This window comes from Apus apus, chromosome 4 (assembly GCF_020740795.1).
Source record: "Apus apus isolate bApuApu2 chromosome 4, bApuApu2.pri.cur, whole genome shotgun sequence".
NCBI lineage: Eukaryota > Metazoa > Chordata > Aves > Apodiformes > Apodidae > Apus > Apus apus.
The window spans coordinates 46264445-46508237 of NC_067285.1; the positions used below are offsets into that span (position 1 = coordinate 46264445).

General features: G+C 38.6%; 2 protein-coding genes and 1 non-coding gene across 5 annotated transcripts; 2 read left to right on the top strand and 1 right to left on the bottom strand.

Moving 5' to 3' along the window:
- Nucleotides 1-117362: 117362 nt before the first annotated feature.
- On the top strand, nt 117363-185548 carry LOC127384533 (bifunctional heparan sulfate N-deacetylase/N-sulfotransferase 3). Of its 3 annotated transcripts, none has more exons than XM_051619092.1 (14): nt 117363-117439; nt 122963-124087; nt 143947-144034; nt 147486-147640; nt 151635-151820; nt 154466-154594; nt 167508-167690; nt 169718-169814; nt 170671-170794; nt 174602-174776; nt 175807-175977; nt 179383-179492; nt 180086-180188; nt 181391-185548. In XM_051619092.1, exons 2-14 carry the CDS (start codon nt 123107-123109, stop codon nt 181508-181510), a joined length of 2622 nt encoding a protein of 873 aa, XP_051475052.1. In that variant the 5' UTR covers nt 117363-117439; nt 122963-123106; the 3' UTR covers nt 181511-185548. The 3 variants fall into 3 exon arrangements, with proteins under 3 accessions (XP_051475052.1, XP_051475051.1, XP_051475053.1); XM_051619091.1 differs by lacking the exon at nt 117363-117439 and adding an exon at nt 117721-117973; XM_051619093.1 differs by lacking the exons at nt 117363-117439; nt 167508-167690 and adding an exon at nt 117721-117973.
- Nucleotides 185549-187619: 2071 nt separating this feature from the next.
- On the top strand, nt 187620-187750 carry LOC127384992 (small nucleolar RNA SNORA24). The gene has a single exon (XR_007889555.1). It is a non-coding gene; the product is annotated as a small nucleolar RNA SNORA24 (small nucleolar RNA).
- Nucleotides 187751-190838: 3088 nt separating this feature from the next.
- PRSS12 (serine protease 12) lies at nt 190839-236887 on the bottom strand. The gene is made up of 13 exons (XM_051619430.1): nt 236353-236887; nt 226873-227011; nt 224923-225101; nt 222386-222536; nt 217601-217779; nt 216804-216945; nt 215639-215835; nt 212439-212580; nt 206021-206226; nt 205345-205423; nt 203184-203306; nt 195284-195564; nt 190839-193396 (listed from the first exon to the last, which is right to left on the bottom strand). The coding sequence occupies exons 1-13, from the start codon at nt 236690-236692 to the stop codon at nt 193089-193091; spliced, it is 2466 nt and encodes an 821-aa protein (XP_051475390.1). The 5' UTR covers nt 236693-236887; the 3' UTR covers nt 190839-193088.
- Nucleotides 236888-243793: the final 6906 nt, after the last annotated feature.

Consider the following 243793-nt stretch of genomic DNA (forward strand, 5'->3'; position numbering starts at 1 on the left):
TGTTTCAGGTTAAAGCCTTCTACCATAATTAAAGAGCTTTTTTCATCTCAAGATTCCTTTTGATTGAGTTAATACAGCACATGTATTTAACCAATCAAATTTGCTTGGTGGTTGGCAGTACTTTTCTATTTTTTTTCCTGCTTTTGTTGGTACTTATTTAGTACTCATATATTACTTGGAATGTTAATATTAATTCAATAATTTTACTATTCATAATATTAACAGCAATAATGAAAATAAAATCGTAATAATGTTATTACTGCTTAGTGTTGCTAAATCCAATGCAATGAAACTGCACAGAACCTACTCTTCAGTGTAGAATATAGTAGACAAAAGGGTAATGTGACCTAGCAACTCTGTCATCTTTCATTTTTTTTATTCCTTGGGAAAAAAAAAAATATCTTTTGAGCTGAGTATGTTCATTGTAGCAAAATTACTATGAAAAATTCCCATGGACACTTGCATAACTGACCATTAAGGAGAAAACTGGCACAGTGAGAATACAGCAGATCTATTTTCTGTTCTCATTATTATCTTTGTCCTGAGTGTAGGACAGAGTTGTATAACCACACTTAGAATCTGTCTTTTATTATAATGCACTGAGCAGTGACTGAGGATCTTGCCAAGATGGGAAGATGGTATTCAATTTAACTCAGTCTTTGGACAAATTGAAAACTTTGCCTGAACAGAAAACAGCTGAAAGTAGATCTGTCTACAACAACATTAAGCTTTTTACAAATGTTGTAGGCTACAAAAAAATTTCAGCTAACAGCTTCATAATTGTTGTTATAAAAGCATGAGAGAAATGGTGTAATGGCTAGTTTTCCTACGCCATTTCCCCATGTCATTTTTCAAAGGTATTGCAGTGATTCTGTGCTACTCCTTTGGGCATTAGGAAGTTTCATCTCAAAAAGAAAAAAAAAATGTCACTCAAATTGAAGATGACCGGTACTGGTGTGTCTCAAAAGCAGTACTTTAGTATTGGAAGCCAACATGAAGATTGCTTATTTCCATTGCAAATGCAACCCCTTCCAACTCCTGCACTAATTCGTTTTGAGGTTCTGTCTTGGCCGTGTCAGTCTACAGGGTTTTTGAACGTAGTCAGGACCAGACTTAATGTCAGCATGAGTGAAAACATCTGGAATGACGCTAATTGTGTGTGACCCAAAAGCTCACTGACATCAGTGGAAGGACTTCTATTAATTACAATAAGTGCTAGAGCAAAAGGTCCTTGGCCTGGTCTTTTGAAGCTTTGGGTATTCTAATTCCCCTCCCTCCCTCAGGATCCTCACTGGAATTTCCTTCCAGAAAGGCCTAATAGTGACAGTGATTTTGATAGGCCATTTAAGAAATCACTTAAGCTCTGCTTGAATGATGTGAAATAATAAGTTAACATGTGTGCCATGGAGCCATGCAGCTAAAGGAACTGCAACACTGCATGTGGGAGTAGCTCCCCTAACCACTAGGCCATTTTCTATGTAACTTTTTACTAATTTTTCTGTACCTTGTTAACAGTTAATCCATTTTATTACACAGAGAGACTGGTAGTATAAATAAAAGATCTTCTAACTCTCTCCTGTATGTTCCCCCAAAGGAACTCTGAAATAACACTTTAAACGAGTCCAAAGAATTTAAAAAAAGCATTTTTTGAGATACGTGATTATTTCATTTTCTATCATGATGGTCTAGAATGCCATATCTCAAGTTGTTACATTTCAGTTACAGTACTAATCCACCCACAACCAAGCCATTCCCATAACTGACTACAGCTGAAATAATTTCTTTTTGTCTCCGTTTGATGGACAAATGCATACAAATACAGTGTGTGACTATGGGTACAGAGCTTCATATAGCTTTTTAAAATGCACTGTATCAAAATGACCAAAGACTGCTAAACAAGCAGATTTTCTGTTTTTTGGTGTTTTTTTTTTAATAAAATAGGCTAAAGTTAGAAGCACCATTCAACAGTGATAAATATTCATTAACCTGGGTGCTGGTGCAGTCAAACCTTACTGATTTTTGTTGTTAAGGATTGCATTCTTTAATCTATCTGTTTAACTGTGACACTGAGATTGGGCTGTCATTTGCCTAAGGATGCTCTATGCTTTTTCTCTGCTGAGGCACAGAAGGGCAATGACATGAGGCATTTCCAAAACACAGAGAATTCAAGTCAGAAGTAATAAAAAACCAATGCAAAACTGTCATGTGCAGACCACTTTGGTCTGTTTGCTATCCGGTTTAGCATTCGAAGAGCCTGGGTATTACTCTGTGTAACAGCAGTCTCTATTCAACACAAGGCAGCGACATGGTATATGATACTTTCAGCCCAGCTCTGCTTCCCTGAGCTGTTACAACAGGCAACTGCAGACAAGCCTTTGTTTAGCCCTCTCTGGCTGCAGTAAGTTCATCTTCACATTTGGAAGAACACTAAATTGCCGTGTTCCTTTTACACCCCAGCAAGACATGCCACACTTGGCTGCAGCGGCCATGCCACAGTCAGCAATTTTACAAAGAGCACATGGCTAGGGAAGGAACAGCCAAAAGCATTTACTAACAGAATGGTGGAGATGGGAAGTTTTGTCTTTCAGGGAGTTCTTTGTGATCACATTTTGTTATCCAATTACTTGTACTACTACTCACAATTCAGTCACAGCTCTGTACTATAGATTAGATCCTTCGAGACTTCCAACTGAGTTCACGTAAAGTGCATTTGTGCGCTCTTTAAAACTGAACACGAAGCCATTTAGGTATTCTTAACTGTCAATAAGAATTTATTATTCAACTTTAAAACATTACCATTATCAATGTTTTGTTTTCTTCTTTAAAAGGATCATTCTATTTGTAAGCTTGGAATTCTTTAAATACAATCGTAGATTTCTATGCATCAGTATCCTGTTCAAAGTTTTGGGAGTTAAAATGTAAAAGTGGAGTATAAAAATAGAAAGGATAAATACAGGTTTGTTTTTAAATGTCAAAATGTTGTATTTCCAAAACACATGCTGGGGCCTCTAACATTACCGCATGTATTTGGTATTGACTCTGAAACTGATGTATTTATAAACTGCAGTGGTTTGTAATTTACATTCTTGTATATTATTGATAAACTTCTTTACTACTTCAACTACCTTTAGCATCAATACCTTCCATTCATATTTCAGAACATACAGAGTTCATGCAGACACAAGGCTTTATTATAGGATTATTTTTTGAAGCTTTTGTTACTTTTGTGACATACACATCTTTAGGCTATACCACAAATAATGTTCTTTCCCTGTACAGTATTTAGCCAAATGTAACATAAAAGCCAAATCATACTTACATTTCAGCAAGACCAACATAATTTAGTATGAGAATAACTGTGCTAATCAGTACTCATATGGTACAGTGATTGATGTACGCATTATGACCAAACATAAGTACCATGCTCTGTTTTTCAAGTAGTGTTTTTTTCTGTTCTCTTTTGCTATTATATTGCTAGGCTACTAATAAAAATTTGGTAGTTGAGTTATTAAAATCTGATGGTGAAAGAAGGTATATCAAATAATGTAGAATTCAGCTGAGAAATATGATTTAATGGTCAGCAGCAAGTGATTATTATGAAAACTAGCAAAGCCCACAATGGGAGCCACATCCAATAGCAACTTTCTGGCACAGAAATGAACTTGAAAATATTGCTGAGGTTTCCAAGCACAATTTAATTTGACCTTTAATTAAGTACTGATCTCTGTAAAGTAACTAAATTACCTTATCCCTAGGGCGGTCACTTAAGATAGGTGTAAGGTGTTTGCACTCTAGAGGCAAAGAAAAGTATGCAAAGAACAACTCTTTCCTCTTTTCTTCCTTTTCATCAGCTGCCAAGCCATACCTTTCCTGAAGTAATTACACTTACTTTGTGCTGATACCCAGGAGTGGATGTGTATTTTACTTGTCTGGAAAAGTCTCATTGTGCTTTTGTTGCATTGAAGTCAATTAGAGCTAATAGTAAAACGATTATTTGGAACACCTTGGAAGCAGAAGGATAGTATGACCCTGATATGTTCTGTGTGTCTATTTGTAATTCTGTTGTTTGTTCTCTTCTCTTGTACTTCATGCAACAATTTAATCCTTTTTATGGAACTCTTTTCTAAAATCACCCAGAGATTGAACCTTTCTTGCTGCATTTGTCAGTCGGTTCCACTTACTGGTTTTCTGCTCTACACATAGGAGTTTCTCCCACGTTCTCTTTGTGAATGCTCCTTTGTATATCCAGTTCATAATTTCTTGTTTCAGGACAAGCCCTCTTAACTAGAAGACCACCTAGAATGTGTAAGTTTGTGCATATTTACAAAGCAACCCTTCACAGTTGTGATGGGGTATAAAATCCATCATGAAGTTGTGTCTGTGCGATCTCACCTGACACGATAGGGGATGGGGTGCGGTCAGGTTGGAGAAGCAATGGGGAAAAAAAAGTAGGAAGGAGATTTTGCATGGAAGATGTCACCGTTTGACTCGGGTCCGACAACAATGCTCTCGATCCCCTCCCCCTCCCATCCAAGTAGGGAAGGAGAGAGAGAAAAGGAGAGAGACTTGGCTGGATTGAAAACTAAACTACACAGCTTTAATTAAACACTAATGATATAAGAAAATATATACAATTATATACAGATATGTTCAGGTATGTGCAAGAGCCTCTCGCCTCCCCCCCACCTCCAGCAACTCCCACCACACTCCCCTGAGCTGGAACAGTTCCGAGAAATCCCAGAGCTGCTACTGGAGGAAGCGGAGAGTGATGAGGGTCAGGAGAGCTCGAGCCTAAGGGTCGACGGTGATGGATGGATGGAGTCCTCTCTGGACGCCGGCCATGGACGGAAAAAAAGGGAAGAAGAAGCTGGAAGGAAGTTGTCTTCTGTGATCTCTGACCTTCCTCTGAGCTTACGTAGATACATGGAATGGAATATCTCTGGCCAATTTTGCTGTCTGTCTAACTCAGCCTCCTACGGGGGGGTCATAGATCTCCCCATAGTGTCTGAGCCGGCAGAGTGAAGGTGCGACCTTAAAGCCCCAGCAGTTAACAAAACATTCCAATGTCTTATCAGCCTAGCTAGAACAGAATGTTGCTAGTTAAAAGAAAGCTTACTGAAGGAGGAAAAAAAAAAAAGAATCAGTAAAAAGGAAAATTGACTTCATCCTGGCTCAAACTAGGACAGAAGAGGAGGAGAAGAGACTTCAGTTTTTCCTCTGAGAGATGAAGCAGGAGCAAGCTATTAAAAATACGTAAGAAATGTTTAGGCTTAGGTGGAGAGGACCTACAAACTGAAGCCAGACTCATGCAGCAGAGCTTTTTGAGTCAGGGTGCTAGTGAAGAATGAAGACTGAGAAGAGATTAAATAACATTTGGGAGGAGGAGGATTGTCTGGCCTAAAGTTTAGTTTCAGTCATTTGAAGTTTATCTTTGGATGCTGGGTGAGTGGAATTGGGGCCCATATTTGGGTCTCTGTGTCTCATGGCCTGCTGTGAAGAAGAGAAATATAAGTGAAATGGTGTGTTACTGTTGATTCCCTGAATTAATTTGCTTTGCTGGATGATCCAGTTATGCTAATGGTTTAAACAGTGACAGGAGATGTTCCTGAAGACAGCGTCTTACACACCTCTGCTGTTAAATTGACAAAAAACCTCTCAGCCTGGTTTAGACCTGGGCTGCCTACTAACACCCTCCCAAACCTTTTCCAGCATGGTTTGGACATACAGCAGTAACTTTTGCCTCCTTGGATGCAGCCTCCCACTTACTGGTACAATGGTGTGTTTGACCAAATGAACACAAACTCTTCCATGCTGATGGGCCTCAGTGGCTGAAATGTCTCCTAGAAAGTGTAATATTCTGCTACAGACCATAGCTTCTGTTTCTCAGCAAGGCAAGCGACAGAAAGTATAGGTCGTAAGAAGAGGTAAGGTTGGAGGAAACAGTCAGTTCTCTAAACTGCAGTGGAAAGAGATGCATCTCTTCTATTTGTTGTTGAGCACAAGCATAATGATATCTCTTAAACTGGCAGAAAGTGGCATAGATGTCAACAGTTGCATGGACTTGTGATAATGCATATGACAAAGAGAGAAACCATGTCACTTTTCAGTGGGAGAAGAGGTATGGCTGACCTAAGAGATGGAGACAGAGAAAAAAACTAGGGCAAATAATGAGAGCAAATCTAATGCAGCAGGGAGAGAGTACTGTCTACATCCCCATCCATAGGAACAAAAGACAGAAGGGATTTTTGCCTGCACTATCAAAAGATGTTAATGAGAAAAGCCTGTGGTTTGAAGCCTTAACACTGGCTTTTCAATGCTAATACAAGCTTGTAATTGAAGGTTTATTATTTAGACTGGATTATTCGTATGCTGTCTCATGTTTTTATTTTGGGCTGAGAGTTTCTTCTCATATCAGAGAGCAAATGGAGCAACTACGCTGTATAAGTGAACAAAATGTGTAGAAATGCCAAAAGGGAGAACTGGAAAAGCCTCTATGTAGTGTTAAGATGGTGGGAGTCACCAATCTTGAGTAAGGATAATAAAGAAAAAAACCGACTCCCAGGTCATAAGCTGTCTAACTGAGCTTGTGTCAGAGTTACCTCTACATCAGTGAAAGCTTTGCCAACCACTGTCCTGACGACATGGGACTTGGTGAAGGGCTCAGATAGTGGAAAAATGGTGTGGTGTATTTTGTTGATTGCTGGTTGATTGTGGGGTTTTCTGTTAACTTGGAAGTGCTGAACAGGACCAGACCAGAAAGGGAGACCACGACAGCAGCCTGCTGCCCCGATTTCCTGCAGGAAAGATGTTCACAATGTCAGGGGAAGAACATGCTGTGTAGGAAGTAACTTTTTGAATTAGGAAATCTGGATTTTTTAATTTTCCTACATCTCTTGTAGGAAACTGTCTCAGTTCCCATCAACAAACACAAATTCTTTCCATAACAAAAACAAAAAGAGCTCTTCTTCTTGAAACAGTGCTATGAAGCATCTGCTTTCAGGTAGACACAAAATTTTGTTTGGAAACATCCTGCTGGAGGTGAACACCAAACTCACTCATGTAATAAATTGATGCCAAAAAGAGTCTCAAGAGATCTCAGCTGATAATAAGCTTGACAAGGTTTCTCCTCCGGAATATCTGAGAACTGTTAGGGACTCTTGATTCACTTCATGGTATCAAATGCTGAGTCCTTTGCAGCTCAGAGTAGCCAGTGGTGTCAGCAGATGCAGAGGTGTCTCTGCAGCGGTGGCTGAGGAGGTGTGCAAGCCTGCCTGACACCTGCTCTCCAATGAGGCTCCTTCTGGCTCTCTGGAGGCAGCAAAGGCAATCAGCATGCAGTGGGCTGCACCATGCTCACAGACTTGTGCAGCCCAGCTTTCATTATTCTACATATGGAATTGGTTTTACTAACAAAGAATTAAAACTAACATAGCACAGAAGGGCTTGCAGCACCGAGGGTGAAAACAAGCCTTTATCAGACTAAAAGCATGCATCTGCCTTTGGGTCATCTTCTGATTGAGAAAGGCAGAGCTTACTAAATGCAAACCAATTAAGTTTTACTTTTGGGATTTACTTTTGAATTTCTTTCTTGTTACAGCTGCTTCCAGGAAGCAATAATGAAATGTCTTGATTGAGTGTATGGTTTTAATTGGAGAAAATGAGCTGAAATGCTTGAAACCAGCAGAAAACCTTAGTGTTCTGTAAAACTTTTTTTTTTTTTTTTTTTTTCCCCCCAAACATGCTTAAACAGATTGTATGATTAGTGTACTGTAATCTGTCAGGGCAGTTAGTTGGGATGGAAATACTTTTCGGGTTCTTTTGTCTTTTAAAAAAAATTTCCCCCTACTCAGTAAAACCCGACACCCAAGGTAGCAGACTAGAAAAGCCTAGAGGAAGGTCTCTTAGCTGGTGTTCATCAACAGCAATAGCAGTATAGGAGCTGCTTGATGCAGTTACACTTTATTACCTCATTGTCATCTGAATCAGTTTATGGTATTAAGACATTTAATTGACAGATTTTGGCAATTTTGAAGTAGGAGAGTCTTTTAAACAATGATGAGAATAAGCAGGAGCCCTGAGTGTGGAATTCTAGGGAAAATACCTTGAAATATCCAGGATCTGGAGTTTTCATAGAATCACAGAATGCTTTGAGTTGGAAGGGACCTTAAAGATCATCTAGATCCAACCCCTCTGCCAAGGGCAGGGGCACCTCTCACTAGATCAGGTTGCTCAGCGCCCCATTCAAGCTGGCCTTCAACACTTCCAGGGATGGGGCTTCTACAACTTTCCTTCTGATAAAGTACATCTGAATACTGAAATAAACCTCTTTCCAGTTTCTTCTAGAGTGTTGTAAAAGGCAGAAAAGTAATGAGAGAAAAAAATCTCTACTGACTCTCCTTCTCCAAATGTGAAAGAAGGAAAGTAAACATTCAATTAAGGGAATTCACTTATGTCATACAATCTTCTTTTCTAAATATCATCCCTTACGTTTTGTGCAAAAGCAACTTGGTTTCCTGAAATAAATGCACTGGTAAGAACAACATGTCCACTAGAGATTGTATTTCCTCGTTAAGGAAGTAGTTTTGGTTTGATTATTTGGTTGGTTTTTTTCGGCAGCAGCAATGTATTATTTGGTATCACTGATAGCATTTAAAATGCAGTGGAGATTTTAGCTGGTAGGTTATGTTCAGTGAAGGAATATTGGAAAAGTATTTAGAAAGTATTAGAATTTAGTATTTCTCTGTAGGAAATGAAGATGTATCCATTAGCTGATGGCACAGGAGATGGCTTTTGCTGGCCAGAAAGTAGTCAGTGTTGTAGCGAGTCCAGTGCTGTTGGAGTCGTGAAGCTGAAAGCATCTCCTACTTTGTATCTCTCATATGCACTGTAATAACCTAATTCATTAAAAGTAGCAGGGATAAAGATGTTTGTTTTGCTTTACATCAACATTGGCTTATCTAGCAAAGCAGCTGCTGATTTGACAAATTCTTTTGAGCTTGATTGTGTAGCACATTCATTTTTCATGGAACAGTCCCTTTATGAAATGGCTTCTGATGACACATTGACAAGCTACAGAAAATGTAAGTTTTGGTGCCATTTTCTCAGCAAGACTTATTCACAGCAGCAGAACACTTGCAGACATAGTTCTTCCAGTCACATTTTCTTCTGCAAAACTGAATGTTGGGTTGTATTTATAGAACTGCTCTTAAGCTAGAAAATTACGATCATCTACTTTTCAAGTGTTTGTGAGTTGCAGGCTGCAGAATCCAAACAGAAGCTTCATTTCTGTAGAGAGAAAATCAATGATGTGCTGAAATTTACAGCAAACCTATCCCCAGGGATTCAAATTCTGACAAAGCACCCTGAGCTTATGAACTTATCAAGTCTCACTTCAAATTATTTTGAAAAACAATTTCAGATTTTACTATTTAGTTCCCAGAGGATAATAGCAATTTCAGACATTCTCAGAGATAAGAGGAAGGGCTTGAAGTACTGACTACGGTGGTCAGATTGATAGGAGAGGTAGAGCAATGAGTAAATTAATAATAATAATGATTATGATGATAGGATGATGCTGTCAGTCATTTGGCTCTGTGTTTCTTGAATCAAACCAGGGAAAAAAGTAAAGTTGATGCTGACAACCTGGGTGAAGAACTTTATCACATAAAAGAAAACAAAAAACAAGTGCAAACTCTTCAATAGACTGTATTTGATGGGTATTGTCATCACTATAACAGCAACTCACATCAAACTATGGTACAAGTACCACAGCAGAAATAAATCAACAAAGATCTACTGATTTCTGTGTCCTAGGTACAGTCTCAAACAACTTCAGCAGAGATTTCTGCTTGTTTGTACCTATTATTAAGAACAGAAGAATGGGAAAAGTTGCCACAGTCATCAATGCAGAAGGGAAAGTAAAGGCTTTTCCCTGCAATTAATAATAGTCTTTTTGGTTGTGTTGCACTTTGAAAGTCTGAAAGCTGAAAGAATTTTAACAGAATTCTAAACCAACAGAAAATATTTGCTCTCAGCTTCCTCTTCTACCATTACTGATCTGTTGCATTCGTGATCCTCACTTGTCAGAAAAAATGCAGTAGTAATGTTAGTAATGACATCTGCAAGAGAGTATTTCTGTGAGAAAGGTGGTCATCTGCAGCCTCTGTGAATAGGTGGTTGCTTTATTTCTAAAAAATCTTCACTTCTAACTGTAACTATTACAGGAAATTAATTTCCAAACTCTCTGGTTCCTTCTGTCAACTCTGCTTAGCTGAATAGTTAATGCATTGAATGTCAGCATGCTTAAAATTACCTGTGAAGTTTTTATCATTATTAACATTTTAACCAGTCACCAGTTTCCTGGATGGGTGGAAGGAAGGGCAGACTGGTTGTACACGGAAGCAGTGGATTTTGCATTTTGCTAGCCAGTGTCTTCAGAAGGTGAGATGATGCAGTATCTAGAATTTTTTGCTTTATAGAAATGTTAACTGTAAGTTTGAATCAGGCCCGAAAAACTTTCAAAACAGACTGAAATCAGATGGAAAACATGGTTTTGTTATTATAGATCATACACTGGTTCCATTTATCTAGTGTATAGCTTATTAAAGTTGACTCTCGTAAAATGGTTTAAGAAATGTCATCTGAACCTAGCTGTTAAATAATATTGAGATGAAGTGTCACAAGTTGCTCTTCTGAATCATAATAATGAGCTTCTTAGAACCCAGGGCAATATGTCAGGTGTAGTCAGGCTGTAGAGAGGAGGCTATTAGCTCTTTGTGGTTTATGTAATGCGTGTGTCTGTGCAACACAAAGTTACATTAACCTTTCAGACTTACACACTGCGTTGTGAATAGAAGACTCATTAGCTTTCCACTATCACTCCCAGCTTTATTTCAAAATTACTGATTTCCGAACTTTTCCTCTCTTGAAAATCCTTCTTTGGGATTTTCATTCTCCAGCTATTAGCTTGTATTTATTCCAGTCTGAATCTTACTTTCCTGGGGGAATCCTTGCGTCTTTTTTTGCTATCCTAATAATTATATTTTTTTAAGACGCACATTAGGATTTCAGTGCCAAGGATTTCAAGCTTAGTATTATGAGCAGATTTACTGAAATTACGTTGATTCTTATTTCCAGCTGCCTAGTGTCAAAATTAATCACAAGTAGATAAGTTAACAGTTTCAGATACCATGTCCTGTCTTTCTACCTATCTGGTATTCAGCCACCATCTTCATTTATGGCCTTCAATCCGTTTTTAATCCAAACCTGTGCTAACAGTTTTTTGGTAATTAAAATTCCTTATTGTTCTTTGAATATATGAAAGCTTTCCCTCAAGAATACAGTTCTGATTTTCTATCCAAATAAACCATGAAATCTCAAAGTGGTATAAACACTAAAGCAAAAAGTCTCGATCATTCAGCTTCTTTCAAAAGCTTTTTACAACATTGAGGATCGGGTTCGGCTGCCCAAATGTAGGTATCTGTTATATCTATATCTGAGCTTGTCATACACATTCCCTTTATAGTAAATGAAGAAAAATAATCATTTTTAGCCTGTAATTAATAGCATTCCAAAGAGAGGTCTCAGTCAGTGAAGCAGAGTTGTGCTTTAGAAATGCCAATCTCTTTCTTTGTCTCTCCACTAATTGAACAGACATCAGGTACAGGCTTTATAGTCAGTTAATGTTAAGCAAGGCAAATTCTGTCTTTAATACCATGGGTGTTTTTATTATAGTAGGTTTCTGCATTCTTTCATTGACTTCAGTAACACTTTACATGTGAATGTAAGGTATCATGGTCACTTACTGTAAAATTTAGAAAGATACTTCATTGTCCTTTTATTTGAAGCACTCTAGTGCAAGAAGGTGATAGTATTAAATGCATTTTTCCCACACTTGGTCACCTTCAGGCTTTTTTGAGGCTCTGCTCTAGGATGTTGGAAAAATATTTGTAATGGAAGGTATTTTGTATAGTATTCCTGATTTGTACTACATCAGTAAGAAGGACCTTTGCCAGCAGGTTTGTTGACTGTGCTTTCACCTGCTGCAGCAACTCCAACTCTTTGCTGATGCATTCAGAGTGTGAAAGGTCTGTCAAGAGACTGGAAAGGTTGCTAAGAGCAATTTCCACCACTGTGGAAATTATAATCCCAAAAGTGCCATAAAAGGTTGTAGTGGTGCTATAGTAGATAAAGTCAACTCTTTAATTTTGATACCAGAACAACTTTCTTGTGCCCTTAACTTACATTTGTAAAAGATCTGTCCATCAGAGAATCTCATATAAGGTCTTCTGACACTGAAATGGACACACAGGTTTTTCTGTGAGCATCAGTGATAGAGGTGTACCAGGAACACTCAGAAGTATTGCAATTCCATTTTCACATTAAAATCTTCACTTTAATCCACCAAAGTTCATATGCAAAACATATTTTTTTTCAATGACAGCAGCTTCTAGACTTCATGTTGATCATTTAGGGTCAAGTTCCACTGCTTTTCATTAAGCCCTGTTAGTAAGTTGTTCCACTGAGGAAAAAAAGGGAGTAAATAACATGGTTTTTACAAGTGCTCTCTTCACCAGGATGCACTTGACTCTGTTTCTTACACCAGATGGAGTAAACAACTGATCAGTGTGGGGTTTTTCCCAACAGCATAGCCTTAATAATTCAGCAAGCCTTTTTGCAGGGACTTACTGCCTTCAACAGTTAGCTCCAGGACAGAATGTGGGGAAATCTATAAAAGTGTGTTCAGGCACTCAGTTCTCACAGAAGATACCCGGCATAATTAGGGCAGGATAAAAACACAGGTGCCAAAACTGGGGATAAGTATCCTGATAGCTCTGCTTATGAATTACATACATGAGATTTCTTTTGAAATACTCCTATTCTAGGTTTTTCCATCCCCCCCTTTGTGATTGTTCTAACAAATTGGTAATTTCAAGGTGTTTTGGTTGCATGTTCTGACTGAGTTATGTGCTGGGTTGATGTCTCATGCACTTGGAAACATCTTGGCTTCAGCCTAATGCAGATGAAATACAGAGCCAAAATGGGAGATGGAGGTCAGGTAGTTTTCCCCACAGAATGCAATGCTTGTTTTTCAGCTATATTTGTTATCTCAAGATAATTAATTTATTTATTTTGATAATAAAAATGAAAATATAGGTGGCTCGTTGCATATGGAGAATACTAGGTTTGATATAGCATAGAAAGCTGGAATAAAGAATCTGTCGTTAATGTTAAAACTATATTTCTTTGGCCCACTCACACTGTTTAAGATACGTGAGTATATAAAGTGGTGGTTTCAGTGGTATGGAACCTCTTTATGTCTCTATTATCCTTGTTGCAGCCTTTGGAGAACAGCAGGGAACAGTCTCAAATGGCTTGTGCTGTGCTGCCTGTACTCCTCCAGATGACAGACCATGGCAATCTGCTTCATTAGTGCAAGGGTTTGGTCAGAACTTGTGGGAGCTGTGACCAGCTCTCTCAAGAGAGGTCCCTGACCTGTTTTGCAACATGGACATTCAGCAAATTAGAATCTTGTCCTAGAGGATTACTGTATCTAAATATCACTTACCCATGTCTAACTGCTTCTAGGTAAGAGAACTGTACCTTTCCATTTATTGGAATCCTTGTATTTTATGTGCAATTGTTAAAAACCCACAAAACAACGAACAACCCAGAAACCAAACTTGGACACACGGAGTTGAATACTTAGTCGTTTTAGCTCCCCTTTCATTGATTTGCAACAGATGGTAAACAGACAAAAAGTACTAAAGAAGCCTGTGACTGATAGAGAGGGCTATAGCAGAAACATAAGAAAGAATCTGGAAAAGAACCTGGCATTTTCACTTTTCAGTTGTCCAAAACGGATGAGGTTCCTCAGCCAATGTCTGATACTTTCTGTCTGTGCCCTGGCTCAGGATGTGTTGGGGAACTCTAGTGATGTCAGTTGCATTTCCCCAAGGAACACTGTCTGAGCCCATGACTTTGAGTTTATAGGACGGTTAAGATCTAGATTGTGATGAGCATAGACTCTAGTAGCTTTAAGGCTACAGAGAGTCTCCTGTGATACCATCTTGTCACGTTACATCCTGTTGTTCGTTCCAAGGCAGGGAGCTATTCAGCTTGTCCGTGGTGGAGGTCCTGGAAGTGGAGGGAGATAAATGTGCAGCAGCCACGCATAGGACAGCAGAATACCAGGGGCAGCAGAGTCAGGGTGCTTTTTTTTTCTGCCTAAGATTACAAAAAGCCTTGTACCCAAGCCTGCCTGCTTGTAAATACTCTGAGAAACATGAAATTCATTGTTCTCTATGCTGTTTCATTTTTAACAGCAATATTTTCTCTGGTGTTCCTTCTATTCCTTGAGGAATAATTTTGGAAGATATTCCACTGAAACCAACAAGAGTTTTAATATTTCTTTTAATCCCCTTCCTAATTTTCACTGGAGTAATTACACTGGCCTTAAGTTTCGTGAATGCCATTTAGCGCCTTTTATTTGAAGAAAATCTTGTGCTGAAAGTGCAGGAAGATTTCATTGTTTCCTTTTCCTCCTTCAAGATGGACATATGTGTCCTTGTCTTTTGATTACATGGTAGAGGGTTAGTGTGCCGCATTCAATTGCTAGGCAGATACAAAACATAGCAGCCAAGGCCAAATGATTCATGGCTGGCTCTGCTGTAGACTGATCCAAACAAGACTGCAAATCTCTGCTTGCCTTGGAGTATGGATTGACTATATCTCTGAGCCTTTGCCAAAGGGAGTGTTCCCAGCACTACATTACTTATATCTCCACACACACAAGCACACACACATGCTCCCCCCTCAATTACTATCCACTTGCTCTGAGTACTTCCCATTAACATGACTTTTGCCCGTTTGTGAGCTCCTTCAACTCACTAAGCTGGCAGGAAGCTATGGTAACAGGGCAAGGTGGGGTGAGTAGTTTTCCTGGGACTTTTTTCCTCCAAGCTTAGCAAATTGAACCAACTCAGAGAGAGATCTGACTAACGCCAAGGTGCAAGGGGAAGGAGGTGGGCTGTAAGGAGCAGGATGAGATCATGCAGCATAGGCTCAAGGAGCCAAAAAAAGGAAGGTGGGATAGCAGAGGAGAGAGGGGAGTGGACGAACTTTCATGCTAGAAGCTCAAGTGTAGTGTCAGACTGTAGTTGTACCCCCTGCTACTCTGTTGGTCGCTGGGCTGTACGTAACTTACAGGATTAGTGTCTCAATGAATGAGTTCCTCCAAGTCAATGCAGGGTTCAATGAAATAAAGTTATGCAAGAACAGGCATATATATAATTAAAATAAATTGCCCTTTTAGAATTACTGACTGAACGACTTGAAGCCAGGTTTTCAGCTAGCACATAAACCTCTGTTTTGCACTTTTAAGATCAGAAGAGACCATGTGTTTCCCTGTATTTAATTACTAGTTATGTTTACTACAGCATCTACAGTGTTCTCTTGTGTCTCATAAAGGCAAAGTAGCAAGCTTCAGGTAAAAGGCAAATACCATAGCTCTGTAAAAGTCAGATCTTTACCAGCATCCTGTGCAGGAGAGTTCTTTTCCAACAACCTTTTCAGAATTGTTTGATTATTGAGCAGTGTGTGTAGTTGTTGGCAAAAGCTATTCTTGAGCAAAGGGCCATGACTTTTTTTGAGGAATATGAAAGGCACCACTTCCTGTCATAGTATATGTCCTTGAGTTTTTTATTCTCTTTGAAGTATGAATTTATGAAGATAAATCCTCAGCCAGTGTAAATATAAATGGCACCAGTGAGTTCAGACAAAACTGACTTGTGATATTTTATCCTTGGGTAAAATTGTGTGTTGAGCATTGCTTGCTATCCCTGAAAGGAGTGTTTCTGCTCCCAGTCCCCAGGCCTGCTCCCTTCCCTGTCCTGGCTCCGGAGGCTTTTGCACTCTGCTGAGCCATTTCAGCTGGCTAGAACTGAAAAATAAAATTCAGCTGTAGTGTGTAACTGTACCCTGGGGTGGAAGTGTTTTTCCTCTGTGAAATAGCTTGGTGTTAGTGTGAAATAGCTTGCTCAACTGAGGAAAAAACCCCAGTTGTATTAATCTGGACAAAACCCAACCGAAAACTGAGTGTTGCTCACAGTCTAAAGCCAACTCAATGCACAGGCAGATGTGGAACCAGTATAGAAGTGAATATGTCAAATAATAGCAGTCTGGTTTAGCTCTAGAATATGAGGTCAGAATGACTTGAAAGACTCAGTTGTTTTTATATTTTATTAGACATCCGGAAATTTGGTTTCCTGAAAGATTTCTGGTGATGTTGAATTCTAGGGAAGAAGTAATCTAATTTAATATATAACTATTCTTGATCAGACAGTTTCTTTAATTTCAAAGCTCTGTATGCCTTTAACATGAAGACTTCTGATAAGAAAATCCAAACTTAAAATAGCTCACTCAGTGTCATTGTCTTTTCTTGTAAAGATTAAAGATTTTTCCATTTATGTATGATAGAACTGGCTAATGAAAGCTAATGATATAGTCAACAAAAAGTAATTTCGTTCCTGCTACATTTTGCTGTACAATAAAATATAAAATTAATGGAGCTTCTGTTAGCTTATTTTGTTCTCCAAATAAAACTGCTTACATATTGGAGGTGGAAATTGAGAACTGGGATCTATTGAGAATTTTCTAGTGATTGTTTAAAATAATTCTCTGAATTAGTTATTGTTATTATATTAATCAGGCTAGAATTTATTAAAAAAACAAACCAACCAAAAAAATCCAAACTCCCCCCCACAAAAACAAGCCACAAAACCCAAAACAAAAACAACAACAAAAAAACCCGACTAGAAATTAAGAGAATTTGACCCCATGTGAGACTTAAAATTCCCTAAAATTACATGACATCTATATGTCTTACTGTAGCTGTGGTACAATGAATCTTTCACTACATCTAGGCAAACCCTGCAGAATGTGTTTAGCTTTGCCATTCATTTTGAACAAAAAATCCCAAATTAAGATATTTCCTTTAACAAAATAAATTACTAGAGTAGCTCCTGCTGGTGCAAAGTGTAGCACTTTATACTTGACTGCTAAGACACGTATTAAGTTTTTTAGAAGCACTTTACAGTTTTAACTATGGGACTTACTAGGTAAAATAACTATTGAGCAGAACTACAAAAGTATTTCTGGATTAATAGCTGGGCAACGGGCAAGGTTTACTGTCTGCTCCCTTTGTAGGGACTGAGAAAGCTAATTGAAAGGTCATCTGCTGTGGGTAGCAGAGTTAGAATGCATGATGCTTCAAGGGTGGACGTTCAGGTTAGCAGTACAAATAATTGCTTAATCCATTTTTTAAAACATTACTGTAATTCTCTGATACTGATCACAAATATAGGAGCTACAGGTGATGATACAGAATAATCAGTGTAAATCTTTTGGATAACTGACACATCCTTGGGAGGGTAAATCATCCACTGTGTGGGGCTTTTTAATCTACTGATAATCAGGCTTCCAAAAAATCAATATGTAGTTGGTGGAGAAAAAATTTAGGTTTTGCAGCAAAGTACAGCAGGCTATATTTCTTCCTGTAAAGAAAATAACAGAAGGGGCACTGTAGTCTCTTTCGATTCACTAATATTCTTTCTAGCTGTTGTAAACATTGTGTTAGTGATGGTCACTCAGTGGAAAAAGGATTTTATAGTGCTTTTCTTTACCTCTCAGTCTTAAAAAGTAGTATCTGTGTCTACAAGAGGATCCTGTCCTATGTGCTGTGTGTACCTGCACATGTGTGCACATCCTCGTGTGATTTCAGGCTGCACATGGTCGGAATTTAAGTACATTCATTTACATTTGACTTGTGAAAATGTGAAGCAGGTATCATCATTTTCTGACAAAACCTCAGTTCATCCTAGTTTGTTACTTCTTGCATAATAAAAACACTACTACTGTTGAGACCATCACAAAATACATTTTCTTAGAAAGTACAGCAGATGATCAGAGAAATGAAGCTCGCACAGTCCAGTAGTCTCTGCCCTATGTGTAAAAAGGTTAATTCACAAAGGTTTTAGCTTTAAAGTGTTAACTGCTAGAATGAGCCCCCAGGCCTTGAAGTAAGAGTTTGATCTCATGCTTGAGTGGTCCCAGTTTCACAATGGTTTTCTCCATCATGTTGCAGAATTCCTCGCTTTCTGCTGAAGCCCTTTATTATTAGAGATGGGCCTGAATATTATAGTTCAGGCTGCCTGCCTGCTCTGAGGACTAAGAGGCAGAAGTGGTTGGGCTGGAAGCTTGGCCTGCTTCCTGCTCCTAGTAGTTAGGTCAGATGCCAACCCTTGTTTGCTGGTGGACAATCTTTTGCTGCCTGTTGGTATGAAATAATTCAATCAGAACTCACTGAAACTAATAATGAATCAGATTTATCAGCAAGAGTTCCCTGATCAGCACATAGCCAGAGCCCTTTTCCAGCATCATCGTTTTTCAGCTCCCAGCAACCATGCACGCACCAGTTGGTTCAACATTCTTTCCAATCCTGAGCACAAGGTTTTAGCTTTTTTTGAGTCCTTTAGCAAAAGCCTATTCAGAAACCTTCACAGAAAAATCTAACACTCTTCTCCAACAAGGCTTGTAATTTCCTGCCAACTCACTGGACTATCAAGGCTCAGAGGGGGGAAAGGCTGATTTTTTTACACTGTTAGTTATGCAAATTAGGATCCACAAAACTTTCTTTGGACTCTACTAATTCATAAAAGAATCATTGAATGCCAAGTTGGAATAGACCTGAAGGATCATGTGGTCCAGCATTTTTAGGTAATACTATAGTTCATATAAGGTGGCTCAGTCTGAACTGTGCTCCTGGGTTATGTGTTCCCAGATGCAAAACCTTGCATTTCTCCCTTTTGAACTCCATAAGGTTCCTGCTAGCCAACTCCTCCAGCCTGTCTAGGTCTTCCTGGAGGGTGGCTTTACCTTTCAGGGTGTCAATCTCTCCATTCATCTTGGTGTCATCAGCAAGGGTGCTCTTGATCCCAACATCCAGGTCGCTTATTAAGATGTTAAACAGCATCAGGCCCAATATCAATCCCTGGAGGATGCCACTTGTGACCGGTTGCCATTTTGAGGAGGAACAATTACTGTTACCCTCTGGGTATGGTTTGTCAGCCAGTTCCCCACCCACCACACAGACCACTCACTTGTCAAGGCTGTAACGAGTCACTTTCTCCAGGAGGAGGTTGTGGGGAACCGTATCAGAAGCCTTGAAGAAGTCTAGGTAGATGATGTCCACTGCTCGCCCTGCATCAGCCGAGGAGGCTACTTTGTTGTAGAATGCGATCAGGTTTGTCAAACACGATTTGCCCCTGGTAAATCCATGTTGACTTTTCCCAATCATGTGCTTCAATTGACTTGTGACAGTCCCCAGGAGGATTTGCTCCATGACCTGTCCAGGGACTGAAGTGAGGCTAAGGGGTCTGTAATTACCTGGGTCCTCCTTGGAACCCTTCATATAAATGGGAGTGACATTAGCCTTTCTCCAGTCTTTAGGGATGTCTCCTGATCTCCACAACTCCTCAAAGATTATGGAGAGTGGCTTTGCAATGACATCAGCAGCTCTCTCAACACCCTAGAGTGGATGGCATCTGGGCCCATCAATTTGTGCAGGTCAAGCTCCTGTAATAGTTAACACACCAACTCTTCCTTCACTGACAGAGGGCTAGTGTCTGCATCAACCTGGACTTTTGTTCCTGTGGATTGGGACCCAACAGCACTGGTAATGACAGAGGAGAAGAAGGTGTTGAGGACCTCTGCCTTTCTGCATTGTTGGTGACTAGTTTACCTCTCCCATTTAATAGTGGGCCAATATTATTCCTCTGTTTCTGCTTGCAATTAACGTATCTGAAGAACCCTTTCATGAAGTTTTTGACATCTCTGGCCAATTTCAACTCAAGCCGAGCTTTGGCTTTCCTGTCTGCATCTCTGCATATCCTGGTAATGCCCTTGTAATTTCCAACCAGTAATGTTCCACTTTTCCACCTCTGGTACATTTCCCTGTTGTTTCTGAGCAGATCCAGAAGCTTGTAGTTATGCCGAGGGGGTCTCTTTCTCAGTCTTCTTCCTTCGCCTTTAGAGACGATTAACCGGTTTTGCATATCGAGGAGAGTGTTCTTGAAAAACTACCGGCACACACTAGCCCCTTTATCCTCCATAGGAGCTTCCTATGGGATCCCTTCCAACTCAACCCAGAGCAAGCTGAAGTTTGCTCTTCTAAAATCTGTGTTTTTTTTCTTTTTTATCTAATCTAAGACTTGATTTATCACATTCATTGTAACTGCTAAAAAGACGTTACAAGCTGTTGGGGCTTTCAGCATCACCTTGAGGGTCTATGGGCTGGCCTCAGCAAAATGACTAGAATGACAATGGGAAAGCATTTAATCTCTTGCATTTGGAATCATGCTTCCACTAACCAGTCTCATTCCAAGAGAGCAGATATTACAGTATTTCTAGAAATGCAGATAAAACCATGTGCGCGTATGACTAAATGGAATTATTAAGGTATTGTGAGTCACAGTGGTGTCCTTTATTGGATAGTGTTAGGGGTTTTACCAGATGTCTGAAAATGAAAGAGCAATAAATGCATGTAGCTTGAAACCCGAAGTGTTGTTGAAACTAAGTTCTACTTTGATCCAATGTTCTAATTGCTTTCTTCCACAAGAATTCCTAAAGAACTTTTTTGTAGGTGCAAGCAGAAGGTGACATCCAGGCTGCACCAAAGAATATCTGACCCTCTCTGCTAAGAACGGGTGTTGTCAGAGGAGCTGGTTGCCTTTCAGAAAAATCCATCTTTCGTGGTTTGTAGTACTACTGTAATACCTTCATCTCTGGAATTTACATTTATGTCTTTGCTGAACCAAAATAGTGTTTTGTTCCCTTCTGTTGTAATCAAGGGCAACTTGTATGTTCTTACTCTTTTATCTTCCCTTTAGGCACAGGCTTGCTGGCCATGGCTCACACAGATGCAGGTCTTCAGATCAACAGAGCGGCTCCATAGCAGCATTTAAATGTTTCTTACATAGGGAATGTTTTTCTGAAAAGAAAATGTAGGTAAATGTAGGTAAAAAACACTAGCATGAAATCTTGTGTATATAATGAGAAATAAAGAAAAATATATCCATCTCCCCTTGAATTATATGAAACATTATTAATTATTTTAATTATCTAGTTAGTTAACCACTTACAGTTGGAAGGTGCTGTAGAGATATAAGCTGATACTGCTTACACCAATGAGTAATTTGTACATTTCAAGTAATTCCTACATTCAACTTCAAAGATATATTCAATTAAAAGAAACAACCCTGCAATTTGTCAGTATAGGTTCTTTTCATTGCCAACAGTTAATGAAGAGCTCCCACTTCAGCAAAGTACTGCAGTGCTGAAAGATTCATTCACATGTGTAACTTAGCAAAACAGTTGCAATTCTCCTGAAAAAGAGTAGCAGAAATTTGAAATAGTGCTTCTCCAAAGTTCTGATAATGAAAGGATGAACAGACTTTGCACAGAGTTGGCAAGTTTCTTGCAAGTGAGGTAAGAGGCGTTACTCTGCCAGCTATTTTTCAGTTATGTATGTTATGTTCAGTTATGTATGTATGTTAAACAATAAATAGATGAATATTTACTCTGTATTTACTGAAAGGATGTATTTATTTTCTCTGGCTCCCTAATGCCATAACTTGCAAGGTTTAGCTAACTAAATTGAGATGTATGAAAGCGTTGTCTGGAAATGATGCTCACTGCAGTGAGCTTTTGCCCTTAGCAAACACAATGGAGAATGTGCAGGTTTAGGCCAAAAATAGTATTCTACACTTTATAGTTTGTGATATTTTCATTTCACTTGCATATTTTTCTTCACCAGTTGGGCAGTGTCACAGTTCATCTAAATAACATGTAGCATTCCCTCTTCTTCTTCCATATAAGTAATATAAGCTAAAATAAATAAATAAATAAATAAATAAATAAATAAATAAATAAATAATATTAAGCATGCAGCTGTTGTTGGTTATGGGAAGTGGATGAAGTATACAAAAGGGAAGTTGTATACCAAGACACACTGTTTAACCTTCAAGCACCTGTACTTATCTGCATCCCCATTCAGCTACTAATTTCCTCCCATAGAATGAAATAAAAAAAGAAAATTAGTGAAGGATATCCATCCTGTTCTTCAATACAAAATCAAAGCGAATAGAAGGGTTCTTTTTAGGATGTTTGTAGGAATATTCCCTCAGGAGAAAGCTCAAATGGGAAGAAGGGAACTATTAAAACCTAAATTCATTACTCAATTACCATGATTATACTAAAGCAAATGAAATTGTCATATTTAAGTACCTTTAAATTTTGAATATAAGAATGATTTTGTATGAAAAGAACAGCCTAGTGTATTTTCTTTATGTGTAATTAACACAATTAGAAGAACTAGGGAGGCAGAGGTGCATGGAGTTTAGGAGGTTAAGATAGAGAAAAATACACAATGACATACAGGAGAGACTCAGAACAAGCATACTCATATCAGGGCAAGTGTTTTGGATATTGTGAAGATTAGGGAATTTCTCATTTGGGAGTTGAGAAGGAAAGGAACATATCTGTGACACCATTTCAGAAAAGCATTTCTAAAGGTTTACTGTCTTTTGAAATACTGCTAAAATGTGTTTGAGGGTAAGTTTTCAAATGGGGATACTGACCTTAGAATAAGCTTCAAGGCTCTTACCCTTTCGTAAAACTGAGAAGAAGCTTGCCCATAGACAGCAGTGATTATGGTAAGGGTCAGAAATTACTGTCTCTTCTCACAGAGGATCATCATTAAAGAGTTGTCAAAATCTCAGTTATTCCTGAGTTCTGTGTAATAATGGCAGCCAAAGCTCTGAGCAAAGGAATAAAGAATAAATATGTAATTGAAGGTAAATTTCTTGTCTCAAGCTAGATTTTTCTGAAAAACTACACTTCAGTATGAACTTTAGCTTTTCCCCTTAGAAAGCTCATTTACTGTTAAAAGCTGCCTAATTGGGCTTGCATGAGAACAGTTCCTTACCCTGACCAGCTGCTTTTTCATATTTAAATCCTTTTTTTCTTTTTGCTCTTATCATTGCTTTTTATGTGTGATTTTATATAGATTACAGTAATTATAGAGAAATACCGAACCAGGTTTCCCTCAGAATGGAGTTATGAAGTCTTGAAAACATCCTCTTCTGATGTGTTTCTCAGCAGGATCCATTTCCTTATTATAAAATTATTGCAAGAAACCAGAGCTTTTTGCCTGTGACTCCAGACAATAATATGTGATGAACACTCTGATAAAAGAACAGTAGAGAGCTAAGTCTGGTAAAGTGAAATCTGCAGCTGTGAAAAACAAAAGTTATGGCAGAGTAAATAGGATAATATCACTGAGCTTTCAATATCTTCAGTTAGTAGAATAACTTGTTTTGTGGCAAATACAGGACAAAGTGAAGAATGACATTAAACCCAAGAACATCAGAGAGTTTGGGGTGACAAAAGGTGCACAGGCAGATAATACATTTTCGGATTGCTCGATTTGCAAGATGCTTCATCTTTATATCAGAAACTTTGCTTTATGTAAGGAAAAATCACAGCATTTTCAGAGCAGACAAAATAGGAAGGAGATGCAGGTGCCATTTACGCTGTTTAACTCGTCTTCATTTGCTGTTTTTCATGTCATTTTCAGCCTGCAGTCTTCCTCTGCTAAAACTGTGGCCTTTTCAGAGAATAAGAGTGGAGTTGTTCTAGCTAGTGGGTTTTGTCTTTGGAGCATCCCTGAAATATTATTTAACAAATTTTTTGCCTCATGCAAGTCTGGTTTAGAAGAGTGCAGACTCTTTGAGCCTCTTTCTAGTGGTGCTTCTGGCTGGATAACTGGTAAAACCTTATGGAAGCTCGGGTGCCATTCCCTGCATCTCCCGCTAGTGGCAGATGGTGATTAGAGGGCATTTCATTATGTGTGAAGCTATTACTAAATTAATAATCAAGTATATATTTAGTTAAGTAGAAAGTATAAGTGTATTGTCAGTGGCACAGAGTGTTATGTATGTGTGTGTGTGTATAAATACACAGACTTATAATGCTACTGATAAATGCCAAGCTAGATTTCATTTCTTGTGATAGTACCAAACTGTTAGTCCTCACTCGTTCTTCAAATAAATTTTATTTATTTATATGTGCTAAGTATCAAGTACAAGAATTCCAGTCTGTGTACTGTCCCTGCAGAAATACTTCCTTCCAGTGAATTCTCCCAGAGCTTTCCTAATTTATTTTTGTGATCTGACTCAGGTTTTGTTAATGCCGTGCAGGAACTTAAAATTTGGCTTGGCATTTCAGTCTGAATGTATTTCTGTAGTGCTCACTCAAGCCCATGTGGTTGTTCCCAAGCTTAGCTGTACCTCAAGTAGCTCAGCCACTGGTAGAAGGGCTGCCAGCACAGCATGGGACTCAGTTCGGGCTGGGAAAACTTTTCCAGGACCTTAGGGAAATATGGACAGATAGTCCATGGATCGTGATTATATGTTACTGTAATTCAAATCTCATTCAGGATGACCTCAGCATATGATCCCTAATATTTACATATAAGGGAAAAAGAAAGGCAAGAAAAAGCAAGGCTGCAAATAAAACATTTTTTTTGTGTCTCATCTGATTGTAAATAACTGTGATCCTAGGCACTATGTAGCAGGCAAGCATTATGATGGAAACAAAGCAGAAAAGGAAAGACAGTAAATCCTGTATTGTGTACCACACTTTCCCCCAGGTATTTTGGGAAAAGAGAGCAGTGCCAGAAAAACCCCAACAAAACACTGAGTTCAAGGCATAAATTCTTAAGTTCTTAATGTTCTCAAATACTTTTTAAAATGCATCCAAACACCTGATTGGATTTTTATGTAGGCAACTTCTATTCATTTGCAGTAATCTGTATGGAAAATGTATTAGACATATTTTGTTTAAGGAATACATTGCCCCATAAATGACTGAGCAAGAATCTCATCCACTGTTTCCTGGTGGACAGGTTTTCAGCTGCATTAAGTCCAATTTCATGTCATTTTTTCCCCTCTCAAAACACAAATAAAAGGCACATTCCTGCCTAGTTCTTTTGTAAACTGGATTGTACTTCTGACAACTCTGCAGTCCAGTGGCTAATGCTGTGACCTGCAAGCTAAATGTGGTGGTCAGTTCTTATGATTTGGAAGCTGACAGTCCCATGTTCTTTTTAGAGTGAATCTCAGCATTGGAATTCATGTTCACAATTGAACCTTCTCGTTGTTAAGTCCAATGCTTTGCTTCATTTGATTATGCAAATTGAATGTTGGGAGTTACAAAGAAATAGGAAAAATCAAAACAGGAGATTATTACATGATGGTATAAATCCACACTGTGTCTGCTCCTTAAGCTTTATATGCAGTGTTTGTTGCTTTATTTCATAGAAGTAATGTAATTTTGAAATTATCCAAGGTGGACTGCAGAGATGATCAAACATCTTGAACAGCTTTTAACCCATATGAGTATGTACACCATCAGTTTCCAGCCTGGAAAAAAGAGGCTGAGGGAAGACCATGAGTAGCATAGAGAGGAGGTTGAAAAGGCAAGGAGCATTGGGTTCTTCCTCTACAAGAAATTAAAAGAGCCACAAATGACACTGGCAGGCAAAGTGGTTCCTTACAGGCCAAATAATGACTGTTTATTTTCAAAAACTGATTAATTTATGGAAGATAACTGTAGGCTATCAAGCACAAATGCAAATGACTCCTGTGATGTAAATTTATTCAAGTCTAGAAAAAAATTAGGGAAATTAAAGAAATATCTCTGTGTGACAGCCTTCATCTTTGTATTATTCACCAAACATTCATTATTGGTACTGCTGGAGACCTTGGATCTAGTTGGTAGGACTATTGTTTCACTTTTTCGATGAAAAGCACTGAGAACATTTTTAAGAACAGTACCAGAAAGAAGTAGGCTTATCTAGATACAGAATTTATAAACCTGGTTATCACACTTTTATCTAAGTGTGTTTAAATGGAAAAAGACCTGGAGTCCCTAACTGGTTGTTGTTTTGCTTTACATCTTAAAGATTTTAAGTCAAATTTCTTAGAATTTTCAGTGGTTGGAGAGGTGGGGTTCCTTCTCCTGTCTAATAAGATGTATGAACTTTTTCTTAAGTTGCCATGTTAGACTTTATCTGGTAAACCAAAATGGTTTCTCCCAATTTCTGTTTGTGGGCACTTTGCAGTTTGTGTCTCGAGTATCTCCATCAGTCTTTTATCCATCCCTGCTATTCTGTTTTGACATATATCTGTTAGGGTTTTGATGTATGTTTTGGTCTAACGATGTATTTGTTAAAAGGTAACCTTTTGATTTGATTGTTTGGCTGACTTCCGTGCTAATAAGCTGAAGGATGAGACATCTAATGAATCCTGCATATAGAAATAATGATAGATGACTTACTTGAAATTCTACAGACACAGCATGGCCAAGCATGCTGAGGAGTCCCTGGAACTGAACCAGTCTTACAGTAGGAAGCTTTATTGATTACACAGAGACAGGGCACATTTTAATCATTTTTACAATACAGTGCTGCCTAAGGTACTACAATCCATTAAATGAGGATTATAAACTTTGTTTTAAACTGGATCCTAAATTGTTTCTTGATGTAGAGTCAACAGCAACTCTGTGAGATCAATCACAGTTACTAAGGCATATTAAAATCAACTTGTCTAATTTTAATTGCTCTTATGCCTGACCCTCTGCAAAGCAGCTGTTTGTAAAGCTAAATTGCTTTCCTTCCAGACAGGAGTTTCATTTCACTTCATGATAGATTTTTACCTTGTGTGCTAAACCGGCATTTTGCTTTCCTTTCTCCTTCCTTCCTTCTGGCCCATGATTCTCATTTCTCTTCAGATAATTTTTCTCTTTTTTGCCTTCTGTCATCATTAGCAGAAGCTGCTGCCTTGACAAGGAGCCAACTTTAATGAAGTAGGTGGATCGTTTGAATTAGTAGTTGAAGTAAAGTTAGGGACCTGGAGCTCTTTTCAGGATTCTCTGTTAACCTGTGCTACATGAGTGATTATGCTTGTGGACTCCTAATCAGATCATAAAAACTGCTGGCTGCAGTGCTGGGTGTGTTGTGAGCAGGTACATTTATTTAAAACTTGTATTATATTTTCTGTTTAGCTACATATGTTTTAGTGTCTTGGGCTCTGTTTTTTCTTATGGGAATTCTATAAAGCTATTTAGTAATTTCACTCCCACTTGTGCATCTTCTGTCATTCTGTTTTGATGGTGAAAGATCCCTGTTCAGCTTGTATCAATTTATTTCCTTCCTCCAGTATCTGAAGTTAATCATAGGCTGTAGTATAAGAAAAGGAGTAAAACACCTGAGTCTTAATCTCACACATAATGCGTTAAATATTACTGTTGCCCTAATCTTCTTTCCATGGAATGGGCTTACAAATACCTACTTGCTGCCCAGCATGGACACAATGAGATGATGTTGCTCTGTTCTGAGGAACACTATGTGCTTTCAAATTTCCAATTGATTTGAGGAATTTTCATGCCCTTTAAGAGGTAGTTGAAGCTTCTATTTCTGGTTAATACTTTCAGGCTGATAGTAAATGCAGGTAAATAAGAATAATTCATTGAAAGGCAGCACTTTTTGGAAAGAGAACAGGTGGATGCAAGAGATGGGTGAGCAAAACCAGAACACTTTTATGGAAAAACTGCAGTGGTTCCAGCATGCCAGTTTTACATCTACTGCATTAGCATAAGGCATTACAGTAATGGTATGTTAAGGCAGTAAGTGGAAGAGATTAAGGTCATTTGGACATGTTATCTGTGATTCCCGATGCAAAGGGAGTCAGTGGTAGAGGACAAAAAATGCACATCTTTGAAAATTTAACAGAATAGGAAGTTGAAGAAGTAGTATAAGTATTGTACAGTAAAAGAATAAATTAAAACCTAAGTGGTACATATAATAATGTAAAATTATCAAGCACAGTGACAGTACACAGAGTGTGTACAAGTATAGTAACTTGCCTATTTCTACTTTATTTTTAATGTACATCTTTCACATATGTTTCTTTGCTGAATTTCTAGAGATACATGTCAGTGATGCAGTGTGACTTAGTTTATCCTCTCCTCACTTGGTGTGCCTGCTGAACACTTTCTTCTACTACATGTGTCTTGAAACACAAAGAGGGTTTGCAAAATTCAGCAAGAGTTTAAAGGTGAATGTACTGTTCACAGACATCATTCTGTGAGGGGTTATTGGCTTTGGGATACACTCCCACGTTGATTTTAAATAGCTTGAATTTGTTCCTATGTTTTTGGAATAAATTAACAGGTATCTCAATGTAGCTTTGTTCCTATTTATCTGGAAGGGCAAAATTTTAAAATAGAGGTCTGTTGAGGTTAAGTCACCCTCTAAACAAAGGACAAATTCCCTTTTAAAAAGGCCTGACAAGTTACCAGTTTTATTTGGGTAGATCTCTCCACGGAACTGCCAGGTTTTACTGATTTAACATGATTTAACTGTTTTCCTCTGATGGGGCCAAATTCAGGAAAAGATGTTTTGCTGTAACAAGGGGATGAGATTTGCTTCTGTGTACATATAATGTGGGATAGTCATTATTATGAACAATGGGCCATCTGAATTGAAGAGCCCAATGGCTCACATATATCAAGAAACTACCATGGTAATGGATGTCATACAAAAATCTTACTAAAATAGAACTCTAGGATATTCTTCCTGTTTTTATTAGAAATCCCAGGCAAACACTCCCAGAAATTAACATCCTCTAGGCAAGGTTAAATGTAACTCAACCTTGAGTTGCAGGAATTCGTCTTTGGAATGGAAAAATTTTTTGTCTCTATGTCCAATTAATTCTTGGCTTTCATTTGAAACTGCCAGCAAGTTTGCCAGCCCAGCTTTGATGGGTTTTATTTAGGTGATATAAATCCTTGTTGCCTGAGAATTACTCTCATATGTATTGGGAGGTGATTTTTTTAATTCACCAGCAACCTGGATCAAAATGTACACAAGAGACCTGAAAATGAAAGAATCTGTCTCAACTTATGAGCCGCAGAGCCAATCACTCTCTTTGAATGGCTTTCAACCCAGCATGCCCTGTATAGGTAGCAAATAAACCAATGAAGTATTGATTATTAACAGAAAACAAAAGAGATATATTACCATCTTCCTGCCTAAACCCCCTGTTAGAAAATAAGTTTCCTGAATTCCTCAGACTTACTTTATATGAGGAAAAAATTTCATTTTCTATACTTGCCAAGATCTCTCAATTTATTCTCAAAATGAGAAACAGTAATGACTGTAATGTTTTTGATCAAACACTTAAGACATATTGCAGTGTTTGAGACTTATTGCAAGTTTCCTTTGCAAATTCTGCTTGGATTCATTCCAACATTTGGAGTAGGCCTGAGGATTTTTGCTGTTATCAATTTCAATGTTACACTCCAATACGAATTTCCTACTCATCATTTTTCTGTTACCACAGAGGAAGACAGTAATGCTGTCATTCCCACTCTCAGGATGGGGACATCAATCCTAGATCAATTGTTTTGCCCTTGTCTGAAAGTCTTGCTGAGTTCCCAACTGCCCAGTGACTTAGTCAAGTGTATAATAACCAGAGTTCTCATGAGCTGGAACCTCTAGGTTCAGTTGGTGCTTTGGCAAGTTGTTGATCTTCTAAAGCAGCCTCAGGGATTTGCTTTGACAAAGTGCCTGAGAAAGGTTATAGATGTCTAGCAAGAATAAACAGTGACTCAAGCAGTTACCTTTTCTTAGAAATATTATTATTAAATATATATATATATATATCTTGTGATCTCCATGCTTCAAAATCACTGTTACATTCTTGCATGCTTCAACATCACTGTTACATTCTTGCAGTATGGTTATTCTCTTCAAGCTAAAACAGACTTGTGTGCATTCTGACCCAGTGTATATACCCTGATGTGGTGTGCTGGTGCCCACCAGGAGAAACCTGAATGTTAACGCTGTGGGATAAATCACAAGCAAATCCATGAAAGTCTGTAGAAATCAGTATTGTTAAGAATGCATGTTGTTCACGTTTGAGGATATATTTGAGCGAAAAACTCATTTAATGTTTTATTAACTGATACACCAGCCTCCATTTACAGCTTGTCTACCTATTTAATTGCTTCCAAAAAAGCTGTAAAGTTGAAAGTGTACATCAGAAAAATGTGGACTGTAGAAAAAAATTATGTTGACCTCATACTCCTTGAACTTACATCAAATTACTGCATTCTCTTGTTATTTAATATGCTTAAGAGAAAGCAGATGTGAAAGAGAATTATCATTTAGTATTTAGCAAATTTGAGTTTTGTGTGCATAATTCTGGATGTTCATAGACTTCTGAAGAATGAGGATGGACAAGCACAGCCAGCTGACTTTTTCTGCAAATACACAAGTATTTCAATTGCATATAATCACATCATTTATTATGTTCCCACAATGCATAAAATACCTAAGAATGATAAAATAATTTGTAGTGTGAGTCTGAAATAAAACCAGCAATTGTAGCATAAAGAAAATTTTAAATTAAAGCTTTAAAATCTTCAATGGATAGAAACAAATGAAAAATAAAAGGTAAGCAGTGGAAATTAAAAAATGCAGATTTGTTTCTAATTCTAAAGCAGTAACTCAAGATTTCACCACTAGCAGATATGAAGTCTGTCCTGAAGGCAGCAGAGTGGAATGTTCAATGATCAGTTCTTCCGAAGAGGATCTGGGAGTTAGAGCATTCACAAAGACCAAAGGCAGACTGTTATCATGAAAGCAATTGTACTAGGATTGATACAGTCGGCAGTACCCCTCACAAAAGGTTTGCAGGAACCCCTTTGCTCTACTCATCATGGGTAGGATCTCGTCTGGAGTTCCTGTGAAAAGTCAGGACACTGCACTGCAAGAAAAAGATCTGTGAGAGAATCCACAGCAGAGCAAAAAGAACATGTAGAGCTCCAAAATAAGCCCTCTAGGGAAAGACTTTTGGAGCTAATTCGCACAGAGAAGGTGAAAGAGTGATGCATAAAAGGTAGTTTCAGCATGGCAAAGAAGAAATTATTGTCCATGTCCATGGATAGGAAAAGAATCAATAAACTTAAAATGCTTTGAGATTCATCTTAAACATCTGGAAAAACTTCTTAGTGATAAGGTTATTTAAACATTGGAACAAGACTGGGTTTAGACAAAAACAAAATAAGCAATTGTATAAGAATCATAGAATCATACAATAATACAATCATAGAATCATAGGGGTTGGAAGGGACCTCGAAAGATCATCTAGTCCAACCCCCCTGCCAGAGCAGGGTCACCTAGAGTACATCACACAGGAAGGCGTCCAGGCGGTCTTGAATGTCTCCAGTGAAGAAGACTCCACAACCTCTCTGGGCAGCCTGTTCCAGTGCTCTGTCACTCTCACAGTAAAAAATTTTTTTCTGATATTCACCTTAAACCTCCTATGCTCCAATTTCTATCCATTACTCCTTGTCCTATCACTGGTCATCACTGAAAAAAGCTTAACTCCATCTTCTTGACACTCACCCTTTACGTATTTGTAAACATTGATGAGGTCACCCCTCAGCCTCCTTTTCTCCAAACTAAAGAGACCCAGCTCTCTCAGCCTTTCCTCATAAGGGAGATGTTCCACTCCCTTAATCATCTTTGTGGCTCTGCGTTGGACTCTTTCCAGCAGTTCCCTGTCCTTCCTGAACTGAGGGGCCCAGAACTGGACACAATACTCCAGATGCGGCCTCACCAATGCAGAATAGAGGGGGAGGAGAACCTCTCTTGACCTACTAACCACACCCTTTCTAATACACCCCAGGATGCCGTTGGCCTTCTTAGCCACAAGGGCACACTGCTGGCTCATGGTCATCCTCCTGTCTACCAGGACCCCCAGATCCCTTTCACCTACACTGCTCTCCAGCAGGTCAGCCCCCAACCTGTACCGGTACATGGCATTTTTCTTCCCCAAATGCAAGACTCTACACTTGCCCTTGTTGAACTTCATCAGGTTTTTCCCAGCCCAAGTCTCCAGCCTGTCTAGGTCTCTCTGAATGGCAGCACAGCCTTCTGGTGTGTCAGCCACTCCTCCCAGCTTTGTGTCATCAGCAAACTTGCTGAGGGTACATTCTGTACCCTCATCCAGGTCGTTGATGAAGATGTTGAACAACACCGGTCCCAGTACCGACCCCTGAGGGACTCCACTAGTCACAGGCCTCCAACTAGATTTTGCCCCATTGACTACAACTCTCTGACTTCTACCTTTCAACCAGTTCTTGATCCACCTCACTGCCTGATCATCAAACCCATACTTGATCAATTTATCTACAAGGATGCTGTGGGAGACGGTGTCAAATGCTTTACTGAAATCAAGATAGACCACATCCACCGCTCTACCATCATCTATCCACCTAGTAATTTCCTCATAGAAGGCTATAAGGTTAGTCAAACATGACTTACCCTTGGTAAAACCATGTTGACTGCTCTTGATGACCCCCATGTCCTTGGTATGCCTAGAGATAGTGCCAAGGACAAGTTGTTCCATCACCTTTCCAGGGATGGAGGTGAGGCTGACCGGTGTATAGTTACCTGGGTCCTCCTTCTTGCCCTTCTTGTAGACCGGAGTGACATTTGCTATCCTCCAGTCCTCAGGCACCTCTCCTGTTACCCATGAGTTACCAAAGATGATGGAGAGTGGACTAGCAATGACCTCCGCCAGCTCCCTCAGCACCCTTGGATGCATTTCATCCGGACCCATCGATTTATGGATGTCCAGATTATGCAACTGATCCCTAACCCAATCCTCATCTACCTGGGCAAACTCCTCCTTTATCTTGACTTCTGGGGCTGTATGAAACTGGGGCTCATGGGGAAAGCCTGCAGGAGTAAAGACAGAGGCAAAGAAGGCATTCAGCACCTCTGCCTTCTTTATATCCTCTGTCACCAAGGCACCCACCTCATTCAGCAGTGGACCTATATTGCCTCTGGTGTTAGTTTTGTTGGCTATGTATTTGAAAAAGCCCTTTCTATTATCCTTAACCCGGCTTGCAAGGTTAAGTTCCAAGGAGACCTTAGCTTTCCTAGTTGCCTCCCTACATTCTCTGACAACAGTCCTATATTCCTCCCAAGTAACCAGCCCCTCCTTCCATGATCTATAGATTTTCCTTTTCCACTTGAGTTTGCCCAGCAGTTCCTTTTTTAACCACGCTGGTCTCCTAGCTCCCTTACTAGATTTTCTACCCATTGGGACACACTGATCCTGTGCTTGCAAGAAGTGGTCCTTGAATGTTGACCAGCTATCTTGAGCCCCTTTACCCTCCAGCACCCTGTCCCATGGGACTTCCCTTAACAATTGATTGAGGAGGCCGAAGTTTGCTCTGTGGAAGTCCAGGGTTCTGGTCCTGCTGGGTATTCTGTTCCTCCCACACAGGATCCTGAACTCCACCATCTCGTGGTCACTGCAGCCAAGGCTGCCATTGACCACCACTGCTTCAACAAGGCCCTCCTTGTTGGTGAGCACAAGATCCAGCAGCGCTCCTCTTCTAGTCGGCTTGTCCACCATTTGCATTAAGAAGTTGTCATCAGTGCACTGGAGGAACCTCCTAGACTGTAAAAGGCTGGCTGTGTAAGTCTTCCAGCAGATATCGGGATAATTAAAATTTCCCATGAGGACCAAGGACTGTAGTTGTAAGGCTGCTTTCAGCTGCCTGTAGAAAGCCTCATCAACTTCCTCATCTTGATCAGGAGGTCTGTAGTAGACTCCCACAACTGTATCACCCATACCACCCTGCCCTTTAATTCTTACCCACAGACTTTCAACTTGCCCCTCATCAGCCCCTGCACAAAACTCGATACATTCTAGTTGCTCTCTCACATAAAGAGCAACTCCACCACCTCGCTTCACCGACCGCTCTTTCCTAAAAAGCACATAGCCATCCATGGCCACATTCCAGTCATGTGAGCTGTCCCACCATGTCTCTGTTATTGCTACCAGATCATAACCCTTAGACCGCACACAGACCTCTAACTCTCCTTGTTTATTCCCCATGCTGCGTGCATTGGTGTACAGGCATTTCAGGAAACAAGCAGAGCACACTGGTGGGACCGAATCCTCCTAAGACCACCTTCCTTCAGGCCCTGGTATGTTCCTCTTGGGCTTGTCCCTAACAGACCCAGTTTTCTCCCCTTCCCCTGTCACATCTAGTTTAAAGCTCTCTCAATAAGCCCTGCTAAGTCCTGCCCCAAAAGCCTTTTCCCCCTCTGGGACAGGTGCATCTCACCTGCCACCATCAGGCCAGGTGTCTCATATAGCAGCCCATGATCAAAAAAACCAAAACCCTGCCTTTGGCACCAGTCTTGTAGCCATTCATTCATCAGTAAACTCTCCCTGTTTACCTCTCCACCCATTCTTACAGGAGGTATGGAGGCAAACACTACTTGCGCTCCAGACCCCCTAACTAGCCATCCCAGGGCCCTGAAGTCGCTCTTCCTTGCCCTTACATTTCTTGTAATAATTTCATCACTGCCAACCTGAAAAACCAGCAGTGGGTAGTAATCAGATGGATTTACAATACTAGAGAGTTTCCTTTTAACATCTCTAATGCGAGCCCCAGGGAGGCAGCAGACCTCCCTGTGGGATGGGTCTGCTCGACAGATGGGCCCTTCTGTTCCCCTCAGAAGGGAGTCACCCAGCACAATTACCCTCCTTTCCTTCTTAGTTGAAGAAGTCCTAAGGCGTGGAGCTGAGCAACAAGTCCTAGGTGGTTCACTAGACAAATCTATTGCTCCAACTTCATTTTCCTGTCCTTGAAGTACCAATGCTTCATACCTATTCTTCAAGGGCAATTCGGAGGGCGGAGGGGGTTGGGAGGGTTTTTGCTTGCCTCTCCGAGGATGGACCTCCATCCATTCCTCCATGTCCCTGAAGTTCTCTCCTTCTGTCTGATGACAGGCGGGGAGGGGATCCATCACTTGTTCAATAACCTCTTCTTTCTGCCCTTGCCTCAGGGTTTGGCTCCACCAATCTATTTCGCTCTCACATTCTCTGATAGTTCTTAGTCTTTCAACCTCCTCTATCAGTCTAACCACCTGCCTAAGGAGATCATTGATTAGCTCACACCGCACACACGCGGTGCCACTGGCTCCCTCTGGTACCAGTGCCAGGCTCAGGCATTCGCTGCAGTCAGAGACCTGCACAGCTGCGTGCCTGCTCAGAACCTCCGTCTGAGTTCCCATATCCTTTTTCAATACAGTTTTAGGGCGTGTTGTCACCATGCTAGAGAAAGCTACTGGTGTCTTCTTTTCCCTGACTCCACTCGTGCCGCTCTCTGCGTGCCCTCGCACTCTCTGCCCTCGCGCCACTTCCTGCGAAGGCCGCTGCCGCTCTCCGCTCTGCGCTGCCGCGTGCTCTGAGGGAGCTGCCGAGATGGCCGCTTTTAAACCTTGCCCCATTCTCAGCCATGCCCCCTGGCACATCAGCCTTCCTGTTCCTCTCAGGATTCCCGCTCAGACTCGGGTCTCCTCGCTCTGCTCCGGCTTCGCCTTCTCTGGGAAGCCCGGCCCCTTCTCTAATCCTCAGTAATTAAAGGAGCAGCTCTCACCGCTGCCGGTGGCACTGCCGCTCTCCGCTCTGCGCTGCCGCGTGCCGGTAAGAACCAGTAAAATCACTGAAACAACAGACTTATTCCCCCAATCAACATAGTCCTGGTGTCCAGACCAGGTGAACTCTTTGGCCAGAATAATAGGAGCCTGTAACTAAGGGATGCACACCTGGCCACACTTCGTGAGTTTCCCTCCTCCACCCCTTGCTTTTAGAGGAATGGCTTTGTGAGCACGAGACTGTCCAGGAAGTGGAAAGGATGGTGGGGAGGACCTGGAGGTTTACCCTCTAGGTCCTCTTTCTTGGCTTGCAACAGCTTGTGTAGGCATGCAGTAGTGGCTTCTAAAACTGCTATCACAGACCTGAACATCATGGCCCCAAGGAGAAGAGCAGACAAAGTCTGAGTGAATTTTTTGTCAAATCCTGAAAAGTCAGCAAAATTGAAGTTTGCTGAAAATCATTGAATGGTTTGGGTAGGAAGGGACCTTGAAAATCATCTAGTTAGAGGGAGATGCATGAGCAAGTCCTAGTAATCACTGGTAAAGGCAGGAGTGTAGGGAGCTTCCACCACTGGAGTTCTTTAGAATGGGTTGGACAGTCGTTTTAGAGCTGTAACTGATCATGTCCTGGAACAGAGAGATGCCCTCTTCGAGGTCCTTCCATCCTTAGTTGTCTCCTTCTGCAGTGAGAACTCTTTTAGAACGGGTCTGATTCCAAATACAGCTTCTGTTGGGGTCTTCTTTTGGGTGAAATGGCAGTATAAAAAAATCCAGAGAAGGAAGGTGATTAGCTAATTTAAATATATATATATCTATTTTACACTGTTCAATACCCCTCTCAGTATGTTCCTGTAGAGTTTTACAAATACGAGACTTTTTAATATGTTTATATATTTATTCTCTGTTAGAAAATTTATAAGTTAATTACATATTGTGGAGTATTTGAAGAGTGCAATTAAAGTTCCAGAGACTGTTCCTATGTCCTCAGGTTACCTTGAAAATGAATTTTCCTATCTTTGCATTGATCTCCCATAGGTTTCCTAAAGGACAGGACAGTCTTCACCCCAGGTAGTTTTTCATGGCCACGTTTTGTGCTGGCTTAACCCCAGTGAAGCCAAGAGAATCACACAACTCGAGAATTTGTGGTTAAACAGATAGTATCAAGTAAGAAAGATACTGACTTGGTTACTGAGATGCTCCTGAGTAGTTAATACTGGGCTGATAAGATCTGTTTTACACTGATGGCTGTATGGGTAGTTAGTGAAGAGCTGAAGCAGACCGTTACTGAAAATAATTGATTTGCAAACTCCAGTTCTTCCACAATTAAAATTATTCCGAGACACTAAAGAACTATAATTTTAAGTCATAGTAGGAATCCAAGCAAGTCCTCACTTGCATTGATTTTTTTAGATACAATCACCATTTTGAGTCATGTGAGCAGTAAAAGACTTTTTTATTGTACATTATTTAAATTTACACTTTAAAAAATAGGATTAAAATTTATTTTGGTTTGGTTTGCAACTGTACTCCAACCAGGAAATTGAAGGCCATTTTCATACTGGGGAAATAATGGATAAAAATCCCTACTCAGGTGTAATCAGCTGAAACTTTACCATTGGCTTTGATGACACCAAATCTTACCCACTGCCCTAAACCAGATTTCACTAAAGAACTGTATCAGCCCTAGTAGTATGAAATACCTTACTTTTGTGGGTATACTGTGGACTGCTAGTCTGCTGACTTTAGCTCCAAAGTGTTTTGTACACACCTACTTTGTGTGTAGAGATGAGAGAAGCTGGTATTTCCAATGAAGAATTTTAATCCATACAGATTGGGGATAATCTCTTAAAACAAAGCTGTTACACAGCAGTTATATTCATAATACACATGTGCTGGGAAAATAAGGGAGAAATTTAACCCAGAAGCTCTTTCACCCTCTGTAGCTCTTCTGCTTTTGATCCACATGGGATCATTCCAATCCAGTTTTAAGACTCCCACTTCTATTCATTCAGTACACTCAGCACTCTCTTCTTCTTCCAATCTTGCCTCTGATTTGCTGCAAAAATTTACATAGGCTTGTTTTTGTTAATTTGTTAAAGCATTGTGGTTATTTGACATGAGAACTTGCCAGAGAAAATATAATACACTTAAGATAATGTTTACATGAAGTAACATCCAGTAATTGTTGTTGTCAGTTCAAGGAAAGGTAGATATCTTTGCTGGCATTTATTTTATTTCTAATTCAGGTTTGTCTGACTCACTTCAACAGTAAAAATAATATTTGTCTGCAACAGAAATAAATTCTTGTTCAGGAAGTTTCCCACCCAAACCCTGGCTTGTGGGCTCTATTAGTTGTGTACCTTCAGTATCATTATGTCTACTCAGTGCTTTGACTTTGCCAGATAATATTGATCTGCAGCATGATCTGTCGAAGGGCAACAGCAGCATTAATTGCTAAGTGATCTGCAGAACAATTAGAGACCTCCTGGCTCTTGTACAAATAGATGAATGGAGCTGTCTAGCTGATCAGATACAGTTCTGTCTATCTATGGACCCAACTGCCTTGTTCAGAAATGTCTTCCACATCTGTCACTTTCCCTCTTTTTGCAATAACATATGCCTTGCTCTGCTCTGAGGGGCTCCTCCTGTGCAAAAGCCTTTGAGGAGAATTTCCCTGGGGAGGGGGATGTGCAGAGTTTTTAAGGACATTTTTATCCCATCTCTGCATTCTCAGATTTGCTTTTTGAGAGACAAGCAGGATTAAACTATAGATTATAAACATACAAGAAGCTGTAATGCACATTTGCATTAACTGCATGAATGCAGGAAAAACATAGATGAAAAATTAACTCAGAGCTTGGATTCAGTGAGTTTGGCACATACAGAAATTAATAGGATTCATGATTTTGTAGGCTGTGTTGGTCAGCACCTGGTGCGGTGGGAGTCTGGCCTTAAGCTGGGCCTCTGAGGACTAAATGGTAGGAGGAAGACTGTGCAGTATGACTGTGTCATATTTCTGTATAATGGAAACAATTAGGAAGGAAATAAAGAATCAGTTCCCTTAGATAGTGAAACTGTTGCATTAAGTATCCTCTGCTTAAAATGCTTGTGTTGAACTCCAGGTGAGCATTGGAAAAACCAGAGCAGCCAGGGTCAAACGTGTTCTGTCAGACAAGTAACAGGAAACTAAATCTGGGATGCAGTGGAGTGACTTCTAAGACGTGTTCCTATGAATGCAGTCGTGTTTTCCTAGTTATTCCTGTGTCATCATAGTTTAGTGCCTCTGGACAAATTGCTTTTGAAGATTAGATGCTAACGTTTGACTTCTTCACATTATTTGTTTACAAATGTAATAGTTTTAAAGCTCTTCTTTTTTATATCTGGTGATGAGATTTATCAGCAAAATTCTTGCAGCTGTCACTCTGTCAGCTAGAATTTGAAATTGCTTTTCGTTTAAATGGTTAACATATTTTGAGACATTTTCTTTTCTACAGTATTGGTTTAGTACAAAACTAATAAGAAGGACACCCCAGTATATTTCCAGTATACAGGCAATTTCCAGTATTGTTATTGCTGTATCTGGCCTAATTTTAAGCAGTAGAGTTCTACAGAAGAGCCCTTATACCTTTTAATACAAGTCATGCTACATACAGTACAAGGGCCAGAAGATGAGCACAAGCAGGAAAGCTCCTACTTGAGACCAGAAGTGTGTATGCTACTTCTTTATATGTGATTTAGCGCCTGCTTCTTTTAAGGAGTGGATAATCTTTCTAAATTAGCAGCAGATCCACTGACCATCCATTGAGTCCCTCAGAAGGAAAAGAGATGAGGGAGTCCCTGCAGTGAGCAATTGAGTGCAATCCCCATTATCCTGTGTCTCTGGGCAGGACACTGTGAAAGAGCCAAAGGGATATATCTGGTAGATAGAGGAGTTGGGGGGAGAAAGTGATCCTTTTAAAACAACCAGAGAAGCAACCTGATTATTGTTCTTTTAAGAAGCAGTTCCTAAAAAAATGGAACTTTCCAATAAAAGCAGCTGTGAGGTTTCTGTTCTTATTTTCTCTTTTAAGCATCAGTATTCTACACGTGGGTACAAGCAATACTATTTTTACAAAAATTATCCCTATTTCAGTTGAATGGTTTTGTGGTGCTTTCATTGACATCACATCAGGGGTTAGGTGTTGCAACAGAATAAAACACTGGCTTTCCACCTGCTGCAGGCAGGTGTTCAGATATACTGTAGATCACTCTTAAGAGGAGTCTGGTGATCCTGTCTCTACTGGTTTGTTTTATAGCCTGAAAAGGCGAGGAAGAACATGAAAAGTACTTAATTCTTGGCAAGCTCCCAATTTAATTTTTATCCATCTATTCTGCTGCCGTCCATTCAAATTAAAACAAACACAAATTATAATGCAGGTCACAAGAAAACAAAGTCTGAAGCAGTAAACTAAACAGTGACTACTGAATTTGCTCACAGCACTGCAAAGGGTAGGTGTTTATAGCAGAGGAGATTTGGTCTTTATTCATATGTTATTTTAGTTTCCACAGTTACTAGGATGCTTAGGGTTGTAGAAGACTCCCACAACTCAGCTATGCTTTTCCTACCACTGCTCTTGTGTTCCTGGCAGTTGGATTTGGGAGCTGGAACAGTGCTATTGCACTTGCATAAGCAAAAAGCTTTCTTGGGAAAGTGGCATTGTACTAACTTAGTTCCACATACCACATGATTTTTTTCTGGAATATAAGGTGTAAGAATGGAGGATTTGGGCCTATAAATATCTTATACAATGAAAATAATTTACTCTCTTCCTGATTAAAATGCTTTGTTTTATTTTCTGAAAAATCCACATGTATTTATAGTCAGAATATTTATAGCCAGAATATTGTTGTTGAGGTGAGGTATTACAGTGCTGTGCAGGGATTCTTTGTAGGTCAGGCTCTGTATCCAGCCAGTACCTCATGCAGTGCACCATAAATAATCTCTCTCACTTCTGTCTAGCAAAAATGTAATGGGTGTCTGTCCCGCCAGTCCGGAGCAATGTTTGTTCCTGAGATCCCAACCCAGAAATGCAAGAGGGTTTCTGTAGCACCCTACATAGCCGCGTCTCAGTTTAAAAAATCAGCTGTTCATGAAAAACAGAAAACTACATGTTTCAGTAAAAGCTAACCCTTTTCCCACATGGGAGCCCATGTACTCTTCCCAGGGCAATGTCTTCTCAGCAAACAACGTTAAAGTTGCAACCTGTGAGCTTTCCCTCTGGACTTTGCAGCAACTTGCCTGACACTGGCATGGTCACAAAGGACTGTGTTCTACCCCCCTGAGTGATACTCAGGAGTCTTTTTCTATTTCAGTGACCTGTGGTAGTCACCTTGGCTGTTTGTAGATTATGGTGATGCTTACTTAGAAGCTGGGAAGTTAAAACTGGGTAGTGTATCACCCCATCTTATGCTGAAACTGAACATTCAGAGGAGGCTCTAAAGCTGTCTGTGGCTGTTTAGACTTGTATGTAGTGACATTTAGTAAACAAAATTACTTGTACTGCCTTCATGTGTTACTAGAAGACAAAGCTGAAGGAAAACTTGATTAAAAGCAGAATTACTGAATTAGTTCAAGGATTTTGCATTTGTGAATCAATGTGGCTGGGGGAAGGGCACGAGAAGAAAAGAGTTCTGACTTTGAACAAGGGTTTTTACTGTAAATGTCAATGCAGGACTCAGATACAGAAATTTAAAAAATGCAGGTATTTGTATATGTTCCCAGGGTGGCTCCTTTTAACTCAGCTTGTCCGGGTTGAACCTGACTTGTTTGCCACAGAAAGAAGTCTATCCCTTTACTCTGTTTACTAGCTCCCTGCTCTGCTGCACATGTATTCTTTGATCACACCATGTCATCCTCCTCTTCATTTCTATTTGCTAAACTGAATTAGCAGCAGCTAAAAGTGTATCTTTTTCTCCAAGAAAACATGGTTATCTCTTTCACTGCTGTCACCTGAAGCATTTACCCAAGCAGCCAAACAAATTGCAAGCAGTTCCCTGTTTTGTCAGTACCTAATTCCCAGCTGTTCCATGCCTACCAGCATTCGATCATATGTTATCCGTAAAATATCAGTACATTAGCTTTGAAAAGTGCTGGTTATTTAGAGAGAGCACTAAAATTAAATAACTCTTGAGGTAAAGTAAATAATGTTGGCTATTGCAACTATTGTTCATTCCTATGTTAAATGTTGCAGCACCTTCATTTGGACTGCTGCAGATTTTCTGTTTTGCCTTACCAGAGAAGAGGACATGGCCAAGATAATGTCATTTATCTCATTCAGGTTCTGAAGATTACTGTAGGATCCATACCATGGCAAGGGCCACCATTGCCTTCCAGAGCACTTTGTTCAGGACAGTCCTTGAGACATACAGGACCTTGCAAGAGCACTTGTTTGCCTTTGTTAGGAGGAACAATCACAGAATACTAAGAAGTGCTTTCCCCAGGGTTGTTATTATTGCCTAGTGGACAGTAAATGTGTGTTATCAGCCTGTGAATTTTTTTTTTTTAATGGAAAACTTGTGGGTTATAAAAAGCAAAACAAACAAAAAACAAATAAAAAAGAAAAACAAAACCCACAAAAATCTCAACCCTCTGCTTGTGTTTTTTCTCCATATATTGCTGGTTCTCGTTTCTTTCGTGTTTTTTATTTTAGAGTTGTGTGGCAATATATTATTTAATGAATTATTATTTTCCTGTAGAAGAGTTACAATGCTGGCATGGATAAAAGAATTAAAGGAAAATAGAGTCTTTTGAATTTTAAGAAAGAAAATAAAATCTAGTTTTAGAAATTATTTGAAAAAATCTCAAAACTTTGGCATCTCTACACAGATTTTTTAAAAACTATTACAAAAGTATGTACTGTAAAAAAAGTATTTTTTCAAAACTTTGACATTTCTGAGTTCCAACCGCAATCTCTTAAAGTTTAGGCTTCTATGTAAGGTTTAATAATGCAGCACTTTCATATCATATCATAAATGAAATTTAACAGTTTAGATTTAATGTAAAATGTAATCTTCTCAGTTAAAGCTTAATTGAAGTTCCCATTTCTCTAATACGACCTACAATTGAAAGAAAAGACATTCTAGCATCTGTTCTGGTTGCAGTGTCTCAAGCTTTAGGCAAAAATTGTGCTGTTCCCAAGGCCCAGTGTAGTAGAATTGAGGACTGAATTGTGAGAACTGCAGGTCATGTATGAGAATGTAAGTTTTGCCACTTGCTTACGGGAAATCCAGATTGGTTCCAGTGGGATTGTTGTACATTTATTCTTTGTGTGACAAAGTTTCTGGAGCGCGAGGCACTGTGGAAAGGCAGATTTACATTTAGAAGTATGAGGGTGTTGAAATTCTATATCTAGATTTAGTTTCAAACCAGTCTCACCTTAGCTAATTTGCTAAAAGGAAAACGATTTCTGGAAGTTCTCTATCACAAAATAGCACTATCATATTTATAGTCGGCATTTCCAGAAGTAAGACATTCATCAGCATCTTCCCAGGCAGGTAAGAAAAGCCTGTTCCTGTTTACAAGATTCTGGTAATGAACCATGAAGGATAGTGCTCTGAAGCCATCTGTCAAGTAGCTTAATTTTTTTATTATTATTATTTTTATTTTTTTTTTTATTGAAAGGGATTTAATACATCTTAAAAACAAAGGTTGAATCATGTGCTTTAATTCTTACTCTGGTGACTCCCTGTACAGAATTGGGAAGCTTCAGTTTCTTGAGGACAAGGAAAGGTAGATGCATTCTGTGTATATCCAAAAAGTGCAAATGAAGCCCCTGCCCTCTGTTACTAATTGAATGTATGAACAAATACAAAACTTTGCTAGCAAAGAACTTAAAGGTTAATTTCTCTACAGCATTTGCTGTCTCCTGTGAACAGATGTTCATTCTGTAGTACATTCAAGGATTTAATAGGCATTTTTTGTGAAAGTGAATTTCATTCAGATTAAGTTTACTTTGTGAAAAAGTTTTCTTTTTCCCTTTTCCATCAATAATCTCTGCTGAATATCCAGACGTGAATCCATCTTGTGTGACGTTGGTATAATTTTCCACTACCATGGAATGCATTTTTATTTTCTCAGTGTAGAAAAGAGCTTCTCCTTCTGTGAAGACCTCTGGAGATTATCATTGTGACAGGGGGAAATACGTCCCTGTGTGGGAGAGGCAATTATTTCAGGCATCCCATGAAAGAAAGGATGATTTAACTGCCAATAAAGGTGTCAGATGAGTCCAATGAAATGCAGGATTGTTAGCAAGGGAGCTGGGTGTCATACCTACCCATCAAGGGACTGCTAACTCTGAGCCACCTCCGTGTGTGAGGTTACACAACAGAGGGAAAATAAGTATCTCCAAATTGTTCTATCTTGATCTAAATAATCATCCTAGGAAAACAAAATAATCCACGTTTTTAGATTTCCATCTTCTCTAGCCAGAGGAACAGGGAATAAGAAGACTGGTAAAAAGAACCCAGTATGGGATAAGATTCCATGAAGCTTTCGTAATTTATTTTTTTCTCCCCAGACTGACAGCGTAGCATTTTGTCCACAGAATAGCCTGTCCTGTACCTGGCTCTCTGGTGCTAATTGAGGTGACTCTGCCAGTATACAACACTAAACATTGGGATCTCAGGGAGGGAAACCTAAGCATGCTCATTGCCATGCTTACAAACACTGTGAACAGTCTGTATAAGAAACAGAAAGGAAACTAATTCCTATTTCTGTTTTAGTCCTGGAAGTCTTTACAGTGTAGAGCTTTCTTTGGTTTCCCCAGTGAAAGAAGTTTTATAAGGAAGAATTCCAATGCTCTCTCATTTTTGGGAGAGCAGAAACTGGCTGATGTAGGTTAGTGCTATTACTCTTCCCATATTTACTAAAGTTCAGGACTTTCTTGAAGACAGGCTGGAGCATATGTTCCCATAAACCTGCTGGAATCTGTTTAGCCCCCATCCTTTAAAAAGTAGATGGTATTTTTGTACCTAAGAAGATTAGGATGAAAAATAAATATCCATGAAAGGTTGTAGATTTTCTGGCCAGTACAAAAATTAGTGCCATCAAAGTAGCTGATTTCCAAAGTCAATTTATTAATTCTGTTATTAAATTAAACCTGAATGGTTTGTCAAGTATTTCCTTTAGAACTATATGTATAAAATGACTGTCCCATTAGACTCCGTCTTCTAGAGGCACATTACTTGACCTCAGGCTGGTGATTTTATCAATGTTACCCTTTCTTGGGAAGGTGAGAAGCCAGAGGGACTTTCTCTTTCACCATTCCTGCATGGAATTTCCTCCCTATCATTTAATCCTTGACATTAGATGATACCACAGTTAACTAGGCTACATATAATTAGCAGGTATGTAAGTGTAAATATGCATGTGTAACTCATTGTTCACAAGAATGGAGTGTATGTGGCTTCTGGTTTTTCTTTTCCTTGTTATAAATTGTACTTCAAAAGAAAAAACTTGGTGCTCTTTTATGTAGGACAAAAAAAGGAACAATTTGAACCAGTGAAAACATCTTTGTTTCTTACATCTTTATGCAGAAAACAGATGAGCATTTTAAAACTAACTTCAAAAATTATTTAAGACCACTTACATGCCAAGCTTCAGTCAAAAATACTTTTTCAGACAAATTGTCAAACCCTCTGAAAGAGCCTTTATCATGGAATTGCTGATGCAACCTTTATTATAGAGATATGAATAGCTATAATGAAGGCTTCGGCTGATACTCTGGCAAGCCTGCTGCTAAAAATTATTTTGAATTTGTTTGGCATTCAGAAAATGCTTGAAGTGGCCAAAATGTTTATACCATCATTATCATTTTGACAATCTCTCTTTTATCCCAGAGGAAGTCAGTGATGAACAAATTCAAGCCACGTGTGAGACATGCTTATTTAGCATCTGTTACACATTCTCTTGGCAGCTTTGTTTGATACGAGCAAACCCAGGGCCAAGGCCTCAACCTCCAACTTACAAGCAGTTCTGTTGAATCAAACATTATTGACTATTGTATCTTTTAAAAGTATATTAGTGAACTTCATTATGTTTTTCCTGATGATTTGATTTTGGTTTATAATCAGGAAATTCCTGGGTCTGAGCAAGAGTGTTGAATCCACAGTGGTACTATTTCAGAGGTCCGTGTCTTTGGTGCTTTCATACCACCCCTTTGCACACTTTTGAAGTGCCATTCACTCTTATTTTTAGAAAAGTCATACAAAGGTTTGTTAATCAGGGACCAATTCCAGATGCAGCATTTTCCTGTGAGTGCAAAACTATAGACTCCTGGAGCAGATCCAGGTAGATTTCTGGTGGCAGAATTCATGGTTGGCTTTTGGTGTGTTGCAGCGTAGGATCCATATGTGCAATTGCATCCTGTAGGAGCCTCATCTCTGTTACCAGCTTTCTTTTTTCTGCTAGTGTATTTTCAGACAATAAAACAGTGCCACTTCTTCTACTTCTGATTGTTTGGCTATTTGTGAGATTGCACTGATTAATCAACTCTGGGTGCTAAATTGATTTTATTACACTCTTGTTCAGGGAGCCATCTAGTGAATTAAACCTGTCCTGTATTGACTTCCCTTGAGTCAAGAAGAACTTGATTTATACTAAATCAATATAAATAAAATTTAAAATTATTTAAATAGTTGCACAGAAGTGTTTGCACCAGTATAATGAAATCAATTTTAAAACACAGTTTAGACAAGTTCAATATGATGTAATTCAGGCTTTTGGCTGCATTTTCTAAGGTTTTCAGTGCCGATGGCAGTAGAACCAGAATGTCTTTAGAAAAATCTTCCACATGAAATTTCTTAAAGATGCTTTTTTTTCTTAAGAAGCAGAAGTTTTCCCTCATAGATTTTTTCATACAGCAAATGCTAGAATTTGTATTGGAAAATTTCCACAGCATTTTAGAAATGTCAGAAGAAAAAATTGGTATAGCATCATTTTGAAAGAATTTTGAAATGAAAGAAATGTTTTTGTTAAGTATCAACTGCAAATGCTGCTTTGTGTCACCAGTGAAAAATATGACTCTGTAAAATCTGTGAATTCTTCATGTGTCCCTTTTTACTTTCAAAAATAAAAATCTGGAAAAGGAAATTGGGAATTAACAAAAAAAAATTATCACTTTAGTTGGAAGGCTTTAAACTGTATATGATTTTAGGAGCTTTGGTACCAACCAAATACGCTGATACACTGGTTTTAACAAACACCGTCTCAGTGCAGCTGGGGCACCAGCTTGTCATCAGATTAAAAGCAGAAGATATTTTTTAGTACCAAATCATGCAGAATGGGATGGGAAAATATTTGAAGCTTTTCTTGTACAATCCCTGTGCTGAAGGAGAAATCCTGATATATTTTCACACCTTCATGAATTAAAAAGCCTAATGTTTCAATGAGGAAAAAACCTGTTTTCATGAAAGTGTTTGAGAAGTTTGACTCTACTAATGAGGAATGAAAGAGTATTCTGAAATGAGGGAAATTGCTGTGAAATGGAGTTCCTCTTTGTTGCTGTATTCAGGTTCAAAAATCCTGTTTAGCTCTGGAGTTTTCTTCAATTGTTCAGATTGTACTTACTCAACACCAATTGCTTGATTTACTGGGTTACTGCTGCAGTTTTCATTCTTATCACCATTTCACCTCCTTCACTCCCCAAGCAGGTGGATGTCTTTGCTCTGAGTTTTATGACTATCCATGAGAAAGCTGGAAATTACTGGCTACATTGTGTAATCAGAATCTTTTCTTCAGGGGCACACATTGCTTAGAGAAGGAAACTTGGATTGAACAACAATAAAAAACAAAAATTGGCTCTTAATGGTGGTACTTGGCACAATTACAGCTCATTGCAAGCTTAACTGATAGTGGGGCCTTTCTCAGTGTGAGATTTAATTTTCTTGTAGGTAGCTAGCTGTGCTTGGTGTCAGTATATGTAAACCATCTTGTCAGCAGTTGGTTGCATGCTGAGATGGGAAAGCGTCCCATGGGAAGGAAGAAGACAACCACATCTTAGCATCCTATCAACTATAGAATTCTATGCATCAGATCAAGGTTGAACTCATATATTATGAATATTGAGCTACAGGATGTCTTATAATTTGAAGCAAAGAAGCTGAGGTACAGTGGGAGAGTGTGAGAGGCAATTCTAAGCACTGTCATATTAATAAAACACTGAAATGACATGGGATTAGTCAAAACACCTGTGACAACCCAGCCCATAAAGTAGCTGAAAGCAAACCAGCATGTCTACTTTCCGTATATATGTATGCAATTTTTTTGAGTGATTTTCATTAAATTTGAAAACAGGAAAATTTTAAGATAATTGTAGTTCAAAGCAGAAGCCCCATGAAGAAGCCTTCTTCTTGTAAAAAAACCCATAATTATATATTTAGTGTGTGACAGTGTTAGCCTGGTACAAGCTTGAAATAAAACAATCAAACAAACAAAAATAAGAAGTAATGAGAAGAAAACAAAAGGGTTGCATTGAGGATATTAGCTAGAGCAAAATTTCAGTTTGTAATCCTTGAGTACTCAGCAGGATTGTAAGGTGGTAGATCAAGAATTACAAATAATAGATAAAATTTTCAACTTTTTTCATACAGTAAAGAATCTACAATTTTTAATTTTTTTTTTTAATTTTTTTGAGCTATCTAGAAGAGCATTTTCACCTTTTTTGAGAGAGGCATCCTCCACATAAACATCTAAAATTAGTCACCAAGTACCTCATCGACTTCTAGTATTCAGTCCTTTCCAGGTCAGATTTTAACCTTGTCCAGGAAGCCAAAGAAAAAAAGTTCCACTCTCTCTGCTACTGCTGACATATGTGGGAACTGTAGGAGTGCTCCTTCCACTGATGAAGTTGTGATACATAAACACACCCAAGTAATCTGCGCACAATTCCATGAAACTACCAGCTGGCAACTAAGTAGAAATGAGAATTTAGCAGGTACTGCATGGAAGGTCAGCACATACAATCTTTAATCAAAGATTAGTGTGGGTGTTACAGAGCAGCCAGAAGTATAATAGTGTAAGTAGGGGATCAGAAGCAAAGCTTTCCAATTGAGACAATTGATTCAGGCTTCCGATACTGCAGGGCATGATAAATAATAAAGCTGTTCTATTTGTTGGCTCAGGCCATACATGAAGGGTGCTGCTAGTCAGTGGGAAGGAGGCTGATTATCTTGCTCTGGTGCACCAGGGGAGGAGGCAAGCTCAGAGGAGTGAGAGATTGTGCCCAGCTGAGCATATTCAGATGGGAAAATCTCCAGAAATATGGGAAGGGCCAGGCAAGGAAGCAGCTTTTGGCAGAGTTGCATACTGGGAGATTTCTAAAGCCAGTAGTCGGTCTGTACAAGTGAGGAGAAAACACAAGATCAGGCTGCAGAAATGACGGTAAGAACAAGCCTTTCCTGGAATCTCAGGAGGAACTGTCTTGAAGGTGTTCAAGTTGGGAAGCCATTAAAAGGCATTGGCTAGAAGAGAGCCCACAAGATCTGGCATTTTATTAGAAGAGTTATCTTCTAAACTGGGATTTCTGCCTCCTATTAAAATGTGTCCTTATCAACTGGAAGCTTTTGATGTCTGGCATGTTTGCAAAGGAAAGAGTCCTATTTCAAAACCAGGATTTATGTTACAAGATTTTCAAAGAGAGTATTGTGTGCTCATGATACCCTGTGTATATAGCAAGTTTAGCATTTTAACAGAAGTGATAATTACTTCATAAAGTCATCAAGATCTAGTTTCACATTCAGTGCAGATTAACTCAGAACTGTGTCTGAACGTTCCATGTCAATAGTTGGTCATTGACCAGCCTCCCAGTTGATGGCTATGAAGACTAATGCTTGCATGGCATGTGTTACTCTGTGTTGTAAATTCTAAATTAAGTAATCCCAAGTAGAATATCCTTGAAAAGGCCAGGCAATTTTTCTCGTTTGAAAAGTTTTCACCAAAAAAAAAAAAAAAAAGTTTAGTCATGTGAAAAAACCCCAAAATAAAAACTGAATTTGAATCAGATTGGTAAATATCCCATTTGGGGGGGGCAGGGGGGAAGTTAAAATAAATTTCAAAACTTGTTTTAGGGATGCTTCACTTTTCTTACTTTGGAAAAAAAACAAACCACAGACTAACTAAAGCTTTGATTGACCAGAGAGAGCTTTGGGTTTTTTTCCATGAAAGAATGATAAAAGCGTTCCTTCAACTTACCTGAAATGATCTTTCTAATGGTGGAGGGTGCAGATTTTTCAGTCAGTTGATTTTACAAAGTTCACAAGTTCTGACAACTTCTGGGTCACCCCTGTTCTTCTATCAATGTTGTAGTTAATACATATTGACAATAAGCACACAGATACAGTGGTTATTTGGAGTCTTGTGAATCCTTACGAACATTATTTAGTCAGAAATATGTATTCTATATTGATATTCTAATTGTATTCTAATTGATACTCTATTTCATGGCAAAGAGAAGGGAAGAAGAAGCCTGCTTAAGCTCTAAACCTTGCACTGGCAAGAAGAAATTGGAGTGTTACATACTGTCTTAAAACTCCAGAATAATTATTTGGTAGGGTCAGCGCAGGAATGTCTGTTGAACGTTGGGTCCCCATACCTCATACATTTCAAGATGCGGAACTTTCTGCAGCACTTCATAACTAAATTAGGACTTCATTAATATGAGATGCCATGACTGCAGAAGTATTTCCTCTCTGGGGGAAAAAAGAGAGTTTTAATGCTTTTTTTTTCCTGGTAGATCCACTTTGAACTCGATCTTTTGCATTGGAGGAAATTATTTTACAAGAATCCACTTCACATTACTTTATGAAACTGTCATATTAAACCAGCTGTACTTTTTTCTACAACAGTTTTTCTGCAAATTCAATCTCTTTAAGTTTAAATTTTCAAAATTATTGAAATGGAATTGGTTTTTCAAAAAGCTTGGCAAAAATGCTTTGCAAGGATGAATATTCCCCTAATATACCTCTTATGATATGATTCACAGCAGTGGAATTACCCAGGTGTAACTTAGGGCAAAACTGGGCTCTCAGAGAGCAAATTAACTTAAGCCTAACTCAAAAATGATAGATGCATTCAGCCAGCAATAGCTGTGTTTCATTATATCACCTGAAGTGATAATTAGTCGCATAAAGTATTTAATTAAAATTATTCTAGGACTTGCAATAGACAGAAGACAGGGAGGATGGCCTCAAATATTAACACTTCCATTATTCTTTAAGCTGCCAGTCATTAGCTAACCATACATTATGGAGGGGGAGGTTAAATGGCACTGCTGAAACAGTATCTTCTCCCTTGTTAATAATAATGCTTGCATGATTCTGTTCTGAATAATGAATTGAAGATTTTCACCACCAGCAGGCAGGCCAGCGGGCAATTGTAATTGAAAAAGCAAGTTAGTAAAACTATATTTAGGGAGCAATAAAAACAGTTTCAATGGAGCTTGAGCAGGCTTGAGATGCTTTATTAAGCAAAGGATGTTGACAGACAGTACCCGAACTTGATCTCTGTTATATGCCTGAAGCTTTGAGATTGTAGATTTATGAAAATAATATTTAATGTTTCATTTATCTGAAGAGTTGTGCAAAGACAAAGAAATCAGATTGAAATACTACATTTATTTTCCCCTCTTTTTAACAGTGCCCTTTGACTGGAAGGGATATTGCCAACATGCCAACTGAGAGAAGGTATCAGGAGCCTTGCAGGAAGAGCTTCCCAAGAGAGGCAAATCCAGTGATACAGACTATGATTGTTATGTGAGTGAAATTTGAATTTATTTACACACACTTGTGCATGGTATAGTTGCAGAGGTAATCTCCTCTTTCAAGAATTCTACCCCAGAGTTATTGCCTGCCTTCCTGCCAGGAGAAAACTGTCTAAAAAATTGTTGGTGATTGGAAAGCCAAGCATAGAGCCAGTTCTACTGACTCCATTACAAGTACTCTTTTTACCCTCAACCGGATAAATAAAACCTCATGTTCATCCTCAAAAGGTGGAATCCTGCTAGGATAATATGTGCTTCAGACTGTTTATTGGAAGAGCAAGGTTTCTGGGAAATGTACTACTTTCTGGTGTAGTGAGGCAGACTGAAAAATAGGAAAAGATGAAAGCTTTAACGTATCTAAGTGGAGGAAGACCTGGTGGTGCTGTTTAACATTTTTTGTTAGATGTAGCTGAGATGTCAGCTTGCTTTTGTTTCTTTGCATAATTACTCGTACACATACTGATGTGTCGGCCTCTCTTTGAGGGACTGTAGGTGTGTTCTGCTGAACTTTGTGCCTTGATGAATTAAAATGTGTAAGTTGAGGCATGAAAGTTGTTAGTTTGGTGTGGCTTTTATTTGTCATTGTGAATTCTGCATAAATTCAATCCTACAGGATCTGTTAGAGGAGGTGGTAATTCTTCTAAAACATGAATACTTTCTCATAAGAACAAATTCTATTGGAAGCTGCTACTGTAGAGTCCAGAAAAAAATGGGGTTTGGGCTTTTTTCTGAAAAAATATTACAGTAGTAACGATCCTCATCAGTTCTCTGTGAGCCCAATAAAATGGAAAAACCTGTGTAGGCTTAGGAGAACTTAAATTACTAAGGCTAGTTGGCATTTACCAAAATAAGTGAAGACTGATTTTTTGGATGCAAGCTGTGAGCTGTGTAAAATTGCCTCTGCTAAATATATGCTAATTGGCATATGAATGAGATTTTGTTAATCTTCTGCTTAAATAAGTAGGTAGAGAAAAGCTGGGAACAAGTCCTCATTTCTCCTTTATAAGAAAAAAGGCATGCTATCATAATAATTTATATTAGCAAATAAAATGCAATTATGTATTTGTAGATATAGCAAACAATTAGCAAGCATTATTTGGGAACAATATACCAAAATACATGTTCCTGCTTTACTCAAGCATTCCTGAGGATTAAAACTGACAGAAAATCATGCAAATGGTGCAAGTAAAGATGATGAATGCAGATGATGATGTTCCCTTGGTTTCTTCTACCTTAAGGGAAAATTTTCCAAGAAATCTTGTGTTCAGTAAAGTGCCGTGCTCTGAGGTACTAATGAACCACAAAATTCCAGTAATGGAATCTGAGGTCCAGTAAGGGCTCTAATCTACGTTTTGTCTCAATTCAGTAACAATTATATACTGCTATAGTTTGAAGAATAAATCATTGCCTCTTTAAGGGCTTTATGTTCTTCCTTCTCGGCTCTCACACACCTTGTCAGCTTTTTACCAGCCTACAGTGGCTGCTGCTCCACATACACTGAGAAGGACATGTGCCACAGCCCTGGGAGGAGGAAGCAGCACTGAACCTGGACATAATGGGAAGAAAGGGGGCAGGCAGTGAGGCGCAGCTGCACAACAGCTGGGAACCAGGCAGAGTGTGGATGCAAAAATATTGAAGATTTGTGATCTTTTTTTCTTACCCTGGCAGCAATTATGTTAACAGTCCAGTTTGTATTTTGTTAAATTGTAGCCATTCCAAAATAAGAAAAATGTTTTGAGACACTGACCAGAACATTTAGTAGTGAAGGAAACTTGCATTTCATTTAACATCTATTGGCAGTATCTCATAGTACTATGTAGATCTTTCAGCTTCTGCCTCATAAAATACAAAAATTACATTGTTTTAAACATTGAGTAGAAACTTAGACAGAATTATAACCACGTGTAAGGTTGTCCGTCAGTGGTACTTTAGACTGAAGACAAATTTCTGCATCTTTAGGGTGCTTAGCTTCATAAGCAGGTCGTATTCATTATCTTTAAAATGAAAGTGATTTACTCTCTCATAATAATAAAGCACTATGAAATAAGCAGAGCTTCAAAGCATATGTGTACACGTGCATTTTTATGCATGTGGGCATCAGCTGTAATGAGCTCAGCCTTTGATTTGCCCCAGGAACAGCAGGCTGACTGCCTGAGGGTTGAAGCCCAGTTGGTTCTTTCCCTTTGGGATACTATTTTGCATTGCGTGGTGGTGACCGGGAAGCTTGTTATCCTCAAGACCAATTCTGGTCTCTTCCTGCAAAAGGGGAAGGAATTTTGTAACATTTTGTTTGTAAGAGTAGGAGAAAAAGCCTTATGGAAAGAACTTCAGCTATTTGTTGATCATAAAACTTTATCTTTTTGAAAGCTGGCATGTCTTCTGCCGTGAGGTTCAGTATCCTTTGTAAAAAATAACTTCTTTTTCATAGTGGAAAGAAATTGCAACACCCTGTTGCAAAAAAAATTGTTAGCAATAGGCTTTTAGAGAAAAATATACACATATTGTTGTATATATTATAAATGCATATGTGTGCTTGCTATATGTTAATTGTGCTTGTGGACTAAATAGTAATAGGTGTTATTAAAGGGATAAGTCAGGTAAAGTAAATTCTATAATATTTTATTAAGAATTGATCATTCAAGAATCGTAATCCAGTATTACAGGGATATTCTATTTTTCTTCTGAGTAAGCTACTGCAATGAAGAAATCGGTAGCACCTTACACTACTTCAACGTTTTTTAGCACACCTAGGGCAACGTTCATGAATTATGTCACATTACTTTAGTGTAACTTCAAAGACAGCGTATGTTATAAAAAATAATAATGTATGAACATAATGCTCTGTCTCTTACTAATACTGTGCTCAGTAAAAGAAGAAAAACATGTTTTAGACTGCATAATCATATATGTATTTATATCAAATATTATGATTTTATACTAAGCATCAAACCCACTCATTCCCACATGACACGTGCACTTCTCAAAGAACCTTCTTTTTCCTCTATTAAATAGGCAGAGTTGAGGAATGGCTCATTACCTGCAAAGCACACATCATTAAGTAATCTAGGTAGCCCTTCCTGCCAACTTCATGCCAACATCAGTAATATTCCTTCACTGCTGCCAAGAGTAAAAACATTGCCAAGTGTGACTGTGAGTATACGAGAGTAAAATCTATTTGCTTGTAGTCTATATTAAAAGAACAATACATGACTTTCATCTTCATTCACACTGAGAATTACGTTCTCTGGCTATATCATCCTGTGCCATTATCTATCTAGTAGAGAAATTTGGGCCCTAGAGAATAAAATTCATTTAATAATATATATTTCTTGTCAAAGTTTCCCACCCTGCAGGACAGGTGAAGTGCTAAGGCTCTAATCACTAAGGATTGTTGGAGAGATGATGAGCTCTTCTCTACAATCCCAGTGTGTTAAAAACAGACTAAAAACTCTCATGTATGACAGGGCATGCATTTGGCCATTGTAGCACACCGTTGTTTAATATTGTGAAATATAAATCTTGTTATCTCATCTGATCTGATCTCAATCTTACGAAAACTTAGGTGTATTTTATAAATTACCATCATTCCATCCTTTTCTCCCTTGTAGGGAATACAAGTACTTCCTATGCTTTTTAGCAGTTTGCATTCTAAATAGAGTAAGTTCTTTTGTTGCTGTTCATTGATCCATCTGTTGAGAAGTAGCCATTAACAGGGGAAAAATAATTTTATTTTACCTTACTCTAACTTGCAATTATTTTATATTATAAATTTTATCTTATTGTAAGTTGGAATTATATTTATTATCATTGGAAATGGTGTCAGTATAGAGACAGCAGAGTACAGCACAGTATTTGGAAATAAAACTTTGGTAGTTGCATTGCCGTGAGCTTCATTAGGAACTAATTTATGCTCAATTCTTCCACAAGTTTTGTCTTCTGTTCACCTAGGACAAAACATTAATGCTACATCTAGATCTCCTAGAGGTGATAATACTCTGATTTAGCTCCCCTAAGGAAAAAAAATAAAAGGTTTTGAAGTGTGCCTTTTAGATTTGAGCCTTTTCTAAGTAGTTTTGAGATGTTTCATTTGAATACAAAAAGATGACTGAAGAGAAAAAAATTCTTTTTTAGTGATGTAAGGATGTAAATAGTGTATGAAAAAGACATTTTCTTGATTCCTATTAAAATGTTATTGCAGCAAGCTTATAATCAAGGAAATAATGGAAGGAACAAACTGTTCTGCAGTTTAGTCCATGGACAGAGAGAGGACTTTCAACAGTTCTGCCACAGACTGTTCTTCAAAGCAATTTTTTAGTTAGCAAGAGAATACTGACAAGTTGTTTTCATTTTTTTCAGCAGGAAGTAGAGTCTGAGGGGTTTAGACTCAGTTCCCTCCCAAGAAGTACACCCTATCCTAAATGGAAGTGTGGAGTTAGACCTAAGGTGCTTATGTCTGGATTTTAATGACTTTCTGCTTATGCCTCGCTCTTGCACTGGGAGAGCAGCTCATATCTGAAGGCACGTTCTCCAAGCAATTAGTTATCCACTGTAGCTTTGTGGTTGTACTGTCCCACCTGTTGTAATTGAACTAGGTCTATTTGGCAGTATGCTGTTCTATATGCCTTGCACTCCCACCTCTGGGTTGTGTAACAAATTGGTCCAGCTCATTTGAAACCCAGGGAAAGAAATGTACATGGCTAATAAGCTCCATGATGTATGAGAGCAGCTCGGTGCTGGTTTGGCTTACTGAGTATCTGGGCTGCACAGACCTTTTGCTGATAAATGAGCAGTGTTTCCAAGAATGAGGGCAGACAGGAGATGCTAAATAAGTACTAATAGGCTACAGAAAGTATTGTACTCAACCATGAGGTTTTTTTTCTATAATTCCAGACAGCAAACTGTATTAGTCATGCTAATGTAATACAGTATTTGTGACTGCCTTGACATTGTCCATTTTAATATTCAGGAAGCTATTTCTTCCATGTACTCATATCTAGGCACATCATGCTGGATTAGCTCTAGTCAATTAAACAGTGTGTTGTCAACTGTAGTTAAAACAAATGGCATGGGCTATTTCATCACCAAGTGACCTGCACTTATTATACAAAAATTGGCATTTATAAACAGCTCTTACATGCAGTTGTCTTCGGCTTGTTAGTGACCAAGGTAGGAGGTTACAACCCAGCAGCTGTTGTAACCTGTATCTGCTGCTGAGGCACCTTTGGCATCTTGTGCTCACTCAATTTAAACAAACAAACCAACTATCCTGCATCTGGGTATTAAAAACTGCCATTTTACTTTCTGGCAGTGAGTCTGCAGGGCTGATGTCGCTTGTTTATCTGGCAAAAATGAGATCAATAAACTCACAGGGAACCAAGAGCTGACATAACGCTGCACTTCCTAGGGAGGATTAGCTGAAATGAAATGTCTGACAGCTCTGTGTCGGCTTTTCACCTCAAAAACTGAACAAACAGTATTTCTTTTCCTTCACAGTCTCTGAAGGAAATGAGAGAGATGTTATACTGCCAGTCATTTACATCTTGGCCATTCATTAAGCAAGAAACGTTGTAACAAGTCAGTAATTTTGCATGCCTGGAATAACTTAAACCATTAGCAATTACTTGTGAACAGGTCAGCCATTACTGCCATAAGTTGTTTCACTTGAAGATCAGGTCTAATCATCAGACCTATCATCTTTACCCCAAATCTTCCTATGTCTAGCATTTCTCAAGCTAGTACCTGCTCAGGGTTCATTATGTACATTAATATGAAGAGGCCAGAAGCTCCCAGAAATGTTTTGGTTTTTATTCTTTGCAGTTCAAATCTTCCTGATTAAGATTTTCCTTGCCAACTAGAATACGTAGCTAGACATTTATTGCACAGTTGTTTTACTGCTCCAGTGCTCACATGTTCAGAACAGATGTTAGAGGGAGTGCAAGGGGAACTGAGGCTTTGCTAGAACTCATGAGACAATATAAACAATAAACTTGCTAATCTTAGCATGAGGTCTCCCCACTCTCTCGTTAAAATTCAAAACATGGATGAAAAACTGAAGATTAATAAACATTGCAGATGCAAGTAACAGTTTTAATTATATTTTGTTATTTCACATGGATTACTGTATGATAATAAGATCTATTTCTAGGCCATAACTGACTGTCTTCCACTTGTGAAAGTATATTCCCATGTTGCACGGTTAGTGGCCTTGCTTTACCAGCACATTGTGTTTATCTACCAGTTGTTGGCTTGGAATACTGCATGCTTTGGCAGGAATAACAGGTCTCCAATATTTTAAATGGAACAGTGAGCATGAAACTGTATGTAACATCCTCCCACAATGGGAATGACCCTTCCTTCCTCCAGATGTGCTTTTACAAATACCAAGTTGAAGTAAATTACTCTCTTGCACACTCACGGATTCCAGTTTAAGCTCAGCTGAAGTAACTAGAAGAAGGCATCATAGTAATATGATATGCTTCTCTCTTTTTTAATGAAAATAAATTAATATCTCTTACAGTGTTGTGACACAAACAAAATGTGCTAGACATTTATTTTAGGCAGGGGAATTTATTTTACTCATTTTGAGGTGGAAGCTGGTAGGTGATAGAGAACTCTAGATTTTTCTACAAATGGCTTCTGATACTATTTTTAAAAACAAAATGAGTGAAAGTCCTTAGGAGATGCAGTTTAAGACAACAAACATCTCCCATCTCATTGCCTTTTCTTTTTTTAATAACTGCTGATTTAAAAAGGCATCACATCCTGTTTATTTTGGTGTGCATGATTCCACTGGGTCTTGCCTATTGCAACACACAGAAGTTGTATTATGAGAACAGAAATACATGACGTGCCATTGTTCACCCTGTTAGGTCTGTAAACCTTAAAAGGTGGATCCTTGTTTACCATGTTGTGGTCTCACCTGAAGTCTCCTCCACCATTTGTGCTACATCTCTGCAGTAGCTTTTCAGTGTCTTGGTCCCCAGGATACTTAAACTCCAAAGGGAACTGGATGTTTGTTCACTGTGTTGTGCTTTGTTTTATTCATAAGTCTGTGGTATTTTGGCATCAAATTTTACCATGGAATCATAGAAAGGTTTTGGGTTGGAAGGGGCCTTTAAAGGTCATCTAGTCCAACCCATCCCTGCAGTGAGCAGGAACATCTTCTGCTAGATCAGGTTGCTCAGAGCCCCATCCAACCTGACCTTGAATGTTTCCAGGAATGGGACATTTACCAGCTCTCTTTATGATCTCTAGGGATATGCATTCCACACAAATAAAAGTAGTTTCAGGATGGGAACAGTAAATGCCAGTTGCTTTCACAGGATCTAAACAAAAGGGGGAACAAATGAAAACAACAGCCTCCTGTGCCCAGGTAAAGGGTGAGATAACTACATCCCCTTGCTGGAGGCTTGCCTGAATTTTTCTTCTTAAGGTCAAAGTGCTTCTGCTTTGTGTTTGGGTCACAACAAATCACTACATCTCTATCTGTCTGAAACAAAATGGGCCACTGTAATTCAAAGCTAAAAAGGATAATGGGGAAGTACTGTCCCAGTATTTTCAAATGTCAGAAGGACATAAGAACTACACCAAAAACTTGTGATTTGCGTTGGTTTGTGTGAAATTGCAGCTTGTCAGATTTTGGAATTATTTGAGACTGTCGGTTTAAAAGGAATTATAATACTGGTACAAAGATAAACTTACTTCTGAAGAACTCCCATGCTTTATCTTTTTTTAAAGGACTTTCTGTATATTTTAGCAGTGAAAAAATCGTAAATTAATTCTGTAATAGATGATGGAAAAGCGCTTTAGAACATAAAAGAACATTACACACTTGTTAGAAATTACTTCTTAGAAAATAAATTGCACTGTATACTATCAAAAAAAATTATATTATTTGCATTTTATCCAGTTTTTTTGAAGTTTTCCAACTGATGGTGTTACTGTGTTTATCCTGGAGATATCATTAATCTGACAAAAATATTTTTTCTTGGAAATTAGCCTATCACCACTTTTTCTTTTTTTCCCTCTTATGTTTATTTTGCATCATGCTTTCTTAATATCCCCAGACTTTCAGTACGACCTACTGCTGCCAACTTGTGTATCTTTGGGCAAATCATCTGGCCTCTTTTTAGTAATCTCCATCTGCTGAGTGGGGGTAGTGCTTTCCCATCTTCCCTGTCTCCCTGGGGTTGCATTTAAATGGACTGATGCCTTTCAATGCCTCTTATCCAAAATTCAAAGAGGAAAAGCATTACAAAAAGAGCTGTGAATACTGACAACTCTCTGACAAAACTGCAAGCAACCTCTTTTTTATCTCCCCTGTTTACTTTGTTTTTCTTAAATGTTGATACATAGAAAATCCAAGCCAGGGAAAATAGGAAAAATAAGCTTGTACCCCTATTTGTCAGATTTTTGCTGTTGAATTAAAACTTCAAAGACAAAATGAAAATAAAAACATACATTGTTTAGCTATCTGACCTTTTATCTTTGATTTCTTGAAGTTATTTCTGAAGTAGAGACATTTCATACATTCTTGTGACGTTAGCCAAGTGTCACATGAAAGGACAGGCTATTCCCATAACATTGGGATATCCATGTTAATGGAAGCCTTTACCAAAGTTAAAAGAAACACCTGAACACCCTATGGCCATGTTATTCTATAATTATCCATTTTAGACAATTTGACCTTGCTTTGATTAAAAAAAAAAAGTGCATAAGGCATACATGCTTGCCTGTAGGGGATTAAATAGAGAAAAGATTTATAAATTACAAATGCTAGTTACACAATGTAAATCCAATATTAAAAGATCTTCTGATACCATAAGAATGTCAATCTCATAATATCACAAAGTTTATGTTAATTAATGGTGACCACTTGAAAGATGGATTGTGTACTGCTGTACTGATTCAAAGTGACAGCTTCCTGTTTATAAAGGGGCATAGGAAAGGCAAAGGTTGAATAGTTCTTAAAGGATGACATCTAAGAAGACACTGAAAGAGCAAGGAGTACTTACTTGGCTTTAGAGACTGGGTATACAGAAGAGAAGGAGGTGGGAGGAGAGGTATGCAGTCACAATTTGTAAAAGGTACATAAGAGGCTGCTGTAAGCAAAACGTGTATGTTATATCCTTAGTGATCAAAGACAGGTGACCTGAAGCTGCAGGAAGAAAGATTAAGGGTAAGCAGTTGAAAACCATTCTATTCATTCAGATAATGAGGCGCTGGAGTAAATTGCTTGGGAAGGTTGTGTAGGCTCCTGCAGATATTTGCAAGTACATTAAGGAATGACGTTGCTATTATTCATTTGTTAGGTCAAGAGGATGGCTTAGATGACTTGTTGAGGTCTCTTCTAATACTGATTTTCTTTGGGTCTATCAATGATCTTCATAGCATCTTTATTTAGGCCTCAAACATAAAATAATGATGTACCTATATTATCAAGAAGCTTGGGATCCCACAATAGTAGATATGACGCTGGTGGTTTCTTAATGGACATGTTTATATGATTTTATGAACATCCTAAATTAATACCTCAGTGTGATTCCTTTGATAAAGAAGTAGAAAGGTGGTGTTTATACTGAGTTCAAATGCCTCCTTGTAGCTGTGAACGTACATCTGAAGCAAACAACACACAAAGTTGTAATCACGTGCAGCTTTTGTGTCGGAAATTGTTAGATGTTTAGATAGCTGTAACTTTGAAGTACTGCACAGTAAATATTGCTAGCAAAGATCACAATACATCTCCAAGATTCCTCCCTGCAAACCTGCCAATGAGAAATAATACACACTAAATCTATTCTATATTTGGACAAAAATCTGTACAAAAAGAATGGACAAGAGCAATGTGATTAAGTATCTTTTAATTGTTCATGTGTGCATGATCTTAAAGTTCTTTTCCAACCTAAGTGATTCTATGATTCTTTAGTTTCTTTCTTTCAATGAAAATTATATTTGCATGTCTCATCACATGTATGCAAGGTAAAGTCTATTTGTACATACAGAAGCATTTAAGCAGAGTGTATTGTTCAGCATTCATATTAACTGAACTGGAAATAGCCAGACCTGCACCAGTAAGTACAGTGATGTTTAGGAATGTGGTGCTGCAGCAAGTGCCGCTCTCTGCGTAGTGGGAGGGCTTGGAAGCAGTTGGAAATGAGTTCGCCAGTCCAGCACTTTTGGACACTTGGCTATTGTGACTCGCTTCTTTTGGCTTCTTCGCTGCTCCGACTGCTTGTCACATCTGCTGGAACTGACACAGAAAAAAGCCATCTGTCTCTCCTTCAAAGTCAAGTCATTCCTGGATTCTAAACCTTTCACTTTTATTCTTTCCCTCCAAACTGAATTCGAACTCCTCACCTCAGTGCCAATTTCCATCTTTATTTTCTGTTATTTGCCTTCTACATTTTCAGTAAGTGCTGTGTCTGTCACCTAGCTTTCTATTATGTCCTCAGGTGTGAAATACATTCTGTTCTGTATACCAAGTGGTTACCCGTTAATGTCTGTTGTCTATTAAAACACACTTTTGCGTGAAACTCTCAAACAGTGATGCACTTTAGGAATGAGTCAGTAATACGCACAAAAATGTGTATTTGTCACTGAATATTTTTCTGCCCACTGCAATTCCAGTATTTAAGTTCCATCTTTTGCAGTTCTTTTTTTGCAAAAATCTGCTTTACACAAGATCAGGTTTTACTACCCTTATTTGCACAAAATGTTCTGAATATTAATTATAATAACTTGAATATTTTTTTTTAATCTGCTTTTCAGCACCGTGCCATTCTCTGCTCTCTCTAAGAAGCCTATAGCCGTGAATTAGAGTTTTCCAAAACTACTCTCCATGTATAGATTAGCTACTCTGGATATATGTATGACATCAAAGGAACAAGTCAAAGATATTCCTATTCATCAGACATTAACTCTTAGTTATGTTCTCATTCTTTTTCATTTCTAAATATTTTAAAGCTCAGAGATAAATGGTTTTAATCCTTTGAAGCTCTCTTCAAGATTTAAATAAATGTGTGTTGTCTGACTGTGGCAAATCAAACACTTCAAGAAAAAGTCTGATTAAAGGATAGGTAGAAGAAGTTGAAAAAAGCCATGAAAACTGAGCTGTCCCTGAAGTTGGACACAATTTTGGCACTTAATTACTCAGGATCCTCTGAGCAGGTCTTAGAAGCTGCTTCCAGGCCTTTTGGGCTCCCAAACATACTGTGGATTGTAGCTACCATGGCTGATCATTTGGAACACATGGTACTTTCCTGGGAAAAAAAAAAAAAAAAATTTCAAAAGCTTTTTAGTGCTCTGAAATGTTGTAAATTTGGCATAAGTTTGGTGAGCCATATTATATGTGGGCTTTCTACTCATGCAGTAAAGTCAACAGATTAAATTTATCTTACTGTTTTATGAATAACAGTAATTACACATTTTTCCTTTCATTAACTTTGTGATTTTGATAGATAAGCTGCTTTTAGAAAGGCATGGACTAAATCTCAGAAGTCACTCTTAAAAAATCATCCTCTGTGGGAAAAACTCTTCCAGAACTCTTCAGCTTGCAGGTTTTTTGAGTTGCCTTCCTTGTGTTCTTTTGAAACTGGCCTTTAATGAGCAGCTCTGATTTCAAGCTTCTTCAAGCTTGAATGGGTAAGAGTGCAATTTATAGGGTCTGAGTGAAAATTTTAGGGAATTTCCTTTTGTCTGTGCAGAGTTTACTGTGTGATAATTCCCTCTTGCTCTTTAGAAAGTATGCCTGTTACAAGCTAATATAGTGTTCCTAAACTAAGGGCTGAATAGCCCCCCAGTAATAGGCTGAATAAGAATTGAGAAGATGGATTTCTTTTTTCCAGTCTTGCAGCTGGAAATATTTTTTTTGTTATGCTTTTCCTATGAAGTAGAGATTTTTGAGGTGATGACAGTCTGGGTTTTTTTATGTGAGATTCTCTGTGTGGCTAATGTTTTCCAGCAGTCTGCTCTTGAGGTCTAATAAAATAATTTAAAACCCAAGTGAGATCTTATTAGCATGTATTTTACTATGCCAAGCTTTTTAAAACAATATAGTGTTCCTTCAGCAGCTCCCAGCTGCTCTGTCCTTCCTCTGTGTTCTTCTGGTACATCTCAAGTCAGAGCATGGCCCTAAATTGCCATGCACTTGACTGTAAATGGTGCTGGACAAAACCAACCTTTTCTTTGCATCATTTCATTGAAGTGAGCAACACAAAGCTTTTCTTCACAACTGATACTGTCTTTCCACTTTTTAATTGTATTTCTTTGAATGGATTTTGGTAAGTGCCACTATCTAGATTATGCACAACCCCAGTAACAAAGACTCAATTGGCGAAAAATAGTTTCTTTTACTTCACTGACAAAGGATATCTTTGAAAACAAAAATGGAATCCAGGCTGTTACGTTTCTTTTTTGTTTGCTTGTTTCTTTCTTTCATTTTCTGTATCTTTTTTCCCCCATCTTCTTTACCACAGAAGAAACATACTAGGCTTTTAAAAAGTTTATCTGGGAGCAGAATAAATGGTGCAGGTTTGGTTTATGTTCGCTAAGGAAAAAGTTTATCAGACTGTTTTGTTGCTCTCTAGCTTCATTTTGTGGCGGTAGGCTGCCAGATTGTCTGTCAAATCTTAAGGCAAAGCCTACAGCAATCCTGATGCATCAAAATAAATAAATACAATTCTGATAATGCTTTCAAGCTCAGATTCACTGCCCATTGAATTACTAGAGACTTTTAAAATTATTATTAAGGGGATATTATTGTGCTGGATCTGGCTAGGATGGAGTTGACTTTCTTTGTAGCAGTGTGTTCAGTGCTGTGTTTTATATTTGTGTCTAAAACTGTGTGGATAACACACCAGTGCTGTGGTTATGGCTGCAAAGTGCTTGGGCAGCACCTAGGCTTTCTCTTTGCCTGCACCACCACCAGCCCTGAGTAGCCTGAGAGGGTGGGCAGGAGGCTAGGAAAGGACACAGCCAGGACAGTGGACCCAAACTGACTGAAGAGATAGTCCATAATATCAAGTCATTCTTAGCAGTATAACTTGCCTGCTGGAAGGTGAGAAAATTTTGATCTTCCAAAGTAGCTGTAGCTCAGAGACTGCCTGAATTTAAGTAATCCGGTGGGTGTTGGTGAGAGATTGTCTTTGCATCACTTGGTTTTCTCCCTCTTCACTTATTAAACTGTGTTTACCTTGGCCCTCCAGCTTTGGTTTTTCCCATTCTCTCCGCTGTCCTGCTGCAGGAAAAGTGAGCAAGCAGCTCTGTGGGTACTTAGCTGCTGGCCAGGATCAACCCACCGCAGTTGAACAGAGACCTAAGTATCTCACCCATGTTGTCTGTGTCAAGGAGTATTGATAAGTTGTGTCTGTATTAGGGTTCATTTTTTAATGTTTACCACTGCTCTTAGTGCTGACATCGCTCCACATGAGGGGATGTGAAGTAGCCAGAGTTTGTGTGGTCACAGGCATTTCTAACGTGAGGGATCAAAGAGAGCTGGAGGTAGAACCTCTGTCAGCTGTGGACCTTCAGTTTCCAACAGGCAGGCTTGTCAAGTGTCTCTCCTCTTTTTGGGCTGATGTTTGAGAAGTCTGTGGTACAGTTCAATGTCTCTGAGAAAATATACCTTTGGAGTAGAAAATGAGCGTGCTCTGAACTCCAGTTTATTCTCTGTATTGTGAGAAAAAAAAAAGGGCAACAATGATGCATTCAGATTCATAGAGATTTTTCAAATGTCTGTAGCAGACCATACATTAAGATGCCACATTAGCATTTTCCCAGTAATCTGGAAATAATTACTCTTTATTGGTGGGAAAACTGCATCCACTTTCCCTTTGGAATTATAATTATGATGTGCAGTTCAAAAGAGTATCTCAGGCCTTATATTACACCCAGGGGACTTTTCCTGCCCTAAAATTTATGCTGAGCTGTAGGGAAAGAAAACATGTGTGATGGATGTGCTCATTCACTCACTACTCTTGCAGCTTCTCCTATTTTTTATGACAGTTGGCTCATCAAGGCCTCATTATTGTGTTGTTGAGACACACGGTCAGTCCCTCGCGTAAGATAACTTAGGGTGCCGCAGACAGCTCAGAGGTAGAAGGGAATGGCATAGTAACAAGTTCATGTCCAATTCACTTTGTCACACTGTCCACCAGAAGAAACACACTGGCTTTAGTGTGATGTGTCTGTCATCTGTAGATTATTATCTTCTCCTCAAGTCAGAACCAGAATCCCTTAATGTTCATGTTTAGTTGAAGTGGTGTGAAAAATTGATGGCACCAGCAAAATCAAGTCTCTAGGAAAAAAATGTTGGGTTCTCAGCAAACATTTGCTAATGATTTCTTTTTTACAAATCAAAAACTTTCCCAGATAATGAGATAAGAGTTGAATGTTTTGGGGTTTTTTAATGGCACATGCTAATTATTTTCTAGCCAACTTCGCTAATAATTAGTATGCCAGTAGCCTCTTACAAATAGTTTAGTCAACCAATAGTGGACTGTCATGATCCTTTCTCCCTAGACTGATAGACAAAGGCAAAAAGAGTATTTTTCTTCCTATTTATACCAGATTTGAAGCGCCAGAGGTTTACTTCTGATTTGGAATTGATTTCAATCCTTTCAGCTTCAAGGGAGACCAGATTACACCTCTGTAATCAGAGGTGCAGAGATTTATCTGATAAAACATAAATAAGGATCTGCACAGCTAGGTGCCTAATTACCCAAATGATTGCCCTGTCAATTACCAGTTCCCATACTTAGATGGACATTTTGTCTCTGGGAGATCTGGGCTCATAGTGTTTCTTGCTTGTATGCTCTTTCTTGCTGCAGTCCAGGCAGACCCAGAAATGTTTGCTTGTGCCCCTGCACTCAGAACCCTCACTGCACAGAAGGATGCACTTGCTGGTCTCTGTTAGCTGCCTACTTGCTGATTTATTGACTTTATATTAAAATTACATTTCAATTACTGACCCAGACAAATTTTTTTTCCTCCAATTTATTGGGAACTCCAATCGATTAACAAAGGAATATACATCTGATTTCTAAACAGTTAGTTAAAAAGAAAAAAAAAAAAGTGGAGGTCGGGGGTGTTTAATTGCATTGCATTACTTGAGATGGAAAAGCTTACTTTAATAAATTAGTCTGTGGATAATGATAAGGAGGATTGACCTGTTGTGCTTGTGTTTTGGCTTTCTGATGGCATCAGCAATAAAAGCACAGAGGACTTATTTTAATCATTAAAATTCCAAAGGCATGTCAGAATACTTGAGTAAAACAGGTCTTCTGAGTAGATGGCATATTTCTTTGTTTTCAGAGTAAAAATGTTTTTAATGGTGGTATCATTAAAAGTACAAAACACAAGGAGTGCAGCAACAAAGTTTTCAATCATATCTCAGCTAAATTACAGGTACAATGTAAATTGCATTTCTGGTTTTCTGCCTGTAAAATTAAATTACCTTTGTTGATATAAAAGTATAGCACCCATCTGTTATGTAGATGAGTTAAAAGCTTGCAAAAAAGTCAGATTTCCCTGATTTTTTTGTATTTGTAACTATGTATATCTGAACAGTAAACTACCATAGAGTTTTTTAATTTAATTTCTCAGTCATTTAACTTGATTCTCCCAGAAGTGAATTAACCCAAAGTTGCTGTTTGAGTTATGGGCTGATTAATTATTAACAAAGTAGAACTGAAATGTACATATTTGTATAACAGGATAAGAAATTTTGCAATCTAATGCCAGTAATTGTACCCTAAGAGCACCTGCACAGGTTCTCTCCCTTCTAGAACAGGTCTCCAGTGCAGCAGAGAGAGAAGGGGAATATGTATGTGATGTGAACAAAGCGAAGTTACTGCAAGATTTATTTGTTTGTTTTTAAAGGCCTGTGGGGGAATTAAAATTCAATCCCATTAGACATTTACTTCAGGCCTGAAAAATGTCCCCGGGCTCCTTGGATTGAGTAATGAACACTTGGTTGCAGTAGGAATCAGAAATGAAAATCCCAACTCAGAAGCCAGACTGAAGGCAGGGAGGAGGGAGAAGATAAAATTGCACTATTCGTTATCAGTCTCTTTCCAACTCTGTCACACATGACAAGGACTGTGGCTTTAGTAGCACACATTCTGGTTTTGACCATGTCTGAATTTATATGGCTGTGCTAATAAATATCAAGTGAATTCAGACTGATGCCTACAAGTAGCATCAATGTATAGGAAAGTTTATTCTTCAGCATCAAGTACAGAGAGATGGTGAACATCTGGAGTAACAGAAATCTCCATGTGTTGCAGAGCTAAACCACTCTAATATTACCCAGTCTAGAATGACCACTGAGAAAGATTTCAGTATCCTGGTCTTGAACAGTATTTCAGAGCAAATTATCAGTGAGCCAAATTTAAACTCTGGGGTATTATTTATTATTGCCATGTCTGCTCTAGACAGTATACTGTGCTCAAGCAGCAAGATAGTAATGTGTTGGCTTTCATCTCTGTAATTAGTTGGGTGAATGGACAGTTGATTGGAATTAGCAAAAAACTGTATTTAGGGAAGAAGTCCTTTGTGAACTCCAGTGATCCCATGTTTGATTACAGAACAATGTAATTAATCTCCCATGGAAAAATGGGCTCTTTCATTTCGGCAGTGCTTTTAGAGCGCGCTTGGCAGCATCTGTGTGCTGACAAAAGTAGCACATGGGCACTTGCTTACTGATTTTAGAAAAGCAAATGTGGATTAAATGTGGTAGAATCAAGGCAGCAAAGGGCAGGCTTCCTGAAGAGGTAACCTGTGTGTCACAGGTAACCTGTGAGAAAAAGTGTGACTGTGTCTACAGGTAGGATCTGAAGCAACATCAGGGCACATCTTTCCTGACTGCGGACCTGGGCAGAGCACACAGCAGTTCTTTTCTAGCTCGCTTGCCTAATCTTCCAGAGTAAGCCTTGGCACAGGGGTCAGACATGCTCATGTATTCTGAAGTGAAGTCAAGTTATGACTGGAGACATAAGGTTTTCAGAGACCACGAGGCCTTGGAAGACCAGTATTTAAACATATGAGAAAATAACAGCCTTGTGAAAATATTTCTCAAGCAAAAAGGCTAGTGAGCCCTCTTTCTGCAAGAATGTGAGGGACCTGGCAGACTATCCCCGTAACTTCTAGTTGTTTTAACTAGATAATAGCCCAAGGAAGTTTCATTACATTGGTGTGTTATTTTATTTAGGTTTGTTTTCAAAGATGAGAGAAATTGTTATAATAGCTCTGAGTAGCAGTGAATGCAAAACCAACTGTTTTGTTAACCAGCTTCTGGTTGCCTTGTAGCCAAGAAGGCTAATGGCATCCTGGGGTGTATTAGAAAGGGTGTGGTTAGTAGGTCAAGGGAGGTTCTCCCCCTGCTCTATTCTGCCTTGGTGAGGCCACATCTGGAATATTGTGTCCAGTTCTGGGCTCCTCAGTTCAAGAAGGACAGGGAACTGCTTGAAAGAGTCCAGCGCAGAGGCACAAAAATGATGGAGTAGAACATCTCCCTTATGAGGAAAGGCTGAGGGAGCTGGGTCCCTTTAGCTTGGAGAAGAGGAGACTGAGGGGCGACCTCATCAATGTTTGTAAATACACTAAGGGTGAGTGTCAGGAGGACAGAGCCAGGCTTTTATCAGTGATGTCCAGTGATAGGACAAGGGGCAATGGGTGCAAACTGGAATATAGGAGGTTCCACGTAAACATCAGAAAAAACTTCTTTACTGTGAGAGTGACAGAGCACTGGAACAGGCTGCCCAGAGAGGTTGTGGAGACTCCTTCTCTGGAGACATTCAAAACCTGCCTGGACACGTTCCTGTGTGATGTGCTCTAGGTGACCCTGCTCTGACAGGTTGGACTAGATGATCTTTCGATGTCCCTTCCAACCCCTAACATTCTGTTACTCTGTGATTCACTGGCCTCTCCTGTATCTCCAAACAGACAGGCAGACTATGTAGGGACTGTTACTGTTACACTTCAACAAGCATAAAGAGAGTAATTTGTACTGGTTCTGTGGGGTTCCTAGAACCTAGAAACATGTGCCTATCCATACACTAAAGGAATGCTTGCATACTGCCTGTGTGTAGCATTTGTAAAACTTTTAGGTGCAACAATGTGTTCTTCTGGACTTTGAAAACTTGCATCTTCCAAATCTAGTCTGGAGTATCACCCAAACAAAACCGGTTGTTTCTGGGTACAGCTGAGTTCTCTCATCCGTTACTCAGAAAAGCTCGGTAAGCTGTCCAGAATTTAGGAGAAACATTTTTCCTTTACCCTATCACATAGACAAGTCAAGAGACAAGAGTCCCATTTGGTGTGTAATTTACCCAAGCCTCTAGCCTGCCCTCTGCACAGTGGGATGAACACAGGAGCCACCAGGAAATTCAGTGAGAAGTTTCCATGTCCCCCTCCGCAGATGCAGTCAGCACCCCTTCAAAAATCAAGGGAAACGAGGGGCTCCTCTGCTCTGTCTTGCGAAAGCACCATCAAATTGGCTGCCAGTCAAAAGCTGTACAAAGGTGTTTGTGCCGTAAATGCTGTGTCTCAGGATAAATTATGCACTTGTTCAGCTGATTGTCCTTTATCCCACCCTCTGCTTGCATGCGTGGAATTTTCATACCATTCTATTTCAGCATTTTGTATTGCCCTTCAGGTTAGTGGGGAGAAAAAGATTTGTTTTATAGTATTATTTGGTTTTTATCTTTTTACAATGGATTTTCTTAATCAGTCTCTAAATCAAAGTTTTAATCCATCTTCTGCAGGCATTTTGAGTAGCTGTGGGGACACAAAGTGGTTAATTACCTCTTCCAAGGCAGGTTTTGACAATTCAAATACCTGGTTCTTTTCTCATCTAGTTCCTTCAAGTGCTTTTGTGATGGTGTTTGAAGTTTATTCCTTGACTCCATTCGTGGGTGTCTTTATATTAAATATTGCCAGGGAGCTTTTTTGAGATTTTTTTTTTCCATAACTTTGTTTTCAGAAGTCAGTCCCTGGAATAACTGTGCTTTTGTGATTAAATTCTCTATCTAGATTCATGACATAAAGCCTTCTCTCTTGTTTCTTCATATCCTGATTACTTGGGTAGCACCAAAGAGAATTTCACGTTACCTAAATGCGTTATTTTCTAAAGTTTAGTGAACTTTAATTATTTTCAGGGAAAGCTTTTATTTTCTCTGTAATGAAAAAAGAGGTAAAAACCTTTCTTGTAGCTGGCAGTTATTAGAAATAATGCATGTTTGCTATATTATTTCACCAGTCTCTCCCATTTGTTGGTAAATTTTGTTACTGTTTTCACTATGTGGGTATCAAAACTGGGATTCTCTGGAGACACTAAGCCAGGAGAGTGAAGCAGTGGGGAGGTGAAAAATGGTTAAGTAGGTAACTTCAGAAGTAGTTTTTTCCCATTCTCATCCATTGTGCATCCAGTATTAAACAAAAAGAGCAACACATTCCCTCAGCAGTGCACTCACTGCCTAGTGTTTCAGGCATTTTCTCTACTAGCAGGGATTCATGTAGTCCAGAGAGCTTTCACCAGGTTTCTGCAGGGCCTTGGTTGTGTCTCCAGTCATAATGTGTTTCTTTCCTGTGTCAGACTGCTCTGATGAGACCTCCAATAAAGCATCTCCTCAAGCACCTTTTCCCAGTCTCACCACTTGCTGCCCCAGTGCCTACAAGAGGTTGATAACATCTGTTATCTTTCCTCTGGCAGTGGTCAATACCAGGAGATATGAGTGTGGAGGTGGGGAACAGCGTGATTAGCTTGGCTGTTTTGCTGCACTGAGGATGTCAAGGGCACATTCCTTCCTAATACCTTCAGTTTGCAGTAATAATTAGAAATGCTGTAGTCCTAAAAAGCTCTAGAAATATAATTAAAATCAAACATAATACTTACTGGGGCAGAAATTGGCAGTGTTATTTTCTGTTCCCTAGGATATATCCACAGCAATCAAAATGAGCCTTTGTTTGTAGACAGATGGGAAACTTCCTGTGTAGGACAGAGGAGTATGTGTGGCTGTTTATACCTTCATCATACCAAGAACCACCCAAAGAGAAATACTGTGCAAGTGAAGATGTTCAGTCAGCTTTTATCTTCTTTGTGGAAGATGCAGTTTATCTGTCTGAAGGATAAGTGGACACCAGATGACAAAGTGAGCTAATGTTATTAAAAGGGTGAGTAATAAAGTTTTTAGTCTGCAGCTATGCCTAATTCTGTTCAGTTGACAGTAAACAGTAATGCGTTTCCTTTTGACATGGCCATTTTAGCATTTATGTTGCAAATGACTGGCATAGCAACTTGATAGAAAAAGACATAAGAATTCTTCCTGTATTGGAACCATTTTGACAAGGAGATAAAAATTACCAATTTGGTAAAGTGCTAGTATCAGGGCCAGGGAATCAATTTTGCACCAGTTTATGACTGTGCAGGGAAATGAAAATGGAAAATAGACAAATAGTCTTTAAGTCCTCTTAATAGATTATATCCATCACTCACATTCAGCTTTTCACTTTTAGGGGTATGAATACTATAAGCACTGAACATGATTTTCAGCTCATAAATCAGTTTTGAAACAAAAATCTTTTGAGGTCTACAAGGAATACTTACTTGTATAAACTAGCAATACCGATGTGCAAAAAGCAGATGAAGATTAAATGTTGTATCTATAGCCTTAGACTTTGGAGAGTTTTAGAAAGGATGTTCTCATTTTCATGGGCTGACAAAGGCAGAAATACCATTGTTTGTTCCTAAGATTTCTAAAATTGTTAAGTGCTACTAAATTTCATCCAGGAGCTGAAGTGCTAGTCTTCCAAATTTGTGGAACATGCTCATGAGAAGCAGTGATGGGTGTTGTATTAGAAAATCTGTATACATGGTAGATAGAAGTTTCTATATGCTTCTGAGTTGCAGAGAAATTCAAGCTGATAGAAGCTCGATAGATTCTGTTTAGTGCTTGTTCAGCTGTTCAGGGAAAGAACATGTCAAATCATCCACTGATAGGATAATGTGTTGCCAAGACCAAGATATTTTGAGTTAACATTTACTTATATCCAGTACAGAAATGTCAGACGTAAAGCGTGTTACTGTGTTCTCTTAGTAATTTGGTTTTTTGGTTGTTTATTGAGATACTGCTTCCACAGGCCCTGTGAATGGTGCTCCTGCTAGAAATGTAAAACAAAAACTTGTTGCTGCATGCCTTTCTACAGGCTTCAGTTTGTTAATCTGCTGGTTACCCTGCCTGCTACTCTACTTGAACAATATCATCTTGTGCTGGGACTGTAGCTTGAGATGTACAGGGTGTTTCATTAACTGGTGCTGGCAATTTTAGTAGCTTTGCTCTGTAAACTGTCACTGAACCAGGTTCTGAGCTCTGTGCCACTGGAGGTTTTGTCTTTTCCAAGTGTCCTCAAAACATTCAAGCATCAAGAGTTTTTCTGAACTGTGGAGTTAATTTCTACCTATTTATAAGATTTCCTGGGAAACATGTATATTTTTCTAATTTCTGACCTCACTTGTTGAGGTAATGCCTTTAGCTCAAGCTGTCAGCCTCCCTATAAATAACTGTGTTCTGGCTGTGGCAGAGGTGATTGCTGATTATGAACAAGGGCAGACGCGTGTGAAGAACACTTGAAGGAGCTGGGAATGTTTAGTTTGAGAAGAGGAGGCTGAGGGGAGACCTCATCAGTCTCTACAACTACCTGAAAGGTCATTGTAGAGAGGTTGGTGCTGCTCTCTTTTCACAGGTCATTAGTGACAGAACAAGAGGGAATGGCTTCAAACTGCAGCAGGGCAGGTTTGAACTGGAAATTAGGAAAATCTTTTCACAGGGTGGTTAGACACTGGAATAGGCTGCCCAGGGAGGTGGTGGAGTCACCATCCCTGGATGTGTTTAAGGGTCATTTGGATGTGGTGTTGGTGGATATGGTTTAGAGAAGAACTTTGTAGAGTAAGGATGATGGTTGGACTTGGTGATCCTGGGGGTCTTTTCCAACCTGAATAGTTCTATGATTCTATGAACACTGACCCACACACAGATGTTCCATTGGCTGTCTTGAGTAGAACTTTAGAAAAATAGGAAGTTTGTTTTCTCAGTTGTTTCTATATCAACAAACAAAATTGTTTTCAAGATTAGGCATGTACAAAATAGCAGTATCTGCTTGTTATGCAAGAGCAGTTCATGACTCAGGGCTTGTTCCATATACTGAAGGGAGCCCAGCTGGAGGGCAGTGAGAGTGCAGGGAGTTGTGTTTGCATCATGTTTTACTTCCGTAGCATAAACAGAGTCCAGCTACTTGCTTCCAATCTGTTACTAACTTGCACGTAGAGACTTACTGGAGTTTTGTCCACAGGCCGAGGGTCTGACCAGCTGAATTAAGCACTTCTTACTGGCAGAGTGGCAGTGTAAGGCTACTCCTAGCACAAAATCGGTGCGTGGGGGGTGGTAGATTCAGTGAAATCTAGTCCTGTTTTCAGTGGGATGTTCTGAGGTTTGCTAACGATACCTGTCTTTACACCTTCACTGCTTCTTGATTGCTTGGAGAGGAAAAAGGTGGGGTTTGTTTCTATTGCTGACAGACATTTTTTAAATTTGGAAGACATTTTAAAAACCCCAGCAGAGAAGTTCCTTCCTTCTCTGTCACACACAGGCATGATTTTGTTCTGGTACAGCATTTGGAAGGGAGCTGATGTGTAACCCGAAAGGACAGCTGGAGGCTGGGAGCTGTGCTGGGGCAATGTGGAGTAGATGAGAGCTCTCCAGAAAGAGTCAAATGAGGAGGGAGAAAAACTGCCTTGGGCTGGAGGTAGTAAGGCAGGGATCAGTAGGGGAATGTTTATACAGTTCTGACAAAGGTTTCTGACAGTGTAACAGAGCCATTTGCTGTTTCAAAGGCCAAAGGACAACTGCAGGGAGGAAGGAGGAAAAAAATGGAGGAGCCCTGCAGTCACTTCCCAAGCTGTTCTGTCTGGAAATGACGTAACATCACCTGTCTCATGCGAGTGCCACACGCTGCGAAAGAAGCTGCAGAGCACACTCCTTCTTGCTGGTTTCATGCTATTTAGGGGTCAGTGAGCCTGCAGTTGTAGGAAGTTAATCAGCTGTAGTACCTGTAGGGCCTCTGGCTCAGTAATGGTAATTTCATTCCTGGGACCTCCCACATGGCCAGCAGGGTTTCTATACTGTAGACTCTGCTTCACAAAAGCAAGAGCAGCCACGTTCATGCAGTCTTCATGGCTGGACGTTTGGGTCTCTCTTTACTGCAAAGAGCGAGACTTTTTGTAGCATGAGGCTGAAAACCTGAATACTTTGTTGCATCTCCTGGTACTCTGGGATTTTCCATGTATGGAAATCCTGCAAGCGTGAAGCGCTGTTCATGTTTTGTAAAGGTAGTCTCTAGCCTGAATGCAGAAAGGAAGCAGCTTGTGGTGTAATGTGCCAGCTGTTTTGGCTTCTTGCCGTGTCTGAATTCTCGTAAGTTTGTGATCATAAGTCTCAGATTTTATGTAAACTACAAACATTTGAATAACTGGTCAAAAGGGAGTGTAAATTATACATATTTATGGATATAACAAGTGAAATAAGAGTCCCCTTATCCCCTTTTTTCCTTCAAACTCTGATCCCCCACTCCCTGCAGAGTCTGCTGATACTGTGTGGGTTACCAACAAACAATTCTAAAGGAAGTGGTTTTGGACAGCAGGTTATCTGTGTCTTAAAACACTGATCAGTTCACTGTCTATGAGACTGTAATTCCTATATCCTAAAGCAGATTTGTTATTCTGGTTAAAGTCCAGCAGAAACAATGTGTTATTTGACAGTCCAAATGCAGTGCTTGAAGAATAATGCTCTCTCAGATAGCTCTTAGGGGCCTCTAAACACAGATCTGAATTACTGATGTATTTTGATACTTAAATCATCACTTAGCACATCTCAAGGGCAGGCAGACGGATTTTTTTATTGTTCTCTGAGGGATATGATGGAAATAGTGTCTCCATGAAGCAGCACCTAAAGGAGCAATATTAGCATGTCGTGGAAATCACTTTGTGATACATTAAAGAACCATGTGATAAGGTTATAGACATGAGAGCTATTAGCACTTTCTCCTCTCCCCTTAGCAAGCTATTTATCTTTTGAAAGGCTGGAAACTCTTCATTTTATTTTCCACAGATTTCCTTATGGAACAAACAGTATAAATAAGATCTGTAACATGAAGCTTTGGGGATAAAAAGAGGTAATATTTGTGCCTAATTTCTTTCCTCCTTCCCATCCCTGTCCTGTTCCACATTTGCATATGAAATTCATCTCCCACCCTTTCCCATGAGCCTTGTTAGTGTCCTGCTGTGCCCTCCCACACAACTTGGCCGATACTGAAAGACCTTTAAATCTGTCTTTGAAAATATATTTTTGGAACTACATTTTAGACAGTATTTCTGTTTAAATGAGTTTTTTCTGATTCCAAAATGTTGGAGAAATAGAAGATAGAGAAGCTAGGATAAGGGCAGACCCTGCTGTTGCTTTTCTGTCAGTAAACTGCTAGAAATACTATTCCTTGGTCTGAGTTGATAACCCTGAAGCTTTAAGCCATGATGTATGCATTTATGTATGTATGTATGTCAGTTTGCATTCAGTTCCAAGGAGCAGAGAAGGGGTAGGGAAAGGGGACATTAGGACCAACGTGTTGCTTCTGCGTGCTCGTAAGAAGCAACTGTTGCTGAGATTTCTGAACCCTTGCTGTCTTTGCTGTAGCTGGGACCTTGGCTAAGATTACCTCTGATTTGTTATCCTTGCATGGAATTAAAAGTAGGGCATTGAAGTATCCTGCTTGCTATTATTCATAGTGAAGTTATGCATACAGCCCCTATTGAAATTGGGGACCAATTTTACTAAGCATTGTACATATTCATTAACTCAAGGCTGTTTCTCTAAATAAAAGTGGGAAGCATCTACAGGTGGCTTTTATAATTGCCATGAAAGACATTGCCAAAAGCCATAAATAGATCTTGTCTCATCATTCTCAGACAAATGCTCTCGCCACTGGAACAGGCTGTAATACAAGCATATTTTAGCACTCTAGTACAGTGATACCAATCCTTGTGATTAGAGCTCTTTTTTTTTTTTTTTTTTCGTTTGTGATTGCTGCAGTATTTGACATTTTTCTTCAAGTGTCAGTTTCTGTGCTCAACAGCTGAATAAAGAGTTTCAACTTCCTTAGGAACAAAAGTTTGAAGCCCTCCTGGTTGCAGAAAATTGCTTGAAAATGGGGCTTATTGATTATTTCATCAGTTGGTTTTGAAGAGCAGAATGTTTGCATTATTTCTTTTAATTCCTTTTTTATTATTGTTTTTTTGAACAGCTGTCACTAAAAATCACTATATTAAATATTACTCAAATTTCTCAACTAACTTATGAGTATGTGGTCATTCATAATGAATACGCTGCAGGGAAAAAAAATAGCCTGTAAGGAAAAACAAGCGTGTTTTTTTGCATAGTTGTTGGATGCACCTCTATTGAAAGGCAGGAATGCTGAAACACCCTTAGTTTGCAATCCAGCTGCAGTATGACATCTCTGATAGTCCATGAGAACCATCTGCTTTTTCCAGGCTATTTATTCCATCCTTTATGCTTTAAAAGCAAGCACGTTTTCTCAAAATTGTTACCATTCATGAAACTCTTTTTTAAACTCATTCAGCAAAAAATTAATCTGGGCTCTATCTTATCAAATGTTCTGTCCCTGGAGCAGCTATGGCTTCTGAAGGCAGGAAATCTTGCTATCAATTAGAGTTACACTGTGGCGACAGTGTGAGCAATGGACTATCCACACTGGAAGGGCCTCTTGCCCTTTCAGCAATTAGTCATCAGCTTGTACAGGCTACTTAAGTTTTTGCCTGATTTTGAGTGTGTGAATTATTATCATGATCTACATGGAAATATCTGCAAATAAAAATAAGGCTAATCCTTGACTATCTTCTTAAAACAGCACTTGAAGAATGTTTGGTAGTATGTATGATATAATTATATTTAGGAATTTTCTTATTATTTACTTTAGAAAGAGCTATGGATTTCAATAGTTGTAAAAACGCATCTTTTCAAACCTCCCTGAGCTCTTGCCTTCAGTGATAGTGGTGAGGGGTTCATTATGCAGCTGATTTTATCAGTTTTGCATTTTTTGCTTTTAAACTTCCTCTTTGATCTTATGTTATAGGAAAGCCTATAAAAGTGCACAGCTTATCTGCACAGTACTTTGTAGCCTGGTATCACAGCTTCCCTAAGATATGTCATCTTTAATCAGAACAGTACTGATCTCCTCTTCCCACTGCTCATCATTATTGTCGTTTGTCTTACATTATAGCGACTGTTGCACAAACAGAACATGGAGACCAGCCCCATAACTTGTTAATCATCCTTCATATGGAAATGCTTGCATTCCTTTAATAATTTAAATTTATCCTTTTAGAGTCTCCTGTCTGTCCTCCAACAAACTTCATGTGTGTGTCTGTTCCTGATAACAAGAAATGAACAAATGTTTCTGCAAAGAAGTGCACTGTTGATTTGCATATCCAAACAGCAGAACTATTTTTCTAGCCTGTTTCTTAACAATGCTCGGAGGGTCTTGAAAGGAAAGGCTTTAGAGCCGTAAGACAGCTACATGCACCTACCAACCTCCCTGTGTGAAATTTACTTCTAGAACTGCTGTGGCACAGATGCAGGAGGTTTTGGTGGAGCTGTCCCTAAAGGCATTCTCTTAGCTTTCTGGGGTGGTTACCTCATTGAAATGCACAGAAAGTGCAAATAGTTTTAAGTGACAATTCCTGGTTATATATTACTTTCCTTTTAGTCACAATTAATTCCATCTGCTGTCATCTTCTCTTTTGCCTAGTTTTCTTCAGGTCCTCTGTGTCCTCATTAACAAGTTTGTCTTCTACATTATATAGTATCACCACATTTGTGTCATGCTTGTTTTCCAGATAGCTGTTAAATATAATAAAAATTAGTAGTTTAAAGCCAATATAAAACCTTACAACTCTCTTTAAACATACATGGTTTATTACTTATTTCCACTATATATTTACTCTTCTGGGCTACAGCTATATATACATCTTGTCTGTACTGCTTGGGATTTCTGAGTGCATTTTATCATGCTAACTTTGACTTACTAGCACAAGGCTGTATAGTTTTTGGCACTTCTTCTCTTTCTACTTAATGTGGTGAAAGTTACTGGAAATGCTAAATTTGTTGCTCCTATTTCAGTGAAAGAGCACCAGGTCCCTGTGAGAGATCTTTCGTTCCTGCAGCTGATTCCATTCTTGTTTCAAAAAAAGCCTGATTCCTCTTATAGCTAAGGATACAGTCTGTCTTGTTTAGGAATGGGCTTAAGAGGGGCTAGGCTTTCCCTCACAAACTGAAATGAAGATACTATTTGAAGGAATTTTATGCACTGTCTTGATAATTTCATTTAATTGTTTGGGTCTTTTTCCCCCCAAAGAATGCAATGTGATTGGAAAATTCAGTGAATGTTGCAAGTGCTGCTGAGTTAATGAAGAAATTCAGTAGCTGAGACAGTTTTGAATTAAACACTGTCTTCATTTGGAAGAACTGAAGGCCACGTTTCCCTTGGTTTCTGATTCAGGAGGATCCTTAATAGATATTTGTGTTCTGTTAATACAGTTCCTCTGGCTCTTAGTTGCATGATTTTTGCTGAAGAAGTGCTGTTCAGCCTGGAGAAGAGAAGGCTCTGAGGAGACTTTATAGCAGTCTTCCAGTGCCTGAAGGGGCTACAGGAAAGCTGGGGAGGGGCTTTTTACAAGGGCATATAGCAATAGGACAAGAGGTAATGGATTAAAACTGGAAGAGGGAAGATTTAGGTTAGACATTAGGAAGAAATTCTTCATTATGAGGGTGGTGAGACACCGGCCCAGGTTGCCCAGGGAAGTGGTGGAAGTTCTGTCCCTGAAAGTGTTCAAGGTCAGATTGGATGGGGCCTGAAGCAACCTGGTCTAGTGGGAGGTGTCCCTGCCCAAGAAGGGGGATCAGAACTAGATGGTCTTTAAGGTCCCTTCTAACTGAAACCATGATCTTTTCTTGCTTAGGAGAGGAAGAGACCCTTCCCACTCTCTGTGCAGCTGACAGGGCACCCAAAAGCCCCCAGCGAGCAGTAGGATGTGCTGGGCAGGCCTCAGGGAACCTTTGTGGCATTGTGGTGTTCCCAGGTCCAGACCCAGCTACTGGATCAAAGCAGAGATGTGTGGCTATGTGTCTCAAATACAGAACCAGCATGCTGTGGGACCCGTGTCTCCTTCAGAAGTATTTCACATATAAAACATAACCTTGCATAAATGTGTTTGTGTTTCCTTTCCCCCCCTCTCTTGTTTTGCTCTCTAGTACTTTTCCCTGAGATTCTTGAGGAACAGAGCAGATGGAAACCTTATTTAAATTTAGAAACCATGAATACCACATGCTGTGCTCAATGGAGCAATTCTAGTCGATTTCCCTTAAATTAATATTTTTTTAAATGCTGGATTCTATTTAGAATTTTTTAAATAGAATAAACATGGGGTAAAAAGCATTTGAAGATACTTGTATTTCTCACCACATAGTGCCTCACTTGTATGTAAGTGTGAAAATGTGTCCTAAACAGATCAAATTTCACAGCTAGTCGTCCTAAAGGACATTAACACTCCATTATTTATTAGAGCCATTATAAAAGAAACTCCTGCACTGTCCCTAAAGAGAGAAAATCTGTCCTGGTTCCCAGGAAAGAGAAGCAAGGATTATCCTTGAAAGCAATCAAAGGAGAGAATAGTTTTTTACCAACTTGTCAGTGGAGTTGCCATGGGCACCAGCCAAGAGCCCAGGTTTAAATGTCAAATTTCTCTTCCACTACTGTCTTTTTGTTTTCATTTGCCTTATTTTTGCATTAATTCCATTATTTTTTGCTCCTTTTTATAAGAATTTCTCTACCCACATCCCTTTTTCCCTAACACCCAGTTTCACTTCTTTTTATGCGTATCCTGAGACATCATGCCAATCACAGGTAAACAAATGTGTTTGGGTTTTTTTAAAGTAATACAATATGTTCTTGGATACTCGTTTGAAACTCATTAGCATATTAATATTTGTCCAGCAAAGAATGAAAAAGCAAAGCAAATTGCATTAGGAGACTGACACAGTTAAGGAAGAAAGAGCAGCTTAGAGTCAGCAGCAGCTCCCCTTCAGCATTATTACGCCTGGTTGTGTGGGGACATGTGGTACATTTCATTATTTGCTAAAATATTACCCAGAGGAGGATGGAGAGATGGAAAAGAGCAGTAGGAAAAAGCTCACATCTGTGGTAAATCTCTGCAGGGGGAAAAAAAAGGCAAATCCCACCATTTGTGGAAGGTTTTCATGTGTTGCCGGCTGGCTAAACTGCACATCAATTGAATTAATGTATCCGTTAAATTGAGATAAAAGCTCAGAAGAAGCAGTTTAGAATACACTTTTTTCTTTTCTGCTTTTTTGGGGGGTTTTTTTGGTTTGTTTTTTTCTTTCCCCCCCAACTTTCATTAATTCCTCTAAGCTGGCGTGGGACATCTGGGTTGTTTTTGTTTTGTATGCTCGGTTTTGCTTTGCCTGTGTGTTTTTACTGTCAGAACCCCAAAACAAGCCCAGCTGCCTTAAAAAAATCCATTTGTGTTTTGCTTCCCTGCTAATAGTGTTAGCACTAAATGAACATATCCAGGCTTTAAAGTGAGCAACTCATGAGTGGGTGGGATGTTCACACCTCCTTTGGTGCCATTGTTTCAGACTGTCCTCTATAGGGCCAGAAGAGTACAGCCTTTGGCATAAATAAATATTTTTGAGAACTAAATAATGCTGTCATTGAGTGCGTGCCTGTCACCTCTGTTTGGTCACTAAGTTTGTTCTGGAGAAAGAAGATAAAACTGTAGCGCTAGCAAATTTTCAGATTTGGTTTTTAGTCTCAGAGTTTATTTTCACATTGTGGCTGTGGAGAGTGTGATAAGGTAGTGCTTGAGGGTTTGAAACCCTTGTCTTATCTGCCATCCTATGATCCTGCCTTGCCTTTAAGAAACTGTGAGGATGTTTTTGTGCAAATTATTGGCATGTAATTAATGATGGGTCAATACAGACTTCAAAACTGGGTTGTTGATAGAACTAACAGGATGTGAAATTTCAGGATTTCTTGTGGATCATTTCCATACTCCTGGTGCACATAGTAATGGTGGTGGATGGTAGAAAGATCCCCAGTCATACTTGGATAACTATTACAAGAAAAGAAATCACTGTTCAGAAGCTGAGACAGCCATGAGTCCTCTATACAGCCTGAGGTGTTTCATATCATGTACAACCCTATTAGCTTAAGACCATTCAGCCTTTGAAGCAAGTACTTCAGGAATCTTCCTGTGCAAGAGGGAGGAGGGTGTGAAAGTTCAGAACAAATCATCTTGAAGATTAGGAAATGTTATCAGTCACATTTATTGAAGAGCAGGAGAATTCCCGTTTGCTAAAGCCTGTGAGGTGGTAGCACTGATGTAACCAGTTACTTCGATTTGAGTTTCATCAAGGTCCAACCTGAAAGGACCCAGTGCAACATCATGGTGTGGCATGCTTTAGTGTTCCTACTTTGCCAGGTAGGTTAGTCCTTGCCATGGGATTTGGTGATTGATACATGCTCTACCCTGAAGAACCTCAGCAGCCTTTGGAGGTGCTAGGGAGCAGAAATGTCCTGTTTCCTCTCAGCTGGACACTAAGGGGGTTGCTGGTGCTGAAAGCTGAAGTCCTCAAAGCAGCTCCTGGAAGCTCGGTTACAAGCAGAAATGTCAGGTCTTTCGTCTAAAGTTTTAGCGTTCAGCCATTATGGAGAGTCGGAAAAACAAGTAGTAATATTCAGGGGTCCTTTGGAGTGGACAAGGGGTAACACTTTTAAGATGAAAGAGGGTAGATTTAGATTAGACATTAGGAAGAAATTCTTCACTGTGAGGGTGGTGAGACACTCGCTCAGGTTGCCCAGGGAAGTTGTGGAAGCACCATCCCTGGAAATAGGTGTTGGATGGGGCTTGGAGCAACCTGGTCTAGTGAAAGATGTCCCTGCCTATGGCAGGGGGTTGGGGCTAGGTGATCTTTTAAGGTCCCTCCAAGTCCATTCTGTGATTCTATGAAAAACTGAACAAACCGAGAACAATCATTTAAAGAGAAAAAGTAATAATCTATTTTCTGTGTTTTCTGTGGATGTAAATAGAATGGGACAAGACATAAAGGACCACAGATTGCAAGAAGGAAAGATTAAGCATGTCACTGACTCAGGTCTGACAACAGTGCTCTCAATCCCCTCCCCCCCCCACCCAGGTAGGGAAGGAGAGAGAGAAAAAGAGACTTGGCTGGATTGAAAACTAAACTATACAGCTTTAATTAAACACTAATGATATAAGGAAATATATGCAATTATATACAGATATGTTCAGGTATGTGCAAAAGCCTCTCACCTCCCCCACCCCCAGCAGCTCCCCCAGCACTCTCCTGAGCTGTGAGCAGTCCCAAAGAATTCTGGAGCTGCTGGTGGAGAAAGCAGAGAGTGATGAGGGTCAGGAGAGCTCCAGTCTGGGGGTCGACAGTGGTGGATGGACAGAGTCCTCACCAGGCACCAGCCATGGAGGGAAGAGAAAGGAAGAAGAAGAAGGAAGTAAGTTGTCTTCTGTGATCTCTGACCTTCCTCTGAGCTTACATAGATATATGGAATGGAATATCTCTGGCCAGTTTTGCTGTCTGTCTAATTCATCCTTCTACCGGGGGGTCATAGATCTCCCTATAGTGTCTGAGCTGGCAGAGTGAAGATGTAACCTTGAAGACCCAGCAGTTACAAAAACATTCAGTTCTTATTAGTCTTAGTTAGAACACGCTAGTGCTAGTTAAAAGAAAGCTCACTGAAGGAAAAAAAGAATCAGTAAAAAGGAAAATTGGCTTCATCCTGGCTCAAACCAGGACAAAGCACTAAGATGTTCTCTTAGATAGTAAAGGTTAGTTAGTCACTGAAATAGATTGCTCAGGGAAGCTGTGAAATATTTATTATTTGAAGTTTAAAGAAAAAAAAAAAAAGGAGACCATGTCAGGAATGTTTTGGGTGTAAGTGCTGAAGAAAAGTGCTAAATATAACTGTCCTGCCATGGGACAGTGGGAAGGACTGAAGCCCTACTAGCCTACATTTCCATGAAGATCCACCATTTCGAATAGCCAATAAGAAGACTGGCTTAACAACAGCAGCGGCCTGTCTGCTTTTATTTAGAACCAGAAATTATTCATGAAACCTCCACTCTTAAGCAAGCCCAGGAGTCAGGTTAAAAACAACTTCACTAATTTAGTGGGAAAACTTTATTTTGAGATTTCATACAAGCGTGCATCGCCATTGTAATTTAAAACCTTGCGTGTGAAACTATAGCAGCCATTTTCCTGGCATCTCTGAAACATCTTTAAGAGTAGAGGTTCTGAGTATGGTAGAGATTTGGTACTATCTCTTTTTGTGTTTTGTTTTTTTTTTAAACATGGCAGGGAGTAGGTTTCTTTAAGAAAAAAAATGTAATTTATCCTGCTCAGGAGGATAACTGAATGATTGATTCTGGTATTTCATTTGCAGTCTAAACCTAAAGTAATCATCTTCCAATGCAATACGAAGAGTCTTGCCCTCACCTAATGGCTGCTCCCAAAACTTGCTAAAATGGATCTGGTTTCCATGTGGTTAGTAACTCTTAAAGGCTTCCATGAATTTCTCAAGTTTTCCCTGAAGTTGCATTTAAACTTTTAGCGTTTGCAATGTCCTTACTGCTCATATGGGGAAAATTCTGTTTAGATACAGAGCTATTAATGCAAAAGGCTTTATGCTATTAACTAACTGTGAAAATACAAAGTAAAATACTGGTCTCTGTCCGAAAAGGGAGGCCACCTGAAAATGTAGACAAAAACTCTCTGATAGGCGTCTGCATATTAACACCTCTCATCCTTAGTGTTTTAAATGAGCTGCATAATATTGAATTCACAGTTTATTGTCTCTGCCCATTAGAGAATAGTGTCATCATGCTATAGTTAAAACATTCATGTATGTGCTATAGAAATTACCAGAAAATGTAATAGACTTTATGAGGCAACGACTGCCCTTCTTATGATGCTAGTGCCAGATATTAAAAGTACAGAAATGAGAATGAATAAAAGAAATATAAACTAATGAGGGAAGGGGAGAGAGTGGAACCACTGCAAGATTTTTTCTTTCTGAAAACTATCTGATTGCTTTTCAGATCTATACTTTTTTTTTTCCTGTTGACAAGCAAAGCTTGGGAATAATAGATGCTGCATGAATTAAATTAATCACTCGTGATTGACTGGATAGCATGTACTGAATCTTCAAACCAATCTGGGTTCTATCAGTGTGCTGCTATTGATTTCTGTACTTTGACAGAAAATGGCTGAGACCAATCATCAGGGGGCAGGAGGGGAAAAACCCTGCAAATATTTTTTGTGTGACTGTAGCTAGTAGCTAATGTAACACCAGACTTCCCCTATCTCAAATACCATGGAGGCTGTTGAGTGTGGGTTTGTATGTATCAGTCAATAAATTGTAAATATTTCTCTGTTGATACTGCACGCTGTTCTTTTGTGTCTCTTTAAGAAAGGATTATTGATGGCAAACCAGGAGGGTAGTTATTCTTGTCCACCTACAGCATGTCTGTTCCAAAGCATCAGCAGCTTCCCTCTCTGCAGTGCAGCTGCTCTGTGTCAGAGATACCAGTCATGAACTCAGATAAGAATGTAAATCCATCCCATTGAAATGGAAATTGGCAAAGATGTTGCACAGGTCTTTTGCCAGTCAATGCTTAGTTGCTCTATGTTTTTAATTCTCAGACAAGAACTAGCTTTGAAAAGTTCCAAAAAGCATTTTGTATTCTTTACTTCTTCCCTTTTTTTCTTTTTTTTTCTTTTTCTGTTAGTTTTTGGTTTTTTTGTCTGTACCATTCTACTTTGTCTACAAAAGATCCTATCCCTAGCTGTACCTAGGAGGAGAACTGGGACCAAAAGTGCCCAAGAGTTGGGTTGCATGAGAAGTAGTGGGGACTCCTGATGGAGTTCGGGGGGGGCTGCTTGTTTTTTCTGACAAAATGTATAATAGAGTAGCAAATTTTGACTATTCAATAGAGTGCACTAGAAATTTCTCCTGAGCACAGCACTGCAGTAAGACTGGGGAATGGGAGGTTTCACCTGAAGTTTTGCTCAGGTAAGATACAGAACCTGTCTTGCCTGGTCATTCATCTCTTCACATTTTTCATCCTCTGGGGAAGGGCTGTTTCTCGTGTGCTTGTCTAGGACTCGGAATGAAATGAGTGATCTGTAGAAGCCACTGTAATTCAAATCATCAGTGCTCAAAAGGCTGTTGTGTATGAATGAATGTACCAGGCTAGTGAAGTTCAGCACCTTCCTCATGCAGGCAGGAGAACAAATAGGTTTCACACCATGCTTCAGTCTCCTCTCAGGTTTCTAGACTTTTGATTTCTTCCTTTTGATTGCTTCATTTTGATTATGATTAAATGTTAAAGGACTTTTTTGTGCATAAGTGAAATCCAGTTGGGTTCTTCACTGTTAAAATCTGTAGCACATTTCAGCTGAGTGGTTATGGTCATTTTGGATAAACTACGTTTCATCAAGGATAAATATATGTTGCTGAATGGGATGTATGCAGCAATCACTGGTTTGTGAAACATGCTGCTCTGTGACGCTTTCTGCAGATGGCTCTGTTAGAGGGAAATGTATCTGTCCTCTTTCTACTGTCCAAAGTACTCCATAGCCTAGAAAACAGTAAATAATTTTTACATTTAATAACATACTGTAATAATAAAGTACAGATCTGATTACTAAAATCTTTCAGTATCTGAAGTGAAAGTTACTTACTGACATAGGGGTTTGCTATAAAAACTCATTTGCATGGTACAAATTTACACTAATTCCTCACAAGTTCCAAATAATGTATTCTAGGAGAAGAGCATCGCAGAACTCCCTAGCAGGTACAGCTTAATTTTAACTTGCACGAGGGGACAGTGCATACCCATGGCTGTTCAGAAATGCACAGTACTAAGGGAGGGAGTTAAAGTCACTTCCTCTCATGTCAGTTTGTGCCTTTACTGGTGTAATAATAGGGTTTTGAACAATTATTTTTTAAATCAGACATGGGAACATTTGGGAGAAACACAGTTGGTCATGTTGTTTGCAGTAGTACTGTTTTAAAAAGATCCCAACAGACTGCATAATGTAAGTGTCACACTCCAGATCCCTAATCCTCTGCATCATGTTAGTGTTTTATATGATACAATGTTGCATTGCCATCTATAAGGCCTGTTTCAAGGCTGTTACTTCAGCTGCTTTACAACATGCCTATGGCACAACAGCTGGTTTTGATTTGCAGGCAGCTGGTTTCCCTTCTACAGGTTCTCGACACTACAAGGCAGAAGTTCCTCTAAGGAACAGCCTGAATTCCTAAATCCCTTCTAGGACAGCAACAGCATCCTTCATGCTTCATTACCGTATTGTAGCCCCTGGAGATGGTGAGCTAATGAGACCATGTCTAACAGGAATTTTTGCTCCTTTATAAGACCTGTCCCGTGCAATCTGGTCCAGAATCAGGTTCTCAGTCTGTCTAGAAGGCTCCCTCAAAGGTGAGATCTGTCTTTCAGCAGAGCACTGTGGGACAGCTTGTGATTAAAAGCTAAAGAATAAAGAAGGCAAAAAAGCTTTGGTAAAAATGAAAGCTCCTGCTCTAAGAGCAGCAGAAACGGTATAAGAGTCATAGCCTTGAGACGTACTGCTCTTCCTCAGTAACTCATTATTTATTATAAGAAATTATTAACATTAAATTAAATGGCTACTCTTTCAAAATACCTTTCCAAATGGCTTCTAATTTAAAGTTGTCTGCATATTCACTTTGAGAATTTTTGGGTGTGCTTCATTGAAGAAAATGTTATTTTCTTTTAAACATTCTCAGAATGAGACAAGTTCACTATTTCAGCCCAGGTAACAGTTGCTTTTGTTTGAAGAGTTATGGACCTCTGTGTATCATAACAGTCCTTAGACAAATTGATGCTCACTAACTTAACATTTTCAATATGAACCTCCCCGCCCTTATTTTAATATTGTAATAAAAATAATTTGGATTTCTTCACCCTCTACAAGATTTTGTGATGGCTGTCTTAGGTTGGAGGAGTTCACCTTCACTGAATTGGGGAGAACTTTGTAGAGTAGGGATGACGGTTGGACTCGGTGATCCTAAGGGTCTTTTCCAACCTGAATAGTTCTATGATTCTATGAATTGAGAAAACTTCTCTACCTTCAAGTGCAAAGTCTGAAAAAGAAGTTCTCGATATCCCTGGTTCCAGTAAAGAAATATGCAAATAGAAACAAAGACATTTCCACTTACAGAGCAACTGTTTCTAAGACATGATTAAAAATATTCAGGTTTCCAATAATGTATGTATAATATATTCCTGTCATCTGGAGTGTATTGATAGGAAACCTTAAACAGCAGATGCTCTGTGGGACTTTTAAACTGAAGTCCAATCTATATAAGAGACAGAACTTATAATGAGACATAATGTAGTTGTGAGACAAGACATCACAGGCAATTTCCTGAAGGAGTGAGGTTTAATCACTTTGGGCTACTTCTGCAGCTACTGCTGAGGAACATTAGGTGCTCTGTCAGAGAGGGAGATGTTTGTCAAGATTGTGAACAAACTGAATTGCTTCCAACCATTTACTCGCAAACAGATGGTTCTCATAAACCATTTGTTTTATTTCTGTGCATTTCATCTTGTGCTTTGCTGTCTTTCTAAAATCTGTGGCCTTTTATGTTACGCAACAGGACATTAGCAATTATTGCTGTTAAACTGCTCCAGACATAAGCAAAGCCCCCTCTCTGCCACATTAGTCATCAGAGCTCAGTTCAGTTATTATCTCTGTCAGTTCAAAAAGTTCTAATTCTAACAGCTTTAATTACCTCAGGGAAGTAATTTTGCAATTTTTGATTGATAAAAGTAATTTTTCAGCTACTTGGAATAGACAGTCTTCTGTTATATTAAGTGGGTTTTGACTTTTCCTGGAAGGCTTCCAAGACATCCGCACAAGACATTTAGTGGTGTAGAGGTGGGTGATTGCTGCTTCGTAGCTGCCAGGCACAGAGAGATGAGGGGGATGAAATCCATGTTGTCTCAAGATTCATATTCTCTGCAGCTCACATAAAATATTATCCCCAGTAGCATTCTTGGTGCCAATCTCAGCTAACATTCTGTTGCAGCAGTGTGAAGGAAGAGCAATACCTAGCAGATAAGCAGCTAGATAATTACTCAGGTGATTACTAGGCAGTAATTCCTATTCCAAAGGCAGGACGTGGACTGTCTAACCAGCAGCTCCAGGACCATTCTGCCAGCCTCCACACTGTGTAGTGGCTGCCACTCCTGAACAACATTTATCTGGTCTTCCTTGTCCTGTCCTCTCCTGTTGGAATTATTTCAGCCTGCAGTCTCCATCTTGATTTCTAGGTTGATTGCACAGATTGTAACTCTGGGCAAATTTGGCAGAAAGACTACAGGAGGTAAGGTAAGGAGAGACAGATGGGTGAAAATGACATTGGCCCAATTGCCTTGCCTGAACTAGATGGAAAATTATATCCTTGCTCCACAAGGCAGTGAATTGGGAATGGCAGCACCAGTTTTAGTGAGGAACATGTGGGAAAAGAAAAATATGGTCCAAAGAATTATAGTCTAGAAAAAGGAGAGAGCTCCAGTGGGCTGGAGACCCCATGTGCCAGAAAATATGAGATAGCAAATTTTCCTTTTAACCAATAATTTTAATGAGAAACTCACTTCAGTGCTCATAATTTTTTTCTTAGAAATGTGAAGGTGCAATAGGAGTGTGGAGGCAGTATGCAAATGCAGAATCCCAAGTTCTCAAAACCAGTGGAAAATTAATGTAGGTGACTGGGGGACTGTCCATTCTTTCAGTTCATCTGGTTGCAATCATCTTTTGAATTTAGGTGTGCTAAGATCCCTCTCTTGATTTCCATGAGATGTAATCAGGCTATTGAATTAGGTGTGCTTGATTCTTTTTCTGTTTTTTTAACAAATAAAAGCAAGTACCATTACAATAATTCACACTCGGAAGAGCATTTTCCCGTTGCTTTTAATACCATTTCATTAAGTTAGGACAATCCAAATCAAAATGTGAACAAGATACTTGTTTAATGTATCAATAGCAAATTAAGTCTGGATTTGAAAAGGTGCTAAAAGCTTTTCCTTTCATAAAATAGAATTAGTTCTAATTTATGTCTCAAGTTTAAATGGAAATTAATTTATTGGTGAAATAGAAACCAATAGTTTATTTCCAAGCATAACACAATTAACAAAGTGAGGAAACTTCAGAAGGTTCAAATTAATATTGTTATGCTTACAAGCTGAGAAACAAATCAGCATAGCTCTATTGAAGTTATTAGAGCTCTGGTGGGTAACCCCTTTGAAGCTTATGACTGTGGGAGAGGCTGGGAACAGAGAAATGCACATGCACAAAAAATGTTCATGATTTTAATAAACTTACAGAGATAAATTTTGTCAAGATACTGATACTATGAACACATTGCCTGGAGTCCAGTATTGGGTGTAAATCCAGACTAGCACTGCTGAGATGTCTTATTTAAGGGTTACAAATTCTCTCTTCCTGGGATAGCATCCTTTTGTTTCTGTTCTTCATACTGTGTAGAGAATGAGTTTACTGAGCCTAATGTGCACACAATTGGCAAACATAATATGTAAGCTTTTTTCTAAATCACTGAAAACCAATTCTGAATTTGGAAAGGTGGCTATTTGTTCAGGAAGGTAATTCAGTTGTAATGGAAAAGCACCATACATACCATCAAAACTGAATGACAAAATCCAGACTGAAAACATCAGGTGATGGCACCTAAACAAGAACCCTGATTTAGAACATACTGAAATTTGGTCATTAGACCACTCTGTCAGGCACCTTATTCTGAATTTAATCCTAAATTTTGGGCATCTGCTTTTTGGAAAGGTTTGCTCTCTCAGCCTCAGTTTTTGTTTCTGTAAAGTTGGAGTAGTGGTACTTCTTTTCCTTAAAGAGATGGTAAGAGGATTACTTCTTTTCACATTGCTTTGAGTATGGAAAAAGCGTTATCAAAGATATATCAAAGCGTTATCTGAAGATGCATACAGCTTGAGTGTTATCCTATTACCCACTCATAGAGGCAAATAATGGATAATTGAGTTCCTACTTACCTTCATTAGATAAGAAATTTCTCATTTAACTCTGTCAATAGAAAGATTAAGACTCCTTGTTACTCCAGGAAAATAAAGTTGTACAGGACAGGAGAAGAGAATAATAGTGAGTATAAAGCCACGGTTGTAAACCAGTAGATCTGTTGCATTAACAAAGTTTTAGGCTGTGAAATACCTTCTCTAACCTTTATGGTCATAATTCTAATTCAATACATGGAGACTTTGTATCATGTGAAGCAGAACAAAGTGGCTCGTTACTTGCATCAGAAATTTACAAGCTGACTTTGTATTTTCACACTTACCATGTGAAGACAGATCATGAGACTCTCCTGTGAGTTAGAGCAGAACCAGTGGAACAGCAGTTGGAGCCCACCTGGACTTCCATGACTTCGTTGGCTTAATAATTACTTGTTGCACCTAGCAAGTTTTTCCTTTTGTTTGTTTGTTGGGGTTTTTTTATAGCACTGGTGTATTTGCTGTGTGTACACAAGACTTTTTCTTTTCTTCATTATAGTTCTATTGCCATAGAATCCTTTTTTCCTTTGTGACTAGCAGAGCCTTTTTTAGAAGTCTGGTCAAAGAAAAAGGGTACAATTAATTGTTCAGCCTGATGCATGCATGTGGTAGGTTCATGGTCATGTACACAGAGTGAGGCACTGTGAACTGCTTTTGGTTGTTGTAGCCTGTGACACAACTGAACAGGCTTTCCCACTGGAAACTTTCTGATGTTGCTAGCAGCAGGTACTACACCTAAGAATGTTTTCTGCAGAGCCAAAGATGGTTTATTCTCTCCCCCATCAGGCAGAATTTTGATATAGAATGGTTAGTACTGAGACTCTTGTTGCTTTCCTTGTCTTCTTTTGTCCAGGAGCCACATTGAAAAACATGGTATTTCTAAATTATTCTCTATATTTATCTGTAGTGACCTTACAAAAGTAATTTGCCTTTATGCCTACAAAGCTTAATTACTGTAATTCTGCTTTATTTTTGCTTCCACTGGGGTTTCATTGCCTCATGCAGCTCTAGAGTAGCTTTTATCTGCATACATATTCCTTGGAATAAATGATGTGGTGGGTTACCATAGGATGTTGTCTGCCTAGCAAGTGTCAGGTAGACTGTAACTTACCCTGTTAAATTATAAAACCTGTAACAGAGAGACAATATTATATTGCAAGGCCACCTTTCTGTGTCACCTCCCTAAAAGGTCTCTTTGTTCTGATACTACTCATATTTCTCATGTTTCCACTGTTCTTTCTGTAGCAACCAGTTTCCTCTTGCTGCCGGCCTGTTGAAAAAGTTCTAGTCTTCTGGATATTTCTGTCTATTTTGAAATCACTGGAGGGAGAAGTTTCCTCCACTATAGTTATAAAGGAGCATTCCATTTGGGTAGTGCTGAGGTTGATACTACATGAATCTAGGTTCATTATAGCATCTGTTTATTTGTTCATCTTTCCTGATAAAGGTACCATAGAGTCAGCACTTCAGGAATGCCTGTAGCGGGCAACCAATATTCAGCTCAAATACATGATATTGATAACATCTGTGTTAGAGGTGTCACAAACAGTGCTCGTGCAAGGTGGTCAAGAGGTCTCATTACCTTCAGCTTTCTGTGAATGACTGAGTGTACCTGCTGTCCTTACAGCTCATGTCAAATAATAGATGTGCCATGCAAGCGTAAATTCTACAACATTTTATTTTCTAGAGCAGGTCAGATACAGACCCACAGCCTCTTCCCCCATCTCCATGTTGTGCCCATTGCCCAGCAGAACTGCAGAGAAAAACACACGGGCAGAGAGCAGCTTCTGGAGCTGAGCTTCCCTCGTCCCCTAGAAGAACATCTCCATATAGCTCCAACTGGACCTCTCTAAACACCATGTATTTTCCTTCCTCCTTTCAGGCTGTTTACTTTGCAGCCACTGCACTGCATCACTTATAAATTTAAAAGTAATCTCTACCAGTCTCTGAAGCGCACACGGACTATGTTTTCTCATGACATACTGGTAAACCCTTAAACAACTAAGACACTGTATTGTTGATGAGGAAAGAAAGCATTTACATAAAGAACAGCTGCCAAACTTTATAAATCTATTCTGCAATCAAGAGAAAAATAAAGCTTTTAGCTTCTCCCAGCACAAATGTTAACGATTATTCTGTGCTATTATTTGATATGAATATTTTCAGTACGACTGTACGAAGAACATTGCTTGTACTAATTTCATAATAGGAAAACATTCATATGGGTCAGGCAATGTCAAGAAGAGTGGAAATATATCAGTAGGCAGCAAAGGTCAGCAAGGAACGCAACACATAATTATGATGTGGCCTGTTTAATATCCGTGGTTAGGGAAAAGTAGTCAGATTGCAACATATTGATCCTTTTTTTAATATATTACTGTAGCTATATTTTTCCTGCAGCCTTTGTGTGTGTCTCTTAAAAATAGGAATGGGTTAGGAAGGATCAGGGTGCTGACAGGGCAAGGACCTAGGTAGCAACCATGGGAAAGTACACAAGACAGTCAAGGGAAAACACTGCAAACCTAGCTTCTGGATTGCAGCATTTAAATGATTTTCAGAGGCAAAAAAAAGCTATTTCAGAAGTGTAGAGATGATCCCCTGAAGGTTTCCTGCCCTATAGCTCCCCAACACAGATTGTAACACAGAAAGTGTAATTCAGAATAGTCAACCATTTCAGTGGCATCAATTGACAAAAGGCAAGGACGAAATGAAAGTGAGCGACATGAATAACATCAGTTCCTGTTTTTATGGAGAGAACAAGAAAATACATCTGCTTTAGGCTTTACATAGCCATAAAGACATGGATGCCTGAGCCTCACTGGGGAGCAATGAGCGTATTTTATGCACCAGGTACAAGTGTGGACCAGTTCATGTTTTCTAGACTTCACAGTATTGAATTATGCTGCTATTTTTCAGCTGTAAACTTTTCAAATTTATGAACCAGACATGATTAAACTATTCTCTAAAGGAGATAAATGAGATATTTTTCCAATTAAAGAAAATTACTTCTTTAAGTCATTGTTTTAAGAGATCTGTCTTTCTGTTGGGGAGGATAGAGGGGAGGATGCTTCATCATAAAGAAATACTGGAAAATGCTGCATTTTGGAGAATGGGAAAAAGAATGTTAATAAAATTTGTAGTTGATACTGTGGTGAGAGGTGCTATAAACACTAGAGGAATAGAGGCGTAATAGAATGAAATAGTGCCTAGTGAGAAAAGTGTATGCACTGGAAATGCAAAATGAGAATCAACCTGAAAAAAAATGCAGACAGATACCTCCTGGGGAATTTAATCCTGAATGCTTGCATTCAATGAGCAAGAGAAAATTAGGAAATGGTAGTGATTAAAGAGACCCTGAGGTGAAGCTAGTCAACAAATTAGACAGTAGAAACAGTATGATAGGGATAAACAACTGTGCAGTTTTATGATACATAATGTTCCAAATATGGTAATTTCCTGGTCAGAGGACTAGTACAAAGTTTAGGCATTAGAAGTGACTAATGTCAGAAGCAAGCTAACTTTTGATTTCTGTACTGCATGGAAACCCTTATTCTGGCTTACCGCACCAAGGAGTTTAACTCCTGCTGATAGATGCAAAAAGAGATTAATTTCTCATGATGTGAAACACAACAGCAACTATCCTTGTTATTATTTGCAATCAAATTATTGTGGTTTTCCAATGAGAAGAGAAATAATTAAGAAAAATAGAGGCCTGAACCACTACATTGCTTTTAAGTGCATTCGGTTTCTACTTGAGCCTAGGAGGAGAGCAATCATTTCTCTTTGTATTCTGATAGAAATCTTCCTCCTTCCTCCCCCTTCACAATTTGTAGTAAAAAAAAAAAAATTAGCATATTGATCTAGAAGTCATACAATAGTAAAGAATTGCAATCACCAGTATTATCATGTAAGACCAAGGCAGACATGCATTGATTCAGTATAAAGGACTGAATGCACAAATGCCAGATCGATCCCTTTATACCAATAAACTCCCTGGTCCTTGTTGGAAAAAAAATGAGATTACAAATTGAGTTAAGGAAACACTCAAATGTCATCCCAGCACTTCATTTTCAACCCTTCTTGTAACTGGGAAATACATCCTGATCCACAGGCTGTTAAAATACATTAGTTCAGGAAAGTATTTGAGCACGTGCTTGGTGTTAAACATGAAGCATCATGTTGGACTCAGGAGATAACCTGCTGCTCTGAGGGCTCATTCATGTAGTGACCACCTGTAGCTTCAGTGGGAAGGAGCTTCACAAGAAGCAGCCAGGTAAAAGTAGACAACCTGCTCAAATAACAATTTGCTATCCCAACAGCCAAAATGTGGGGTTTTTTTCCTTCAAGAAAAAATATGCTTAAACATTGGCGGTCTCTTTCAGATGAAGTAAAAACAATTTAAATTTCATCCATGACTAGCTTGTTCTTAAATTGACAAAGCACAGAAAAAAATAGCATGTAAACATTTAATTTTTGTGTGCTTCTTTACCTGGGGCTGTCACAGCCCAGATTATACTAGAGAGCCTGTTCCTCTAAGCTTTGCAAAAATGTTGACCTTCAAGAAGTTTAAGATCAGTGCTCTGACTTTTGAGAGTTGCATTTGCTTTTCTCTAACTTGTGCTCAGTTCTTATCCAGCAGTTAAAAAGAGCCTGGATGCATCTCCAGTTAATACTTATTTTTCTTCTTTCACACTGGGGAAAAAAAAAAAGACACCAAATTTTGGTCCCAAGTACATTGATCGAAATCTCTGCCAAACTAAATGGAGTCACTCTGGAAAAATATTTTTCCATTTCCTTTGTCCGCTTTTGGATTTTTGCTTCCCTGCCATTCGTATCACTCATCCTCCCACATTTTTTGTGGTGCTTGTCATTCTCAAAAGAAGAGCAACAGCTTCCTGTATAGTCTGACTGAACAAAATTATATTCAGTGGGATTTTTTTATTAGATAATACAGTGCATGGAAGAACTGTGAGCCACAGCTGCTAAGTGAACATAAAATACAGCCCTGGGTCTTTTAATCCCACTTCCTTATTTTACATAAGAACAGAGTCTTTGTAAGTGCCATACTGGAAGCTCATCGTACAAGAGGAGTAACATTCAAGCTTCTTGTTTTTATGTTACTTTTGTTGAAGACATATCCCACATAGCCATCCAACTATAAAGAAGCCTTTGTGTAAAAGAAGGAGACAATAGGATCCAGGACTGGCTTTTTCAGATGTTTAGAACATGAGACCAGCACATTCATGTATGTAACACACATAGGGTGAGTTTCTGGTAAAGAACTAAATGAAGGATCTTATAACAGTATGAGGGAATTTTCAGAGTTTGGTTTTGGTTATGGTAAATAGTTTACAGTAGCTCTTAAGACCAATAGTAAAAGGAGTGTGATGCATCTGCAGTATCTGTGGTGAGGTTTGCTCTAGTCTAACAAATCTGGCAAAAATCTCCTTAGGTGCAGAGGAAATTTTGTTACCTGGGATTCAGGAAGACCTCCAGAAAGATTGACACTTGCTCTACAGAACACAGAACCTAGATTTCTTTCTGCCAAATGCAAAAACTCTCAGGCACATGAGGACCTTTGTCCTCTTATCTCCTTGAGGGCAGTAACATGGTCAAATCCTGCTCTCACACTAGTCTCAATCAGCCTTTTGCAGTGATATTTCTGAGTGCCCCATGTCTTTCACAGGGGCTTTGTCCTGGGTGGGGAGGTGTACATCTGCACCCTTAGTCTCTTGCTAGCAGACAGGAGAGGTGGTGAATGACAGTAGAGTGTTGTCCCTAATGAAGTAATTTCTTTGATACCCACTTGGTCTCCCCAACAGCTTCCACATCTCCCCAACAGCTTCCACTGTACCTCTGTGTCACCACAGAATCTCAATTGAACCACAATGTTTCTTCTTTTTTTCTTGCCATTTTTTTATATCCTGACTACATTTCTGGAGCTTGATTGTACCCTGGCCACCTTGTGTGTGCTGTTTTGCAGCTTCCCTTCAGAAAGATTTGTTTACAGTTGCAGAGCAGCATCAGAATTTGAGCCACCGCAGCTCTAAGAACATTAATTTTACCTTCAAGTGCTTTCTTTTTTCTTGCTTTTTTGTATCATATTTCCTTAGTATAACAATGTCTGAGCAGTGGGGAGTTTGACATTTGCTCACTCACATGCAGAATTTCAGTGGATTTTAAATTAAGCCTTTTATAGGGAGGAATCAGAGATACAACAAAGGTGGTTTAAATTATAAGCAAATCAGTTATTCATTAAAATCATGCACTCGTGAATGGATCGGAACAATTTCTGTAAATTTGCACTGAACTCAGTAGATTGTTTATCCAAAAAATGAAAAGTCAAAACATTCTGAAGCTTTGAAAACAAAACATGAAAAATATTTTTAATTTCAGAATTGTATGGTGTGATTAATTTGATTGTCACTTTGAAAAAAATAAATTGAAAATATAATGGCAGATTCAATTTGGTAAGAAAAAAAACACACAAAAAGAATCAGTTTGGGTCAATTCACAATTTGCTTATTTGCCACTAAAAATATCTCAATCCATTATTTATTTTCAAATACAGTGATGCTAACTGCAGTTTGGATGCAGAAGCATAACATTTTTCAGAATAGAACCATGTGGCATTTGAAGACTGTGGGTTTTGAAGCAGACACAGATTTTCATTCTTTATTCATCAGGATAGTTCAATTAGATTCAGGAGTACTTTTAATAAGGTTACTTGCTGCATAATTGGTTAAGAGAGCACATTTGTGAGTTTGTTTGATTAATGAGGAAAAAAAACCTCATTTCTTAAGCCAAGCTGGGTAATGGATGCTTCCTGAGCAGTACCTGAAGCACTGAGATGAAGCTAGCAATAGTGGAAAAGGCAAAAACTCATTTCTAGGGCCCTTGTCTGAAAACTGTTACAAATTCTGCTACATCATGCTTTTATTGCACATTAGTTTTAATAGGATATTATTGGTTAGTGAATACCCTTTTCCCAGATGCTGCCTACAATGTAGTTTTTATTGCATAGCAGTTTTAATTTGATTTTACTGCTTTATAAATACACTTTTCACCATCCTTTCCTTGGTACTGTGGCTGTAGCAATATGCTTGCACATTACCATTACTTCTGTCTTAAAATCAAGGTTAACGCAATCACAGGAGGGCTTTGCAAAATGAATGATAATTGAAAATGCATCTAGCAGGATGCTCTTGATATCTTGTAAACAAACAATGCAGAATCTTTACTCATTATTTATTGCTTATTCTTTGTGACATTTCTTTACAAGTGGTACCTTTTTCCTTTCACAGAGCTGAGCCAAAACATATGTTGGGCCAGATGCATAAATTTCCCTCTCTCCTTTTCTCCCACCTTGAGTCGGAGTATCTTGCTCTACTCAGGTTGTGTCTGTACCTTGAACCGGATGGTCCAGCACCAGCAGCCACAAAGTCATTTCATGACATGTCATGTCTGTTTGGCCTCCAATTTCCTGCACTGGATCTAGCTCCGCAGCACCTCTGCCACCAGGAGGGCCTGAGGGTGCAAACAATTTTATGCAGATCTGACTCACGTCTGCTTTATATACCAGCTGAATCCTTAGCTAACAACATTGTCTTTGCTTGCTTTTCTCCAGTAGGGAGGAAAGCTAAAATTAAGCTACTAATTTTCTTCTGTTTGGTTTTAAATAAATGTTATTAATGTAATTCTGTATGAATTTTCTTCCCAAACCATTTCTCTCATATTTTGGAAAATTAACCCCTTTGAAGTACATATGCATGTGTACTTTGGTCAGAATGCTTTCCTATTCTCTCAGCCTGGACCTAGAAGGGTCACAATCACTGTTCCTGAAGCAATGGCCAGTGTCTTAAGTCCAATGACTCATCTGACCTTCTGCATCATCACCAAGCCACAGTAAACTTATGCCAGGTGGGGACTTCTAACCTTTTAGGTTAGAAAGACCCTTATTGAAATCAGTGGGAAAATGCAGGCTGACTTGAATGGGGCACAACTTCTTTTTTTTTGCACACCAAACCATTCTATTTTTACCTGTCTTAAAAAAAACAAAAAACAAAACACAACCAAAAAACATGAGAGAGAGAAAAACAACCCTTCAGAACAGAATTGTTTTCATATTCTTTTTTCTCTCTTCTTGATTGGATTTGATTGGGGGTACGGCTTTGCAATTCTGTGAGAAGTAATGTCTCACTGTCCTTTGCCCTTTCTTACATAGTGAAGCACACTGGTATAATGCAGTAAGATTCTACTATGTACATTCTTCTGATCTGTGAAGAAACTAATTTAATTCCAAATTACTGGTCTCTAAGGGACTATTTTTTCCTTCTTCATTTTAACACACTGCAAGGCTACAAGTAACTGTAGTCCAATTTTAATGAGAACAATTGAAGGAAATACCATAGATAAATGTCAGTGCATATCAGTTAGGATTTAATGGATTAAAAAAAGCTTCTTATATGGAATTGTATATTTTCACCCTGTGTATATGTTTGTTTATTCAAATATCTTTATGTTAGGCCTAATAAGTTGTACAGCCTCCTGCAAATTAAATTCTTATTATGGTAAAAGTCTTATTTGCAGGATATCTGGAAGAGATTCAAATTACTACGCAGCACTTCTAATGTAAATTCAAGTATAATACATGGTGTTCATCCTGATACTTTGAAAAGGGCATTTCTTATTTCTGATGGTGAACATACTATTTGTGATGAAAAACAAGCGTCTGCAAGTCCAGATCTTGTGTAGAATGTGTAAATTATTTTTCCCTCTACTATGTACACTGTTTGCCTGTATCATAGCTGATAAAGAATTCCATGCTGTTACAAGCCACTAGAAATATTCATGTAATACACTTCAGTGTTTGTTGTGATTCTGACTTAGGGCCACCTCTGGGTATATATAGCAAGGTAGCAGTTGTCTCAGGGCAGCTGGCTCATGGCAGCAGCAAAGAGCCATTCTGCCCATGCTGGAGGAGACAGGAAACTTACCTGTTCCAGCATCAACCGTTTCTTAAGCAGCCAGACTTTTGCTTTTACTCTGCACGGTTAGTCATTACCATCCTGCTTCCTGCAGCATTTTTGCCCTCACCTTATCCCAGCCACAAAGAAAGCAAGACAGAGGCAAGAATACAGCTGTTGCTGGGAAGAGAGGATGGGGCAGATTGCTGCATGGAGGGAGGAATGGGAATGAGGAGACAATCCCAGGAACAGAGATGCTTTGAAGTCTGACTGGTTTTGTGAGGAAGAAAAGTGATCTTGAGATCCTGTCCGTATTCATAAATTCTTTCCAACTCTCACTGCTCTTCAAAACCCCACTGATCTTCACTTTAGCTTCCTTAGCCCAGAGTCCCCCAACTTCTGTGATCCTTCTACTTCATCCCCATCGGGTATTTTGTCCTTAGTTTTGCCTACACTGCTTGGAAGCATTAAAATTACTTCAGACAGGTTTCTTTGTGTGCGCTTGGCACGTCTGTATTAGTTTCTTCCCTGATATTTGCATTCTGAAGTAGACTTAGTTTTGTTCTTTGTTTGTCCAGCAGTTAACAAAGTGAAGAGGTTCAATGTCAAGGGCCTAGAGGGAATCATTTTGGCAATAAATATTAGGAGAGTGTTCAAATATTTGCACACCAAGATTTTTTTAACTCTGACCTTGTTATGAGTTTAAACACAAGCATTTAATCAACTCGTTACTTAGAGAAGGTTTGCTGTCATGCTCAACAGGGGGAAGGCAAAACGATTAAGGCATCCAAAACCACCTTCATTTAAATGGTCACATGTTCTGTTCTTCTGGTTTTCTGCAAAGTCCTCAGGCTGTGCCTTGTTCTTGCAGCCTGTAGAAGGAACTTCGTAGCTTTGAGTAAAAGAAACACAGCCCTGACTATTTGAATAAATTACTACATTTATCATCTTAATGAAATGTGCAGATTTTATTCCTCTCTCTTTTTCCCTTTTTACACATCCAGAGCAGTTTAGAGACACCATCTCCACTTGCTCTTGGAGGGAACCCATCCCAACATGCTAAGAAGTTGGAAAGGTAGAATTTTATACTCTGCAATATGAGAAATATCACTGTGGACATACTTATCACATGAATGTAAGAACTGATTTAAATTATGTGCATGGCATGAAAGTACATGGATATTGGTCAAAAATAAAGTTACTGTTTTCTAAAGCTTCTATATTGACTTTATCCCTGAATTATATGTCTAAGAATCAAAGTTATACCTGTCATCTGGTTCATATCTTCAGTAGAGTGCACATCCTTGTGTCTATATTAAAAATAAAAACAAGAGAATTAGCTTTTTGACCTGCAATGAACTGAAACTAAGGAGAAGCTTCATTAGCATCAAGACATATACTTGTGCCTAAGTTCCATAATTCTTTCAGGTTTGACAAAAGAAAAAGTCATGCTTTTTGGTCACAAAACTTTTTGGATACAAAACTTAATTGAGTTTTCTTTGAAAATGACTGCAAGCTTCTCTGAAATGAGATATTTTTTTTTCCCAGCTTTTGAATTATTTCCAGTTCCAGCATAGCCTAAAAGTTACAGACCAAGAAGACTGAACTAAGCAGAGCAGAACAGTCTTGTAAGAATATCTACTGTGCCTCAGAGAATTTGTTTGTAAATCTGATGGTAACATATTTTGCACTTACTCGGGCCACAGCACCACAGACTGCTTTTAAAGCAAAGCAACTCGTAGAACTCGGAAGCTGCCAAGGCTGGCTAGAGCTGTCAAGTTGGCACAACAAAAGCCCATCCAGTCGTATCTGAGAGCAGAGAGGCTATATGGCTGCTCACATAGCACCATTCTAAATTCAAGTATGTGTTAGAAACAATAGGTTTTGGGTTTTAATCATATCAACTGTCAGCAGGGTGAATGGCTTTGCAGCACAAGACTTTTAAATTCTTTATTTCTGCACTCTCAAGCATAAATAAACTGCAGAAAGCACCACAGGTAATTTGCCTCTAAAAACACAATTAGAAAAAAGAAAAGTGTGATGATTTTCTGGAGCTCAACCCTGCAGTAATTATTACAGCAATATTGTCATTAAAATCAGTGGAGGTTTTGCCTCACTGAATAAGGTCTACAGGAGCAAGATAATAGTATCAGAAAAGGTAATGTGTATATGGAGAGACACAATTTGTTCTTTAGGAAGTCACGCAAGCCAAACAGTTACCTCACCAGTGACTTTTGAGAATGTACAAAAAATTGAGAGACTTGTGAGAGAATGCCCTCTACATGGCAACAGCAAGAGTAGAGTAGAATCCTTTGGTTTCACAGAATTGCAAAATGGCAGATATTGGAAGGCACCTCTGGAGGTCACCTGGTCCAACCCTTCTGGTCAAGCAGGGTCACGCACAGCAGGCTGCCCAGGACCATCTCCAAGGATGAAGACTCCACAACCTCTGCCAGTGTTTGGTCGACTTCAATTTGTACCCGTTGCCTCTCATCCTGGCACCACAGAAAAGAGCCTGGCTCTCTCCTCCTTGCACCTTACCTGTAGGTATTCATACACATGGAGCAATCCTTCCTGCATCTTCTCTTCTGCGAGCTGAACAATCCCAACTCTCTCAGCCTTTCCTCATACAAGAGATACTCCAGATGCTCTAAAGAGATGCTCTGATTTCCTTTGGGCATTCTGGTTTTCCTTTTTTTTTTTACTGCTTTTATACAAAGTCTGGTTTGTGGTGCAGAGGTGCAATATCTGCTCGATAGTTTCTACCCATCTGGTAATGGCTTAAATGCAAGGATATGCATATTAGATGCTTTACTGTTCTCTTAAATTCCCTTGGGTTCTCTTCATATACAGGTATGTCTCAGGTGAGGTAATTTTTGTGTCAAAGAAGTGGAGAAAAAGGCACCAAAGGTTAAATTACTTTCTTGATGAGCGAAGTGTGATAGACTAAAAGAGAACCGTAGCAACATTCGCATCCAACTCATTTTTCTTCTAGCTCTTACAACTATTAAGGGTCATTATGGATTCCGCCATTCAATATCGTTTAGCTTACCCACTTAAATCACTTAAACCAGCCCATCCCAGTAGTACAGTCCAGTTTCACTGAACAGATCCAGTATCACTTCATCCCTTCTATCCTGAACTTCACTTACTTTTGTCACCTTATGACCCATTACATCTATGTCCAAACTTTGTATTTTTTTAAATCTGATTGCCTTAATTTAAAAGTAGAATAGAAAATGTAATAATATATCCTACTACTTGTAAATCCCACAAAAGAAAACTATTTCCTCTCAGAGGTAAATTAAATTCAGCAGTAACATGGATGCAGGCTTTGCTCATTCTCCAACAAAAAAATCTCATCTTTGATTTCTCCTGCTAGAGGAGATATTGAAAATGAGCCTTTAAGACTGAACTTCAGTCTCATGCACTTAGTGGAGTACATCAAAGGTTTCATTATGCGGGAATATTTGGATAAGGCTTAGTAGATGTTTTTCAGCCACTTGAAACACCAGGTAGTCTTCTAGAGTGCACCGTAACTTACAAAAGTTAAAAAAGAATTTTAAAAGTTTTGAGAATTTTAGGGAAAGGAATTCACTTTTTGTCTGGATGTAATGAGTGACAGCAAAATGAAAACTTTGTGCAAAAGATGATACTGAAGCACCTAATGTTTTTATTAGCTTTCATTAAGCAAGGTGCAAGTAGCTATTATAAATGTTGGTGAAGTGCAGACTGTGAAGCAGGCAGAAGGGGCATTTTTGAACAAAGACACATTATACCAGTAGTGCTGCTCTCATGTCATAGTATCGAAGAAAAAGTAATGTGTTTTTTTATTTTAAAAGTGTGGAGCCCTTCACCTCATTCATGAAAGGCTAATTGATTCATGGAGTGGAAATGGTTGAGGAATAATTTGAGGATGCTTTCTAGGAATCAGGACCAGTCTCCCAGAATGGAAAAACCCAGCTACTCCAGAGTTGAGATCCTGCGAGCATTCCTCTCAGCCTGATAACCCAAAGAGTGGCTGATTTCACTGGGAATCACTTGCTAAATAGAGAATATTATGTGTTGCCTGTTACCAAGGAAAAATGAGACAGTTTCAAAACAATTAATGCATCAGAAGGAAATCCCATGCCCTGCAGGGTGGGTAGCATCTGGGGAGTTGGCAAATGCCAAGCAGGTTTTCAGGCTGGTTATGTCAGAAGGGTTCTACCAGGTGTCTTTAGGAAACCATATGAGTGTTCTTGCACAAACAGAAGCCTGAAGCTTTCTCTGCAGACTTCTATTTCATGTGTGTCTGATACTTTGGATACTCTGGCTATTTCTCTGGAAAATAATGTGCATTTTTTACAGTAGAGAGTTCCACTGTTTTATTAGATTACATTTTTCCTGAGGAAATAAAGGTAGATAAGCATTGTGACAGACTTCAGGCAGCTTTGGGATAAAAAAGGCTTTGAGTTAAAGTCAGTGAAATAAATTCTGAATACCAGATTGCATAACTGAAAGTTAGCAATAAAGTTCAATGTTAATTTTCAAGGCTCTTGCTGACAGTTTTGGTTTGGGAAGGAAGAATAGTATTGGATGCTGTGACTTTAAAAATTCATCACTGCAAACACAGAGGTCTTTCTGGTTTCTGTCCTTTTCCTTGTACTTTACCTTTTCCATCATGTCTACACATTAAGAGAATGTTGCTGTTACTCACAGTTGAAAGAGCTGAGTTCTTGCATTGACACTGAGTGTTGAATGATCACTGGACACCCACTGGAGAGTTCACATGAAGTTTCAGTAAAGCCAAGACTCCAGCTAATAGAGCACTTCTTCCTCTTATACACAATAAAAGTACAAGTGGCAGTTCAGAAAACTGTCATTACAAATGGCAGAAGAGGAGATATCACTTTTGAAATCCTGCTGCTTTTGATCAGCAGTTGAAGAAATTAATTTAACCAAACAGACATTATAATTTAAATATCTATTTTGTCCACAACCATTTGAGCATGAGGTGGCAGGAGGGTTAATGTGTTTTTACTTCTCCCTATTCTCCTGTAAAAATCACAGAATCTTAGGGGTTGGAAGGGACCTCAAAAGATCATCTCATCCAACCCTGGGGAGAGTCTGCAGCAGTAAAGACAGAAGCAAAGAAGGCATTCATTACCTCTGCCTTCTTTATATCCTCTGTCACCAGGACACCCACCTCATTCAGCAGAGGGCCTGTATCGCCTCTCCTAAGTATTTCAATTTTCCTTCCTTGGTTTCACACAATAGTTTTAAAGACAAACCTCTTGGTAAGCACCCAATTTCAAACGTAAAACTGATGTACTCTGTTCGTTAATGTCTAGGGATATAAAATATTTCATATTCTATCTACCATACAAAAATTAACACTGCATTATGCTAACTCTTAGCTTGATTTAAAAATTTGTATTCCCAACTGTTAATGTGAAGTTGGATTTATATTATTCTGTTCTTTCAGCTGTTAGAAGGTGTACTGTAACTGGCACATCTAATTAAAATGGAAAAAATAAGTAAATTAAAAGCTTACATAGACAACATGAACAAGCAAATGCTTCAAAATTCAATTAAGGCTGAAAAAAAATGTTGCACTAGGAAATGTCTACTGCAAAATAGGGGGACATTTTCTGTGCGATAGTTGTATCACTTCGAAGAATGTGAGAGTTGTCATCACACTCATTAGATCATGTTGTGACTGCAGCCTCTGATTATATGCAAAAATATTTTTCTTTTGATTTAAAGGGGTGGGGGAAAAGGATGCAACTCATTATTTTTAAAGCAAAGACCTATATAACTGGGTGTTGCAAGTGCATCATTGCAGTCATAGAACTCTCTGCTTCTAGAGCTGATATTTCAAGCTGGCTGGTGTCCACACCAGTTGGAAATCACTATCATCTGAGACCTGGTCCTGCATTTCTTGGCACATAAAGAATACTCTTAAGTCAGTGGTAACTTTGTGTGCAGAAGGATTTAATGATAAAACTCTCTTAATTTCTATCCAGTGGCTTTTGTGAAGTGAGAGTCCTCAGTTTGGTTCCCAGTGGATGCCTTTGGCAGGGAAGGTAACAGGCATCACCACAGCTAGTTTTGTCTGGTGTCTTAGCTGGGACACAGTGAATTAACAGCTACCTGCCCACTCACTACTAGCTGGGACCCTGAAATCACAGAGCATTGCCTGTTGCAAGTAAGGTTGTGCAGATTTGCCTCTCCGTTATCCTGGCAAGCAAGAAATGAAATACTAACAACATTTAATTTGTTTAGAATCTTGTATTTCACAATCACTGTAAAAGTTTTAGAAAACCGAGTAAAAGAAGAACATATATTGTAATTTTAAAACTTTACTAAAACATTTTTTCTATTTGGTGTAGAGAAATTCTTCTGTAGCCTCAGGTGATCCATTTCCAAGGTGGCAGATGTGTGTTGGTCTCCAAGAAAAACATAAAGCACTGGTCACAACTGGGCTGCTTAGCAGTCCAACACTGTCATTTAAACATCTTTCAGAATTATTAATGCTAACTCAGGACAACAGTAGGACAGTATCCATATATGTCACTGCTTGGAGTTTTGCTGGACACAGCTGTTTTCTGGAATAAACTTTAAAATTCCAGGCAGGGAGCTGGTTTTGCCTGCCTTGGCAAACTGCAGGGTATCCTTTTGTCCTTTCCTGACTGTTGGCAAACGCAGCTTGGTGTCACACCACTGATCCACCCTGTCTGTGGCACTGTTTATGTCATACCCACAGCTGCTGTTCATGTAGATGGTTTTGACTTTTTGGGCTTGACCAAGGTGGTTCCTTGCCTTTGATCTGGGTGTGATGAGCCACTCCATTTTGGGCAGCGCAATCCTTGCAAGGGGCTGCAGCTATAATGCAAGTATTGCTTCTAGCTGTTCATCCTCTGGCTTTCCAACCTCTTTTGCTTTATTCCTGGACCATCACTGAGTCTCTCATTTGCTTTTCTCCTCAGTGCCTGACTCATGAGTCTTATGAGTAGACAGATAATGCCAAAGCGAAGTGTTTCTCGTATGGATATGTATACTCACACAATAATAACAGTGTTACCTGAAATCTCATTAGAAAATATTAATGGAAATTTCTAAACTATTGAAAAATATTTTAATATACCGATCAGAGAGACATTCTTCATTACTCTGCCAGTTCTGTAGGACTTCTAGAAATGCTTACATAAAGGCAGGTTTATTAAAAACTGCAATGCAGCCTGTCTCACATGACTGCTGTCGCTATGTTACGTTTGGAAGAAGGACCTTGAAAATAATTTTATTCAGTGTTTATGTAGGTAGAGAGTAAGATACTGTGGGAAGAGACAAGTTACGTTTGATCACTTCATGTTGAAAGCTGAAGAAAGTTAAAGGAGAAGGGGAAAAATTAGCTTGTCGGTAGTTAAATTACTGCTTTGTTGGTTTGAGCAATATTTAATATACCTGTCCAATGACTGAAATGCAAACTGTATTGGACCTTTTCTGATACCAGGTGAACATGTCTCAACAATTCATACTTTTCCAAATGCACGTGTTCTCCAGAAGAAAGCATCAACTATATACTCTAGCTGTGCATAAGACTTCTCACAAGATGCAAGCCCTATGCTTTCTTTCACATGTCAACAAACTCAAACTCTTGCTCTGTGTATGAATTGGTGGGCTTGTCTCTCAGAAGTTAAGTATGAAGGCAGAGAGTATAGTGTATACGATACGATGATGGAAGGAAAGAAGGAAAGGATTCATTTGTTTAAATAACATCCTCAAAATCTGGAAGACACTGGGAAATTACATCTGTCATAGAACACAAGAGCAGAATCGTTTGTGAGTAAGTAATAGAATGGGAGCTGTACCTTGCAGCTGTGGCAGTCTGCTGGCAAGGGAACCTGCTTCAGTACCCCTTCCGGGCCATGGATACTGTGCAGAGATCACCATGTGGAAAACAGTGGTAGCATGCTAAAATACATTTGCAGAAGACATGAGATTGAGCACCAGGAATCTACAAAGATGGATTTTTTAGAAGAATGTGTCCCTGTCCAGCACAGTAATTCATCTTCATCTAGTAAGATATAAAGCACAGTCAAGCGTGCATAAATCATTCCTTGTTTGTTCTATTTGTACTGTACGTGGATGGGATTTGAGTACTTTGGACACTGTTTATGTCGAAGAGAAGGAATACTGCAGTGTTAAGGTAAAGAAAGAAGAATGCTCCTGTGTTACAGGCAAAACATGCATCCCCACCACTCTGCAGCCAGGAACAAGGTTCAAACAGTAAATGTTGTTTGGAAGGTCAAAAATACTATTTCTAGCCAAATGATTTAAAAACACTGTCCTGTAATCATTGAGAGAGCCTAATGAGGGATAGTGCCTCTCAGTGAAAATACCTGCCACTAAAATGTACTGAGGTGGAAGCTCCTCAGTAGGAATCAGAGCTCTTTAGTTCTGTTGGTTCTGGTGCTCACTCAATGTGAACTTGGGCCTTTTATTCAAACTCAGCATGTCTCAGCTTTCCCATGTGCTTTATGACATTTATTAGATAGATCCCTCTTAAAACCAGTTAGGTATTTTTCCCCTGTACTCCACTTGGGTAGTAGATCAGGGGGAAAAAAATTACAGGCTAAATGTTATCATATTACTCAACTGAGGCATGAGGGAGACTCATAAACTGAATAGTTAGATTTGAGAAACCCTCAAGCTTTTTCAACGTTTCTGTGACCACAGCAAACCACTATGTTTTTTAAGACTGAAGCTCATTTGACCATCTGGGATATTAGGCCCATTGAACAGAACGATAAGCAGGGATGAGCCTCCAGTATCACAGTAAAGTCAAGTCCCTTCACTTCTTCCATGTGCTCACACCGCAGCAGCACAGGCTTGTCAGGCAACCCAGCCCTCCTGAAGTGCCTCTTGAAGAGAAGAGCCTCTGCAAATTAACCAGGGCTTGCACTGTGGTGCAAGAATAATACTTCAGGAAATACAAGATTTGCTGTTTTGTTTTTATTGGAGAGTGATTCTTTTGTTTTCTGGAATGGACAGACTGTCTTCTGTGCAGTTGCAGCCTTTTCCACCCCACCCCATGTGGATTGGTCCTGCAGAGCATCCCAGCCCCACAGCAGCACATTATCAAAGCCCAGCCTGCAGTCAAGCACAGGGATGCAGTGTGCCAGCAGGAGCATGCTTCAGCCCACTACAGCCATGGGAAGACAGATTGACCTCCCGACTCAACCTGTGATCAATTCCCTTTCTACAGTACTAGGATTATTTGTAACCTCCTTGCAGTATTGCACACTGTGTCAATTCCTTGCCCAGGAGCTTAAGGCTGAGACAACACAAGGGAGGAGGGAAGCAGGGGGACCTAGTAACGGAGTCCAGGCCTTGGAACCTGAAGTCACATCAAGATGACTAGACCTCACTGCGACAGAGGCTACTCCTTTGTGTACAGTCAAGTGTGTGCTTGATTCATTTGCAGGATAAAGACTTTAAATACAGTCCAGGTGAATACAAATCATGTTGGAAGACAAATCGTAGTCTTACAGAATCACAGTAGTTTTGTCATGGAACAGAGATACCAGTTGTGCTCCCCATGCTGAGCTGCATGATGATAGAAGCATCGCTTACAGCTAAATACATCGGTAATCTCAAACGTGCGTGACACTTCATGGGCAGATAATGGGCAGAGACCTGCATCTGGATTTTGTGTAAGTCAGCTTAGTTTTCTGGCTCCGTCTGCGCCCTGTACTGTGGAGTTCATGACATAGGAGAAGGCAAATTGTGCAAGGAGTGTGGTACATATTGGGTAAATAAGTGAAATGTTAAGACTGATGCTCAGAGCTATGCTGAAGCATCATTTTAAGGCACAGATCCTAGTAAATTTCACAGGGAATTACATAGAGAAGTCACGGCATTGTAAAGCTTTATAATTCCCTGCTATTATATGACCACCAGCTGCTAGCTTAAACCTACTACAGTTTCTTCACTGGAGCAACACAAGCTGAAAGGTAGAATTAAACTCCTTGTGATGGGAGCCACCTTTTTCATGTATTTGCACAATATCTAGTGCAGCAGGGCACTAATAACAATAGGCAATTTCAGCTTTTAATTTTAATCTCCAGTCTTTCTGGGTTAGCATTTATCTTTAAAGTGACTTAACTGTTTGCATGTAATTACAGTCTCTGGATCTTTGAAAATAACTGTTTCTCTTGAGTTTTCAGAGTGGAATAAAAGACTCTTAGTAGCTTGTAACCTTTTTTAAATCCCTCTCCCATACGTATGCATGTGGCATCACATATTACAGTATAGGATAATACCTTGGATAATATGTGCTATCATGAATATCCTTACTTGATGAACAGGGTGATTAAGATCTCTGCACATGGTGCATGATTATATATGGACAACCTATTTGCATAACTGGTTATGATTACATCAAAGTAATATATGACAAAAAATAAGAGTTCTACCAGCATACCTGATATGTTAATCAATTTCATGTTTTGGGGGAACTGAAATATTAATAAGCAGAAAAATAAAGTATTTAATAAGCAGAATAATAAAAATAATTCTAGCGGGGAGGGGGGGGAAGAACACAAAAAAACAAAACAACAAAACAGTTTTCCCTCTCTTTTTTTTTTTACCCATTGACTTCTGGGACAGATGACAACCTGATAAGTTTCCCTGGAGGCTAACATCTTGTGTTGCAGAGTACAAGCTTTCATTAAGAAATTATGACTTGGAAAGTGATGTTCATATTCATATGAATGAATGCAGGTGCTCCTCATTGCTAGCACCCACAGACAGCCTGAAACAATCAGTGTGACAAACAAAGCCCCACAGCTGTATCAGCTGATAGCAACTTTAAATGAGGTGAGGATTTACTGTAAGTGTTCTCGTTGTTGTTGATCCCAGCATAATAAAAACTACAGTGATCAATAAGATCCTCTTAACTCATCAAGTCCAATCTAGCACTCTGATGAATAGCACCCTGTAGATGCTCAAGCTCCACCTTAAAGTTATCTACACTTTTTGCCCTCACTGTTCACATTATGAGCCTGGTTCACTTTGATGATTTAAAAGCTTCTTCTAGTTTCCATCCTAACTATGTGCACAGATTTTACCCTATCATTTATTTGCCAAAAACCACTTTTGTCTGCAGTACTTCTTAGCTACCATTACATATTTATCTTGCCTCGTCACGTGCAGCAGCTTCACCACCTCTCAACCTTCACCTTGCCTAATGGATGACAGGCTGCATATTTTGCCTGGTCACAGTAACAGCTCTTCTCTCCATCTCTTCCACTTTGAATTACTCTTTTAAGCAGTGTTCCACATGAGGACCCACTGCAGCCTTATGCAATAGCATCAGCACTTCCAATTTTTCCTCCTCTTCTTTCCCTCCACAAGTGCTGCTTGTGGCATTTTCTAGACACATCACTTTGGCAGCTGACAGACTTTCTCTAACTTTGACTGGTACCCACGTCCTTTCTCACCTCAGTGATTTCCAACTGATGAGCTCCCAGTTTATAGCAGACATTCATGTCATTGATCCTGCGGTGCGTTACCTTGCATTCTGAGTAACTTCCCATTCCTGTGCAAACTCCTCTGTTTATTGCTCTTTGTTTGCTGCCTCCAAGGGCACAGGGAAGCAAGGCTGAGCTTTAGGTGTTGCATGTTCAAGGAACAGAGGAGGCAGGAGGAATTTATTTATATTGAAAAAAGGGAAGGGCATGTGAAAGTTGAAGGCAGTGCTGAAGGATGCTTCTTTTATTAAAAAACTAAAATAGCTAAATTAGCCTTACTCTCTGGTTACTTTTGTTGGGGGAAAGATGAAATTATGATGATCTCTATAGCTGACTGTAAATGACATTCTGCTCTGGGGAGAGTTTGGATTATTGTTGAACTGAAGAGCTGGATATAGCAATTGATTTTTTTCCCCTTGCAAATTGCAAGATTTTTTAAAGAACTTTTCCTTTGTTCTTGGTGGGGAAAATGACTTGGTTTTAGGGTAATAATGCAAGTTGTTCTTAGCCCAGAGTATGCCCTGTTTTATTACATATCCTAAAATAAATTTTTAACATAAGTTTTAATTACATATTACTTTGTTTAAAGGGGCAAAGATGCTTTAGAGTGTTGATTGTGCTTCTGGCAACTTGGTTTCTTTTTAATTCTCTTCCACCCCCATTATCACTTTCCTGTAGCCAATTTCAATATTACTAAGGAGCTTTCACACAAATTGACATGCATTCAAAACAGCTAACTTAAATTAATACATTCTGAATCTATGCTGCTGTTTTTTTTAATATTTATTAACTTGAAACCTACGAACCTGTTATAATAGGAAGGAAGAGTCTTTTGTCTCTTTTCATAAGCAAATTTCCTGGTAAATTGTGACAGAAAATACTCAGTCTTCCTCATTAGTGAATCTGTCTTACACTTCACATGGCATATGACTTGAGCAGTAAATGATGGGTTTGCAGCTTAGAACAGAAATACCTAATGATTTTTTGAGCTTCTTGAATTCCAAAGCTGGCCATTTGATCATCATACAAAGATGAAAATTGTCTCGATGCTCTGATTAAAATGGAAGAAAACATGTTTATAACAACAGTTTATTCTAAGCCCAGAGATAAAAATGTCTTTCTGCTGCCAAGTAGTCATCACCCACGGCATGTAATTAGCAACTTGCCTTCCAATGGTTTGAAAGATATTACTACAATGTATGCAGATAGTAGTAGGGTTTTTTTTAGGATAAGCTATTTAAAATGAAATAGAAACTACTGAAAAGAAACAATAAATGTATTCCATCTGAAAGCTCATGACTTTTTAGAGAAAATGCATAAGCCTGGCTGGTTTCTCATATTGTTTGCTGCAGAATAATCTTTAAATGCTTTACAAATGAAAGGTATTGTAATAGTGGAAAAAATGGAGTATGATTATAAACTTCAAGTGTGTTGGGTGTTTCTTTTCTTCTCTGAGATAGCCTCTTAGTTGATTACTTTTTTAATGATGTGTTTCTTAAATCCTAGGCCACATTTTTCTCTTCATTATATAGATAAAACTTGTAAAGAAAGCCTTTTCAAATTTAAGTAAGGGCAGAAATGAGGTTTTAGTATTTTAGTATGGAACAACATTCCCTGAATTCAGACCAGGAGTGTTCTAGTACAGTGTGATATGGTCTTGTAGTCTGAACTCAGCCTTGAGTCAAGAACCTCTGACTTCTAATCATAACCTTCACTGAGTCGCTGTCCTAATCTTTGGCAATTTCAGGGGCTAACAATACCCACAACAAAAATAGTCTCTAAGGACTCATTAACTAATATTCGCGTACTATTTAAAAGATAAATATATTGAGCATTGTAATTATTGTGTATTTATTAGATTTGTTTTAAAATCTAGTTTCTGAGCGTTATGAATCCACACCAACTTTGCCTTCTAGTTAGTGGCACTTGTAATGGTTTTTTAAAAGTAAAAATGAAATTACTAATAACAGGCAATTGCTTGGATGCACCTTGTTTTCTAATACCTAGGTCACTGAAATGGCTCCATGCAAGAGAACGTCCATAAAAATAATACAAGTAATAATTAGGTTTGGATTCAAAGATAAATCTAATCTTTGAAATGGCAGGACTAGATCAAGTATTTATTTAGTAATTGAAAACTGTTGTTATTGCATGTAACTCGCCAGCCCATAACCTTTCCCTGGCTTAGGTAATGATGCCCAAGGTAGTAAATCTTACAGATACAAATTGTGGTGGGAATTGTAGTAATAACCATCATAACAAAAATGCCTAAATTTTACAGTTTTCAGCAGAACTTAGAAGGACCAAGAGTTTGTTTGCAGACTTAGAGCCATACAATGATTATAACTATTTCTTGCAGTACTAGTCTGAAAGAGATAAGGCCACAAGAAAGGATTCAGTTCATTTGAGAAAGACAGAAAGATTGCAGATTATGCAAAAGGAGGAAGCACTGTGTGAAGACTTGAATTTGAAGAAAATGTGAATGAGGAAGAGCATTAATGTGCAGAGGTCAGCAGTAAAAAAGGCAAAAAGCTGAGTCTATCACCAGGGAAGGCAGGCTGATTCTTTTTTAAGCCTGTCTTTCTTGCAAGAAAACATGTTTAAACATGCTTCAGATAGGAGGGGACTAAAAAGCCAAGCTGAACTGAGATTGAACTGTTGCTGGAAGTTCTTAAACATACTTTCCCAGCTCTTTTTTCACTGTAGAATCCATAAAATCATAGATCAGTTTGATTTGGAAGAGACCTTAAATATCCAAACCTTCTGCCAGTATTCCAATAGAAAGGGTGTAATGAGAATTACCAGCGTGTGTGTAAAGTGTGCACACATAGCTATGTGTGTGTATAAGGGCATAAGTAGCCACCAGTGCTGTCAGAACACAATGTAATTTATATAGATAGGAATTAATTAAGTTACAATTTTTGAAGTAATTAGCTTGAAAATAACCAATTTATCAGAAACAGGACAGATATTCCAAGTACGGATTCAGCACCAGATACTGAATGGCATTTCGGTGCCTACATTACGTGTTTTGATAGGAAAGTAAAGCCTTGTGTGTACAAAGCACTTTACCTTCCTTAAGTTTAATTCACTCTGGTGTGGCCTGTGTTCATATAAATCAAAAGCACTTATTAATGGGAAATCAGGGAATTCACATTTAAATGTGTGTGGTATGTCTGTAGAGGGACCTCAACAGCCTGGATAGATGGGCCAACAGAACTTCATGCCATTCAAGAAGAGGAAGTGCAGAGTCCTGCACCTGTGGAGGAGCAACCCCAGGCACCAGGACATGCTGAGGGCCAACCAACTGGAAAGCAACTTTGCAGAAAAGGACCTGGGGGTGCTGGTGAACACCAAGCTGAACAAAAGTCAACAATGTGCCCTTGCAGTGGGGACTGACTGCAACCTGGGCAGCATTAGGTGGAGCAGGTCAAGGAGGATGATCCCTGCCCTCTACTCAGCACTGGTGAGGCCACACCTGGAGTCCTGTGTCCAGCTTTGGGCAGGAGGTTCCCTGTGAACATAAGAAATGCTTTTTACTGTGAGGATGACTGAGCACTGGCAGAGGTTGCCTGGAGATGTTATGGAGTCTCTGTCCTTGTAGATATCAAAAAGCCATCTGGACATGGTCCTGGGCAGCCTGCTGTGGGTGACTCTGCTTGAGCAGGAAGGTTGGACAAATAGACCTCCAGAGGTACCTTTCAACCTCAGCTCTTCTCTATTCTGAAGTGTTAGTCTACATCCTAGAGTCTTGAGTCCTTCACCTGGAATATAGTTGGTTTGGGGCAGCAGTCTGAAGTGAGGTAAGTAGTTTCCTGGGCAAACATTCCCAGGCACAAAATAGAGGACAGTTTGCTTCAATATCTATTCTTTACTGAATATATGGACACAAGTCAGTATGTACATCTGGGAACTAGAGTTCAGTTCCTGCCTTGGATAACAACAGGAGCAGCATAGGTGTTAGTTTATGGTATAAGCTAGGAGCTGTCTGAATATGATTCTCTTTTCTGTGCAGTCCAGTAGCCCACCAGTTTCCCTCCCACCTATTTCCTTGTGTGGATTAAGTACTTATTTACCAATACCAGTTCTAGGTTGGTGCACATTAGATGTGATCTCAGATGTTGTAAATGGCCACAATTGCACGATTAGTGGTAGCACTCTGTGATAATGCAACACCACATGACTACAGTTACATGTGTAGTGAGGTACTGAGTGCCAGGCACAAATCTTGGCCAGAAGCACAGTCGGCGATGTCTTAAGATATATTGCTAAAAGTGTGGCTAAGACATCATGCCCCGTTCATGCTGCAATGACAGCTCAAGAGCAAAAAGCTGAAAAGTAGCACCACGGAAGATGAAAGTTGTTTATATTCCTGCCAGAACTGCTCAATACTACAGCTGCTGACTTGCAGTGCTGAAGCCCTCAACTGTGAGATGTCTCACACATCTCTGAGGGCATCCAAGTGCTTCTGAGGACAAGTGGTATGTAACACTCTTCTGTCCATGTTGGCCAGTGATAACTTACAGACAGTGCCAGCTACTCAGGAAGAATGGTAGGAGGCAAACGGTGCATGTTTGTGAGTTTGAGCTCACATCCAAGAATTTCAGTCACTTTTGGCTGACTTCCACCCCATACCTCATAGCGTGTTGTAGGCAAAATCCTTCATAACAGAGAGGCCTCAAAACAACATTGCAACAGGATATCCATGCAGTCAAGAAGCTTAAAATATTATTAGATCCATTTGTGCAGAATATTGAGTGGGCAGCAGGGTTTCAGATGGACTCCATATTCTGTGGATTAATCACTTCATGCAGAGTAAGCTCTTGTGTCAACAACTCCTCTGTCCTACTGGAGGTCTAGCTTATGGGGCTTGGGACCTTGCACTGCATTTTAGGTCAGAAGATATTAAAATTTGGTGTGTTCCTTCAGTGTGGCATGAGCATAAAAGGGAGAAAAAGAGGAGAAAACAGTAAATAACAGTATTCCTGAGTTGAGAGCTGTAAATTCCACTGATGTTTGGTAAAGAAACGTTCAGATGACTTTGGCCTTTTCCTTTTAAGTTTCTGTCTTGAGTGAGTCATAGAAGGAAAGGTTTGGACAGACAACCAACCACCAGTGATGGAGTTCAGAAATTCAGTCTGGTATATTGACTTATCAGCCATTAGGCAAGCTAACAGTCGCCATGCAATTGTGAAGTAAATTAGTTAGATCAAGAGGGCACTTGTAAAAGTTATTAATTTTATTGCCCATTTGTGAAGGCTGCAAGTCAGCTAATGCAGGTCAGGCAGGTAACTCCCCAACCCACAGCAATGGAATAGCCCTGTCTCCGGAGGGAAGGATGCAGAGTATCAAGGAAGAACATAGAGGGACTAACTCAGTTTAAGATGGGGTTAGAAAATGCAATAAAGAAAAGCAGTAAGGCTGCAAACACATGGCCTGGCGTTCTTTCAAGATTGTAACCCCAGATTGTCTTGAGAACGTGTAACTGACCTTGTGGAATTTAAACCTTAAACTTAAGGCTTAAACCGTTTCGGGAGCCGGTCAGATCCCAAATCCGCAACGAACAGCGACAGGTTTGGCAAGCAGCTTGGAGTTAAACTTCCCCTCGGCTCAGGTCTGTTGTAGGAGGGGATCGATTTTATATATATATTTGGAGAATGGAAAAAAATATAAATACTTTATTTAAAGGGTAAAACCCCAAACGAACAAATAACAGCAACAATAAAAAACACGACAGAGGGAGTTTGCGATTTGCTGGAGGTCGCACCAGTTGCCTGGGGCGGGACTCCGGGCCTCCGTTCCCCGCAAAGGAGCCGCCGCAGGTGCCCCGAGCCCGCGGGCTTCGCTCCCGCCCCGCTCGGCCTCCCCGCCACCCTGGCCGAGCCTCCCGAGGAGGCGGCGATCGGCAGCGCCGATGGAAGGGAGGCGGTGCGGCGGAGCCCCCGCCCGCCCCTGGCCGGTGAGCGCGGCCCCTCCTCCGGGAGGGCGAGGCCAGGCCCGGCGAGCGGCGCCCGCACCCCCGGGCGGGCCGCCCCGCCGCTGGGGCGGTGCCGCGCCGCGCTCCCCGCGCCCGCCGGCTGGAGCCGCCGCTCCCCGGAGCAGCCTCCGCAGCGCCCGGCGCCGGGGGAGGAGAGCGGGAGCGGCGGGCGGGCGCTCGCCCTGGGGCGGCCCCGGGGGATGTCGGCGGAGCACGGCTGGAGGTAACGGGCGGGGCCCCTGGGCCCGGCGGGGCCAAGTCTCTCAATTCCACGGGCGGAGCGCGGGGCTTCCCCCCGCAAAGTTGTGCGCGGGGGCCGAGCCCCTTCGGAGGCTCTTGCGCCGCCGAGGGCACCGGCTCGGGAGCGCGGCGGGCCGGGGCGGCTGCCCGGGGCTGGGGGCGGCAGCGCTGCCCAGACTCCGGCCGCCCGCACATGGGAGCGTCCCGCTGCGTGCGGGAGCGTTTTCGGGTGTGTTTGTTGGTGTTTCTTTGGGTTTTGTTTTGTTTTTCTTCTTTACTAGCGCTCTTAGCATCTGCCTGCCTGGTGCGGTACCCACACCAAGCCTGCCGTTGCTTGGGCTTTTTTCCTTTCTCCTCTCATCCCTGGCTTTTTTCTGTGCGACGCTGTTGCCCTCTAGTGTTTGCGGATATTAGTTGGTTGTGTTGCGGAACAAAATCAGCCCTTGTAGTGCAGTAATTATTAATAACTTCAGGTGTTCATAGCTACCTGGATTTCCAGAATCCCGTGCAGAAATTGGTATGTATTACTTCTCCTTTTCACTGTCTCGTGCAACCTTTGGAAATAGCGGAACGTTTTTTATATTACTTAGTTCGCTACTTGATGTGCTGGGTATTTGCTTCAGGTTTCTGTATGGTGGTTTCTTTCTTTTTAACAAAGCGGAAAGGGGAAGAATTAGGTTTTCTTTCACTGCCAACATCACTACTCGGGTCTCTCGGAATGGTGATGAACTCTGCCTTAGTGACTCTTCACGCTTGGCTCGTGCTTTTGGTAGAAAAGAGAGGGGAAAGTAATGATATGAGTATGAACAAGAGAATGTGTGGTACACTTATCTGGCAGACCCTGGGCAAGTCATTTAGTCTCTAGGTAGTGCTGTTTCTGCAAGTGCAGAAAAATAGCAGGCTTTCAGAAAAATTGTGCGAGAGGTAATGTGTGTTTTAAGATCTTTTGATAGAAAGTATTGCATGAAGGTAAAGTAAATATTTGAAGACCAATTCCAGCTTCTGTGCTGTGTTCAAAGTCTTCCAAACCTTCTTCTAATGTATTTTAAAATATCATATGTTTTAAACTTTATAAATGTATTTTAGTGACAAAATCTGATGCGTAAATTGCTATCCAGGAAGGTTCTCTAGTAATGCATGAAACAACACAGCATGGAGCAAAGGATAACACAGGTACAATAGGAACTGAAAGCTGCTTGCCCCCAAGGACTTGAAAAAGTATATCTGGCTACCAGAATTTTCGTTCTTCCTAAACAGTTCCCTTTTTTTCCCCCCCAAATCTATATGAGAGAATGTAAGCCCTTTGGTATTCACGCATTGCAGGGTTTGTTGTGTGATATTGAAAGGTCTCAATGACTTCTCTTGACAGTTTGTCTCTTGTATCACCATCTTTTCAAGTTGAAAATGTCTTAATAGCAGTTGTAAGATCCATTCTCACCCTGGATTTGCTTGTCTGAGTTATTGCTGCTTGAATACTTCAGTCAGCAAAATAATGTTCCAAGGAAGGGTACTCAGTATTTGGAGACCAGATTCGTACTTTCATAATTGATTTTAAAAGCTGAGCTTTACTGTCCATCCAAGGTTTGGTTGTTTTCAGGCACACTTTGCTTCTTCCTGCCATGCCATTTGTATATCCAAAGATTTCCATGTTAGTAAACCTAGTGTAATTACTTCAGAATGTTTTCTTTGAGGTCATATTTCATAGTGGCTGGCCAAGACAGGCATTTATGCATAAAGCAATTAACCAGCATTCTAATCAACAGAAATTTAGATGCCCATATTAACAGTCTGAACAATATGTCTATTTTATGCCCATTTTTCATTTACATCTAATCCTTCATTTAATATATCAGGAGTATGTCACTAGTTATTTTTGTTTATGTCTATCAGTATGACTCAACTTTATTGTTTCTAATCAAGGGTCACAGTAAACAGTTGCCCTTGCACAGGCCTGAGATAAGATCAAACCACGTTTTGCTTTTTATTGGGTTTTGAAAAATGGGAATTGAGAACAATTTCTTATTTGTCTGTGGATATTTCATCTCAGCCCATTGCTTTAATCTTGATTGTTTTAACACAAGTGAATTCAAGAATAATATTCATAATATTACTTTAATAGATTTTCTTTTTTATTTTATTTTATGTGATTTTATGGGTCTATGTCAGTAGACCCATATGTCAGTAGTTTCCTATTGGAGCACTTATTCATTACTGTATGATGAGGCAAACCTGAATTTGGTATCATTTGAGGGATTTATATATTTAAATTTTTTTTCAGTTCCAGGGAATAGAAGTGCCAGTTATGAAACTGAATGGTCAGAACCCCATTTCTTTTCAACTACTGAGTCCAGAAAATAGTGTGTTTCTGCTGTTTGGAAGATGCAGTCACAAAACCCACAGAAAGGAGCTGTATGCGCCAGGAAAGTCTTAGTGCAAAAAATACACCAAGGAGGGCACAGTGTTTGTGAGGTTGCCATGACACTCGCAGAGCAAAGACTGTCAGTGGCTGCCCATGAGCCTGAGCCCGGGGACTGGGTTCCAGGCTGACTCCAAAGACTTTTGAGGAGGCTGCTTTGGTATTTATTACATAAATTATACTGCCAGAAAACACAAAAATGAAGACATATGATTTAATGTTCTTTATGTTCACTTACTGCATCTCATTAGCAGGCTAAGTCCCCAGCCAGTGTGTTCTCCTACCATTAGGGTTATTGTGTTGAAATGACTTGTAGAAGCCAAGAATTTGGTCATTTATGCTTAGCAATGAAACAACAAACTAAAGAAAGCTGCAAATGGTAGAAACTCGCCAAGCTTTTTACGGTGCAGTTCAGTTCTTTTGAGTTCATCACAATATTTGTTCTCTTCTCAGTACTACCTTGCTAGTAAATTTTAAAAATAAACAAACAAAAACAAATACAAGTGAACTAAACAAACCCACAGTCGAATATCTCTGTTCTATCTGCTTCATGCTAGCTGTCTGAAGAGACCTGAAATTGTGACTACCCACCATACAAGTTAGAATTATAGATCTTCCAGTTAATAAGGTGATACTTATTTCATGTACCTGCAAGATTTTAATGAGAAATAGTCCTGGGCTGCAGAGCTCGCTTCTATAGTAGGTGATGTATTCAGAATAAAATGAAAAATTTATTTCTGTGATTCAGCTTTCTCTTAGTAAGACCTTCTCCTCCATAGTGAGTCCCCAAGTTGGAGGCAAAATTCTGAATGTTCAAATATATTAAAGAGGCATTATGCTACCTCATACTGGGAACAACATAGGTGAAAGGTTCTGCTCTGAATTTTCAGATGGCAGCATGAAAATGCAAAATTCTGTAGATCATATGGAGATTCTTCTAAAATACTAACGTTCTAGATGAAGAACAATGAGGCAGCTTTTATTGCTTCAGATGGTGGAAGGATATAATACAAATTATTATGTAGGTAAAACTTACTTCAACATCATCTTTGTGGAGCCTTGGATTCATATAAAGTCTGACATATGTTCTGAGATACAGGTGGGACCATATTCTCCTTTCATTGAACTCCACATGACTCTTGAAATTAATGAGCTAAGACTACTTATGTCACCTATGGGTCTTTTTCATGTTTTTTCATTGAAACAGTGCTAACAAGCTTGAACTCTTAAGAGGAGTTTCTAGGCCCTTTGATTTTTTTTTTTATTTTTTTTTTTAATTTAAGGCTATTTCTTGTACTTGTATTTATTTTTTTTTCTATTGCAGTTCAGGTTGTCATGACTTCTTTCTTTTGTAAAATGTTGCATTACTTTGTCATGAAAGGAAGATTCCACAGTACTGTCCTGTTCTGAAATGCTGCTTCTTGCAGCTTACCCACGTTTGATACGTTCTGAATTATGTTCTTCGTCTAGTTTTACTGTTGGACATAATAGCAGACAGGGACTACTTTCCCTGAAGCCATGTCTTGTGATAAAGGTCCCTGTAGTGGTCTTGATAGGTCCCACAGTGTGTCATGGGTGATGCACCCCAAAGATCTCTATACCACTGTCAGGTTTGGTACATGATGAGTTATTTTAACGTGGTGCTGTAAGATACCAGTGGAATATGTAGCAAGTAGTGTTGCTCTGAGTAAAATGCTGCTGTTCTTCTAGGAAAGCAACTGTACCCTGTCAAGGCTATATTTATATTAAATGTGTGTTCTCTTTGTGGGTCTTTTTCTCTCTGTGTACTTTTGAACTCTTGCCATGCAAAACAGTCCTGAAATAAGTGAAAATTTTGTAATCATCAAGCTGATTCAAGAGAGCATGCATTTAAAACCTGTGCCTTTTTCTGTTCTGTTCCCCTTCCTTCCTGTCTTCAGTGCTGAGGAAGCCAAGTGTGTCAGAAAAGTTCATATTTTATATTGCTTATATTTCTGGAGCCTCATAGCATCCACTTTTTAAGCCTTACTTTATTTCTATTTTTTTTTTTTTAATTGAGCATGGAATAGTTAAGCACTCAGTTGGGAAATGACCATGTTAGTGTTACACATGTAGCTTGTCCTAGTCCCATTTACAAATGGGAATGGGTTACTACATTGTTAACTTACAATAGCACATTCTAGATCTTCATACCCTTAGTAGTTTTCAGAATCTACTTTTATCCTTCCTTTAAAACTTCTGGTACTTAATTATTTTATGCTTGACGCATCATTTGGTTGTTTTACTAGAAACTTTTGACAGCCATTGTATTGTTAGCTTGAAAAATGATTGCTTTCCTTAGGAACAAGTTAAAGCATAAGTATATCCTTAGGGTGATCTGCCTCTTAAGTTAGCTTTTGATTTATTACTCTCTCTTCTCAAATTTAAGAGCTGGATTATTTAATGCTTTTATAATATAAAGAAATATGAAGTGCTTCCAGCAATTTGCAAAACAGTATACAGTCCAGTAAAATGCTATTTGTTGACTTCTAAGATGCAGGGAAAAGGGTAGGTTTGTTTTAAAATTACTTATATAGAGTATATCAGTACATATGTATACAACAGTTAATATCTGCATGTTTTGTTAAGAATTTCTTGGTTCTTCAAAAATTAATATAGGACAGAATTTATTTAATAATGTAGACTGATGTTCCCTACCTTGGTAGTGGAAGGAGGAAGGTTGTGAATTTTCTTCAGGGTTTAGGTTGTCAGCAGTTGTCTACTTGGAGTTGACTTTTATCTTTGGGTAAAAAAAAATAAATAAATCTGAAAAACAGTAAGTTCTTTGCCAGTGTATCTTGCTTTTTGGTGCCTCCTGTGTCTACTCTCTTATACTTGATCTCTGGGATAAGGAGCCTGTGAGATCTACAGACATTCAAATGCACATAGCATCTAGTGGAGCAGGAAGAAATAACACTACTAATAAATAATTTCAAAAAGAAACTGTCGAAGTTTTGAACTGTTCATTCCCAAACCTCTGGGAGCAATTTCTGTGCTCACCTTTAGTTTAAGCATTACAGTACTTCAGAAGTGTGATGCCTCAGTTAAATCTCTGATTTTCTTTTCTTCTAGATTATACCTTCTGTAAAGCTTTGTGGAAGATAGATGTGTGTGCTGCAATGGTGACATAAATATTTCAGAGGACTGGAACGAGTTGTTGAGAATTTGTTTGTTTTTAACGCTGCTGTCAAGAACAATCTAAGGCAAGTAAACAACATGAGTTTTATCATGAAACTTCACAGACACTTTCAAAGAACAGTTATTTTGCTGGCCACTTTTTGTATGGTGAGCATAGTTATTTCTGCGTACTACTTGTATACTGGCTACAAGCAGGAAAATGAGCTTCCTGAAGTCTCTTCAGAAGTGGAATGTGGTGATCTTCAACTGTTGCCATACAAGCTGATGGAGATGAAGACCATGAAGCCTGTTGATCCCCTGAGGACAGATCTTGTAGTGCTGGTGTTTGTGGAAAGTCAGTACTCAGCATTAGGCCAAGATATAATAACCATATTAGAATCTAGCAGATTTCAGTTTCACACTGAGATTGCACCTGGAAAAGGTGACCTCCCTGTGCTCATAGACAAAAATAAAGGCAAATATGCTCTCATAGTGTATGAAAATATTCTAAAGTATGTGAATATGGACTCTTGGAACAGAGGCCTTCTAGATAAGTACTGTATAGAATATGGTGTAGGTGTTATTGGATTCCACAAAGGCACTGAGAACAGCTTGCAGAGTTTTCAGTTGAAGGGCTTTCCTTTCCATGTCCACAGCAATCTGGGTATTAAGGACTGTTGCATTAACCCTCATTCCCCACTGCTCCATGTGACTAAATCTTCTAAGCTTGAGAAAGGTCCCTTACTTGGAAATGACTGGGCAGTTTTCCAGATTAATCATACAGCTTATCAACCAGTGATATTTGCAAAAGTAAAGACACCAGAAAACCTTTCACCACCTGCTGCTAAAAGTGCTCTCTATGCCACAGTAATTCATGACCTGGGGCTCCACGATGGGATTCAACGAGTCCTTTTTGGCAATAACTTGAATTTTTGGCTGCACAAGCTGATTTTCATAGATGCCATCTCTTTCCTGTCTGGAAAGAAGCTCAGACTCTCCTTGGATAGGTATATTCTGGTTGACATAGATGACATCTTCGTTGGGAAGGAGGGAACAAGAATGAACACCAACGATGTACAGGTAAGTATATGCACAGACTAATGAACATTACAGCAAAGTGCCATTTTTTTATCTGAAAAGGAACAGTTATTAGTAGTTGAAACTCACAGAGGATGCAGATCAGTAATTAGCAATTCAAACTGGGCCTGGAGAGAGAAGCCAGTCTGTCTGTCTCTGAGCAGTCACTGATTCCAGGTGTAGCAGTTCCTTCCACCCTCCTGGCTGGAAGGGTACCTGTGCAGTGTTCTTGTACCTGTACTAGAAGAGAATGTATTTTCACTTGTTTTATCTCAAATGACATGCAAGTCCCTCTGAGCTAAGTTCTATAAGAGGGTTGATGGGCACCTCTGAATTACATTCTTGCATTATATATGGAAAATAGTTTTCCAAAAGGAACTATAACACAACGAGCTTCTAAATAACTGATAAAGTGTTAGAATTTTCACGCACACCACACCCCACCCAACATGCACAATGCTAAACATAACTGCAGCGTGTAACTCTCTAGTCTGATGCTATCTAAGCATGTGCTTCAGTGGCATTTGAAAAAAAAGCGTAAGACTTGAGGGCTGGACCCAAGAGCTGCTGGTATGTAATGTGCATGTTGCTAATCTTACAAGCAGGAGGTAAACGTGGTGAGCAAAAGTAAATGTCAAGATAAATTTTGAAGAACGGACTGGATTATTAGCTGTTTGAAACAGGTTTCAGATGTCAGGAGTTGGTTGCAGCATTTCACCTTTCTAATCTCTGTTTTATGGCGCTTGCTTTGCAAGCAAGGGTTGTGTTAACATTGGTCTTAAAAGCTTGTTCTGTCACTAAATGAACTGACAACTTCCATTTTAACATTTTAAGTTGTACATTCCTGAAGGTCATTTCTCACTCTCTGTTGTGATGTTCAAGTGGTAGTTATGGGTCAACAGAGGTAACATCTTAACATTATTTCTTGTTGTACACCTCACTTCCTTTTTGTGAAGAGCGGTGCTGCAAAGCGGGTAGTTAGAGATCACCTTTCAAAACTGGTACTTGGTCTAGAAGCTGAAAATTGGTAAGATGCTGGTTCTTGCACTGTTTGTGCTAAAAATACGGGAGAATGTCTTGTTGGAAAAGAGGAACAGGGAAAAGGAAAGGCAGCCACAGCACTGTGTGCCATTGACGGTAATTTTTGTTTCATTTTTAACTAAGTTTTTGTTTTTTTCCATATTAATATATTTGTCAAGCTGCAGTAACCCTATATATGTTACTTCCTGAAACAAAAGGGTTGAACTTGTAGTTGCACTTTAATTTGCTTTAAAAGAGCAGCATGTATTCTTTTCCAAAACATTCTCTGCCTATGCAATTATAATTTAGATCTACCTCCTAGATACATAGGTGTTCTCCTTATGCAAGTAAATTGCATGGGAGAGAGCTGGAGTAAAAGTGAAACTCGAGAAATGGAGTTTCCTTGTAGGAAATGATGGCAGCATTGGAGTTTGGTGGGTGAGCATGCCTTGAGAATCTCCTAAGTTCAAAGTCAGATTGCAGGGAAGAAGTCGTGTGCAGTAGCAGTTCAAAACAGTATGTTTGTATTGTTTCTTTTTGTGAATGACACCTTAGGATTGTCATTTTAGGATAAGTTAACATGATTAATTGCCAGAATTACTTAGCAGAAACAGGAGGCTATTGAGACAAATTTGATTAAAGCAGATACAAAAGGATAAGCTGTATTTTGGGAGAATAATTTGCAGTATGTCAGAATGTTATCTTCCCAAAATAGAACTGTCAAAATAGAAAAAATACAGAAGTGGAAATAACTTTTAAGTAGGATAATTTCACTTACACAGAACTGTGTTCTGAAACAGTGGAATCTGAAAAAGTGTTCCCTTATGATAATTCGACTACTTAAAGTTAAAATGTTCTATTAAACATGTTGTTAGGGCTGTCAGATACAATGCATCTTCATTACCATTAATATCAAAGGAGTTATCCTCAGTGGCACAATGACATGCAGAAGAAATGAAATAAAATCAATTTGCAGTAGTTGAGAATCTGTTATTTTAAAGTGTATTTGCAGATAAATTACATTCTATTAAGCAAGAGTGTTTTACTGAGTTCTGCTGCCTTGACTATGACAGACAATTGTGCCCTGCAAGTGTGAAAATAGGTTTGCTAAATGTAGACTTTGTATAATTTCAGTTCTCAAGATTGACTAATTTCTACTAAGCTTACATTTTAGATACTAGCAATACAGGATGGAGAATAATGCTTTTTTGTGTTGAATTTTGTTTGGCGTGTCTGCTATTTAATATTTTCTGGATGTACAGCCATTTGGTAGGACTGTGAGCTTGCTGAGGGTAAGGTGAATGTTTCTACATCTGCTCTGATAACGCAATGTAACCTAAAACACTTCAGAAAGCTCCCAACATCCAGAGGACCTCTAGGATTCCTTCTGCTCATTCCTCTGGATAGGGCAGAAACTGGAGGGTTAATGCAGAACTGATAGCAAAACTAATCACTCATTAATGGTTCATTACCTAGCTCAAGAAGGCAGCATTTGTCTTGGGTCTTCTGAGGAGGCTTCTCCATTGAGTGTATAGGGAACCTAGATTGGCTTTAGAAGGACTGATTCATTAAGCTCCTAAAGTTCAGGCAGGAGCTAGGTGAGCAAGTTGAAAGCTCTGTCTGTCTTTGTAAGCCTTAAAATAGAGGGCTATCACAATGCAAGAAACCCTGTAGAAATGAAGACGTACAGGAGACAGCTGTAACATTGTAGTTCACAGAAGGGCGGAATGGCTGAGGTTGGAAGGCGCCTCTGGAGGACAGCTGGTCCAACTCCCCTGCTCAAGTAGCACCATGTCCAGGTGCCTCTTGACTGTGTCCAAGGAGGGAGTTCCTGAGGGCATGCAAGATGGGGTTTTCAAGGGAATGAGATTTGCTAAGTGGCCAGAATAGCTAATATTTGGACATGAGGTTAAACTGCCCTCCTCTTTAAAGTTTGGAAATTGGAGTTGAGCACTTACAAAAGTTAATATTGTAAAATGAAGTACTGATTTTTATCAGTATTGTTATTGACCTCAAAAGAGGTCAAGCCTGAAGCAAATGCTCTAAAACCAGTGTCTTCTGTACCTCTAAAGACGAGGCAAAGTGGTGGTACTTCAGCCTGCGTATCTGTGGTGTCAGGGACACAAGTGTAAAGCCCCCTTTTGAAAATCTTTTGACATAGTTTATCAAGCTATCTCCTGTAAAACAGAAAATGTTTGTTTTGTTAAGCAACAGATGAAGTTTACTCTAGTTTCACCACAACTTCTTAAATTAAAAAAGACCAAAGCAACTCCAAACTGTACTCCAGATTTTTAGACTACCTGATCTTTACAGATTTGCCTGTCACTGTATAAAATCTGCTCTGGTAGAACATAGTTCTTCAATGTACCATAGTGAGTAGCTGTCACTGTGCATCAACAATAACCATTCATCTTCATATTTATTTACTTCATCTTCCTCTGGTATAACAGAAATAATGGAAGAGAACATTTTTGTAATCCAAGTGCCTCTCACTTTGACTATGAGCTTGGTAATGTCATCTAAATATTCATTTTTCAGTAACTTTTTTTGTCTCCTAATGTTTGTCAGGCAGGAGGGACCATTATGCTGTGACAATGTTATATATTATTTTCCTTGTGTCTTTTAGAAGACTAAGAGCCTATGTAATGCAAATAAGTAATTTAAATGGACATACAGAGAAAATCTGTCTAGATAGTCAACAGAGTAAATTTATCTTAATAGACTGTGATTGTCCTGGCTGATGGTCTAGTATTTTCATATCTTTTTTGTTAGTTATTCTTTGTGAAATGTTATGGCTACAAAGCATTAATATTTTCTATGGGAAAAGCATAATAGGGGGAAATTAAATATGAATATTTTTTTTCCCTGTTGACAGTTTGTGCAGTGCTGGTGGTCTGGGCAGTAAGTTGGTCTACCTTTTTCTTAATTTTCCCAATACATTCATTTGAGTTGATCACATCTTCAAAATGAAGAATCAGAACACTGATGTGTTTGCTTTTGTTTCCAAATTATTGTTTGATCTCCTCTTGACTGTTTTGTTCTTTTTCTGCTTTCAGAAGAGACGTTTTGCCACTTCTTGACTGAATTGTTTCCAATACAGTAGTGTGGAATGTTATGGATTGTGAGGCAGAAGAAATTAGATCTGAGAACTAAAATATAATTTTAAAACAAGTTATAAAAATGGTTTTATATATTTTATGAGAACCTTCCAGAATGTAGAATGCTTTACCAGTCATTCATCTTAACATTTAACTTCTAAAAGCAATTTGGTTTATGTAGCAGCTTCTGTGAATGTTAATCTAGTAAGATTTATAAAATTGCTGCTGGATACAGCCCAGCTTTCATTCTTAGGAGGAGTTTACAGATGTTTGAACCAGAAAACTATATGAGATCTGTAATGAGAGAGTGTATGTCAAATAGCAGCACTGGCATACTCCTCTGCAGCTACACAAGAAGCTGTACTTGAGCTCAAATGCTGACTACTTTTGTCCATGCTGACTACCTTTGTCCATTCTTACTACTTGGCTTAACTGTCCCCATTGTTCATCTATACAGTACTTCTTAGGCACAGCAGCTGTACGAAGATGCTGTGTATCTTTAACCATCTTACTCTACATTGAAAATGTGACAGAAGGTGAAGACTGGTTGACCAGTGGATGTTCTTTCTAGCAGAATTCGATTCCTGGGACCAGTTTTAAGTGTGGGGAGGATTCTAGTGCCAGTGCTGTGTCTGTTATGAGGAAATCAAACTTCATTTCTGTTGGTTGAGTGTTTTTCAGTAGTTCTGCATTTGCAGGAATTCATGGCTTGTCTTGTTTGGTTTGTCAGGCGTTTGTTGGAGGCGGTAGGTTTTTTCTGAAAAATCAAGTTTTGGAAAAATAAAGCAGTTGTATGTGGTAGTCTTTAGCTCCATTAAGCCAGGCAGAGTCATCAGGTCCTAGGCATAGAATTTTACATGTCAACACCAATATGCTGCAGCCTTTGAGGCATTTAGCAAAGCAGTTTTAAGTTTTATTCTGTGTATCCATTTTGCTACTTGTTTGTGCACTGGGGCCTAAAAAATGCCAAGTATTTTCTATTCCAAAGGAATCCTGTGGAAGTTCTGCACATTCAGAAGTGTGCAGTGTACATTTCAGAAGTATCTCACGTGGGAGGGTTGGGTCAGGAGAGTGCTGCTGCCTCAAGCCCTCTCACTTGTATTTATTGACTGCGAAGAAACTGAACTGCTGAGTGCAGAGTCCTCTGGAGCATTAAGACAAAAGATGTCTCAGAAGGACAAGTCAGGTCACTAATAATAAAGTGATTTTTTTTTTCTCTTCTGTGTAGTTTTGCAATGCTGCTGTAACAATATATATATATATTTATTTAATTTTTTTTTATTTGCAAATTGTGTTACTATGCACTTTAATGGGAACCTTAATCTTGAAACAGTGATTTTTCAAGAATTGAGCCATCTCCTCCTCTTATGAATTCAGTGGCAGAGAACTAAGTAAGAGAAGAGGAATCCATCACGGAGCTTTTTTATTGTCAAAAAGGTGGCAGAAACATGGTGAATGCCATGAGATCTTCAAGAACAATGAGAATTACTTGCTTCAAGCTCTTCCACCCCAGCACCAGATTTGACTGTTAGTTAGGCACTCCTTGGTCTGTTTTAATTGTAGAACCAAATTCCAAAAGTCAGGAAGTGATGGCTTCTGTGAATCCACTGTTGATTTCCCAAATAAGCAGGTGTGCAGTATGGATGCAGTAAACTACATCTTTCCAGAAAATTACTTGGGGTTTGGTTTTTTTTCACTTTTTAATTCCTCTTAGTTCTCTATAGTGATGAATACTTTGCTATCCTTAGGCTGAAGGAACTCTTTTAGCACTGGTGTCTGCCTTTTGTATTCTGATTCCTGTTCTCGATGGAGTTGTGTGATACAAGAGCTATTTTATTTCAAGCTTTAGCAGTTACATTCATGGGAGATGGAGTGAGCCAACAGAGTACTTTGTAACACTGTTTCTGTTTTTTTTCCCTTAACTTAGTTTATTATGCAGAGAGATCTTTACAGTTGAGCATATGGCTTCCCTTCAAAGAAATCCCATAAATGCTTATGTCCAGCTTATGTGCCAGCTTCAGTGACCGTTTTTGTAGAGATAGCAAGTTCTGTCTTCCTCTCTCTACTAAGAAACTTACATGTTAAGAATGTGTGTGAATATTTTAATGGATGTGATAAAAGTGCATGTGATTCTGCACACTTTGAGTACTGGCAACGTGACCTAAGCTCGGTTCTATTGGGGTTGATCTATCAGGCCATGAAAGCAAAACACGCTGTTCCAAAATGTATGAAGTAGATTAACTGTGTGTCAAGCTATGTGGCACTGTAAGATGTTCCAGGTACTGGATAATTTGTCTCCACTGAAAAAGCTTTTTCAGAGTTTCAAGGTTAGTATTTTAAAAGCTGCCTGTTGATGTTCACTGAGTAACTGCATTCAGAAAGCAAGAAAAGGAAGTTGAGAGAAGGCACTTGCTGGGCACGGGTGTTACAAACTTAATGCACCAGACCTGGGGCAGGGTTCTAGCTCTGTCTGCACCATAATTGAGAAGTTATGTGCTGAAACCTCTCTCTAGCCTTCTGGCAATGTATCCCTCAGATATCCTGCCAGTCCCTCTCTTTTTTAGATTGCAAGTTCTATTGGTCAGAGGCTCTTTTTGTTCTGTTCTTTTTGTTCAAAAGCACTTTGATAATACAAATAATAATAATGAAACTGTAACTTACTGCAGAGCTGTACAGATTCATCACAGCACTAGTTCCTGCTGCAGGATTTATTGTAGGCTTTTTCAGATGAAATGTTAGCCATCCAATTCCTGCTGCTAATGGAATGGAATAAAATTTTCACAACCAACAAATAAAAGCACACTGTAGACTGAGCTAGAAATCAAAGCCATTAACTGTAGAACATGATACCAAAATTGGGTCTACCTCCTTCCTGATCTTCAGTCATCTGAAGAAGGCACAGTCTGACAAAACAAGAAAAAATATGGTAGAAGTGGGACTCTATTTCTTAAGTTTCTTTTACAACATAGTGATATGAAAGCTGTCCTTTCTTCTTACCTGTTCAGTCTGGAAGAAATCAATGCAACGACATGACCGACTCTTGGTGATTATGCTTCGAGAACAGAGTAAAAGAGAAGCAGTTGGTTGCCAGTATGCATCTAATCCCTCATGGAATAACTATGCCCTATTTATTTCCAATTCCAGTTTCTTTTTCTGTGCAAATTCAATGCTTCTACAAGGTGGAAGTGTTATTCCTTTTTGAAAAAAAATGTTTGACAGAGCATAAAAACCTTATGACCAATTGTTAAAAGTATTTGCTCTTTAGGAGATTCCTTCTGATGCTTTACAGTCCTGGAGAAGAGTTGGTGTTGCTCCTTAAATTTAGGTTTGTATCTGGAACAAATAATAAATTAAACACTGTTTTGTATTGCAGTACATATACTACAATACTTTTGAAAAACAGATATTGGAGAGGACAATTAAAAATTCAGTGACTGTGCAGAGTAGAGCTCCATAGATTCATTCCAAACCAGGTCAGTGAATTCATGTGACAAAGGCCCTGTCATGCTGTCCTGAGGTAATGGGTTAGAGCTGGGAGCACTGGTTGCATTTTTATGGAACTATGAAAGCCACACAGCTCTACATCGAGCTCCTATTCACTTGCCCTTTCAGTGTTAGCACTCCTGGGAATAACCCAAGTGTGTCTGCTCCCATTGTAAAGTGAACTTGGACTAAAGATAACTCAGTTGCCTTTGATAAAACTCTAATGGAACTGGAAAGGAGACTACAAAATAATTTTGCATTTCTAAAAGTGGATTTTTGTGGTACAAAACATTTCTCTTATCCCTGGTCCTTACTTGCTGCCTTTGTTAAAGGTAATAGAAATACTGATAGTGGTAATCCTGAAAATATGCTAAACCCAAAATAAATACTAAAATATACCTGAATTTATAATGTAAGCTGGCTTGAAATTTAAGCTGAAATATAGTTTTACAGCAGAAAGGTGCTTCATCTTACTGGCTTAGGAGGTTTCTAGAGTATTGTGCTCAGTTCTGCAGCACTTAATCAGAAATATTTAGAGAGGGCTTAGAGACACCAGAATAGCTGGGGAATGTCTTAGCAAAAAATAAAGGCTAAAGAATTCAGCAAGTAATGATAATCAAAGCAGAAAGCAATAGCCTGCAGATGACTGCAGGGTATAAACACTGAGGATGGATAAAAATATTTAATGTAAGGCACAAAGATATCTAAGTGTAGCCTGAATAGCAAATAAAAATGGCAGAATTGAGGCTAATATTAATAAGGAAGTGATATAATTATGTAAGCCTTTAAAAATTAGGTTTGGCAAAAAGCTATAAAATATGCTATTGGAAGGAATATAATATTGGCAGGGAATTTATACTAAGATGTATTCTCAATCTCTAAATCAAATGCAGAGCTCAGTTTGGATTCCTGTATGTTGATTTGAGTCTGCAAGTGTATAATTTGGCCAGCTGGGATATTTGTCTGTGTAGATCTTGTTTCTGTCACCTTCTAGAAATGCAAACATTCATGAAAAAGAAGGAAAGGTGTGTATTAACACTGCTAACAAAATCATCCCCTGTGTTTCTCTTACTAATGTCCTGTGTTTCAATAAAGACTTGAGGTTTTTTTCAGCTGAATTATATCCCTTGGAGTAGGTACTATGTAGGAGTCAGTGAAACTGTCCAATTTTTATTAACTTGAAGTAAGTTCTTATTTCTTTCTGTGTTTAAAAATATGGCTTGAGAAAGAGTTACCTGTTGGTGTACGCAAGCTTGTTTTGCTTGCTTGCTGTTTTTCTGTCATTTCATTGATATTGATGCTGATGTAGCAGGGGAATTTCATTCAGCAACTTTAGAACTACTCAGAAGGAAAAAAATAAGTGTTTATGACCCTTATTTGGTAAGCAAGCTGAAGGCTGAATTCTCAGCTGTTTCTGACATGGAGCTTTCAGTCAGGAAGAGAAGATGAAAATCTTTTTGGTCAGAGATACTTTTTTCTGTCAATAAAGGTGGAGCAGAGGGGAAAAAAAAAAGCTTTCAGTCTGCCTCAGCTCACCCCAAACATAGGGACAAAGGTAAATATTTTTCTTCAGATGCAATATAAAGAGAAGCACAGGAAATCTTTTTGGCTCTATTAGGAAAAGAAAAACAAAAAACATTTGTGAATGAATTGTGTCACTGGTGTGTTGCCCAGCCTGTGGACTAGTCAGTGTATTTAACATGCCACTGATGTGGTAACCATTGTGCTTTACTACACAGGGAGAGCAGCCAGCTCTATTGTGGTTTTTACAGAAATTAGAGGAACATGCAGCTTCCCGTGCACTCAAGTGAGGCTGCTGTCATCTCTGTTGCTGAGAGATTAGGCCTAGAAATCTTTCCAGTGTCGAACCTTCTAGATATTTTCAGCATCCAGTGGCTGTACAGAGCCACGTGTTGCCAATGGCAGGGTAAAAAGGGCCCCAGGCAGCAGGGCCAGGCAGTGTGATGTGGACAAGGGAGCACAGGCTGAGCTGCAGCAGAAGCTCATGGCCAGCTGGTGCACTGGAGAACTGTCTTGCTTGGACAGTAGCCCTTGTCTTCCAGCCAAACTCTGCTTGCTGTGCCTGTTGACTGTAGTGACAGCTAAAGCTGGAGCTTGTGTGTGAGGAAGCATTAAATAAGAAGCAAATGTGCTGTTGATAATGAATGTGGTACAAGGCACTCGGATAATAACCTCTGTTCTTTCTGAGCTGGATGGCTATAAAATACACGCATCGTTAAACTGAATAGCCATGCCATTGTTTTAACTCTATGACAAATTATTGTGCATCCTACCAAACAAGATCTGATGCTGTAAAAGTGTGGGTTGCCTAATGAGGGGGTGCATAAGTATAAATGCTTTGCATCTGAGGTTGTTCGAACCTGAGTTTTTGAGGCCTAACATTTACTGGTAGCTAGACAAGCATGTATCTGAATTGGTGAACAACTCTGACAATTTATCTACTGTTGATGGGATGCAATGGAGATAAGCCAGACTAAGCAGGCACGGTGGAGCAGCTAAGAAATGAACTGGAACAGAATCCAAACTAGCCTGTCACCCTGAGAGGTGGCCTGTTGTGCTCAGAGCTGAGGCAGCGCTGTGGGCTCTGTGTGGGACTTTGCATTAAAGCCACTGGAATGTTTGCAGTGTGGCTACCACACCTCAGTTTTCTGCTGCACTGGTTCATCAACAATAATGTAACTGGATAAATATTAAGAGAATTTAAATGCATTTTAGAGTCACTTTGATTTTAATTTGGACCCTGTTGCAGTCTGAGAACTTACATCTTAATACCTGGTGTTTCATAAGCAGATAAAGTATTAGGCAAAAATGCAAAAAACAAGTTTTCTATTGAATCCCATCTGATCAAAATCCAGGGAAAAATATATGCAGCAGTAGGGTGTTTGATAGTTCTATTTCAATTGGTCTGAGGTTTTTTTGACCTTTAATTAAAAGAAATGCAGGTTTTTATTTCTGTTAACTGCAGCATAATGAGATCTTTTAGCCGTTTAGTAATAGTAACCTCTTTCATCAAAGTACAGTTTAATTAAGAGCTAATAATGCAGAATCCTGAAAACACCATGCTAATTGCTTTATTAAATAGCACTGGCACCAAGTATTTAAAACCTTCAACTTACCTTGCCATAATTAGCTTATTCTCATTAACTGCTATCTCAACCTCCAAGAAGCAAGAAGCTGGTAAAGGAAGTTAGAAATAATTCTGAAGTCTCTTGGTTGTACAAATTATTTACATAGATGAAACTGCCTAAATTACTTGAAAATTTATAATTGGACAATCATCAAGATCGTTATTGTAGGTGATATAAAAAAGAAATTTCCAAAGGAAAACCCAGTCATATTAAAACAGTGTGTTCTGATGCAGAAACTTCTGATTAAAATCATTTGGTACAATGCTTTCAAAAGGGGCTACTTAAATTTTTTGTATCCTTTAGTGGACCTTAAATTCACATACCTAGTTACAGCATCTGTGCGCATAAAATAGTTGTGGCTCCTGAATTTTTTGAAAATTGGGTCCAGTGTGTTTTATGTTGGACACTGGAAAAGCAAGATGCGCCTAGTTGAGCTCCAGCCTCATACCTCATCTTACTGAAGCTTTGAAGAGAAACTGGGTAACGCCATTAATGGTGCTTATTGAATTTGTTGAAAAGACTCACACTGACTTATTCAAGTGGTGAGTGTGGGCCTTAATATTATAGGAAGTCAGGTAAGATACTCAGGTGAATGCATCTGGCAAACAATCCACATTAACCCAAGCAAGCAATTGGAGCTTTTCCTGTCCTGCACGTTAAATAGTCAGACTCCAAGGGATCCCTGTTTGATAATTTAAAAGCACAGTTGCCACAGGTAGAACCAAGCTGTCAGTAAACTACAATAATTTTTAAATATCTGAAACCAGGTACACTTTGTTTTGTCTCCAAGGAATTTTTGCACACGTTTTCTGTTTTAAACTCCTCCATGCTGTATGGCCCTTTGAAAATAGGCATTCTGCTGGCATATGGTACTTTTGAGTTGTTACATCTTTTGAAGGATTTGGTAGACTTAACAAAATCCATGGCTTTAACTGAAAGAATAATTTGTTTATTGAAGGTACTGTACCTTAATAAACAGGTGTCCCCCCCATTTTAATTTTATTGTACAAAGTAGCTGGAATAGTTGTTTTCATCTCACGTGGAATCTGATGAACTTGAACATATATATAATCAGCAGTTTAGCTTTTCCATCCCTGTTTCATCAGGTTTTCTGGTTTTCCTGGATTGTGTCTTCTTGGACACCTTTCTTCCACCAAACTGTCAAGCAGTTTGCTTTTCCCACTTAACACAGTTTAGGGTCTATTTATAATTTACAGTCTCTGCCAGCTGAACGCTTTGCAGAAAAAGCTGAAGGTTTTGTTTTCTTCTCTTACCCTCTCTGTAGTGTCAGATTTGTTAAGTGAGTGCACGGTTAAAGAAAATTTAAGCATTCTTCTCCTTGTGTCTGAAGGATATTAAAAATATTTTTTCAAATACACCCAGTATATTCAAAGCAATTACTCTTTCTCCTGCATAGATTAAGTGTTTAAGGTAATGAGTGTCAAAATGCTAATCTTGGAAATTCAGAAAGAATAGACATTGAATTTTAATGATGTTCCGAAATACATAATTTATCATGAGGGAAACATTTTTTCCTCACAAGCAAAAGTCTGAATAATAAAATAATGATTTCCAGCCATTTGGGACAGGCCTTCATTGAGACTATAATCTGTTTCATCTTGCCATGCTGCCTCTTGCTGCCTCCAAACACCCCAGATTCTTGCCCGCTGCCTTCCCATCCCCACTGGCTGCCACAGCTTCCTGAATGCCTGCCATCAGGATCTCAAGGCTTCTCACTTCCAGGGCCCTGTCATACTGCTTGTTAAAATGTCTCTTGTGGATCCCACAGATTCCTTCCCTAGGCAGTGTCCCCCGCCTCTCTTTTCTGCCATCAACCTCAGCAGTGCTGGGACAAGCCTGGGATGGATATGCAGGCACAGCTTGTTAGCCTGGCCTCTTCTCTGCCTCATGTTGGACACTTGGTTCAAACGTCTGGGGACTGGTACATAAGACACGATAAAGCAAATCTCAAAATATATCTGGGAAATTTCAATTACTGATTGTTGAACTCTGAAGAGAAGCACAGTGCTCTAAAATTTATCATTTTTGTATGCATCATAAACGCAAACTTCAGTCATATATGTCAAGTTCCTCAATTGTCTCTTTTTTTTTTCTTTTTTTTTTTTTTCTCCTTATAAGCAAGTGGATTTGCAATGTGGATAGAAATTTAGAAAAGGTCAGGTTCTGCAGAAGGGAAGGTTCAAGGAAGGCAAGTAGTGTGTGTATACCTGCTCGGGCAGATTCAGTTGCAGCACTCTTCTCACAGCATGGACTGTCACAAATGATGTCACAAAATGCTCATCGTATCCATTACAGCTTATTAAACTCCTATATTAAGAACTCCACTCAGAAGTTAAAATTGCTTTAGATCTGTTTCTTCCCGTTCTTGAAGGGATTAAGCTAAAGAGGAAATACGGCACAGAAAATTAAAGCTACTTCTCCATAAGAGCTCCCATAAAGGAACTTTGTGTGCTTAATGTGTGTGCTTTCACATCACACTTTCTATTAATTTCTTTTCAGAAGGTCCTTGCCTTTATTAAGAGCCAGTACAGCATTAGAAGTATTCCTCAAAAGCAAAGTATTTCCTAATTTAATGGCTCCTTTGATAGTATTGTTAGACACAAAATGGTAAAGGAAGTGTTGAGAGATGAGATCTGCTTCCTGAAAAAAGGGGGAGGAGGTAGGCTTTTTGGAAGATTATGAAGCTGACCTTTCTTGCTTTTTTTACTGACATGAACGCATGTACTGATTTGAAGTTCAAGATATTAACACTGTGGCATTGTGGGGCTATGTCTGTCTGCTTGCCAATTTAGTTAAAATCCATGTGATTACAAGTAAAATTAACAGCCTTGTGAACTATTTCACTTTTCAAGTGGCAAAGTTCTTTAACAGCTTTTTCAGTAGGAAAATAGTTGTAAATATGTTGGTATGAACACAGTGACAAGTTATGGTTCCTTCTTGGTGAAGCAGACTTCAACAAAGCATTTATTTGATCAGCCAAGATGTTTGGGTCTGAATGCTTTTGATGGTGCTAAAGAAATTACTACTGTCTGTTTGCCAAAGACAAGTTAACACTTGGGACCTCTCTGTGAGAGACTAAAAAGAGAGATCTGAGGACAGGAGGCAGGATGGTTTCCTGGCTATGGAAATGGGAAGCAACTTGGGCAAGATGAGTTTTATCCTTGGCTTTACTGCTGATGTACTGCAGCAAGAGCTTTCAACAGCCCATGTCATCTGTCTGTGCCCCTGTTTGTCCTGCCTGAGACATGAAAAATATCAAATAAAATTATTGTTTGTGATCAAAGTTGATCTTTCTGAATTAAAAGTGATAAAAATAGCTAAACCTTGTGGTTGTCAGGAAGGAGGTCATCTATACAAAGGCAGTGTCAAGGTTTACCAATGGTCTTACAATTAAGTGAATGGCAGATGCTCTCTATTAGCACCTCCCTACGCAGAAAGGGAAGAGAATGAGGGAGAGAGACTTATAGGTTGTAAACTAAACTACACAGCTTTAATTACACAATAATGGTGAAAAGGAAAATAAGAAATCTGTAAATATATACAAAACTAATACTGCACTCTCTCCAGTAACGCTTGCATCACCATCAAGTCTGAAGGGCATGCCTGGGAAAGCCCCAGACTGGATTCCTGGAGTCAGCAGCAGATGGGAGCTGGATTCAAGAACACATGGATTGGGGATCAAAAGCAGAATAGATCAAGTCCTCCCAGAACACCAGCCATGAACAAAGAGAGCTTGACCCTCGTGATCCCTCAGCTTTCTATTGAGTATGATGCTGGTAGGATGGAATACTTCATTTCGTCAATATTGGGTCACCTGTCGGGTTCCCTCCTCCACATGAAGTTTAGCAGAACCAAGCAGTGACCTAGGTTTATACTGGAGTAAGTACAAGCAAGAGCCTTTCTCCATACTATTCTCCAGCAGTAACTATAAACATTGAGCATTATGGGTCCTAGAAGCAGACACTGAGTAACATTATGTTGATTTCAGAAAGTGCAGGTGCTTTGAAGAGACTTAAGTGAAAACTAAAATTACTAGCAAGAAATTTGCTTCTGTCCTGGCTCAAACCAGGGCATGCAGGAATTTTCATACATTTCCATTGCAGGAATATTTCCATTAAAGAACATTTCTCTTGATTCCTTTTGTTCCATTTGTGTTTCTAGAGTCCGTTTTCTCCAGAATTCTCAGTCAGCTGAGATCCCATTGATAATTACAGCATCTTACATTTGCTGAGATGTTTCATCAGTAATTAAATAGAAGTAACTTAAATGGAATAGTGCTGATTAGTTATCTGATACTCTGGGTTTATTTACAACATAAATTATTTCTTACATTGCTTTCATTGTACTATAAACTTGTCAGATGCAAAGATTGAAAGAACTGTTGTTTTGCGTTCAGGATAACTTTTGTCCATTTCTTGGATTGTAATAGGGCCTTTTGCTGAGATTATTTTGGACTGTTGGTGAAGAAGAGGGTATTTCATCATATATTGAATTCTCACATTTGATTTCTGGCATAAGGAATTTCTTAAACCTAGAGTGTGAGTTTAGGAAAAATTGAAAAGAAGACTGCTCCATTGTACCTATGTATACAAAAGTGATTATGCAGCCAGCAATTTATTTTCCTTACAGTACCAGTGGAAGTTTAATGTATTTACTAAATAATTATAAATACATGAAGGCTTTACTAAACAGTTTAAAAAATATTATCTACTGTACTAGTGTATTTATATAACATCTCATACAGATACCCAGAGGGGCTGTTCATAAACCAATCATAAAATATACAGAAAATATCACCAGATTGCCATCAGCATATAAAATAGCATTTAGAAATGAAATTTCAGGCTTTTCCTCCCCCTTCTTCTCTCTCTTTCTGTCTTTCTGATAGAAACTCACAGTAATAGGCCCTGCCATCTGCTGCTATATATTTTTCATGAGTTTTAACATTTTGTTTTTAGAACCTGAAAGATGAGTAAAATGTCAAGTCACCCAGAAAATAATCATAGGCATGACAACTCAAATGTTATCTCAGCTTGTCTGTACAAGAAGTGGTTCACAGCAGGTCTGTGCCCTCCCTCTTTGCAGACAGAGCAGGCAGAGTAGGTACACTCTTGGTATTAGGTGATACATTTTTTAACAGTACTGCGAGACTTCAGCAGATCTCCTGTTGATTTTCATGAGTAATAACGATCAAAAAAACAAAAGGCTTTGCTTTCAGAGTTTCATCCTGTAGAAGGTGTACTTTGGATTTTCTTTAGAGTTTTGTGCTATTTGGAATGTCTTATCATGACTGTTGGCTTAAATAAAAAGCACTCACTGAGGCAAGAAGGTGGTAACTACACTAGCAAAGTTAATTCCTAGCAAAGAAGTGAACTCTATGTTGCCTTATCATAGAAATGTCATGGGCTTTTTGCTACCCTCCTCCCTCCTCCCACGTGAAGGCCTGAGTTTGCGACTCTTCTGTCAGCCCAGTAGCTGCAGTGTGCCAGGGAGGTCCAGCAAGGATCTCCTTCCAGGTCGTGTTTCTCTGGCGTTTCCAGCTGCTCTTCATTTTTCCCATTCTGTCTTTCCATCGTGCTGAGACTAGACTAGAGCTGACAAGCTGAGAAGGTGTTAGAAAGGTACAGGATAAGACTGTCAGCTAAGAAAATGCTCACAGTTCTTAACTGAATTTGGAGGGAAAGAACTGTGCAGCCCTTTCATGCCTCCTTGCTGTCAAGCTGCACGCAGGATCTCTTTCATTTGACAATATGTACTGTTAACATCAGAAGTGTGTAGACATATCATTTGCCTCCTACATTTTTAACCATGCAAAGATAAAATTATTTTACTGAATGAGTTCCCAGCAGCTCAAGGATGGGTTTCATAATAAATCCTCTGCAGACCTAGGGGTTCTAACTGACAAGAGGCTGAATATGAGCCAGCAGTGTGTCCAGGTAGCCAAGAAAGCCAATGGCATCCTGACTTATATTACAAATAGCATGACCAGCAGAAGTAGAGAAGTGATTGTCCCCCTGTACTCAGCACTGGTGAGGCCACACCTAAAGTATTGCATCCAGCTTTGGGCACCTCAGTTCGGGAGAGATATCAAGGTGCTGCAGTGAGTACAGAGGAGGGCAACAAAGCTGGTGAAGGGCCTAGAGAATCAATCTTATGAAGAACGCTTGAAGGAGCTGGGAATGTTTAGTGTGAGGAAGAGGAGGCTGAGGGGAGACCTCATCAGTTTCTACAGCTACCTGAAAGGTCATTGTAGAGAGGTTGGTGCTGCTCTCTTTTCACAGGTCATTAGTGACAAAACAAGAGGGAATGGCTTCAAGCTGCAACAGGGCAGGTTTAGAAACAGTAGGACAGTAGGAAAATCTTTTCACAGAGTGGTTACACACTGGAATAGGCTGCCCAGGGAGGCGGTGGAGTCACCATCCCTGGATGTGTTTAAGGGTCATTTGTATGTGGTGTTGGTGGATATGGTTTAGGGGAGAACTTGGTAGAGTAGGGATGATGGTTGGACTCGGTGATCCCAAGGGTCTTTTCCAACCTGAATAGTTCTATGATTCTATGATCTGCTACCTTTCATTAGAATAAGAAGTCTGTTTGGTGATCTTTGCACTCTCAGCCTGTGCAAAAGCCTTTGTTGCACTGTTGGAAGATTTTCCTTTTAATATTCTGCTTGAGAAGTCTTGAGCTCATTTTCAATTATTTCCATTCTGTGCTTCATTTTACTTATTCGTTTAGAAAATGCCTTGTTCACAGGATTTTTTTCAGGCTTTCCAGTGAAATAAGAAAAGATCTTTAGCTTACTAGTACTGTTCTTTGAAACCACCTGTGCTGTTGTTGCTGGAGCTACTCTGCTGAAGAAGCCAGTGGGAGAGGCAAGTTACTTCCAGATCTGAGAGGACCTTAAGAAACAGGAGGCAGAAAGTGACATTTCTTTCACACATTTAGTATTTTGATTAATATATATTTAACGAATATGCTTAGGCATAGTGTTCTGGTTTACTGAAATGATGAACAAGGCAAGTACTACTGATGACTCAGAATTGAAGCCATTTGTGTTTCGTCAGCTGCGTCAGCAAAATTCAATTTTGCAAAACCCCAAGACAGGGACAAGTCACTGTCTTTTCTGTTGCTGCAGATCAGCTCCCTCAAGCACCAGCTTCCCTGAGCCAGCCAGAGCTACCAGCTTAGAGAGCTTGCTGAGGCCTGAGATGCGTGATGGCAGAGAATTTCCTGCTTCAAGCAATGCTGCAGTCCCTCAGTGGGGCCAGGTGGAAGTGCTCAGCTGTGGAAAGGGAGTGCTGGAAAAGGCAAGCACAGAGCAGGGACAGCTGCACCAGCTGCCATCTGTGACCACCATGTACTGGGAATGGGGAGCTCTGTGGGCCAGCAGCCTTGGGCCTCCCTTGAGAGTGGTGCACAGGGGAGCCCCTGCTGTTGTCACTCTGCCTGGTTTTGTTGCTGTTACAGGTGTGATAGTGTAAGGAACAGGCCTAACAGGGTTTGCAGATGGTGATGGTACTTTTATTGGAACTGACATAGATAACCCTTGAAAAGATCTGAAGAAGAGCCCAATGTTTTCTCTGATAAAGTGGATATCGCCTCCATCTGTAAAGTGGGTCATATTTTAAGGAACTGTAACTTGACTATGCTATGCCTATATGTAAAGCTGGACTTAACTTCCATGCTAACAATTTGTTGCCACTGTCATTTGTGTTAAAAATAATTGTAGGCAAATTATTTATATAATGAAAATATCCAAAGAAACTGTAATTAAAATTACTGGCTCGTATTTTTCAGGACACCAAACTGCCAGTGAATTTCAAGAATGGGGAGTATACTAGACCTTTAAACCTTTGAAAATCTCCAGTTATTTGAAACTTTTTGTGCTTTTAAATACATTCCTCTTTCATAACATGCTTAAAGTTAAGAATTTATGGCAATAGTATTGCTTTTAATCACTTTATTAAAATAATTGTGCTATGTAAATGTATATTTGCTTAGATAACTCTTTTATGAGCTCTGATGTATAAATATTTTGTCTTCTTTCAAAGGTTCTGCGTGAGTGCCTGTTGCTAAGTGTGTGTGTGCTGCAGCTGTGGCAGTACACTTCTGATGAGTCAGAAATCTCTAAAGGGTCCGTTGTGTTCATAAATTACCAAACATCAAGTGCTCAGGTGAAGGCAGGTGCAGGCTTTGGAGGACTGTGCACTTCGAGTCTCATTTTAGTTGAGGCTTTTTGCTCTTCTGTTGTGTTCTTGCTTTGCAAAGTTTTATTTTGCATTGGAAAGCTGTGTTGCTTTTTTACACCTGGAAAACTGAAAGAGTGAACAACAGCAGGGTGTTAAGAGTTTGGGACATAGCTCCTGCAAGTAATATGTGAATTTTGGGAGTAACAAATTAAGAAGAGCATATTGAAATCAAAGAGTGAGACTGATGAATAATAGTTTTCCTCTTTCGTTCTGCATGCTGTTTTTTGTTTGTACTAATTTAGTGCAAGTACATATATGCTGACAGTCAGTATGCTAAATGTCTGAGAAATGAGTCAGAGTTTGGGAGAATTTAAGACTAAGTTCTTTTATGTGGAATAGGCTTCATTCTTTCTGTCTTTCTGGATATATTTTTTTCATTGCCAGTAGTTTTGGAACATGACCAAAATGTTGCGTATGTACTTGACCTGATGTAGAGAAACAAGATTCTAATAGACACTGCTCACTGAATGGAGCAGTGGTCGGGGGCCAAGAGATCATTAGCTTAATTACTGGCTGTGTCCCAGGCTTGCTGAGTAGTCAGTGGAAGTTCTTTTCTCTGGCATGTGCCTTTCTTTTCCAATATCATGATCCAGGGAGTAAAACAATATTTAATAGGTGGTCATTTTTATGAGGAAAATGATGGAGTTTGCATGCTGTCTTCAGTTTTTAAATGGAAATGAAAATATCTGTTACTTCTTTGTCATATTTACAGAGCTGTTCTGAAGTGGAAAAAAACAACTGAAAGATACGTACTTGTAAAAATATGTATACTGTTATATTAAATTCCTGTGCCCGGTGTCTTTTTCTACAGATATGTTTATATGGTGGTTTGGGTTTTTTTTCAGGCGCTGCTTGACACTCAGAATCTTTTGAGAGCTCAGATTGCAAATTTTACATTCAACCTGGGATTTTCAGGGAAATTTTATCACACAGGTAAGAATGAAAAACTAAAATCACTTTCAATTCAATGGTGTTCTTTGTCATATAAGGAAAATAGAAATTATAGAGACCAAGGGTCTGAGTAGAGAGAGGAGTTTCCTGGAGTTACCTTCATAATAAGATAACTACAAAATCAAATTGTTCTTTCTTCAAAGTTGCTTTTGGACACATGTTTTTGGATATTTATCTCCTAAGTTATTTTACTGGATAAACTTTTTGTTTTGACCTGTCTGAAAACAACCACATAGGTAGAATGTTTAAACACATCTTTAAGGCAACTTTCTTTTTTTGTTGTTTTTCTGTTTTGTTTTAGAAAGGTGCTCATTCTTTGCATAATGGTCCAATAAGTAGAGCAATGACATGGAAAATAGGAGAGCCAGGCTGAAGTTTCTAAGATAAAGACTAAGCCCTTCAGAAAACGGTCCTGTCAGACTACTAGGTTTCCTGAATAGGAGTGATGTTCCTCCTTCTGCGAGTCAGAACATGCAGAAATGGCAGTCACAGGGCAGGGGGAGACCTTGCAAGAAGCAGACCAAGCCTGGGGTGACAACTTTCTGTAGGGGTTATATGTGGTGTTACGTATGTCATTGGATAATAGTAAAGTCAGTCCTTAGGGAGGAATAAAAACGTCTCTTACTGTTTCTGTATAATTTCATTCCATTTGAGCTGTCTCAGATGCTCACTACACAACCTCTCTTAGGAAATGGAGAGTGAGAGAGAGAGAGAGGCACAAAGAATAGGTGAACTGGATTTTTCCCTGCATCTGTTTCCTGAGTACACAAGAGAATTTAGGTGGGCTGGAACATTTCAAGATGAGGCACCTGTAATTCTAGTAAGCTGTGGGTGCCTGTGCTAGGCCAGTGTGGAACAGATTGAATTGTCCTCCCCTTTTATTAAAATTCAGCTCCTTTCATCTTGTTGTTGAGTGATAAATTCCACTGATCAAATGAAATTTTCTATTGACTTAATTGAGAGATCTGTTTAGCTACCAGAGTTTATCCTTTTGGTTAGTTTAATCTCTACTGCAGAGATACAGAAATATTTATTGCCCATTAAAATTATTTTATACTTAAACGACTGAAGAAATAGGGAGAAAGTTTGCTATGATAAAGTATTAAATAGGATGTGATAGAGAAGACTTAACAAGGTGCTTTCTACTGACAAACAGAAAGAAAAAGACAGTCATGCAAAACAGGACATCAGAGCCTGGAAAAGAGGGACAAAAAGCAACCCAAGATAATGTCATAGTTGAGAGATATAAATATAAAAAGAGAGAAGTGAAGTGACATGTTAGCTGGGTCTAGAAACTGAAACCGGATTTGTTCCAAACCAAAGAAGGGTACACAGAACTTGAAGATGCTCGACTGCTGTGCAGTTAAATAGCAAAGGAATGAGCTCAGCTGTGCATCTTGGTCAGTATTACTTGTCATATTAAGAGGAGGCAGGGAAAGAAGTCTGTTATTTAGAGCTGAACAGCTGGAGAGGAAAGCAGCTGGGGCTGCACAGTCCCTCTGCAGGTCTCTTGAGCTCAGCAGGGTTCAGCTAGACTTGGTAAATGTCCAGGTTTCACCCGTGCAATCCAGGTGTCATCTGCACAGTTTGGAGAGACTAGAGGTGTTTAAACTTTTTTGCATTCAGGACATCACATGCTCCATCCATTCCCATCCCTTTCTGCCTTTTTTTTTTGCCTAGAATGGCCCAGCAAAACTGTCCTAACTTCCAGGTTTGTCACCTGCCACTGTTTCAGCAGGTAGAGTTACTTTCCAGACCTTTTACCTCAGTTGACAGTTCCGATGCTTTGAAGGGAACATGCATGTGGCTTTCCTTTTTTCGGCTGAGGAGGATTTGGCAAAGGTATTACATGTTTGTAGTACAAACTGACCCAGTTTGTCTTCTTTTCTTGATAAGATTTCTTCTCCCTCATCTGGCTATTGTATGACTTTTAGTGTGTGAACATCGATGACACAGGGCCCCATGGACTCCCATGGAGTCCTAAAATCTGGTGATCCTACATTATATTGATACATCTTTACGTATGTCTGCCCACATTTTTCATTCACTGCTGTAGTTCCCTCAGAGGTAATAAGGAATAAAATCACATCAGTAAAAGTGTGTCAGACAGGGTTTGTTGAAGGAGAGGAAAAAGCCAAAGGCATATAGGGTTAGTGAGAGTATGGCAGAAAACATCAGAGCTGAATGTTTGGCTTAAAGACAGAAAAAGGAGAATAGGAAGAAAGGATTTGTCAAGTTGTATTGATTGTTCATGGGAGTAAGAGCAATCAGAAAAAAAGGAAGCAGGCACAGTGTGAAGATGTGTTAAGCTACAGGTTGTCAAAGTTTGACTCATACAGTCTGTATACAGCAGCCCATTTAAGGTTTGTTTACATTTGGCTGGCTTTGACAGGGCTCGCCTGCCATTAACAGTGCACAGGGACTAGGATGAATGTCTGGCCTTGGGAGTGGAAGGAGTGTCCTGACCTGCCAGCTAATTATGCTCTGAAACTTCCCATCCCTGTGGTGCTGTCAGATGCCCAGGTCAATCTCCACGAGTGGGTTATGCAGAGCCAAGGCACGGGCCCGAGCACCTACAGTGGGTTGTCTCTGCCCTCGGATCACACATATGGCCTCTGGAGTGCTGGAGGTCCCAGTCAGCAGCCCCGTCTGCACCTGGGGGAGCAGGGGCTGCCCCAGTGGGTGGTGGAGGAGAGACTGTTGGCCTTGCAGGCTGGGAGGATTCACGAGGGTCAAGGCTGAGGGTGGGAGGCCGAGACCCGGCCTGGCAGATGTACCACGGTACCAGAGGTGCTGAAGGACAGGCAGGGTGTGCGTGGCCTTAGGGATGGCTGCAGGGCCTGTTCCCCCCACTGCCTCCCTGGGGACATGCAGGAGGGTGGCTGAAAACGCAGGCCCCAGAGATATCTTACCCTTTAAGGCTCTCCAAAGATGCAGGCTTCTGGGACCATGAATCAGAAAGGTAAGAACTAGCAGGGAACAGAATATCATTGTATTAGGCATAAGACTTTGAAAAGACTGCTAGAAAAAACACTTCCACATACCATGAAAGGAAAAGAAGTTTGACGGGGGAGTGACTTTAGTTTGGATAAGGAATACCAGCAAAGAGTTGTCAACATTTTGATTTGTGCTCTGTATTAAACTGTCTAGTATACAATTTCCCTGATTCCACCCCTTACCTATCGATGTTACTGATACAGCACGTGTGTGAGGACAGTGTTCTACCATGCATTTGAGATGCCATGAAAATGGGGCTTTCAGTCTTTTACTTGGCTGTAATTACTTCAGGAAAAGGAATATGAACTTGGAAACATTTAAAATCTTCAGTACTTAAATGGTCACATTTTATTATTAGAATTTCTTTCTTATATTTTCAAGCATTTTTAAGAATATAATAAAAGTAGAGACTTCAAACATTATAATTTTTTTGCAGGCACTGAGGAAGAAGATGAAGGTGATGATCTCTTGTTGAGGTCGGTAGATGAGTTTTGGTGGTTTCCCCACATGTGGAGTCACATGCAGCCTCACCTCTTTCACAACGAGTCATCACTGGTGGAGCAGATGATCCTCAACAAAAAATTTGCCTTAGTGAGTTCTGTTTTTGCACATTATATTGAGTTAAGGTATTCAGAAACCATTATTCCTATTTTGTTGGAAAATCAATCTTTATAGCATTTGTTTTAATCTCAAGGAATTGAAATAAAGACAGTTGCTTTTTGCAGTCACTATTTTGTGCTGTGAAAATTCTGTTTCTCTACAGTTTGGATTTCCCTATCAACCGAAGTTTGATTTTTTTTCTATTACTCTATGAAAAATTTTGAATGCAAAAATTCTTTCAGAATGATAAATTAATGTTTCCATTTTAAAAATTTGATATAGATAAAAATCATAGAATCATAGAATGGTTAAGGTTGGAAGCGACCTTAAAGATGATCAGGTTCCAACCTCCCTGCTGTGAGCAGGGACACCTCACGCTAGACCAGGCTGCACAAGCCTCATCCAACCTGGCCTTGAACACTTCCAGAGAGGGGGTTTCCACAGCCTCCCTGGGCAACGTATTCCAGCACCTTACTACCCTCATGGTGAATAATTTCTTCCTGATGTCTAACCTAAATCTACCCTCTTTCAGTTTAAAACCATTACCCCTTTTCCTATCACTACCCTCTGTGGTGAAAAGCCCCTCCCCAGCTTTCCTGTAGCCCCTTCATGTACTGGAAGGCCACTATAATGTCTCCTTGGAGCCTTCTCTTCTCCAGGCTGAACAGCCCCAGCTCCCTCATTCTGTCTTCATAGGAGAGGTGCTCCAGCCCCCTGACCATCTTTGTGGCCCTTCTCTGGACCCTCTCCAACAGCTCCAAGTCTTTCTTGTGCTTCTATTTCAATATTACCCTAAATAAAATTTTGTCCAAATAACCCATTGTTTTGATTAGAAAAACTCCAGTTCTCTGAAACAAAAACTGTGTCAAATAACTTTGGGAAAACACTGCATGTTAGTATTAATGAAGTATGCTACATTTTCAAAGATGCTTTTCTGTGGTGATATCTAGTAACATCTTATATTACCTTTGGATCAGCTTTACAAACTTATTTTGAAAAGTATTATCTTTACTAATGATTTATTCACAGCAAAGCTCTGGAAAAAAATGTTTCAGTGAGAATATAAGAAAAAATAAAAACAGAGGATACTAGATTAACAGACTTACCTTTTATCTACAGTTAATGTCACACAATAAAACCAAACCACACTGCCATACTTAGTATGTATTATTTGTCTGAAGAAATGTTCCAATGTAAAGACACAGAGAAGTGTTACATCAGAATATCTTACTTCTTCCTTTTCAAAATACACAGGTTGCTCTTTAGCTGGCAGGTAATGACTTTGTTCCTTGAAAGAGCAGAAGGATTTGAAATACCAGAACAAAAAAGAGTGCACTTATGGTCTTGTGTCGGTGAGTGCAGGAGGAAGGTACAGGCTTAGAATATCAATCAGGTAAAATCTGTATTGGAAAAGTTTGCTTTTAAGTAAGGCATATGCTTTCTTACAACTAAAGATTTTACCAAGTTTACTGTAAACTGTAGTTGTACTGAATGCAGACCCGCTCAATGTTCATGTTTCTTTTAAAGAAAATCTTTCAGTAGAAGTTAGAACCATGAAAATTTTTAAATGCTCTGTCTAAAATTCCCTTTTTTCTTTGTTTCTGTGTACTGTTGCAAGCCCAGTGGAAATTAAATTAGTTCTTGTACTTCTGGTGTGACTTAAGACATCCTTTGGGATTGGTCTATAGTATGTAACCATTAAAGTATGCGATTAGAATCATTCTTATTCAACCCCGTTTTGGGTAACTTCATAAATTTATATTTCCTTCACTACTTTCAATGGTCTTAATATTTGCAGATACCTTATATTAATTATTTTTCATGTCTGAAGGAATGTATAGGCATATAGACATGGAGCTACCCTTCATATTGCATTTGCTTTAAGCACATAATTTAGTAACAAAGTTAAGTATTGTCCTTTTTTGGAAGAGGCTGAAGTTGCTGATGCCTCATGAATTGTCAAACTGAATGTGTACATTGTGTGTGAAATGCTCAACTTGGGAATTACAGTCACTTAGAATAACAGAGACACTGATACCTTGAAGATTATAGGCTCATAATTAGAGTGAAAGATTTTAATTACATATTTATTACTGTATATTGTAAAACGTGAGGGAAAAATCCCTAAAAATCAGACTTTTGTTTATAGCTGAATGAAGGAGATTAAATGGGATATTAGAGGTTGCCATTTCTTACATGTTCTGTAAAGATTTTTCTTTCTGACATTTATGCATGCTTAAGGGAAGATGAAAAGATAAAAGAAGAGGAATTGAAATATCTGCCATGGAATTCAATAGCGTAAAGCTGTGTAACTGGTGGTGTATCCACTCTTTATTTCCCCGTGCAGTAAAACCAATATACCAGATCTTACTAGTTCCTGCTTTGGCACATTACACATAGTGCACCCCAGCTTTAAACCAGCAGACCACCCACTCCATGGGTGCAGCCACGTTGCTGGTGGGGTGTTTGGATCTTACCCAGGAGTTGCATAGCCTTCAAAGAATTCCAAAAGCAGCACGACAAAAAATATGCCCCATTATGTGTGCTGTAAATTGCTACAGGAAAATAATGATTTCACCAGCTATGTAAGTAAGAAAAATCGGGGTTCTCAGCTGAAATTAAGCCAAACTTGTCTGTTACACATGCCATTACACTAGGTTCAAAGTAGCCCTTTCATGAGGAAAAAGTAGCTTTCTTCCCTTCACAGCTTTAGAGTTCTTATTTTTATGTTCTCCCAGAGCAGGAGCAAATGCTGCTTTCTGTGAGTTTGCTTTGTTTTGAGCTGTTAGTAAAGTTGTCATATTTAAATTATAACAGATATGTCTAATATTGATCCTGGCTATTTAAGCTTTTGAAGTCCACCACATTGGCTTTCCTGCAGTAGTGCAGTCCTCCTCCAGAAAAGGTGAAGATGATTTTACTAAGGTCAAGCACCCATTTTTCTTTGAGATAAGACTTACAGAGTTCTTCATATCCCTTAGTAACAAGTTTATTCAAAGGAAGAGACCCGAGTATCAACCAATTCTTACTTTTGCACACAAAGTATTATTAGAAAATATAGAGATGACAACCATACAAACAGTATTAAAAACTCAACAGAATTCAAAGGCTGTGAGCAAAGGCAGTTTTCCTAACTCATTACAAAGTCTTATGGACATTGTGTTCTGCTAGTCAGACTATCAAATAAATATCTGTTATACACTGTTCCTTTGCAAAATAACCTGAAAGAAAGGAGAAAGGATGTCAGAATGCATTAGAATATGCTGGAAACTAGAACTGGAAAGAAAACATTGAATTTCAAGAGAAGGTAATAGCAGCAAGGTCAATATGTAAACAAGAGAAATGACAGGAGTCTGCAAAAATAGAAGATATACTACAAAAGGGATTACTCTACAACATCTGCTTATTATCCTCAGAATTTTACAAGTGGTTATATTTTCTCCTTTTTTTTTAAAATGACACTGAAATGTTTAAGCTGTTTTTTTAATCTGGTTTTATGCTTCGAGTGGACTAGAGGGGAAAAGCAAAGACTTTCTGTGAAATTTAGCTAACAATCCAACTTACTGTGCAGGGACATGTAGTGGAAATCTCATTTTTGTTACTGTAACTGCCAGGTGCTACCTGTTGCGTTGAATATGTGCCAGGGACTTTCTCTCTGAAGTCTTAGTTTTTGAGCAAATTCCTTGTAAGAAGTTGAAAAAGTGCAACTTTCTGTTTAATGTAGATTGAAGAAATCAATGTAAAAATGCAACTATATCACTCTTCCTACATGCTTGTAAAAATACTTCTTAAAAGGCTTTAGTATTAAAATCCTGTGTTTCATCTTCACAGTGCTGCCTTCCATCTCCCTTACATAGCAGCATGTTTTGTTACTACCATGATTTACATTTTAGAACTGTTCTTGATCTCCCACAAACAAAGGATTTGAGCCAAAACATCAAGTTTCTTAAATTTTGAAAGCAATCATTGTTCTATTACATTTTAGGAACATGGTATTCCAACTGACTTGGGCTATGCGGTGGCTCCACACCATTCTGGAGTCTATCCAGTGCATGTTCAACTTTATGATGCCTGGAAAAAGGTGTGGAATATCAGAGTTACCAGCACAGAAGAATATCCACATCTGAAGCCTGCAAGGTATAGACGAGGCTTCATCCACAAAAATATCATGGTGAGTTGTACTTACGATGTTCATATTACTACCACTCTACCATTTTATGAACACTTCATTGTTAAGTGGAAAAGCAGGGTATCCTGAAAGTTCACATTGTGAGAAGCACATATTGCTGTGCATAAGTAGCGAGATATGTTTGACAGTATCATGTTAATTAAAGTCAATCTGTTGCTGATGATGTTACTGCTAATGAAGTTGGCCTCCAGGCACCCTGCTGTTAACAGTTAACAGGCTAACTGTTCTAGTCCTACTGTTTAGTACTGGTTCAGATCTCAAGGAAAAAGTATACTTTGCATCTTTTAACAGAATATTAAAGGTTAGACTTTTAGCAGGTTTTAAATTTTCATAGTACTTTTAACTGCAAAAGAGTTTTGCCAGTTTATGTCATCTGAGAATCTGGATCTTGGTGCAGAAATATTTTTTTTCTACCATTGAAATGTTGCTTAGTTGTCCCCATTTTGCTTCCTGCCATACCACAGTGTGAACTGTGACTTAACCTCATAGCAGGGCTTTGGGCCTGGGAGATCAGTCTGGATGAAGGGCAAACACCTAGACAGTTGGAGGAAAGGAAGACACACCCCACACTCTGATCCAGGCGATGAAACTACTCTGTTGGGGCAGCCACAAGTCAAATCCCACAGTTTTTCTGCACTGCACTGATCACTGACAGCAGCGTTTGCCAAAAGGGGTTATACACAACTGACATGGAAGGCATTCTGCTACCACCATCTGGTCACTGGGGCGTGGGCTATTCCTGGTTCACATATTGTCATTATTGTCTGAGAAGTGTTTCAAACAACTTTCCAAAATACTTGAGGGTATGTTCTTGAGTAGCTTTCTTTTGGAGCTTGTAGGAGAAGAGCAAATGGGAAAGATCCTAGTGTGTGCACTGTGTTATCCCTCTGGCTCCTCCACTCAACTTCTAACAGTATTCTGGTATTGTCATCAAGTTACCATGGATACCACTTTTCTAAGCAAAAGAATAATATTTAAAAGTTTTGGTCTATTTTTAGATGGAGCAAACTAAAATGATCTCCACACATCCAGGAAAAAAAATAAAACTGACAACATACAGATTTGAGCTACAGTATGTTCTCCTCAAAGCAATAGCTGCATATAAAATAATGGGTTTGTGATATGCTCAGGGGGGTTGAAGCATTTGAGGAAATCTGATTGACTCTCAGAATCTCCAGAAATCTCTTTCATAAATTTTTGTGAAAACATGTCATTTGAAGACACATAATGAAATTTAACACAAGGACACTGGGGCCAAAAATCTACTTCCAAGAACAGTTGTATAAAACAACTTGTTTTGGGAGTCTCAGCTTTCAGTTCTCCAGGGCAACTGCATTAATATTCCACATCTGCGGGTTTAAAGCAATAAATACATTCAGTAATAAAATCATTGTTAAGATTTGCCAGAGCATTTCCCATCCAGTACAGCTTGATTTCCTGCCTCTGTGAAAAGTTGTTCTCATATTTTATCAGTGAAATCCGAAGGTTTTTAAAAAGCACGTGCAAGTTTATAGCAAACGTACACATTCCATACATTTTCTGACAATGCAGAATTTACAGTCTGTGGTCACAGTGTCCTGTAGAGTTACAGAAAAGATGTTGAGAAATGAAACCATGAGAAATAAAGAATTTATCTACAAAGCTGCAGTCTGTATCAAGTAAGGCATTTTTATGCTTTAAAAGTTTAGGCTATCATATAATAAATGTTCTAAAATGGACTAAAATGTTTGAGAACAATCCCAGTTTAAGAAATATACATGAACATCAATACTTAGCTGTTGATTTTCCATAAAAAATAGACATAATTAAAATACTCTGAGTGAATTATTTTCTGAAGTCAATAGAAATTGTTTTGAAGTTCTGCTGGAAAACCTAACTTCATTTTTTAGTTCTTATTCAAAACACTTGTTCTTTGCATGCTTTAAAAAGCACTTCTTTATGCTAATTATTTTGCAAATGGTCTTACAAAACTAGCACAGTTGAATAAGAAGTAAAAAGCAAATCTTTCTTATAATGTGAGCATTAGAGGCAAAAATTGTCATTTGTCAGTGTAGAATTATCATTGGTGCTGATACCTAAGCAAAAAAAGAAAAAAAACCCCAAACTTTAAAAACCCAGTTTAATTTTACAACACACCATCATTCAAATAAAACGTGGAAGTGATTAATAAAGTTTAGATTGATAACATTTCAGATTATGTTTCAAATTATTTTACAATTTTCGAAATACTTGAAGACCAGACTTTTAAATATTTTATTTTAGGATCAGGTGCTATGAACAAAATCAGTTTGAAGAGGTTGCTGAATTGTAACTTCCTGATTGCAATCTATTTCCAGTTTCAAACTAAATGTGATTATTTTTTTGATGTTATTTATTACTCATTGGTACTAAAAATGTTGTTTCTTCCACTGAGCACTACTTAAGGATCTGCCTGACTATTAATTCAACTAGATTATTGTAGACTGGCAGAATTGTGATGCCAGATCTACACAGCAATTATCACAAAAGGAACATTTTCAGTTGTGTTGCTTAGATGGCATTTATTATCTCATTAAATTATAAAAGTTTTTTGTTTTTCAATTTCTCTTGAATGTTTTTCTTTATTTGTTTGTTTTACCCCCATTCAGGTGCTTCCTAGGCAGACTTGTGGCTTATTCACCCACACAATTTTCTATAAAGAGTATCCTGGAGGCCCAAAGGAACTAGACAAAAGCATTCAAGGAGGAGAGTTGTTCTTCACAGTGGTTCTCAATCCAGTAAGTACAGTGTAATTTGGAAATGTTTTTAAAAACTGGTTAAAGGAGAAGTTACTGAATGGATCAAGGCTAATCAGCTGGGTTTCCCAAATAGTAATGATTAGTCACAGTGAGCTCTTCTGCTTTTTCAATTAATTAATTAAAGACCTAATATTCTGTATGTGCAAAAGTAATCTCTACTTTTGACAACTGTTTTGTTAGTAATGCAGTAGTAGCAACCTTTCTTGTTCTTCTTTACTTTTGCATTAAATAAGAATGCTAAGATTTATTTTTTAAAAGAATTCAAGCATTAAGAACTGATACTTACTATATAGTAAGACAAGTACCTCAGGTGCAGTCCATGTTCCTCGTCTGTCCAATTCATAACCAGAAATATTTGGAACACTCACTGGTTTGAGAAAGTTGCAAGCAAGGAGGGCTTTCACTTACATCTGTTTTGAGAATTTTCAGTTACTGATTCATAATCACTTCAAAGAAAAGATCCAAGCAAATGAGCCATGTAGTTAATACATCTACTCCATCTTTCATTTACCTTTAATGGAAGAATAAGCAACAAACAAGGCTCTGAAACTACGGAATACTGACAGAACAATACAGTACATCAAAACAGTGTGGGATTAGGTCAGTTGCATCAAAACGGACCTTTTAGACAAGATTTTAGGTGAGTTTTTAATCTGAAGTCCAAATGAAACATACAGCTTTTCCGTTTCATACAAATCTAATTGCTAGGACTCATGTTTTCAGAACACCAAATGGAATAAAAGATATTTCCACTCAAATCCTATGGATTAATAGCCTAATTGCCCTTTTAAAATCTTCCATAGTTTAATAAAATCCTAAGGAAAAAAGCTTCGGTCAGCTACTTCAGCCATTTATATGCAGGCCCATTTTTCAGGCCTCGGATTCTTTCAGCCTATAGTTTTGGTTCTTTGAGAGCAGTTACTGTGTTCTCTTTTTTCATGTCCACATAGCAGAATTAAGAGATACAAACTTTGATCCCGCAGCACACATCTGGTGTCCCTTCTAGAGGATGGCAGTAGTCCCAGTCCTGACTTTGATGATACATGCAAGTCCAGTTAACAGAGTTGAGACCTGGAAAATTCCTTGTATGGAGGGTATTGAAAGTACCATAGTAATGCTTTGGAAATACATGGATTTTAACTAATGAGGCTTAGAGGAAGACATATAGTAACATTTCAATTTAGGACAAACTGGATTCCATATTGAAACACAGCCACAACTAAGCCAAAAACTATTTTAACAGCCTACAGTAGCACAGAAACAGCAAAATTTATTATGGGTGCTTGAGGCATAAGCCTTTCAAATTAAGAGAATGAAGACAAGGTAAGAAATTAAATCATTGTTTTAGGTATTAATTATAGAAGTTTGATCATGCTTGCCTAACATCCTTAAATGTAAGTACAGTAATGTCTTTTTATATATTATAATTAAATCTTCAATTTACACATTGCCATTCAGACTAGTTCTGAGAATTATGACATCTCCAGTACAATACAGGCTAAAAGAATAGAAGCAAAATGCACTGGTTTTTAAATACAACTGTAAAAGGGTATTAGGCGAAAATTTGCCCAAGGCAAATTGTTGCAATCCTTTTACAGAGTGCCTTTGAAAAGATGTTGCCTCTAGTTTGAAATACCTGCTTATAAACAGTTTATAAAGTTCTAAGCATTAGCCTAGCATGTAATCAATTTAAATATTAGGGTTTTCATCTTTGTGGGTTTTAAGCATTATATGTATTTATAACATAATTTGCAAGTCAGTTAGGCAAAGATTAGGCATTAAAATTAAAACTAAGAAGCTTCAGGAATTTGTCTATTTATGAAGTGGCATTTGGGGTTTCATAAGCTTTCCTGTGTTTTCATTAACATTGCTGGGATTTCTTAATGTGAAACACCCAGCTTTTTAGAGGATGCAAAAATTCCATTATAAGGCATTTTCTAAACATCATTTTTCATTCATGCAAAACTAAGAAGAAACATTACCTAGGAATTATTACAATGTCAGCTAAATAATATTCTCAACAATGAGCACATAAATACTTAGTTTGCAAAACTGGAAAATGTGGTGTAAATTGGATGTAAATCTTTACAAAGTCCTTCATTACATTTCATGGTGTAATTTGGATAGCTGATTTTAGGTGAATACAGTTTCCAAGATGTAATCAGGCTGAGGCTTTAGAAACTGAGTATCCTACATTGAAATAAATGCCCTTAAAAATAAAGCCTAAAATTTTTTTGTGGTTTGGCTGTGTAATGGTAGCTGTTGACAGGAGAGGATCTGCTTCCTTATAGTGTGCTAGATCAACCACAATCTGCAGAGCAGACCACAAAAAAACAAGGCACTATGTGTGCACGCCCTTTTGACATGAGAGCCAGCAGGGCGTGGTACAGTCAGAAGTCCTGCAGGTAAGAAAAGCATCATGAAATCCTGCTCTGCAAATGATCTCTGCTAGTTATATTTTATGTGGGAACTGAGAGTTGGTTTGTAGCTAATCTTGTGGTTGGCAAGCTGTATTTATGTGGTACGCATTTATATCCCCACACCTCTGCTTCGATTGTGATCTGATGGGGGCTCTGAAGTGTTCTTGACAGATATGCCTATTGTGTTCTTGAGGCATCTAATGTGCTGAGGTGTCACCAAGCTGAAAAAGAGCCTAAGTAGGAATATAACATGCTATCTACTCTTCCAATAATGTTTTGTATGCCTGTCTTCTGTTAAAAATCTTGCTGACTTCAGCCCTTAGGTGAGATCTTACTGTATCACGATCTTGCACAAAATGTTTTACAGGGAAAAAAAAAAAGAAGCCTTCAGCAATCCTGTGTTATTAGTACACTGGCATCATTTTCCCCACATTATCAGTTATCTTAGGGAGGGTTGTGTGACTTACACTAACTTAGTCAGGGAATTCTGTAGCAAAGCCATGAGGAAAACATGCGTTCTAGAAGTCTTCCATCATGACTATCTTATCCAGTCAGGCAGCTCTCTGTTTTATTAATTCACATTGTTGGTATTTTCCCTAGCACTGAACTGACTTTAAAACATTCTAGAAAGCATTTTTCCTGATAAACTTGTTAGAATCTTCAGTGACTTCAGATTCATCTATTTCTCTCTGCAATGTGCAGTGAAATTCTTGGATTAATTAAAAAAAAAAAAAAAAGTTAAATGTCTCTTAGAATGAATTGTATTGGTCTCCTAAATGTGTCTTGTAAATGATGAAGGCAGTGAGCAATTAAATTCTGAGCTATGTAGCATGATGGGGTAGGTACAGATACTGCCATCAACTGCATCATTTCTTCTCAGGTTTGCTAGTAAATCTCTAGCAATACAGGCAAGACTATCAGTTCTTCTGAACTGCTCTAAAAAATAATTACCTAAGAACCAAGGCAAACTAAACATAGGTGAACTGAAGGTGCCTTTATAAAAACTATTAGAATGTTTCTATCTGTCACTGCAGATTTTTCCTCAACTGCAACTAGGAACATAAGAACATATTGCTTCTTGATGGAAATATGTCTGTACTAGTGACCGGTCTGTGCCATAGCCATTGTTTCTGTAGGTAATTGCTGTGGAACATGTACAAAAAAATGAACTAGGTAACATCTGAGATCAGAATAGTTCAAAAAGCACTGATACAGTAGATTTTTCAGAGACCTAAGTTACAAATGTGCTTTTTTTAGCACATATTTTGCAGTGGATTTAAATACCAAAAAGTTGATTGAGTAAATAAGGCTATCTGTTGCAAAATTATTTGTGTTTTTTATATATATATATATATATATATATATATAAAACCAGTTCAGTCATTAACAGGAATATTACAAATCTGACTGTCTTGTTGAGTAGATATCCATATTAAGATACTAGGTTTGCATAAAGGCTGTACACTGTTGATCTTTCTAGGAAAAGTAAAAATTGTGGCTGAAACAGGATTCTGCTAAGGACAGCACTTGCACATTGCATCATTTTCTCTAATGATGTACGTGTTCTCCCCTGAGAGCAGCTATTAGAGATGAGCTATTAGAGCAGGTATTGTCAGACGAACACTTGAAATTCACTCACCTGTCCCATGGGGCTCATGGAGGCTACAGAGTAAGAGGCAAACATGTGGAACAGCTCTTGTTCTCCTGGAGGCTGCATGGGCAACAACTTGAGTTGACACAAATGGTGTGTTAGCTTATTCTGTGCTGCACAGACAGTACGAAAATGAGTTCACTGTTGTATGAAACAACTTGATTATAGTTAAGCTAATTAAAACAGGCGAACAGCATGTTATATCTCAGTAACAGATGAGAGAGGTTCCTATGTCTGAGTTTGTATATTTGGATTCCATGGAATGTACATGAATCAATAACCTTAACAAGTAGATCTACACATTTTGCACAGTGTAGTGAGTGGGATTTTTCCCATTTCCTTCCCATTGTCATTGCTTTTAATGGGATAATATGTAGGTATATCCATGTTCCTTATTCTTTAAGGCATTGACACACTGTGGAAGGAATAAAATTGAAAATAATGCAGAGCTGCATAGTGAAGTTATGGAAATCCACACTACAAGATGATCCAGAACATTCTGAAGTATCAATCTGATGTGCAAAACTGGAAACAGTTGACTGAAGAGGACTGTGAAGGACTGAGAAACACTCCAATTTGAAGAGAAATCAAAATGATCAAGGTTGCTTATATTTGAAAAGAGATTAAAAATCCAAACAACTATGAAACTGCATGAAGAAACTAGACAATTAACTCATGTTACCTTTCTTGAAGCAGAAAACTAGAGGATAGTTCATTAAATGAGGATGAGAATTTTTATGAGAATTGTATCAGAATCTTCCTCTGAGGTAGTGTTTTTGACATCAAGAATTTATTTGAAATACAGAATTAAACTTGATTGGGTATTCATGCCTGTAGTGGTTGGTAAGACATAGTTTCCATATAAACTTCCATGCTTTTTGTAACCCTTGGAAGCAGGGAAGACTTTCGTAGAGGATTGTTTTTCACACATCTGCCAGCTGTAGAGTGCCCTGTACTTTCCTCATCTATATCTCTGATGCCATCTGCTTCTGTAGGCAGCATGTGCACTAGATAAACAGGCCAAACACTTGACAGACATAGAAGTTTTATTATTTTTATATATATGGAAAAGCTTTCTGTTTTTCTAAGTGCAAAGTTTCAGTAATAAAATTCATTGAGCAGATCAGCAATATAAAATCAAATATATATCATCTGCTTTGTATCAGTTCTTTAGATTTTATTCCTAAAGTTTATTACAATTTGATGATCTGTTTGGTTTAGTTTTCAAATGATGATGTGGAAGAAGGTATATTTTGATTCTAAAATCCAATCTAGTAAATCCAAGTTTTCTTAATATAAGATTGCAACTATTGAGAGACATGATCTAAAACAGTATTGTATGCTTCTCCTTTTCTAGTAACATCAGTAAAAGTTAGGGTGTCTTAGTTTAACCTTGTAGACATAATCCAGTCCTAAAATATCCTTTGAACTATGGAAGATAAAGATTGGGAACTTTACTTTCCTGCAAGATGAATGTTTAAGGGAAAAAAACAGTTCATTAAAATCTTCTATACCTTTTCTGCCCCCAAGAAAAACAAACAGCATAGAGTACAGCTGTTGCATTACATGCACTTACATGCACTTCCTCACAAAGTACTACGTGTCTACAGATCTAAAGCAAAAGGAAAATGCCCTGTGGAGAGGAATTTGGTGAAAGCTTTCAAAGGGTTGACAGCCCAACAATGAAACTGATGTGTAGCCAGCTGTGTTCTCTGTACGGTTACAGCAGTACTGATCAAGAGGGAAGACTGTTAATGGTTTAGGCCCTATGTCTGGTTGATCTTAAAATAATTGTAATCTTTGTATGCATTCAGTTCTAAGTATTATTTTCCTCTAATTTTTACCTCTCCTGAGTTACAGTGAGTAGAGCTGTTATTAAGCTAATTGACTTGCAGCAAGGGAGAAATTATCTCCTTTAGCTCTGAAAATGAGAGGATTTATATGAGCATCAGCAGAACCTGTGGTATCTTAATGTGACCCTGAACAAGATGAATACTCAGGCTTGGGAACTGCAGAGAAAAATACAAAACTGAAGACATTCAGGCTCAGATATTTCCTTCCTGTCTGCCTCTCCCACTTTGCACAACCTCATATTTAGTCATACTGAGAGACAGGAAAGATGACAAATGTGTTGAGAAGTGAACTCATGTTCAGGTACCTCCCTGAGCTCAAATGGGGGGGTTTGCTGTCAGCATCCCGTGGCAGCACCCCTGAGAACAGAGCCTTGCCTCTCCTGTTGGTGCACCTCATGGGTGAGTGAGAAAGGCAACAGTTTCACCTCTTCCCTGTCCTCTCATGCCTGTTTTAGGAACTCTTTGGAACTGCAACAGTATGTGAAGTTGCCATGATTTGGGGTGGGAGCGAGGTCAGTTTTGCCTAGCATTTTGGTTGACTGCAAAATACAAATATTCTTTGCCTTCCTATCTGTTCTTCAAAGCCAAGCCGTAGAAGCCCTAAAGAGTCTGGTATTTTGTGGGTGGAATAGACAATATATAAAAAATGCTAAATGAACAGGCATCGTGGAAAGGCTTCAGAACAGGCAGGATTAGTTATCTCATTAGAGGTGGTCACTTGTCACAGTGTGCAATAAATGCATTGAACTTGTGTGCAATAAGAAAACTTTACCCTTTATGATTCTTCAGAATTCTTGAATGGAAACCCTTATACAGGTGGTTTACAGCTATTAGTGAAGCAAGTCTTGTGGACAGTACTGCTAGTTGGGAAATTGAGTCACAGGAGTAATCAGCAATTTACAGAGAAAGGCAAAACAATTTTTTGCAGCACCTAAAAGTAAACTCTGGTTTTCTGACTGTCAGAGCAATAATTTAGAGCTACACCAAATACGTAATTTTGTTAGATCTTATAAATCTTCCCTGACTCCATTACAAGCTACGTAAATCAACTAGTTGTCTTGCTGTCTTTGCAAAGGGACAGATCTGTGGCAGCTGTGAAACCAGCAGGGCAGCCTCAGAAACCAAAAAAAAAAAAAAAAAGAAAAGGCACTTGCAGACTGGAATCTCTCTTTGGTAGAATTGAACACAGCTTTTCTGGTAGCATACAGGTCTAAAAGGAGTGTTTTCAAATAGTAAAAATCCGTATCCAAGCATAGACTGCAATCAAGTTCATTTTTCTATCACTTCATTAGTCTAATGGAGCAAAACCAGCTGTTACTGAGTATTTGAATACCTGAAAGAAAACCATTCTGAATAACATGGAGACAATATCAGACCTGCAAACAGGGTGGGCACAATGCCAAATTAATTGGAATTAGACGTTCTGAGATTTAGACATACTCTTGTGGCCTGTAAACATTTGTTCAGTAGCTAAAATATCAACAATACACTAAATTAGTAATGCATCTACTTCTAGTGCCTAGCAGAGATCACATAATTAATTGTCAGTCCTAATTTGACTTCATTTTAAAGTGTTGTGCTTAACTTCATTGAGCTGGGAGGTCTCAACGCTGCCTTCTAATGCTGTTGTGCAGATTGGAGGGTCACACAGTGCCCATGATGAAAGTACCTTGATGACTAGTTTAAAAGTATGAATTTATTTGAGTTGGATTGCCTGCAATGGATTTATATACAGTAAAAAATAATAATAATAAAAAAATTAAAAATGTGCCCAATTCATACAAAATAGTTATTACCGATTTTTTCTTACACCAGCTTTTCTAGTTCCATATTTAAAATGCCAAAATGATAATCATCTGTTTGACAACATCAGTGTCGCTGCAAGTCTCAGTCCTCCCCCCACTTCCCTGATGCTTGCCAAAGAGGGTGCAGCTTACCTCTGGAGAGGGAATTTTCTCTGTGCTCTTGTGTCAGAGTCTGATCCTAACAGCTTGGTACAGGGGTCTCCCAAAGTGGGATGTGCAAGATGATCCATTTGGGTGGGGGAATAAAATACTGGCACTGCAGTATTAGAAGTACATAGTTTATAAATAAATATACATACCTTGGGGGTGCTTGCTCAAAAAATGTTTAATGATAGGTGTGTGTGCTCAAAAAAGTTTGGAGACCACTGGCTTAGTGGACTGCTGTTGTACAGGCTTTCTACTGTTCTAGAAGCTTTTGTGCTTAATTTGCTTCACTCTGCTGTAGATACTGCCACTTCTTTTCTTTCTTGCATTATTACTGTAACTGAAATAAAATTTAAAAGTTCTGATGCAGTACACCATGAAGGAGGAATAAATAGAAAAGGAATATGAAGAATAATAGTGAGGTGTTAAGTACACCCAATTAATCTGCAAAATTTGTGTGTAAAATGGAGTTTGAATATGAAGCAAGGTATATTTTACTTCTCAGGGTATATGGAAGGCAGTGGGAATACTGGTGGGTTGCCCAGCACACACATAACCACTCTGGTGCTTTCCACCAGAGCAACTACTCTTGCTCCCCATGTATAATTTCTTGCCTAATGTAGAGAAGCTTCATGATTCACAGTAGTCTTTTCCACTATGAATGTTTTTTTCTCATTTCTGTCTTTCCAAAATTAGAGAACCCCTGACTCCAGGCACCAAGGCAGCAACTATAAGAGGGACTTTTCGTGCTTGGGAATGAAGGGTAACATCATTCCTTTGGGAGGGAGGCACCTCTGTTTTTGTCAGGAAAGCACTTGCTATCAGGACTGTTGAAGCTTAGTTAATAGTGTCCTTATTGTGTAATTATAATAGATGCAGCATCCTAATAATGTTGATTTTGTAGTGATCAATACTTTAAAGTATCCAGTCTGCTAAAATAACATCCTTCACTGGGAGCTGGGCAGCTTTTTACATTTTTTTCATTTTCTGCAAGTTGTTTGTCAAGCATCCATTGTTTTCTCTATTCTGGATACATAAAATAGATCATGCTGGTTCATCTTTTCCCGATATGTGTGATTTAATAGCAGCAACTCAATCTTGGTCTCAACTCTAATTTGTTGACCTAGAAACTGTTGCCTCTAATTGGGAAATGTTGTTGTAAGGAAATACACAGCACAGACTGAGCACTCAAAAAGATGAAAGCTGTTTCTCCTGAATGCTTGCCCTCATTTCCCTACATCTCCACAACACTAGTCAGAATCCTAGATAAAATCAGGGATTAGGAAGGGGAGAGCAAAGCAGAAATAACCCTCTGTCCTTTCATTCTGGGGAAGAAGGAGTGTGGAAGTGCTGAGAAGAAGCAGAAAGGAGCAGATTATACAGCTGTCTGTAAGACAGAGTACAGGAAAGCACCTTTGCTGCTCGGATCTGAAAGTGGGTGGGAGATGCTGCCCAGAGGCCGGATTTAGTCTCAAACCGTCGTTTTAAAAATTGTCTGCATTCCATTTCAGTCCCCTCACAAAAGATATTAAATCCTGTGGAGTGTGTGCATTGAAGTGCAACCAGGATGATAGTTTGTTTACGAGGAACAGCTAAAAAGGGTGATCCTTCTTGCACTGAGATAAAGAAAATGCTGAGATGCCCTGAGACGCCCTTATTTTAGAAAAGGGCTGGGAATAATAAAATCAAATAAGCTCTTTTTAACTTAAAGGAAGGTTAAAATGCTTGTTAGAATAAATATCAACCCATGCACAGCTGCTTCCCTTTTGAAGGAGGAATAAAGAAATAGACGAAGCTTTATTTATATTTTACAGTATTTCCCGGAGGTGCAAGATTATTGAATAAATAGTCTTATTTACCAGATCTAGTCTTCTGAGATGCCCATAAAACACTTCCTTTTATATCTTCTGAGCTGTGGTTTTAAGAAAATAAATCTTTAATAACATAGCATGATAACTATTAGCTGGCACAGAAAGAGTAATCATTCCTATTAGTTTGAACTTGTTTGAAAGTTGTATGAGAGGACAAAGCAAGGCATGATAACTCAATATGGAAGGCAAAAAGTAAAAATTATGTTGTGTCTTGGTGTAGGACTGCACACTCTCAAATGGGATGTGTCCCTGCCCATGCAGGGGGGGTTGGAACTGGATGATCTTGGAAGTCCTTTCCAACCCAAACCATTCAATTTCATCCTTCCGCACAGTTTGGTGGGAAAGCAGGGAAGTGGGGAGCACACACCATCCCCTGCAGCCAGGCCAGTGCCAAGGTGAAATCCCTCAAAATGACACTTGGATATAATTTTCTCCATGTAGCCAGGGAACCTGGAGGATCAGCTCACACATCTCTGCCAGTGCCATGGCCACATAGCTGTTGTCAGCAAACTGGCCAGGACACCTCTGGAGTAGGGCGAGTGGCTGCATGGTGGCATCACCTACTGCAAGCCACTTCTCCTAGGGATGCAGAGTGGCACAAGATCCTTTTCAGAGAAGCGTGGATGTGTCCCCTGCAGCATCAGGCTCCTGTTGGTTGCACAGGCTGCTAGCTTAGCCTGGAAGGACCTTTTGCAGCTGAAAGCAAAAGCAGTTCTCGACTCAGATCAGGTGAATTAGGCTTTGGACTAGCAGTATTTTGGTGTTCTATAAATCACAGGATTGTAGTTTGCTAATTTTACACAGGTAGTTGTAGTAATTTTACTAGGAATTTGTACCGTATCAACAGGAGGGGAAACCTTTTGTTCAGATTTTCTTGGAAGATATTCTCAGCTGATCTGTAATATTTTTGATGCTGTATAGAAGTAAAGGAGACTTTTTCTACAATGTAAAGTTGTGTATTAGATCATGTATTTGGTTATACTAGGTACCGACTTCTTTACAAGATATAGTCATTTATGTTTTAAATCAGCACTTGATCATCTTTCCTTTTGTTGTAAATAATTAACCATAAAGTATTTGACATTTAAGAAAAAACAGACAACAACTTTAAAATGGGAACTAAGGTCTCTAATATCTTTTCCCCTTCATTGACATAGTTTCATATGCTGGAAATTATTTATGACGGTAAGTCTGATCGATTTTTCAGCCTCCACTCTGACATTCTTCAAATTACAGTGATAATCCCTTCAGGGAAAGAATAATACATATTTTCCCTGAACTAGGAATGTTTTCAAGTTCTCTTGCTTTTTCTTCCAGTGCAGCGCTGTAGTTGTTGGCAGGTGAGGAGTTGCCAAGAGGTGAACTGACATAATAAATGTCGGGGGTCAGCCCATGTGTAGGAAAGAAAGAGTCTGTCAAGAAAACAAGTTAACCTTTTTTATGGAAACCCTCTGATTGTACCTTTGTTGAGAGCAACGCAGTCCTATGGTCTGTTCCTGCTTTGAGAACTGAAACAAAAAAGGAAACCTGAAAAGGTTATACATATGGCAAAATGCTTGTCATTGGTCGGCTTAAGGGTAGACTTGTTTTTTTCTTTCACTTCCAGTGCTATCTGAAAAGAAAAATTGTATCCTAATGATTTAGCAGCTTATATCTACTTTTCCTTGAGTCGGACAAACTGAAGCCCGCAGCTTATTTAATAAGCCAAGAGGTGTTACCAAATGACACTATCAGTAAAGCACATTTTCTGTGTCTGTTCACTCCAGGTATTCTGTAGTGTTAGTTCCATGTTAAAAAATAGAAATTGAATAGCTTTGAAGGTTTTATATCAAAGGAAGCTGGTGTTTAAATACTCTAAAACAGAAGAATACAACTGTAGGTTCCAGTTTTTCATTCTTCTCTTTTCCCTTTTTTAAACTGAAGACTGGATTCCTTTTACAAAAGATTAACTACAGCTCCTAAACTAATTTCAGAATTATGGCCATGATAAGCCTTTTTCTTTTTAAAGTGGCTGACATCAAGTTTTGCTTTAAATAGAAACTGTCCATTCATAGCATTAGCAAATTTATTTGCAAAAAGAGTTATGTTTCTCATTTTTTAATGGAAGTTAGTCTGGAGAATTTATCTTAGGAGAGTTCTAGTGTTAAAAAAGAACAAACTTTGGGGAAAAAAAAATCACTGCTGGAGAGGCAAGAGTTTTGCAGATTTTAGTGTGAGAACAGACTGTTTCATCAGTGAAAAAATACTTTTTAAATGGATCATTTTGCAAAACAGAGGTTTCAGTTTTCAGTCTTTCCTCAGACCCTGAGAGACCATCCTTTTAATCTGTGTATTCCTGTTGCACTCATCAGCACAGCTTACGTGCATCCAAACATGCCCTTCCTCTGAGAAACCTTCAGGACCAGCACTGAGGGTGCATTTGGACCCAGAGATCTTGTGGGGAGGGTCTGAGAAACAATTTCACAGTAGGGTGCTGGAAGAGCAAAACACAAGGAGCCTTACAACTGATGGGATATAGAGGGGTTTCAATTTTTGTTTTTTCATTTTAGTATTTTATGTACGATTATTTGCAAATAATCAGGTTTGAGGGTTTTTTGTTTCTCTGTATGATTTGACTATCTGCCCAGTGCTTGCAGAATAGGTTTGTAGAAGAGGTGGGCTACATTTCCTATAAAACTTACAGCTGGAGCATGAATATTTAAACTGCACAATGGAGGTCAGCTGTTCCCTTGGTCTCTGACTTAATTACTCTTCCACAAAACCGGAATTCACGTTTTTCATATTGTATTTGTATTCCACTTGCAGTAAAACTGTGGGTATTGTTTTTTCTGTATTCTCCATTAACTAAATTTACATAAAGATCATGTAAATATTGTACAACCCCAGAATAGAATTGCATATCCTAGTTCACACAGAGCTCATAGTACCTGTTCCACAATTTTCTTAATTGATTGCATTGAGCTGAGCTGAGAAGGAGGATGTAATTCAACGAAGAGCAAGGATAGTAAGATCTACATGAATGTGATCAAAGTCTTGCAGCTCTAAATAAGAGCAAACTGCAAATTAAAGGTATTTTATTTTTGGTTACACTGCCATCTAGTGATACCAAGAGTCAATGTCTGCCTTCTTTATATTTTGTTTTCTAAAGATCAGCATCTTCATGACACATTTGTCTAATTACGGAAACGACCGCCTGGGGTTATACACCTTTGTGAATCTGGCCAACTTTGTTCATACTTGGACAAACCTGAAACTGCAAACTCTTCCTCCAGTGCAACTGGCTCACAAGTATTTTGAACTGTTCCCTGAGCAAAAGGACCCTCTCTGGCAGGTATGCAGGCTTGCTGATGAAGAGATAAGAAGAAAAAAAAAAAATCGTCTCGATGGTGATTTTTGTGAAGTTCTTTCTTTCGGTTTCTTGTAGAGAAAAGTAGTGGTATTTTTAGATGTATTAGTTTTTTCTATATAACAGCTTACTGAAGCTTCAGGGAACATGATAGATTTCCCTGTCACTTAAATCTCCATAGATCAGTTGTGAAATTAATGTGTTGAGATGTGTAATTAAAAATCTCTTTCATTCATTTTATTTGTGACCTTACTTGCTTTAAGAAATGTGGGAAGTGCAGAAAAGGAGCGTTGTGTTATTTCTCTTCTGCTTTTGGAACTAACATGAATTAAGCATTTGACAGAGAGATGCAGATGCATATTTTAGCACTTGGCCTTTAAATGAATGACCTTTTTTCCAAGTGTGTGAGGGCATCCAAAAAGAGTAAGCAGCATGAAGACCATGGCTACACTAACGCTGAATCTGACTAGCCATGTAGAAATAGATTAGATAGATTAGAAAGTTACTCACAAACAGCTGAGAACTGCCCAAGCAAGACATTTACCAGCACTTAATTACTTGATGTTATCAGCTCTGCTGTTTGATTATCCCACTTCCGTGAGTGGGAAAATACCAGGAATGTGAAGACCTGCCAAGTAAGGCTGAAGCCTCCAGTGACCTTGCAGTTGACTCATCTTCAGCCCATCCCGCAGTGCTAAGAGCACAGTCCCTAAAGAGAAACTGCTGCACCAAGTGGTGAAGCTTGTCCTTTCTGCACACACTCTGCCACAGTTTGACTAATTCCATGGAATGTCCGAGTGCTGTAGGTACATGAATCCCTGCAGTGATAATATGTATCCCAAATACAATCCTCTTGAGGTGACTTGGTGGAAACAGTCTAGGGAGCAAGCTTTACTAACTGAAATATAAAACTGTATTTAAGCTTGCTTACTCAAATGTTTTCTAGCATTTGATACTGAATTGCCAACTTAGATTCTAAGTGTGAGATTGCAAATTTGGACTTAAATATACATCTTTAAATTTGTGTTGTATTGAATAAAACATTGAACTAGGGGAAAATGTCAAGAATTTTGCATAATGTTAAGAGAAATGAATTTTAAAAATGGAAATAAGCCTGTAGCCAAATTACTTGAAAAATTAGTTACTTAGATAAAACACTTGTAAGCAACAGTAACTAACATATACTGAATATGGCACTTTTGTCTGTAATGCATGGGAATCTGAATACGGTTACATTTTTTTTAAGCCTAGGTGACTGGCATTTCCCTTTGTCTCAGTGCGGTACTGCCTAAAAACAGTGTCAAAAACTGTTTGCAAGTAGCATTTCTAAACCAAAGTTAAACTGCTTCAGTTGTAAAGCAGCAAATTAAAAAACAAGGTTCAGTATTATGTACTGACTTGAATTGGAGCATCAGAATATGTATTTGTGAGTAGAAAGACTCACATTATAATTAATTTACTCTTTTAGTTTAAAAACTAGAGCATGTATAGAATGTTAGCTATTACAGTAATGTAAAAGACCAAGTCAGTAATTAGAGAACTCATTAGCAATTTTCAGCCTTCCTAATTTGTATGTAATTGATGAATTGATTTTGAATCATTTCTACATCCTAAATATGTGAGATCAAATGTGTCTTTGGCATACTGACTTTTCATAGGAGAAACTAACTTGTCCCAGGGCAACTGGGGCAATTATATATATATGTAGGAAAGTGTTGGAATGAAAACCATATTATTCAATGTACTTTCTCATTTAAAAAAATAAATAAAACCAATACAAAAACAACAACCAAACACTTGAGATACAATTTCTGGACTGGTTACAGTACCTTTTTGAATCACTGAGATAGTTCTTTAATACATAATGTGGTTGTCTGTCTTAAGGAAAAAAGTATTTTCTGGTAAGAATATTTGTACGTTGGGGGGAAAATTCACAATTTATAAAACATAATTTGAGAACCTCATAAGGTGTGATTACCCTTGAAATTCTTAGTAGTTCTTCTCCATTTTAGAATCCGTGTGATGACAAACGGCACAGAGATATCTGGTCTAAAGAAAAAACCTGTGATCGGTTACCAAAATTCTTGGTTGTAGGACCCCAGAAAACTGGTGAGATTTTATTGTATTTCAGCAAGATTGGCTATTAATCACTTCTTACTCAGACTGCTGTGTAGAGATCTGCATCATCTAATAGCATTTTTTCATTATCAGATATCATCCAAATATAGTTTAAGAATGTAAGTTACAACAACAGACACTACACATACTGAAAATGAATTGTTCAGGTGTGTGTCTGATTCTTTTTTTTTTTCGTTATGTCAAAATGATTAACACATTGATTAAAGGATCAACAAGATTGACAAGTTGTTGTCAAAGCAGATGTAGGAAGGGACAGCCATTTTTCAAATGGCGTAGATTGTTCGCTGCAGGTTTTTGGCTGTTCTGCAAGTGACTTGTTTATAGAAACTTGTTATTTCATGGCATTTATTTCAAGTCAAGAACTTCCTAATGGACAGTCTGAATTTCAGGGTTGCTGTTTATCAGTTAATCACTTAATCAGTTAAGCAGTTTATCAGTTAACTTAGTGGTTAATTTTCTTCTCTGCAATCAGAAAACTGTATGTGATTCCTTTCGTCTTCACCCAGTAGCTGCTGAGTGCAAGACTTAAATTATTTCTGTGACAGTCTTATAAAACCCAATAATTATTTTTAAAACACAGTTATTAAAAATGTCAAAAACAGATCTCAGTACTGACACTCCAGTTTCTGTGTTAACTATTTACATTTCTTTAAATGGTTTCAATTTAAAACCATAGGAAGCACAGGTTCTTAGATGACATAAATCAGTATCACCTCACTGAAATGAAACAGAATAAATCTGATTTAGTCCATTTGCAGATATGACCCCCCAAAAAATATGTGTATGTGTATTTTTTTTTTAATCGTGGCTCTTATTCTATTTGCAGGTACCACAGCCTTGTATTTGTTCCTGATCATGCATCCTTCCATCATTAGTAACTCCCCCAGCCCAAAAACCTTTGAGGAGGTACAGTTCTTTAATAGAAATAACTACCACAGGGGGATTGATTGGTAAGATGGGTTATTAGTATAAATATAAAAGTTTATATATTGTGAACAATAAAAAATGACATTACTGTTGGTAATGGTAACTGTTTATATATAGAGTGAGGTAAAAAACCCTTCAGTGTCCTTCTAAAGTGATAGATAAATGCAAGAATAACAATGTTACTACATAATGCCATAAATGCACTAATTTGTATGAGGCTTTCTTGTAAATAACCATATATTGATATATGCAAAACAGTAACAAAATATGTATTTCTCATTACACATTCCTTTGAAGTTGGGACAGTAATGGTGGTTAGTTCGATGTATGGAGGCAAAAAATATGCTCCTGTTGGAAATCTTAGTTCTTCAATAGAAACAGGTAATATCAGGGAGAGGTATTTTTTTTCCTTTAGATAGGCTTTATAAATAGCAGTTAGTTAAAAGGGGATCAGGGAAAGCCTCTAAAAATGTTTTTCAAGTATCAGGTAGTTAGGAGAACGTTAGTGTCTCTGTAGGGCTGGTAAATGGTGCTCAAAAAGAGTGTGTGTCACTGCTGTCATGTTGTGTTCACTGGGTCTACCAGGGCATCCCTGGACAAAGCTACAACCAGAAGCTCATTCTTGATGTCTCTTGCTCTCAGAAAGTTCTGCAGCATATAGCATTACAAGATGAAAAGCAGTTAACATACTGTAGTGGCTGGGGAGCACCACTGAAAGATTGTTGATACTTTGTCTTGTTTCTTTTCTTCCCACCAGTTTAAGGTAAAATAGTTTGATTGCTTTTGTCTTTGTATTCATCCATAAAATTAACAGGGTGAACACTGTTATATGGTCTTAGTGCAGATACGTCAGATCCAATTTCTTTTCAAGTCAGTTTTTACAGAGTTATAATTGCTGCAGCAGATTCTTATTCCAAAGTGTGGTGAGTCAGCCAGATATTGCCAATAGAGATGCCAGCTGAAGGACTGGAAATCACAAAGCTGACTCCTTGCTGTGGAGCCTGTTGGAGTCAGTGAAGATCACAGGCAAGCGAGGTATAGCAGGTCCACAGCCTAAGCACAGTGAGCAAGTTCTTCCACAAAATCAACCTTTTCACATTGCTAGAAGACCACTGTGCTGCCTTTCTCATTCCTCCTGTTGTATCCACTTCCAGAACATGCAGGTACAATTAGTCTGCCATCTGCCAGATTACCTTCATCTTAATCTAGCACTGGTGCATAAGGCCCCAGTGGTTAATAGAGACCAGGTAGATCCTTTTGACAGATTCTCTCTCTACAGCACTCATTTGGGTATTTGTACCTCTGTGCTACATGCCCCACTCACCCCTGCCAGGTTCTCACAGTTAAGTCTTGGGATACTCAGAACTACCATTTGGGATAGTTGCTTAACTCTTAGATTTGCATTCTGTCTGCCAGATAAATCTCTCAGACCTTCAGTCTGATAGCACATTTTAATGCAGGCATGTAATGAGCTTACCAAATGGTAATTAGGTACAAGGCCTCTCCTCATTAGTCCATTAATTGGCTAGGATTCTTTCAAGGCAAGAGTATTCACAAATAACAATCAGCTCAATTTCTTTTATGGTTGTGGAGATACAACTTTTTTTCCCAGAGCTGACTCTGACTTAGTCTTTGTTCAAGTTCATGTTTAGACCAAAGCTAACCACAGGAGCAGGAAAGGTTTCTTTCAGCCCTCGGCAACCTCAATGCTGCTGTCTTGAAAGAGGTATAGATTTGTATTGTAGTCTTCCAGCAGAGAGAACAGAACAGCAAGATGGGAACTGATCTTTCTGGTTTTGAAATGAAGAAGTCTAAATAGACCAGTCATGCATTTCTTTATGTAAGCATTGTGACAGATTTCTTAGAAAAGTTTCTTAAAGCCTTCTCAGCTTTGCTTTTGTCAAGTTTATTGTCTCATGAATGAGACAGTAAGCAAGAGTTCTGCAATCTGTGTTCAGCAGAAGTGCTGAGCCTAAACTTCACAACCTCTCGATATCCCCCACCTTCTCCAATCTCTATAATTTTTCAGTGACACACCATCAACTTATTTCAAATTGGCCAAGTTATCTAAAGAATCAATTAACTTTTTCACCCGATTTGGTGTTAAGTTTTTCCTTAGAAGGTTGGAGCCCTCATTGCCTTGTGTTTACTTAGTCTACTACTAGAACTTCAGTACTGCCCAGAGCTGGCCTTTTTCTTTGCTGTTGATGCTCTGGTAAATCACTCTGATGTAACAGTCAGGTTGGGTCATTAGTTTCTAATATTTTTTTAATTTTTTTGTGAGCTTCATCATTTTCATCAAATCAGCCTTAATATTTTTGGGAAATACGGTCCATTCTTCAATGAAACAGTATCATATTCTCAGATACTTGCGTTAGCATTAGGCAGATGTAAACACTTAATAAACTAGTAGGGCAGTGACAGCCTTTCATTCCGTTCTGAGTGATTATCCTCTAATTTCAGCTTTTTTACATACAGTCTGCATGTGAGACTAGCAATAGCTGTGCAGTATTTAGGTCTCGCTGATACAAGGTTATCTACCTGCTGCTACTGTTAACACCTTGAATGAATTCACAACTATTATTCTTTATCTAGTGCATAGAAAGTTGTTATCTGAAGGCCACCCTGCTTCACTTGCAGAATTCTGATGACAGATATCCATTCATGTGCCAAAGAAGCACAAAATAATAACTTGGCAATGTTTGCCTGTGTATACATAAAAGTCATTCACAAGAATTTAACTTCTCAGAATCACGTGTCACAGAGTTCAGTTTCTTTAAACCACTGTAGGTTCCTTCTTTTTCTCTAAGTTCCTCGGAATCAGTGCCCGCGTGCTAATCATCATTATCTTGTGAGCTCTGTGTCCTAAAGAAAACTGCATGTGCATCAGCCAGTTCTGTCCTACTGAGTCTTCTGACCATGGTGGCAATGGTCACAATTTCAAATAAAATTTAAAAAAAACCAAATTTCAATAAAAACATGTAATTTGGGTTAGAAGTAGCTCACTGCTGTTAATAGAACAAAATATAAGCACTGGAAAAAATATCAGTCCTTAAGCACCATCTTAAGGAGGTTATTTTAAATGGCATTTATTTTATCAATGCAAAGTTTAACTGAAAAATCAGGAAGACAACCATTTCCCATTTACTCTTTTCCCCAGCAATAATGAAAGGTAGTCTTGAAGGCCATGGATAAAGAAGTCTGTATGTGACATAGGAGATTGCTAGAAATTAACTGCAACTTCATAACAGATAAAGAAAGCTCACAAAGAAAACTAAAAAGAATACAAGCCACATTTCCACAAAAATGTGACTCTTAGAACAGTAAGTGAAAGATGGAGTCACTGCTTAGAAACCTTTTACCAGATGAAGCTGTGGGGAATGTTTTCAGTGAATCTTCCCCACATAAGTGAGCTCTTTTCTCTTTTGAATAAAAGCAATTCTGACACTGAGTATCTTTTTCTTACAGTATTGCGCTGTAATGGATGTCAGCAAAAAGATGAATTTGGAAAAATCATTGTCTAGTTTTGACTTTGATAGGATTTTGTTCTGGCTGGGAAGTAAGAATACACTAAATTTAAGAAGATATATGATTTTTGCAACATTTTCATCCAATTACCAAAAAACAGCTGCAATGTCTTATTATATATAGTGAAAGAAAGATCATACCAAGTAAAATATGATGGAAAATACAATTAAAACTTCTGTTTGCTTTTATTTGGCAATTAGGCTATTATTTTGATTGCTTATTCTAGAATAAAACATACTTAATGGATTTTTCAGCCTTTGTGTGTCTTGTAAGTAATTCTGAGAATGATGTTGCTTTCCTAGGTACATGGATTTCTTCCCAACTCCTTCTAATGTCACCACAGACTTCCTCTTTGAGAAAAGTGCCAACTATTTCCATTCTGAGGAAGCTCCTAAGAGAGCTGCTTCCCTCATCCCCAAGGCCAAGATCATCACCATCCTCATTGACCCATCCGATCGGGCATATTCCTGGTATCAGGTAGGCATTTGGAAGAACATGAGCAGACGCAAATCAAGGTTCCCACTTTGAATCCTCTTTGTCTGACCTTTGAGTATTTATGTATGTAAAGGGTTTGGATAATACAAAGTCAATGCACCATGTAAGATTACTCATGGGCTGAGGCAGTTGTCAATGTAGACGTGAAAATCTTTCAAAGGGTAAAATACCAGAAACCACCTTTTCAAAAGTCTGCCTGTAATATCAACATATAAAAATGCTTCCTTATTTGATTAACTTATCCAGTCAGCCCACAGAAAAACTAGTTTACCAACACAGTTATCTAGTTCACACTCAAAATACAAGATAGATTAAGAAATGTTTGTTCTTCTGGTCCACAAATTTCATTAGGCAAAATAAAGATATTAAAAATAATTTGATAGATAGATAGACAGACAGATAGATAGACAGAAGAACATTCCAAAGGGAAAAAAATGTCTTAGAACTTCTGTGACATATTTTGTGCTTTTTATGATGAGTAGTAAGCTCGACCCTGAGTGTTACCCCATATCTTACCATCCTTTGGGCAGGAGTTTTGACTGGAGATCTACTGAGATCCCTTCTGAACTGAATTATCCAATGATCCCCATAAATACCAGTGTTCAAATTTGCCTTCCTGTGTATTTACCTTGTGTAATCTGGAAAAAGAAAATACAAAACAACTAGAAACAGAGCTTCTTAATATTTGTGTTTATTATGCCCAATTAATTTGTACAAAACCTGCTACTCAGTTTATTGAAAGTGAACTTTTATACATTCTGTTTTGTTGTTGCTAGTATCAATCTAGTTTCTGATGTCTTTTGATATGATCAGGATTAATTGATACAAACAATATCCCAGCATTTTCAACAGATTAATAGAGATGAGGACTTCTTAACTTTGAGTAAATTTTAATGTAAATAATCAGTCATGGCAAGGTCAGTGAGGCCAGGTCATTAAGACCAACCAGTTTGGTCTTATTTTCCCAGCTTTTGTGGTCTGTAGAATTCCAGCAATGTAACTTCTTTTACAGCATCAGCGATCGCATGAAGATCCTGCAGCTCTTAAATTCAGCTTCTATCAGGTGATCACAGCCGGATCTCGAGCCCCATCTGAGCTTAGAGCTCTCCAGAAGAGATGCCTAGCACCTGGATGGTATGCTACCCATATTGAAAGATGGCTAACTTACTTCCCCCCGTATCAGGTGAATAAGACTGTAACTTGACATCCTAATCTTACATATATAATATCTGAAAAGGTTGCCTTTGTAATAGTCTTGCCTACTGCATACTGATCCTCAGGGGTATCCTAGGTATACTAGAGCATGTTTTAAGACATTGATTATGATTATTCATAGCTATGTTCTAAGTGGTTGGTTGACATTGCTAGGAATGTCATGTCTTAGCACCTTCCAGCTGGGAGCTTGTTCTGCAAAACAAATCAGAACAATAATCAGGAAGCTCAAAAGTCACTGCTGCTCCTTGAACCCTCTTATACCCTGAGCTGCTTTTAACTTAAAGCTGTTTTTCATTTGTTCATGCTTCATCACTCTATGTCTGGCTGTTTGTTGGTAATGTAGAGGAAATGAGAACTAGGCATGCAGTGCTTTGTGGTCTCTTTAATAATCAGATGGCCCATCAGGGTTCCCAAAAGAAAAATTGGAGGAAAATAAAAAGAAGCTGGTCAATAATAGATCTTTCTGCTCTGAGTGGTAGCAAGTATCAGGTAGCTTGAAGGGCAGCTGGGATATTGCCCTCCCTGCTTGGACTGAGAAGAGTTTTGGTGTCTGAACACTCTGGAGTGTGAAAAATACCCTTTTGATCAGAAATGCGGATTACCACATGGAAATGGACGTGATCTAGAAGTTTTGTAACACAAGATTAATATGCATCAGTGTCTTCACCCACTTCTTGGTCCCTTCATGCAGTAATCTCCCACTGTGTCAGCCTCCTTCAGCTGTGATTGCAGCAGTAAATAAACCTGTACCTGTGGAAGATCACTCGCTGTGCCACTGCTGGCCATAACACTTGATCTTTTAACACACTTCTGGCACAGTTTGGACCCATAGCAAAAAGCATCTTGCCAAGCAGGTCCAGAGCACAGTTAGAAAGATAAATGAGAACCATTCATTACTACTGGGAAGTGTGGACACAACCAATTTGGTTTTGCAGATGAGAGAGTCTGGCAATATGGATCCAAGTCATGCTATGCCATTTGGCCTTGAAGCCAGAAAGTTGTCCCTAATTTTTTTTTAGGTAACAATATAGATAAAGCCTTTGTGTACATTAGCGTGTTTGCCAACCCAGGCATCACCAGTTTTTTCACATTTTGCCAGACAACTTTTCTGTAACTGTCAAAGTACTGGGTCCCTTGCACAATTTGTTTTTGGAAATTTGTCACACATTGCTGCCTGTAACAGTGCATCCACATGTCAGAGCCTCTACTAGGACTCATTCATGCCCTGAAACGGTTTGACACATTGGCGTCATAATCATCTGTGTTTGGTAATTATCAGTGACCCTGAATCCTCAATGTATTCTTTATGCTAAGACCAGTTTCTGTGTCTTTGAGCCTTAAAGGGTATGTGTTTATGGGTCCATAGGTTTCAGTACAGGTGGCACATAAGCAACCTGGATACTGAATATGCCCACAAGCTTTTGTTCATATAATATACAAATCATTAGCCTCCTTCTGGCCCTGCATAAGATCAAGTCTCAAAAGATGTACATCCTAAGCCTGTAACATCATGTGACATACAAGACCCAGCAGACAATATCACATGATCAGTATCTCCTTGGAAGATTTATTTCTGGAATGAATTTTTCTGGCATTAGCAGTGTGCCTGGCACTGTTCCCAACCCAACATTTAAAGATTACTTTTGCTCTGGGAGGCTGGCTGCTATCTGAACCTTCTGTTTATCCAGGACTTGCTTAGCTGAGACAAATTGGCTGAAGTCTGCACCTTCTGTTTTCCCAGAGTGTGCCAAAGAAGCTCTGATGCATCTAGTTGGTGCTATTCTCCACACATCCTCTCTTGAGCCAGCCTCACAGACTTCACGAGATACGCAGTAATATGATACTCATATGAAATTCTCTACATTATGTTTTCATTAGCTTTTTTTCCAAAAGGAAGCCATGAATATTGAACAATATGCACTGTCATACAGATTTTTGCCAGACCTTGCATCCCACAATGAGAGTGAAGAACCAGCCCTGGTAGCCTTATGTTTTCTCTGTAAAAGTACTAGGGATTAACAGGCATTGCCAAAGCAACAGTATACAGTGGGCCATAGCCAAACTGGTTTGCAAGTTCAAGGAACTGCTGAAGCATAGAACAGTCCCATAAGGCAGACCTAAAATTTGCTCAGCTTAAAAATACAGCCTTATCTAAAACAATGAGAACCTCACTTGGCTGAAAGAGCTCTCACCCAGACCAGCTAAGGCTACCTGTAATTTTTAATGCTGAATAAATTTGGGGTCTCTACATGTCACTACATATGTCACTGTGTCTTAATGTCCATTATGAAGTCAGCAGGTATACAGTAAGTGGTAGAAGTAGCAACAGGAATAGGTAAGGTCCCCCTTTTCATTAGAACAGTTGTAAATTACTGTGTAAAAATTACACTATTGAATTTTTGCATCTCACCCATATGTTAGATGTCTCAGATTTTGAGGAATGTAATAAAAATACATCTTCCTCAGATCATTATATTAATAAGTCACTACAAGTAAGAAAAAATTTTGCCTCAGCTCCTTACAAGCTCCCTGAAGGTTGAGAGGGAACATTTTTTGTTACCTATTTCCTGGGAAAGTCAGGAATTGGAATGAACTGGTAAAATGTTTTCCTGAATGTCTTGTGTGTGTGTGTGTGTGCTGCAAGAAGTGAGAATGGGACAGCTATTTATCCCTACAAGCGTTTTAGATAGCGAAGGAAAAAAACCTCCCTCCTTTTGTTTCAGATGTAAGAACTGTGACTGTGTATATGGCTAAGGACTTGAAGAACAATAAATTACCGACCAGTACCTGGCTTTCTTAGAGATGTGTTGCACTTTATGTATCTATCCCTGCTGTAGGGTCATGACATCTGCCTTTATTTATATTCTCAAATAAGTCTTTGTTCATTTAGTTATGTATTCTTGTATGGGTTTAGAAGTAAGGCATTTCACCTAAAATCTGCCTACTGGTTTCTGTCTTCCTGGTAGTTTCCAGTGACAAGCGTTTCAACATTACTTTAACATATATAAATATATATGTGTATGTTTACGTCCATGAGAATTACAGTTTATTTCTCTAGACATTAAAACTTTTTTTCCTTGGCTGGACAAATCTCACTCACATTCCTGCCCATAATTATTATCTTTCTAGGTACTTCACTGATATTTCTCTGTTGTTACAACAGCTTCCAATCTAAGATTGTTCCAGATTTAATTAACATGCCATTTACCCTGCTTCCAGGTTATTAGTGATGATAATTAAAACTGGACCAATTATCATTCTCTTGGGCGGTATTCTCCATATAATGAATGAGTTTGACAGAGGTGGAAGTTTCAGCTTGAAGCTTGAAATAATGAATTTTAGATTCAACTTCCATTTATTTTTTTTGTTGTAGTTGCTAATTATTGATGGACAGCAGCTGAGAGCTGACCCGTCTGCTGTAATGGATGAAGTACAGAAATTTCTGGGAGTCTCTCCTCATTATAATTACTCTGAAGCCCTTACGTGAGTTAATTTAATCATAATTTTCACATGTTCCTACATTCCTAAAATACCAGTTAGTCTGTAAGTAAGCTCACTGCAAAAAAAGACCCTCATACTTCTCCTTTGAGCTGTCAGTAGCTTCAGTGTCTGCAAAGAACACAGTTCAGGGTTAGATTTTTTGTGAATCATTCTCTGAGTCACTCAATGTGCAGCTTGACTGTTCCAGACGTAGAACTCTGACAAACAGACAAAGTATTGCTGTGTGAGAATTGCCTATAAATTTTGGATTAATCGAAAGGCATTTTATTTCCTTAAGTGGAACAAGGAAAACAGAAATGCATAAATAGAAAGGAAAGATAATTAGTTTCTCTATTATTTTTTTTTTACATTAGCTGCAAGACAGATTCAATGTATTAGTCAGGAATGTAACATCCAGTCAGTGCATCATAAATACACATGTACACAAATCCTTTGGATTCTGACGTTTAGATTTGGTTGTCCTTAAAATAAGACTGAAAACCTTAAGTTTATTCTTTTGGGTCTTCAGTCTAATCCTGGGAGATGCATCCTCCTTGCAGTATCTCACAGCCTTTACACTGCAAAATATGTTTCAGGTTCGATTCACATAAAGGTTTCTGGTGTCAGCTGCTGGAAGAAGGAAAAACAAGGTGTCTTGGAAAGAGCAAAGGTAGAAAATACCCTCCTATGGATTCTGAGGTAAACCATTATTCTCATTGGCATTATAGAGGGATTCAGGGGCCACATATAGGACACCATACAGGTTAAATTACATGAAGGGAGAGAAGGCAAAATTGGGTAGACATTAATTATTCGATGAGCTGTCCCTACAAATGAAGCACTTAAGATAGCTGTGGAGTGCATAGACTTTTTCAGTTCTGTATTCCAAATGTGAAGAATTGCAGTCATTAAAAAAACAACTTTTAAAACTTGGTATCCTGTAGAAAAATAAACTTGACACCCCTGAAATTCCCTTGGAAACCTATCCCTTTAACGTAAGGGACTTGAGCAGCAAAGGCTCCACAGTGCATGATATTTTCTCAGTCGTGATCAGGTATGTGTGTTTGTGTCTGGTTCCTTGCCTTTAAGAGTAGTTAAACCATTGCAAGTCCTACAGACTCTCACTTAATTCAGTTTTAGGAGAGATTAGGTTCTGTTTCTATCAATTTATAAATACTTTTATCAGAATAATGCTTCAGTGAAGAAATTTCCATCGGATCAAATGCTGCAGCCTGTACCCACGGGCAGCTGAGTCTCCTATTCTAGCTGTAGCTTTTATGTTTATTCTGTCCTGTATTCCCATTTCATTTAGCCTGACTAAAATGCAAATCAAAACTTACAGTTTGAACAGCAGTAAGTATTAATGTGGCAAGTAAAGTGTTTTTTTCCTCACAGGACTTAAATTATAAACAATGTCACATCAATAGAATAATATAAAATCATTGGGTGAAGGCTTTTGTCCAGAGATAAGACAAGAATGCGTTTATTTTTGTATTTTTCAATTCTAACTACTTCTGAAAATGGGGTCACTAGTTGATAATTGCCTATATACTAAGATATTTCAGAAGCTTTGATTTCAATCCCGCTTCACTAAATTCAAAGTACCTACATCGGCTTCAGTGCAATTCTTAATTTACATGACTGTGTGAGAGTAGAATCAAATCCTTTGCTTTAACTTCAGTCTTCATTTTGGACAACCTTTGTTTCACTTTAACTTACCTTTTACAGTTCAGCTCCCAACTGAAGAGCTTAAATTTGCATGCAGTAGATAGCATAAAATGATACAAATTGCATAAGAGAAAGTAAAGTTTTGACACAGGTAAAATAAACTTTGAAACCTAGAATTAACAGCAACTGCAGTACAGCATTTTATTAAAAATATCTTCTTTTGTATCCATCAGTGCAGGGCTTTCCTGTCAAGCTACTACAGAGATCACAATGTGGAACTGTCAAAACTCCTACACAAACTGGGACAACCTCTGCCATCGTGGCTGAGACAGGAGCTACAGAAAGTAAGATAGCAGTGAAAAAAGGCTTTTTGAAATCTCTCTTCCACACTTCAGTCATCATACCGAAAGTCTCCAGTAGCTACCTGAAGGACTTGTAAGATATACCTCTTTAGAAAAGTGTAAAAGATAGAGATTATTTCCATATGCTGGCATGTGGATTGTGAAAATATATGTGTTCCTTAGAGCTCTGGTAGGCCAAATCTTTCTCATAAGCATTTCTGGGCCTGTGGACTTGTGGGACTACTGTGCACATACGTGAAAGTTATTTGCAGCTGATAAAAGCTTCAGAGATACATGACCTGTCCAATTTCATGGTAAATATTTACATTTTAATATATCAGTTTAAAAGTATTGTGTTTCACGTAGGTTTTGTAGCCCATTGTTAGGCCACTGTCAGTTTTTCTTACTATTTGATTATTGTCTTGCATAAAATAAGAAAAACGAATGTAGCACAAAATGCCAAGTGTAGTTCTGCCTTTGGAATCAGCTTGCTAATACCCAAAATATATACTAAAAAGGGTGAGAAGGATAGTTATTATATATGATTTAGCTGTGCACAGCAAGAAAATACACAGAGCAAAATCTGGAAGCAACAGGCAAAAGCAATGTAGAAGAATCCTAAACCCAAAACATGACCTATGATTATAGCCTGTAACAACAAACCCTTACAGTGTGGTACGAGCTGGTACAATCATTTGTCCATAATTACTATGTCTGATTTTGTTCTGACTGAAATGGCAAAAAATGAAATATAGCCATTATCTGAAGATAAATTTAATTGGACATGTGAAGCAGAAAAGTTGCAGTATAATCCTCATGAGCAGTATTATACTTGAACAGTTGTGAACCAAACCAATGTAGTGCAATGAACAGGCTTTCACTCCTGGCTTCAGTGAGCAGCAGATCCAGATACTGCACTCTGGCCTGACATTGCTGTGAATGAGGAGTGAATCCACTGAAATGAACGAAAACCTTGTAAAGAGCAGAACAAATCCATACTTAGATTCCCTTAATTTGCACCACCATTTCCCCCCCTTAATTTATTTGCCTTCAATCTATGCTTTATATATTCCAAGATCCCTCAACCTGATCAAAATTGTAACATTTTTCAGTAACCTTCTGATTATGTCAGCTGCGAAAATCTATCAGATTTCCAGATGAAAATACTGGTTCTGGTTGCAGCTATTTTACACATGACTGGTATTCAATATTAGGAATAAGCTTTAGGGGAAAAAATAAGCACAGTGTGTAATCATGGTAGAAAGTTACACTCTAATAATCGAAAACACAAATATCGAGCTTTACATTGAAGTGAGACATTTCAATAATACATCTCACAATGCATCAGTTTAGATGCAAGATAAACTCTTAACTGATAGTACATAAAGTTGAGAAAGAAGATCCATGAAAACTCCAGATGAGTATGGCCTTAATGCTTCTCCACTGAACTTTGGCTCTGGGTGTTTCTAAAGGCAAGAAGAGGCAGTGAAAACAAATGAGAACTACAATACTAAATGCAGTGCTTTTTACAGTAGCTCTAAAATGTTATCCTAATTTGTTTCAGGGTGAATAGTTAAAAACATACATCAAATGGTGGAAAAACTGTATGCCTCAGTGCTGTTTTGCAACATTTATGGAATCATATGATTTAACTTTCAAGGTAATGGAATGGAAACCAGTCTCTTTATTCCCTAAATAGAAAACAGATGCTGAGATCCTTATGTACCTCTAACTGGTCATCTTTATTATTTATTGATTTTGTCTATGTAATACCTGGTTTTGATAGGCCTGTAAAGAAAAAAATCTAGACAAATTTGCTGTATATAACAATATTCTTTACGCAGCACATTTTTGCTAAGGGAATATGCATGATTAATGGTGAGGACCTACTAGAGTAGACATTTTTTGAGATTAACATCTTTATTATTTATTAGACAGATGAGAATTTTCATTTCACTTTAAATATTCACTGTCATATGGATTAATCCCCAAAGCTGACTTGTCTTAAAAAACTTCTCATTTGCTTAAAAGAAACACTCTGGATTCCAAATATCTGTAAAAACAAATACTCTGCATGCTATGGACAGCTCATGCATCCTGCAGGCATCTATGTGGATTTGTTACAACTAAATTGAATAATTGGAGAAAATACCTGGGGTTTTCATCCTGGCATGATTGATTTTTCCCTTGATATAACCTCATGTAACATCACTCAAACATTTCTGAAAAATCCACAGGGATTGCACAAAGCTCCTGTTTCGTGCACTGCTGCCTCAGTTACTCCATGTTCTTCAAGAGCAGCAATTATAAAAGAGAAGAAAATAGGAAAAACTTTGGGCACTATCAATCAAATGCCTGAAGTTTTTATGGTGAGAGAGCCCTCTGCACACCAGTTGAGTGCCTCCTATGTGCAGGAGGAATGTTTCAGCCACGTTCAGATTTCATTTCTTGCTTCCAAGAACTCCCTGTCTTCTTTCTCTGGGAAATGAAGGCCCATGCACAACAAGAATGAGTCAGCAGTCAAGGACAGAATGGTCTCATTGCTGCTCCAGAAATTTTACAACAGAGAAGGTGACATGTCTCAGATCTGTGGGCTACTACTGTGAAGTCCTCTCTGAGGCAAAGGAAGGAGCCCCCTCAACTGTGGGTGATCTGGTGAAACGGCCCAGCTGCAGTCACCATGTAACACCAGGGGGAGCATAAGCCCCCCACACACACAACCTTCATCTTGTGTTCTCAGCTAAACACAAAGCTTGTCCTCCAGGAAGGAATGACATGGTGACTCTCAAGTCCTGATGAGGAACAGCAGGGTGGAGTTCTTGGGTGGTCCCAATGCCTTCACTAATGGAAGGAACTGGGAACAAAATAAGTTCCTAGGGAAGTCTTCAATGGACTCCTGTACCTGAGTGGATCACATTAATAAAGTGGCTTGACCTGGAACTGGGCATCTGATAGCACATAATCTTGAATTTACGTAAATCCAAGCTCCTGTTGAGCTGCAGCTGTTAAGCACCAGCATCTTTAGAAAAGGTGCTGTGGGTTTAGCTTCTTGTGCTCCAGGCGGGCTTGTCACAAAGGCAACAGAGAAGTGAAGGCAAACTGCTGGTCAGCCTTGCAGTTCGGAATTGTTGATGTTCACTTGTTACTTGGTTATGCACAGCTGGTCTGAAGCCACTTCTTTTTCCTTCCAGAACTATTCTATTTAAATAGATTCTCACATTTAATAGGCAACTTTAAAAATTAGTATGATTTTTAATGTGCTGTCAACTTGGTGAAGAATGAAGAGTCTGAGCAAAGCACACGGACAACAGCTAGATGTGTTACATCCCCAGTCGTAGGATGCACATGAGTACAGCTGAGTAAGCAGGTCATACAACATTAATTAGCTGACAGTTTAACCTTTCCTCTTCACAGCTTACCTACAGTCAGCGTTTGATTTCCAATAATAGCCTGTCAGTTATTAACACTCTTAAAAGATACTGATGGATTACAAAGAATTTGTATTTGTCAGTCAAAGTCAGACATTTTATTGTGCTGGTAACAGCCATGGTTTCTGTTCCCCTGGTAGATAACTGCACAGGCAATTTCTATTACAGTTGCTTGATTATGTGAGCTTCACCTTTATTTTCATAAATATGATTCTGACATTTGCTTTCTGCAGACATCTGTGCCATTAAAAATCAATGTGTGATTATGAGCAGAAAGTGACCAGTGGGGGGGGAGTAAACACAGAGCCTGATAGGAAATCATTTAATTATTTGAGCAAACATTCCTGAAAATACTGTGATATTTTCCCAGTTCTACTTGTGCAGAAAGAATTAGTTTCAATGATTTGCAGACTATCTTGTAAATAATATCCTTTTTCATTGCTTAAAAATGTGAAACTTCCTCAGGAAGAAATTAAATAGATATTTCAATGTTTATAAATGTAATACTCTTGTCATTCACATTGAATGAAAATTTCTGGAAACATTTTTCTCAAAAGTTTTTTTAAATAAAAAATAGATATTATTCTGATAGTGGCATGGTATCTGCAGTGCAACAATAAACTCTGATAAGAAAATATAGTGCTGTGTGGAAGTGATTTTTGTGTTCACAAAAGTTGTCCTTTCCCAGGTTTGTTAGCAGCTATTGCAGCTTGACACTGAACTACAACACAATCCAGGAGCACAGGAGCAGCATGAAATGTTTTCAGAAATGAAAAACATTGCTTACTGTCTCTGTGAGTGAGTATTTCTGCTTTATGCAGCTGCTCGTTTTACTGCTTTTGCTTCCTGCTTACTTTTGTATTTCTTGTGCCAGGAATTGGTAATGTGCTGTAGAAACATTTCCAGAGCGTGCGGTTTTTAAGATAACAAGCAGATTTTATTCAAATTATTTGCCTTGGGAATTTGATAGTTGTGCCAATGCATCAGCCTACACAGACATGAGAAAACTTTTCTTATGAGAAACCTCTAAAGATGGTTTGAACAACCTCTAAAAATGGTATGAATTCAGTGTTATCAACAAATTCAGAACATAATACAAGTTTGCAATATCTACTTGGGCACCCGGTGCTTAATATCTTCTTAGAGGTGTAGAAAATAGGAAACATCTGTTAATAAAATATTTTGATAATTACAGAGAAATGATGCAACCTATAGTTTAGAAATCTAAACTTCTATAATATCCATCTCTATAATCTTTTAGAATAACAGAAGTAGAGCAGGAGAGCAATAACAGAAAGGTACGAAGCAAATGGAAAAGATCCTTGTTACAAGTAACACCTGCTGACTTCAGCATGCAATTTATCTACTGTCATGTCATGTTTCTTTTCAGTTCTTACACTCCCAAAGATTTTAGATCTCGAAGGCAAAAGACACTTTTTTGTCTCTGGGGAGAGCTGTCAGGCTGATAGCACAAAGTCACTATCGGATCTCTTCCAGGATGTTTGACATGTAAGTGTCCTAGTTCAAATCCTATAACCTGTGTTATTCAGATCAGAGAAATGGGCTCTTTTGCCCTAAAATGGATCTTATTATTGTGTCCTCAGTTATCTCATCAAGACTGTCCTGTTAAGTCTCCCAGTAAAGCTTATTTATTCAGCTGAATTCTGAACTGATTTACACCCATACACAAAACAAACAAACAAACAAAAACAACAACCCAAAAAAAACAAACCAGAAAAATTATTTTTGGCATAACTTTTTAGACAAACACACATTTTAGCTGTGGAACTCTGGAAGGAAGTGTAAGCTAAAGGCAGGAGCTGGCTCTTTTATGTGTGTGTCAAAGCACAAATACAATTCCTGAACACAAATGGTGCAGGGTCAGAACAGACCTTCCAGCTGAAGCACAATTATTCTACTCTAAAAGGAGGGCATGGAATTTGGCACTAGCCAGACGCATCTGTGGATGTGGACTGGAAAAGGACAAGTGCCCATGTTCACTTAGAGGGATGACTTCATTTTTCTAGCCCGTCTTTCACAACCTCGTCTTTCTTCTTAGGCCACAGTTCCCAGATAAGAGAGTGTTGTGGCATTTAAGCCCCATCTGAACGACTCGACCAAGCGTCCATGTGCACACACACACACACACCGGCAGCAGCATCCACGTCTAGACCGGGAGAAGGGACCTGCCTTGGTTTGGGGATGGACCGCAGCCTCTTTTCCGTGGATCCCAGCCCCTTTTCCCCTGGGGCAGCTGCTCGGCAGCCCCGCGCAGCGCCACGAACCCGCCCAGGGCCCCGCCCCCCGGGCCGGCCCCTCCCTTCCGCTTCCGCGGGGCCGGGCCCCGCCCCCTGCTCCTCCGGCGCGCGGGGCCGGCTGGCGCGCGGCGCGGCGGGAGCTCCGGCGGCCGTTGGGCGGGCGCGCGGGGCGGCCGTTGGGCGGGCGGGGGAGGCGGCGGCGCGTGCGTGTCCCCGCGGGCGTGAGGCGGCGCGGCGGGCTCGTCTCCATGAGGCGCGGTTGGGCCCCGGCGGGACCGCAGGCGAAGGGAGCGGAGCGAGCGGCAAGCGGGCCCGCTGGTGAGGTGGGAAGAGGTGCGGGGGGGGGGGCCGCGGGTCGGTGGCGGAGCCGGGCGCCGGGGCAGGGAGGGGGGGAGGGAAGATGGCGGCCGCCACGTGGCGGGGTGGGGAGGGGTGATCCATGACTCCATGGGGGCTGCCGCCCGTGGCTGTCTCCCTTCCTAGGCATGGAAAAGCAGCTCCTTGCTAATTGGCAAAACTTTTACCCTCACGTGGGTATCAGTCGTTGACTGTGGCAAGAAACAGGCCGAGTCGGCCGAGGGGATGCGGCGCCGCATCCCACCTTTTGTGGTTTTGTTCTGCTTCCTCTTTTTTTTTTTTTCCTCAGTAGAGCCCAGTTTTTAAACGCGTTAACCTTTCCCTTCTCCCCCTCTTTTTGCAGAAGCTGGAAGTACGGAAACGCATCGGTTGCCGTTGGAGAGCCCCTCCCCCAAAACTAAGTGATAGGGTATGTGTTACGTTGTAAGCTCTTAAACGTGAGGTTTTGGGCGGGAATAATAGCGATTGGACAGTTTGTGTTTAGCAGCTACCTTACTGAAACTGGTTTGTGGAAATCAATATACATGTTTTGTTTTTAGGGTATACTTCCTTTGTGTGTGTTTTCTTGACGTAAAAATATAATCAAATGCATAAGTTTATGTGACCAGGAATTGGGTCTGGGTGGAGATGTACTAGTTATGCTAGGAATAGTGGGTTCTAAAACGTGTGTAGCTTGCTAAACGGGAGGTATCTGAACCCGCAGATTTCTCGGACATGTTTGCAGTTTTTTCAGTAAGTATTTTTCTGATTTAATGAAGATTCAAGTACTAATAGTAACCTGCAATTGCAGGAGCAGGGGGAGATGTCGATTGATACTACTGGCTTTGTTTCAGAGCAGTTTACAACTCCTAGGAGAGATCATACTGTTCAGTGATGTTTGCATGTGTTTCTGGTAGCAATATTAAACTGCCTCAAACTTGTTTTTACAGGGGACAAACATTCTTGAGTTGTGATGACAGAAGAAGATGGGGCTAAGTTCCACATGTGAATTCTAGGAGTAGCTGTTAATTTTTTTCTTAGCGTAGGGTGGATCTGTCTTCTGGAATTGGTGTCTTTCATGACCAGTATTTCTGGTTATCAAGCAGGGCTAGCGGAGCTGATTTTAGGCTAGGTCTTAATCTCACTTTAGACTTGACAGAAATGAGCTTCTCAAATGCAGTTCAGACTTGGAACCTAAATAAGATGTTCTGCAGTCTTTCTCATCTTTTACAGAGGGGCTTGAATGTAGCTTACTGTGCCTAAAACTAAGCTTGACCGCTTCTATACGAGTGCAGTTTGGGTGGCTAGCTCATTTTGTGCTGCTTTCGGGGATCTACTGCTCCTGTATTTGGGCTGCCGCCAAGTGTTAAGTGATTAAGAGTAATCCTCTCAGTAGTGCAGTGGCTGTGCTGTGCTCTTGTCATGTAGCTGACTGTACTGCAGTATTGTTATATGTGATGATGTGCACCTGCAGTGGTGGCTGCTCAACTGTGTTGGAAAGGTTGTTGCAAGGAGTATACATGTACTGCATAAGCTGAAGGTAAGTTTGTGAAGTCTAGAAAATAAATGTGAAACCTGCAGTCGTAAATACAGTATATATGCCAATGTAAAACATTCAAATGTATTAATAAAGCAATAAAAGACATACTTTCGCTGTGTCACTTCTTCCTTACAAGACTAACTGATAAGCAAGACTAGACCTGCCTGTGTTACTTGGAATTGCTGATACATGCCAAATCTCTGCTGTGGGGATACAGCTTTTGGTAGCAAGGCCTTACTGTGACTGTTGTTTCAGGGCAAGGCAGATGCATTGTCTGGGAGCCATTCTAGAAGTCACATTATTTTAATCAAGTTACTGCTGCAGGGGAGAAACAGAGACTTTGAGACTTTTCAGTTCAGTTGCTGAGGGATCCATATTCAAGAAAATTTAATCCATATTTAATTTATTTAATCCATATTCAAGAAAATAATATATGGAACCTCCAGTAGATGGTGAATCATTGCAGAATGAGACAAGATACATCTTAGCTGATGTCTTAGCTGATACCAGCTGTGCTGGCACAGCTTTTTGTGGAGTATATTCCAGTTAATAAGCACATTTTTTGCAAAAAAATCATTGCAAACTGAGAAGTTAAGGGGGAATGTGAACTTTTAAAGAACTAGTAAACACCTGAAACTAGTACTGAGACCATTACACTGCAGTTGCTGCCAAGTACTTGGCAACTGTGTGGGGGGGGATGCTGTTTTAAATGGATGGCAGAATTGAGGACTTCAATTACAATACGGATTAGGTCTGAGGAAATAACTTCTGATGGTCGTGTTAGTCACACTTTGGAACAGACTGGTAGGGAGATTAGGGAGCTGTCATAGGACATACCTAATTTTTTTAAGCTTGTACTCTTGCTGCCATTGCCAAAGTACAGCTAAATGTGGATTCAGTGTGGAGCTATAATAAGTGGTGCTACACCTGTTTAATTGGTGGTGTGTGGTTACTCTTTCCTTTTAAACAGCTCTGCATAAGGCATTATCATATGACATCTTTACTGCTTAGGATTTCAAGTTTGTGGCTGCCAAGCCTGGTAGCCAGTAGTCACAAGCATGTGCTGTGAATTTCCTATTCTCCAAGAACAGTGAGCTTCTGTAATAACCTCAGTGCTTGAAAAAAAGTTAACGCACCTGTTCCACAATTTTAGGCTTTCTGGTGTTGGTTGTTAGGGAGATGGTTCAGGGTTGAGATAAATGTTCAGTGGGTTTTGTGTCAGTTGCAGTCATGTTTCTTTTCTTTGGACAAAAATTTGGGAAGCAGTGGTGTGGAAGCTGGATAGATTACATATCAGTGTTGAAGATGGTCATCCAATCTGGTAATAAAAGGGCTGAGTGTTTTCTTAGTTCATGCAATCATTAATGCTAACCCACTATATAAAAAAAAAACATAATGTAGGCTGAAGAGCAGGTTTTTATACAGCTTTTGTTTGTATTAAAAATGATGAATAAAAGGAAGAACAGTAAGGGTAAAAAAATTCTTAAACCAGTTTTGAGAGTGTAGGATAAACTTTTACAGAAACTTAACTAAGTTAAAACATGGACAACACTAGGAATTTCATTCTATGGAAAAATGGCCCAAAGTTTATATGCTTTGAAGAAAATGTATTCAAGTGTACTCTTTTTCACTTAAAAAGCTTAAATGAAGTTTACCTAGCGGATGTTCTTGCAGCATCTACTTGTACATAATATGCAGGGTTTAATGTATGAAAGTTGTAGTCGGTGTGGCAGTTTTTATTGGATGCATTTACATCATCAGGCTCATTGAACAAAAAGTAGAATGGCATAACGTGAAGACAATTTAATTTTGTGTTAGAAACTGAAAAGGCATGCTCTGCATGAAAATTACACTGCAACATTTAAAAATCTAATAAAGCATCCTATTAAAAGCAAGCTAATAGAACTGCATTGTACTATATAACCTACTTCACCAAAAGTCTCAAATAAGAGGTCTTGTATAGCAAAGCTTTGATGGTATAAGTCAATATATTTTAACAGATTTACTTCCCCTTAAAAGGGCTATGTATAAGTAAAAACAAATGGTTTTGAAATCTACTAGCAGATTTTCATGTAGGTCTAACTGTAGGTGGTCACAGTACTGATTTTTGACAGATTTTTAAATTTCGCACTACTTCAAGTAGTGTGGAATCACAGGAAATAAAAATATATTAAAGCACCTTGTGTACTAGCTTAGCACCAGTTCCAACAAGATAATTAAACTAGTCATGATCCTTGAAAACTTAAGTTTGAGGTCAGAGAGAAATCAAGGGCCAAGTCTTCAATCACATGGGCTTCTGCAATGTCAACAACACTTTTGATGCAAATTGTGTTGTCTTGGATATTTACTACAATACCAGAGAGACAATAGAAATATAGAAATTAAAGACTGTCCACTTAAAACAGGAATACAAGCATCCCACTTTCTTCACAAAAGGCTACACAACAGTGTTGTAGCCAGAGTGTTTGGGGATAGGAAACACAGGAAAACTCACTGGTAGTCACAGCTTGCACAGTCACTATGTGATGACACACGTGCCATACTTGTCACACTGGAGTGTTTCATGGCCCACAGAGCTTTCATTACATCATTTTAAGAAGTATGTTTGTTAATGTGATCTGTAGAATATGCTTAAAGGTAGTCAGAATGGCCTTTAACAGATCATGGAGGTAGCACTGAACTTTCTTATCTTCCTCTTTATAGTTGGTCCCATATATTTTCAAGACCAACCAGTGTTGCACTAAGGTGGTGATAACTTCTTGGGTGATTAGTTCCTCTGTTCTGTATGGTAAGTTCAGTGGGGTGGCCCTTTTTCAAAAGGATAGTAAGTTGGTTTATATTTGACTTGTCTATCAAGAGTAACTTTTTATTGGTGCATTTTTATAATAAACCATTAAGGTTTCCATAATGTGGGGAACACTATCTGATATGTTAAGTACTTCAAGTCATTGAAAACAGGTATGAACTCTCACCTTTCCAGTAAGATCAGTCTTAACCAATGTTGCAACTAAGCAGGACAGAATTGTCTAAATACAGTCTTTTAGAAAATAGTAGCTTAAGAGTCTAGACCTTTTCAGACTGGTTTTGGTTCAACACGAAAAAGGATTTGCATTGTATGTACTTACAGTATTCTCTGATAGGATTGATGGAGTTTCTTAGTGTTACTTGTGTAAACCCTCTCCAAAACCAGCAGTGAGACTATTGGGATGGTTTTCTCTTAGTCTGATCATATACTGACAGCCAGTGGTAAACAGGAAAAGATAATTACATCCAAAATGCTGTATGTGTTAAAAATTATAAATTTCAGAAAAAAAGACAAGTTTCTCTAGAATTCATTTGGTTTTGATCTAGCTCTTGCAGCTATGCAGGGTGTTTGCAGGAAAACACTTCCAGTGTATTACCTGTTTTATTTGGGAATGTATTTTATGCACACTAAGCTGAGAGAACATTTGTCAGAATAGTTGGGGATCTGATTATTGACAATTATTTTCCTTCTGTTGTTTAATAGATACTCAGAATCACTTACCAAGAATCAACCTGCTAATGGTCTCATTAGCTGATGGAACATGAGTCGAAATTAGAGGGCTGAGTGTAAGATCATAGGAATAATAATAAAACAGTCAACAATTGATTATCTAGATGGAAGATTAATTTGAGATCTGCAATTCTATAGAAGCTTGGAGCGTAAATAGCTTGGAGCTACTTAAAGTCTTCCTGTGGGCAGTGAATCTCATGGTGAACTCCAGCTGTCCTGCTACAATGTTATTCTAAGTTGGCTATCACTTTTCCCCTTATCTTTGATACATGGTAACTTAATCCTGGAATATACAGAAGTATAAATTTCCTTAACACAGAGGGATTTTGTTTGTATAGTAATCCCTGACTGGAAGGGTTGGATTTAACAAAAACATTAATCAGGAAGCTGTGTCTGTTTCCACCCACTGTGAGCCCCAGCTGTGCCCTGTCTCTGCTGTTCAAGTTGTCCTGCCTCAAACCTGTTAATAAAGTTTGGGTTTCCTTACAGACATTCATAGTTTGGTCACACTTTTTATCCAGGGTACAAAAGATGATACCTTTGTGTAGACACCTGGAGAATCTTTCACTCCACAGCCATAGCCCCAGGAAGTCACACCATATACAACCCAGCTTTCCCCTGGCCGTTCACACATCAGTGGTCCACCGCTGTCTCCTTGACAGCTATCAACACGTTTCTGTTCCTGAACATTTCCAGCACAGAGCATTCTTCCTGTGAATCTTCTTTTGTAACGCTCTTCACATACCCTTTTGGGAAGTAAGGGGATGGAAGCCTGTTGTAATGTTCTTGAATAAGCCCTTCCTGAAAAGAGAACCCAAATTATTGTCTCATAATCCAGTTTTTGCAGTCAGTCCTTCTTAAGACTAAATACTGGAGAATCTACTGTTCAGTAAATAAAACACTAAAATAGTATATCGATATGTGAATAGGGATATAGGTGCTTTTTTAAAAAAACAAAAGTTTAAAAATCAAGACAAAATTTTATTCCTTGTGTTCACTGAATCTTTCCAAGGCTGGGATTGGCTTTGTTCCAAACACACACTGTCTTCTACAATAATATATTCCTGAGTACTTAAATGGGGAAGCCTTGAGGTGTGGAGATGGAGAATAAAGCTACAGAAATACTTCATTTCTAGATCACCAGTTCATATCTTGTCTAGCTCAGCCTGACAAGTGCCGCATTCTCTGTTGGCTTCCAAGTAGAGCATCCAGCCAGCCATCATGGTTACACCCTGTAAGTACATGCAAGCTTTCTTGTCACTTCAGCTGAGGACCCCGAGTGTGCTCTGGTAGGGATGGGCAGTATAATTTAAATCTTTCACAATCCTGGTAACTCCTATGGACCAGAGTACTAATGGGACTCCTGACCAAAAGGAATCTTCCATTTTGTGGGTGTAACTAGAGCCTGTACTTTGGTTTTCTTTATCTGTACTGAACCCTGTATTGTATAAGCAGTACTCTGCTTATAAGATGTCAAGATTTAAATAATTTGTCTTTTTGCTATGGCTTGCACCTTTTTTAGTTGGAAAGATGGGAAACTTTTGTTGGATTTTTTTAAAGTAAAATCTTAATACTTATGATTCATGTAGTAAGTGTGAAATTCCAACCTAAGTACTGCAATGTAATTTATTACTGTAATTAGAGCCAATTGCACTGGTTAATGTTTCCTTAAATAGATGTCCTAAGTTCAAATATTGTAGAACTTTTAATTTGTGTAAAAAGCGAGTCAGAGCTAGGCAATGAATTAGCAATTATTGTTAGCAAAATAACACACCCTACAAGTCTGTCTCCTGTATTCTAGTACAGTGACCTAGACATCTGTGCACACAGATTGGTGCATGTAAAGAGGAAGAACTGATATTTGGCCTTGCTGCCTGGTCTCCTTGCCAGTTGGAATGAGTCAATGGAACAAAGGCTCAAGTGTGGTTGCTTTGGGATGTATTCAGCACCATAAAAACATTAAAGTAGAATATGGTTATCAATTTGTAAAACATTTGAAGGACGAAGGCCTCTGAAGTGGAGGAGTCTTGTGCTGACCTAGAAACTGACTAGATAGTTTGTTCCAAAAGCCTGGCTTGCAGATTGCACTGCAGTTCTTGTAAATCTTGGCAAGATGTTCTCTTATTTAAATCTGACTGCTGACTGAAAATCTCTGTGGTAACAAGAGAGATTAAAAATAATATTTTAAATTCTATCATGTATATTTTCTATCCATTTTTCTATAGAAGTAATCTAAAGAACCTTTCTGATATACTCCTTGTACATACCTTAAAAACCTTAAATATATTAGAGCTGTTATGTGCTGAGGCAGGGGGAGATAAGTGACTGAACAGGGTGCACATGGCAACAAATAAGCTTTTAATTCATCCTTGTCAATCTTAATGAGAGCATTTTACTGACTGGCTCTGTGATTTAGAGTGACGTGGTTGATCACCACTTTTCAAACACAAACTAAATTCAGTAAACAAAGTGTTGTCATTCCTAAGGCTCAGGAGAGAAAACATTCCCTTGTATAAAAAGGGTAAGGTTGTTTCATTTTGAGCATTTTATTATTTCAAGTATTGGAGCTTTTTGTTGTTTTTTTTGTTGCTTTGGTTGCTGTTTGTTTGTTTTTGTTTGTTTGTTTGTTTTAAATAAGTAGCCTCAGGTAGTGAGATGGATGGGTGGAAAACATTAAAACATTTTTACCTGTGTCACCCCATCCAGTGATATAACAGTTGGGAGCAGTTTTCTGTGGTCTCTCTCTTCTTAATGGCAAACAAGCAGGTAAGACGTGGGTACTGAATCTGGCACACTGTTCCTCTGGCCCCTGTAGCCTCACCAACGCTATGTCATAGTCGCTGCTGTTGGGCCTGTACTCTTTATGCGTCACAATCTGTTGGACTCCGATTTCTTCTTCGTACTCTTCTGGTACCAGTGTGTGATAGTCTCCAACCCGCACAGCATAGTTCCGAGTGTTGTTGCCATACCTAAGGTTGAGGTGAAAACAAGTACGGTTGGGTCATGCAAAGTCAGATCCTAAGCATGCAAACAGATTTGATCAGAGTCTGCATTGCTTATATAAATAATGATAGAAGTTTTTGTTTGGTTGGGTTTTTTTAAAGCGCAAAAAATGCTTTCTCAGATGTTTAGATTGACATTCATGTGTATCCTAAATAATATAAAAAAACCACCATTTCCTGAAGTTCCAGGTGGGCTATGTTCCTTTTTGTATATTTTCACAGGCAAGGTTTCCAAAAGCCACCTTGCCATGACTGGCACTTATTTTAAAGGGTCAAACAAGGTGTGCATTTTAAATGTATTTAGTCAGGGTAACACAAATTGCCAGTAATGAAAACCTGTATATTAACATTATTGTGATGCTCCAAATAATTACTGAAATGAAAACAGTGTTGAAGCTTGCTTTGTAGGTTGGTTGAGAAATCCTGGAGGCTTAGATAACTTGATGAAAACCTCTTATGTTGTACAGAAGTCAAAATAAGGAAAACTAAACATACATGCATCACAAGCCCCTATTGTCAAGGTGACAGAAAGCCTGTAAATCTTAGTCTTGTTTTACATCTAACATGACCCAAATTTTTTTTCACATTGTAGTCTAAACGGTACATACCTTAGAGATTATCACTGTGGCTGAAATAACATTTTTCTGTGCGTGCCTTTGGAGATGTTTGGATTATAGCACATACAGTCCTTGTTAGGGAAATGCAAACAAGGGAGTATTGTGTGGTACATTTATTTATTTTTAAATCTGGCTAAGATAACCCAAATAGTTTTCCTTTGACTTCTCCGTTTCCCTCATAGCCTTTAACAGGAAATTTGTAATATATGTGCAGAAAACCCCCTACCATGTTCTGTCACATTCTTTTTATACCCTCCAGCAATGTGGTGATGCCCATAGCTTACTAAAGCTTGCTGGGGACCAGTAGACAAGCAGGTTTCTTCTGAACAATATAAGGCTATACCACTTAATATTTCTTCTAATTGTGGCTTGCATTCCTGGTTGCCTGCAAAGCTTTCTTTGTCAAATTCTGCACATCTCCTTCAGGTCTTCTGTGAGCAAATTTCACTTCTAGTCTTCTAAGAAGAGGATTGCAGGTTATGACCAAACATCTGTTCATCTGAAGATGAACTGCTATATAGGAAAAATTAAGTAACTTGTCCACTGTTAAACTTTTTCCAGGTCCTCCTCCATAGTAGTATGTGCGAATTGTTCTCCAGATAGTGTATTTTCCTTGTGGCTGGAAATAAAAATTCTATAGGAGCTGGAAGTGAAGAAATGCAGAATTTTTAAAGTTTACAGAGGTGTTGAAAAAAGTATTCACACTGATTTTAGACTCATAGGGAGAACTGAGAAAAAATAAATTTCAATAAATATATTACTTATTTCCTTCTGGAAAAAAATAGCTCAAGAGCTTTTCTGATTTGTCGATCTCTTGATCAGTATGTTTATCTCAAAGATATTTAAGGAAAAAACCTCTACTTGGGTGTTCCACATTGCTACTCTTTCTGTTTTGACCACAAATGTGCTAGTATTTTATAACTTACCACTGAATCAATTTTCATTAGGAATTTTCTATTAAGAAATGAGAGCGTTAATTGGGAAAGAACATCAGGAAAAGCAGAAGCATGAATCCTGGCTCTCCAGGACTCCAGTCCTTTTAAGTGTCTAGAATAGATGTATTTCTTTGTAAGCTTTTTTTTTAAAAAAAAAAAAAACAAAAAAAAACAACGAACAAACAAAAAAACCAAACAAACACAAATACTTAAATTTCTCATATTGTCATTTCTAGATAATCTTGAGTGGGTTTGCCAGTTTTAAAAGCTCACTAAGACTTTACAGTTGATTCCTTTCCTGATAAAATACATGGCAAAATTCCATGGAAGTAGGGTTGGCAACTGATACATTCATTTTATCTTTGTTGCCTTCAAGGAGATTCTTCCAAGTAAGAAAGGCTGTTATGTCTTAACTGGATCCTGTAGTTAGGTACATCTGTCTGTATTTGGCCATCTGAAGTATGACATCAGTGAAATCCTGTAGGTTGTCAAATCCTCACTGTCTGCTGCCTGCCAGGGATTTCTGCTCTGACACTGATTACTTCCCTCCTGGGTCACTGTTGCCATACACCTTACATCAGAAAAGGCTGATCTTACCATACTTTGTCAAGACACTTAGTATTCTAGTATCAGTCTAAACTATTATTCTTACTGTGAGCTATGATGTGGGAGCCAGTAAATGTATAATCCAGCACTAGCTAGAAAACAGTTGTGTTTTTTACAGCAGAGCTGTGGTCTGAGTTGTTCTTTTTTTTCTTCTGCCATCTATTTGGATGGAGTAAGGCTACACATCTTTAGTTTGTTAACAAGCTTTTCAGTATAGGTGTTACTTAACACACCTTTCTTCTGGTATTATTTCTGTGAAAGTGATTTTTTTATTAATAAGTTGCGTATCTTTACAATGAAATTCTTGGTACCTTTCAGTACCAGTTTCCACTGAATAGGTTTTATATATGCACTCGCTATTGCTTCTGGGAATTTTTAGAAGCTACAATTTAGAGTTTAATTTAGCATGTTTACATATAGATAGACTTGAAAGCAAATTTTCCTGGTCCATGTGCAAAATTTTCCAGTAATGCTTTGGCAGAATCATAGCGTTCAAAGCTGGAAACATGTTTTTAAATAAATATACAAGTTAGGGGTTGGGAAAATATTTTTTTATTCCTCTAGTTATGAAAAATGTTAGTAGGGAAATTTATCTGATCCCTTAAGTTAATCTTGTGTTCTGCAGAAAGTTACATCTGCTGTTCTGCATATATATATAAAGTGGCCATTTGTCTCTTCACAGGGAGACTATGTAACATCATATGTAGCGTATTTCATAAAACTACAGCTTAGAGATTTCTGAATTGGTTGCAGCAAGAGAAACTACCAAATTAATGGCAAGTGTATTCTTGGGACAGAGGAATAAAATGCCCAGCTGTAGAATGTTTTACACACTGACAACACCACTCCCTGTGCCCCTCTCCATAGTGGGTAAGGTCAGTGTATAGGCAGGTACCTGAATCGTCAGGATGCACCATATCAAACCGTCTTTCACTTTTACAAAAATCTATTTACAGAACAGGTGTAATGCTCAGATGTAAAAAGTGTAGGAGCACTGTGATGGGTTATATAGCCAACGGAGTACTTCTCTAGTATCACTTCTAGAATGGGTGAGATTTCAAGCAATCTTGGCTGATGCGTTACCCAACTTTGTAAGATCTATTTTCCTCAGAGTAATTTAGAAAAGGAAGCTGATACAGTAAGTACTTTCCTTACTATTGCAGTAAAATGGCTTTGTGTTATCATCATTTGGATTGCTCTAACTTACATGCAAAACCCCCATTAAAATAAATGGAAGGTTGTTTTTGTTACTGACCTCTCAGATATATTTTTCTCCTCCAATTTCATAACTGCATCATGACATTCCACTTTAAGAATCTAAATGATACAGCAAGTGAGCCCAATAAGTTAACTAAAATTGTGCTCTTTCCTTTGCCAGTTAAGCAATATTAAATAGATTATTTTTGCTACAGTCATGGTTTATACTGTTGATCTTGCTGCCTTTAAAAGCTATCATAAGCAGGATTCTGTACCCTAAAATGTATTGCTATATATGAGCTTTTAATGTTTGAAAGTAGTATTTTAACAATTTTCAGTACATATCTGAGTGTCATATTGGAATACAGATGTATAAGGTAATTAGCATTAAATATATATTGGCCTGACATTCCTCTAGCAAAAACACTTCAAAATGGTCACTGAAAATAATCTCTCATAATTTATGGATACACTTTTGGCTCTGTGCAGCAAATTACCTATGCTGATAGTTTCTGTATAATGAAAGCTTTTATACCTTCAATAAATATTTGCCCATCTAAGTTAACCACTGCATGCATTGACATAAAGGTTTTGTATAGATATAAGAAATGTATTCACAGTGCTTTGCAGGTGTGCAAAGGTGATTTTACATGGTATAAACCTTTATTTTTTTTAGTGTAACAAGTGCCTCTGCCTTTTAGTTCATAAGCCTTATCCACAATATTCATTACAGGATTTACTGTATATTCTCTTGATTATCTTTAATGTAATTTGAAGGGGGGAAGGAGTTGTGTAGGTTTCTTGTATCTTATTTAAACCTCGTGGGAGTCAGAGTACCAGAGAGTAAAAAATTTATTAGGTGTTTGTAATTTAGATGAGAAATGAACACACTTCCTTCTTAAACTGATTTAATAATCAATATAACTTGATTTTTAATTGTTTATTTTGATTCATAAACCTAAGCATGAAGGACATTTGTTTATGACTAGTGATAATGAATGCTCTCCTGTCATCTGATCAGATAGCTTTGTAGAAAACTTTCTGCTTCTATTTAATGTTACATCCTTGAATTTGACAAAAGGAACAGTGTTCCCTTTAATAGGTTCCTGCTGGTTTTCTGTGTTATGGATTATGGTCATTTATAGCAGAATAATGAAGAAGAGAGATACAGGAAAGCTTGTCTTAATTAAAATACTGATTTTAAACATTTAATAGAATGAGAAGTGCTGCTTCTGATGCAAATGAATTAGACTTTAATAGGTACAAGTCTTCTGGAGAGACACTTAATGAGGAGTCTTTGCACAGATTTACCATATTTCTGTGCACACTCACACACATAAGGCTTTTCTTAAACTTTTCATCTGTAGACAACTTTATTTCTTCCCCAGTAGCAGCTGGTATTTGCCAAATGTGGAAATATTGTAATAGAGCATCAGTACATAAAAAAGGCAAAGTAGTTTAACTCAGAGGTGTCCAGTCTTCCTCCTATGAAATGGCAGAGAATCATCACACACATATCACATTTGAAGAGTGGAGACAGAAGAAGAGTCTGAGAGTGCTTCATGGGTGGAAAATGATATTGAATTTAGATTATTAGCCCTGGATCAGATAGAAGGCTCTAGTGCAGCCTGGCAATATTGACCTTAGCGCTCCTGGCAAGTTTATTTCCCAGTCAACTGGAGGATGGGTTAATAATCAGCCACTATGCTAATATGATCCTATTTCCAGTCAGGTAATGTACTGGCATTGAAGGCACACCTGAATTAATCTCACCACTTGTGCTGAATTTTAACTCTGGTGTCTGCTTTGGTTTCTGGTGTCTTACTCGGTATTTGGTTCCACTCTGCCTCGGGGTCCCTAGTTCTCAAAACAAAACTACCAGAACAAAGTATATGTGGGCATTCAGGACTGCCAAAAGCACTGAAGTAAGAATTAAAACAGTACAATGTTCAAGTAACACAGTATTTCCTAAAATGACATAGTGGTCATTATATTTTCTCTATGCCTCATATTTATAATTATCCAAAATGAGTGGGTTTGTATGTATAGATCTGCAAATTCCATATAGCTGTCAGAACCACTCAGGATAAAAATTTGTAACAAGTTAGCTGGGTTATGAGAGGAAAAATAGCTTCAAATTATTTTTTTATGTTACATTGAATTAGGTATCTATGAAACTACAGAAACCAGTAGTGCTGCTACACTACTGGCAAACAATTTTTATCATCATGAAAAAATTGCTTTTAATTTTAATCCATAGTACAGATGAGACTACTTCTGTTATTTTAAGCAGTGTTCCAATTTCCAGGATATGAGAAATGGTATACTGGGCTTTCTCTTGTCTGCCTGTGGAAAATATGTGAAGAAGGCACTTGATCTATAGATAGCTCTTGGAAACCTAGCCCCTTAAAATCTCACTGAGATCATTAGGAAGTTCACCCCAGTCTGTCCAATGTCAACTTAGAGCTAAAGATGCCTTCTCTCTGTTACACTAAACAGTAGTGCATCCACAGGCTGTGAGAGTTGCATGCTTAGATTTAGGTTGCCCAGTTCTAAATGCAACATCTGGGGCAAAACAAGGCTTTGGTCCCTTAAACCACGTGTAGCAGTTTTAGGACAGCCTTTAACCGCCCTTTGAGTGCCTGCACCAATCTGAAAGTATTGCAGCAAAATACTAACTTGTTTCATCAAACTTTGTGAAAGCCTCCTAATAAAGTCAAAAAGTTGGGTAACTAAGATCTTGATTTGCACACAGAAAATACAACTGGCTTCCTGTGGCCTCACTTGCGTTTTCCTTGAAGGAGGATCTTCAAGGCAAAATAACAGAAGGAACTGCCTTGTTTTCAAGCCTTTAATCAGAGGCTTTCTCAAGAGCTTAAGCTGCATCCTTAGTAAACACTATAGAGATGATAGACAAATAAGAAGCCATTTTATTTAAATTTTTATGATAGAAACTTAAGTGCTCTCACAGTTCTGCAGAAACAACTGGGACATTAGAAGAAGCAGGCAGAAATTTTATTGTGTTGGACTATTTCAGCTTAAAATACTACCAAGAAAAGTCCTTAATTATTTTTATGAAACATGGAAATTTAAAGATAGGCATCTGGTGCTAAGCAAAGGCAAGTTTCCATTCAAGTAGAAGCATAACTGACTCTTCTTTTTAGTTATTAGTGTGCAAAAGGAAAGGCTTCAAGTCCACAACTAAAACATTTGCATCCCACTTGAGCGAATTCTAGCAAATATCCTCAGAACTGCAAGGCTGTTCTATGCTTTTATTCCAGCACATACTAAGCTTTTGTAAGGATTCCAATGAAATAATTGCTGTCAAAACCTTAAAATATTAAACCAACTTCCTTACTGTGCAAGTTGGTGGTTTTATATTACAGTAACTTCATTGGCAATTAATTCCTGATGTCAGAAGTACTGGAGAGGGGTATCATAAAAGCCTAACAGGAGAATTATCAGTAACAGAACCTCTGTTCTTGCAAAAAAAATGGATATGACATTTAGAAAAGCTAGATAATAGCTTAATACTGAGAATTGCAGAGCAAAAGCATGAAATGTGATTTACAAGGGAGAGTAAGTTGCAAGCTAGTTGCTAAACATACAGAAAGGAGCTGAGTTTGACATAATTTTATTAGATGCCAGTGTCGGAAAGTAACAAGTTTAACCACTTAGACAATTATTTCTTTGTTAAAGGAGATGGGACGTTTGTTTAGACGGCTGCAGAAGACAAGTCTTCATGTACTGTAAGACAGCAGAGTAAGGCAGTTTCTCTGGCCTATTTATGAAAAATAAGCAAAATAGCTCAGTCTCACTAGCATCCAGTATGCACATTTCCTTTCCTGTTTGACTCAGTAAAATACACAATAGTGCTTTACCCCAAAATGTGTTTGGGTGGACTAGTTAATCTGGTCACTGCAGTGTTAAAGTAAACACTATCACTGCTAGAAACTATCATTACGAAAAAATAATCTGGACTGTTACAGTTCCTGTGTTTGATGTTTGCTCAGTTGTCTTCACTATAACCTGAAAGCCATAAGCTGCATTTCAATGTATTATGGTTTTTTGTTTGTTTTTATTTGGGGCAGAAGGAGGTTGTTTGGATTTTTTTAAACCAAAAGACCAACTAATTGGAGCAGCTTTCAGTGGGCTTGAACTGGAATGGTTTTGCCTATACTCAGAACAAGAAAATAGTTTGAAAATACTTCACTACTGAAAAGACACCTACCTTTTAAAGCAATGTGCAGCAGTGAGGACCCAGCAGCTGCTGATGAGAGTAGCACCACACAAAAGTCTTCCATCACCATGAGAAGATTTCAGTCGGAGTGCAACCTGCCATGGCCAGCCACCTCTGCAGAGGACATAACACATGGTGTTCAGGGTACAACAGTCCAAATGTCAGTTACCTGTAATGTAACACCTATGTAGTTTCTTTTACTGATGTAGCTTACAAACCCTGTTATTGAGTAATTGTTGATAATACCTTCATATTTATGCCACACTCAGAATTCCATTTAACAGTGGTCAGGATTACTTTAGGGATTGTTGGGCATCCAGCACCAAGTGCTTCCTCCCACTGTCAATTATTTTAATTTTCCCGTCTCAGATTGCATTCATTTTGCCAAAAATATATTCTGTGTTCATCGCCAAATACCATCCAAGTCAACAAACCAGAAATGTCCTGTCAGCCAGCATGGGGAAAGAAGGAAATTTATTGAAAAGCTTAACTCAGCCTCCTTTCTTGTTGGCATTAGTGTCTGTCAGTTCTGAGCAGCTTGAAAAGGGAATCTGGCAAACTAAGAAGTCTAAAGCAAGTGTAGAAACCACAAGCACCTTTTTTCAGCCTGTGATCATCTATCTTGTATAGTAGAATTGGAATACATATTTTCAGGCCTCTATGGACAGGATGGATTATTTTTTGCCAGTTTAATAGATTAGCAAAAGATGGAATCAGCGAGAATGGAGAGGGAGAGAGATGCCCTTATAAGTGACAGCAATGTCCAAGCTTAAGCAACAGGCAGGCTTAGGTGTGTTCTGACTACTGTTAATTGAATAGGTATGCTGGAGCACAAGAGCTGCTCAGGATCATCTAGACCAGCATCGTATGTCAGAGTTGCCGGTGCCGAATGTTTTAAAGTAAGGTGGAGGAAGTTGCTTCCTATAAAGCATAAAAATCCAGACGTTTTTCTTGTTATGTAAGATATGTTTTAATGTGTCTTTCCAAAATGGGGTAATGTAGAGAGCTTTGGATTTCCTGGTATGTATGTTTGTATGCAGTTCATTTTCGATCTTTGCTACATTCTTAGTCTTAATGACTTTTTGTACAATGAGTGCTTTTCTGATACTGTTCAAATGTTCCTTTCCTAGATTTTGAAGCATCTCTAAATGCACTGTTGGATTTCTTTCACCTTTTTGCTTCCTCTAATGTCACTGTGCTTATTTATGAGATCAAGTTTCTTGCTCTGACTTAATTGTGCCATCCATTATTCGTCACCATTTCATTTTATCCAGTGTCCTTGGTACACATATAATTCTCAGACTATAATTCTGAGTCTTCTTTTTCTATACAATGCATTATTTATTATTCTCATTTGTCTCTTTACTAAGGTAAGTAATCCTACTTTGCTCTGACTACATTTATGTGTTTTTTCTGGGCTCCTTCTTGTTACTGTTCTTTGAAACTCCTCCACTTAGGCCATGTCTTTTTTGAAATTGATTGATTGATTGATGCTGTGCGTATGCTTTGAAATAAGTTGCACAGTGACATGTAATGATACCATAAGTATATTTTTTACAATCCCTTTTCTAAGATGCTGTGATTATCTGTTTTTGTGGTAACAACGGTTAAGTAAATAAAGCCTATACTTCCTGTCATAGCATTTAGTAGTAGTGTTCAGTTAATCTGTTTATATTAACTAAATGTAAACATGTCATTAAAAGCTAAGAACAAATTGTAAACAAAAAGCCTGGTTTTACAGTGTTGTCATCTTCAAGGATTATTTTGTAAAGGAAAATCGGGTCTTAGGCAGAGAATCATTCCCAGGCTATTTTTTTCAATGTAGGTAGCATTTAAAGCTCACATCCTGGTATCAAAATAGCCTTTTAAAAAAAGGGGAAGAATGGCTGTTTGGAAAGTAAGAAATGTAACTGAATCAAGGATTAAACCCATAAGCATCTACTGATTTTGAACTAATGCTGCAAGTACTTATCAATTAATATTTTTTAATTTCCTACCAAATTTGCTTTGAGTATATTTCTGCTTCTACCTCATGACAAGCCAAACGAAAAACAAACAACAAGCCTGCTATAGAACCATAAATTAGGCAAACAGCAAATACATGTCTTGGAAGCTTTACATTCAAAATTACTTGTCTTTACCAAATATTTACCGTAAAGAATTTTTTCCACCAATTATTCGTTTTTGTCGACGATGTAGTAGCCTCAATCCACAAACAGAAGCAAGAGAATCTAAACCAGAAGGAGAGATAGAGACAGCATTAAAGTAAAAATGAAAAGTAGCCAATCATCAATGAAAGTTAATTTAAAAAAAAAAAAGCCAAGGCTGGAGTTATCTTTTTCATGGTAGTTCTTAACAACCACATTCTCAGATTTAGAAATTCCTTTTAGCTGAGATCTTTTGACTGATTACAGAGCACATCTGTCCTCTGCTTCTCAAATGTAGGATTTTTTATAGGATTCTTTCTTCATGTAAGTGGAAGCGGAGCTTGGCATGCCACATAGCTCTCAGTCTTCAGCTGAAGATAAACTATATCTTGAAAAGTTGAAATTAGCTGTCTAGGTTCTTGCATTTTCATGTTCCTTGTACAACTAAAGAAACACATCTGTAAACTATAGCAGACAAATACCCTGTATCATCTTAATAGCTGTTTTGATTCCTTTGAACTGCTGGTGCAGCAGTAAGATCACAGGGTGTAAGCAGAGAGGATCTTCCACCACTTTTGTGTCTATAATTCTTTTGAAGTGGGAACATTTACATTTGTATGTTCCTACCATGACCATTCCCCATCCAAACCGGTTGGTCTGCCACTGCCAACGGTGCTTCACCTTTATTGCTGTTCCCAGGGGCCTTCTTGCTTAGGTGGTCACAGATCACCCCTGCGTCCTCGCTGTGACGGCAGTTGTGCGTCCCAATGTCCTGCTTAATGCAGTCTGCCAAGGATCTCTCATTTCCTGTACATTTGATGTTATCCACATGGATTGGACCTTTACCCTCCCCAAAATATGCCATTGTTCTTGCTTTAGCTTGACCTCTGGAAACAGAGCATATGTTTATTTATTTATTTGCATATTTTGAGGAATTATTCTGCATTTTACTCAAGTATTTCAGAATAAGTAGGGAAAGACATTGTGGTTTTATGCCAAGTCCCATCACTGAGTCACCTGATGTTGCTATTCATTTAAGTAGAAAATAAAAACCTAAGTGTAATAAAATTGCTGCAGTTCATTAATGTGTAAAAAGTGCTTTATTTATCTAGTTAGAAGGCCCTGTGCAAAGTATTTTACTTTGTATCAGCATTACAAATATCTATAAAGCAAAATATGCGAAAGCTGATTTTTCATAATCTCTTTAATCCTTGTATAAAATCAGCATCTGTGAATGCTAAAAATAATTTGTTCTGGTCTGATTCTCTCAGAAAGATGGGCCAGTTAAATACAGTTTACTTTCAGTGTAGTAGAAGCTACGATTTACAGATCTATTAGTTGTTAATAGTTATTAGCATATTTGATTATCATGCCATTTTTCAAGTGATTTTCTAAAAGTGTAATGTAATTGGAGAAAGACTGCACCCCATTCAGCCTCCACATCCACCTTTTCCTGGGAGGAATACCATACTTGGTGTTTGTGTAGCATTTTTGCACGTAGGCCTCAAGGCACTTCACAAAGAAGGTCAGTATGATAATCCTATGCTTGTATTAGGGTAAGTAGCAAACCTATGTATTTAAATGTCACACTTAGGACATTTTATTAGATCCTCATAGCTTGCCTGCAGTGCCATGCAGCTTTAGTGATGACTGCACTGACAGTCATGCAAATGACCTCTTTTGAATTATTAACTTATTTCCCAAATGAGGGAGTGGATGAATAAACACAATAAAATCCCAACATAGATTGTGTGTGTAAACATCTAATTTGGTAACTTTCATAATATATTATAATTTCAATTACTTAGGATAATGTTTCTTAAAATATAAATAGTTGTTTTGTTGTATATGGTTTAAGAGTCAGAAAGTATTATGAGTGGGAGACCACCCAACCAGTGATTCAGAGAAATGGGGCAGGAAGCCACAGCCACTTCTAGATGTATCTAAACTATGAGTTTACATATCAGTTAAGGGCAATTTACTGAATATTTTTTTTTTTTGAGAATATATGGAATTCTAGATAACTAAGATTTTGCACTATATGATAAATTTCCATTTTAACAGACATGTTATAATTGCATATTGTAAAGGACAGTACTTTTATGCATACAAAAGGGTAACCATGTACAATGAAATGCTGGAATAGAGAAAGAGAATTTAGCAATTAGAATGGATTAGGCAAGAGAGTACTTCCTTCCCTCTGCACCTCTTTTTATGCCTCTTTTACTACCTGCGGTGTTGGGAAAGATAGGTGAGAATGGCATAAAGAGTTTTTGTCCTTTTCATCAACTAGGGCTTCTCTCTTGGGGCGGGATTTTGATTTGTCATACCATTTTCAAAGCTTCTTCATACTAGAATCGTGGTTGGATCAAACTGAGAGAATCCAGCCCTCAATTGCTCATATCCATGCCACTGAAATATGAAAGTAATACATACAAGATTCCTTCTTTTTCAAACTTGCACACAGAAACCCTTGCCTGCTTGGGGTTTTTACCACGTACTGAAGGGTAGGGGCAAGCAGGTTTTCTAAGTAGGGAATGTTGATTTAGAAGGAATGAATTGTAAAAAGCCAGGAGAGAGAAGCATGGATACCACAAGGTCAACTGTCCTTACACATTTTTAATTTCCATGGCTAGCATGTGTTTACAAGACAATCCAAAGCCTTAACAGACTTTGGAACCAGTATAGGACAATCTTTGCCTAATGAATTTAGTATGATTTAACATGTCAGTCACAAGCAATGTGTCTCTTTTTGCTCCAAGTAGATATTTTTTTTTTTTGGTGAATGATAATCTGGCTACAGATAACTGCAGAAAAAGTGTCCAACACCCCCAGGCCTGCGGGCAGATGATGTATCCTTGTATACTGTTACATAAAAGTGAGACAGTACAGGCACTTGTTGCAAATTCTAACTTGGTTTTGGTATCACTATGTAAAAAATAAAAAGTCTCTGCTTTAGGGCATTCCTCTTAAAATTCCTCAGAATATATATAAAAAAATTGTTATGAATCACCACAGTATTTTTAGCCTTTCCTAGGAAATTACGACAGTCGAGTATAGAATTGTCTCCAGACTTTTACTGGCTACTTAAGAAGGGCAGTGCCTCCATTGACATACTGGATAAATCTCAAATAAGACTCTGGCATCTGTGAGGTCACATATGTCAATATTTTAGGTGAAAGTGATGTAGAGAGACAAAAATGAGGGAGGGAACTTAGTGCATATGGATTGCAATCATGCATTGACATGAACTGAATCATGGAACTTGGACTGCAAAAGCTTTTTATACCTTTATATGGAAGATTTCCATTTCTTACTGTGCATCAGTAATCTCTGTTGGTAATTGCTGAGAAAGGAGTGTCCATACCTACTCTTAACAAAAAAAGAAACACCAAAAAACAACCCACTATTTAAATAGAACATGTACCAGGAAACAAATGTATATTAAGTTCTAGAGCAAAGAGTGCAGCTAATAGAGAGAAGTATTTAATATAACTGGGAGATCTCTAAATGTCCAAGTGCTTGCTTCTAGTGTTTGCTGTGTGGTGGAATGTGCTCTTGCAACTGGTTTTAGTCTGCCCTTAATGAAAGTTTGTGTGTCCCTTAATTGCTGCTTTCCAAGCCAGATATTTATGCACAGATGACCATCAGAGAAACCTTTTTACTTGCTCAGATCTGTCACTAGAGAGACAGGCAGCTGCAGGTCCTATCCCCAAGGTTTCTCAGACACGAGGCCATACACAATAACAGGCTGAGCTCTTCAGATGCAGTATTACCATTATTCATAATACTGTTACTTGGGAAATCCAGTTGATTAGTATAGATGGCCAACTACCCTACAACTCTTTTTTTCTGTAGTATATAATTTTTGGAGCACTAATAGCAGGGTGTTCATTTGTTGTGTGTGCTCATGCATTCTTATAAGAATGCATTCTTATTCTGTCCTAAATGAAAGGGGTTTGATTTTACTGGGCCACTTCATTCACTAAAATGCAAGAGCTGCTAAAACCACTCTTTACTCATTCTATCAAAATGCTTCTGTACCATTAAACCCAATCACACAGTAGATAGTACTGAAGAAAATGTATGTATTCTCTTAGTGTTTATCTTGATACAAGTATACTTTGATTAGGCTGCTATTAATTATTCTTATGTTCTCCTGACTGGTTCTAGCCAATTTGTAGGGCTGTTTTCTGATGTTCTTTATATTATGTTTTTCTAACATTAATCATGGATTTGACAAACTAGCTATTTTAAAAGTGTTATTGCTTTGAACCTAGTGATTTTGCCAACTCAGGGATTTTCTTATTTTAGTCTCAGAATGAACCTTAGAAAATTACTGAGATTGTTCTAAAACAGGATTTCATAGAATAACTTGGTCAGTTTTCTCAGTGTTTGCCCTTTACTTACACATGTCTTTTCTCCCCTTTGAAATAATAAATGTGTCATTTTTTTTTCCCCAATGAATGTAATATCCCAGTGGGAAAGATTTTGAGAATGAAACATAGCATTGAAAAGACAGCTGAATGAGGTTTAAGGTGAATATCAGAAATAATTTTTTACTGTGAGAATGACAGAGCACTGGAACAGGCTGCCCAGAGAGGTTGTGGAGTCTTCTTCACTGGAGACATTCAAAACCCGCCTGGACGCATTCCTGTGTGATGTACTCTAGGTGACCCTGCTCTGGCAGGGGGGTTGGACTAGATGGTCTTTCGGGGTCCCTTCCAACCCCTAGGATTCTATGATTCTATGATACTGGTTAGTTCAGTTACGATTCTTAATGAAAACTGATGTCAACTTCAGTATTAGGTGCTTTTTAAATTCCTTCCAGGAAGAGGTTATAATGTGTTTATTTCTAAAGAAACAGCATTCATTACCCTCAAGCTCAGGTGCATGAACCCAGAAGCCTCCACGTTGCTTTAGAACAGTCAAGTCACCAGTGAATATAATGTAGATTTCAGCAAAAAGATCTGTTCCTGAAATCCTAGACCCAGAAGCAATTCCAGCTCCTTTGTGTATGTACTGGCATAGTCAGGTTTATGGAATGCAAGTGTCTAGACATAGGGTCACCAAGATCTGGTGCTTCTGACAAGCTCTCCCAATTTCTGGGACCTAATTTTAGATTTCTAATATGTGTTTGTCCCTAGTCCTTCAGGAAATATGTACTCTGTTATATCCTATAATCTTAACTCCCCATTCTGACATGACACAAATTGAGACTGCAGCCAACTATCTGTCCTTGCAGAGATTTAAAAAGAGAAGGTGGGGATAAGTGGTTGACTTTGATCATCTGAGGGAGACATATAAAAGGCCAGACAGGCTGGGGATGAAGCAGACTAAATTAGTTATTCAGTGGAAGATAAAACAAGTCAAGTTTTGTAGTTTTGAAGCCATAGTCTACAACTACTTAGAAATATTCTTTACTAAACAAATACCTGACAGATTTTAATTAATATTATATGCTCAGACATAGTTTGTTACTCAGTTGCACAGACTTTATGTTATTAGATATGACAAACAGATAACTGTATTTGTATTTCTTAAGCTCAGATTTATTTACAGATACAGTCAAAGAAGAGATTTCACTAGTTTCCTCTTGTATTTCACTAGTGTTCTTCATATTTTTCAGCTTCTACTAGTTCTGCTATTTACATCTGCCTTATAGTTGTTATATATTTATTGCTTTTACATACCTGGAAAAAAATTGCTTGTTAGTGATGTAAGCCTGATTAAGCAACCCAGTTCAAAAGTGACACATATACATTGCAGTGATTTTAATTAGAGAGTGGTTTTGTCCTGTCAGGTCTATTCCTATATTAAACTGAGTTTATTGAAATTACTATAATGCAGGACAAAGCCATAATCCTTTGTGTAACAGTTCTATCGAATCTCCAAGCTACATCGAGTCAAGTCAGATGCATAAATTAAGGATAAAAGCCATTAAACTAGGAATTCAGTAGCTGGTGTACGTGCATAAGAATCTGTCGAAATCATATATACACCTTGTGACAATAGACACTGGCCTGTTACTGTTTTTCATTTAAAAAAAAAATAAATTAACAATTAGAATCTGTTAGGATTTCAAAGTCTTCATTAAGGTTCACAAAAGATAAATATTAACAATATGTAAAATTATACCTTTCAATAAAAACAGATTGAGAGCTTTTTGAAACAATATAACCCCTGAAATTTTAGCTACATTCCAGGCAATTTTAGTAAACTGTGGTAAACCTAGTCTATGTTCCAGATATTTGTATTTACTGATGTAATGAAAAATGCATTCTAATTTCCCCGAGGTTCTTCTACATATATGATTGCCTGAATTCACTAAAGCACCTTAATTTTTTCTGTGTTGACAAAAGATGACTCTATAAAATTGTTATATGAATGAAAGTTGTCACTTAAATATGGTGAAACGCAGACACAAACTGGACACAAAATCACAAACAAAACAGAGAGTTTACATAGTTCACAGAATATGTAATCATCTGTGCTATTCTAGGAGTTAAAATTAGTTTCCCTTAATTTTTTTGAAAACAGAAATTTCAGTCTCACACTTAAATACATTTAGAAATATGAAAACTGAAGATGAAAAGTAAATTAAGAACAGTGAGCGGCAGAGAGCACAGAGCAGATACACTAAATCAAATTGTCTTCTCAGTTATATTAGTGCAACCAAGTGTTAAAAAAATAAAAGAAAATTTGTTATATGTCATATAGATACATAGCACCATATGTGACAAAGAAAATATAGTATTTAGTCAGTAACATAGTAATTTTGCTTATTTAACTTCTTAAAAATATTCAATAACTAGCATTAACTTACATTTCACTTGCCAGTCAGACTCTGGTATGCCTTTGAATATTAAAATTCCTTTTCCCAATTATTCTAGTTAATGAATACTCTTTTTTTAAGACATAGCCTTCTACTTAAAGGAATGGTATAAGTACACTTTTCTAAAAGAATGCCAAATAGACAAGTTTTAAAAGGCATATATTCATTATCAGATGTAAGTTGGTGATGCACAGTTGCAGAAACTTAGCATTTTTATATATAGCAAACAGATAACTTGAGAAACAGCTTAATGAGTTTTCTTACTTGTAGCCAAGCTGTCGACAGACTACAGCTGCATCCTTATCAGACCATCCATCATCACAAATTGTGCCCCACTGGCCATTGATAAAAATCTCTACACGTCCTTCCTTCTTATTCTCACCATCCATCAGCCTGATGGGAGGACCTGGGAATAAATTACTACTGTCAACTCTCAGTAACAGAAGCAAGAACTTGTACTTTAATTTTCATCATATTCAGTATATAGGGTCAACTGATGTTTATGTTCAGCAAGCCTAATACTAGCTGGTAAAGTAGTCATATTTCTCCTGGCTGGCAAAAGGAAGCAGTTTGTACAAATTACAAGACAAATGTGAAATACTGCTGTATTTTGAACTTCAGTGTTTATCTGGTTGCTTCATTTCACACAAATATGTGATACACCTCAGAATTTGACCACGGAACAATTCTCCTAAAGGCAGAAAAAACCTGAGATGTCTTTGAAGCTAAACACAGAAGCTAAACACCTTCTCCTTGCAGAAACTTTATGGGTGAATTTAACTATATATCAATTTATAAATCCCTTCTCAAACCAGTTGCTACCACTCCTCTTAACCACTATCTCAGCAAAAACCTGCAGCATTGTGTTGAACTTCAGTTACTACTTGTCATTATGCATTCTGTTCTGTTGTGCACTTTGTGTAATAGTGTAATTTTCTACAGCACGTTATTCTAGAATAATGTGTGATTCTTTTTCTAGCAATTTAAATTGATTTTTTTTCAGATATGTTGATGATACAAAATCTCATGTGGATTAGTCAGATTTACTTAATCATGGGTCATTCAGTGCTTTGCCTGTATTTATTTTTTAATCATTAAGAAAAATACAGATTTGATCCTTACATTAGAACTCCTTTATAGCATGCTAGCAGTGCAAGTAATTTTAAAACACTTCAGAATTCCTCTAAGGCTTCTTTATAATGTTTAAATGAGAATCACCTTCTAAATCTAGCATGTCATAGTTTATAATTCTTAATACGCTAACTAGTGTTTCTTTTTAGAATAATTTGAAACAGTGTTCCTCATCCTTCTAACCTGTTCCTAATCTCTTCGAACCCTCTAAGGATTAGAAATTATGTAATTATGCTTTTTAATAAAGCACTATTTTGAGAAACTTGCATTTGAAATTTAATTCAGATTAATTTAGGATATGAATAAATTTTATATACCATACCTCACTCTGGATCAGACCTAGTTAAATTTGGCCTAATTAATTAATTAAAAAAGATCTGAAAAGAAAATGAAAGTGTTTGCTTCAAATGTCATTTAAAGCATAATGTTCATACTGGAGCTTACACTGTCGGGATAGTTACATGAATTAGCTTAATCAGCTTTCTGTTCAGCTACGTTGTTGTGATCTTGCATACAAAAAAATGTTCTAGTTACTGTAGAGTATTCTGTCTCACTTTTAGTGTTCCTTAATGTCTGTATTTCCTCAAGTCGTATCATCTGCTATGATTCCTTCTATTTTTCCACTGAATTCACCCTTATAGGGAGAAAACAGGCTTTTGCAAATGCTGGGAAGGAAATAGTAATAATAGAGCCTTTGTCCACTTTCCAATCAAAAATTTTGTAGGAAGTGTCAGATACACTGTCTTCATTTTCGTGTTGAAATTACATGTTATTCTGGAAGAATACTATTTAGACTAAAATTATATTACCCAGCTGGAGGTGTGGGAGATTAACGATACAGTCTGTTTTATTGTTATGTCATCTTCTTGTGTTTTAGAAAAAAATAAATAAATATGTATTTATGAGCATAAAATGCATATAACTTTCTGGTAACAGGGGATGTGAGAATATTAACATATGGGTGCAATAACTGAACCAGACCTCCTTCAGCTGAGATTATATTTTATAGGAATTTGAGCAAAGCAGCACAGATGGTTTGCATCTGTAAAGACAGCAGTCAATATTTGAATTTATGTTATTTTTGGTCTGTGGAAATTATTTCTACCAAATATGGTTTGACATCATCTACACATAATTAACTGCACTGCAACATAAAACATTAATTGGGTTTTGAGAGGTCAGAAGGCTATAAAGAAAATATTGTAAAGAGGCAGGGGCTCAAAAAGTACATGTGGAAGGTGCTGGTAATGTTGGCTAACAGGTAACGTCATGCAATAAATCCATGTCTTAGTTTGAAGGATAGACCTTCAGTGGGTATTTTCCAGAGAACTTCAGGCACCCAGGCATACAAATCCATTACATTTCAGTAGCAGCTGTGAATCTAACTCCACTAGTTATAATTCTAATTTCAAAATCTACTAAAATATACTAGGGTAAACAAAATAATATTGGCAACAATTTTTAAAAGGCTATGTACTGACAAACTACGAACTTTGTATGAAGCAAATTTCAAAAATTAAACTCTTTCAGCATTGCTGAGCAACCAGTTGTTCTCCTGTAATTTTTACTGTGCATATCTCATAGCCAGAATTCTTGTTTAATTGTCTACACTTGGATTTAGGAATCTTTGGAATTCATTGGTATTTTTCTCTTATTTCTTTTCTTAACTGTCTTTTTATTCTTTTTTTATACCAGTTTGCAGTCTTTTTTACATTGGACCAGGCTTTTTGATACATGTTTGTAGTATCATTCTCTCCTGGTCAGCAAGTAAGGCTCATTCACCCAGGCACAATATAAATGATAGGCAATAGGAATACAGAAGTAATTGCATGCGTCTCACCCTGCCTTCTTGCTTATGTCTGAACTTCCCTCTTTCTCCATATGTTTAGGATTTTTTTTATTGTCTGAATGTAGGACCTTAGGAGGACATACTATTGATTTCTATTCCTCAGTGCTCGGGTGTGTCTCCAGCTTTTGCTAGTGTGAGACAGTTACTTAGAACTTGGAGAGTGCTGAGTGAAATGCAATACACCATTAGGATGCACTGCATAGGTCTAAAATCTAGTTAAGACTGAAAGAACAAGACCTCTGGAATGTGACTTTGTTACCTCAAAATTTTGTGTTGATGTTAAGTGTTCTGCCAGTTTATGTTCCTATAAACAAAGCTTGATTATGTCCTATGATCTTCAGGAGAAAAGTGAGCTTCCTGTTCCTTCTTTGCAATGCATCTGCCAGGTGCTAAGATCTTGAACATCATTAAATATAGTATACTGTGCTCACATCTGCACCCACTGCAATACTCATGCTGGGACTTTACCAAAGAGATGCCTTACCCAGTGAGAGTTTATGGCTGTCATTATCTGGATGGCAGATGAGTCTGACGTCCTCCTGATGGTTGCAGTCATGCTTTCCCCACTCTCTCCTTGAGCACTGCAGAAGATTTGTCTCCTTCCCTGAGCAGCTGACATCATCCAACCAGATGGGCCCAGAGCTTCCTTCGGAGAAGCTCTCAGGTGCACTTTTTCCATACCTTCATAAAGCATACATAATGTTTTGGTCCACAGTGAACAGGGGACATGTGATACTTAAGTACTAGAAAGGAAATAAATTATTTTTGAAGAAATAAAGGTTTCACAAGTAGTGACAATAAACAGTGTTAACCATGACAGAGCAGGTTCAGTTAGCAATAAATGCAATGAGAGCACTATACGCTGCTTCTTTGGTAATGTTTGTTTAAGGAACTGATGTTTCAGTAATACAAACTTGAGAATGTAATACCTTTGATTAAGGCCTGCCTTCAACCCAAAATATGACTGTCTCACTGACTTTGAGACTTAAAGCATGCTCTTAGTATTGTATATACATTTAAATGTCACAGTCTAGGGGAAAAATGAGACAAAAAATGTTTTTTTTCATGTAAGCTGTTATAATCTGAAGGCAAGACAACATTCATCTAGTGAGAGTGTAACTTTTTAGTCACAGTCAGTAGGAAAAGTAGTGAAGAATGAATGCATGAAACTCTAATAGGATTTTTTCTAAACTATGCTTTTCAACACCTAACAGTGTTCCAGGGCCAGACTGTGGGTTTTTCTGAGCTAGATCCAGCCTTATACCTTGAAAATGTCTTTGATTTTAATTACTTTAAAAAGCAAATACTTTTAAGAATCCAACTTTTATAGGCAAAACAGAATTTAACAAAGTACTTCTTTGCTGTAGTGTATGCATTGATCTCAGACAAAAAAGGACTGGAAAGAACTCAGTGAAGAAAGACTGCTGAATCACAACCTCAGCTGAAGCTTTTTCTTCTACTTAAACTGAAGCCATAAATAACTCTGAGACTGAGGAAAGCAGGCTTTAATGGATTTTAATTTGGTAGTTTCTATGAAGCACTCAGCTAATATTAAAAAAACAGACTCTTCAGTAATGTAGGGTTCACGTAAATGTTTATCATCATTGTCAAATCAAGAGAGTCAGATATCTAATATAAAGTAATCTTACTTAAATCCCAGCTGCCGGCAAACCACCTGTGTATTCAGCTCTGTCCACCCATCATCGCAGACCGTGCCCCACTGCCCAGTATAATAGACCTCCAGGCGTCCCTCATGACTGCCTTTCCCACTTGTTAGTCTTAATGCACCATCTGTGTCATTCACAAGTAAGGAGAAACAAAAACAAGAATCAGTTTTTCTTAGGTCCAATTACTGTTCTAAAACAAAATTAGTAATATTGCATTTACTGCATCTGATCAGAGTATTAGACTACTAAAGCTGGTGCTGATCCCGAGGTGTCATTTAATGAGATGAAAGAAATGCCGTAATGCACCCAGTCAGCTGTGAAGGGTTGCGTTATGCAGTCGCTGAAGTGCAAGAGAAATAGTGCAATATATCGATCCCCCAAGACCTTATTATGTGCGAAGTCCACAGGAGTGGGTTCTAATTATGTGATTTCACTGTATATACACCTTATATTTTTCTTTGTGTAATGTAGTATTTCCCATTGTTTTCACACTGAAACGCTTTCTGCCATTGATAGACATGACACACAGCTAAGGCATGCCTCACACAGTACGTGGCAGTTAGCATGTTACTGAGGAGCCGAGGCTTTGTGTTGAATAATGACATTTTCTGTACCTGTAACATTTCCATATCCAACAGCTGGTTCATTTTGATACCGCCAGAACGCTTTATTACGGTGGAGTTTTATGCAGCTGCAAACTTTAAAAATACTTTTTTTCCAGAGCTGTGAACTCTGCATTTGTCACTGTTTTCCTGTGTGATAGCTGGTAATTGAAGTACCTGTGAGAGCTGTACAGGAAACACCAGCATCTTCTCTGTGGCCACAGTTGTGTTCTCGCCAGGAGCCTTTAGGACACTGCTCTATCGATAGCTCATTTCCCGTGCACTGCACTTCATCCAGCAGCACAGGGCCTGAGCCTTCTCCAAAGTGAGCCTGGCTCCATGCCTTGGCAACACCCCTGTGGAAATGTAACAAACACCCAGTCAGGAACAAGCAAGATGAAGAGTCTGGGACTCAGTGGGAAGAGCTAAAATGTTGGGTATCCAGCTTCTAAAACATCAGATGGGACTGCTGGAATAGCAGCTACACTGGTAACTGACAGTGCAACCCATATCATGTCACATAATGTGATGTGGTTCCACAGTCCCCTTCAGTCTCAGCTGAGGCAGTGGAGCAACTTAAACATACTGTTTCCAAACTTCCATGGTTTGAACATACTTAGAACATCAGTTTATATTGTTTTGAATCTATGAGATTTTCCTTTTCTGTCCCATTTGATTTTTAAGCTTAACTTTCCTAGAAGAGATTATAGATTTACAAGTTGGGTATAAGGATTCTAATTTTAATTTTTATTTCATGTTTATATGTAGTAAAAATAATCCTATATATTTCTACAGTGACTTTCCTGTGTTGTCCTCAAAGCACATTAATCAAATCTGAAATACCCAGATGACACAGATAGAAGTGATTGGTCTCCATTTAGTCATGTAAAAACCATGGCAAAGAGATCTTAAATGACTGGGCAATGTCATACCACCAATCAATGGTAGAAATCAGAACAGAATGCGGGCCAATTACTAGCCTTGTGTGTGTCATACTCTTTATGTCAGCATAGAGGATTTTGAGCACAAAAACCTACATAAATGGAAAACACTTGATTGTTTCAGCATTACAGAAATTATTTAGTGTTTAACGCTTGATGGTCTATGAGGAATTTTCCAATGCTATTTAAGTTACCATGTCTTTATATCATATATATATATAATATATAAATTATTTTCATGGTTTGGTTTCTTTCTACTCAACAGCTTCTTTGTTCATATACCCAGATAAATTTTATAGGATTAATCTCAATATCTGTCTTCTTTTTCAATTTGTAAGATTGAAATGTCCATCTAATTTTTTACTATAGTGTATTACCTATCTAAAGGATGAGCTTAAATTAGTTAACCTGCAGTCTAGGTGCGGGGCTCTATACTAATTAGTAATTGACTTTAAAGATAGTTTTCCATTACCAGCCATATATTGTCGTGTGACACCTAACAGGAATGGGGTGTTCAGGTTATACTGTAAACATGACAGGTCTTGACTATTTTGTTTCAGAATGTAATAGTTCAAACTCTTAACTGGGTGTTGCAGCTGTGTGTCAGAATAGTACATTGCTGTGACTTATTTTTTTTTTATGTAAGCTACAGTAGTTAATGTTTTAAGGCACTGACTCATTAATCCATGTATGGATTTAGATAGATGTTGATTTAATATCTACTGTCTTGTATAAATATATAACAATGTCTGTTCTCTCCTTTCTAAAAGGAAAACAATACTAAATATACAATTAGTAACCATACAGATTCCTTATAAACAGTAAAGGGGTATAGGAAAAATAACAACACTAAGAGGCTCATAAAATTAAATTAAGATCAGGAAAAAATTCTATAAAAAGGATGTGAAAATTTGTGGTAGGCACTGTGTAGTTGATAGTGCTCAGTAAATAAGAGTACACACAAAAAAGGTAAACTAAATTATCTGTTTTGCATTTTCGTTTTGTTTAAAATCAATGTGTTTTAAATATCTTCAAGATAATATGATTCATTAATCATGAAAATGCACTGTTAATTTTCAGACTGGTTCTTCTATTAAGATACCTTCTTCAAGTGGTGGAGAACATGGAAAATACCAAAAAGCCAGTCTCAGCTACTTAGTAAGGAGAAAAATTATAGTCTGCAATTGCTTCAAAGAAGCAGGTAAGCAAACCAAAAACATCCTCAAAAACTCATCAAGCAGCATTTTAGCAAGACACATAGCTTCAGCCTGAAGTTGTACCTAATTTTTGAGAGAGATTTTGAGTTAGACGTTATCTTTACTTTCAAATTATTTTCCTAATTCCTAACAAAATGCAGTTATCATGCTCTATGTTTTTTCCTTTAGCAATGCCAATAAGAATTTTCATAGATGGAAAATTTTATTTTTCACTGAGCTTTGCAAATATTTCCTGATTGCCCTCACTATTCTTTAATTTAGTTATTTAGGTAATAATGTATTTTATATATAACATTAATTTACTGAATAGTTATATTTTGCAGTCCTGGTAATGGGAAAAAGAGCCAAGTTATATGTCATAAAGAGCTGCTTTTCAAACTGGTTGAATGAAATTGTGAAAGACTGTGTAATAAGCTAAGAAAATATAATCCGTAGGATACACTAAGGGTAACACTTATTTCAAAACTAGTCATCCCATTTATATTTAAGCATCTAAACAAATAAAAATGGCTTGATTTTCCAAGGTCTCTTTCTGATGTATCAAGATAGGCTGTGTGAGATCTCAGCACTTCCGGCTATTTTTGTATAATTCAATAAATATGGACTGAAGAGCCTATTTTCAGGATACCTATTGTTATTCATATTGCCCTAAATACATTACAGGCTTATTACAAAAAGTCTGGTTTACTGATAGTTTTTAAGATTATTGTACTTTGGAATATTACTATCTGTTAGATAAATTATTTCAATTGAAATTTATTGAGTAGTATTTGCATATCTATAAACTTTACACAAAAAGAAAATCCTGTACATAGCTTCCAGTTATTGTATTTTTTTAATTCTGATGCTGGTGCAAATATATAGAAAATGTTAGAAGAAAAAAATCCTTACTTATTAAGCTGGCTGAAATCACAGAGAGAATGCTTCACTATTCTGAATGTTGAAAATAAATTATACCATAATCTAGTAATATTCTCTGGAGTTCCAATAAAGCAGAGATTACACATCTCTTTATGGTAACAAAGGCAATTTATATAAAGAAAAAAGTATTATGAAACCAAATAATAAAATAAATTATCATTATTGTTCACATATGAATGGTAGATTAATATTCTGAAGTTTTATAGGAGTGATAGAGAAAAGTTGAAAGTGCGGGGGAAGCTACTTACTGAGATGCTTTACTTTCATAATTTGTGGCACATTTCCACTTTAACAGAATGCAAATTTAGATTATTACTTCTAACTGCTCTATTGTTACTGTTGGTAAAATTTCACAGAAATGACCACATTTGTCAAGACGTCTTGATTACTGAAGAAATTCTGCAAATCTCTAGACATGCTTCAGAAAGATTTAGCGCTATATTAATACAATTTATTTACTCAGAACAACAAATCAAATTAGAAGCATCTCAGAACAGCAGTTTCTGAACATTAAACGTAATAAGTAATCAAATGTTTTAGTGTAACCAGTAAGGAAGCAGGATAGGAACATGACATTTGTCATCAGTATACAAAAATGTGAAGCATAGCTTGGTAACCTCCCAAACTTATTAATAGTGGCCCAACAAAAAAGCAGAAGAAGCCTGTAAGAAGATTGAAGACTATTCTATTAGTTATTCCAAATTGAAAATATACAGGGATATAGAAAAAAATAGTATAAAATAAACTGAGGAAAAACAAAAATCTGATGTCAGAGAAATATGTTGATTCCCACATGGCTGACTGGGACATCTAGAAGCTTTTTAAGTACTGCACAGTTCTTATCATGTTGAGCTAATTTGGATGGCACCAGTAGTCCAAGGCCTCAGTTTCATGTTACAAGTACACACAGAGGGCCATCCATTAATGCCATAAAGTTTGCTACCTTCCATGCCACTTCTTTTAATTCATCATAATCCCAGCAGCATTGAACAGGTGAGTTCTGTTCCAGTCTCCTCTGCACTGACCTGCTTAGTTCTCATCCAGTCTGTCTCAAACATAATCTGCTTCTCAGGTTTACATCTTAGTATCTTTGCATCTTGTTTCTAATGCTTTTCCTCTTCAATCTATCTGGCCTTTCATCCCAATTGTACCCATGTCCTTCCTCTCTGATCCAGCACTTCTCCTCTTTGCCTCTCACTTCTGCAGCATCTTTCCTCAAATACTGAATACGTCTTCTATGTGGTATCAAAATCCCCCACCAGCCATTAAGAAGAAGAGCAGGAAAAAACTACTCTGCTGCTGTGACTATGTTGTGGACCATACTTAGTTCAGACAGAATCCTGGAAGAGCTTAACTGTCAAAACTTCAAACAGCTCTCTGCTCAGTATATTCAAACTGACAATCTTCAGAGACTTGTGACTTAAAGAAATCTTGAGATTTGCACAGGCATGCCCCAAAACATATCCTTTCTGACAAAGCAGTGCTCTTACTCCAAAGCAAGGAGGCTGTTAGACTCCTCAGTAAAACAGATGTAAGGGTTTTAACAGACAGAGCAACTTCCTTTATTTCATCTGGTTTTTGATTGAAACTTTACGGAAACTGTAGTGAGTTTTCACTAAAAAGTCAGAATTTATTCTGAGACAAATCCTTTGTCTGCCCTGCAGACAAAATCACCCTTATCACATTGTATTGGATTGTATTAATCAAAGTTGCAGGAAATTTAAAGTAATGGTGCTGTACCTGAGCCTTCTAGAAATTAATATGGTTTCTGCTTCAGAGTAATAGTGTGATTTTATAGGAGCATCTTTTTACAAGTCCAAGCTGCGTATCTGACTAACTTTTCTGATTTGTTGCCGGAGTAGAAAATATGTAGAAAAACAAACCCAAGGCCAAGCTGCCGACAGACAACTTCTGCATCTGCATCATCCCACTGGTCATCACAGACAGTCCCCCACTGGCCAGCATGGTAGACTTCTACTCTTCCTTCATGAGCGTTGTTTCCACCAGCCAGCCGGATCGGAGTAAAGACAGGGGCTGTGATCAAACACAGAGCATAGGAAAAGGTAATTTCTTTCTGATAGTAAAGAAAAAAGAAGGTGGCTTAATAGTTTCTGTGACATTGCACAAGAACCACACTTCATTTGTTCTCATTAGATGGAATACCTGAAGTTAAACTTAGAAATAAGTACCCCTAAGTTCTGCTCTCAGTAGCTGAAAAATACACAGGCAAATGACCATGCTGATCTCAAGTTACTGGAGTGTCAAAGCGTTTACAGATACTTAGATCTGTAAGGCCAAATACTGAAGTCATTCAGTAGAACTGCATTTCTAGTAAAAGCAAAATTGGCTCTATATAGGCTTGATTTCAGAGGGTAAGATATTAAATAAGAGGCAAAAAATCGTTCATTGCCACAGAAGTAGAAATGAATCCTTCTGTTTTATCATTACCTTGGTAATTCCAATCAGAGCAATGAAATCTCATTGACTCTGAAGTCTTACTCTTAACTGTGCAACTATTGGTCCATTCCTGTTCTTGAGAGACAGTTTGAGTTTTGGTCATTTCAGATCACTAGCCCTTTTCTGGTCCAGCGAGAAATTGTCTTGAAAGCTTCACTTCTGCATAAAACTATAATAATGGAAACAGCTTAAAACCTAATAAAAAAAGTAATTGCTCTAGTGTTTAAAAGGTGATTTTAAAGTTTCACCATATCTAACATCTGCATTATTTAAAATGTGATTAATTTTTGTGTAAGCCTCCCAACCAATTAATGCTACTATTTCATCTATTTCTTGGCTTAAAAAAAGAAAACTGAGGACATTTCTCCAATTTCATCTTGCTATTTCACTAGAATGAAATCTGGGTTTTCTAGTTATTTTAAAATGCTAGTTGCAGTAGAACCTGCAAAACTTGAGCTTCATCTAGTCTGCTGAAACTCAGGATCAGTTTAATTCATTTCATATATCCTGAAGTCTAAATTACTGAAAAACTTCCTTTCAGCATGACTGAAACAGGAAGCAGCCCTTTAATACATTCATCTAAGCAACACTTGTGCCCTGTTACAGGACAAGGGGCAATGGATTCAAACGCGAGCACAGGAAGTTCCACCTCAACATGAGGAAGAACTTCTTTACTGTGAGGGTTACAGAGCACTGGAACAGGCCCCCCAGAGAGGTGGTGGAGTCACCTTCTCTGGAGACTTTCAAGAGCTGTCTGGATGTCTTTCTGAGTGATCTGCCCTAGTTTTGGTCCTGCTGTGGCAGGGGGCTGGATTCAGTGATCTCCGGAGATCCCTTCCAACCCCTAATATTCTATGATTCTGTGAACACAAAGTTTCCTGGTGAAAATGTCTATAAGCAGAAGGAAAACTTTATATTCTAAAAGTATAATTTGCAGATTTATCTTTTCCAGTTTCTTTAGGCAAAAGTATTTCTCCTGCTTTGGCCCTTCAGCTTGTCTCCTAGCTTAGAAAGATTTTCCCTTCCCTCTACACTCTTGTTTTTTAAATGAAGATGAAAATAATTTTTAAAAAGTAATTTATCAACATATTCTTCACAAATAGTGGAGCTTTATGATAAAAACCCATTTTGAATGTAACTAGGAGAGGAAAGGCAGCACAGACCTGGCTGGAGCCATAGATGTTTTGGATACCACTGAAGAGATTACTGTTGCCAGCTCCTCAGCACTGCCAGCCTAGCCTTCCCCAGGGTCAGCAATATCATGAATCTCAAGGCATAACTGCCCATTTAGTTGCCATTTATTATGCTCATGACAATAATCTGAAATATCTTTAAAACATGAATAATACCTTTTTTCCTAGCAATAGCATTTTGACTTGTGTGAGTGATGTGTTGAGGTAGCAATGTTCAGCTAGGAAGTTTTGGACCTGTTTTAAATATACGCATAATAGGGCAAAAGGTTTGCAGATCACTGTGCAGTGTCATCTATGTTCACACTAAGAAATGTCACTCCAACATTACTGTACCAAAGCAGAAGGCATAACCTGTTTATGATATTGCTGCTCCTCCCTGTTGTTCAAGAAAGATAACAAACTGGCAGGTAGCTTATGTAGCTCCTAAACCTCTGAGTAAATAAATTAATAAATAGATTTTTTTTTTTAAGTTTTTTTAAAATGTGGGGAGAAACAATCCTACTTGTATAGCCAGAGATTCTTCTTCACCCTTTCTTACAACCTACATCTCAAAGCAACAATTTGCTTGTTGATTATGGAAAGGTAAAAGGTGGTTCAGCTAATTGCAACTTGCATGGCATAGAGTGGTTTGAAATAGTGATGCGATGATTAAATCTGTTCAGTTTCCTGTTTCAAGAAGTCTTAATATTTTTTTCTAATTTAATAATGAGTACTTATTACTACTTCTATTTAAATAAGGAGTTAACCAAACCATGTAATTTTTTTTTTACCCAGGGAAGAGCTACATGTGACAGCAGCTGCCATTTTTTGAGGACACGTTCCATCCTGCCAGATGTCTTTTTCACACAACAGTATATTTTCTTCATCACCACGACAACGCACTTCACTCCAGTAAACAGGAATAAGGCCCAGTCCAGAAAATGGTATGTGTTTTGCTGTACCTTTTTCACTGTAAGAAGAGTAACCAGGATAGGATATTAGAGTGGGAGAAGGGGAAGTGGAACATTTTCTCCTATCTAAATCTTGGAGTAGAAAAGAAAGGGCTTTCTTCAGCAGTGTAAATTCATCACATTTTCATACAGTTCAACATTGTCTTCTGCACAAAGAAAAGTAACAGATGTGACCCAGTTCTCACCATTTTGTTATGGGATATTTTAGTACAATGGCCTGAGTTGTGCAGGGCCAGCTACATTCCTGTTCTCCCAGTACTTAACTACAAAAATCAACAGAGAGGCCACAGTCTATAGGTGAATCTACAGTACTATCCTACTGCAGTCGTATTTCCAGTAGAGGTAATGCTAAGGGGCCTTTCACGCTTATCCTCTCCTTTACTCTGTTAATACATCTAAGTGCTTTGCCCATACACATCATATAATACAGTTGTGACCATGGGGCAGTGAAACCAGCTGATCCCCTGTTTAGATCCGGCCCGTGTCTGTTGTTTTCTATTATATATATATTTTTATATATATATATACACCAAGTCTACAGTGACAAATATTGAGCCATCTTTTCTTCTCTATAATGCTCAACAAAATTAAATTAAAAAAAAGCCCAAATAGTGTAAAGTCAAAGGGACAGACAGATGGAGTGCCTGAAAAGCACCAGTAATACCTACTGAGTTCACCTTCTGGTATATAGATCCCAATTTCTGCCAAACACTCATGATAACAATAACTTTCAACTACTGTTTGCTTGGGGCTTTTTGGCATGGATTCAGATTTAAGCCATTTGAGTTGGAAAGACAAAACCATTCACCTGCATCACTGAACTACTTTTGCTGATAGCTGTCATGTTCAACTGAAATGTTTAGCATAAGGAAGGCAAAAAGAACTTACATGAAAAAGAAGAAAGGAAACATTGCACGTAGACAGCTGAAGTCATAAGCAAAATCACAGCCTCCAGATGGCTGAATTTTTATCTTACCTAATCCTCATATTTTTATAAATTGGCATTGTGTGTCCAGAATAGTATGGAACATTATAAAACAGCTTAGGTTTAGTTCTGGCTAGCAGTCTTAAAAAGTAAAATAATCATTAGGAATCTCACAGTGCAAGTATGCTATAAAAGCCCCTTACTCCTGGTAGCAAAGAATATTGCTACTTTGATATGGGACTGAAATAAATGTTAAAAAGGCAATAAAGCCAGCCATACCTTGTGGCTTATTGAGAATGTGCAAACCAAATGGAGTGCTCAGGGAGGGTATTCAAGTAATTTGGTTGTCTAACTTGAGCAGCATTTCTTTTTTGGAAGCTGAAATTAATTTTATTTTTAAAACTCCATTTTCGTATGGACATTTTCTTCCTTACCTCATTTTCATCTTGTTATTGCAATTGCAGCATCACGAGAGGCATTATCTGGAGTTGAATGACCAAATTATGTTAAAGGGGCCTGTTGAGTAACTCCTTTCTGACAGCAGTGGGAAGTGGTGGTCAATGAGGACAATGCAGAGACTTTCAACCTGTCCAGTATTACTACAACTCTGTAAAATGTTTCCATGCAAATGTAAATCTGCAAAACTTGTCTAGTTTTTGGGGTTTTACAATGCAATTGAAGGAAGTGAGAGATTCTGGGAAGAGCAACTTGAGCATTCAACAAGTTTCAAACAAAAAAACAATCATCAAACACAAAAAGCCTTCAGGATTTGCAAACTATATTGTCCTTTGTGCTGAAACATCATTAAAATAAGTTACCTGATTTTTACTCAGACTGAAACTTACCTGAGTGCAAGCTGTCGACATACAACTGTTGCATCATTATTGTCCCAATGGCTCCCACAGATTGTTCCCCAGATTCCATTCAAATACACCTCCACTCTACCTTCAAATTCATTCTTGCCACCCTGGAGTCTCACTGACCCTAGATAAAAATAAATTAAAAAAATAAAGCCTTACCATTCTCAATTAATGTAACCCATACAAAAGACTCCAAACCTGATTTCCTCTCTGTAGAGAGAGTTCCAGTTTCATGTATTACCATCTTTGTGCTCTTTGGGTGAGCTGCTTCTAAGAAGCTCTCTGTCATATCCAACACTCTTATACAGAGAGATACAGAAGGAGATAGCCTTGTTTTTACATGAGGAAAATACTTGGCTTCTTCTGCTAAAATTAGATCACATTTCTGATCTTTCTGATGTTACAACTTAAAGATCTAACAACAAAAAAATGTATAGACTACACATAATTACGTACATGTGGTACCCAAATGTGCTCTACCCAAATGAGCAAATAGTATATATAGAGAATGCTACACTTTTATCTGCCACATAGTTCCATCCAACTTAAAAGAATCAGAAAACAACCACATGGATTGCGTAGCTGTTTGCTCTGATCCTTGTAACATTATGGATGTTATGGATGTTAGCAGTTTATTTTTGCCAAAGAATGCATTTGTTCATATTTTGTTCATATGTCTTCTCAGACAGAAAAATACTGGATGTAGTTCTATTAATTCATAGAGGTCTTTTCCAAATTCTCAGACAAAACAAGCTAAAAAATGAGTAATAGTCTAAAAGAAGTGGAAAAAACATGCTTCTTGAGAGCTACAGAACACAGGAATCCAAGAAAATTAATAGATTTTGTATTTTTATATTAAAATAGTTCTACTTGACTGTCAGATGCATCTGCTGTTAAAGATCTGCTTGTGGCTTGGATGTGCACATGCTTCACTAGATAAAAAAAACTGGTTGGATGGCCAGGTCCAAAGAGTTGTGTTCAATGGAGTTAAATCCAGTTGGTGGCTGATGACGAGTGGTGTTCCCCAGGGCTCAGTGCTGGGGCCACTTCTGTTTAACATCTTTATTGATGACTTGGCTGAGGGCATAGAGTGCACGCTCAGTGAGTTTGCAGATGACAGTAAGCTGGGTGGGAGTGTCAGTCTCCTTGAGGGCAGGGAGGTTTTGCAGAGGGATCGAGATAGGCTTGACTGTTGGGCCAAGGCCAATGTTATGAGTGAGTTTCAATAAGGCCAAATATTGGGTCCTGCACTTTGGCCACAACAACCTCCAGCGGTGATACAGGCCTGGGGAGGAGTGGCTGGAGAGCTGCCCAGCAGAGAGGGACCTGAGGGTGCTGATAGACAGCTGGCTGAACGTGAGCCAGCAGGGTGCCCAGGTGGCCAAGAAGGCCAACACCATCCTGGTCTGCATCAGGAACAGTGTGACCAGCATGGCCAGGGAGGTGATCCTGCCCCTCTATTTGGCCTTGGTGAGGCTGCATCTCAAGTACGGTGCGCAGTTTTGGGCACCACAGTATAAGAAGGACATTGAGGTGCTGGAGGGTGCAGAGAAAGGCAACTAGGCTGATTAGGGGTCTTGAGAACCAGCCTTACGAGGAGAGGCTGAGTGAGCTGGGGCTGTTCAGCCTGGAGAAGAGGAGGCTGAGGGGAGACCTCATCACCCTCTACAACTACCTGATAGGAGGTTGCAGTGAGGCAGGTGTTGGCCTCTTCTCCCTAGTGACCAGTGATAGGACAAGAGGAAATGGGGTCAAGCTGCACCCGGGGAGGTTCAGGCTGGATATTAGAAAAAATTTCTTCACTGAAAGAGTGGTGAGGCATTGGAACAGGCTGCCTGGAGAGATGGTGTGGCACCATCCCTGGAGATGTTCAAAAAAAGAGGTAGAGATAGTGTTTCATAAGATGGTTTAGTGGTTAGGGATTGTAGACTGGATGGTTGGACTTGATGATCTTTAAAAGTCTTTTCCAACCTTGACAATTCGCACAATTCAATGATTCTATGATAGCCAAGAGCCACTGGTAACGGTGGGAAAGAGCTGGCCATAGGTATTACTGCAGAAGCAGAAAAAGTCATTAACAAAAGCAGTAATTCAATGAGAAAGAACACATTTCTCTTAAATTATCAAACATAGCCTAATTGTATGCATTAGTATTGCCTGAAATCTCCAGTTAATCCATCTGCCTCTGTTTTATGATCAACTTGAAATCATCATCATCCACTTTGCAGGGTCTTTAGCATTGGGGGGAAACAGTCAGTGTTTGTGCCTGCATTTCATTGTATATGTCTTCATGTATGTGGAAATAATAAGAAGTAGATCCACTTTTTCTTCTTAGCTTTCACTCAGGTTGTGTCCTGGTTTTGATACAGTTCAGTATATTTTATAAAACCACAAAGCTAAATGACTGCCAAATAACTTGAGGAATTAATTAACCTCAAACTTGGATTTGTGTTCCTTTTTGTCTCCTATTTAATTTCTCAGCAGTAGCTTACTGTGCAGTAATTTACAAACAAAATTGATTCTTATGTGATGGAGTGAGCTATCATTCTGAATAGAGGATTATTAATGGGTTAATTATAACAAGACTGTAGACATGTTGCACATTGTTTATCTGTCGTTATAATTTTTCTGTTTGTGTTTTTCTGTCACATAAAGACAGTCTGGAATTTTGTTTATTTCTGCTCTTCACCAGACTTTTGTATAGACTATTACTTTCACTTGAAACATCAACTGCAGTCATAGCAAAGTGATTCCTGACATACCAGAAAGCAATTTTGAACATGTCATATCCAAAAATAAGTTTATTTTTGTACATGATTGCTTACAGTCCTGCATGACACTTACTGAAATCAATACAGTGCTTCCTGAGTACACATTACACAATATTTTATTCAAATATTTCAGTAAGGGAATACTGGAAGAATAAAACTCTCTTCTAAAGTCTCCATGGCAGAATTTGGCTTGCTTCTCTTTCCATATTTACAGAATTCCCAACGACAACAGTGGAAGAATTTATTAGCATACACAGAACAAAAGATAGCACAAGAGAGAACTTTTGCACATTAGAAACTCTTTTCCCAACAATTAAAAATTAAAGAAATCTAAAATCCTTTGCATCTCTAGTAGAAGCCTCTGGAGAGAAATTTGAAAAGCACGTAGTTCTCACTGTGGACACATACCACTAAACAAAGAAAACAGCCTTTCCCTCACCACCCACTCCCCTAAAGAATCCTGGGTAACGTCTGATCCCTGTTGAAGTAGGAAAACACACCACTGGTATCAGTTGGTAAGAAAGGGAAAATGACTGGAAGGGACAGTGCCTTTTTTCCGTGTGCCTTTGGTAAAAGACACATGAAAACAATAAATGAGGGATTTAAAAACAAATTCATCTAATATCTCAACTAAAAGTATTTTGTTTTGTTTTTTTCCAGTAGATCTACAGCTGTGTATAGAAACACCAATGATTTCTGAAGGGTAGTAACATTCATATAGACCTTTGTTCATTTCACAAGACAATCCAATAAAGAACCAGCTTGTATCTTACAGAAGACATCCAAGATGATTGTTAAAGGTAATTTTGTAACAAATTGAAAATATTATTGATTTTCACCTGATATATTAATCTAGAAAGAAATAAAAATAAAACCTATGTTTACATATGACTAATATTAAACCTTTGATTATGCCTGCTGTTTAATAGAGTTAACTGAGTATATGGTATAATAATTCTAACATGCTGGTTGCAACAAGTCATTACTCTCCTCATAGGACAGTATTGATTTTTACAACTGTGATTAACCTAAACCATCCATGGCAAAATACAACATTCTCTACCCAAGCAAAACAATAAGTAAAACAGATTTTTAAAGGAAAAGTCAGAATTGAAAACCCTCTGAAAGGCTAATATATCTAACATATTTTTCTAAGTCCAGTCAAAGTGCTTGTAGCTCAGTCTTTCAGCACTGTATCCAACAAGAGTAAAATGATAGTCTTTTTCATTTCATAGGTACTTTGAAGTATGTATCAACCTGTATCATATGACAAGTCATAATTATGTAGCAAACAAATAAAAGTGCAGACTAATAAGAAAATTATTGCTCTGTTGTTTACTCAAAATGTTGTGGTGTTCAGATCCCTGTAGTTATTTTACTGGATCAGGAGATAGATTAGTAACAGTAACACGGATACCTCATAAAATATAACAGAGCTTTAAAAAAAAAAGACTTCCATGTCACTATGTTATTTTTTCTTTCCAGTAGCTAAAACTCTTAAATTGATCTGTAGGAATTGCAACCAACAGTATCTTCCATAATGTATCTTTATGCTGTATTACTAAGTATCTATTTATTACTCATGACTCAATATTTGTTATTATAAATGTGTTAATCTCTTATTTGCAAGATAATTAGTGCTTGCATTGTTAAAATAACCAGGAAACACTCTTTCACTTCATAGGCAGCCAGAAATAGCATTATTAAAAGCATACTGGTTAATTCTTAGTTTCACTGATTAAGTCTTCCACTGTTGCATTGTAACACCTCAAGCCCATACTGCACCTCAACATGTCTGTGTGCCCAAGGGGCTTCCTTCCATGCTTGCCTTAAGGCACAAGAAGCTCTGGAGAAGAGCATTTGAATTACATCTTAGAAAACAGATCCAGCTTAAGCATATGCATTGGAGGCTCTAGGTTTCTGGAGTCATAGATGTGGTAGCATCTCCATTTTTTAAGCTATGAGTTTTCAGCTCTTTCAGTCACTGAAGAAAACTAAATGTGTTTGGAGTAGAGCTAATGCAGTGGTATCTACTCTGTCTTTTATGCAGTGCTCTGAGGAAACTCATGTTCTCTCCCCTCTCCCTATCTTGACATCAAGTCTCAACTTAAAGTGCTTGTGAAACCTTCACTACCTTGACAGCAGGGAACAGGGATGCTGACCATGGCTCTCAATGCCCTTCTTAGCACTGGTCAGGAAAAAGGATGAGAGGTGAACTGACCCCACGAGAGTTAGAAACAAGGCCACAGGAGCACAAAGCAGGTCTACTAGGCAGCTATGGGACACATACTGTTGTCTTATGATGGACTTAATTCAGCCCTATATTGGAAGAATACAAATTGAGTGTCTTGACAGAAACTCAGAAAATATGTATGCTTTTCTTCTAATGATGTTCTAGCTGAGGTATACTGATGGTTAATGCACGTTGTTTACATACAGTCTGGTAATTATAGTTGCCCTGGTATCTGCCCAAGTCAGAATCTTTGCAATCTGCTATCACTGTTTAAAAGAGATTAAGTTATACTTGCAAATGTGAGGAAGTAAGGGTATCCAGTGGGTGCTGCTGAGACTTGCTCTGCAACACCTGCTGTATGGGCTCAAGATGAGACACACCGGAAGAGGGAGAGGAAAACCTCTCAGCCAACTTTTAATTAACTCCAAAAAGCAGAAGAGCTTCAAAGAAATTGTGCTGTTGTGCTTGACCTCTTTTCCTATACCATTTTCACATCCAGAGATGCTGGGTAGCTTCAAACCCTATTTTATTTTCTACATTTCACTGAGAACAAGCATCATTATTGTATGTGACTGAATTGCAAATAGAATGGGAATCACTTCTGCTGTATGTGTAAGTGCTGCAGCAGTGAGGTTTATGGTGTTGGCTAAAGGTGTGCCAGCAGTTTCTTCACAAACACTTGTGTCTAAAGCTCTGTAATTTGGCCGTAAGTGTAGAATTAGAAAAGAGGAATCAGAAGTAGAGGTTGCCTGTGCCTTTCACCCTGGTGCTGGGTGCTCTGAAATTGCAGGTTTAAAGCAGAGCAAAAAAGTATTTTGAATTTTGGAAATCTGTAAAAACAACAAGTGTTTTTATTTCTGCTTTCATTTCCAAGGTGTTCCAGCATGGGGTACTGCCACAGAAAGATCCTGCACTGATAATTCAGCTCTGTTGCTGTGGAGTCAATTAGGTAAGTCCAAATTGACATTATATGTGTGGGTCTTCCATTTTGATACTAGCTGTATATCCATGTAACTACATTATAACTACATTATAACTACATTATATATATAGTGGAGGATTCATGATACTTGTAAAAAAGTCTATCCCAGTTTCAGAATGAAACTAATTCATTGGTTCACATGAGGTACTTGTAAAAAGCTACCTGTAGTATAGGTCAAATTTAATACCAGTTCAAATCAATGGAAACTTTTCTTCTCTCCCAGGATCAGGCCTGGTTTAAATGAAATACATTAATCCTGTTGACTTCAGCAAAACTATGGATGACACTCACTGCAATCAATAAATGCTGTTGTCTATCACTTTCCTGAGCACTGCTTCTTAGTCTTACAATTATAATCATTTTCTCCTGTTACTGTAATATTGAAAAAAGGTGCATCCATCAGAGCTACTTTAAGAACTATATTGAGAACTTTGGTAGGTAGCAGTATTGCATACTCAAGGATTTTTATTTTAGAAGTTTCATAAATATTGTATGTATTGAGTATGTAATGTGCTGAATTGGTTCCTCTGCAGCAGTTAGAGTCATTATGTCAAAGATCGGTGGTTTAAGGCTCTGAAAAATAAAACTTAAGTGCTAGGAATATAACAGGCTCCAAGGGACTGCAGTTGTCTTATGTGGTACAGAGCTGCAGAAAATGAGAGGTCTGATGCTATGCAGCTTTAATAGGAATAGGTCCCAAAGAGCTGCTTCTTAGAAGGAAAATAGACATTCATGCTTAATTTTTCTTAATTTTTTTTCTTTAACTCTATGCTATTAAAAAAACCAAACAAACTCAAAAGAACTTTATCAACTGCCTGGACTGTAGTGTAATAGGTAGGAGAATAATCTAATGTTTAGACTATAAGCCTGAGGCTTGATTCTTCTCTCAAAAAAAATTAGTGAAGTATTATTTGATTTGCATTGCACCTGTGATAGAAGCAATGTAAATTGATAGACTCCACAATCTGGCCATTCTGGAAATGTGTATTTTATTTCCAGTTCTTACACTGATTGATAGTGTGACCTCTGGCAAAGACACTTACCCTCTCTTGTATTGTTTCCCCTTTGTGAAATAACGAAAAATAGATACACGCTTTATTCAAAGAGCTTTAAATTAGATCTGTAACAACACAGCATGAACAACGTATCGTGCAAAATACTGCTAGCACATACCACATAAACACTGTGCATCTAGGCACTGAAGAAGGCCTACTGAAGTAGGAAGGAAATTAAACACCAAAATCTACTACTTGAAACTGTAAAACTGATTTTAGACTAGTACTATATAGTATAATTGCAAAGGAGCTTTTTAAAAAATTTTCATCATTAATAATTAAATGTAAAGCAGTTTAATATGTAGACATGCACAAGGTTTAGTCAATTAACTCTGCAGATAAGTCTTAATATTTAAGCTAGAAAAGCCAGGGGAAAGTTATGGCTTTGAACATGGCATGGTATTTAGTTATTTCAGGTGCCTAACAACTGAGTATAGGCTTCTGTAGAACATGTACTAAAGCAACAGATTCAGTGATCTTATCTCTGAATAGTCTGTCCTTTAGCTATAAGCTGCATCATAACATTGCCTTACTTGAATTTGTTTGCTTCTTGTAAGAAAATAACATACATCAGGACAAATATTATAATAATGTTTCTTTCTAGGCAAGTGGCTTGATTTATTTCCATGTTCCACCTTAAGGCATCTCACACACTCTCTAATTCTTTCATATCACATCCACAAAGGCTTCTGCCCTGTTGATGTTGCTGAGAGTTTACCAGAGTCCAATAGAAGCAGACAATCTTTCCATTAGAAAGCATTGGCTATTTTTCAGTAGCTATGTCCTTCCTCTTAACAGGGGCTAACCTGGATTTCCTTTTTCTGGAGGAAAAAAAAAAAATAATAAAAAAAATAAAAGCAGCATTCTGAAAAGACTGAAGAAACACAGCTAAACCCAAGCCATGTGATATTTTTGGCATTGTTTTACTTAAATCACATTGGTGCTGAACTTACAGGGGATTCTGGAGTTTACTTTAGTCAGGGCAAAATTGGGTTCTTAGCAATAAAATGCCACAGTCTTCTTCACTGTAGCATTCTTGAGCAAGTCCTCACAAAGTATTTTGGGAACCAGACTGAAGAATTATGAAAAAAGCTATAAATATGATGGACTAAATCAAAGGAGCAACTGTGAGACCCTTTCCCAAACTGAGACCAGTTAAAGGGCATGAAGTCTTCTGGATTTATTTAAATCTGTGTCTAGTTATCTGTTTTCTCCTCTGTGGCATCAGTCGCCTGGTATTCTTTCCAGGGAAACATCTGTAATGCATAACATCATTCTATCTTCTTGACTTGTAACACAGCTTTAGAAGCTGTGGGGGTTTTTAATGCATAAATTAACAATGTGAACCTTGGTGCCTCCATATGCTCTTCATGTGATATTTTATACCAATATGTATAATCATCACATTGTTCACATTCTCATATTTTTTTCACACATATTAAATGAATACTGAATGAAGCAAAATCAACTTCCACAAGAACAAAAGTATTAATGATAACATGAATTATTAACTTCTTTGCTGACCTTGTGATATTACAAAATACATAAAAGAAAGGGCAACAAAGAAGGTTTTTTTTTAGTTTTGTTGCAACAATTATGGTTGGTCATTTTTAGTATAGGTATAGATAGGAAATCATTCTTATTTAGGTAGGAGATGTTGCCAGTGTGATGCAGGAGGAAATGTGAAGTCATTCAAAACCAGACTGTACATAAATATAGTTAACTCAGTGGAGAGGTTCCAAAACTGATGAAATGTAAAACTGGTCAACTGCTCAAGGGCTGAACGCTGAAACTGCTGTTCAGTCCTTAAGCACTGAGAACTTCCACGGAAGTCAGTGAGAGCTTGGCCAGGAGTGTGTGAGGGGGAAGCAGAAGTCTCTTGGCTGGCTTCACAGATGTGCTCAAGCACCAGTGCTAACTTGCAAACCCCATTATCCCAATATTGGGGGGGAGGGAGAGGAGGGAGTAGAAAGAAAGAGACACTATGAACTGTTCGCGTTTAGAGCAAGGCATCCTTTTGCTTTTCCTGGTGCCACTTAACTTCTGTAGAGCAAGTGCTTCCCAGAGAAGTGCTTCTGATTACAGAAAGGGGAAAGCGAGTCGTGGCTAACTGAGCCTACTGAATACTTACAGCACGGCTTCTTAGCGCAATTATTTATATTAAAATAGCGTCGGAATAAAACCAGTCTTTCCGATTCATCAGCTGATGCGAAAGTTTAAACTCTCCTCTCCTTTAGCTGTCACTTTGACAAAAGCTCTCCGTCCCCGTTCCCTGAGCCCTGGCAGCGACGGGGAACGGGACGGAGCTAACGCCGCCGTCCGGCTTAGGCTCTCGGTCCCGCCGCGCCGCGGGGCACCCTCCGCCCCAGCGGCCGCTCGCCCCCGCCCGCCGCCCCGCGCCGCCGCCCCGCTCACCTCGCTCACCTCGTTCGCAGTCGGCGCGGCCCCGCTCCGCGCGGTCCCTGCCGCCCCCGCGGGTGCACCCCGGCCGCCCGCCGCCGGGCAGGGCGCAGTAGCTGCGGCGGCCCCGCGGCGCCCGGCCCGCCGCCCCCCGCCGCGGGATGGCAGGCGCCGCCGGTGGCCAGAGGCGCTGGGCTGCGGGGAAGCCCCCGGTGGGGCAGCCGGCGGGGGGCGGCGGCGGCGGCGGCGGGGCCGGGGCGGGGGGCTGCGGGTGGCGAGCGGCCAGGAGGCTGGTCTGCCCCAGCCCGCGGGCTGCGGGGATCGTCCCTATCACCAGCGCCACCACGAAGCCGGCGAATGTCATGGTGCCAGTCCCGGCGGCTCGGATCCATCTCCCTCTCTCATCGCGCCCGGGATGCGAAGGGGGAAGGCGGGGCCGCGGCGTCCCACTAATCCCCCAAGCTGCACACCCCTGCCGCCCTCCCCCGCTCCCCTGCCTGCGGGGGCAGGGCGAGCGGGGCGCGGAGAGGCGCGCAGCTCGCTGCGGCTACCTGCCGCAGCTTTCCCCAGCGCCGGGAGGAGAAGGGCGGCCGTCCGGCCCCGGGCAGCAGCCGCTCCGGCAGCCCCGGCCAGGATTTGGCCAAAGACGTGTATCCACGTCGGAGCCCGGCCTCGGGCCACCTCCCCGCGCCCTCCCTGGCCGCCCCCGCGGTCCCGCCGCAGCCCCGTAGGCTCACCCCCACCCCGGTTCTCTCTTGCACTTGAGACTCCCCTACTAGCCTGCCTTCTCTGTCCTCACCCCCGCGGCTGTGTCTCCCCCGACCCCCTCCGACAGCCTGACAAGGGGCAGAAGGAGCCCTGGCAAAGTCTGGCCTGGGGCGGGGGTGCGCAGCTTCGGAGAGGGAGGGACATAGCGGACCCACAAGGCGGCTGGGGAGGAGGAGGGATGGAGAGAGCCCCAGACGTGTCTGCGGGAAACAAAGGGGCTGGAAACAAATACCGTGAAGAGAAATGTCTTCGAGGGTTTAGCTTTATCCCAGCCCCATGTGCTCTGAATAGTAATCTACTTATTCCCAAGCGCTGGGGAGTTCCGCATGACCTGATCATTTCTGATTTCCTTTTTCTACCAGGATGGCTGTCAGGTAGTTTTGCCTCTTTGTCTCATATTGTTCACTTGTTAGTTTGAGCTAGTTATTATTTTTTAATTTTCCACCGTTTTTAATCTGTGCTCTTCATAATCTGTGACATCCAACTCTGCCTAGTTGAATGCAAACCCTTATTTGGTAATACATATGTAGTGCAAGTCTGTAGATTCACCTCTCCATAGAATCTTTTTTCTGCTCTAATATTTTGGGAAAGAAGTGTAGTTCAGGTTTCTGGGTGAGTGCATCACCTTGCATTGTGACTAGAGTCTAAAAGAGAAAGAGGGAGTGTGCTTTCTGCTTTTCACATGGAATCCTACATATCTCCAGTAAACAGTGGCCTTCCTTCAGCAGCCTCCAAACAGTTCAAAAGGTGAAAAAATGCAATTTTACCAATTTAAGCTTTTGTTTGTAAGAACAAAAGAAGCCCCTGTGTTTAAGGAAAAGCAAGGCTTACAGTGTTCGGGACTACCTGTATCATTTTAGTTCTGATCATCTCTGATTCATTTATTAATGTGACATTAGTTAGTATCTTAATTACTCACAAAGTTAGAGAATACTCTGCTGTGGTTTCTACAGCAACATGGTAACTATGCTATCACGTTTGCACTTCTTGTGTATGTAAGCACCACAGATTGTTCTTTCTTTCTGTTTTTTCCTCTGAGGGTATGTATATGCATTAGTTTAGAAACTGTCAGGACTGGTAAGAGTTTAATTTGGTTTTGAAATATTTTAATATATACAAGATGTTAGCCTGAAAGCAACTCATTATGGCAATTTTTAAATTGTCTGAAAATACGTTGCTGTCATGACAAGTTGGTTGCTTTAATCCTTTGGAAGAACAGGTTAAAAGCAAGCTTAGCCTAGCTGGTTAAGGCTTCCTTCATTGCCTAGTAAACACTTTCTGGCATCACAGTAACAGCAATGTTTCATCTTCCATGACCTAAGCTCTTTTTCCCCCCTCTAGCCTGGAAGAGGAAGGGGTCACACAGGAGGAAGAGAACAGATGAGTATGATGAATCTTGCAAAACACTCCAGGCAAAGCTCTGAGCCAGGTACTTATTAATGTATTCTGATTTTCTTTGTCTCCCCTAGGTGTGTGGGCCAGTGGGAGTCTTACATGCAGTGAACTCTCTTTGCCTATGTAGGGTAGAGGCATTTGTGCTTGAGGTTGCAAAATGGTACTAGGCAGGAGCTGGGGGTGGGGGAGGGAGGGGAGTTACAGAGGGAAGAAGGTTTGAAAGTAGCTGTAATTGTAAAAGAAGCATCCAGAAGAAAAAAAGCAATTGTTGCAATTATTCCCTCCCAAGGCAGGGTTCAAGTTTGAACTCTTGAACATTTTCCTTTTTATAATAATTATTATTTTAGATGTAATCAGGTAAGGAGGATGAGCCTTTATTTGTTTTAATAACTGTAAATCAGCTTTTGCTGTGATGAGAGGTCTGCTAATGCTATAGGAAATAATGCTTTTGTTAGAATTTACAAATTAGGGACTTGGTCTGCCTGCTGTTCAAGACACTGATAATAGTTTCAACCTTAAGTAGGAGGGGCTCTTTTCTGAGAAATACTGGAATTGATGCAGTTTGGTTTTCCAGGACATGCTTTGCACTCGGGTTGCAGCTTCTGTCTTGGCTAAAGCATTTATGAGTGTCTCCCCCATATGGTTTCTCTTGTATTTCAACTATGTGAGCTCATGTTGCAGTGTTTCCTTCGGCAGTGGCGCTTACAGGTGCCATGTATAAAATCACTCTCATCTGCTTGACTACTTTTATTTCACTTGTAGGAAGCTCATTATCTTTGCGACTTCTGTCTCTGTCACATTTCTCACTGTCTGTCAAAAGTTACTGGGAAGAGCAAAGACAAAGCAACAGTTGCATGGATGGACTGTGTTTTTTGAGAACCTTGATTCTTTTGGACATCACACTTACCACAACAGTGAGAATTACAAGTGTTCCTAAAACGAAACTGCACTGTGTTTTAAGTGTGGACTTTACCTTCACATATTTGTAAAAAAAGAAACAAAGGGTTATTACTCTGATACAGCTGATACATCTTTAAAAAGGTGCCAAATAACAGATGTACTTAGTGCTTTTGGTTGCCCTAAAAGGTTTTGTCTCTACTGTACAAAACTGTTGCAAACTTCTTCATAAATTTAATTATAAATGGAAAGGAAATAAAAAAATGTGTTTGCTCAACTAGGAAAATAAGCAGGTAGAACACTGGAAATCTCAAAAGGTCTCAATGGATCTGGGCATTGCATATAATTTTGATTCTAAAATTACACTATCCAACTTTTAAGAGCAAAATTGTAATAAAAAGTTGAGAAAATAATACATCTTTGTAAACTGTGCCAGGTATACTCCTGTGGCAGCATTGCAGGATTTGGAATGAGTAATCTCTGTTTAACAAGGCCAGCATTTTTATATGAAACAAAAGGCTTGTTTTGGTATTTCTAGATTGGTAGAGAAAATAATCCATTAGGATGATGTTAGTGTGGGTGAACTGGCTTCAGCTAGAATACATAGCAATTCTCCCTTCTGCAAAACATTTTTCATACTTGTCCATGGAACAATAGTTGTGTCTGAAGTTAGCAAACCTGTGCTGTACCCAACAGCTTTCATGAGAGCAGCTGTGGGAAACCATCTGCTAGAATAGGTCTTAATTTCTGTACAGTTCCACAGGGTTGGCTGCTTTTTTTCTCTCCTGATATTTGCCAGCTCCAATACCAAGATGTTGATAAAACAAAGAATAATAAATAATTCATAGATATTCACTGATCTGACCACTCTCCTCCCACATCCACCTCTGCTTCCCCCTCCACCATATTACTGTGCAGAGATTCATCAGGTTACATGAGAAATGGAAATACTACAAATAGTCCCATAATACAGCAGTAGCATGGGTTATTCATATATGCAAGGCTTAAAAGGAAACTTACACAAGAGCTTCCTTCATTCTAATATCTTTCTAAAAGCACTTGATAGTTCTTCCCTGTTGCCGACTCTTTTGCATGAATTGTGTGAAGATAGAGGTTATCAGGAGACTAATTTTCAATAAATGGTTCTTGAGAATAGGTGAAGGATGTGTGGGTTACACATGCAAAAACAGTAGTCCTGCATTTCAAAGACATTTAATACGGAGCGTTTAAAATACAGCTGGAGAATCAGTCTGATTCTGCTTCTATTTAAATCAACAGCAAAATTCACTGATTAGCCTCTTCCTGTGTTCAGTAAAGCTGCTTACCTTTATTTTTGAGTAGCTCATACAATATGCTGTCAGCATTTTAGAAAAGCTGAGCACTTCCAGCTGTTGGTGGAAGTCAGTTAAAATACTATTGACAAGTGAAGACCTGAGTCAGTCCCACTTTATTGCCCCTGATAACCCTAAAGCCCTCTCCTTTATTCCCTCCTGACCAGCTAAGAGTCAACAGCAATGTAGATATGACAGATCAGAAGTAGGGCTGACTTCGGGCAATGGGATACATGAGAAATTCCCACAGGAAATAAGTACAAGTACGTAGCAGAGAGAATGTAGCCAAACAGCCAGGCACAACACATTGCACTGAAATTATTTTCAGACTATCCATCTAATAATTTCTTACTATTAGTTCTTTGCATAATGAAGTATGCTGTGGCAAATAGATAGCTGCTGGAATCAATGGAAAAACTTTTGCATATGACCTAAGTGCGTACTGAGCAAGATCAAACAGCACCAGACAGAGTCTGAAGTAAGCACTAGAAGGAGAGAAAGCAAGGCTTCACACAAAGGAGATTTCCATGTACTAAATGGGCCATAGAAAGGGTGCTGTAATGAGTCAACATTTTTAGAATATAAGTCAGCGCTCTTATAAAATAATTTTATTCATTGATCTCATTATTTTTAACATGGGCAGCAGAAATTTGAAATCCTGCCAAGTCTGACTCAAAATTAATTTGGGTTTGTGCTTATGTGGAAGAGAATAGGCCTTTTGTCTGTAATTACATATAAGCTCCATAGGGTGACCCTGCATTACACAGGATGTAACTGAACAGCCTGTAATTGATGAGGTTTCCATTACCACATAACACAGTGAGCACAGTAATGAGATCATAGAAAAACCTCTTTTAAAGTGTTAAGTACTTACTTGTACAACAAGCTGAGTTCATGTTATAAGGCAATAAGAAACCCGATTTTCTGGAACAAGGCAATAAGAAACTTGATTTCCTGCAATAATTCAATGCATAGGTGCATATGTGCATGACACTGGGTTATTCAGGTATGATGAAATAAACTGAATAATGCAAAACTAGTGGATGCTTTTTGTTTAATATAGTGAATGGACAAAACTGCTATTTCAGCTGAGTTTTTAATAGTTTTGAGCTATTTCAGCTACACGCAGGAACATAGAACTGTTTCAACATACAGTCTTGTTCATGCACTTGCAATGTGATGGTGTTTGAGGCTGCCTTGACTAGTGTTTCCATGAGCAACCTCCAGTCACTCTTTTATGTTCCTCTCCCAGAAGGACCATTAGCAGATCCTGAGTTTGCAATGCCATGTGGCTGAGTGTGAGAGTAGGAGTGCCCTGGTACAACTGTGTAAATACAGCAGAGGTGCTGCTTTATTTCCTGATGCTTAGAATAGGAGGTAAATACGGCATCAAATGTGTTGCAGTCTGTTTACTAGGTGAAAGGTGAGTTTGTGTAGCCATTCTATAAATAAGCATATTTAAAGAGGCAAGAATATGCCAGGGAGGATGTTTTGAACATATGGAACGGAAAATAGTATTTGTTAACAAACAAATTAAACTTCAGTTCCAAACCTGACTGCCTTTGGTATATATGGGTTTTGTTACTTTATTTATTGAGTCTGTCCTTTAAGGGAAGCTCTGTATGTGATTCATTCTGTGCTCATGCTGGAGAAACAACCCAGTCCAAAAAAACCCCAAAACACATCAATGGGCACACTACACCATTGTAAAAATATTTAACATCTGTGGAAACTGTTAATATTTTGGTTTAGATCTAAGTGAGAAAGAACAACAAAAAAATAGTGTCTTCATAATAAAACATACATTTTGGACTATTTTTTGTGTAGAAAGTGGTCTTTACAAATCACTAAACATTAAGTAAGACTTCCACAGAGTAGGATGAAGCCTTATTTATTCAAAAGAACCACTGTCAGTGATGACAATCAGTTCATAGGGATAAAATATATGACCTTCTACAATTTCCTCTGACATTCATGGTGTAGAAGGTTCCCTGGGGTAAATATAAATACATGAATGCTTTATAAAAAATGTTGTTTAAGTAAGTTCTTATCTCCTAGATAATCCAGGTAGTCCTCTTCCAATTATTTGTGTCTGGAATGGTAGCAGGTGTCTTCTCTTTGTTCAGAGTTAATCTTCTGAAGACACTTCTTAATATCTATTTCAGAAATTTGCATTTCATTGTTAAGTGTAAGTGCAATGAAAATCACAAACCACAGACAGATAAGGCAAGCAGGGTTGGTTTGTGTTTTCATCTTCCATCTAACCCAAGTGTCACCTTCCTATCAGCAGCAACGAAATGAGGCATTCCTAATATTTCCTGCAGGAATTTCTCAGTGTCCTGCACAAAGTCCACAGTACAAAAGCAATGTACATACAATGTGTAAATAAGACCTCTTTTATCCAGAGGTTCTGAGGGATGCAGAAATTACTTTAGTGCTGAGACACATACATGCAATGATGACCCTTCAAGTGTCTGATTTATCTTAATATTAGATTCTCTTACTGGGACTAGAAGAGGATAAAGTGAGTTACAGATGTATTTTTACACTTAATGCAATCACGTTATTATACTGTTATTAAAATATAACTATAGCTTATTAGAACATACACATAATAAGCATAAAAAGGGGGTAAAAAAAGGTAAATACTTGTTGGAGCAGGAATAGTTTTGTCCGTGAAGCCATATTTAATGTACTATAGACTGAATTTCTAAATGTTTTTGATCTTGAAAAGCAGAAAGCACTTCAGATTAGCACAAACCTTACTGTGAGGGCATCTGATCTACAAAGAGAAATGCAAAGCAAGACATGTTCCTTTTTCCATCTTTCCCCTCCTGTATATGTATACAACTACAACCTGGCCCAAACGTTTTATTTATTTAACAAAATATTTTTGAAGGAACCCATTAAAAAAAAAATGTCTGATTTATACATCTTTAATTTCTCTATATGCTTCTGCAGTGCACTGTTAAAATATAGCTCAGTAGATAATACTTTTAAGACTTCCAAATGTCCTAATAACATAAAAAATGCTGCTATATTTTTTCAAAATAGTTACATAGTAACATGTTTCA

What these genes read in the sequence shown, in the direction of transcription:
- LOC127384533 (XM_051619092.1), top strand. Translation starts at nt 123,107, where the DNA reads ATGAGTTTTATCATGAAACTTCACAGACACTTTCAAAGAACAGTTATT. An exon ending in TCACAGTGGTTCTCAATCCA is followed by an intron (nt 154,595 to 167,507) that starts GTAAGTACAGTG and finishes TGTTTTCTAAAG; the next exon opens with ATCAGCATCTTCATGACACA. An exon ending in CTTACTTCCCCCCGTATCAG is followed by an intron (nt 175,978 to 179,382) that starts GTGAATAAGACT and finishes TTTTTGTTGTAG; the next exon opens with TTGCTAATTATTGATGGACA.
- PRSS12 (XM_051619430.1), bottom strand. Translation starts at nt 236,692, where the DNA reads ATGACATTCGCCGGCTTCGTGGTGGCGCTGGTGATAGGGACGATCCCC. An exon ending in TGTCGACAGCTTGCACTCAG is followed by an intron (nt 225,102 to 226,872) that starts GTAAGTTTCAGT and finishes CTCTTCTTACAG; the next exon opens with TGAAAAAGGTACAGCAAAAC. An exon ending in CAGCCATAAACTCTCACTGG is followed by an intron (nt 212,581 to 215,638) that starts GTAAGGCATCTC and finishes ATTTATTCCCAG; the next exon opens with GTCCTCCCATCAGGCTGATG.